Source organism: Phaethon aethereus (genome assembly GCF_964289735.1).
Source record: "Phaethon aethereus genome assembly, chromosome: 2".
Taxonomy (NCBI): Eukaryota; Metazoa; Chordata; class Aves; order Phaethontiformes; family Phaethontidae; genus Phaethon; species Phaethon aethereus.
In genome coordinates, this window is record NC_138582.1 from 96,823,005 (window position 1) to 97,110,045 (window position 287,041).

The 287,041-nt window shown below is 42.9% G+C and overlaps 4 protein-coding genes across 4 annotated transcripts; 2 read left to right on the plus strand and 2 right to left on the minus strand.

The window, feature by feature from the left end:
* Nucleotides 1–2,990: 2,990 nt before the first annotated feature.
* Nucleotides 2,991–41,582, plus strand: DSP (desmoplakin; the record flags this gene model as incomplete). Its single annotated transcript, XM_081996900.1, has 24 exons — nucleotides 2,991–3,242; nucleotides 12,455–12,557; nucleotides 14,301–14,449; nucleotides 14,785–14,959; nucleotides 17,640–17,768; nucleotides 18,955–19,005; nucleotides 19,997–20,158; nucleotides 21,134–21,238; nucleotides 22,468–22,563; nucleotides 22,813–22,938; nucleotides 23,817–23,969; nucleotides 25,541–25,695; nucleotides 26,087–26,213; nucleotides 26,731–26,935; nucleotides 27,447–27,664; nucleotides 28,229–28,395; nucleotides 28,728–28,866; nucleotides 30,195–30,388; nucleotides 31,246–31,408; nucleotides 31,996–32,079; nucleotides 32,861–32,968; nucleotides 33,600–33,698; nucleotides 34,536–36,827; nucleotides 38,388–41,582. The coding sequence occupies exons 1-24, from the start codon at nucleotides 3,049–3,051 to the stop codon at nucleotides 41,580–41,582; spliced, it is 8,589 nt and encodes a 2,862-aa protein (XP_081853026.1). The 5' UTR covers nucleotides 2,991–3,048.
* A 70,071-nt stretch (nucleotides 41,583–111,653) lies between these two features.
* On the plus strand, nucleotides 111,654–206,404 carry BMP6 (bone morphogenetic protein 6; the record flags this gene model as incomplete). The annotated part of the gene is made up of 7 exons (XM_081996615.1): nucleotides 111,654–112,746; nucleotides 181,015–181,207; nucleotides 194,075–194,223; nucleotides 195,682–195,879; nucleotides 203,692–203,768; nucleotides 206,062–206,172; nucleotides 206,255–206,404. The coding sequence occupies exons 1-7, from the start codon at nucleotides 112,314–112,316 to the stop codon at nucleotides 206,402–206,404; spliced, it is 1,311 nt and encodes a 436-aa protein (XP_081852741.1). The 5' UTR covers nucleotides 111,654–112,313.
* A 2,623-nt stretch (nucleotides 206,405–209,027) lies between these two features.
* TXNDC5 (thioredoxin domain containing 5) lies at nucleotides 209,028–232,561 on the minus strand. The gene is made up of 10 exons (XM_082014601.1): nucleotides 232,149–232,561; nucleotides 226,945–227,094; nucleotides 224,055–224,160; nucleotides 222,669–222,765; nucleotides 220,270–220,385; nucleotides 217,948–218,034; nucleotides 216,604–216,744; nucleotides 213,256–213,338; nucleotides 209,964–210,093; nucleotides 209,028–209,305 (listed from the first exon to the last, which is right to left on the minus strand). Exons 1-10 carry the CDS (start codon nucleotides 232,373–232,375, stop codon nucleotides 209,183–209,185), a joined length of 1,260 nt encoding a protein of 419 aa, XP_081870727.1. The 5' UTR covers nucleotides 232,376–232,561; the 3' UTR covers nucleotides 209,028–209,182.
* A 31,918-nt stretch (nucleotides 232,562–264,479) lies between these two features.
* BLOC1S5 (biogenesis of lysosomal organelles complex 1 subunit 5) lies at nucleotides 264,480–282,238 on the minus strand (the record flags this gene model as incomplete). Its single annotated transcript, XM_082014904.1, has 5 exons — nucleotides 264,480–264,659; nucleotides 273,531–273,589; nucleotides 278,836–278,965; nucleotides 281,182–281,264; nucleotides 282,133–282,238. 5 exons carry the CDS (start codon nucleotides 282,236–282,238, stop codon nucleotides 264,480–264,482), a joined length of 558 nt encoding a protein of 185 aa, XP_081871030.1.
* Nucleotides 282,239–287,041: the final 4,803 nt, after the last annotated feature.

Below are 287,041 nucleotides of genomic sequence, written 5' to 3' on the forward strand. Positions count from 1 at the left end.
ATGTGGCCTTAGGTACATCAGGACCAGGCCTTCCCAGAAGTAGCGTAGCAAGGTTTAAGCAATATCTTCCAGCTATGACACTGATATTTTCCTGTCATCGGTAGAATTTTAAGCAATACCCATGCGACTTGATCCTGCTTCAAGATAACCGAGTCCACCTAAAGCAGCACCCAAGTAAAATTCACTGTTTCAGCAAATAAAAATATTTGTATTTACTTACTTCATTTGCCCATGTATGAAAACAGTTCAGATAGGAGCACTGAGCTGTTTTCAGTATCAGTTATCCTCTCCTCTCCATTTCAGTGGGGCTAATTGTGCAAGCAGGCCCAGCAGAATCCACTTGCTATTTAAGTACATTTTTCTACATGTCCAGGTAACAGTGACTCATCCAGGCCTCTGGGTGTATCACACATATGCTGTCTCCATGATGGATAATGGAGTGTCTTACTGAGCTGGCACACCAGTCCAAGCTGAAAGGTGGGGCTGGTTGGAGGTGGTGCTAAAACTCAGCAAGAACCTCGAATCAGTGTAATACTTTTGGATTTCTAAATATGCATACATATGAACAACAGCTCTCAAAGGAACATGCTGAAAAAAATGCTTTGTGTTCGTATGTCTAAATACAAGTCCCAGGCTTGAGGCATCACCACTCAAAAAATCTGACTTTTAGGTATGCTGGTGGCACTAACACAGTGACCTATATTTAGGTTTTGAAAAATTTGGACTAGAGTATTGAGGCATAAAGTTCAAGTTTCCCTCATTCTGCACCTGCCTCCTGTTCTGCATCTGTTTTCTACCTTTTTGCTTCCTTCTTTATAGCATTAAGCCTATGTATTTGTTTTTCTTACTCATCCTGACTGCATTTGTATTCTGCTCCTTAATGACTTTGGAATGTAATGTCAAATCATCAAACTCTGCAGATGTAATCTGTATTCAAAAAAGCACCCCATATATATGTGTGTGTGTATATATATACGCACTGATATATAATGACTCATGTTATATATAATACAGCATATATATTACAATAGAGAAGTCACTGCATGACTTCAGAGATAATAGCCAGCTTGCATTCTGCCTCTCTATAGTGCTCCATACAGCTCCGGGCGGTGCCGTCAGGATGCCTTTCCCGACCAAGCAACCCCACGTTTACTTGGAGGCGCTCTTATGCCTCCGCTACGCTGTGCCCACCGCCACCTCCAGCAGTAGGCCAGGTTCTCATGTAACCTGTACCATGGTGTTCCCACAGAGCCCCAGCAGTTTCAGTGGCATTGAGGAGAACTGCTCATTCGGTTTTCTCTTGAACAGTTCAGAAAGTCTCGTCCTTTGGTATGTTTGTGTAGTTGTCATTTACCATCCTGTGGCCTACTACTTGGATTTAAAATATGAGGAAAATGATCAGTGCAGGGAAGACAGAAACGGGCCCAAGAATTTATGCATAGTGTGGGCTGCTGGTGATCTCCCACAAGTTTAAAAAACTTACAGCACATGTGTTGTTGCAGAGCATCAGATGACTGTCATGGCTGGCTCCCGTACTGCACTTTGGGATGAAAGCCTCGGGATTATGCGAGAAAAGCTTGGCAGGGTTATTCACGAGTGAGTGCTGCTTCTTAAAATCTGGACATATTATCTAACATTTTCTAACACCGCGGACAAGTGTCCCGACCAGCCGAGGCAGTGCCGCTGAGCATAGCTAAGAAATTGTTCCAAATCAAACCTTGGGGCTGACCCAGTGGTCAATGGCTGATAACGAAGGCACCGCTGGGCATCCTACAGCAAACTGCCTTTGCTGACACCCTGCACACACACAGATGTATTAAAAGGATTTTTTCTCTAGGATCTGGCTTATTTTTTATTTTGTAAGAGTAAAGCTTAACTTTCAGAGCACCAGAAGGCAGGAATCCAGAAAAACTAAGGGAAAAAGCCAGTTTAAACACACGTTTCTGGATATCCTCTTTCTCACACACAAATGCGGTCAGTGCATGACACAATTCAAACATTCCACATTTCACGTGCTGGTGTGCAAGTTTCAGGGCTGTTTCAGAAATGAACCGGGCTTGGAGTACCGACAGCCTTCCTAAATACGGGACTTGATGTTACTTCCCACTTTATGAAAGAAACATTGATGCTGCTTTCCTAACAAGCATGCTGGTCCTGTGGTGTGCCACATCCTGGTGCAGGGGGAAAGGGCTGCCACCAGTGGACTGGGCCCATCCTTGATGTAATGGCGCCGATTTAACCAGTGCTGCCTTCTTCGTGTGCCAGTTGCTTTCTGGGGTGGTACCAGGGAGTTTGGTGTTGTGGGCACCCCTGCCCTGGCCGCCCTCACCGCAGCACTCCCAGCCCTCGGGTGGGCCACCCGGTGCCCCGAGGCCTCGGTGACTGCCAGGGGGAAAGCGCCGGCCGGTAGATACGATACAGGTCAAGAGGAAGTTTTTAATGGGCTCCAACCTCCACCGGCAACTCATGAGGGCGGCCCACGCACCAAGGAAGGTGGAAACCCCGATGCGAGGCTGAGAGAAGCCTTGCGATGCCCGGGCGGCGAGCGGGGAGCGCCGCTGCCGCCGCCGCGGGGAGGCCGGGCCGGGCGCGGCTGGGCGGGGGCCGGGGAGAAACCTGAGGCGTCCGCCGAGGAGGCGCGGAGGGCACTGGCGAGGCGGCGGCGGCGGCTCCACGCCCAGGAGCGCCCCTTAAAACCGCCGCCGAAAGGTGTGGCTTCGCCTTTCCTCTGCCGGCGGGGAGGGGACGGGACGGGACTGGACTGGACTAGACTAGACTTCCGCGCTTGCCGCCGCCGCCGCCCGCCCGCCAGCGCACACCGCTTCGCGGCGCCCCTGCCCTCCCCTCACCTGCGGGCCGCGCCGATCCCCGCCGCTTCGGCCCTTCTCCAGCCCATCGGCGGGCTGCGAGGGAGAGGAGGCACCGCGGCAGGCCCTCCCGGGGGTGAATGCCTTTCCTTTTCCCGTCGGGTCTGGGTCAGTCTCCCTGTCGCTTTCCCCACCGTCCACTTTCCCCCTGGGCGGCGTCCCCCCGCGCTCCCCCGCCGCCATGAGCATCAACGGCGGCTCGCACCCGCGGATCAACACCTTGGGGCGGATGGCGCGGGCCGACTCGGGCACCGACCTGCGCTACGAGATGAGCTCCCATGTGGTGGGGGGCGGCGGCGGCGGCGGCACCCACACCCACAAGACCTACTACTACCAGAAGACCTACGGGGGGGACTACGCCTCCGACGGATACGGGTAGGTGCGGGCCCGGCCGGCCGCCGGCCCCGCTCCCTCGGGCCCTCCTTAGGAGGGAGGGCTGCCCTGAGCCTGCTCGCGGTGTCGTTTCCTAGGTGTGCAAGCTTGCAAGTCTTTCTTTTCCTCCCTGAGGAGACTAACTTGTAAAAGGCTTTTAAATGCGAGCAAAGAACTTTCCAATTTTTTAAAATAAAAAACCCCCCAAACAACTGAAAAACTGGTGAGGTTTGGTGGGGACTCTCCCTGAAGAGAGTAACGGGATGAAAAGCAGAACAGTAACATCTGCGTCCCCCCCTCGCACTCTGGGGTGTAAATGCGTTTATGCTGGCTGTACGGACTCCACTGTTCTCTGCTGGTAACACCCCCCTTTGCTCGGTGATGCAAAACAAGTTGTACTGAGGTAAACTGCCTTACACCTCATGCAGCCAGGCTCAGGTCTCCCTGTCCTCCCCAGCAGCGACGTAATGAGAGCTATAAAACGATTCTTAACTAGTGGGAATTGTTCTGTTACTAATTTTTGAGTTTGTTTCTAGCCTGTGCGAGGCCCAGAAACGTAAGGCCGTGATCTTTTATGCAGTGATCCCTGATATTTGGTGGCTGGGGAGCAGAGATACAAGCGATACTACAGGCTGCTTCCCTCCCCTCTCCCTGCTTAACTTTCTGCTTGCCATGTTGCTGTGAGCGCGGTGAAGACCTTGTGGGCAGGGTCCTGGCTGTGGATCATGATTTGGAGAACGCTTGCTTTCGTGGACGCAGCTGTAGCGGCAATCCGCGCAGATCGATTCGGGCAAAATAAGTGCAGTGGTCGTGAAGACTTCTCCATGAATCCCCTCGGCTTGGAGTTCATGGGACTGAAAAGCAGGCAACAGTTATAATCACTGAAGCAAACAGCTCTGGTGTGTAATAAGGCGCCTGTACAAAACACTGCTGGCAGTTACTGTTTTTTACATGTGGAATGGCTCCATTAAACCTGTTGGTCTAATTATTGATGCCACTGGCCTAGGAATTGATTTGGAAGTGCTGTTGTGTAATATGTGTTAGAATTTATCCCCTAATTTTTTGGATAGTACACCATTATTAGAGTGCAGAAGGATGAGAATTAAACATATATAGTAAATAAACAGCAGAAGAGAATAGGCAGGCCTTATTAAATCAAGCAGATTTATAAATGACTGTAGAGAGTTAGAATTACCCTAGAGAGCACAGAGAGCTCTGTTTTGGTTCGTCAGACCTGTTGCTAGAGAACCACTAAATGAAAGACAAAACTTGCATTTTACCTATTTTTATTACTTTGTCCGGTTCTTAGTTTTAGTTCTTAATTTGACTTTTTGTTTGGTGTGTGCACAGGTAAGTTAGTTAACAATGAATTGCAGCTATAACATGTCTACTTACTATTACATTAGTATGAAAATACCTATTTATTGCTATATAATTAGAACAATTCAATATTTAACCATGGGAGAGTGCACATACTAGGACTCCAAAAATGCCATTGTTGTATTGCATTTGTGAGGATCTGTTTTGCTAGGGGTGCTCCACTGCATATACCTTTACTGTTTACGAGAGACAGACATTAAAAATTAAGGGCAGAACATGCTGATTCCAGGCTATTTTCTTTTTTTCCAAGTATACTCTGGTGCAACTGTATTGGATTCACTAGGGTGACTTCCCTGTTATTCCTGACTTTCACTGGAGGAGAAATACCTTTCTTTAATTTAGCATTCTTTGTTTTTTGTTACATATTTTAAACCAGTCTATAGTTTGTTAGACTCTTCTTTCTTCAGTATTCAGTGATTTAGTATTCATTCAGCATAGCAAGAATGGAAAGGACAGACCTGATCAAGAGGTTAACAACTTTATAATAACATCCTTTCATTTACTCTCTATAACATAATATTCATACCTCCTTTTTCAGAAGGCATATCTGGTAAGGAGGTTGCAATGAAACTTCCTGTTCACTTTATTGCAAGGCTTCTGCATCGAACTAAAGACCCCTGTTAATGAGATCAAAATACATACGTATATATATTTTGCATACAATTTTTTTTGTGTATGAAAACATCTGACCATGCAAAATACTTAATAATTGGTTGCAAAACAATACATGTGTTTGCACCTTACTGAGTTGCATAGGTTTATTTTTAATTAGTGCTGATTTGAATTAAAATGTCCCCCACAATACAAAATGAGGATTTTGTTGCCAGTTAATGAAAAAAACCAATCATGCCTGATTTTGCACATGCACTGCATGCAGAAAATCTACTAAATCTGTGCATGTTGTGGTTGTAGGATGAGGACCTGGAATTGGTTTTAAAAATTGCATTCAGCCTGATACCTTCTGTGCCAAAGTTTAGTGGCAGTTGCTGAACTTACAAAACTGAGGCTTCTTTTTCCAATGGGGAAGATTACTGTACCTTAATTTTAAATGCAGTAGGATTCAACTTAGGGTCTAATCTTGTAAGTTTTGGGGCGTATTCTGCCAAACAAGTCTGTGCTGAGTATTACATTACTCACAGAGCAATATAAGACGCTCCCTACCCTTGGGGCTCAGCAAGGTGCTTTTACAACATTCCCGGTTTCTTCTGGCTTGGGAACTCAGGACGAGCTTGGCCCCGAGAGTACAAATACTCAGCTTGATAGTGAGTCACACGCTCCTAAACTGCCAATTCATCAGTCAAATATTTATCAATGTCTTTGCTATGGAGAGATAAAATCTGATACGCTGGGAGAAAAGGAAAAAAAGTGGCAAGTTATGCAGTTTTATTTGTCATTGCTGAGATTAGGGAAGAAAATAATCTAGTATTCATGATCACCCTGTGATATAAAAATAAATTAATTTACACAGTTTTGCTTAAGAGTTAATGTAACTTCTGTCCTTTAACTTAGAAAAGGAGTTCGAAATTCACACCCTGTGCCCTGACATTTCTTTCAGGAACAGATGGACAAAGTAAACTTGGAGAGAATAGATTCAAAGCCACGTTTTTGCCCTTCCCATCAGTCTTGCAGGGATCTGCAGGGTCCTGGCTAAGCTGAGTGGTGGTAGGGCTGGCGTGGTAAGGTCACCCCTGAGCTCCTCTGCCACAGCATTTTGGGAGGGGGGGTCAGAAATTCCCCTGTGACAAACAAAAACATAGGCAGATGGAGAGGGAGGAGGAATGCATCTGAATTGCTGCTGAATACCTGTGCTTTCGCTGGCCAAGAAACGTGTTTCAGCAACAGCTGGTGACGCTGCCACGCCATGACAAGAAAACCAGGTTGTACCTATCTATCCCAGCTCACCTTTTCACAGGTACATGCGTGAGATTTCAGGCTAGGTGTGAAAGCCTCTGTCAGGCGAGGGATTTGCTGCCATTTCAAGCGACGGATCTCCGGCAGAGGTGTATTTCCATGGTCCAGGCTGGACCCTGCATTTAGCACCTCCCTCTCCCAGAGCTGGAGGTGGGAGAGGTGGCATGTCTGCAGCCCGCTGCACCGGGCAGGTACAGCCTTTAGAAATGGTGCTGTTGCTCCTGGTGATTAATACCAATGGGAAAAAGTGTGAGGATTTTCTGTAAATAGGTGTGTCGGGATCCCTGCTTGCTCAAAAGGCGCTTGGCCTCAGGGGTCTTAAGATTTCACCAGTGACTCTTAAAATTTTGCACATTTCTAGTGGTATTTAGAGCCCCGTTGTGCAAGATGCAGACATCTTTTGAGGTTTTTGGTCATTGTGCCTTAGTCTATGTACATACTTGGCACATGGGACTAGTTTGAGGAGGCCATGATGTGCCAAAACTGATCCCAATAAGAGCAGAGATGTATGAAGAGAACACAGTTATGAAACTTTCAGTAATTCCTGACACTGTCATTCACCTTCTTGGGGGGGGCGTGGGAGGGGAAGCTGGTTTATAGTATTTTAATTGCTGGTCATATTCTTATGGATATTGTGATTTGCCATCTTTTGCCAGCGTATGCCTGTGTGTTCTCAGGGGCACACGCACCCAACAGGCAGGCAGCAGCAGATGGGTGGTGGTTTAGTCCCGTGGTGTGTGCAGGCTGTGTGCTGGGAATGGAGATTCCAGGTCAGGTTTTTCTTCTGACTTGTCTACCCTGGGCATACCAGGTAATCCCTTGATGAATCTATTGCTTGTTCAAACAAGTTTGGGGGGTGGGGGAGGAGAAAAAGAAGTGCTATTGTTTTGCTCTCATTGTTGAATTATGGGAGTTGCATGATACTTTGGATCTGCAGAAAGACCTTTTTTGAAGCTTCCTTTACTTTTTAGATGGAAAAAAAATGCTCAGATTTTTAAAAGGCTAAATGACTTGTGGAGCAATCAGAAAATTTAACAAGGATTTTTCTAGCTTGGTTGAGATTGGATTTTTGGGCCAATAGTGTCCTATTTATGGTTCCACAGCTTTGAGGAGCAGTGAAGCTGCTGGAAGGCTCTGCAGAGCTGCTGGATGTGCTTGTGCGTGTCTCCTTCGCCCTGCTTCTCTAGGCATTAATCACCCCCCGGATAACACAGCAGCGTCTTGATGTGTACGAACAAAGGCAGAAACCAGAGCAGCCTCTGCGTTTCAGGCATTTTTGCTGGGGGTGTGCAGGTCTTCGGCAGCAGGAGGCAAACGAGAAGGCAGAAAGTAGCTGGCTTTCTTCCTTGCCCCTTGGGTTCTGCAGTAATGACGACTCAGTTGGGCCTGTAAGGGTGTTGAGTGTTTACAGAGGATATATCATTTATTCAAAAAGTTTCACTTAGGAAATCTTTTGACTGCTTGAATAAGTCAGTGGCAGCAGTAGTCAGCCCTGCTATGTTCCAGGGACGTGGGCACAGCTGGGTTTGCTGGTCTGTCTCAACTCCCATAACTCATTGTATGGCCTTGAGACCGTTTCTCGGTCCCGTTTACGAAAAGCGGGGATAGTTATTTGTTGTTTCTGTAGAGCTGGGGGTCTTGTGAGCATCACTGATACCACTTAACAGTTAAATGCAATCCTAGTTCAGAACTTGAGGATTCACCACTAAGGTAATGGCTGAGTTTAGCTCAGGTGGGGTATATTGCAGTAGGGGAATGTTGTCTGAGCTACCATCCTGCCCAAAGCCCGGTGGCAGCAGGGGTTGGGCTGTCCTCTCATTCCTCTGGGAGAGCAAGAGTGCAGTATAGCAGGAGGGCAATGTATTCTGCCTTGACAAGCAGCAGGCAAGGTGGCTCCTGTACAGAATGACGACAATGTGAAGATGCTGTGCCTCTCCTAGGGCACAGCAGTAGAGAGATACGGGGCTACATTTTAAGATCCCAAATAAAAGTGGTTCTTCTGTGTTTTGAAGTATTCTCATAATTTTAAACAAAGACGCTTACCCCCCTTTGTTTTCCTTTGTTCCTGGAATAGTTAATGACTATTAAAACTAAGTAATTTTAATAAAGAACTCAGTTTAATAGTATATTTTTGAAATTCGTGAGTTGCTTTCAAAATAAGTGTCACAGTCTAAAATTTTGAGTTGTAGGAACAAATAGGTAGTTAAGGTCTGAAGAAGTCCAGGCTGTTCCACTCAGCGCTATTCTGTGGTGTTTACAAAACAAAAGCTGTACAGCAAATACTCAGATTCTTGCAAATGTGTCTATTAGTAGAAGCCCCTGCACTGTTGTGTTACAAATCCTGCTAAAAGACCAAGCTCCAGTTCTTTCCCTTTCTGCCAGAATGGCAGAAAACAGACACTATATGCACAAGGAGTGCAGTAAAACAAATGAAGACCCTGTCCATATTTTCACTATGTGGTGTGCCCACAGTGTTTGGTGCAGCAGGATCCTATTCACATGTTTGAGCTTTAGATGCAGCCAGAATTAAAATCAAATCGTCATCATAGCAGCAGTAGTTGTAACGATGACCAAACATTACTTTAAACTCATTCAGTTTCATTTCAAACAAAATCAGATGAAGCAAGAAAGATGTTGACAAAATACTACCTATAGTAGTCCACTTAATCTGTGTCCTCTGAGGATTGTTGAGGTCCTACATCTTTCTGAGGGACGTAAATGTATTTCTGTACAGGTTCTAGGTTACATGGCTGTACTTTGAAAATCCGCTTTCGTTCTTGTCTCCACATTATGATGCTATGTAGCATGTTCAGGGGTTAGGGTTTGCCTCAGTTTCTTTAATCCAGGTTTGGTTTTTTTTTTCCTTTATGCCATTGTGTTGGATATGGTTTTCCTTTGGCTGGCTGTTTCCTTGTGCCGCAAGGTTGGACGTCTGCTTACTCTGCATTGAGGTTTCTGCTTTGATCTACTCACTCCCATTAAAGGCCTGTTGGCTTCAATAGGAGGAATATTACACTGAAGGCCTTTGAAACTGCTTATGAAATACTCTTCTGTCACATGGGTGAAGGGTATTGAAGATGTGTCCATGTGAGACTGTGCTAGTGCCGTCTGATGCATCAACCAATATGTGTTCAGGTATTGTCTTGCTAAACGTTTTTATTTTTTTCATTCAGAGATTGATTTATGCCCTGCTTGAGTATATTTGTACAGCTAAATCCTCTTCAGATTGAAGTCTTTGTGTCCTGTTGACTTGGTGGAGCTATGCCATCAAACATCAGCCCCTGTACTGGCATCTGCTGTCTCTGAGTATGCCCCGTAACCCAGTGTAGCTCGGTTTGACCCAGATTTGAACGCTTGCCCAGTGTCATGAGCTACCTTTAACAGGCCACTGCCTTTACACCTGTTATCCTGGTATTGATCTCAGTATTTTGACTAGCAAAACAGCTGTTTAACAAACAAAACTGACATCCTAGGTGTTAAAAGCACCATTGATCAAGTACTGCGCTCTTTCCTGGTTTCAGTTTCCATTGCTCCAGCTTCTGCCATTATTTTGGTTATGTCTTCATCTACTAGATTGGAGAGCCTTAAATGCTTGCTGCTTTTTTCTTGTGAAGGTCCCTGTGAACTGTAAACAAGTAACTTGTAGATCTTTATTTGAAGATCTAAATAGACTGCACTTAATCCTCCCGCTTCAAGGCATCTGCTCCTGCATTTGAAACAGTTTGGTGCATCTATATTAAACCATCTTCAGTTTTCCAACTTCTTTTATTATTTGGACGATAATTCTGGATGTGGTATTTTACCTTCATTGGGATGAATGCAAAATATTTGTACTTCTACTTTTTCTATCTTTTAAATTGTTTCAGTAGTTTGATTTATTTGAAAATAGCTTTTCTTCACAATTTCTTAGTGTGTTAACTATGACAGCCATCGTTTTGACCTCCTTTCAGTGTGAAGTAATGCCTTTGAGGTCAGTGAAGTTACACTGAAGCCAGTGGAGATAGACTGATGTATTACAGTAAAAGTCTGGTCCCCATTTATAGTTCTTTTGGCTTTAATGGATATCCGGCATTTATAGCTGTCGGGAGATGATTGAAAAAGAGATTGAAGAAAAAATACTCTTTTGATGTTCTAAAAAGAGAAAATTGCTTGGAAGGTTCCTCTCTCTTGTTCATTATGTTTCATTCATGAGAATAATTGTGGGTATAATTAAATGTAAAATTTAGATGCAGTCAGATACTTCTGGATCCAAACACAATAGCGATGCCTAAGGAGAAGGAATGATTTAGAAAAGGAAGCTGACAGGAAGATTTGGCACAAAATCAGACCCATATGTTATTTTTCACAATTGTTTTCTTTAAGCTGTTTCCAAGATATACAGGGGTGCATAGTAGGGTTTGTGCAGCCAAAGGGTCACAGTGCAAGCCAGGAGTGGTGTGTGCATGTATAGCTTGTTTTAAGTCACCCAGTGATTCTCCTGTCTCTGTGTCTTTGAGGGTCTGCTCCCTGGTATTGAGGGAAACCGGTGAAAAGTTGCTCAAACTTCTTCCACTTGTTCAAGAAGAGCTGATAGGAGAATGGCAGGCTGCTGAAGCACTAATTGCACACACTGCAGAAGAGCTCTTAAAAATATATCTTTGAACATTGCTCACCACTGCAGTGACTTTCCCATGGAAAGCTCTGCCAAGTTTTTTACGTTCTCACAGTTCTTTTGGAGAAGGATGATCAGAGTCTGTTGAAGTCAGTGGAAAGATTTCCATATGACTTGCTGGCTCTGAGTTTAACAGGTTTGCACCGATAGTCTTTTTGATGTTAGTGTTGTACGGAAGATTTGGGCCTTCAGTGATCTGTAATGGAAAAGGTTACCTACTGTGAGTGCAGGAGTTAGAAAACTAGGCAAGGCTTGGAAGCGTCTTAGTTTCTTACCGTCTCTTAGTAGTGGTTTATTTTAGTTTCACTGGCAAGTGCTTCGGTTTGGGAGCCGCCTGGGCTTGCTTGGGAGCTCTGATTCCATCAGCAAGGAATGGTTCCTCGCTTGAAGCACCTCACCCACGTTCAACTAGCAGTGGCTCCTTTGATGGCTGAATCCCAAATGCTGGAAGAGCAACCTCCTGGTGATATGGATGCAGTAGATCATGTGCAAGTCAACAGTAACGACCCTGTTATCTGTCTTGGCATTTCCCTCCACTAGCATTTTTGGTTCTGGAGATTTACTTGGAATCCTCAAACTCCCACTTTATTTTTTTGTTAGAAAGCATGTCCTCTAACTCCAGCCCATACATCTGTGTTTGTAGTAGCTTCTGCATCTGGCGATACCTTTTTAAGATACTGCACCAGCTTCATGCATTTCCGCTGATAAAGGTCTCTTCCTACACTTGTATGGACCTGTGTGCTCATGTGCTTGTGTAGCAGAGGATCCTGCTTTCCTTTTATGCTCTGACATTTGACGGCTGGTGTGATAACTTGTATGATAACATCACACAAAGGCTATGTTCTAATGTATTGACTTTAACAAAGATCGTGAAAAATCTATTCTTGCTGTAATACTGCCAAGGTTTTGTCTATCAAAGCTACAAATACCTGGAATTACATGCCTTTCCTCTTCATGGCATGCTGGTTTCCACCTTCTGCTCGATCCTGTGGTGAAGTTAGCCCATGCCAGCTGTTATTTTAGTGGTTTATAATTTATAAATTTATAAATTTATAACCACTGAATTATAAAATGGTTCTGCCACTGTGGAACTTGCATTAAAACTTCACAGTTCAATTCTGCAGGAGGGACAGACTGTGTGTGTCTCTGTGAAGCTAAATGAGGTGGGCTCTTCCATGTAACTTTCCTTAGCTGTTCCAAATTTGTGTTTCTCATGTCGCTTTGAAATGTGCAATTACTGTGTACTTACTTCATCTTCTTCTCCCCCCAACAGTCAGAATGGGACCTGTACAGTGTCCAGACGCCAGAATACCATCCAGGAGCTTTTGCAAAACTGTTCGGATTGCCTGATGCGAGCTGAGCTCATAGTACAACCCGTGAGTGCTTTTCGTTCTTCTTATCAAAAGTGATTATGAATATTACAGGGAATGAATGCTGTGTTGCTATCTGGACTCACAGGCTCTGCTTAATCTCCTTTCTCCCCTTTCAGCTGTTTGTGTGGGGCAACTGGGAGTGGAGTAGCACACCGCCTTCCTAGGTCTCCCTCTTCCATCTGCAGTCAGTGTTCAGTAAAACTGATTTCTGATTAAGAAAGGGGGGACTTCTTATATTTTAAAAAACCCCACCCTTCAAACAGAATCTACTGCATCTTGTTTTTCAGTTTTATATCAAGGCCACTGTCAGTGTAAACAGCTGTTAATAATGTTATGACCACTTATACCCTCTTAGTGTGTCCTATAGAATGTCGTCATCATTTTCTGGGCCATAATGAACTCGAACCACCATAGGAAAAGACTTTCATTACCTTTATTGTATTTTTCCAGATGATTCCTGAAGAAGTATATGAAACTAGATTAAAATCTTCTTGACTGTTTCATCCCAAATGCATAGAGATGATCTTTGCTGTATGCTACACTGGTATAAACCCATAGTGCCTGGGGGGTGGGTTACTCACTGGCACTAGATTCAGTCCTGGTGAACATGGGATGTCCTGTGTTCCTGCTGAGGTCAGAGGAGGTGCAGGGTGGTGAGTGCATCTGCTGTCAAGGACACTGAGACCCAAAAACCATTTGCAGTTCTGGCAGTATATGTGATTTAATGCACGCTTTTGGACCCTCAGTGGACATAAAATTCATTCAGGAATTAACTCTGTGGTTAGCAGTTCATTTCCATTTCAAAGATACAGCACGTGTGAGCATGTTTATATAAAAATCAATGCCAGAATAAATACCGCCTCTTGTTAAGGATTAATATTATTCCAGTGAAGTTAAAAGAAAGTGATGTTTAGTTCCAGCTTGGTGCCACAACATGCATTGCTTACGTTTTTTTTTCTTTTCTTTCTGAGGGACAATGTAATGAGGTCCATCAACATTTTATTTCAAAATAAAATCACAGCTGGATTATGTTTTGTTCAGCATGGCTGTGTCAGCACTGGATGAGATCAAAAAGTCATGTCTTCCTGCTCAAAGCACCATGACCATACTGTGGTCCACTGCACTGAGAGGGCACATGGAGAATTTGCCTAGACTTTGGGTCATAAGGTGGGATTCAAACATGACTGGGCATGGACCTGGTTCCAGGCAGACGGGGTGCGGTCTGCGTTTTTGCAGGGGAGGAGCAGTGTCTGTAAGTTGCAGAACCTTAGGGAAACTTCTGAAAAATCAGGAGCAATATCCACCAACTCTCACTAGGACAGTGTTTGCTTCCCGCCCTCTAAGCACCAAAGCATAAGGTCTTAAAAACTTAGCACACCGTGTGAAGCCTTGGCTCTGCTGAGTAAACGTCAGTCAGAATGTGCTGTTCTTTATGGAAAGGTTTGGTTGGTATTATGTTTTAATAATTTTCTTTTATATTTTATTGGTAATAAGGACTTTGCAACGATTGTGGATCCTTTGTTGATTGGCCTTCTGCCAGTTAAAACTTGCAATCAGAGACCCAGCAGTTGAAACCTATCATGGTTCTTAAAAATAATTGGTCCTCATAACATCTCTTTTAAAACAACCAAGCTGAAGCTTAGATGATGAATATTTAATTTAGTGTCCTATCTCTTTTTGTCTTTTTTTTGTCTTTTTGTTTGTTTGTTGGGTTTTTTGTTTTGTTTTGTTTTGTTTTTTAAATAGGAATTGAAATATGGGGATGGTGTCCAGATCAGAGGAAACAGAGATCTGGAAGAGTGTTTTGCACAGGCAAATGACCAAATGGATATCCTGGATGGGCTGATCAGAGAGATGAGGCAGATGGGCCAACCCTGTGAAATGTATCAGAAAAGGTATTGCCAGGGAAGGACTGGGGGAGGGAACGTGGCTGATAAAAGTTTGTGGTGTCTCAAGTGCTCACCTTCCCTGGTGTTGCAGCACGTGACAGAAATCAGGTTTGTTTGGAGCATGCTAACATGGAGAAGGGCCTTGCAGTAATATATTTCTTAAAGAATTTCACACCTTGTTTGTCCCCATGAAATTTTAGTCAGTATATTTTTTCCAAGGCCTGTGCTTTCGGCACTTTGTTTTGAATACTTGGTGGTCCGGTGGGAGAGATGCATTGCATTGTTTCCATGTTTTCTGGTTGTTTTCCTCATAGGTTGCTAACTGGTTCCTTCCCTTTCAGGCTGCTTCAACTTCAAGAGCAAATGCGTGCCCTGTACAAAGCCATCAGTGTTCCCCGTGCCAGGAGGGCCAGCTCCAAAGGTGGAGGTTGCTACTCCTCTCAGAGTGGCTCAGGCTGGGACGAGTACACGAAACGTGTCACAAGTGAATGTTTAAACTGGATGAGGCAGCAGAAGGTAAATCTGTGAAAAACCCAGAGACAATGCTAAGACCTGGTGATGTTTATGAATGTCACCTCACATGCAATGGTGTTTTGGATGCCAGTAGTAAATTAAAAGTACACATGAATGCTTTTATATTATTCCAAGTTCCTCTTTATACTTATTTATTTGCAATATTTTACATGTAGTGATTTTCCACTGAAATACGAACGTAGATTTCGTGTTGGCTTTTGCAGAGGAGGAAGTGTGGAATTGAAAGCTAAACGAGACACAGCTGCTAACATAGCAAAAGGCATTGGCATGTTTGCGTTAGAGATTATTATGCTCAATATTTCCTTCCTTCCTTTCACAAATTTCCTTTATGATTCATATTTATTTTAACCCTTTACACAGATAAGAACAACTTCACAGATTTAACCATTATCTAGTATTTTACAGTTGTTCTCCCCCTCTAATCTGTCCTTATCACAGTGGGAGCCAGAGGTAGAACTGATTGCCACAGGACTTGACTTTCAGAAGTCACTACCAAAATATCAATTTCAGCATTTTTGTGTGTATCTGTTGCATGTGCAGAATAAATTTACCTGTGCACAGCTGTTGATGGTGTAACCTGGAGTAAAAAATACACGTTGAGTGCCTGTAGCCTGTTTTAGTGGTGCTGAAGTGAAAGTTGTATTTGTGGTTGGACAGCCCTTTCTGAGATACAGGTAGGGAGGATAGAACAAGCTGGCTGAAGCTAGAATTTGCAGACTCCTTGTAAGTTGAAATTGCATTATTTTTATTTCTCTCTATTAGGTTGTTGCTTAGTGATCCTGTCACTGTTATCTGTGTTTGCCAGGTGTCTGCTATGCAAACCAGATGAGGAGGGGAGAGCTTTGTACAGTTCCCATACTTTTATGTGAGTGCAGGTCATAGTCTAGTCTTTCAGTGCCCTCCCGTAGTGTGGCATGTTTTAGAGGAAGAAGGGGAAGTGGACATGCACTCCGTGAGTGGTGATGTGTATAAGCGTTGTGCCAGGAGAGCAACACGAGATATGATTGCTCTACACACACTGTGGGAGAGTAGGCTAGTCGTCAGACCTGCCATGGTTTGAGGAGTGATGTTGGACAGACACTGGGCATGCTTCCAGTGATGAAAGACTTTCCATGAACATGCTGCACCTCCCAAAGATGCCACGTGACACCCTGCTCAGACACCCCTCGCTAAGCACAGAGAGCAAAAGCAAGGGCTTTATAGCTATGTTCCTGCACAAATGCTCCTGTGAAAGTAAAAGGTGCTCGCTCTCTGTTCTTCAGTCCCTAAGGCAAAGCTGAGGTGGGACCAGTAAACGCTTAGCTCCCTGTTGGGCTTGTGATTTTTTTTTTTAGGGAAAATTTAGTTTGAACTTTCCACCATGCCTCTTCTTTCCATTGTGCCTTGCTGTGTCCCATTACCTGCTCACATTAGGACTAGGATAATGTTTCCCTTAGTAACATGGTGAGATGTGGGAAAAAGGTCTGAGCAGCTGTGGTTTTCTGCCAGTTTTTTTGTGTTTTCTGTCCAGATGGTTTGCTGACAGGAGAATCAGGTGTTAGGAGGGTTGGTTGAATTTCCAGTGCAGAATGAGGGAAAGTGCAGTGAAATCCAGAGCGCCTTTGTTCACGTACTGGCAGCCAGCCAAGACTGCTGCTGTTGCTACAGACTCTTTAGACTGTTTAAATATAACAAGAAGGGTCAAAGTCCTGTAACTTTGAGGGTTGAATGTAAAATGGTTTTGTTTCTTGGATCGTTTTCAACCCTGCCTTTGAACCCCTACGCTTGAGTGTGGTTCGGGCTTTATTGTCATCTGTTGACTTAGATATTTGTCTCCAGGCTGGTAATTACCAAATTCAGTCCCAACCCAAAATTAAGATACCTGTTTCTTTACTGTGTGCGTGTGCAGACAGGCATTCAGACAGACATGGAGTGTGTCTGTACAACGTGAAAGATGATTTGGAGTTTGAGGAGTTGAATTGTGAATTCAGTGGCTTTTAATATTTGAAAATATTTGAAACAAAGAACAGCAGTCAGATATTTTTTTGAGTTAGTAATTATCCAGGTATATTACTGTTTTTTCAAAGGCTGTTCCTAGAGATTTTCACTCAGCATCCTACAATAAATGTTGCCAAAATGCAAGAGACACAACACATTCTGCAATAATTTCAATTTATCTTCTGTTTTTTCATTTAGTTTGACTGCATTTAACTGAAGTTATTGAAGTTTGCATAAGCATAAGTAAAATGGAAATGTAGTGTACTGGGCTACAGAACTTGACTCTGGGTATTTTCACATGAATTACATGAATAGCATCATTTCATAAAGTCATAATTTGTTTTGAGAGTGATAAGAATGTAACTATACTGTAGAATATAAAAGAACAGATTGGTCCAAAGAAACAGATGAAAATGCACTACTGAGTGTGCGTTGTCTAGTCTAATTTTAAGCAACTGAATATTTTCCCTACTTTGTTTCTTTTACTTTGGGAGCCTGTCACACAGTTTAAGTGATGACAATTTTAAGAAATTGTAACCCCCAATTCTGAACTTCCCTAAAACTCTAGGAAAACTAGAGTTTTACTCTCTACTGCATAGTCCTGTTTCCTTCAGTTTAATTCCTTTATGCTCCAATTTAGATAATAATGTTGGAAATGAAACAACAAATACTGTTTTTCTCCTAGGCTGAAATGGAGCTAGTGAAATGGGGGTTTGATGCAGCATCCATCGAGCAACAAATTGGTGACCATAGGAGGACTCACAATGCCATTGGTGACTATCGCTGGCACCTGGACAAAGTCAAAACAGATCTGGTAATTACTGTCTTCCCTTACACATTGTTTAGTCTTGATTGGTATCACTGGCTTGCTGGTGTTCCACTACAAAAAGGAATGCTGCATAACTCAACTTCTCTTCAGAAGGCACTGGTATCATGATAGCAACCACTTTCAACCCTAATATTTATTATTTCATGATTGTTTTGTGTTCCACTTCTTTCCCCAGAACTTTAAAATGAATAATTAGTAGCTATTTAACATTTTGTTGTTGTGTATCAAGGCTGGCAAATAAATATTGCAACTTTTTTTTGTGAGAAGAATGGCTGAGAATGATTATTCTCACTTTCTGTCTAGCTACATTAAAACAAGAAAGCAAAAAGATAAGGAGGGTGCTTAGATACAGCCTTGAGTAATGAGGGAATTTCTGTGAAAAATGCCCAAATTCTGGGCTAAGCTTAGATTTTTTCTTAGGTGTGGGCTTTTTTGTGGATTTTTTCTTTTATGTCCCTCTGAGGCTTCTGCTTCCCTCTGGACTTTGTGATTGGAATAAAGTCATCACTGAAAATGCAGTGTTTAACTTCCTCTGCTATCAGCGCAGAAGCTAGATAGAGGAGAGATGAGGCTTACTTCATGCTTATTCTTCTTTTGTGTTAACTGCTGTCATGGGACAGGAGGAGAAGGAGTTGGATCTAAAGAAGAAGGACTCCGTTCTGGAGCTCTGATCTCTCAGCCAAGTCGAAGAGTGGAAGGGGCATTACTCCCTTTTCTCTTCTGCTTGTCCAAATAGGAAAGGTGATAGTCTGGCCCTGTATGGAGTCCCAGTTCCAAAGTTCTGCAGGTTTCCAGTCATAGAAATGGGAATAAAAATCAAAGCCTCCTGCTCACATAATATCCAAAGCTAACTCTAGGACTAGCTGTGTCTCCTCACAAATGTCTGTTACATTAAGAGATACAGTTTCAGGAGCTGTTACGGTATTACAGGGGTTATGTGCAACCTTGCTTACATACTAAGCATCCCTGGGGGAAGTAAGTTTGTCCAGGCCTTGGTTTTATACTTTTTGTATAAAAAAAAGTGGTGCAGATTACTGCTCACCTATGTCTCTTGCAGGCATTTGCAGGTTACCACCTGTAGTTATAACTATGATACTAGCACTGTAAAGGAAATACCAGCAAATAGGCAACTTGTGAAAGGCTCACTAAATATTTGCTGTCTCTCTTTCAGCGGGAGAAGGCTGCGGTTCATCAGCTGGAGGAAGAATATGAAGGACTGCTGGTGAGCATGAGATGTGTTCATGTCTGATAAGCTCTATGGGGAATGCTCTTTTTGCTTTATTAACACTGGTCTGATAGTCAAGGGACACTTCAGGTTTCAACAGAGTGACAGATGCATATTTAAATAATTCTGTTCAGCAGTAAACTGAACAGTTTCTGTAAGGTTCCGTTTGAGTCACGAATTTGAGATTAATTCATTACCTGGTGTATAATTGACTTACCCTCACAAGGAAGTTTCTAGTTTGCACCTGGTGAAGGGAGTTGGTCATTAAGCAGGTGGAGGGTAGAACTCTACCTCCTTAATGGGAGTAAATGTAGTGATGAAGTTAGTCTATATATGAAGCTTAAAAAGTTACTCAAAGGTGGGATTAGAACCAAATTCTGTGTAGGGCTGTGCATCTTCTCTGCTTTGGATCTTCATGTAAAATACAGTGAGAATCTTGTGTAAATGGTAGATTTAACTGTTGGGATTGGAAACTGATTCCCGTACACATTTCAAGCAATAGGATGTGTATTATGATGTGAAGACTGAGAAGGAATCTTTTAATGAAGTGTCATGTGTGCAAAAGGTGCTGCTACAACATCAAGGATGTACTATGAGCAGCAAATGCAAGTAAAAGTGATGTTAAATGTTCAGGCACTTCTTGTGTTTTCCCCATGCCTTTTTGCTTGCCTGCCTTACATGTCTGCTACACTTGTGCTTGAAATGACTATTGGAAACTGCTGACTTCAAGTTCCCGTTGTTCTGTAAATCCAGATATGTTGTCCACTGTCCGTTGCCAGCAGGTTTCATAGCTCTATAAACCCAGGCATGTTATCTGCTATCTTTTGCCAACAGGTTTTATAGACGTGTGGTTTGTACAGTTATTTTAGTTAAAAAAAAAAACAAAACAAAACAAAACCAAAAACATGCTGTGCTTTTGGCTTCACCTTCTCCACCCAGCACAGGCATTTCTGTGTTTATGGCTTCTCATTTCTGGAATTCCTTGCAGAAATACTCCTTTGAGAGAATGGATCAGCTCCGTCAATTCCAGAACCTCATCCAAGCTACCAGCAGAGAGATCATGTGGATCAATGACTGTGAGGAAGAGGAGCTTCTCTACGACTGGAGTGACAGGAACACTGACATTGCCAGGAAGCAGGAGGCCTTCTCTGTAAGACAGCTCAACCTCCCCATGCTTTCCATGGGCCCTCTTTCAGGATAGTGAGGGAGGAACAACCTGGCTCAGGGGGACTGATCCCAGGGTGGGCGTTTCTTCAAGTTCTTGAGGATTTTTATTAACACTTTTGGATTAAGTACTGTGTGACAACCTTTTGAGTCAAGATTGGGCATCTGTTGGAAGATGGTGCTCCCATTCAACCAGTTGTCATAGTTTCTTTTGACCTTGGAAGCTGGCCTTATCAGCACAGTCCACTGTGGCCTAGCAATCACATGTAGCTTGCGCACGCAGTCGTTACATTGGCTTGCTAATTAAATTATTTTAATTTTAATTAAATTGAATTAATTTTAATTCAACAATGTAATTAAACAGTTTAATTCTCCCTGTTAGGACTATGTAGAGGCTAGGGGGTCCCCTGTATTTGGCCCTGATGTCTGTCACCAGGAAGTAGAGCTATACCTTAGGGAATTACACTCTCTTCCTCTGACAGTTTTGCCAGTAGCGTGTTGAGCACACTGTCAGAGGTAGTTTGCACTGCTCTTTGTCTTCTGTGGGTATGTAGGGAAATGGAGCATGTATGTTTCTTTAACCAATATTGGTGCTGATCACCAAACTAAAAAAAGAATGAAAGTTCATACTATGAAGGAGGTACTTTTTTTTTTTTTTTTTGGTTCAGTTGTTCTGGATGTTGCAAGATACTGTCATTTTTGCTTCCAACATTCCTGGGAAAGGCTAAATTTTGGATGCTTTGCTCTGTGAAGCAACAAGCCTAGAGACTAAAACTGAGATGATTTTACCTTCTTTGATGCTACTGTCTTCATAATTAACTTCAGTACACCGAATAGAATTACTATGTAGTGTTAGCAGGGATAATTTTACATTATCACAACTACCTGGAAAATTTTAAGTAAATTGTCCTGTGCAGTGTACATTTGGGGGCTTGTTTAATGCTGTGTTTTGGTTGTTTAGAAACGCATGAGTGAACTGGAGCTTAAAGAAAAAGAACTCAACAAGCTAAAGCAAGAAAGTGACCAGCTAGTGCTCAACCAGCACCCTGCTTCAGACAAAATTGAGGTGAGTGAGACTTCATGTAATTTCACTTGCTTCTTTAGTTGCTTCATAGGAAAAGTTCTCAGTGAAAGTCTGCAAATGAAATGTTGCATTTGGACCTGAGAAGAGTGCCTGTCAAAAAGCATGTCCTTTTTCATGCATCTGTATGAGCTGCTCTAATAAATGTTGCTACCTTCCTCTACAAACCTAGCCACAACGACCGCAGGCTTCTTAAGAGCTATAGGGAGAGTTCTTATTGCTATCAAATTTGATGATAGATGCATGTAAAAATTAATATGAGGCTTAGGGAGCTGTTTGAGTGTATTGAAATTGCTGTATCTCGTTTGAGTTGACTACAGTACAGCAGATTTTATGGTAGGAAGGCATGTTGTTGTTTTTTTGCTATCTTGGTAGGCATGTTTTGAAGAAAGCCACACCCTTTGAGGGTTTCTATTTAATCCAGGTGCAAATACTTTCTGCAACTGAAATTCACAGTGCATTTCTACAGCTTAGCCAAGACATTTTTGCTTTCACAGCTTGGTGTACATTTACCTTTCAATTACAAAGGCTGCAACAATTTGTAAAATCTCATTTTATTAGGAAATGCTGTAGTTGTTACAGTTTTAAGGGTGCATAAGAACTCTGAAACTGAAAGAAGCTAATAGCAAAAAAAGGTCCTTTCTGCTTTTCAGTGTATTTACTTTGTTAACTGTTATCATGTTGTGTAAAATTACCATTCTTCTGTGGTCAGTTTCTGCCTTAAAGGAAAGATCCTTGTAAAGTCCAGCAGTGAAGTAAAAGTTGTGTGTAATTTTCTAAAGAATATATATAAGGGCTACTTGAGAAGTTTGAATTTAAAAATGGCCATCATAAAAAATCATGTTTGACAGTCTTCCTTGGAAGAAGGAAAACGTGACAAATTGCAGCTGAAGTATTTTATTAGCACTATTGTTTGTGCATTTCACCCCTTTTTGTTCATGCGCTTCAGGCTTTATGCTGATCAAACAAAATTCAACTCATGAACAAATTTCTCTCTGCATTCCACAAACAGGTATTTAACTCTTTTCAGTTAGGTAGATGCTTAGAAGTTGGGGAACTATTCGCATGAATTGCATTATTGTGGTGTGCATGAATTTGTTTTAGCAGATTTTTCATTTGCGTTTATGTGCAGCATCAATAATTTTGCTTGAGTCTAGGTATGGGAGAGAGATCAATGTGGTGGTTTCAGTTCTGTATATTACTACTTTTGCTAGGCCTACATGGATACGTTACAAACTCAGTGGAGCTGGATTCTTCAGATCACCAAATGCATTGATGTTCATCTGAAAGAGAATGCGGCTTACTTTCAGGTGAGTAGTGATGTGGAGAATTCACACTACATTTGTTAGAAGTGTGAATCACATCACGAATTTTTTTTTTGTGTGTACCAAAATCTTTCTAAATCCGTGCACAATTATGCATAATACACCGTTACCATATCATAAATGCTACCATTCTGCCAGATGTAAACTGGCATTTCCTGTGAAAGGAATCTGCTGATTTTTAGCAGGCATTTTAAAGAGCTGTGTGCAACTGAAATCACAACTTTTCTCCTGTAGTTCTTTGAAGAGGCCCAAGCCACAGAGTGCTACCTGAAGAACTTACAAGACTCCATCAGAAAGAAGTTCATCTGTGATAAGAGCATGTCACTGCAATCTTTACTGGAGCAGATCAAAGAGCTGGAGGTATTGTCACACCCACCTCACGGGTGATGTTCTGCTTTCCTTGGAAATCAGTTGCCCTCTTCAGATACCAAATGTAAATCCAGGTGTACTGCAATGTTTATATACAGTACTGTATGAACTTGAAACCATAATGGTGTATTCCCGCCCATTTCTTAGGAAAGCCTACCAATGGATCAGTGTTATTTTAATTTATGTAACAGTGTTTGGGAACTCTGATTTATTTTTAAATCTGGAATAAGCCCAACAAATTCCCAAGTTTCCCTTTTTTAATTCGTTAGTATGTCAGAAAGACTTTCATTCATAGGTGGTAGAACAGATTATGCGTCAAAAGGACGTAAGTGCATTTAATAAATGATTCATCATGTCACTATATCACTGTAGTCTCTTTGAAAGGACCTTACTCAGCTTTTTTAGCTAACTATTTGCTCATTATGAATTAGGTACTACAATTCCAAACTGAATATACTGGAGGAAAAACAGTCAGTGATGTAAAAGAGCAATTGATGAAGTCAGGTCTGAGAGTGTAGTTAATTACTTTTTTGGGGATAGCATTGATGTTATAATAGATTCTTTCCATTTATTCCTGTGTTTCTTACACATCACTTTAACCACATTGCAGATCTGTATGAAAAATCTGCTTTGCAAGTTTTGCAAACTTTGAAGCTTGCCAGAGCTGCAAAGATACTTGGTTTCATGTTTCTCTTTTTTTTTTTTTTAAACTGCAGTTTTTCATTATAGGCCAGAGACTCATCGCATTGGACCTAAGGGAAATTTTGCCTACTGTGAGCTGCAGATGTGTCCCTCTCTTAATAAAATGGTGGGAACTAGATGTGGTTTCTTCTTAGAATTAATTTTTAACACACAGTTAATCTTTGCAGAATGAACGAGAGAGAATTCTTGAATACAAAAGGCAAGTGCAGAGTTTGGTGAATAAATCCAAGAAGATTGTGCAGCTGAAGCCACGTAACCCAGACTACCGGAGTAACAAGCCCATTATCCTCAAGGCTCTGTGTGACTACAAACAGGATCTGGTATTGTATCCCTTTTTGGCTGATAATGAACATAATGTAAACTAGAACATGGCAAATGATTTAGTAAACAGACTGTTGAGATGATAGCTGTAACCCCTTTGTCTGCTTTTGGTGAGCATTTAAATTTCTTTGACAAAAAGCTCTGACTTGAGTGCAATTATGAATAAACAGGCTGGGTTCTGGTTGGTTAATAAGTCTAGTCAAAATTATTGTTATTAGTCCATTAAATAGCATTAATACTCATTGTTCAAATTAGCACAGAAGACCCTAATTGATAATAGGGTTAAAATTGTTACACAGATGCTTCCCAGCATCTATGCCTTTTTTTGGTGATTGCTTACCTTTCGAGTGTGCCTCTGGGTCCTTAGATCAACACCTCATCTAACACAAGGTGAGGAATGTACAATTCACTGGTAGCCCCAGTTTTTTTCTGGATGGAGTATGAAATTGATAGTGGTGTTTTTTCTTCCTCCTCAGTACTGGGGCTGCTTGGGTTTATTTCTATATTTGTTTCTTAACAGTCTGCTTAGATGCATTTTCTGCTTATGTACTCTTTCTTGTCATTGTTTCCCAATTACCCAATTTTTCTGTTCTGTTATCTGTAAAACTTGTTTTACCTGATTCGCTAGGTTGCACTCCTGCAGTGGCCAGTAATTGACCACAGTGATTTGTATTTACGACCTGGGGTTTCTGCTATCCTCTCTGTGTCTGTGCTTTTCCATACCACATTTTATTCCAGAGTCACAGAAATTCAGCCCACACAGAGTAACTACTTCTTGTTACTATAAGCAAAGCTAAACAAATTTAGGCACTGGTTACCTGACTGCTTGGCAATTGCTCTTACTTTAAGCAAGCTAAATTCTGCTTAGGTGAAGAATTCTTCTGCCCAGAGAAGTCTGGAGCCCCTGCATGGTCAGATCAATGCAAAGCCCCCGGCCTTTTACCAGTTATGTCAAAAATCGTATTTGCTGGCTGTAGAGGTGTGATGCGGGTAGAGTCCTGTCAGGATGAGTGATAGGAGGGGCATCTCCCTCTTGGATGTGAGTGGGTTGTAACCTGCACCATGACCACACCCATGGCTGCAGGGTGTCAGGATTTCTGGTAGCTGGGGCTGGTGGATCTAGCTCTGCCGCACTCTCTCCCAGTCCCTTCACAAATGTGAATGCAGCGCTAAGTATCCTTATGCCTCCAGCTCGCTGGCTTACAGCCATACACGGTTGCATAGCTTACTGTTGGCCATGTGTCCATGCTTAGTCTTTGATGATTGTCATGGCCAGCCCCAAGTCTGATGATCAACTGGCAACTGCTCAGAGTGTTCTGTGGCTCCCACTTGGTTTTCTTGTGTTTTCTTCACAAAAGAAATTTTCTTGTGTTTTCTTCTTCTTTCTTGGAAACCAGATTCAGGGAGAAGGGGTTGATTGCCCCAGTATGAAGCCAAGATGCACACCTAGACCTGGCAGCTGGGAAGCACTCCCACTTCTGTGATCTAGAGGCATCTTCCTTGTCTGTCTCTCCTAGAAACCCCATCTTACTTAAGTAACCAAAAAAATGTTGTTCTGCGTTTCTTACAGAAAACAGTGCGCAAAGGAGATGAATGTATCCTGAAGGACAATAACGAGCGCAGCAAGTGGCTGGTGACTGGCCCTGGAGGAGTGGATATGCTGGTGCCATCTGTTAGTCTTATCATCCCACCCCCCAATCCGTTAGCAGTGGATCTTGCTACCAAGTGAGTTGCTGCCTGGGTTTGGACACCTACCACTGGGAGTAGATAGAATAGTTCACTCAGAATAGCAACCAACCACAAAATCTGGTTTGTTCCTTGATCAGAGTGCCCCTGCACTCTTTAAGGGTGGAGGATTAAGGACTAGACCCTTGACTTGAGGAAATTCACTTCAGTGAAGCTTGCTGGGATCTAAAAATATTTAAAACTTAACTTTTACAAGGTTTTTCTCATCTCTAATAATGAAAGGCATAGATAAATTAATTTCCAAGACTTTCTAGTAGAGAAGAAGCCTTAACACATTCCACATCTGGTGGATGTTTCTTGGGATGTTTGTTGGTAGCTATGCTACAAGGACACACATGTTTTGACTACAAAATTTCTTTTCTTATCTCAGAATTGAGCAGTACTATGAAGCTATTTTAGCTTTGTGGAACCAGCTGTATATCAACATGAAGAGCCTGGTATCTTGGCATTATTGCATGATCGACATTGAGAAAATCAGAGCGATGACTATTGCCAAGGTAAGACTTCAGCTGGCCTTACCTGTAGACCAGAGACATCCATGTCCTGCCCTCTGCTGTGCCAAACAGTGCTTGCTGTGTCCTGTGCAGATGTATGTTCTGCAAAACCATGGGCCTTCCTTTTGCTGGGTTGCGTAGTTATGTATGGACGTTGTTATTTCATTAAAGGAGAAGCAAGATGCTTTCACATTCAAACATAGTATGGATAAATGGGAAGATTAGGGAAGGGGATTTATTACATACTTGCTATACTTGTGCCCACTATGCAAGGGCATGGATAGAGAGAGTAAGAGGTAGAATTTCAAACTCTTCTTACGTTATGAAATGGTTATAACAAGAATGCATTAGCTCAAAGGGCACTTCTAGCACCATACTTTTAGAGGCAGCCTTGGTAGGTTTTATTCTAAAATGTGATTCCTTTGTTTTTTTCTATAGGTGTATTAGTTTGTTCCCTAATGATTAACTAACAATTCTGCAATTGCTTCTTTCTTCAAAAGTCTCTTCTTCCTCATTTCAGCTGAAAACAATGCGTAAGGAAGATTACCAAAAAATAATAACTGACCTGGAGATCCATTATCAAGAATTCCTAAGGAACAGCCAAGGCTCAGAGATGTTCGGCGATGAAGACAAACGAAAGATCCAGACTCAGTTCACTGATGCTCAGAAGCACTACCAAACCTTGATTATACAACTGCCCAATCAACCACGGCAGCCACAAACAGGTTTGTTGTCCTCCGAAACAGGAGATTGTACTGCTTGGGTTTCTTTTTTTTTTTTGGGGAGGTGGGGTGTAGTGTGCATTCTTTTTATGTGAAAATGTTCTCACAAAAATATGAATGGAAAGACGTTCAAGAATTGAGCTGCTGTCTCCCAACATAACAAAACTGGCCATGTGCAGGGAAGAGTATGTTTTCTTCATCCTTCCTTTGGCGTGAATCTGTGAATAGTCCTCTGAAGTTCATGGAACTTGCTGGGAAAAGTAATTTAGTGCATCTGATATGTTTTCAGTTATTAGGAAGCAAAATCTCACAGCTGCATTTGAGGAAACAAGTTTCTTTTTTTGTGAAGGGGAGATTTCATTACTTGAAACAGCTACACAGGGGCCCAGGTCTTCTACCTGTTCTCAGTTCTGCAGATCAAATCAGTGCTTAGGTCACTTTGGCACCACATTGGCTTTCTATACGTAAGTGCTCAGTTCTCTGGCAGTTGGCATTTACCCAATTCATTTTACAGTGGTTCCAACTGAGAGCTGTCCTGTGGGTTCCTCAAACACCATTATTGTTAATGAGAGAAACCGAGAACATGAGAAGCAGGAGGCCTGGCTGCTGATGGAGCTTCAGAAACTTCGGCGTCAGATTGAAGCTTCTGAGATTCGGATGGTTCAAAGAACTCCTCTTGGAGTGGATCAAGGGTCTGTGCATGACTTTTCAGTCAGAATAAAGGATTTAGAGGTAACTATGGATGTTTTTCTTTGAGCATCTTAAGCTCAGTATGACTCTACTGCAGAGCATGCTGCAGTTGTGTTTCTGATCAGCTGGGAAAGACACACGTCCTGTGCAGAAAATTCTCAGTTGGAAGCTAACCATGATGATTTGAATTGGAGTTTAGCTCCAAAGTAGAAAAAGTTTACTCTTGCCAGTTGTCAGAAGTCAACTTCTGTCAGGCAAAGAATGCAGAAAGTCTGATGTCAAGTGGACATGAGCTCATGTTAAGCCTCACCCAGGATAAGGCAATATTAATATCCTTTTGCATGGACCCCACTTTACTACCAACCTCTGAAGTGCTGTGTCTGGATGCAGAGTGGATAGATGAGGCTTACAAACTCTCTCCCTCTCCCAGTTATTAAGATTTGAAGGAGAATGGAGAGCGAAGATTAGTAAGAGAACTGCTTCAGTCCTCAGTCAAACTGGTTAGATAACAGCAGACTATTTGCATAAGGAGACCAATTGCATATGTGCTGTAGAATGATCATTCAGCCACCAAAAATGTGTAAATCAGGCATTCTCTTTCCTTAGGGTGTGCAGAATGATTCTCAAATAATGGCTGAAACCCTCAATAAGCATAAGGACTTGCTGCCTAACTTCAGAGGCTGTGAAAAGTATGTGTACTTGCAGTCAGAGATAAATGCCCTATTTCAAAAACTGGAAAATATTAATGGCGTTTCTGCTGGCTACTTAGACAGGTAAGACAATGAGGTTAAAGCAATAAATCATTCACTTTCTTCCATAATTCTTAGTCCAGAAACCTGCCTTTTCTTACCAGTAATGTAAAATTACACCTTCTTTCCTACAAATGCTGTACACATGGGTAGAAACAGACACTTACATGAATTTCTTCTCTTTTTCTGGAAGACTTTAAAAAAAAAAGTGAGAATCATGGGTATCACTGAAATTTCTTCTGTATTGTCTATTCTCTTTAACTAATGATCTGCAATTAATTAACAAGAAATTAATTAGAAATACCACCTTTCCTGCCGCAGTCCATAATGGATTTGTCTTGTATTATTTATTTTAGCTTGAATGCACTGAGGTGTCTGCTCCAGATTATTCTACAAACAGAAGATGTGATCAGAGTTTTTGAAGTCAGACTGTCTGAAGAGGAGACTGTTCCTTTGGATCTTGATAAAGTGGAGGCTTATCGGGCTTGTCTAAAGGTGAGAGGCCAAGACCCAAGGATACAGCAAGGCAAAATTTGTAGCTTCCTGCACTGGTCTATTGAGCTAGGTGAAACCCTTCCAAAACGACAGGAAATGGAAATGCTGATCCTGTTGTATTTTGTGACATAGACATACAAAGCTTTTGGAAATTATTGGAAGGAATGTACGGGTTACCACTTCTTTCATTCCCTGGTTGTTGCTGCAATCACAGCAAAGCCAGTGGCATGGAAGGTCTCCATAATCCACTTCTGTACAAAATTATCTGTGCTTGTTTGTATCACTTACGAAGCTAGATTTGAAGGCAATACCTCCTTTCTTCCAAAAAGGCTTGTTAATTGCCCTTGTCATCTAGTGGTAACAAGTAAATCCAAGTATTGTGTGTCCGGGTTTTGCCATAGAGTCCATTTCAAATTTTGCGGTGAGAACCATCCATCTTGTACAGGGAGAGAAGGCAAAGAATAAATGCTTTGCTGAGCACAAAATTGTCTTGCAGAACCAGTCTTTATCTGGCGTTGAGCTGGTCCTTTTGTGCACTGAATGCCTTTGGGAGAGCAGGGACTCTTTCATTCTTTCCTGTTCTTGGGTGTAGTACGGAAAAAGTGTGTAGGTGGCACAAATGGAGCACAGCCAGATTACCTTTTTATCATGTTAAATGAGAGCTGCAGTTCAGTTGTTGGGAATTGTTCTTAGCTGGTGTAAATTTCAGCTACACACACAAAAAAAAAATGCTTGAGCATATTATCGAAGGATGCAGCCATCCCTGTGACTGGGGGATGCAAGACAGACCACTGCCTGCACTGTATATGCCATTTGTTGATACCCCACAGTATGCAAGTATGTGCCCACAAACAAGTGTGTGTGTAAAGAAATGTCTCTCTGGAAGATGTTTATAAAAATGTAAACAGGAAAAAAAAAATCTGTGCAGATTTTTAGATAACATTTAAAAACTGGATATGCCAATCCCGAGGCTTGATTCTACAGCTGTTGCAAGTGCAGGAATCTTTTATACTTCAGTGAAATTGTAACTGCTCTACATGGTTCTGAGAAACTGAAATGTTAGCTATGGAATATGACAGCAGAGGGCTTTGGTTTAGCAAATTGTTTAAGAGTAAGTCTAACTTTAAACACATGCTTAAGTCAAACTCCGTTTACCAAAGTAGGTGTTTCACTTTAAATATATTAAGTCCAGCTGACATCAGCATACATACCTTACTGAATTAGAAACAAAATCTTTAGATCGCAACACATTGTGCATGCTGTTAATAATTAAATTTGAGTATCCTCTCAAGAATAAAATGTATGACAGCATTTTGGTTTTTCTCCAGAAAATGAAAGCAGACCTTAACATGAAGAAGTCACTACTGAATGCCCTGGAAAATGAGCTGCAGAAAACGCTTCAGATTCACTCACAGTCTTGCCAGTCATATACTCTGTATGATATGGACATTGGAAAGTTCTGCGACAAAGTTACCCAGCTGATAGACCGCTGGCAAAGAGCTGATAAGCAGATAGATAACAGGTTTGATAATATTTCCTAATAGCTTCTTCCTTACTGCTATTGCAACTAAGATCATCTTAACAGTGAGTCTGAAAGAACTGATGTGCACTAATCATCACTTCCAGAGGACAAATGATGACTTCAGGGTAATAAGACTAGAGCAACTGTGAATAGGTTGAACATACTTTAAAAGCGATTGTATAAGGTCAGGCAGGAAAATATTCATGTAAATGTGTAACCTATGTGCTAAGGGGATGTTCTAATTATTTTTTTTTTCCTCTTGCTAATGTTCCTTGATTAAGTATTTCTAGTCAGCATTTTCCCCCTCAAACAAAGCAACCATGCTTATTCCTGAATACCCTATACCTGAGAGTTAAAAAGTTAACAGTTAGACTTAGATAAAAAAATCCCAATAATTTTTTTTTTAATTCTTTATTGAACTGAAGGCATATTCTGATTGTTTGTGGGGTGTTTTTGGGGTGGTGTTTGTTTATTTTTACTGCAGGCCAAAATCTAGTCCTATTAATAAAAATTGACTGGTTGCTGGTTGTTTTAGTGAAAATTGAGAACAAGAGTACTGAAGTCGGTGAACTTGATTTTTGTCACTGCAAGGTTTTATCAATCTGTCACTTAGTTGACAGGAAGTGCCAGCCTCTGTGTATTGCAGAGTTACTCAAAAGTGAGACACTAAAAACCCAAGTTGGATGATAAATAACTGGTACAGTTCTCATTTATTTGAAATTTTTGTTCTGAATCTCCTTTTAGAGCTTCCTGTGATTTTACCTAGTTTATTACTGTGTCTTATTTCTGAAAAACGTTTGAAGAGAGAGAAAGAGTACGCACTTTCCATTTTGACAGTTTTCCCTCTTTTTTTCTAGATCATGGGATTTAGAAAGGCAGATCAAACAGCTAAAAACTTACAGAGATCTCTACCAGGCTCTGTGCAAATGGATCTGTGATGCCAAGCGCAGGCAGGATTCTATTGAGTCCATGAAGCTGTGCGATTGCAACGCTATCATGAGATATCTACATGATCAGAAGGTATGCAGCACCTGAATGAGTTGTTTTCAATTGTCGGGATTTTAAATTGTTTTGCTGTTCAGAAAATAATCGGTATCAATGCAGTCTGTGATACAGTGGCCTATTTTGAATTATAAAGTACGTGAGCTACCAAAAAACACCACATGTGTAGAAGGCAGGAGAGGGGAAATATTATTATCCTCATTACTTTCTGTCAGCACTGCTGCAGATTATGAACAAGACCGTTCTTGGCTTCTACATGACCACTGACACTTTTACACACCAGCTTTGAATTAATTCGAGGGACTGTATGATGGTGCAACGTATGGGACAAATTATAGCACAAAAATAAAACATGAGGAAATACATCTGAGCTGAAGTCAAGGAACTGGCCTTCCCCAACTCTGGGGGTTGTTTAGTTGCTAGGTGTTCTTTCTGAGAACAACCTTGTCATGCACAGAAAGCTTGCCATTGTAAAAACTGCACAGCTACAGGTCATGTCAGGTCTCTCTGAGCTTGCAGTGCCTTCTGATGGAGGCAGTGTGTACAGGAGGAAATACTGGCAAATCTTGAGGGAGTGCTTCACAGCTCACTTTTTTTCTTGACAGAACTTGCACAGTGAAATCTGTGGGAAGCGAGACAAAGTTGAGGAGCTTCTCAAGCATGCAGATCAGTGCTCAGCTGCAATTAAGGTACTTGGATTTCAGCATTTTTATGGGGTGTGGTTTTTCATGGTCAGGTGCATCCCATTGTCTCTGCTCTGCTGGCAGGTGAAATGTCAACTCCCTGCTGTGTGTGCACAGAAACTGCTGGGGTGAAGCACTTGTTAAAAAAAATAAGGGAATAAAGAACAGATTGGTAGTTTAGGAATTAGGTCTGATTAGGATCTGGTCTAGGAGGCAAGAGAAATGCAGATTAGCAGGAGGAATGGTGTGCAATAGCCATGAAAACCAATAAAATACACAGGGAATGGTTTTGTGGTCTTTGCGTTTTTGCCACCTTTATATTCATGCTTTCTCCAGACCAATCTTACTTTCTGTGACAAAGAGCTTACTATATACGTGGCGTGGTGTCTGTGATATGGAAGAGGTACAGAGACAGTTATTTCTGATGAAGTTTTGGTTGATAACAGTACCTGGACCAGTTGCTCCCATGCATCTTTTTCACCTCCGGGTAACCCTCAACTAATGGAAACACGTATCTTCCCTTTTTTGTAAAACGTTTTTTCTCTTTTTCCCTTTGTCATTCTCCTCCATGAGTGTCCACAGTGGTACTTGAACTGATGAGCGTCTGTTTATGATAGAATAAACATGGCCAGGGATATAAACAAAGGAAAACATAGCTTTTTATTAAAAAAACCCACAAAACCAAAACAAACACAAAACTTTATTTGCATTTTAGGAAATCCAGATTCCCAGAGATTTCCTTTGAGAGTTGCTAAATGGGTCTTAACCTTTCCCTGTTGTTTTACAGGATTATGAACTACAGGTTGCTTCCTACAGTTCTGGATTAGAAACATTGCTCAACATACCTATCAAGAAGAGTGTAGTTCAGTCTCCTGCAGTGCTGATTCTGCAAGAGGTAACTTACTTTCCTCTCCATCAATCTTTTAAATACATTTATTTGTCCGTGTGACCCATTGTGAGTCATATCCAGCTGTACTCTAATAATTAGCACTGTCATTGCTAATGTGTACTAAGCACGTAAGCACAAGGAATTGGTGCAGAATAGTTGCTGTGCTGTAAAATCATACTTGGGCTCATTTAGACAGTAGATTAGCCCTCAGGAATTTACCTCATTCCTATTCAGTGTCCATTGCATACATATTGTGAGAAAGTAAGATTCATGCCCCAAGTGGTTTAGTCACTTTCAACCTGGGAATTAACCACTATTACAAGTTTAACTTAGGTTACTTATGACTGTCAGACAGGAAGAGCATGATGAACCAGGAGATGAAGCCTTGGATTTGATATCACAGCAGCCGTGGGGGAAAATAATATTGAAAAAGGTGTGGTTTTATCAGAAGGGAGAATTTCTACATTTGGGGTCCCCAGAAAGTCATGTGAATTTGTGAGGAGGAGAATTTCCTTTTTACTTTGTCAAATGATACGTTTTCTCAGGTGGATTGGAATCCTTTAAATGATCTGAGACATAGGTGTGTTCATATCTAACCCTGTAGAACAAGGTGCTAACAATTCTCTTTCTTTTCAAGGCTAGCGAGGCTCAGTCTCGCTACATAGAGCTTCTTACAAGATCAGGAGATTACTACAGATTCTTAAGTGAAATGTTAAAGAGCATGGAGGACTTGAAGGTAATCTGACTCTTATTTTCTTTAGCTTCTATTTTTATCGGAGGTTAGCAAGCTTTAACTGATCAAAGACTTTCTGCTTAAGTACAGTGCAAAACAGTCCGCAAAACTAAATCCTGAGCTCAGTGGTGTCCCATGAAGGAGGCATATAAGCAGTTCCATACATCTTTTGTCAAAGAGTACAGTACCTTGCAAAGTTACCTCCAAGATCATGTGTCAGCTTGAGAACATAAGCCTTCTTGGTAATTAGGAAGTGTTCATCAAAGCACGCAAGAGGTCCTTCTCAGCCCATCAAGAGCCTTGACCTCAATGAGAGTACAGTTATCTCGGTGCTTAAAACTTGCTCCTCATGGTTAAGGGCCACAACTCATTTCAGGCCATATTTACGGTGTTTCAAATGGAAACACAAACTCCTGATTTGATTCAGCTCAGTGGAAACAGAGGCCCATTTCAGAGGTCACATATATGGAATGTGAATCACCTCTTTGAAAATTGTGGAGGTTCTAAATGAGGCTATTCAGTGCTTTGCTTATGAACTCTTGGTACATCAGATTTTACTATATTGTATCTCCCTCCCTCCATCAACTACCACTTCCCCTCTGAATGTCATTATGCCAATTTCTGAATAAGGTTTGACTCTGAATAAATAAGGATTCCAGAATTTGTCTTGACGACATTACATTAAAAAGAATTTTGAGCTCTCATTGAAGCAGAGAAAAAAAGCTTTTTAAATTGTCAGTGTTACAAATGTATATTGTATTGCATGTGATGATTTTGAAACAGTTGTCACAAATGTTGATGTGGGGTTTTTTTATTTGTTTTTCTGCTATCGTTTTGCAGATGAAAAACACCAAAATTGAACTCCTGGAAGAAGAACTCAGGCTTGCCAGGGATTCAAATTCAGAGACAAGCAACAAACATAAATTCCTGGAGCAAAATCTGCAGAAGTACCAGATGGACATTTCTCAGCTCAAGGCAAAGCTGATGAGTTTGGAGGAAATGAAAAGACAAGCTGAAATGGATGGAAATTCTGCTAAGCAAAACCTGGACAAATGCTATGCCCAAATAAAGGATCTAAATGACAGAATAACCAGGCTGACTTATGAGACTGAAGATGAGAAAAGGAAAAGGAAGTTGCTGGAGGATAGATATGAGCAGCAGAAGAATGACTATGACCAACTGCAGAAAACAAGACAAAACGAGAAAGACAGCCTTGGTTGGCAAAAGTTAGAGTCTGAGAAGGTCATCAAGGAGAAGGAGTACGAGATAGAAAGATTAAGGGTTCTTCTTCAGGACGAAGGCACACGGAAGAGGGAATATGAAAATGAGCTGGCTAAGGTAAGAAACCAGTTTAGCGAGGAGATGAGTAATTTAAAGAACAAGTATGAAACAGAAATTAATATTAAGAAGACCACAATCCAGCAGATAGCTGCACAGAAAGATGATGATGCAAAAGGCCTCAGAGCCCAGGTTGACAGACTGACAAGAGAAAACAGAGACCTTAAGGATGAGATTGTGAGGCTGAACGATGCCATTCTGCAAACAACAGATCAACGGAGGAGGGCAGAAGAAGATGCTCTTCAGCACAAGGCTTGCAGTTCTGAGGTGTCACAACAAAAGCATCAGTTAGAGCTGGAGCTGAAACAAATCATTCAGCTTCGTGGTGAAGACAACTCAAGATACAAGCAGGCTCTTGAGGAAGCTGCCTCAACTATTCAGGATAAAACTAAGGAGCTGGAAAGGCTAAAGGTTCAGCTTCAGGAAGAGGCTAAAAGCCGATGGGAACTTGAAAATGAATTGGCTAAGGTAAGGAACAGTTATGATGAGGAAATTATTAGTTTAAAGAACAAATATGAAACTGAGATTAATATCACAAAGACCACAATTCACCAGGTCACCATGCAAAAGGAAGAGGACACAAGTAATTATAGAACACAACTTGATAATGCCATGAGAGAAAATAGGAATTTATGTGAGGAAATTAGGAGACTGAAGAATACAATAAGTCAGACAACAGATAATCTACGGAAAATAGAAGAGAACGCTCAGCAGCAGAAGGCAGCTGGCTCAGAGCTTTCTCAGAAGAAACAGCAGCTGGAGATTGAGCTAAAACAAGTTATTCAGAGGCACTCTGATGAAAGCATGCGGTACAAACAGTCGCTTGATGATGCTTCTAAGACCATTAAGGAAAGAAACAAAGAGATTGAAAGGCTGAGAAAGTTGTTGGATGTAGAAACAAGTCAGAGAAAAGAACTAGAGGATGAGAACAGTCAGTTAAAAAGAGTCCAGTTTGACCTGCAGAAAGCAAACACAAGTGCAACTGAGACAATCAACAAGCTGAGGATCCAAGAGCAGGAACTGGCCAGACTGAAAATTGACTATGAAAGAGTTTCACAAGAGAAGAAAGGCAGGGATCAAGAAAGTGCAAAGTTCCAGAGCACTGTAAAAGACTTGCAAATCCAGAAACATAAGCTGGAGGAGGAACTTTGCAGGCAGAATAAAAATGTAATGGAGGAGACGTCCAGGAGGAAGAAACTGGAGGAGGAAATAGAAGGCATGAGGAGATCTCTCAGAGAGCAATCGGTTAAAATAACTAATCTCACACAGCAGATAGAGGAAGTGTCTATTGTAAAGAAGAGGAATGAAGATGACCTTAGACACCAAAGAGAAGTATTAGATGGTCATGTGAGAGAGAAGCAGAGATACATGGAGGAAATCCGAAAATACACATCTGATATCGAGACTTTACGCCGTCAGTTGGTCCAAGAACAGGAGCAATTGAAACAGGCTCACCTACGATATGAGCACTTACAGAAAACCTCTGAGGAGAAAAGCAAAAACTTGAATGAGTGCAAAATAGAAATTGAAAGGCTTCAGTCTCTCACTGAGAACCTAACCAAGGAACACTTGTTACTGGAGGAAGAGCTGCGAAATGTTAGATTGGAGTACGATGACCTCAGAATGGTCAGAAGTGAAGTTGATGAGAAAAATACTGCCATTGCTGAACTAAAGAATCAGCTTCAGACGAGCAGCAAGCAAACCCTGGAACTTCAGGGGTTGATTAATGATTTACAGAAAGAAAGGGAAAAATTGAGACAGGAAATTGAAAAATTCCAAAAGCAAGCTCTAGAGGTATTCACACATATTTTGATCCCGGCTTTACTGTCTCTCAGATATATAATTAATTGCAGTGTCCATTTGAATCAGCTTAATTCACACTTTGCTGTTTAAGTTCACTGTGCTTGTGACTAATATCCCCTTTATGGCCCTTCCCCGGTTCATTTTTAAACAAAAATGGCAGGATTTGGCCACTTTCTTAGCCTCTTTACTCCCTGGGAGCTGTGCTAGGGAGCCATAAACTGTCTTACTGTCTAGCTGAGCCTTGTTCTCAGCACTTGCCCCAGGAGAAACCCTGGGTCTGTGCTAGTCTCCACAAAACCATCCTAGGGGAAGATGAGAGTACATGGAGTACCACGGTGCTTTAGCTGTACCCTGCTGGCTGTGTGCTTCCCCAGGCTGTTTCAGCCAGGATGGGTTAATGCAGTCCTTTGAGGCTGACCTGAGTGGTATCACAAGCTAAACCAGCTAAAAACACCAGAACCAACGAGCTATCAAAGTGCTGCCTTAGCTGGGTAAAGTGTTGACTACAAGTGAGGATTAAAGATGATGTCAGCTGTACCTAAGGTACTTGAAGTCTACATTTCATTGACTGTTTTGGAGATTTATGTTCCTAAGTCACTAAGGGCACTTGCAAATTTTACTATTGGCCCTTACTTCTTAAACTTGAGGTGACAGCATAAACAAGTTAAAGAAAACATTTTTTCATATTTCATTCTTCTGCCTGGTTTCCTGTCCAAAGACCTACTGTTTAAATTTTTATACAAGTGAGCACTTGTGAAAATGTTTCTTTGCTTTTTCCGATACTTGCCCTTCATATTTCTTTTCTCATTACCACTCTCAGCTATTCTTTCTTTTATTCAGTTTTTCTTTCCTTTATTTTAAAAATCTTAATACTGACTTTTAAAAAATACTAACATTTGGGATTATTTGACATCTGTGCATATATATATGCATGTATTACAAATATATAAACTTCAGTTTAATATGGGTGGCATACAAATGTGCATGCTTGTAGGTGTTTGTGTATGCATATATATATATGAAGACATTAAGCAAATTAAAATGTAAAGCAACAAAGGTAAAATTGTTTGGAGTAGCATGTGAAACTAATAGGAAGGCAAAAATTGAGTCATATATTTCCTTTTTATCCATGTATAACCAGTCCTTAGCTGATACAAATCCACCCAGGTTAGTAGGACTATGCTAGGGTACATCTGCTGAGCATCAGGCTCTTTATGAGTCTTGAATGCTCTGTGTGTGTGTAGGTGTATTATGAAGAGTATTAAAAAGTTTTAAAGATCCAACTAAATCAGCAGAAAATCAAGGCTATGGGTAACAGAATGGAGTCTCCAGTGGTACTATGTACCCCGCATGAAGGGACAATGTACCTTCACTGGTTTACATGTATCTGTGGTTTTGGGTAAGCACACTGCTGTGACTAGAATGTTTTCCAGTGGCAGCTTGCTGCAGGTTAAATGATAGGCTGAAGAGCATTCTAAGTGGAGAGCATAACTCTAACCAGCATAAACTCTAACCATCCTCTCTTGGTTTATTTCTTCTTTAAAATTGTAGGCATCCAATAGGATTCAAGAATCCAAAAATCAGTATAGTCACATTATGCAAGAAAGAGAAACCTTGCTGATAAAAATGAGTGCTTTGGAGCAAGACAAAGCCAGGCTGCAGAGATTAGAAGAGGAGCTGAACCGTTTGAAAGTTACCCTGGAATCAGAGTCTCGTTTGAAGCAACGCCTGGAAAGTGAGAAACAACAAATCCTGAATGACCTCAATCAGTGGAAAAGCCAGCACTCCCGGACAGAGGAATCCATAAGGAAGATCCAGTGTGAGAGAGAGAAGAGCGAGAGGGAGAAGAACACCCTGAGGAGCGAGATTGAAAGGCTGCAGATGGAGATCAAACGGATCGAGGAGAGATACCGGTGCCGACTGGAAGAGACCGCTGTCAAAAACCAGTCAGAGTTGGAGTCCGAGCGTCTCAGGCTACAAAGAGAGATTGAGAAGCTCAAGCAACGCCCGTATGGGTCCCACAGATCTACGCAGACTGAGGAAGACTTTTGTATTGATGCCTCCAAGTTGCTGTTCAGTGGGCTGCGGAAGAAAATCACAGCAATGCAGTTGTATGAGTGTCAACTGATAGACAAACTCACACTGGATAAACTGCTGAAGGGGCAAAGGTCAGTGGAAGAAGTTGCGGCTGACATTGAACCCTACCTCAAAGGGGCAGGTGCTATTGCAGGGGTGTCTCTTTCGCCCAGACAGAAGTACTCTTTTGTTGAGGCCAAACGGAATCAGCTGCTTACAGCAGAAAATGCAGTCCTGCTCTTAGAAGCCCAGGCAGCAACAGGAGGTGTGATAGACCCACACCGAAATGAGATGTTAACAGTGGACAGCGCTATTGCCAGAGATCTGATCGACTTCGATGACCGAGAACAAATCTATACAGCGGAAAAGGCTATTACAGGATTTAAAGATCCTTTCTCAGGCAAAACTGTGCCAGTGTCTGAAGCCATCAAGAAAAACTTGGTTGACAGAGAAACTGGGATCCGACTGCTTGAAGCCCAGCTGGCTGTAGGAGGGATTGTTGATCCTGTCAACAGTGTTTTCTTACCCAAGGATATAGCTTTATCCCGTGGGTTGATTGACAAAGACCTGTACAGGATCCTAAACAACTGCCAAGGCACTACAAAGAACTTCATTGATCCCACCACCAAAAAGGCAGTCACTTACATGCAGCTGAAGGAAAAATGTAGGATTGAGCCACACACAGGTCTACTCCTCCTCCCAGTGCAGAAGAGGAGTATGTCATTCCAAGGGATCAGGCAGCCTGTCTCAGCAGATGCACTGCTCGAGGCTGGAATTATTAAGGAATCGACAAGGAATGACTTGGAAAGAGGTGCAATTACAGTGGAAGAAGTGAGTGAAAGAATTATTGATTTCCTTCAGGGTTCTAGCTGTATTGCAGGGATCTACAATGAGGCTACTAAAGAGAAACTTGGCATTTACCAGGCTATGAAAATAGGTTTGGTTAGACCGGGGACAGCCCTTGAACTCCTAGAAGCCCAGGCAGCCACAGGGTTCATAGTGGATCCTGTCAGCAATGTGAGGCTGCCCGTTGAGGAGGCTTACAAAAGAGGCCTTGTTGGAATTGAATTTAAAGAGAAACTTCTCTCTGCTGAAAGAGCTGTCACTGGGTACAAAGACCCAGAAACTGGAAACATCATTTCTCTGTTTCAAGCAATGAACAAAGAGCTCATAGAGAGAGGCCATGGAATTCGTTTGCTGGAGGCCCAGATTGCTACCGGAGGAATCATTGACCCCAAAGAGAGCTATCGCTTGCCAGTAGAGACGGCCTATAAGCGTGGCTACTTCAATGAAGAGCTCAACCAGATCCTTAGTGATCCAAGTGATGACACCAAAGGGTTCTTTGATCCCAACACAGAGGAGAACTTGACCTATTTGCAGCTGAAAGAAAGATGCATAAAGGATGAAGCAACCGGGCTCTGCCTTCTGCCTCTGAGAGAGAAGAAGAAGGTGGTTCACACCTCTCAGAAGAACACTCTTAGGAAGCGTCGCGTTGTCATTGTAGATCCAGAAACAAACAGGGAAATGTCTGTGCAGGAGGCATACAGCAAAGGCCTCATAGATTATGACACCTATACAGAACTAGCTGAACAGGAGTGTGAGTGGGAAGAAATAACTATTACAGGATCAGATGGTAGCAGTAGAGTAGTCCTTGTTGACAGAAAAACAGGTAGCCAGTATGACATCCAAGATGCTATTGATAAAGGTCTGGTTGAGAGGAAGTTTTTTGACCAGTACCGTTCTGGCAGTTTAAGCCTGACACAGTTTGCAGACATGATTTCCTGCCGTAATGGCACTGATGAGGTGTTTCGGCATGAGTCGGTGACTCGGTCTCCCACAGTGCTGAGTGTCAGGAGTTCTTCCTCGCTGATCAGGAGCGGTTCTTTCTCAGAGACCCCAGAGGAGTGCAGTCCCATTGCAGCCATATTTGACACAGAAAACTTGGAGAAAATCTCCATTTCAGAAGCTATACAGCGGGGCATTGTGGATAGCATCACTGGACAACGGTTACTTGAAGCCCAGGCCTGCACAGGGGGCATAATATGCCCTACCACAGGCCAGAGGCTTTCGCTTCAGGAAGCCGCTAGTCAAGGCATCATTGATCAGGATATGGCTACACGGCTCAAACCAGCCCAGAAGGCCTTCATAGGGTTCGAAGGCATAAAGGGCGGACGCAAGAGGATGTCAGCAGCTGAAGCAGTGAAGGAAAAATGGTTACCTTATGAGGCGGGGCAGCGGTTCCTTGAATTCCAGTACCTCACTGGAGGTCTTGTGGATCCAGAAGTGCGTGGAAGAATAAGCACTGAAGAAGCCATTAGGAATGGATTGATTGATGGTCGTGCTGCCCAGAAATTGCAAGACACAAACAGCTATCCCAAAATTCTGACCTGCCCCAAGACCAAACTGAAAATATCCTACAAAGATGCAATGAATCGGTCAATGGTGGAAGACATCACTGGGCTTAAACTCTTGGAAGCAGCATCCGTTTCATCGAAAGGCATATCCAGTCCCTACAATGTCTCCTCGGCACCTGGCTCTCGCTCTGGCTCTCGCTCTGGCTCACGTTCAGGCTCACGCAGTGGGTCTAGGAGGGGAAGTTTTGATGCATCAGCAAGCTCTTCATATTCTTACTCGTACTCAACCTTCAGCAGTGGGTCTATTGGGCGCTAATAACAAGTGAGGGAATGTGTCTGCATTTTAGTATCATTTAGATTATTCTATATCCCCTTTCCTAAAAAACCTCCAACAACAACAAAGCAACCCAAAGCAAAACCCTTCTTTTCTGGGTGTGTTCAATTTCTCTTCTGAAAAAGCTGTAAAATGCTTGAATGCAAATTTATGGAATATAGATGAGGGGATGCAACAAGTAGTATTTGTGGACTTTGAGTTTTGGTTCCCATTTCCTTTTAGTGTTTGGATTTTAATTGGTCTCTGTATATTTTAAATACTCTGTCATGTCCTTTCTGTTATCTGTAACTGTCAACCCATAACCTGATAACTGAGGTTTGAAAGTCTTGCAATAGTTAATTTTTTTCCACATAGATCTTTTAAAATTTGCTATTATGAAGAAAAAAATATTAAGAATATGGACAAAAACATGCCTTCAATATTGGTTTAGAATTTATACAATAAAATGAAAAGCTCTGTTTTCCAGATGTTCTACTTCTCTATGTTTGGCTAGACATTTTCTTAAGTATAACTTGGTGGATATAAAGGGCTATTATTAGGCTGGGCTTTTGTTTTACTGTTACCCATATATATTTTCTACTGTTTTGCTTGATTTCTGTGTAACAAGAGAACAAAGAATCTAACCGCACCAAGTGAGCTATTCTGGGCAATAAACTTTTGAAGTTTTAAAGTGTTTGTTGTGTGCTTATTAACTTTTGCGATGGACATTCCTGGAGGTACAGATTAGAGAAAGAAACATTTTAAAAAGTAACAAGTACTAGCTTTGTCATAAAAGTAGTGTATACGTGCATTATTTTTCATTATGCTGATCCACATTTTTATGAATGTGGACTTCTGATTCTGCATTTTCAGTAGGAAAATGAGGGTAGCACCACCAACAGAAGCTACGCCCCTACAAGCAGAAAGCCAGTCTCCACAGTTGGTTATAGACTTGATGATGACCAGAATCATATTTCTTCTGCTCGTGATCCAGCCCATTGTCTTTGCAGCTACGAGGGACTGAGTCAGTTTTCTGCCTTGCACATCAGTTTAACTTGGGATAATGACCAGAACAAAGATACAGTGATGAGGCTTAGCCGACTAGTATGGTGACGCAGGAGGATCTTTCAAAACCTGAACAATCGCCTCCTGTAATGTCCTCCCAGCTCCTCCTGCTGGCTCCTGAAAGCCTAGGTTGAGAAAATAGTCTATCAATGACGCCTTGCTGTTGGCAGCCTGCTGACTCTTTTTGTAGAGCTGAGAAACCAGAGCAGAACTAAGTGACAACAGGATTACAGGACACAATGTGGTTTGAAACCACTTCAGCTGCCATGAATGTTCTTCAGCCAGAGCAGAAAATTATTTGTATATATAAAGATTGTCCTGTCCTCTCCTGTTTGCCACACAGCACAGATGCCTCTGGGAAGGCGTTACATTCTTAGCAGGGTAATCACTCAAAAGAATTTAATACAGCTTTAGACAACTGCTAGTACAGAGCTTTAATGAAAAAAATGTTGGTATAATTTGCCAGTACCTGAAATAAATTCTTCCTCTAAGTAGTTGAAAGTGTTACCTGAAGCACATACGTGCTTTTAGCCGTGTACCATGTAGCAACTCCACCTGTCTATGAATTTTTATCAGTTGCTACAGATACAAGCTTATGGGTACAAATGCCAATCGCTGTTAATGATGCTGCCTAGTTTTTGTAGCATGTTCCTTTTCCTGCAGTAAGGGATAGCATGGGTTTTGATACTGCTGTCTCTGGCTGAAGTGTACCTTCTACCCTGAAAAGCATTTCCAGTGTTTTCTGAAGATGAGAGCTGTGTATAAAATCTCTGCCATATAGAAAGTGTCCTTGGTTACTGGACTAAGACATTAAATGGACTGGAACAAGTCAGTGGCAGAGATCTCTACACAAAACAGGTGAGAAAGTGCATCCCGTGCCTCAGGAAACTCCAGCGCTTCAGAGGTTTCTCTCTACAGCTGAAGCTCGTTAGCTGTACTGTAGAGGAAGGGCTGGTGTCTGAATGGCTTTCTGGTTGCTAGAGAGAAGCAGCTCTGCAAAAACAGTCACTGCCGTATTTAATCCCAAGCTGTTTCTGCAGTTTTAAACAGTCCGGAGGTTCCCGGGCTCTACAGTAAAGGACTGGGCTTAACGTTTTGCACAAGACATCCCTGGCACCTCTGGTAGGTGGTTTAAGGCTCCATCTTCACGTTGCCTTTTTTTTACTGCTGGATCTACCTTCTGTGTGTGGTGGCCTAGATATAAGACCATCTCCCAGAAATTACGATGACATTGTTTTCTCCTTGCGTACGCTCCGGCAGCAGATGCTAGCGTGACGTTAGTCAGCGGTGGCCTTACGTGGCCGGAGGTGTTCGGTGCAGGAGACCCGGGTGCCCAGGGCCAGAGTAGCAGCTGGGCCAGAGTAGGCAGCAGGTGGGGCAGGATACTGGTAACATGGGGTGCTAACGAGGCAAGTGGAGGGTTTCCCTCCACCATAAAAAGGTGCTGAGGGAAGAGCTTAAGGAAGAGCCTCCAGAGCTGAAGTTTGGCAGTTGCTGTGGGGAGGTCAGCCAGCAGAGAGAGGCCATGGCAGGTGAGTGCATCCAGGAGAGGAGAGTGGTTTGTGGCGATGGCTGGTGTTGGTGAGATGGGAGAGCTGTGCCTGGGGTTTGAGGAGCAGCCAGGCTGTGGTTTGTTACGTGGTGGGCATGCAGAGATGGGTGTGGGGCTGCTGCTGTGGAGTTGGGGCAGGACGTTCATGGGCTCTGTACCCCTCTTCCCCCAAAGGCAGAATGAACCATGTTCATGCATGCGAAGACAGACTGGCAACTTTGGATGATTGCTGCTGCTGAGACTGTAATTCTTAGTATTGAAAAACTGGAATAAACTTGTTGGTCCTGCCTGTGGCTGCAAGCACTTCCCCGTGCAGGAGTGCTGGGCTGGCTGTACCCATCAGCAGCCTTGTGGTCTTAGTCAGTCCTTGGAACTAGCTGTCTCCTGCTTCCTCCCTGTGCCTTGGGGTAGGTGATGCTCACCCTGTTCGATGGCAAATGGTTGCCCAGTGTGCTGACTCGGCTGCTATGGCTGGGGAGGGCTCAGTCGCTGTCGGGGTCAGCTCCCTAGAGAATTGGGCTTTGCTCTGAGCAAGACTGGAATTTATTTCTGAGAGTTTCATTGACTGATTTGATGGTCTTGATGTTGTAAGCTTTCTGTCCTTTGGCTTGAGGCTGGGAGATGACTGCTACTTAGGACCCAAGGTATGATAAGGTACCATATGGTTTCCACAACGCAGCAGCGCTCAGGCACGAGTTTTGTCTGTCTTACGCTATTTGGAAATGTGTGCATGCCACAGTTAATTAATAGTCTAGCCTTATGAATACGAAAGAGGGGTGGGGAGAATAGCAACCATGTGACTTAGTGTAAAATTGTCTGAATTATTATTGAATTATAAGTATTTGTGCAGATGGGATTTTTTGGTGTTTTTTTTAAGATTTGTTCCAATTTCTATAAACACTTATAATATAAATCTGGAAGAGTCATTTACTTTGAAGCCTCTCTGAACCTAGGCTGTTCTGAGATGAGCAGAATTTATTTGTCATGTGTAACTCTCAGAATAATGCTATACTTGAAAATATGTGTTTTTTACATGCCCAAACCACTTGAGACCAATTCCTAGGCCCCTCAAGGCAGGTTGTGCATATGTTCTCTGCTTCTTTCTCACCTGGTGTATGCTAGCCTGGTGTCTAATGATTGTGCACCTGTGACTTGAAGTTAACTATATTTTTTGTCCTCACAGTTACATCAAATGCACCATTGGTACATCTATAACTCCATCATATGATAAAGAAAACACAGTATTTGGGGCTCCATTCATTTATCTCTCAGAGCCAGTTTCTGCTTTAGTAGTTTATCAGCCAAATACTTTATGGTAGAGTTAATCCAGTGGGAGGCTCTATTAGGAGAGCTGAACATCCACCTGTTAATACATCAGATATTTAAGTTGCTGATCCCTCTGTAGATTCCCATTCTGTTGGTGGGCTGGGGATGTATGTAATGTAGTTCTTTGCTTCATACAGTGCAGGTGCCCCTGGTGAACCAGGGAGTGCTGGCTGATGCCCAGGGTGGCCACTGTGTCTGGCAGGGAATGTGTCTTTGCCTGGCTGCCTATCGTGGGCATCCACAGGATATCCAGGAGACCTTGAAAAGGAAACATGAGGCTATATAAAGGAAATTGGCTGAAAGAGTTGACTCCTCACCATCCACCACAATGTCACCTGCTCATGCTGCTCCGAGCAGGAGTGACTCCATGAGAAGTGGTGAAAATATACTAGTGTAAAATTTGAGGAGCATTCGAATCCAGTGCATGCTTCAGAGAAAATCGGTATCATGAACAAATGGTGAGGATTAGGAGGTCAATGGGAATTGAGCAGCAAAGCACTGGGGAAGGGACATGCCTTCTCTTAAATGTTGAACCCTCCTCATGCAAATGGACTAGGGGATCCTCATTGCTTACTCAGTATATGGCAAATACTTAAATGAGGGTGGTGGAGTTACCCAGCACTGGAAGGGCTGCTGGAGGACAAAGCAGCTTTCTCTCCCTTTCCTTCAACATGCCAACAGACATGCTCGTGCCGTTTCTCATGCCAAGGCCCTAGGGACACATCCCGTTATCTACCTATGCAGTGGCAACTGTTGGACAAGCTCAGTTTCTCGCAGAGGTTAAATTAGTACCGCAATTCCAACACAGCCGAAACAGCAAATATAGAGGAGCTGCTGCTGCTGAGTGTCTCACTGCAGGTAAACCCTTTACTATATAAAAAGCCTTTCTGCTCCCATGAAGTTGAGTTTAATGGCTGAATCAATGGTAGAGGATAAAACTATTCAGTAAGAAGTGGCTGTCATTCAACATGTACATTACCTCAGAGACCTTGACATCCATCTAAGCCAGAGACACTTCTGCCCAAATTTCCCTTCTACCCTTTCCAGCTTTTGTCTCCTGCATGACACAAAATAAGAGGAGAAGCATGTATGGCCACTGTGCAATTCTGCTTTGTGAACTGACCCTGGGGGCTTTTGGGTTCCTACCTGGTTTCCCAGCTGCTCCCTTCACTCCAGGAATTCCCATAGGTCTTCTGGGGCCAGGCTCACCACTAAGTCCAGGCAGACTGGGTTTTCCCTTATTTAAGATGTTGCAGACTTTTTTTTTTAAATTAGGTCAAGAGTAATGTGTTTGTTTCATTTTTTTCCTCCTATGAAAACTAAGTACTGGAAAGTTTTTACAAGCATCCAAGGATAGAACTGGGATAGTCCTTGGTTTCTTGGCTGAGCTAAGGAGTTTAAAAACATAGTCTAATGTTTCATTTTCATATGGCTTTATTTTTAAAACTTTGTAAAATTGAAATAAATTTAATCAAAGTTGCTATAAACACTTGCATTTAGGAAATATCAGGAAAATATTTAGTTCTCTCTAGATTTTTTTTTTAATTTGTAAAACTGTTCATGGCATTTAGCACAAATTTCTGGTGGTATTTGGTTTTCTGGCAAATAATTGCGGGGGAGGAGTAAGAGGAATGCACTTATTTGTAGCCTGGGAACTTTAGAGCCTGCATTTATTTCAGGTTGCTATTAGGGCTTCTGATCCAACATCTCCAATTTTATTCAACTTCTCTGTGGACCCTCTGCTGTGCAAGTTGGAGGAGGAAGGGTGTGGGTTCCAGCACTGTTTGACAAATGACAACCTTGGCCTTTGCAGATGACTTGGTTCTATTAAGTGAATCCTGGGACAAAATGCAGAAAAATATTGACATTTTAGAGGTTTTTTGTCATCTGACAGGCCTCAAAACACAAGAGGAGAAGTACCATGCCTTTTACATCCAGCCTACAAAGGACTCCTATACGATCAATGACTGTCTGGCATGGACAATAAATGGCACATCCCTCAATATGATTGATCTGGGTAGTTCCAAAACATACCTGGGTATACCTATGTATAGACCCACAGGTTGGAATATCTAAGCCAGAACTACTAGGAAAAACTGAATGAATGGTTAAAACTGATTGGGCAGGCTCCATTGAAGCCATTTCAGAAAGTGGACATCTTGAAGGGATATACTGTCCCATGATTGATGTACTTAGCAGAACAAAGCAGTGTGAAAGCCACATACCTACCAAACCTTGATCTGGCAATTCAAGCAGCTGTCAAGGGTTGGTTATGCCTATCTACCTGCATGTACCTGTGATGCCATCCTGTATGCCAGCACTTGGGATGGAGGGATGGGTATTACCAGACTCTCTGGACCTGCACACTAGGAATTAGTCCATAGGCTGCACTGAATTGCTTAGTCACTGGATGATACCTTAAGATCAGTCATCTGGCCAGAAGGTATAAAGGAAAAAGTTTGAAAAACTATGGCTTGTGGCAGGTGGTGATAAAGAGAAAATTCCATTTATTTGGGACCCCAGAGCAGTCATGGTGCTCTTGGAAGTTGTGGGTGGTGAGGAATCAGTCTTGGGATGGGAGATACTGCTCTGAAGGACATAATTCCAAGGTGCTATGACTGGCAAAAGCAAGAATTTTTGAATTGGACTAAACTGTCATTCCAGGACTGTGGGATTACCACCTTTGAAAAGGATAAAATCACTAGCACCTGGATTGAATATGATAGGGGCATAGATTGAATATGATAGGGGCATGTCACTTGCTCCTCATGGCGTTACAATTCAGAGCTAACATCTAGCCCATGAGAGAATTTTTGGCAAGGGGTAGGCAGGATACTTGGATGAAAAGCTGTTGGCATTGTCAAGTATAGAGAGACTTGCTCACATATTCTTGGGTATTGCCCTGCGGTTCAAGATGCTAGGATAGAGATGCAACCAGTTATGCGAACTATTGGCAAAGGAAGCTAAAAAGAAAGAATGGGTAATATTTCAGGAGCTGCTTTTAAAAGATCATAACAATGAATTTTATAAACCTGACCTGATATTTGTTAAGGGAGGTCAGGCCTTTGTGGTGGACATAACTGTTAGATATGAGAGTAAACCATTGTCACTTGCTGATGCAGCAGCTGAGAAAGTTAGAAATATCAACATCTAAAGGAGCAAGTTCAGGAGGTGACAAATGCCAGGAATATAAAACTCATTGGATTTCCTATAGGTGCACACGGGGAAGTGGTATGAAGGCAATTATGGACTACTAGCTGAATTGGGACTCTCAAGTTCCTGGCAAGAGAAGGTTGCCCGTTGTCTTTCAAACTGGGCTCTATTTACATCTGTGGACATTGTACATATATTTGCAGGTATTGTGGTTTAGCCCCAGCCAGCAATTAAGCACCATGCAGATGCTTGCTTACCTCCCCCACAACCCTCCTGGGTGAGATGGAGAGAATTGGGGGGAAAAAAAAAAACCCTCATGGGTTGAGAGAAAAACAGTTCAATAGGACAGCGAAAGAAGAGGAAACAACAACAATAATAATATTGATAAAGGAATATACCAGAACAAGTGATGAACAATGCAGCAATTGCTGACCACCCGGTGATCGATAGCCCATCCCCAAGCAGCGATTCTTACCCCCCGGCCAACTGCAGTTTATGTGCTGGGCATGACATTATATGGGAAATATAATGGGAATATCTTTTTGGTCAGTCTGTGTCAGCTGTCCTGGCTGTGCCCCATCCCAGCTTCTTGTGCACCTCCCTGCTGGCAGAGCATGGGGAGCTGAAAAGTCTTTGAGTATAGGCACTACAACTACTTAGCCACAACCAAAAACTTTGGTGTGTTATCAACATTATTCTCATATCAAATCTAAGACACCTCACCATACCAGCCATCAGGAAGAAAAACCAACTCTATCCCAGCTGAAACCAGGACAGCAAGTCAAGTAAGAACTATTGTAAAATCTTAACTGACTAAAATTATTTTTCCTTTTTTTTTTTTACTGAGGTGGGAGAGGCCTGATAGTATGTAGGGATGAAAAGGGACTTAGTGTCATGATGTGTCACTTTTCCCACAGACACCAATCACCAGCCTTATTTAGGTGGACGGGCCACTTTTACTTAACCTGGAAAAGTATCATGTATAAATTGTATGTGTTTGATAAATAGCCTGGGAACTTTTAAAGACTCCATTTCTTTCAGGTTGTTATCAGAGCTTCCAGATTCAATAAGAAACATGCTATACCCATTGTGAGCTCCTGGTGGGGAACGTTTGAAGACGGGGCACAAATTCTTCTCTAGTGGTTGCCACCTCCTCTTACTGCTGGCTCTCCAAGGTGGTACGTGTGAGCTCCAGTCTCATCCGATATCCAGTTCCACAAGAGTACGCAGGACACCTACCTGCTGTGTGTGATGTGGAAGTGAGAGTACTTGCTATGTTATGTTGTAATAGGCCACGACAGTTTGTGGGGGGTCAGCACAGACTATCGCTGTTCTGGGTTGAGCTCTGATCCCTGTGACTGAGCTGTCACTGGGGCCAGGACTGCATTTTGGTCTAAGCTGCATTATGCTGGCACAGCTCTTACCTTTTTTTCCCAGGTGGTCCTGCCATCCTGGGAGGCCCCGGGGGACCAGTTAGTGTCACTTTGGTATGGGGACAGGCACTGGCACATGTGTATTGGATACCAGCTGCCTACTTGGCTATCTGAACTTTGACCATGCTCTGACAAAGTTCATACACCTGGACCTTAGGAGGAAAATGTAGGCTTAAACATGACCAAAATATTGTTGTTTCTATCTGAATGTCCCCCAAAGGGGTTCCTAATAGGTGAGTTTGAATGTGTGATACATAGCTCATGGGTTAGTCTGTGTATTACTTTGGCCCGCTGTACGTGGAGAAAAGTCACTGGAGCCCCATGCTATCGCACCTGACTTGGGCAAGGCTGTAGAGAAAGGCTTTTTATTAGACCAATGTCATGTGTGAGGGAAGGGGGAACTGGCTATTGCTGCCTTGTACTTGCTCATGGCTGCTTGAGTGCAAGGAATGACGAATAACCAGTGGCAAATGCTGGCAAGCAGCTGCCCTTCTTTGTGCCAACTCTTGGTAACCGTGCGTGGGCGAGGTGTGTCCCAACTAACCCCCTCTCCTTCAAAAACTGCAAATAATAAATAGTGATGGGTAGATCAACAGTACAGAGGTACTGTCACTGTATTCCGTGTCTTTTACTGAACCAGTACTTTCCAGCTGCAGATCTCATAGCTGCCCCACTTCATACTGCTCTAACTCCTTCTCTACTCACTCACAATCTCAGCATTACTCCCTGTGCAACCAGACCACAGAGTCTTAGGCAGTCTGAGAGCCCCCAGCAAGTAGCTGTGCTGTCCCTGGAGCAGTGTGGAAAGGAGGCTGGACCTACCTGGGCAGTGCAAGCCCAGGCTGGAGGTGGGAGTCCTCTCTCTGCCCCTGGCTTGTGGAGCACCTGAAGAAAAGCTCAGAGAGAGAAGCAGAGCTTTGAAATCATCTTCACTGCTGGCCTCTCTGCAGAGGCTTCCAGCAGAGACTCTGATTAGTGTCAAATCTGGGGCAGAACTGTGTTAGGTCCATCACCCTGCTGGGAAAACTGCACTCTGATAAACCAGCTATTTTGAATGAGCCACCAAGCATCGCAGTTGCCTGGTTGAATGAGACTAATGCGTGGCTGTTATTCATATACTAAGTGTATGTGAATTGTACATGAGCTCCAAAGACCTCCTTACTGGAAGTGCATTTGTCTCTGGATAAGAACTTTCTATAGCAATGGCATACGGAGTAGGGCTGGAAGTTAGGTTTTTTCCACGCCTTCCCCCCCCACTCCCCACTTCTGACCCATTGCAGTAGGCATGAGGATTTAACAAAAAAGACAACATCTGCCCTGAACACATCCCTGTCTCCTTTTTCTACAGAATCGCCTTCTGAAAGAGGAAATCCAGCTCTGTGTCCTTGCACCTTCTCTCCATAAAGAGAGATTTCCTCATTTGTTACAGTTTCTTGCTCCCCTGATGTAGAAAATATGAGCCTTTAAACTCAGCTCTGTGTGTTACCGGTGTTTGTATTAGGCTTGAGATCTGTGGATGGAAAGATTTACTCTTTGCCAGCACCATATAATTTGATTCCCCTGCTAATCGAAGGACTTGGGGCTAGGGTGAGCTTTCCTACAGGCAGGGCACAGCCCAGCTGCCTTCCCGATCCATCATTTGCAGGTCAGGGATACTGGAGTCTTCTCCAAGCTCTCTTTTGTCCCAAAAGCTGCTCTATTACACCACAGAAATGCTGTGCCCCACGGGGCACATGGGGTCTGGGAGGATTACAAGAGCACCTGGGACACTTTCAGGTCTCTGCAGTAAGTACCACCAAAGTCCCAAGAGAAATCAGCAATCATGGGGACCCTCCTGAAAACCCCATCAGCCGTCAGCTGGGGACGCACAGCCCTGCGCACACGCACCATAAATGTAGCGTGGCTCTGCGATAGCTTGTCTATGGCCATGTTTTACAAGGATTTACTTCAAAACACAAATAAACAGCCATACCTTTGGACAGTCAGCTCCAGTCTCACCTGAATCCCCCCAAATGATATTTCTCCTGGGTATGTTGAAGTTGCATGTTTTTTGATCATTCAATGTTAACAGTAGGGCTTTACCTTTTGGCCTGTTACTCCTATGAGGCTTGGCTTACCAGGTGGGCAAGGATCCCCCACCTCACCTGTGGTGCCCTGAATGGAAGAGAGAAATTAGCCATTGAGAGAATTCAGACAGGTTTTCATAAATCAAACTACTCTGACTTTAATTGACCTCTTTTCCTTTTTTGCTCTATAACAATGGCAGAAGAGGCTGTGGGAAGTGTCACTGGGCTTTCAAAACCTGAGTCAGCACAAGAGAAATAAAAATACCAAGTTAAAACCAGGTCAGCTTAGAGATTATTTAGTGTGTAACACTAAATATAAGCAAATAATATAACAATATAAAATATAGCAAACTTAGTGTGTAACAAGTTACCGTACACCTATGGTGCTGTGGAATGGGGGTCATGCCTGCTCTTTGTCTTACACAAATAAAAAGTAAAGGGACTTAAATAATCCCTCTTTCATGACTGGTAACGTAGTTGAATTACCTTGCCTTTTCTGTGGTCTGAATGCATTTGCATATGACTTGGTGTGGCTTGGAAGACTTGTTAGACTCTGCTAACCTGGTTGTATGTCAGAGTCCCAAATAAATCAGAACAGACTTGTTCTAGAAGATAGAAAATGGCAGTCTGTATCTAGACTTCTCCACTAATGTGCACAGAGGCTGTTACATATCTGCTTGATTTCACTTAATACGTTACCTTACTTAAGTTATTTTTACATGTACTTAGTGAGAGGTTTGTAAGTTTTATTTTTCCCATGGAAGATTTGGCTCATCTTTCTTCTAGAGCTCATTTTGGAGCATTTTTTTTCTTTTACAGATTTGCCTGCTTTACAGTTCTCCAATTTCAATATTTGAAATATTTGTATCTTTAAGTCAAATTCAGACTTGGATCTTGAAATCTCCCAACATTTTGGTAAGCAAGTCTCTAGAAATATTCAAGATTACTTTTTTTCTTTTCCTTTTTCCCCTCTGGAGACAAAAGCAGCTCCTACAAACAAGGCTTTTCCCTCCTGCTGGCAACCTTGGAAGGTGACCATTTCTCATCACGCTCTGTTGAGCTGCTGCTGCACAGTGCTGCGCACATCTGCCCCAGGGATCAGTAGGACTCTGCTTGTAGCAGGGAGGTGATGCTTCCCTTAATCGCAGCTGCACCCCAGATATCCACATCATTCACAAGAAGATTGTAGTTTTGTGTTTGCCTGAGGTGATGCAGTTAGACCTCAGCACCATGGCATCCTCCTGCCATCCACCAGCTTCCCTCCAGACTGCTGTCTTTCCTGCTCGGGCTTTGCAGCCACCCAGAAATTGCATTTGAAGTGGTTAAAAAGTAATAGAAGAAATAAATCACTGCTTCCTACTGTGCCGGCACATGGACAGGCTTGCACTGTCACATATATATTTGTACCACGTTGTGTCCTAAAACTGATACCCAAGCTCCACTGCCGAAGAACTGGATTGTGCTGTGTAGCACAATGAAGCCCGCTCTTCCTGTGTCCTTGGCCTTGCTCACCCTTAGCTCCTGCCAAGGCGGTTAAAAACATCTAGGATCATTCACTTCGGGATAAGGGGCAGTTAATGGTAATAGGCTTTGATCCAAGCTCACTGGGCAATTAAGGTGAATCTTAATAGAGTTATTAAGCTGGACTCATCACGGCTTATGGAACTTCTTTAGTTATTGGTTCTGGATGAATGACAAAACCTCTATTTCTAGCTCATTTTTACAACAACCCTGGCTAGCAGGAAAGGAGAAGCTTAGAAGGCAGCAGCAATAGCCAAAGATATTATTGGATTACGTGGCACGCCTCTTGGTGTAATCATCATAAAAATCAGGCTGTAGGAATCATCTGGAGTTCTTTAGCCACTCTTAGATTTTTGGCAAGGCTTTTAGCTGTAAAGTCAGTCATGTACTGTTGGAAGGTAAAGCTCTGGAAGATGCTACTTTCTGCTATCATTTTGTTTCTTTTTGTTTTGTGTCCCGGTTACTGTGAGTGCTAAAACGGATTTCATGCGCTAGCCACACTGTATTGCCTTTTGGTCCCAGGGATCCTGCTTTGCCCCCTAGCCCTGTGACCCTCAAGGGGTCCTGAGGAAACAATGAAATCTTTGTCAGGCTATGCTCTTCGTGCCTGAAAACTGGCTTCCTTAGCATTTTGCAGTGAACCCTAACTCGTGTGCTTTCCTGGACTGCCATCCACTCCTGAGATTCCCACACCACCCTGGAAATAACAAAGCACTCCCAGCAAAGCTCTGCATCTTGCTCATTATTTCTCAGTGTTGCGGAGGATCTTTTTGCTGTTGTTTGTATATCTAAGTGAATTTAATGCTTTCCCATAATCTGCTTTGATACTGCTAGACAATTATTTCCAACATAGAACAGGAACTGTTTTCAAAGCTGGAAGTTCACACATCATGTTCCACTTTACATGCTTTTAGTTAGCCATCTTCAGGCAGAAGAGAATAACTTTGATTTTAGGCCAACTGAACAACGTATGGAACAGTTTGTTGCTTTCCATTCTACAGCTCACTCCCCAACAGAAAAAATCCTGTTATCCTCCAGCAAACCAGGGAAATGGCATTTTCTGTGTAATATTATGCAGTGAAGTCCTTCCAGAAGTAAGAACAAGGTGCTGTTTCACAGCAAGGATGCTGGCAATTTCCAAAAAGATGGAAAAGAAGGGATAAAATGTTTTCATTATGGATTCAAAAAAATCACTTTTTAAAATTACATTTTCTTTTGCAGAAATTTCTGGCACCATTGATATCAATGACATGGGACCAAACTCAAAGTAGACTTTGTTTTATATCATACACTCATCTTCTCCAGTCTCTCCCGTAAATCCTGTATAACCTTAGGTAAAGCAAAATTAAAGGAATGGTGCTGTAATTGAGTTGCCTGAAACTTTGTGTGGTATGCAGTGTATGATATCAAAAAGATTGTGATCCTTTGAATAACAATCATCAGAAAATCACCTTTTATAAGCTTTTATCAGTCTTCATTCTCAGAATGGCTGTTTTGCAAAGACAGTCAGGACTAATCTTCTGTATAGTAATTTCCTTAAATTTTAGAGTAATGAATAAAATCCCCTCAGTGCTACAGTGTGTCTGTCTACTATGTAGCTGTGTATTTGAGTCCTGTCCTTTGGCTGATAAAGTGAGACTGCCCAAGTGCTTTGTGCCCTTCTTAAGTAACTTGTGCAGAAATAGCAACCCGAAAGAGTAGACAGCTCTTGGTAGTCCTGTTCTTTCAGCTAAACCTGCTGAAAGCCACCGAATCCTTCCTTAAGCCTGGTTTTTGCAGTCTTCTAGGTCCTTGAGTGCTCAGTCCTGTTAGTCAGGAGGGCTCATTCTGGGGAAGGTATTTCCATGAGGGAGCAGGAATAGTGACCTGGTCCCTGTAAAGGCATTTTTGTTACAGTGGTGGGGGTTAGGATGTACAGGGCCTGTCTGGGCCTCTTGGGAGCACCAGCACTGGGATGAGCCCTGCCTCATTGCTAATGATCCTACCGGTTTCATTAATGACTACTTGAGTGAGCACACACCAAAGCAAATAGTAGTTCTGTATATAGTAGGGCTGTACTGCCTAAATCTGCTGTGACTTAGTTCTGCAAGGTTTCTGTGAAATTATTTGACCATGAACACATGAAGGACTTGCATGTATAGGACGTCCATTCTGAGCATTGATGGAGGCAGAACTCATGCTTTGTCCTGCTGTAGACTTACCATCTCTCCAGGTAGATAGCTGGGACCATTAGCACCAGCAAAGCCCTGGGATGAATACTGGAGGGCTGTTATTCTGACACAATTGCTTATTTCTCACTAAATTATACTTGTACTCCTTTAGCCTATGCAGACAGCCCTCTGTGAGTGTACTTCAATTTCTGCGCCATGATGAGTTCTCAAAATGGTACCAGATTTTATATGATAAAGGAATAGGGCAAGTTCAGTTTAAATTGGGCGCTCTCCTTGCCCCATTTCACTTTTGGATTAATCTGAAGCCATGCTTTAGACAGTGCTCTCAGGCACTTGATGTCTCTGAGCAAAGCAGTGTTTTTTTTAGCCAATGCATTCTGCATGTTCCCTGAGATAATCTGAGGATGTAGTTTCACATGCAAATGATGCTCTTCTATGTGTGGGCTGTGATTGAAAGGGGAATCCTGCATTTCTCCTGCTTTTGCTGACTTTTCTGCTTAGGCTATCTAAGAAAACAGATGCAGTTGGAAATAAATGCATTTAAGAAAAAAAAAGAGAGAAAGCATAGAAAAGGCATAGCTGCTCAGGAATGATGTGGATTTAGGATTGGTTTCTGCTGACTGTTAAGCGAAAGGGAATATCTGGAAGTTGCAGTGGGGCCCAGTGGCGACCTTGGCTACTTCGTGGGCAGAGACGTGTCTCAGCGCATTAAATCGGTGGGAGTTGGTAAACATGAAGGATATGTCATTTGCATAGCGGAGAAGACACACTGATGTTTGAACTGAAGCTTATCTTAAGGATAATGTTGCCAAAAGGTGTAATGATTAAATGTCTGCTTGCAGTGAAATGTTACTATTGAGAATGCTTTTTTTTTCTTGCCTTTGTTTCTTATGAACACAGCAGCAAGGTCAAATCTCATAAATGCAGATTTGTCATTAGGCTGATACTTCATACCTTCTCTCTAGCATATGAGCAACCATCTCCCTCACTCCTATCAATACCATCCTGGAATGCAAAACCAGCTATTACTTTGGGTTTAGAACCAGCGGAATGCTTACAATGACTCTTACCTAGCTGCTTACAGCAAATGATGTAAAAATGTAAGGTATTCTTTGTGTATCCTGTTGTCTTTTGGTTTAGATTTACCCTATGGACCTGGCAAACTAGGATCTCCCTGTGGTCGAGAATTCAGACAGTTAGAAGTAGACACATTGAATCAATTGTCTTCATTTCTCAGCATCGCAATGCAAACTGTTAGATGTTAGTCCTTGCTGAGTATGAATTCATCAAAACTAACTTTGGAAAAGACCAATGAACGATGAGACCCCTGTGCTGCCTGGCTTCATCAAAACAACTAACAGAAGACTATATTTGACTGGGAATTATTGCAATCTAAATATAGGACATGAATTTGCAAGTACACAAGACAAATAAACAGGGGTGATGGATTTAATTAGTACATAACCATGTGAAGCTTGTTATTAAAAGTCAGATGAGGCAGTATAAAACACTGGCTTCCCCACCTTCACGACCAACTTTGCCTCTTTCTTCAGAAAACCCAACAGTTATTAATTTGATATTTTTTTTTTAATAAAAGTAAGAAGTGATATTGTTTCAAACCCATGCACTGTGTGGTAAAAAGTCTCTCTTTTTGGAACCACACAAAACCAAAGCTATTGAAGTCCTGCTAACTGATCTGCCTCATCCCTGGTACCTGGCATCTGATAATGAAAAAAGATAATAGTTAATGAAGGGAACAAAAGAACACAGCAACTGGTATATGTTTTGAAACTACCTGGATTGTAATTATGTGTGTGTTTTAAGGTTTTTGGTCATTTACCATAGTTCCTGAGTAGCCAGAAGATCTTTCAAGAGCCTACTGCGTCTGAGTCAACCTGTCAAATATAAAGCAAGTACTAATTGGTAACTCTGGAGCAGGGACATCACAGATAAGATGAAATAATTTTAAAGCTGATGTTCTGGTAACATAAGAAGTCCTGAAAGATGGAGAAGCAATGGAAGTGCTTCTATAAAAGGTAGTATATAGCACTTGGTGCCCAGTGGTTATATGCTCCACAGTAACTCATACATACTATATGCCATATGATTTTATGTATATGCATGTATTAGGCTAGTCTAAAAGCAGGTTGTTAGGAAAAGAAAGCATCAATCTTAAACCACAATGATCCTGTAGTGTTTCATTGAGAGGCTGTGTGAGAATCATACCCGACATGTTAGTTGTGGATATTCTTGGTGCTCAGCCAAGTTACCAGACATTCCTTTTTAGTACCACCAGCCAGAAGATAAGGATTATAGTCTGATAAAGAAAGCATTTGCTACCTAAACACAGAAGGAATTTTGTGTGAAAAGCTGTCCAGATGAAAATCAGTGCAGGTGTTAGAGTGACTCGTGAGGGTGCAGGAGGGAGAAGTGAGCAGCAGTGTGAAAAATGTAATTCACACTGCGATCACTGATTTCTTGTAATTTCTGTTTTTTTTATACCAATTCTTGGCATTTCATACATTTCTTAACAGACCCTATCACTTTTTGTTAGCTGCAGTTCAAATGCAAGATACTGGCTTTCATAGTGGAATCAAGTTAGAGCATGAAAAAAATTATTTAATTTCTTAAGCATCTGATGGATAAGTATTATTTGCTGTTTCTAGGTGAGACTACATCATTGTTCTCCCTATGGTCACAGAATGGTTGAGGTGGGAAGGGACCTCTGGAACTCATCTGGTCCAACCCTTTTGCTCAAGCAGTGTCACCTAGAGGCAATTGCTCAGGACCATGTCTGGATGGGGTTTTAAGTATCTCCAAGGACGGAGACTCCACAACCTCTCTGGGCAACCTGTGCCAGTGCTTGGTCACCCTCACAGTGAGAAAGTGTTTCCATCTGTTCAGACTGAACCTCATGTGTGTCAGTTGGTGCCTACTGCCTCTGGTTCTGTCACTGGGCACCACTGAAAAAAGTGTGGCTCTGTCTTCAGATATTTGTACAAATTGATGAGATTTGTCTGAACCTTCTTTTCTCTGAGCTGAAGAGTCCCAGCTATGTCAGCCTTTCTCCATATGTGAGACGCTCTTTGTTTTCATCCCTTGTATAAAGAGCATGGAAACCTTTCTGGAGGGTAAGACATGATTGTGAGAACACTTGATCAGTCTTCACTTCTAATGACTTCTCTTGGACATCATGTGCTTCAGACTATGCTGCATGAGTCCTCTGTGGAGCAACAGTTCCAGAGTCATACTTAAGGACAAAGAATATAAATCGGGAATGGATTGGGATACTCTACAGCAGCACTTCTGATGGGTCATTGCAACATGATAATGCACCCTACATCCCAGAGACAGGAGAACGAGGCTGAGACTTCAGGACTGAAATATTTAAGGGTGTTCACAGAATCACTAAGGTTGGAAAGGACCAATAGGTTGCAGGTTACTAATGTTTTACTGCCTTTGATATTTGTGACTGCTTCCCCCAACCCAGTGTGCATCACTATTGATAAAAGCTAATGTGCCTGTAAAGAGTTAAGAAAGGAAAATCCTCAGAGACTAGAAAAAGCTTCTCTTCCCCAATTTGCAGTAGCCCTAGAGCTCAAATTCATTCTCAGATTCAAATACAGGTCCCAATCAGGGTAACCACACCTGTTTGTAATCTTAGGTAAATTAAGGGGAAATAGAAGGACTTTGATTTGCAGCTATAGGGAGAGAGGCTTTGCCTCCTGGAGATCTAGGATGAAGTTCTTGTTCTACAAAAAGAACAGGGAACTGACTACTGATTCCAGTGGGACCAGTTTTTCACCTTAGTCCTTTAATATTTTCAAACAAACTCAACCTTTTAAGCAAATGAGTGATACACTTCTGCAAAACCCTAGTTCTTCATGTGCTGTTAGAGGCTTGTTCTACATTAATTGGTAAATGCCTGGTTTTACCTCCTTACCAGGAATATTGGCATGGCCTGGCTACCTAAGAACATTGCTGTAATCTGCTGGAGTTTCCACGTATCCCAAACTAACATCCTCGCATGGAAGGGAAGAAACATGCAACAAGAAAAGCAAACTAGTAGAGCATAGCGAGGCTAAACTAGCCACATTTAAGCAGTACTTGACATACATTTTCCTTGTGTGTTCCAAGCAAGAGAAAATATGTATGTCTAATTTCCATATTTACAAATCCATAAAATAAGAAACTCACTTCATCTTCTTGTAAAGAAGAGAAGAGGTGAAGGAAAGAACAACAGTGAAAACTAGGCAAATTAATTTAATTAAAATCTCAGGGAAAAGAAACCACAAGGATGTGTTATTTGCAGTAAGTCAGCTCACCACCCCAGGAACTTCACAGCAGGCTTCCTCTGCTGTCATGTTATGATCTACATGAAGTTCAAGCTGTTGCGCATCGGTCAACAGGAAGACAGGTTTTAAAATTCCTGAACAGTTGCAGTCTGGCTTCAGTCTGTCTGCTTATCCATATAGACACCTTCACTAGTGTACATGAGCATTTCCCAAATATAGGACTAAGTATAATAATTCCCAGTTTGTGGGAGAAGGAGCTTGGCAGGTTTGTGGATTTGTCTGCATGGGATGCAGAAGATTTCCGGTGCTGTGGTGCATGCATCTGAAGAATTGTGGAAACATTAAACATCAAGGAAATACCTTGTGCATCTGCTTTGGGGAGTGTTAAGGTCTGAAGGGGTCACAGGTGGGAGTGAGTTTCTAGAATTTTTTTGTCTATGAAATCCTGTGTTACTTTTCCCAGGTTGAACTGCCCTGTATCGTTCCAGTGGTGGCTTTCTCTAGCAGGTCAAGGACACAGAGGAAAGGCAAATGCTATGACTGCTGTTTTCAGCCTCCAGGGTTATTTTGGCTATTGGACAGAGACTCAGTCTGTATTTTGGAGGAACCAAAATAAAAGGCAGAGCACACTCATCAGACCCTTTTGTTAAAAAGAAGGGCTGAAGAATTTTGAGCCAGTCACTTCTAGTTACTGTGGAGCACATCCTTTGCACCTGAAATAAAATGAACGCTGTTCCCAGACCCTAAATTCAGACCGCTAACCACAGATCTGCTTCTAGTGGACAGTAATCCCGAAGGTAAACATGAATGAAGTAATAAATTCCTGCTATTACAATACACAGCCAAAGCTGTGCATAGGGTAACTCCTGGCAGCTGAGGTGAAGTGGAGCTCTACATACACAATAAAGCCCTGATGATCACCCAGGGAGTAACATTGTCCTGGGCTTACCTGACTGACCGGGGCTGTGCCTGCTGGCTGGCAGTCTATGAACACAGCGGGCTGGCTTCCCCTGGCACGTGGGCCAAGTTTGTGCCAGGCTCCATCAAAAACCTTCCTCGTGTTCTCAAAGGTGGTACTCTCACTGCCAGCCCCTTCTCCAGCTGCATTATAGATACTAATTGCCTTGCTCTCCTCATGGGGACGTAGCCTGAACTGGTCAGCCCCATCTCTGTCCTTTATCTCCTAGAGGTCCCACGTCATCTTAGAAGTGTACTTTTTCATTCTGAAAGGTGGAGAGAATGAAAAATTCCTCAGGAAGAACAAATCTAGAAACAAACCACGGGACAATTTTAGAAGTATTTATTCTTTGTTGTCACTGCAACAATATGAAGCCCCCTTGAAATATTTTTATTCCATTAATGATACCTTGCAACAGGAATTATGCTTGTCAGTAGAAGGGAAATAAATGTACCAAACAGGGGTTTAAATGTATTGTAACACTCTTGAGGAAGAACAAATACCCAGACAAATGAGTAAAAGAAAATATTATAATTCTCATATTAACATCATGTATTTTAAATCTGGATCCAGAAGGAACTGGACTTGCACGTTCCAGTAAACCCAGTGGAGCTATACTGATTTTCAGGAGATATGGATACAGTGTGTTGTTAGTACATAGTTCGGCAGTTATGCTTGGGTTCACTGCTGACAAAGGTCGTAGTAGGAGGAAGGGCTTGTATAATGTCTGTGTAAAAGTCCAAGTGTTTACCAACATCACTTTGTGTACCTGATTTTAATTCTGGTTTGCACGCTTGGCCCAAGCTGATATGCGGTCAGGTCACTCTGTGATCCTGGAACAATGTATATTCCAAAACCATTGGCTACATTGAATTGTTCCAACAGATCAATGACTGAAGTAGATAAGAAGTTATTATTATCCAAAAACATACTTGAAAGATTTTTTGAAAAGAAAGAAAAATGGATATGTTATTCAAAAAGTTTGGATGAAAAGCCACGTCCGAGACAGGAGGTGTTCTCAGATAAATAGCAGAGTAGCACAGTTAGTTTCAACTATTGAAGAGTAAGACCTCAGAACTTTAAAAACAAAAAACACACCCAGCAACAAACTTGGAATACTATCTGAAAAGAAATGGACCTGACAATACAGATTTATGGAGCAGAAGTATAATAATCTTTCAGTGTGAAATGTAATTACATAAGAGAGCTGACAGTTTGTTTTCTTTAGTTTAAGTTTCCAAATGGTCTTGCTTGTATTAGAGGTCTAGTATCACAGAGATAAACAACAAGCCTGCAATACTACCTGAATAAAATGTTCTTTGCCTTAGTCATCCATATATGTTGTCTGTCTGTAAAACTTGCATTTGGATGTTCTGCCACACGGATATCATATTTGACTGCCACAACATACTGTAGGATAGGAATAAGCATGCCACACACCTTGTTCCTTTGCGACTTCTTTCTTTCTGTTGAACAGTGTGGAGGCTGTGATACCTTTGGCATTGCTGTAGGTCTCTGTTGGGGTGGGATAGGTATAAATTGCTTTCTGTGGGTCATATCCAGCAGATGTGGACTCATGATAGGCATGAGTGGTTTCCTCCACATATGTGTCAGAATAGTCTGTGATGTAAGGTGTGTTTGTGTTGGTCATCTTTTGCTTATTCCCTGACTCGTAGCTACTGAAGAGTGTACTTCCAGGTTCAGGGGCAGCTGGGAAGGATTCTGAGGCTGTTTGCCTATAGGTCCCACCATAGCCTGCTACACATGTGAGATACTGGTAACACTGAAGATGAATGTCTCTTGCACATCAGTAGAGCTCTTCTTCTAGCCTGCTAGCCCAATGTTTCATCCTGTAGTATATACCTCTGTATAAATCCCATTAGACTTCAAGGTCTGCAGGCATGTGTAAGTGAATTTATGGCACACCGAAGGCAGGGTTAATCCCATCTAGCTTTAGTCATCTAAATACTAAGCGACTATGTTAGGTCTCTGTATTCAGGAGGAAAAAAGAGAGGCAGTATCTAAAATAAGCTTGCTGAATCACACAGCGCATATCAGCAGTGCCTGTCTCCTTATTATTACCCATTGGAGGTAAGTTAGGTGATTGGCTTAGACTAGGCACCCACCTTTTGGAAAGTTAAAGTCAGATCCCAGCCTTGCAAGCTATCAGTGTCATTTCCATGCTGGCTTCATTTCTGCTATAGCAGAAACATTGTTATTGTACACTTGCATCTTAATCTACTGGTGTTTCAGTAATTGTATTCACTGTCTGACTACTTAGAGTAGGGTCTAAGTTTAACACTGGGAAACCTACTGAAAATGTTGGTAAACTAATTAGAAATCCTAAAAATAGCAGTACTCTCTGCTTAGTTTTGCCTTTAGCCAAGCCTAAGTTAATTGATTTAATATCATGTACCTGAACTGTGTGTGGATAGCTCTTCTCTTTTGACGTGGAATGACTCCACAGCAAGACAGACTAGAGTCCAGGTCCTTACTGTTATCCACATCACAGAGGAAACCTGCTGGTACAGCCAAAGACGCTCTGCACCTGTGTGATTAGAAAGGCAAACTTTTCCAGCTCACGGCAAAACTACAGTGTCTTTGTGGACTCTTCAGAAGTTGTACAGTTCTGAGTTCATTCTGTTGCCTTGCATTTGATCAGGCAGTTGGACTAGATGACCTCCTGAGGGCCCCTCCAACCTGAATGGTCCCATGATCCTATGATGATACACTAAGCCAAGACACCAGCATAATAACCCGCAAGAGTGAAAGAAAGAAGAGCAGTGACTCTTCAGGGAGACTTACCACCTCCATTAATGTGTATTGTTTGGTATTTGTTGCTAGGTAAAATACTGCAATATTTTCGGTATGCAGATGCAATACAATGCTGCATTGCAGGATAAAGAAAAAGGATTTTTATAAACCAAGTAGATTATTTTCTTGGTGAGTGTCAATGTCTTCCTGCAAATATTGGAAGCGTGTTGGTTTTTTTGCATGGTTTTTTGAAACCATGCAAAACTCTTTTATAAAAGCAAATTCTGGGCAACTGGAATTCAGATACCAGACAACAGTTCCCCTAAAAAGAAATTTAACTAGCACTTGCCTGTGTTTTCAGTGACCTATTACATACCAGCAAAAGTTGACATAGGATTTATTTGTAGAGGAGAGAAACTGGAATGCCTGTGACAACTCAAAAATGAATTTCTGGTAGAGGTGTGACATAGCTCTGCCATGGCAGTTATGGCACAGAGGCTTATTTAGCTGAAATCAATATCAATTCTTTGCTAGGAATCACTTAGGAGCCATGTGCTTCTTGTAGACATCTCATTCTCAGAATTGGTGGTGCAGTGCTGACAGCACAGCCTTTTCAGACTTTTCCTTTTTTTCTAGGGAGGACTTAGTCTTTTGCTCTTTTACAAAACCACCTCTAGCAGCTTGAGTCGCAGCCCTCAGGGAGAGCTTAAAATGCTTATCCACAGTATAAGAATATGTTTCCCCCAGAGAGGGAAATCTTTTTACCATCTTATTTATATCTGGAATATGCAGAGCTTGGGTGCATGCCTAATGGTAAGTACTAAGCTTAGGCACTTACCTGAATTGCAATTCTTTTTAAAATCAATGGTAAAACCTGAAGATTGCTTACAAAGTCTAATAGTTCAGTAAACTACTGTGAGTTAAAAAAAAAAAAAAAATCTCAGAGACAGGAGAGTTTCTGTAACTGAATAGGCTTAGGAAAAAAATAAAAACATTACCACTCATATTGCTTTATTTTTTAACACTGTATCTAATAATAAAGTTTTGTGGTTTGGGTTGGTTTTTTTTTTTTTTTTAAAGTAAGCTTGAAAACATTAAGGAAAAACACGTTAGGATAATTTTCTTTGTGATTTATTTTTGTGCTTGCCTATCTAATTTGGTCACTTCCTAAAAATAGCAGCATTGAAGATACTCCTTAAATTGTAAGTAGAAAGAAGGAATTGAGTTACAGTTTTCCCCAGTGTTTAGGAACCATTATTACTGAATCTGGTCAGGAATGTAAGTAACCAAGATCAGCTGGCAGCAAGACTAGATGTCCCTATCCAGAGGAGAAGGTTACATAGAGCCTTCTATGAACACAGAGGAAGAGCTCCTGATTTTGAACATTGCTGAGATATATTGGTTCTTTGAGTTTGCAAGTGCAAAATCTTAGCGTTAGTTTTGCATCTTTACTGAATAGAGTGTTTTTATCTGTGTATAGAGATACAGATAAGGATTGAATTTAACAAAATTTCAACATTTAAAAAATGCAAATCATAACAGAAAATGGTTTCAGTTAAAACGTGATTTAAGGCGTCTTAGTCTGCGACACATTGTAATTTTCACTGCCTGCCTTTTCTGTGTAGTGGTTTGTCATTTGGCTAATGTGCCCAGAAATCTTGATGAAAATTGCTTTGTAGCATCTACAATTGCTTGTAGTATCTACAAATCAGTGCAGATTAAACTCAATCAATAACATTCATTTAATGACATATATTAACAGAAGAGTTGAGGTTAGAAGGGATCTCTGGAAATCATCTGCTCCAGCGCTCCCTGCCCCCCGCCTCAAGCAGGGTCGCCTAGAGCTGGCTGCCCAGGACCATGTTCAGAAGATTTTTGAGTATCTCCAAGGAGGGAGACTCCACAACCTCTCTGGGCAACCTGTGTCCATGCTTGGTCACTCTCACAGTGAAAAAGTGTTTCCTGATGTTCAGAGGGAACCTTCTGTGTTTCAGTTTGTGCCCACTGTCTCTGGTCCTGTCACTGGCCACCACTGAAAAGAGTCTGGCTTTGTCTTCTTTTCACCCTCCCTTCAGGTATTTATATACATTGATGAGATCCCTCCAATCCTTCTCTTCTCTGGGCTCTACAGTCCCAACTTTCCCAGCCTTTCATCATATGTGAGATGCTCCAGTCACTCCATCATCTTAGTGGCTCTTTACTGAACTCTCTCCAGTAGCTCCATGTCGCTCTGGTACTGAGGAGCCCAGGACTGGACACTAGAGCCACTAGACATAACAACTTGCAATGACTTATGAGATAAAACGATGCAAAAATATTTGATAATACTTTTTTAAAAAAATCAATTTTAATGTGACTTCAGTGGAAACTAGACTTATGTGAATGACCAGCTCTTTCTCTAGATGGCTATAGGCACCTAACAATTCCTGCCTGTTGTTTCTCCTGATGTGCCTTATCACACTTTATCAACACTGAATTATAACAGCTCTCGTGCCTCCTGATCTTTAAAAAGGATCCTGAAATTTCTATGGATCTCTCTAAATCTCATTGCTCTAAATAATTTTGTGTCATCTGGACATTTTGCCTCTTAACTGTTAATCCCCATCTTCTGCAAAATCAGTCCTCCTTTATGGTCTTTGGGATTCCTTCTGCTGTTTCATTAAGTTGCAAGTGACTTTCTCTTAACTATAGTGCTATTTTGCCTCTTATTCGATGGTCACTTACTTTAATATCCTTCTGAGCTGTAAGAAGGGTGGCCTTGTTTTCTTCTTAAAAGGCTGGGAGGGAGAAAGGAGTTGTCACTGGAAGCGCTGATTCAGTGCACCACTTCCAGGTTTGATTTTGAATTAAGACACTATGGAGCTTGAAGACATGTTAAAAATTATGTACATGGTTAAGTGCTGTGTTGCCTTTGAGCATGAATGAATATAGATTAACACAGTGATGAAAACAGGCAACTTTAATGATTCAGTGGTTCTGTGAAATAATTTTCTTTAAAAGTGGAACAAAACTTACCATAAGAAATTATTTCAGACACAGTGGCTTAAAATTCTGAAATGGCAGCAACTTATTCAACCTCCTCGTTACCTTGGTGTGTCAAAGTCAGGGCTTTGTTACAAGTTTAAGCAGCAACTTTCTGTCTCCCAGGTTTCGTCTCAGGCTAAAGCTGTTTTTGATCCTGTAGCTATTTGGTAACCTGTTACTCTCTTTAGGCTAGAAGTCCTAAAAACCAACAGTTTACAGCTCTTTGTAGAAGTTACTTGATTTGTACAATCTCTTACTAAGATTGATAAAAGTAAGATATTTTATTTTTTCATTGTATTATATGCCATAATAAGAGATACATACATGTTTATGTATATAATATATAAAGATATATGTACATATATATAGGCTTTTGTAATACATGAGGAGCAACAGCTTTCCCAAGTAGGCCACCCAAGTTACCAGCGCATAGTAATCTGCAGTGTGTCTCAGATGTGTGTGTCACCGCAATAACTTTTAAGGTACAGTTTTGCCTTGCAGATTTTCAACCAGTCTGAGCATTCTCCCTTGGGATATCAAAATATTTCCATTTCATTTCCATTTAATTTTAAATGGGATGTTTGGTAGAAGGTTATTCAAATCAGGCTGTTAAACTCAGCACTTTGCATTGATGTGGGAACTGCTGAAATGAAAGTTAAAGGAGCCGATCTCAGGTGAGCAGAAGGGGTCCAGTACAGTGGCTCTGGTGGAAATTGCAGCTGAATTAAATTTTAGTTTATTTCTTACTTGCCCAGAGAGTGAGGAGTTAAACAGGGAATCAAAATACGGAGCTAGCAGTACTGGAATCACTTAGAGGAGACAAGACTTTGATGCAGCAGTTTTGTTTCATGGCTCACACCGTTGCCCCTTTGCAGTTTCAGAGCAATGCTGCAGCAAATACAGCCCTGATGTGCTGAAGTAATACTGGAAAGGATACGTATGTTTCCAACTGCCCTTCTAAGCAAGGGAAGGAGCCAGAACGATGGTTTGGGAACAGTGACACCAGTTCTTGAACAGTCCCACAAGCTTCAGCTGGACTGATCAAAAAATGGCCTGAATTTTGGTGCAAATTTCAGTGAGCCTGCTCACACGCTGACAGGTCAGCAGCTATTCTGTATGTTTTTGTGCCATTGCCAGAGTGCCTAGAAAGCCAAGACTTATGACTCTATCTAGCTTCTACTGGAGTGGAAAGACAAGAGTCTGTCCCTTATAGGTGACTCTGCAGGCAAGTCCACCTTTAATTATAGGTGATGACAGGACAGAGTGTATTTGCATCTTTTTTTCTCTCCATTTTTCTTTTTCTAGCCTGAAGTTAGAAGAACAAACACATTTGCTCATCTCTTCACATGCAAAATGCACTATACTTTTGTCCTTTTCAGTCACATAGAGTGTCTAATTTACTGTCATGCAGTTCTGAAAATGCCATAAACATTAGCTCAATAAATAGAGAAACAGGACCAGCTTGCCATATGACATGGAAATAGAGGCCCATAAGAATGCAAGATCAGTCCAAAATTATATAGCCTAACTACACTTCAGGAAACTTATTTTGTAAGATTCTATCACCAGGATAAATTATTTTAAAAGCCACACCGTCTTCTACATTTAATTTTGAGAATAATATTCAGAGGCTGAAATATGAACAGGTTTATAATTAGTAAAAAATGTTAAAAAGGGAAAAGAGAGGTTTTACTATACCTTTGTACTTGAGTCAGACATAATTTCCCAATTACCGGCCTCTAAAGGCACTGGCCAGACATATACCAGTAATTCCACGTATAGCAACAATTATTCTTTTAACACTTGCCATTCATGGCTGCATCTCTGTGTATATTTTCTGTCTTCCTTGACTGCCCCTTCCCTGGTGAAATGGTTTTTCAAGGCAGTTTTCCACCAGCAGCTGTTTGGCAACTGTTGCACGCTGATCTTTTTGTGCTTCAGCCATGCCTATGGCAATTCTCAAAATGGTGAGAAATACCTGCTTCCAAAATGTAAATGTGTCTGACTCTCTTAGCTTCTCTGCTCAGTTCTTGTCTTTTTACCCACACCTCACCTCAGCATGACCTGGAATTTAACTCGTACATACGATTCTGGTATTTTTCGTTATTCTTTTCTGTAAGAAGGAAATGTAAAAACCTGTATCAGAAGAATATTGCCTGTGTCCCACTGAATTGCTGAAATGACAAGTAAAGGAGATTTAACATTCCTAGAATAATTTGAATCCAGCCTTATTTCAAATATGAAATATTTTCTTTCCTCTTCTGATATAAATACACATATTTGCAAAATACATATATATATATTTGGACACACATACATAAAAAATTTTCCATGACACACACCACTTCTTTCCTAAAAGAAAAGAAGTCCTGACTCTACCTCTTTCTTTCACCCAGCTGCCCCTTTCACCTCACTGCTTTGACCTCTCTTCTTCCACTTCTGTCTCAGATCCTTTCCCTACATCTTTTTTAATGAACTGAAATTGTCTTCACAAAGATCTCCCACTGTCCATGATGACAAATGCTTATCTCTGCTTTCCAGGACCTCACTGCTACTGTGTCAGGTGGTGATCATATTCTCTCTTGTTTTGTTTTATTTTGTTATGTATCTTGCTTCTTTTCTGCAACTCTTGAAGAGAACTGCATCATTATTTGCAGAATCATGCCTACTCTAATGACAAGAGTGTAGTGTATTTAAATGTGTGATACAGCCAATGTAGCGTTAGAACTTCCCCCCCCCCCCCGCCCCAATATACCCGAACTATTTGGAAAAATGATACTTCGTGGTCTTTTGACAGACAAATGCAATTAAATAGAATACTTCAGCGACTATACTTGAAAGGAAAGAAAACTGGCATTAAATGGACAGAACTGTTGATGAACTTTAGGATTTAAAAGGACGAACAGATCGTGCTGTACATTAGCTATTAGTCATCTTGTCATCTGTGGTTAATCCTTCCGGTAGCAGCAGCACATACGCTGCTTGAGGGTCCTCCTTTGGTATCCGGTTATACCTTGTAGGTTTAACAAGATGGGGGAAGATGCAAGGGGGAAAGCAGTTCGTGTGGGGGCGCTGTCCCTGGTGCTGAACCACGGCGCGGGCCGGGGAGGGGCGCGGCGCGTGGCTGCGCCCACCCCGCGTGGGGTCGGGAACTGAGGCTCTCCCCGGCCACAAAAGGTGCGAGGGCACACGCGAGTCCTGCCACCGGCAAACCGAGCGCTCGCTCTCTCGTTCACGGCATGTGGTGCTGGTGTCCTCATGATTAACGGCAGCCTGGCGTACTGCATGTGCTAGTTCAACTGTGAGAAGTCCTCGCCTTTGCTTGTACACTGTTTACTGGACAACTTGTCCCCTGGAAATGGATGTGGCAATTCCTTTTGTCACGTGTGAAATGAACAAGGAGGGATATGCAAAGAAGGAACAGCAGATATGTTGAAACATGTAAGCCACATACTTCAGAGCTTTGTGTCCTCCAACAACCTGATGATACAAACGAAACTTGAACCAAAATAGCCTGTTCCTTAGCAGATGCAAACCAGTTTTACTGAATTTGCCTTTTGTTTCTCACTCAGACTCTGATTAGTCAGACTGTGAGTCACAGCTATTCACTCTAAGATAATAATCTTTCATCTACAATGAAACAATTTTGCGTACCAAAGCATTTTCTGGAAAATTTACTAGTCGTATACTTTACGTAGTATTTTTTAACAGTGGTTTGTTCAATTTCTGTGCTTGAATAAGCAGAGTGTTTCAGTACGTAGAGTATGGATCACACCACAGTGAGTAGACTTTCAGAGACACTTATTCAGTCTGGAAATTTGGAACTTGGCCCCTTATTCTAGTGTCTAACTGACATTCAAGTTCTTTTAGAAAAACAAACAAACAAACACCTAATTATCACTCTTCCAGAGGCAAAAAAAGATAAATTTATTCTTTATATCCTCTTTATTTAATGCCTTGATTCTCCTTATAGGAACCGCATGACAGGAGGGAGAAAAATTGTATTCAGTATTGTAGCTTGTGTCTTGTATAAAATGGTTCCTTGGTCCTTGCTCCTTTGATTTTTGTCTTTCCTGTGTTATTCAGTGTCACCTTCTATTCTTGTTAATTATCCTAGGTCTTATTAACAAGCCAAACTGCACAATAGCTGGCTTGACAGGAACAAGAATACTAGCAAAAATAATGGTGACAAGGTAATAATGGAGAGTATGAGTAGATGAGATGATTTCATAGATGTTGCCCTGAGTTTGATGACTTCCACAGAGAAAATTCTAAAACAGAGAAAATATACAGTACTATTAGTAGCTTTGCATGAAAATGCTGCAGAAGAACAATATGCATTGAGTGAGAGACACCCCCACGCACATATTAATGTCTCTGAAGCCTCTGTACTTTCTCTTTGCAGTTAGGTGTTCTGCATTTTATTTTTTTGTACCTCATTCTAGTCAGGGTGTAAAAAAGTCAAGAGTTAAGCTAGTGAAAGATGCAAAGTGGTAAGATGACTCAAAGGCACCAGCTCATTCTGTGTTCAAAGATTCCTCTCCTAAGGTTTCCTTTACATATAAGGACAGTCGGGATAGTTGATATAAATTAATGACAAATGTGAATTTCAAGTAATTGCAGAACACTAAATTAAAGCATCCTTATTTTGATAAAAATCATCTACACATGTAGAATATAGTTTAAATAAAAAAGTAATGCTTTAAAAGCTACAATAGACCAACTGTCCCAAGTTACAGGATCCGTCTGGCAAATCCTAAAACAATGTTTCTCTTTTACACATGCATTAGAGGAAGATTTCCCCAGAGAAATCTGGGGAAGGATACAAATAAATGCATTACAAAGGCAGAGTCGCCGAGATTGAACAAGCCTGGAGTTGGAGACACAGACTGGTAGTCATTGGTGGGGTAGTAGGAGACAGCTTGAATGAAGAAGTAGGAACAGAAAACTCGTGTTTGAATAAAGAAACTAGGAAGGGATATAGAAAGGCAATGAGGGAGACCTTGACTCAAGCTCAGTGGCGAAAAAGCATGGAGATTGGAGCCAATATGAAAAGTCAAAAGCAGGCCTAATAGGTAAGGAAACTAGAACTGAGGAGAAGATGGCAAAGATGAATAAGAACAAGGGCATGATACAGACTGGTGAATGAAACTCCTCCTTTTTGGATGGGTAAAGGAATCTGTGGCTGCCAGAGTACTCTCTCTTCCTCACCAAAACGTCATTCCAGAGGTTTACCATTTTTCAGGCAAAGTATGATGCTGCAGTACCCTGTAGGGCTGATTCACAAAGAAAATGCCAGCTTTGCTGCCATGACATTTTTACTATTAGGGCCATGTAATGAATACATTGTTTTGTGTCTGGATTTGTCTCTTATTACAAGTTGGACAATGCACATTGGGAAATCGAGCAGAAGGTTGCAAAAAGAAGAAAGATGTCATATGGTTAAGACATATATGCTTCTCCATCGAACATGTTTGCTTCTTCCAGTCTTGATGCTAATGAGTCACTCAGAATTCATGGAAAAAATAGTTTCTATTTCATTTACTGCATGAGCACTAACAGAGTCCTGCCTGCCTATGTAAACTGACATATAATGGTAAATATGCAAAATGTCGTGTTGTAGGAATTGCCAGCTAAGCAGCCAAAAGGAATGTTTTTAACCTTAATCTCACTGCCTTCTTTCCCGTCTGTAAGATCTCTTGTTGTCTCATTTACCCTCTATTTACATGGGTGTTATGAAAATAAATTATTTATGAAACACTTAGCTATTCAAGAGATCAATGCTTTAGAAAAGTTAATGAGCAAATTCATAAAGTGTTTAAATACTTGTGTAGCAAATAAGGATCATATCGAGTGACAGCAGACAAAATATATATCGATAATAAAATAACATGACAATCAGTTATACATTCTCAATAAAACACGGTTGGTATGGAAAGAAAGAACATCAACCTATTAGAATGAAATTAAAGACAACAGAATTTGTAAACTCAAAGGAACCAAATTAATGGTCTATAAGTAAGCTTAATTCTGGTATTTCCTGACTCTGGTATGTTCAACTTTGCACCTTAATGAGGTTCTTTCAGTATTTTTTGTGTATGTGACATATATATTTTCATAATATGTTTTAACTTTCATAAAACCTGTCTTTCCTCATGTTTGGACAAAGAGATTACCCTGGAAAACACTTACAATTCTTCGTTGTTAACAAAAACTCCAAATCCTCGCAGACTAAGCAGACTGCCACAACTAATGAGATTTCCATATGCCATCTGAGATGCTAGCTTAGTGGAACAAAGCCTCATCTGGTTCATGAATACAGCTATCTTCTGCCCCTTTTCTCAGCCATGAAGTTTGGAATTGTGAGAACTTTCCCCCAGAGCTTTACATTTCTAGTATCTCTTGGACCATCAAATATATAGCGCACTACAGGTACTTCCATGGATTACCTAATTTTACTCCATCTGCAGAAAATCCTTCAGGAGTTGAGGTCATATAGCTTTTATAAGGGCAGTCTTCCTACTGCCATGAAAAAAAAGGCACCCAGAGCCATTAAAGCCCAGCTAATCCCATGTACTATGCAACCAGAGCTCTAAAAAATAAGAAGATTGAAGGACTGAACGTGTCTGCTGACATATTGTTGGTAGGTATTACAGACAGGAGTAGGCAATGAGTGATGAAAGTGAAAATAAAACTAGGAATTTTCAAGCCATGGCAATGAATTCTGAATAGCAGCACACAGGCCTAGCAGTTTCTATATTTCAGATGTTGTAAGGTTATCTTGATCTGAAACCCTCTTATAAAGAGGCTAAACATATTGTGGCACTCTGTTGCACCGGTAACATGTTTCCATCTTTTCTGCCTTGGGATAAGAGAAGTAATCATTATACTTCTAATGGCTCGTTAGCAACCTCTTGTGACCTTAAATGATGGGTTTTTTTTTTAATGTCTACACTGCAGGAGAGTTTTGAGACCTCACTCAGTGTGTACTGTCATGGTGCTGAGCACTAGAGAAACATAGAGACAGCCCTGCCCTGAAGAACTTCTTGCCTAAAATAAGACTTTTAATTTTCTGTTTTTAAAACCAAGCTCCTTTGTCAATATTGTCTCCAGCATGAGTGGCTGAAAAGGAATAAAACAGGAAAGAAGCATAAAAAATATACTCAAAATGCAATAGGTTTTCTAGTCTCATGGCCGGAAAATCTGGTCTCTCGGATAGTTTCCAAAGTAGGAAGGAGACAGCTGCTCCCACTATGTATCTCGTCTGTTGTGAAGTTTCTCTCCCTACAGATGCTATAAGGGTTATTGGATATCATACTAAGCATGCCCATGGCTATATACTGATGCGTTTCAGAGAGGATGATGCTATGGGAGAAAGCAGGAGAAATTCCGTCTTCAGTAAAAAGGAGGTTTTGCTTTGTCAACCTTTTGAAGATGCCTGTTGTTCAGGGCAATCAGTGTACATTTCAGAGAACAGCATTTATTATATAGGTTTACAGTGCACCTTGCAGTTCAGCCCTAGATCCGTAGCTAGCTGTATGGAGTGTGCAAAACCATGTTTTTAAAGTGCCATCTAGTGGATCCATAGGGGGTTTTTTGTGTCGGAAAGTGAAGTTAATCTTCTTGAAATTCGGGGTCAGACCAAAGGCCATGCTGGCTTCAGAGTCAAGGTGGTCAGCAGTGAGACCTCAGTAGCTATTTGCAGCCTGCAATAAGCAGTGCAAATGCTGTAACCTGTCCCGGCTAGAAGACATGATTTGGAACAGGGAAACCTGTGCAAATGCCCCCAGGAATGGAGATGTGAATCTAGCTGCTGCACCTGGATGTGAAAATGGAAGCGTGTGCAGACATATACAAATAAAAGGCACATAGCAATAACTGAGTTTTAGTTTTCTGTTGTCAGGCACTCTATTTTTTCCAGGAAGACAACAGCCCCTAACTCCTCAACTTAAGCTGATCAGTAATAGAGATAGTTTTCTGAATTGCTATTCTTAAATACCTTAACATTTGACTGCAGACCTCTAAGGGTCTTCAGAGACAGGGTGAAAATCACTGATGCGCTTTATTTTCTAAGAAATACAGGCACAAAATAACTGGGTCAAAATGGATGGGGCAGATTTTTAGCAAACCAGTGGCAGTTTTGTTTGGATGCAGCACGTGGCTTTGTGACTAGAAAACCAGAGAAAGGAATCCAAACTTTGTTTTCAACCAGCTTTTGTTGACACAAACCCAAAATCTTTGTAGCTCTGTGTAACAACTTCAAACTGAATTCATTGTTTCCCAAGAGTCGCTGAATTCTATACAGGCTCTTGGTAGTTTTATTATTGTATAGTTTAGAGTTCTTAGTTTGGCACTAGTTCCTCATAGAAATCATCGCTTTGACTACTGATCCTTTTCTGCAACTGGCAAAGGCATAGTAAGACAATATAAATCGATGTACTATTTAATCTTTTTACAGTTTCGGAAGACCACAAATCATTCTCAGAAGTTATAATTACAATTTACATGCCACTAATTTAAGGCTCAGATTTTCTTGTGCATTGTTCTCTTGTGGCTGGAGTAAACGGACCATTGACTCCTGGTTCCATTTATGCATATCATTCAGAATGAGTGAAGCTCTGCAGAAAGACAAAAACTCATCAAGAAGCAGTTAGATAAGCAGAAATTTTATACTCATTTATAAATTAAAGGCAATGTATATTTGTCTTGAAACTGATCTTATATTCAATAGCAAGTGGGTTTTTCTGCAGTTCTGCTTTCTTGTGGTGCTGGTAGTTGAATATAGGATGAAATATATGATTCACAGAAATACCTTGTTTAGCTCCAGTTGTGCACTTAAATCTTGCCACTTCAATGTGGCTCATACAAATGTTTAGTTAAACATATGTTGATTTTTCTTCTAGATATGCATCCTTTTCTGAATTGGGGGCAGAGTACTAATGATTGCAGTATACATAAAAATAGATGTTCATGTTGTTGCTCTATCTGTTTTTAATAATTTAGGAGACACTCAGGCACCATGGTGTTGAGGCCTAGACATATTTCTTAACCTTCTAAGACCCAAATAAATTATATCACATATGATAAAAATCCAAAAAGAAAGGAAAAGAACCCACAAAGAACCATCAGCACAGGAATCTTAAGTCCCACGGAAATAATTCTGTTAATTTAGTTCAAGATTACACATTCCTGATCTTTACAGTTGAAATTAGTTACATCTGGAACATTAAGATGGAACACCAATTTTTTGGTTTTGGTAGATATCTTGGTATTAAATCCAATGATGTCCCTTGAAATGAGGAATATGTGAGTGATAAGGAGCCATAACGCTAGAGAGGAAGGCTGGTTTTTTCCTAATTCTACTGATGCATAAAATTATGCTAAAAAATTGATGTATTCCTGCCTCTCCCACACAAGTATTTTGGATATTCATTCTCTAATCAAAAGCATTATCAAATGAAAGAAACTATTCCCAGAAAACATTTTCAAATAGCACAGTTTTTTTCCAGAAAGTTTGCAAAAAAAGTCTTCACCTCACCACAGAACATTTGCAGAAGCAAACTGCAGATGCTTCCTCAAGTTCTAGTCATATGACCTTTAATTTAAAATGTGTTTCTTTTTAAAACATGGACTATAAACATGCTTGGGGGGAGCTCAACACAGTCATTTAGGCAACAGAAACTTGAGACATGTGGTTGAAATATGGTGGGGAGAAAAATAGAATGCATTACATTAATGACATTGAGATTAATTTCAAAGGCAAATTTCTAATTATTTTCTCTTCAGATGGGATCCTGGAGAGCCAGGGGACAAAGGCAGCAAGGTACATGGCCAACAAGCTAATTGGCTTTGCAGTTTGTCATTTATAGTTTGCACTTAGCTTTAAGTTTGTAAAACAAACCCTTCTGAGGTCAAGCACTCAAGTGAACAACTGTCAAACTGTTTATCTAGTGTTCTGATCTTCAGGATGACGGAGGAAATGGTGCTTTTCCTGTATATATCTACTGCCTATAGGTGAACAATTAGTGAATTGATAGTTTGTTGTATTAGCTGGTGTATTTCAGAAAGGAGAAAAAAAAAAGTGTAACAAACAAGTATAAAATCTTACACTGAGATACTGCAGGCTGAGTCCCTTTTAATTGTTGTGTTAATTGTCAGCCTCTATAGAGGCAGGACTGAAGGGATGATAAGGCAGGACACCAGATGTGAATCTCTTGTTGCTGAACAACTCGTGTTTAGGGATCTGCCACTGCCTCTGCTAGCCTGAAAAGAAAGCTTTGCTGTCAGGAGCCTACTGTTTGCTGCAAGCATATGCCACATTGAGAAATAGAGAGAAGGAAATTGGTGTACTATAAAATAGTTTCATCTTTAGGTTTTGCACATTTCATTGTGGTTTGTCCAGTAGATGAAGAGACGTTCCCCATCAAGCTGATATTTAAAACTTGCTAGCCAAAACAAGGCTGAGGCATTGCTCCTTCCTTTTCTATAGCCAAAGTGTGTTTGTGTAAGAGGTTGGTCTCTTACACTGGTCACGCAGACTTGACAAATACACCATGATGAAACGCAAGCCTTCTGTCTCGTCATACATGCACACACACAGCCCTGACTGGAACTAGCAGGACCTTTTATCACTGAGCCATGATGTGGTATAAGGACATGATGCTTCAGGAGGGAAAAAGACTCCTTGGTGGACTGAGTGGCAGGTCTCACCAGGAGATGTAACATACCCTCGGGGCACCACCTGCCTGCTCTGCTTCCACTGGCTGGAAAAATCTATGCCCTCTCCCAACTTATTGGTTCCCAAAGAGAAGGTGTCTGAGGAACAGACTCCAGTTTCCCCCATGCTGAGGCTCTTATGTCTTCTAGCCATAGCAAGGGGGAACAAGGGAAATATACTCACTCCAGGTCCCCTGTGTAGTCATATTAGCCAGCCACAGCCTTGCCCTGGGGAGCCTTAGCAGATGGGTTTTCCCTCATGATGCCACAGAACGAGAGGCAGCCTATTAACATCACACAACACTCTGCAGTGCACGATGCATTGGGCTGTCATTTGAAAAATAGCATTGGTAATCCTGGACAAAAATCCAAGCTTCTGTCTCTCTTATTTTCTTAGGAGGGGGGGATGTTTTCAGGGCTTCTATGTCAAAAATTGTTCACATCCTTTTAAAATACCACACTACTGTGCACATCTTTCTTGAATCAGTTCCTCAAGGTCCAGGTATTAGTCCAAGTTAGGTATGCAGCTGGGTCCTTGCTTTCAGAGCTCTGCTCTGGGTCATAGCCAAGCCCCTTGCAACTAAATTGTTGGAGGTTTTCTACAGGCAGTAAAGAGAGACTACTGTAACCACCTCTGTAACTCATCAGCTAATTTACTGGAAACCTGGAGACTTCTGCGACTGGCCAAATATTCTTTCTGGAGAGATACAATGTTCCCTAATATAATTAAACAGGCATTACTATTTGCCAAATGATGTATCCAGATTTATAGCAGTGTCTAGAACAGTCTTTTTATCTTTCACCATTGCAGAAGATTACAAATTCTGCCAAAAAGTTATTAAAGGCAGTAGGTGTATATGGGAATGGCAGCAATTATTTTGTCATCCTGAAGATCAGAACTCTGGATGAGATTTTGGTTAATGAAATGAAGACCATCTTCCCTTCCCTCATCCTCTTGTTTTGCTTACAAGAGAATGGAGAATAAATAAAAAGTCAATAAAAAAAATTCAGAAGGTGAAGGTAAATTTAATAAATTGGATATAATGAGTTCTAAGGGATTTTCTCTAAAACTTTCCTCATATATTGACAGAATAGAAGGGCACAGATGGATTGCAAGAAGTATTTGGTGCATTAAGGACTAAAAATGTACTCAGGTTAAGAATAAGAAAGTAGATGTTTTACAGCAGATATTGGGATGGTACCTGGAAGTGATATTTCAAATCTAGTCCAGACTTTCTGCAAAGTGCTTATGGATTGCAGACTTTATAAGGAAGAGCATTCACTGAAAAAGCAAACAGGAAACCACATTTTAAAAAATGATAGCTGAACATATGGAAGTTTTGACATGCATGATGTGAAGTGAGGAGTGTGTGTGTTACTAACATGCAGTGCTATAGCTGATTCTGTATCATAACAGACTCCAAACCACTATTCTAGTCTAAACTGTAGTAAAGAGCCCATGCCTCAAGTCAGATCTGGGTTACAAGAGCTGGGAGAGCCACTTTGTAATGATGTACAGATACGTGTGTTTTGACCTACAGGGTTTATTATTTGTATGTGTTTATCTTGTAAGAGGCTATGGAGAAAAACCAAGCAGGAGTTTTCACAAATGGCCCAAAAAAAGCCATCTACCAGCAAACACTTGAGATTTCATAAAAGAAAATGAAAAAATGCTCAAAATACTAACTTCAAAAACTTTTTCTCCTTTACCAGTTAAGAGAAAAGTTGGCTTTGCTCATACGAGCTGAGACTAGCAGCATTCAAAAGTAAAGTGGGTGTTTTTGGAGTAAAAAGGACTTTCAACAGGGTCTCTCTCATGAAGGAGAGGAATTTGGAAAAATCAAGCTAGGAATATCTGTAGAAGGCATAAAAGTTTCCCTTGCTATTATGTGATGTCTGCAGCTGTGGATACACTCATGCTGGGATGTCTGAGTCGTAGGTTATTTGCCTAAGTTATTAAACAAGGGTGATAAAAGGGCTAGACCCTGAGCAGCAGGATCCTGTGCAGACTCCTCAGCCTCCTGACTACCCAAGTGGCTTCTTCACTCGGGACGCTCCCAGTGTGAAGGCATGTAGAAAACAGCAGTGCGAGTTTAACGTGAGGTGGCCAGAGGCGTTTCTGCAGGGCTGCGCATTTATGCTGAATGAACGTCCTCGATCAGTGGATATAACAGCTACAGCCGCTGAGAGGGAATGCACAGTGCTGTCTGATAGATTTAATAGGAGTTTTAAAAAACACCAAAACAACCATCTTGCCTCCTGTTGGGGATCGTTGCCAGCGTCATGCGCGCGTGAGCCTGAGCCTCAGTGCCATTCAAGCAGTTACCAAGGTGGTGTTACCAAAAGTTGTCCCTCCACACTCCTTCATATTCATAGCTGTGCAAATGGATCAGGTAAATGACCAAACACGCTGTTTATGACAGGAAGTAACACCATTAAATTTTCTGCTCCACCTTGTGCTTGCCGAGGCATGTTCTGAGGGCCTGGGTTTGAGTGTGTGTGTGTAAATATGTATTTTTTTATAATCTTGGCTGCTCTCTTGGACCCAGCTGTCAGTCAGGGGCTCCAGCACAAGCCCTGCCGCCTGTGCGAAGGGCCGGGGCGGGGGCCAGGGCCAGGCAGAGGCGTCGGAGGACGTGCGCTTTGCTGGCCAAGGCCCGGCCGCCAGGGCCCTCCTCGCGCCCGTCCGGCCCTGCCCGGCAGGGCTCCCCCCGGCGGCGCGGCGGAGCGCAGCAGCAGGTGCCCCCGCTCCTGGCTGTGGCAGCCGCCGTGGCGGCGGTGGGCGCCCGGCAGAGGGCGCTGCTGCTGCGGCGGCCGGCACCACCTCCACGCGCGTGTATGTCCACACGCGTGTCTGTCTGGTGTTTTGGTGTTTGTGTTGTTTGTTTTTGGTTTTTTTCCCTCCTGTTCCGCTCGTGGGTTTTATTCTGTTTGACGGGACAACGGGAGAAAATTCCGCCGCCTTTGCCCAGGGCGGGGCGGGAGGGTGAGGCCGACCTGGGGCGTGGTGCAGGGCCGGAGGGTGAGGCGGACCGGGGTGTGGTGCGGGGCCTTCCTGGCCGCCCCCAGCCTCTGGCAGCAGCAGCGTGAAAGGGAAAGGCCTTGTGGTGCCTCCCACCTGTCAGCTGTCTCCAAAGAAATAAAATGGATAGGTTACTTGTATTTATTTGAATTTTATTTGAGAGGACAGTGGCAAGGCAGTTTGCTACCAGGTGTCTCATTAGTCAGTAATCATGGCAATTGTTGCCATCCCCTCACCTCTGGACCCCGTTGTTTGTGACAGCTGCTGTCCTGCGTGGAAGCTTTTGGTGGGACAGGGATGGCAAACAGGTCTTGTGCTGTTCCACACAGCACCCCCTATACAGCCCCTCAGTTTTCCACATTGCTGCTGGTAAGAATAAAGGATGCCCTTTGTGCCGTTTGGGGTTGCTGTAAGCTGTCACAAGTGTGTTTTATAGAGGCTGATTTTAATTTTGCCACCCAGGAGAGTAATAGTCCCAAGGAAATGAAGCGTCTTTCTGCTATTGTTATATATCCGAAGGAAAAATCCTGGCACATAATTGGCTAAAAAATAGTAGTGTGATGAGTCAATAAATTTCTATTGTGTAGCTTTCTCTGGGTGAACAATGCTATGTTCTGGGGTAGTGTTAAACAATTAGTTCACATATCATACAAATAAGCACATCCTAGATGGATACATGTGGGGGTAGCAGAAATTACTCATCTCTGGCCAATCAGACAGCAGTTTTTATTTATTTCAGTGTTTAACAGAATACCTCTCTGGGCTCTGGGAGACCTTGTGAGCAATTGAAAATACAATAACTTCAGAGGGAAAGCCAGCAGTTTTTCCTCACTCTCAATCCAGAATAATAATATATGACAAAATATCCTGTTCCCACAACTGTTAGCCTTTCTATCCCCAAGTGTGTAAATAGCTGTGCAGGATTGACAGACCTCTTCGCAGAGTATGTCCCGCCATAGGGCTCCCTGCCCTCTTTCTCTAGTGGAAGAGTTTTTGGCATTAACATTTCCACCAGTACAAGGCAGAGAGAGAGAGATGAGTCCTTCCCTGGGTCCAGAACCTTAGTTAGTGTAAATGCAGCTGGCTGTATTGAGAAAACATATTGAAAATCAGCCATACTGTTCCTTCTGAATTTCAAGCATCAGCTCCCTCCATAGTGCAAATTAAACTAAAAATATTGTGTTTTCAACTATATGGGCTAAAAACATTTACAAGGAATGTACCTTCATCTTTGAATGGTACTCACCATTTCACTTGAGTTGTTTGGAATAGTTTTGCGTAGATTCCTGCAGTTATTTTTATTGTTTTGTGTTACAATAGTGCCTAGATATCTGAACTGTTTTGCTAGATGCTGTTCAAACATGTCCTAAAGGACAGTCCCTTCCCAGAAGGTTTGCAAACTAGTTCCTTACCCTGAGAATAGAATTTAATTCCTGGGTTTCATTTCTTGGTACATTTGAGTTCTTGTATCTGAAGAAAACTTAGTTTTTCTCTGTTCTCATTTGATCCCAATTACCGCCTAATTAGAAGTTAATGTTTTCTGAAGGGGGACTACCAAGAGAGTTTTCAAGCAACTTGAAGCATGCAGGATTCTGTGAACTAAGTCTCTACAGATGGTGCCTGCCTACAGACCCAGCTAGATCTCTCTAAGGCATTAAGGAAAAGTTTAATATTTTTCATTTTGTGCAGAGAGATTAGTGGTCCCCAGCTGTGCCTGAGACCATCCATTCTTCACAGCTGGTCGTTCTTATTAATCCCCAGGAAATGGCCTATGTTCTAATTTGTTGATTTTTAAATACAAACTGAGCAAAATCCATTCAAACATGGTGGTGTAAAAATTGAAATCATAATTTGTGATGGATCACATTTGTGAAGAGGTAACTTCTGTGGGGATAAACAAATTATACTCTAGGTTCACCTCTGGTGTTTATTTTGAAGTGTCACAGTAAATGTAATAGGAGAACATAAGCATCCCAGACACCCTTCTTAATGAACTCAAATGCGTTTTTAGTCTGACTGTTGTTTTTTGTCTTCATGTGGGAAAAGAGATGTCAGCACAGAAAAACACCGGCCCTTTATGACAATTGGGATTAACAGGCCAGAAGCTAGCAATGCTGCAAACCAGGAAACAGCTGCTTTACTTTTACTGACGTTCAATACATTTGAAGTGGATCACTCTAGCTGTGTTTCCTGAAAAAGGTGAAGTTTCTTAGGACTATCAACCCTGACAGTGAATGGTCAGCAGATTATGACAGTGAGAGCTCGTTATGGGTCTTGTGTGCTTTCTAGCCAGATAAGTCTGGGTGAAAACCTGTTCCAGTCTCTCTGTTCCTCAGGTGCATGTTCTCCAGTTGTAGGGACTGTGCCTGGCCATCTTTGTTGTGATGCAGGTCCCCTTAGTCTGCAGGCCTGAGGCCTTAAAGCAGGCACTAAACTTCTTCTAGTTCCCTCCCAACTGGTGGTTGGCTTTTTCCAGACTTGAGCACTCGAATTTATCAGGCTGCTGGTCAAGAACGAATCACAGCTAAAGTAGAAAGTGCATGCTTTGCAAAAGAACTTCCTTAAAAGCAGAGGCTTTTCTCATAAGCCACATAAGACAGTTACAGACAAAACAGCGTAAGCAGCAGGGGAATATAAACTCCCAGCCCTGACCTTAATGCTCCAGAGGTTTCTGAGGGCTTTGGTCACCACACTTGAGAAAAATATGCAGAGCTGTTCTTGTTCCTGCTTCTTCAACTGCAGTATTTCTTTCAAGCCCCAGACCAGCTCTCTTCCTTAGGTTGCATTTGTGTTTAAAAGTTCATTTGTGAATACTCTCCTTTTTCTGGCTTTTTGCTGGGGAGTTTTTACTGTACCAGCTCTTCCTTAGGGATAGCTAGGCAGAGAGTTGGGTTCTAGCTGTGCTGAATTCCTTTCTTCCATTGTGGTAGAGCCACATTCTGTTGGCACTTGCCAACGATGGCTCCAGTTTACTTTGCCAAATTGAAAGAAGCAGCTATATGACCAGCGTTAGCTGCCAAGGGGATGCTTTAACACACAGTGATTCTTGTAATTGTAAATGATATTTCACCAGAAAAGAAAAACAAAATAATTATTCTCTAAACAGTGTGAGATTATTTTCTTCCTTTTTTTTTTTTCCTACTTGCCAAAGCAAGATTGAAATCTGGACTTCTCAGTATAAAAAAACCCCTCTATCCTGATCTCTCCATCATTAAAGATGCTAAAATGTTTGGGCACTAGGAATTAAAAAGGCCTGACTGAGTTTATTTTACACCTTTACTGTCTCTTTGCCATTCTTAAAACATGATTACATAAATGAATAATGAAATATTATTTGCATCTCTGTACATTACATAAATGAGTAATAAAATATGATTTGCATCTATTTGAGGCAAAAAGTTCTTAATCCTCTATATGTTTCAACAAGTGAATGAAAATGGTCATGTGAAAAGCTTAGGTTATGAAATACTCAACATTTTTCTTAGAAGTCCACTTGTGTATTGAAATTAAAATTGAAGCTAGGTGAAACATTTAAAAACACCAGAGTGATTTTCTTTGGTATTTGCTTGTAAAATGCATCTTTGATTTGTTTTCAGCTAGTAATTCTTATTTTTGTTCTCTTTAAAGATGTAGAGCAGCATGTTAATAAGAAAATTCGGTATCTGAACCTCATCCATTGTAGAACAGTGCGGCTTCCTTTGTTTCCTCCCCCAAAGAGTCTAGCCTAGTAATTATTTTAATTACAGTGATTGGGGTACTCTGCGACTTCTGAGAATGTTTATTGTCCTTGCATGGAGGCATAGCTTATACAGAAAACTCGGGTGACATATTTCATTCCGTGCTAGCACATCTGTGAGGATGAAACATAGGACGCATCTCAACTAGCAGATTAGTTTGGAGCAGGGGTGTATTTCTGAAGCCTAGCTCCTGGACTTCCTCTCATCCTGTGTTTTCTTTCATGCCTCAAGTATACAAGCTGGGTTGCTTCCACATGACACTGAACTGGAAGATGCACTCCAGTGGCTACGCTGCAACCACTCCAGTGTTCTGTCCATGGGACCAAACCAGAACTAAAGGGAAGTAAAACCCCCTTGAAATGTGTATAGCATAGACATTGGGTCCTTAGCACCAATGTTGGGCTGCTCTACTTGTTAGTGTAGTCATAGCCAGAGGCATGCGAATATGAAACCCGAAGTAGGGAAAGAGAGCATGCACGTTATTTAATGTGTCATCTTATTCATACTACATTCATTTATCTTGAAGTTGAGCAGGGGAAGAGTGGACAGGTGATATGTAAAACCCAGCTCTGGAAAGTGCAACCCTGCACCCCACTTCAAAGAATTTATGAAAGAACTTTTGTGAATTGTCAAAGAAAGATAGCAAAACAGGGAGGGACATTATTAATTGCTAATTAGAAGTAAGTGCCCTGTGTTGTCTAGGTGGGGAAAATTTATATCTATTGTTTATCATCCAAGTATTAAGAACGCTTGCTGCAGTTCCTGCAGGATTAGTTCAAAGGCAGTTATTTACATTTGCAGGGTAAAATCCTAGCAATGACACCTTGCATTTGGTTCAGTAGGACCAGCACTTATAACTAATTGACCTTATTACATTAACTTCTTTTTTTGCATGTATGTTCTTGTCCTCTGGTTTACCTTAGAAACTATCCAGCCTCAGCATGGATTTTATCGCTGCTGTAAATGCAATAAGAGTAAATTGAAGGCATATTCTGCCCCTGAATTAACCAAGTTACTATTTTAACCTCTTTTTCTGTAATTTAAAATACTATGAAAGATATGTATATGGACATATGTGTAATGTGTATAGGCACATATGCATAAGCTCTGCACCGTAGAGTATCAAATGTTTATTATTAGCCTTTTAAATATCATTAATAAAAATGGAGTAATTCATTTTTATCTGGTGGATTTTCAACACACTTTAAAAATACAAACTGAGTGGAACTCACTTGGTGTTTCTGAACTGTAAAAGTCCAAATGCAATCTTCCTGTTGTTTTTGAGAGAAAAGAGACATTTCAGGGAAGAAGCAGTTCGAACACTCAACCTAAGATTACAGCTCTAAGTTTGGAGACGACCGGGCTTTTGCAAGCTAGTCTTCTCCAGCGAAGTTCGTTTTGCTAAATTTAGTGAATCAAATTAAAATTTGATCTGTCTTTGATTTATACCGAAAAAGAATGTAGCCAACTGTGTAATAGCTTATTACCCGGTAACTGCAGATACGAGCACCCTGCTGGTTGTAGCCTGCTGGGATCTTAGCTCTTCTATGATCTTTATTTGAACTGAAGTCATATATGTGGCAGTATAGCGACTTAGCAAGGAACACACTTGTGATGTAAGTCATCCTACTTCTCAAAGACACACAAAAATGATGAGTGTTTCAGCCTTTTGATTTATCATCCCATGAGTGTCAGAGGAGACGGCCTGGAGCTTCAGGAAGAACAGCTCCCCTCCCCTCCCAGTGCTGCAAGAGTTTTGTTCCTTCACTCCAAGAAAAGTATGCTGGGCCAAATTTCTGTAGACAATTTCTTCTTTTACCTCGGTAGAGTTACAACCTCTATGAATTTAGCTGTCTTTTTCTGCTCTCATGTCTCATGGTTTCTGTAGTGTGATTCACAATACTGTTTTTTTTCCCCCTGCAAAGCTAATTAACCCCCAAATCTTGAAAAACACAGATATACCTGTTACTCAGAATCACCTCATATTCTCTGCAAAAAAAATTGTGTTCCTGATGTTACCAGCTCCTTCCGAAAAGGTAAGTCACAAGATGGATTGTTTCTGTTTTGTTTTGTGGGAAATTCTTTCTTAGGTTTTGGAGTGCCTAAGCTGATGGCATCCTTACACGGTCTGACATCAACAAATAAAAAATTGCTCTGCTTGTGCTTTAAACTAGCCAGTCAGCATGACCTTTAGGCTGAGGCAGAGCTGGTGTCTGTATGCCTTTGGGACAGTTGTTGGCATCCTTGGAGCTTTAACTGTTTGCAATGTCTGAATGAGCATGGCCTGAGATACCTTACAGAGGTGTAATGCGAAGAATTACTGACTACCTATTCAGAAAAAAATCAAAACCCTTCTAAAGTGCCTTAACTTGAGCATTCTGAAACAAAAACACTGGGAATGGCATGTAGTTTTTGAAAACTTCACTCTGAGCTTAACTATTCACTTTTTCCCTCAGTTTCCAGACTGTTGGTTATTGTATTTTATAATACTTATGATAACAATACTAGTATGTACACAATTACAAAGTCACACTTCTTCTTATCCGAAGGGAAAAGAGATGAAAGGAAGGAAGTGGAAGCAGTGGCATTGTAAATCCTACAAATTTAAGAAAATTAGTGTAACAAACTTTAAAAAAAAGAAAAGATGGAAAAAAGAAAGGGACTTGTGTGTGATTTACAGCTTTATTTTCTTGGGGCATACATATCAGTTATATATAGCACACAACCAAACTAAAGTGAGAAAATGATAACATTTAATTTTGCAGCCTTTCACAGTGAATCTGTCTGTTAAAGCGTACCAGGGAAATTCCTGCTTTCCTTTCATGTTTTGGAGATTATTTTTTTTTTGTGTTGTCATGTAGTCTGGTATTAAAGTAAATGCTGTGTTCTGATTTCCATCAGTGTGATTTAATCATCAGCTGAGTTTTCTTGCAGCGCCTAAAAATAACAATACCTCAGTCGCCCAAAAATTTGTTTAGTTTTCTCTGTCTGGCCTGGTTGCACGGACAGAGGAGGTATACCCCCAAGTGATGAAGAAATATGGCTGTGGGTTAGGAGGGGATATATTTCTGTCACACACTGTTAAAACTCTCTGGAAATATATTAAAATTTTTATTCTGTGTATCCATCCTTAAAATGCAGGGCACATGGCAGTTGCATGCCTGCAGTCTCCCTTTGTATTTTGTGGTATATACACAGCCTTGAGAAGCACATACCATCCTCCCTTGTCCAAAACGCTCAGATTACATCATTTGCGTAGCCTCCCTTTGGGTACCCCTTCATATTGGCACCAGTCATTGCAAGGCTTGCTTTGGCTCTGTGCTTGTGCTCTTTTCAATAACACATCTTTGTGGAATGTAGTATCTCTTCAGGGCATAATCAGTCAGGGTGCAAGAAAAGAGCATGGGACAGATTACCAGAAAAATCACTGCAATGCTGATATCTTGCTGATAGGCAAGAATCTCCACCACCAGCACAGCAAGAATCTTATTTCATTTAATTGTTATATTTGCTTTTTGGGAAGCAATGTCTTAATCACAGTGAGCGCATGCTAGACCTCTCTAGTCTTGTCGCAGTGCCGATGGTTGCAGCAGCAAGACGTCTGGCATCTTCTCTATCTTTCAGGGAGCTGTGGTTTTCGCATGGACGCTTCACTGTGACAATTATTTCTTCCCACTGCTTCTTAGGAGGGGTAGCAGGAATTTCTGGCAGAGAAACTGTGTGTTAGACTGTAATTCAGGTGTGCCATACGGTGGACACGAACCCTTCAGGCCTTAGAGAGCCTGTCCTCCTGCAGGTTTGTTCAAGATGCAGATTGAGAGTTAAAATTACCAGTAGACCCCTGGCTCCACAGATGTCCTGGAGAGGTTGAGTTTTGTAGGTCTTCCAACTCTGTCATTGCTGTTGGTCTGCAGCTAGAAGAAAATTCCTTCTTTCATGCCACTCTTGAATGGAAATTTGTTCTTTAAAATGTCTTTCTGGAGTCCCGCATGTACATGCATCCAATGAACTAAGAATTTGGGCCTGTCTTGGACATTACCCTCTGTTTTTGCATAGGTGTGAGGGAAACAGACCTATCCCGCTAAACTATGAATTCTGCGATATTAAACATAGATCTGAACTCGAGAATGGAGGTGAGGAGTGCAGTACAGAGAACTGCCTTTGCCTTTCATTCACAAAATATGTCATCTTGGATGACCTCTAAGTTTGTTGGCCAAAACACTTTAGACCTCCTTTGGTACATTACATTGTTCTTCCCAGTTCAGACAACTGGGTTTAATTTTCAACACATAATTATTCTACACTTCTTTGTGCATTCCCTCTTCATCTCCCCAAAACTAAATGCTTTTTGACAGTTACCACCAAGAAATAAAAAATGTTATATTCCGTGGTTCATTGGATGCAGTACTAGAAAGTAAATAATTCCTTTCCTGCATAAGTGCTACCATATACTGTATTGGTTCTTGATTTGGAATATATAATTGTGTGTTTTGCCCGATCCTGTATGTCCCTAGGAATGTCAAAAGTTCAAAGGTCCTCACTAGAACATATATTTGAACATTATTAGGTCTGGTCCACAGTGAGTGGCTTAATAGCCCTAGAGCCTACTTCAGATACAGTAATTTTTAAAACTGCTTAACCGCAATAGTTGAACCCTATCATGTGCCTTTCACAGACACAGATTTAATACTCTTGAACAGTAGTTCTTGGACACTTTTTTATCCAGGATATTCATTGTTTCTTTCAACCATTTATAAACTTTTTTCCTCCTTCTTTTCTTCTTTTTTTCCTCTTTTTTAGATTTCTACATGTGATATTTTCTTCATTCATACTGTGAGCTTGAATAAAAAGCTAATTTTGTGTCAGCATATCTTTAGCATTCATGGGTGAAAAAATCTTGGTTATCCTTTAATTCATTTTCAATTTGGGATGCAGGTAGGCATTTAGGTTTATATAGCTGTTGCTGACTCTCAGTGTTCATGAAGTGCTCCTTTTTAATGTCTTCCAAAAAGTGGTTTCATGAGAGATTTGCATATGCATTTACTAATCCGCCACAGCACTGAGATCTCACATGCTGAGATATTTATCTCTTCTTTCAAGGACATCTTTATACTCTATTTTGATCATCTCAAGGATAAAGAACCAGCACGGCTTTTTTGTATGTGTTTTTCGACTTTCAATATGATAAAGAACCAGCACGGCTTTTTTGTATGTGTTTTTCGACTTTCAATATAAGGGCCTTTTCCTATCCGCAGGGGAATACATCCTCATTTTTCACAACGGGCCCAAGAAAAGTTCAGAAGACCGTCCAAAGGCATGAATTCATTCTTAACCTATTGGTAGGCAAAACACCTCATTAGGAGTCAACATACTGTCTTTTCAGGAGACTTCCTGTCCCAGAGCAGGACATCCCTCTCTGTTCATTATGGGATGGCATGATTTTGCATCACTCCTGTTGCAGGAAAACAAAATCGGTTTCATCTTCTCTTCTTGATGTCATACATACAGTGACAAAGCTTCAACTTCAATCTATACCTTTTTTTTTTTTTTTTTTTAACAGATTGAATCATCTGTTTGTATCCTTGTTTGTAACCCAGCTTTAGCTGGCCTCGTAAGCTGGTAGCACTTGCGTCAAGCATTCAGTCTTCGTAGGCTTCTTTCTTTCAGCTTTCCTTTACCCATCTGTCTCTGGAAAGGGTGCTTTCTTCCTCGGGGGAAGATGAAGTACCTCACACTCTTCTCTCATTGTAATACTTTACCATACATGCAACAGTTGAGCAATAGGGATCTCAATAAAGAGGAAAATGCCATTTTTCTGTGAATGAAGTGCTTTGGATGGGTTTACCGCTCCCTGGAGAGATGGGCTTTTTTCCATCCATCATCTATCCTTGTGTTGTTCAGATCATGGATGCCAACCTGCCCGCTTGCAAAGCAGTGGGCCACATTTTCTGTTGGTACGCCTTGGTGCATCTCTGTACTTGAGGGCATGCGCTGACTGCTGCTGGGGCACGTCCTTGCGCAAAACTTTTGATAGCCCCAAGGAGGGAGCTGTTTGCCTGGGGTGAAGGCAGAGGTGTTCATTTAAAAGTTCAGGACTCGCGATGATTCACAACTGCCGTAACAGCTGCTGAGGCACGTGCTTATGCAATGAAAAAGGCCCTCAGGAGGTGGCAAACATCTAGCAAACCCAGATTAGGAAAGAGGCTTGTCCCCTCATTGCTGCCTTGGGTTAGAGAACACTAAAATGACGAGTGGAAAGAGGAACTATTAGGCTATGAGAGAAGAATTAAGGTTGTCTGTACAACTTTTCAGCCTTCTTTTATACCTGTTAGTGCTTTGCCACTCACTAGTTCTCCAACAAGCTATTTAATAAATGTTAAAAAAAAAATCTTAGGTGTGCATTTAGTTATTGCAGTGCTAAGGAAGCGGGTGTTACTGAGCACGTAGTGCTGTTAGTGAGAAACGGAGTGCTGCAGCGAGCTGCTCAGAGTATCCTATGATTTTTCCTTGCAGACTTGAGATATGTTACACCTTTGTAAGGACCTTAGAATTTCCACAGTGGTGTAAACAGGCATTAATGTCAGTAAGAACAGAGTACTTTGTCTTCTCTTGCTTATATTTTACACAGCTGAAAGAGAGCACTGTATTAGAACTGTTACTTCCTGTTTAAATATCTTAATTTATGAGTCACATTTTCAGATCATTTAAATTAGTGTAATCTCAATGAAATGTCAAGCAAACTACCCCAGTCTACTGGCACTATGTCTCTAAGTATCAATTATTTATAGGGCCCAAAGCCCCATTGAATTTTATAATTCAAATAATTTCTAAATGAAACTAAACCACTTGAAAGCAGGGTACATGTTTAGCCTGTACTTAAGAACATATTTGTAGCTGTTAGGTTTTTACACTATATTTGAACTGGTCTATCAAACATTATACTCCATTATGAAATGCCTGGAGTCTGACCTAAAATCAGTTTCACAAGCGAGGAAGCTGCTAGTAACCCTTTCTGCCGAGAAGCAAATGACTGGAGAAAGCTGGACTCAGTTGTAAGTGACACCCAGTGACCGTGCTGAGGCTTTGACAGTGAGGGATCTGAAATACGGCCATATCAACCTGGTGTCACCCAGGGTTCCGGTTGTTCCCACCGAGGCAGAGCCGCAGCCCTTACGTGGCTTGGGTAATATATTTGCAGATTTTTAAAACTGGGGGAGTTTGACTTGCTATGACTTAAACTGTATGCTTTATTATAGACGATAGACATCGCTGTAATTTTCCTATTAATTCCTTTTGAAAATAATGCCTTCCTAGCTCTGTGCTACAGACAGTGAATGGGTTGGAAAAAAGTGATGATTGCCTAGGATTTATATGTAAAGTTTTCTAATCCAAATCTGTTGCCTCAAATGTTCATACTTTTTTCTCCCCCAAATTCTGCATTAGGCAATCAGGGCAACATAAATCTCCAAATAAAAGCAAACAGTGTCCATTCAGCCTCCCCCAAAGCATCTCTTGGACAACCTCTGAGAGAAAAAATATGTTAATGATGCTTAAAGCTGCACTGACCCCAAAACGAAACTTTCCTGGGTTCGCTGCTGCACGGTCTCACTTTTCTGTGAAGTTACGCAGGAGGTAATTTCTGTGCTGGTTATGATTTGAAAGGCCTGGCCCACAACCCGACCTCAATCAAATTGGAACAACATGTCACCAAAGGTCCTGGTCCCATGGTATGTGCTTGGAAATACAACTCCCCAGTGTGGAGAGGTTTCTGGCAATTCAGTGAAACTAAACTCAATTTCCATGGTTAGAAATTGCTGCAGGAGCATTTCATTGTGTTGCAGTAGTTGTGCTCTGTGCGTTGGGTTGGTGCGGGGGGGGCGTGCACACTTGCATGGGTGTGTGTCATTGCTTTACTGCTAACAGTTGGGGCAACTCTGAAAGTTTGATTTGTGGACAGAAATGACAAATTTCTATTAAATTATTGACACAGAAGGGAAAATACTTTTCGCCTTTGAAGTTAACTAAAACCAAATGGGATTGTTTCCCCAAGGGAAAAGTAGGAGTTTAGCGATGATGCATCCCCTCCCAGAAATCTTTCAAATTATACATACTGTACCCTCTGTTTATATAAATATGAATTACATGATTGTGTGTTCAGGGTCATTTGTAGTTCAAATGGAAATGCAATGCTGCTAGGCAAAGGCTATGGAGAGATCGAGGGGATTCTAGGATCTGCCATTTAACCCTTTTCAAACACGGTGCGTTAAATGACTTCGAGTAGATCTGCAAGAAAGCTTTGGCCCGGCATGAAATGGAGACACCTTAGTTTTGATGGTAAATCCGGATTTCCATGCAGCTTTAAACAAGGGGAGAGAGGACAGTCATTTCGCATTTACATGGTGTGCTCTGATTGTACATTGCTGTTGATGGTGACGACCAACAGTTTATGCTCTGCATTAAATTTGCTTATGTGTTCTCATCCAGCTGTGAAGTTCAAATTTTGCAGGGATGTTTTCTCACATGCAGGATAACAAATTTGTCAGATTGACCTAAGGGTTGTTCTTTTCCAATTTGCCAGTGATTTCTTTTTCATTTCAGCTAACTTAATAATAGTTGGTTTAAATGTCATTAAGCCATAAATAAATTGTCTTCAGAAACATTTTTTTCTCTGTCAGACCATCGTGTTTCTGTATGTCAGTGGAAATATGTATTTCTGGCTGGATGTCTTTCTATCTTTTAAGCTGAGAGTTTATCAAATTTCATTTCACCACAGGACATTCAGTTATGTTTTTGTTCTTATTGTATATATCCTTGGACTTCACTTTCTACTGCCTTTTGTCTCCTGCAAAATTCTCTGAGGAAACTTAGACAGAATTGATAGAGTTCCCTAATTTAGCAGCTCTGGGCAGTCCAAATATGATGCATATAAAGTAGGAATGTCGTGACTATTGCCTTGTAGACAAAAAGTTTTGTTCCCAATCTGTTCTGCCCACCAGTTTCATCAGAGTTTTCCCAAAAGCCTTGCAAGCTTTGGGTAGTCTGTGGCCTCTTTAATCTCTGAGAAAGCCTTCTCTCCACAAAATTTCCCACTTAGATGAAATTTTCTACTGCACATGGGAATTAATCATCATTGGGTATGTGCGGTGTCCCCTCCAGATTGTCAGGATCAGACTAATGTATATGTTCTGTCTTCCTGAGGCCGAGAGTTAGGCTGAAGCCCTGGAAAACTGTTTGACATTGGTTTTGAGATAATTTTTAGCATGGGCAAAGAAGATATAGCATCCAGCAAGAGCTCCTGAGCCAGTGACCTCTGCAGGTGACCTCTTTTTTGCAGTGTTGGTGGTAAGCAGGGTGCAGGATTTGTCTGGTGCCTTAAAAGACGTAATTCACTCCTCTGCCCTTGCGGGTGGAGTCCTTTCCACGGTGTCTGCCGAAAGAAGTTAGGAGAGCTGTCCCTGCCTCGCAGGGGGATACAGGCTGACCACAGAGTCAAACGCTCCTAAAAGCAGTGACCTGTACTTTCAGAGCCGGCTGTGGAAGGAATTCTGTCTTACCAAAGAGGCTTGGGACACACTAGCCTGTTACTGGCCGAGAGTCTTGGGCAAGTGGCTTTTTCCACTGCTTCTGACCTACTTGCTGCCACATGTCCCATGGTCGTTCTCCATTCTTTATAAATCATTTTAGACCATATCAAGGGACGTGCTTACATTTCCACTAGCAGTGAATTTGCCAGAGGCACATTGATAATGGCCTGTTAATAAAAAGCAATGCAGGTGGATACAGTTTCAGAAAGCAAAGGCTTGAATTAGATACACAGGTATCAGTATTGGATTCACAGGTATCGGTATCTGTTGACCCAACACTATATCTCTTCTGGTCTCACCTCAGGTAATGTTAGAGCCAGCAAGGTCAGTAGGCTTTTCCAGTTAAAATGGAAACAGGGCAGTTGTATCACCTGAAATTTGTAGCAGCTTCTCATTTGGAGATCACTCTTGGTTTTTGACAGACAAAGCTATGTAACTAATACAGAGGGTTTGCTTCCTGAAAGTTAGTTTTCCAGATGCTTTATCCATGTAATCCTAAGAATCTTACCCTCAACATACTTCCACTGAGCAAAACACCTGGGCTATTTAAAGCTGTGGATGGATCATTGCAAACAGCATCACACTTCTGTTCCTTCTTTTGCTAAAGGCAGTAAGAAATCTGCTGCAGGCTTCTAAACCAGTTTGATGTTGACTAACGAAACGTATAGGCTAAGAGCTGTACACTGGTTTTAAAGTACTAGCCTTTTGAGAATATGGATTGCATTTTGTGACTCTCTACTCTCCGTGTGCAGAATCTGCAGCATCAAATAAGAGCCAGGAGTATAAACTGGCCATGAATAACTTCAGGCTGGAAATAGGACGGTTCCCAGTATGAGAGCTCTGGGCTTCTGGAGCTGCTTTGCAATAGGAATAATGGGGGCAAGAACAAACTGACTAAATACTTGAAAGATGAATCATGATAAATTAATAAACAAGACAGTATGAAATGAGTATGCTAGGAGTGTAAAACTCTGTGGGCTGGTTATGGGACACGATCACAGGAGTTATTTCTCTACTCAGGAATCCGTGATTCTCGGTGCTTAGCACTGTCCATTTACGCCTAGTTATCATAGAGATATTCCAATGTGAAGTTTGAGCACAATGGGAGAAATCAAGCCAAGCTGTTAAGCAAGATGATATTCTATCAGTTATTGTTCTCCATCCTTACTGTAGCAACAGGGTTATAGGGCTGTGATACCTAGCCAAAACCATAATGCAGAAAAGAATTTGATTATGTGAATTCAGTCAGTGGTCATATTGGCATTATCCAGCATTTTCCCATCACCCCTCTACTCTAATCTTTGTATTTTATATAATGGCATTGAGTTCCTTCTGCAGCCTAGTATCCAGCCCCCTCTAACACTCCCAGCTCAAACACATCCTCTCCGCATATTCTTGCACTCTGAGCTCAGCTACAGTAGCCATGGTGGTCTTCAGCTTAAGTCCTCTGAAATCCAGCACTCTCTGTCCCCTTTACCATCTCCCTGCAACCCTTTGTAGCCTGCCTGGTTCTCACCAGCCAGGCAAAAATGACAAGATACTCTTTGTCAGTAAAGAGATGTTAGGAAGAACCAAGGTAGGTAAGAAATACAGAGACAAAGATCCAGCCTTTTGAAAATCCTATCTGGGCATTTTACAAACACTTTCACATTTGTGCAGTAGCATGCTGAACCTTACCTCTGTCATCTCCTCCATTATTTAACTCTACAACTTTAGCGGAACACTTTCTTAATGAGCCACAGTAGAATAAGTAATTACTTTTGGCTGGGTATTTATCAATGGTAATTTAAATGTTGTTTTGTCCTTTGTCAGATTTGCGCATTAATTCAAAGCTCAGTTCAATTCTGAAGAGTAAATCAATGGAAAAGGCAGTGAGAAAAGCTTCATGTCTATGGACTTGCTCAGTTTACAAGTAAAAATGGAGTGTTTTTTCTAGCTGCTAATACCTAAAAATCTTAACCTGCTCTGGGGAAGTCAAAGAGGGTTCTCTCCGCTATCTATGTGATGACCAGTAACAAAGTCCCTATTATCCAAACTGCGGTTTGTGCAGCTGCACTGTCTAAAATAGAGATTTTCAGCTTGTGATGCTCGGATCTTAGAGACTCCACAGATGGCTTCTAAGCCTCTGTGAAAAGTGACTAAGAAAAGTGGAAGTGGGTTTTATAGTAGGCTTAGATTTATTTTCAGAGCTGCACTTTTCCTACTGGGGCAAAAAAAAACCCCACAACTAACTTTAGCAATCTGCAAATTAAAAAAAAAAAAAAAAAAAATTGTCTAAGTTTTATCCTACAGTCACATGGATGTTAACAGCCAAAAGACTAATAGACTTTACACAGCTGTTACTGAGGAGAGATGTGGGGCTGTGTAGCTGCACCTGAGGTTGTATTTGGGTTTGCAGTTGTATTTAGCCCGTGCAGGAAAGCTTCCATGTTGGAGTTTCTAAACACAAATCTGTTAACTCATGCTTACCATCAGTTAAAACCTGGCATTGGGTGGGTGTTTGTTGGGTTACCTTTCCCTCATACAGGTCTGATTAAATGGGACTGGTTCTCATTCCGTTTTATTACATCGATAGGTCTTCGGGATGTATCGTGCTAGAGCAGTCTCCAGCTTCTAGGAGCTGAGCTAGAAGTTAAGGCTGCCTACGCCTTAAGTTGCAGGCAGCTCCAGAGAGGGCAGGAAGCACAGCTTCATCCTTGAGCCAAACCAGGGCCATCACGAGCCACAGCTGCATGCAGTGAGCAAAGAGGTTATAGCAGGAGGAGCAGGCTTGCTCTTCTCGTTTTGCTGCAGGCTGCACACAGTTGGGTCCCCATAGGCACCCCAAGGAACAGGTGGTGTGGTCTGCTCCTTGAGGAGATGAAAAGAAACTTGTAATGGGTACAGGAGCTAATGTCGAACCCTGCAAAGAGCAGTGTTTGTGTAGCAGGGCTGTGACCTTCTTGCTGGGCAGCTCCTGTAGCTGTTTGTACAAGCAAACTGTACTAATAAAAACAAAAACCGGTCAAAACAAATCCAGGATCAGCATGCACAGCTGATGTGCGATGGCTGCGAACAGAATTACTGCAATACACAAGTTTGCAAATACTCTAGGTCAGGCACAAGTCTGACGTCTTGGATGAAATCTGTGTATCCTCCATCCTGTTTAGCCACTGAAGTGTGTTTCTGTGGAATTAAGTTCTTCTATAAAAACAGTATATAAATGTATGTATACATATTTTTTTTTTTTTCATTTCAATGGTATTCTTCCTCACAAAAGTTTTTTTCCTAAGCAGGGGCTGTTGAAAGAAGCAGGTATGCAGTGTTGGTAGGCTTGAAGTATCTCTGGAGATATCCTCTTTGGAGGAAAGAGCTCTTCGGAGTCCTCTGTGTCACTTCAGTGCGCTTTTGAGGAAATGTCTATAGAAGAGGCAAATGCTGAATATCTAAAATGGTGTTAGATTCACAGTCTCTTCTGTGTACATGTGCACACACACTGATTTTACGTAGGCAAAACCTTTATCTTGCCGCAAAATGCATTCTTAATCCTAGAGGCCTCTGGTTTACATGTGCTCTAGGTTTACAAACGTAAGGTTGCAAACCCATCTGAGAGTAAGACCTAATCCCTCATGATTTGCCACCTTTACTTTTTATTCTGTCAGCTTTTTTAATTGCCAGCTTTTTAAGGCAAGCTTGAAAAAGAAGCAGCCTTACAACGACTTCAGTTAATATAGTGATAAGTGCAAAGAGGCTGAATTTGAACGGACCTTGAACATGTGCCGGCAATCTTAGCAAGGGACTTTGTTAATATATAGTAATCCAAGATGACTGTAAATTACAATCACTCAGAGCCGTCAACAGGAAAAGAAAGAGATAATTTGCAAATGTTGTTTTGCTGGGTTTGGGAAGGGATGTGAGAAAAGACCATCATTTTGTCTATTCTGCAGTGGGCAGAATGAAGCCGTGATACTGCTAAAAAGGCCAAATGTACTAAAAGTAAAACAAAGGAGAATCGTTTATTAGGTCAGTTAAATACTCCAATTAGTTTAAACGTAGTGATAAAAGTATATTTTCAATTTTCTATTTTGAACACACAAATTTACAGTGGCAATAGGTAAAAGACATGTTTTAAAAGATACGAAAATGCTTGTTGCACGGAAGTATACTCATACACATGGGATTTTCTGAAGTACTTAAATTGCCTGATTCCTATTTAAATTGATGGGAGCTCCTGATGTGATTTTGGAAATTCTTCTAGTGCCTCACAGCATGCTTGGTCCTTAAATATGTTTAAAAATCAAGCCTAAATGACTGAACTAATATTATTTGATCCACTTGTTTACTACCTGAGGGGAATAACTTAAAATTTTCCGTTGGATTTAAGTTTATGACTAATATTCACAGAGGTCGCAGTCACCATACGGGTGTCAGAGGCTACCAGGGCAGGTATCCCGCAGAAAGAACAGTGGTGTTCTTGGGGTGATTTGGCCACGGGGTCAAAGGGAGGGGAGTTAGGAGGTGCTGGCTTCCTACACGTGAGGGATGGGGACTTCTGCATCCACTCCGGAACAAACAGAGGAGACCAAAACAGGACCAGCAAGGCTTTTGGGTAAGGGGCAATAGCAGGGGAAGTTGTGGAAGCAGTTTTTCAGACCCGTTTTGAGGGCAGGCTGTGATTTCAGTAGCTGGTTCTGTTAAACCAGCTCTAATAGCCCCCAGTGCATTCCTGGCGATAGCCACACTCAGTTTTTCCTCCTGCTCCAGTCCCTCCAGCTCTTGCATTGATTGTATCTTAGTATTCTTTTGCAGGTCTTCCCATTTTCTCTACCCTGGAAAAGATTCAAAAGCTTTTCTATAGTGCTACCATGACATAGGATGTTTCATTTATGCAGTTACTGTTAATTTAAATCAATCAACTGTTAATTTAAATTCCACTAAAAACATACCTACATATTGTAGCTATTGTAACTACAACTAACAAATATTCCTAAATTTAAATTCTGTCACTTTTTCCAGCAAAAATAGTTTGTGTGCAGACAATGAAAATGGAAATTAAAAACGTTAAATGTGTTTAATTAAAGTTATGGCACAAAGGACTATGATAGCTTATCCACAACTAAAACTAAAGATAATTTCCCATTTTAATAAACAAACAAAGCAAACCCTTTGTCCCAGTGTTTTCCATACCGCATCCTTTGAAGTCAGAGATGTCTGGGAAACCCTGTGAAAGCACAGTGCATAAAAGCATATTATTGAAGTATTTTCTTTTGTTGTCCGTGTGGGAAGTATGTTATGGAGGGAGCGAGTTGGAAGATTGTGGAGTCTCGGCTGGGATTTGCAGAAGCGAAGGGAAGTTTGAGGACCAGGCTGTTGGGAAGAGGTAGGGCTCAGGGAAGCGGGGAGAAAGGCTCAGTCCTGCAGACTTATGCAGCTTCCTGTGCTGGCAGAAATACTTAGTCCTGTTCGCTCTGTTATTTCGAGCAGTAAAGCCTGCGTCATTTTTGGAAGGGACCTGGGACGAGAGACAAGTAGCCGTACAAAAACTGCTGGAAATTATTTGGGAGCTGGGAAGTGTTGGATCTCTGTCTCTTCATTTCCTGACTCTCTTCTTTGGAGAGTGGCGTTTTCATGGCTGGTGCATGTTCTTGACTTTCCCACCGGGCCACACGTCTGGAGCTCATATCTTCTCCCATGGAGGCATGCTCACCAACAAGTGGACGGCCTCACTTAATAACTGTCAGGGCAGTTGGCAACTTCTTACCAAACACGTATGTATTTGTATCTCATTGGTCATTTGCCAGGAAATTTTATAAAGTCTACACCGTTTTGAGACACCTCAAGAAAAAATATTTGCTTAAGTGCGAGAAAGGGAGAACTGCAGACTGTCTCATATGGGAAATCCCCCTGATGTTTGGGAAGTCCTTTGGTGGGAGATAAAGGGAGCTTTTGATTAGTCATTGTTACTAATGTTTACTTAGCGTATCTGAGCTGAATTTTCTTTAATTCATGCGTGGCTTGAACTAAAAAAAACCCCAACCTTTGTGAAGAGTTGTCATGTTTCAACTGTACTTCACAGCACAGAGAGTTGTGCACTCTGACTTAAGCAGCCAAGGATTTTATTGATGACACTGTAGTACAGTCAACACACGGGCCTCTATGTAAAGGAAGTAGTTCATCAAGGATATATCTAATTGTTCATTTGTTAGCAGCCTGGTGTGTTCTAATACTTTCTTGGATCTGAGTTATGGTCAGATATTGAAGATGATGACGACCATAGGGTGCCTGGGAATACAAAGCACTTTCACCACACTGGTTTCAATATGTTGTCATGTTATAATTATTATAGTTTATTCATTGTCACTAACCTGGTTAAATATTTGAGAACAAAGTGGTGTGGTTATATAAAAGTTCGTGCAAGAAAACACAGCTCTCAAGAATCTCTTTTAAGCGCTGCTGTTGTCATCTTCAGTCCCCTTTGATCCCAGCCACGTATCTGCATAGTAGCTCTGAGGATCTGTGAACCATTTCTCCCTTTCTCCCTGTTTCAGATTGCGGCTGATGCTCGTTAGAACAGTTCAGAGCATCTCTTTGAAGAAACATGGTGGTGACAGTGGCTGATCAAAACCCAAATGCTCAAAAACATTGGAGGGGAGAGGAAATCCATATGCCAGAATCCTGTCACAGCTTGAATCTGTTATTGGAGGAAAAATAGGCTAACAATTAGGGCCCTGGTTGGGATTCAGGAAGCAGGATTCAGCCCTCAATTTCCCATTTAACCGTGGAAGGACTGTTTCATTCTCCCTATTCCTTAGTTCTCCAGGTGGAAATGGGTCTTTTCTTTCTCACAGAGGCATTATTAAGTGTTGGGACACCTAGGCACTCTGATGATGGTAGGAGCTCAGATGGGTGCGACTGGAGACGTGAGGTGGGGATGTCCTCTGGTGTGTGAGTGATTCAGCCCCAAATGATGCCTATTGGTAGGACAGGGGATGGTTGTGTGCTTGCTGCTTGTAACTCCTGAGAGTTACTTCGGTGTCAGAGCAGAGTGAGGTAACTTACCAAGTCACAGAGCAGCCACATGGAAGACAACACTGACCCTTTGGAGCTATTCCCAGCAACATCAGCTCATCTCAGTGTGTAATTATAATACAGCCCTTATCTGGAGAGTTCTTATGGGAAAGCAGCTCTTACTCCATGGATTGTAGAGATTCCCAGCAGGTCTCTGTTTTTTACTTCTGACAACGTAAAGAGGATGTGAGCTGGAAACTCCTACTCCTCTGGCAGCGTTGGCCCAATGATTTACTAATTTACAGCTTCTGTAAAATGCTGTTGATGGCACTGGGTCTACAAAAATGTATTTCAAGGCATAATATAGACCAATGTGGGTGCATTTTCAGCGCTGGAAGCCCGTGAAGGAATGGGCACTGTCTGAGTCTAGGAATCCAGGCTGTGTTCATACTACTGATGAATAACTTGGAAATGAGTATCAGATATCACTGGTGGGAGGAAAACACAGAAGCTGACACTGTCATTTTCAGAGTGGTTTCTATAAAATTAATCTGCAATTGACACTATATGTAACTTTTTGCCTCTTCAAATGTGAATCTGAAGGGCAAATACTGAAAAACCCTTCTAATGATAGTGCTTAATTGTGCAGACCATTCCTGGCATTAACCTAATTCAAAGAAAGAGTCTATGATAGCCATACACTTTTGTTCTTTAAAAGGGTTCCTCTGGTTGGCAGTGGCACTGTCTGACTGCCCAGATGAAGTGATGCGCCAGGAGCTTTGGATCACAGTCCAGGCAGGCAGCCTGGAGCCCTCACCTCGCCAAGAAGTGCTCCGCACGGCCGAGGTTACTGCTGAGTGACCTGCGCAGGGAAATAAATGGGCTTTTTGGTGGCCTTTTGATGGTGCCACCTTTAGGGCTTGCTCTGTGAAGACTAGCCTATGCAAAAATACTGATATAGGTGATAAAAATAATTTGTCATTTCTATTTTTAGGGAAGGGATTGAACACTTGTTTGCAGAGTCCAGCCTCTCAGGGCCCTGAATCCAGAACTAAGGCCTCTTGGCCCTTTCATGATGCAAACTAATTTAAAATATACATCTGGCACAGTGCAAAGAGAGAACATCCAACATCTGTTGCATTCCATTATCTTGCCTTGCTGCTATTAGGCTATTATTAGTATTTAAACTAAATATATCTTCCTGCAGGCTGCTAACCATAATATCTCATTCAACTACCCACTCCTTTCATTGCCACGAACTGTTCTGAACATTACATAAATGAAACTGGGACGTCACTTGATGGACTGTTATCATATTTTATTGCTTTATTTTACTTTAAATGGGAGGAAACAAAACTTGCCAAATGTTGTCGTATGGTTTGAAGAAAATTAACTGGATTTCCCTATCGTTTCGGGTGAGGGAAGCGAACAGAGGCTTTTCTAATGGAGATCAGCTGCAGGCGTTTGGTTCCACACTAACAAGCGCCCATATGCTGTCACTGGTGTATAGGTTTTGTCTTGGGGCTGTAAGACTCTAGAATGACTAGTTATTTTTTTTTTTAAACTGTCTTTTATAATTAATTATCTTCCTCCTCTATCTCTTCAAAGCCGAGTGAAATAAAGACGTCGTAAGAGACTAGAATTACTCTAAGCAAGAAGTTAGTTTAGAAATGTTTCCCTCCCAAGTCGAACGCTGTGTTTCCACTGGGAGCTCTGCCCAGCAGTTAGAAAAAACTGCCCAAAACCTCGGGTAGCCTTTTGAAATGAGTCATGTTTTTAATTCACATCACCACAGATTGAATCCACGAAGGATGCTCACAAAGCAGCCAGCCTGCACTGTAGTTTGGCAGGCGCTCATGCTATGTCCGTGCCCGTACACCAAGCGATGCCCCCTTACGCTGGGAGATCCTGGGACTGGATCATCCGCATGGTTGAACGCAGCCGTCTTGGGCATTATTTTGGCCTGGGACAGGTAGCGCCGTCTTAAATGGTTCCCAAGGCAGGACGATGCTAGTGCAGACCAGTGGCGGTCCCGGGGAGTAAGGGAGCAGTGGTGTGGACGTGAGCCTTCCCTGCCCGGGGGTCCGTCCCTGAGAGCAGTCCCGATAACGTTCAATTTCGAAGCAGGGGAAGTGAGGGTCCTAGCCGTGTCTGCAGGGGCTGCCCCGCCACCCCAGCTCAATGAGCTAGAGGGTAGCCACAGTGCTCTGACTAGAAAGCCTGGGCACAGCATCACGCTAATACAACTGTGCAGCTTCTGGTGTCTCAGCTGTGGCGTTCAGAGTTACACCGAATATCTCAAAAGTGCCTGGAAATGTCCTTTTAATTGCTTGTTTCTGAGGCTGTTGGTTTTTTGCTGGAAGAGTCCCCTGGCACATAAGCTATTTGAAGTCGGCCGTGTGTCAGTCTGACAGCAAAGGATGAGTAAGGTGCAGAGACCTTGACCTGAACGTGACCATCTGTGGTACAGAAAAGGGAATGTGGCTCTGGAGCTGCCGTAGCAGCTCTCCCGTCTCCCCAAAACTCCTCTGAGCTGAGCTGCCTCCCCAGCACAGGCAAGGTGCTCCTACACACTGGAGGTACTTGGCTTTAAGCTAATCCTATCTTCCAGTTGACATTATTTATTTATCATTTTACATTATTTATTATAGTACTGTACTTGTTAAATATGAAAGCAGTACCGATATGTTAGGGGTTATTCTTCCCACCCCAAGCAAAGACCCATGCGGACCCAGAGCAGATCAGCTGCCCGGGTCTCTCCCGAACGGCTGGCAGGGGCCGTGGCTGGCAAGGGCAGGTCTTACCTGCTTTTCAGTGCCACGATTGCAAGCCTGCACCCACAGTCGTGCTGACCTGTGTGGGTGTGGGTCACCCTCCTAGCTGGAGGGAGCAGTCGCACTGCGTTACGGCCCAACGACACAGAGCTGCCATGTCCCCGCTGGCTTCCCCAGCTTGAGCATCGGCAGCCGCAACCTCTCAGCCTGCATCCCCTCGGGGCTTGGCCAGGTCTGGGCTGCCAGCGTCCCCCATAAAGGATGGAGGCTTTGGAGCTTGTGTGTGAGCTGGCCGAGACAGAAAATTTGAGCTCTGCTTTGGGCCAACAGTGCAACAAAGACAAGCCTTGCGTTACAGGCGTGCTGTTGCTCTGGAAACTTGAAGCCTCCCATAAGCAATGCAATTACTAGCTGGTTATCACTTTTGCTTCACCAAGGAGGAGATTTTGCTAATTTAGTGAAGGCTAAGAACACAGAAATAGATTTTTTCTTTTTTTTTTTACAGGGCTTCCTCCTAATAGCCTTTAAAGAACCGTATTTCTTTCTCTGTGATTACTGTAGGACCTACCTCCAGAAGGCAAATGCATAAAATATTTTCTATCAGACTGTAAACATTTCCTGTAGAAAGAAAAAAGATGGCTCTCTTTTCTGAGTTACCTCATCTTGAGCTGGCATGGAAACTTGTTTAGTGCACAGTAGCAGCTGCATCTCTTCAACTTAAATTGATACACGACTGCCACTTACCTCAGCTCTTCTCCTGACTTGCTAACAAAATGACTGTTGCAATGTGCACCTCAAGTCTAAACGTTAAATGGTGTTTGGGAACAACACAAGAGTTCCCCTTTCCTCCTGGCTGAATTAGTTCCCTTAAGGAACTAATCCCTAAGGCTCTTAGCCATGACAGGTGTTGAAAAATATCCTCTTTGGGGGATGAGGGAGTGTTTTGTTCCTGAAGTATGAAAGAAAAGGCTCAGCTATAAGACAATAGGGTTTGAAAAGTTTTTTAAGCCGCTACAGTTCTTGATGTCTAAAAATCCCTTTGTAGACTTGCTGTCTTGTGCAGTGTCCCTTCTGAGACCCTGCTTTACCCTAAAATACCTGTGTTTGGATTGGAGCTGTATGAGGCGTCTTTTAAAGCGAATGTGAATGAAGCCGAGTGGCACCTACTTGATGCCCATGTGCAGGAAATGTGTTTTACCCCCAGAGCCTGGGGAGGCCACAAGGCAGAAAACCCCTTGGTGGCAGCTCTGCCACAAGAAGGGGGTACGGCAAGATGGAGACGGCCGAGGATGGGAGAAGGCACTGATCCGCCCGCTGCGCTCCCCGCAGCTGCCCCACCCCGGTGGCGGACGTCCGTCGGGGTCGCGGTGGGATGGGTGTGAGACCGCTTGGCTTTCTGGTACCTACACAACTTCTGAGCCTAAGTGCAGCAGGGAACGATCTCCGACATTTATTTTTAGAGGGTGCTCAGGGACTTTGAAGACTGACCCCTGTGTGCAAATAGGTTAGGGAAAAGCAGTCCGAGTACAGCCGCCTCTACAACAGGATACTGCTGGGAACGGCGTTTGTATTTTCAAACTTAAATAATCTGGCAGTCCCTGCTGTGGCCTCATGCTATTTGGGTCTATCCCAATTTTATTGAAAAGTCTTGTTGAAAAGACATATTTTGCACACTGGTTAGAGCAGACCTCGTCAGAGTTACTTTAAATAAGATTTCAGAACTTTTTTTTCCTAGTTTTGTTCTCTGTCGGATATTTTCCAGTCCCATTCTGCAATATTTTTTAGCAATTTTAACAGCTGTTCTTTCCATAATTATCATCACTGGTCTTGCTGCTTTGTTTTTTTTTTTTTTTCCTGTTCCAAAACAAAAGGTGACGACCAGGCCCTGTTTTGTATCTCAAAAATACACTTTTTCCTTTGTCTGTACAAAAACGTGTAGTATCTGTGGGAAAAATCTGAACCCCATCCTTATCCCTAATTCTAATAACTGGCTAATGCAGAGCCCTGCACCATCTTGGGAGTCTTTCCTCTTTCAAGAAAACATGAAGACTTAAAACAGAAACCCAAGTGCATTGGGCATACAGCTCATGATGGATAGATTGGTTAGATTAAAATCTTCCTAAACTCATGAAAAGTTAACTGCCATTTGATAACACATGGCACATTCTGAAACTATAAATAGTATGTGAAACCATTCATATTTTTCCAGCTTACCAGTTTCTTTACTCAATTGCAATGGCTTTTACGAGCTCATGGAGCTCACCGTTTGAAATACCCACTGGCACAAGGGCAGAAATGGCAGCTCCTACAAGCTTTGAAGGGGCTCCGGTGGTTGAAAGAGGGCTCTTCTGTTAATTCAGCCCCTTCTGTTAATTTTCCAAGGTTTAAAACTGAACTGGCCTAATAGAAAAAATCTTTCTGCTTCTGTGCGGCCCTATGCAAAACAAACAAACATAAATTAATTGCTAAATAAAAATGTAAGCCAGAGTTAGGGTTACTAATATATGTTTATTAATTTAAAGCATTAGAACACAAATCCAGATCAAGCAGTTAAAATGCAGGGTCTGGTAAAGATCTACATACGGACTCCCCTTTATCTCTTCATCCTTTCCCACCCTTGGCCGATCATATAGACATTTTGGCATCCATTCATTATACCTCACGTGAGCCTAAAGGTTGGGATCTACCTGCTAAAACCACAGTCTTCCAGTTCATCCTCACAGTATGAGCTACCCCAATCAGCGTTTAATGTCTTCTGCTCCTTTCTCCAGACGACGTACACGGAGGGACATGGGCTGGTGGCTCACCAGCCGAGGCTGGCACGAGGACCTTTCCTCCCCTCGCCGTCTCTTTTTGCAGCATTCACCTGCTCGCAGCCAGGTGCCTCCCTAGTTATCATTGTTCAGAAGAAATTCAGCCCCTTCTCTGAGAGCCCGCTGCAGGACACCAGCTCCAGCTGAAGCCGTCTACGCAGACGGGACGCAGCATTGCCTCGTTTGTACCGGTGTCATCGTCACACAACAGTCGTGGGCTTCTCTGCCCAGCCGCAGAAGGTCTGACGGCAGCACAGGTATGCCTGCAGCCCAGCTTGTATGGGTTGCAAGATGCATCTTTGCTGCTGTTGTTACCTGTGGCAGCTGTATGCAGGCTACAGGTAGACTCTTACCTCGTGTTGGCCGATATATTTCTACATTTCCCGGCCTTTCACTTACTTTTTGTATGTTTACTGGGTCCAATTCACAGCCTGTACAGAGCAGATTTTGCTGTTTCGCTTTTATAGTCGACGGTTTACTTTCCCCCATTTTAAACAGAAAAAGCATTACTAGTAAAAATAAAATGAAAAGCAAATACCATGAAAAGACTCAGAGAAAATATATTAATGATATGAAATATTAATATTTATTTAATTGCTGCCATTTCAGGTCACTTTCCCTTAATACTTGATACTGCTGACTTCAAATAAACTTTAAGCTATAATTGTTCGCACATAAGTATATCCTTGATCAGGTGGAGGTGGTGGCCAGGGTTGGAACAGAGTTGGAATTGTTTGTGAAATGCATACTGGGACTTACTTCACTTTGTTTGCTTTTACAAGGAGAGAGTCCAGTCATGTTGTTGAATTAATATTTATAACCATTTTTTCAAGTGTTCTGATCTGGGAAATCATCATTGTGTATTTTTAGATGAGATTTCTGAGTAAAGAAACTAGTGGTTTGGTATGTGCAAATAAGATGTTGTTACTATTTTTCAACTGTCCCTACTTGCAGTGGGGAAAGTAAGTTCAGCGAAAGGAAAAATTTGAGCTTTCATAGCAAATACTGTTTTTAGCCTGCTTCAATCTTTGAACTAAGATTATGCTTAACCACTCTTTCCCATTTCACAAGCAGACCTTGGAAACCACTAAAATTAGGAGTACACTAAAATTAGGAGGCATGTTTGGATTTTCAACCTCTCCAAGTGCAGCACTGGAAATAGTCCATTCCAGCTATGTCATTATTGTACAACATAGGGGTTTGGGGTTTTTTTAGAAAGCAAACGTCATTCTTCATTACTTACAGCTCTTCCACGTTGCTTTAAAAAACTTTTAAAAACTTTTTTTTGCCTTTGCTTGGCAAAACGAGTGCAAAGACAGAAGCTGCTCTTACTGCAGCGTCCTTGCTGACCCCGTAAGCGCAGGAGCCTGGGTTTGTCGCAGGCGACGGTTCAGCTGGGGGGAAGGTGGGAATGCGAAATTATAAAAGTCAAATGTTTCTTCTGTTTTCAGGAGGCGGAGAAGGGATCCGTAGAGTAGTACGTTCTACGCTATATTCAAAAGTATATTATTAGTCCTGAAAAAAAATTCAGTTCAAGGTGTATCATTTTGCGAGAGTCGTGTAATCCTGGTGCCTGGGAAGTTGTACACCAAAGAGCGTTGACAAAGGTTTTGCAGGTACTCCCTCATGAATACAGATGAGGTGGTGTATTTTAAGGTGTAGTAATGGAACCTCTATTTTTGTTGGTGGGTTTTGGTTTTTTTTGTTTTTATTCTGAAAGCTTCCATTAAATTACCATTTTACAATTTCAGTGCTTCTTCATATGCCTGTAATTGCCCCTTGCAACTCGGGCATAAAACAACCAAGAAAACCTAATTTGCTTAAATAAGAGCGAGGAACCATTTGCTAAACGAAGACAACCGGAAACCCAGCGAATCCTTTTCGACTAGACACAAGTAGCTCAGCTTGTGATTGCGCACAACCTAAACACTGGCACTGCCAGAAGAAATCAACTGCTGTCGTTAATCCTTGCTGGCACCACGCCACTTCTTGGAGCGGGAGTCCCATGGGGTACGGGCTCTGTTCGCAGTGATACGTTCCCCACAAAAGCACTGAGCAGGTGCAGGGTTTTTGAATAGGGACCGGAGTTTAGCGTAGGGGCAGAAAAATAAATAAGGATTTTTCTGGGGGAGGTAGGAGACCTCTTTGAATTATTAGGGTGGGGTTTTTTTTGTTGTTATTGTTGTGTTTTGGGGTTTTTTTTAGAGAAAAAAGGAAAAAAAAGTTTTACGGCTAACATACCAATCAGGGAAACTTCCAGGAACAGACCCGCGTTTCTCCACGTTGCCACCAGATGTCTGTCATGAGCAGGGAGAGCTGCTGACCTGACCGATACCCAGAAGCCTGTATCCACAGCATTTTTGAACACAGTGAAAGGAAAGTTTTGAGTGAATGTTACCGCACAGTTTTGGATGGTGGATGTGCTACGAAGGCTCGTTGGCAAGCGAAAAATTCTGCCGGTAGCACTACAATATATGTTTAATTTACTCTTAAAACACGTGTGTCGGCCTGCAGCAGTTGCTGAACACGGTGGCTTTGCACTCCTCCAGAGAATTAGGTATTCAGCTCTCATGGGAAGTCTTAAAACCCTTTGCAGAAACTTGCTCTTTCAGATGGCAGGAATACCCAAAATCTGTCGCTGTAGGTGACCTCTGTAAGAAGACTTAACTCTTTCCCCCCTCAGCGTGTTGCTGAGTGACGCGGTGGCTTTCCTAGGTCTGACAACGTCAGCTGAAACCCCTGGTAATGCATTCACCTCTGCAGGTGAGAGGCATTTCCAGGGAGGATTAGTGCACATCTCTGGGAAGGACTGCTGAAAAAAAGCCAAAGACTTAAACTTAACAAAAGGTGCAATGACTTCCTAAGGAAGGTGTTAGCTTCCTAGCTACACACGGGAAGTTACCTTAAGAAGAAGGGAACTTCACAGGGAAGGTTTGCTTGTGTCCCTGTCCCCAGACTGCATCAAACTCAGATCCCCAGATTCTGCCAACTGTTATTACAGCTGCTATTTGTTGCAGTAACCCCTATGCAAATGGAAATATTTCAAATATGTTTCTTTCAGAATAAAAACATATAGGTGATACACATTTGAGCATCAGAGAAGCAGAAACACCCAGCAGCTGCCCTGGATTTTAATGCTGTCTGTTGCTAAATGTGCACCATCTCTGTCCGACTTCAAGAAGAGTTGGGGGCACTTCGGATGGAAGGGTTCATTCTTCAGAGATAACCCTGTAATGGGACACTTCCCTCTGTTGCTGTCAAAACAGGAAGCGGAGGCTACAAAGCTCTGTTGGAGAGAGCAACAGGAACTACAGCCGAACAGGCTCAGGAACTGGGATGTGAACGGCAGCTCTCTTCCCTCACCACCTGAGGGATAAATACCTGCCTGGGAAATCTCCCGTACTGACACCAGGGCTTCTGTGCTTACTCCCAGCCTCCAAATGTCATAGAATAGTTTGGGTTGGAAGGGGCCTTTAAAGGTCATCTAGTCCAACCCCCCTGCAATAAGCAGGGACATTTTCAACTAGAACAGGGTGCTCAGAGCTCCGTCTAACCTGACCTGGAATGTTGCCAGGGATGGGGCATCTACCTCCTCTCTGGGCAACCTGTGCCAGTGCTTTACCAGCCTCATTGTGAAAAATGTCTTCCTGATGTCTAGTCTAAGTTTACCCTCTTTTAGTTTAAAACCATTACTCTTTATTCTATCGCTACCAGCCCTGCTAAAAAGTCTGTCCCCACCTTTCCTACGAGCCCTCTCTAAGTACTGGAAGGCTGCAGTAAGGTGTCCCCGGAGCCTTCTCTTCTCCAGGCTGAACAACCCCAGCTCTCTCAGCCTTTATTCATAGTGTTCCATCACTCTGATCATTTTTCTGGCCCTCCTCTGGACCCCTCCAACAGGTCCATGTCTTTCCTGAGGTGGCTATAAAATGCCTCTTTGGTGGGCTGGGAGCCTGGTTTTTCCTCGGGGGCTCCCATACAACCTCGCAGGACAGGGGTGTTCCTCACCTCCTCTCTGGCAGTGACCCCTCCTTGTCCCATTTAATCAAACCAGCCCCATTGCTCTAAGCTGAGAAAAGTGAATAAATGAATAAGCAATACAAAAGTTTCCCTGGACATCACCTTCCCCGCTCCTTAGGGGATGACACAGACCTCTTTAATGAAGGTAGTGGGGTCCAGCATAGCAAAAGGAGTGTGTTAGGTCCATGCTGTCACATGCACCCTCGCTTCCAAATTCTGAGTATATTCAGGTATCTGTAAAAAGGGGGGACAGCTGCAAGAGCAACTTCCTTCCCAACCCTGGATATCTATGCTCAAAACTCCTTAAAGATGCCCCTTTTTCCTGCTTTTAAATAGTCAGTATTATGGTGTTCCTTGACTGATGCAGTTAAAACACCCATCTGTAACCTTACTTTGACATAAGTGAATGCTTGGTGTAACCTCCACCTCTGAAAATAACATATTCTGTCTTGAATATTCTCAGCTGTGTCTCTGGGAAACTGAATATGAGCTTATTGCCAAATTCTGATTCTAATAAAGTTAATGGAAATTTTGCCAGTGACTTCAAATGGTCCAGATACTATTGTCAGGGCCAACTCCTGTGAAATTATCCCAGTTCAAACCCAGAGCAATTGCACTGATTTCAGTGGGGCTAGCCTGGATTTACTCATCCAACCCGAGCAAGACCCATGAAGTCAGAGACCAGCACATGGAAGAGCTGCTTCTTGCTCAACCTAACAGCCGTTATGAGAGTGTTGGATGGTGTTTTTTATTGTTTTTTTTTTTTCACCCCTCTTCTATGAAAGGGCTGAAATCAGAGCCACAACCTTAGACCTCTGCTGTAGGAAGGGGTATGTTCTTTGACAGCTGTACAACCTGTTTCACGGTGCGGACTGGTACTTCATGGACCGGGGCGGCTGGCGGGGTGTACCTGCACTTTGCCACTTCCCGATGCTCCGCGCTCAGCTGTGCGACGCATTCTCGAAAAAAAAAGCTACGGGATGCTGTAAGCTGTTAAAGTGAACTGTGAGGCTTCCTTCAGATTTAGAATAGGTAGCACTCCACCTATTTGCAGGACATATAACCTACCTCCTCTTAAGGGCTGGGAGCGGGAGGGGTGGCCGAAATCCTGCTTCCAGCAAGAAGCCAGCCGGCAGAGACGCAGGGCTGGAGCCGCCGCCGTTTTTGCAGGTCGCCGCTCCGGCGCAGCAAACCGGTGACAACCGACGGGGCCGGCGCTTCTTGACCTGCCCCCCGCTGCCGCCCGCCCCCGCGGGGCCGCGCTACCTGCGCCCTCGCCCGCTCCCCGCCCCGGAGGAGCGGCCGCCCGCCCCGCCGAGAGGCGGGCGCGCTGGTGATTTGCCTTCGCCGCCAGCAGCCCCGCTCCGGCCAGCCCGCGGGGAACCGGGGCTGCAGCCGCAGCAGCCGCTCCGCTCGCTCGCTCCCTGGCAGGGGGAGAAGTTTGCTGCTCTTCCTCCTCCTCCTCCTCCTGCCCCACATACGCAGACCCCGCGGCCCCCGGGGCAGGGGCATGGCGAACTGAGCGGCCGGGGGCGGCCCCGCCGCACCTGAGCGGCGGCGGCCGCGGCGGCGGGGGGGCTTGCTCCGCGGTGCCCCGCGGGCGGCCATGCGCGGCGGCGGGGGCGAGCGCTGAGCCCCGCTGGCCTGGCTGCCCCCCGCCGGCCTGGGCCATAGCCGCCGCGGGGGGGGAGGGCTGGAGGGCGGCGGGGAGCCCCCGGGGAGAGGGGGAAGCGGGGACCTCGCCCGCCTGCGCCCGGCCGAGCGCCATGCCGCGGCGGCTGGCCTGGCTGTGCTGCTGCTGGGCGCTGCTGAGCGGCGCCTGCCGCCCCGCGGAGCCCGCGCTGCCCGCGGAGGGCGGGGAGCCGCCGCCCGCCGCCGCCGCCTCGGGCTTCCTCTACCGGCGGCTGAAGGCGCACGAGAAGCGGGAGATGCAGCGGGAGATCCTCTCGGTGCTGGGGCTGCCCCACCGCCCCCGGCCGCTGCCGCGGGAGCCTCCGGCCCCGCCGCCGGGGCGCCTGACGGCGGCGCCGCGCTTCATGCTGGACCTCTACCGCGCCCTGGCCGAGGGCACGGAGGGCAGCGCGGGCGCGGAGCCGAGCGGCCGCCCGCCGCCCCCCGCCCCGCCGCCGCCGCTGCCCAGCTCGCAGGACAGCGCCTTCCTCAACGACGCCGACATGGTCATGAGCTTCGTCAACCTGGGTGAGTGCCGGGGTGCGCGGAGCCCACCCAGCCGGCCCGCGGACACCCGTGTCCTGGAGAGGGGAGGCGGCCTCTCCCCGGGGAGCGCGGTGGGGGCGGGGGGTCTGCCGGACGGGACCCACCTTGGGCCGCACGGGTTTCGTCCATGAGGGCAGCTCGCCTTGGCGAAGGGCAAAACCTCCCATCCTTCGGTTAAAAAAAAAAAAAGCCTCAGCACGCAAAACCCGAGAGAGGACAAAAAAAGAAAAAGCTGTAGTCTTCTCTTTTTTTTTTTTTTTCCTTTTAAATAGTGTTTTTGTCCTCGTTATGATGATGGCGGTCGGACCCCGTCGCTCCGGATTAAACCCACCCTGCCCTGGTTCCTGGGCAGCCGAGCCGGGGCCGCGCCGGAGCGCAAGCGGCATTCGCTCTGTGCAAGGTGCAGCAGGGCGCGATGCCTGTGGAGCAAAAGTACCATGCTGCTCCCTGGTGTCCCCGGCCCCTCTTTTTTTTTGTTTTTTTGAGGGGGTCTGAGCTAGTGCGGTGATGAATGTGTGACTCCGTGTTGGATATTCTGATGATTAAGCCCGGGAACGTGATAAAAATCTGTTATCATGTGGAAATCTTGAAATAAGTTCTGTTACACGACAGCCTGCTCTTCAAACAAATCATGCTGTCAGTGTGTTACTGATGTGAAGGGCTCCGAGGTGGGCATTTCAGTGGGAAAGCTATTAAGCTTTTTACTTGAAGGAGCCTTGAATACTAGACTGCAATTGTAAGGAAACAGTGTAATTAGATTCAGCCTAATGTGGAGAATGAAAATATTTCAGTTGGCAAATTGCAGTTCCTTTTTTTTAGGGAATTCCTGTGAAGCTCAAGTGTCTTAGCTGGTCGGCTGAAAACTGTGTCTTTTCACTAGTGCTGCCAGAGCTGCACGCCAGGACAATGACACCTGTGAACAGCTTGTCTCCTTTAAAAAAAACCAAAAAACCCCAAAACCAAACAAATGGATGTGCATTTCCTCATCTAGAGCAGTGATATGTCACTGCAGCGGCAACTTTCTTTGAGCTCCCAGCACTGGTAGATGTGTTCAGTAGCTTTGTACCGTGGTGTATGTGTTTAGAACAAGAGCTGATGTACCTGCTGAAAATCCCATAGTAGGTCAGAAGTGCCCCCCTTTGCGCTACAAATGGTTGTTGAAGGATTTGCCTACGTTGAAGTTGAGGTGACTGCAGCTCCTGCAGGCACAGCGGAGCTGTCTGGGCTGCGCAGCCCTTACAGCAGCGCAGAGCCCCGTGGGCTCCACTGTCAGGGTCTCAGCCCTCTCATTTAAAATTGTCTCGGGGATGTCTCGGTGGTGCTGCCATCTCAGAGCTCCAATGCTTTTGATCGAGACATCCTGAAGTTGTCCGTCAACGAAGCCAGCGTGGTCCGTGTCCAGCCCGGACCCTGAGACGTGGGAATACTGTGCAGGTTTCGAGTCCAAAGGGCAGCTGCTTCTGTCCTCCCTTTTGCTGCGCTTCTCCCCTCCCAGCCTCTCCAAACCTCCCTATCCTTTGAATACACAGAGCTGCTGCCGCTGTCTCTGCGCTTTGCCTTGGGGAACTTTCAGGACCTATACTTGGAGATGGGAATTTAAGAAGCGCGGTGCTGGCTGTAGCTTTCTCGTAAGCAATCCCCATAGCACTTTTTATTTAAAGGGTGGAGAGCCAAGGTGCTTGCAAGGGGCTGGGTGGTTCCCCGAGCAGCTGATTTCAGGGAGAAACATGACCATGTGGTGTTGTAGCAGTTATTTAGCACCCTGCTTTATAAAGCACCAGGGGAGCAGTATTGGACAGTAGACCTGAAAGTATTTTGTTTCTTTTGAAAATAGACCCCCCCCTTCTTATGATTCAAATAAGTTCTGATAATTTGGATCTAGACACTTATGTAACAACAAGGAAAATTATTCATGTAATGTAGTAAAATAGCGTGATCGAAATGCTAGTTATGAGCCTCAGGAAGTATGAATCAACTGCAGAAATTTCTCATCAACTTCCAAGTTCCGAGTCATAAACCATAATGTCATTTAACGTGATTGTTTGTTATCAGAGGGTTGGCAAATCGATGGGCTGAGACTGAACAGCTGTTTGGCTGTTTTCGGTAGCTCCTCTGACATGGCAGGGATTGTGGTGGTGGTGGTGGGGTGTCTGTCACGTGTGTATTGACATTTACTTCTCCACTGAACAACAATTTGTGCCAGAAAACTAGAGGAAGCCTAAGGTTATATTGCAATATAGAAACCGAAGGTGTGATGGGAGAAAGACAGCCTGTGACCTGTCGAAGGGCTATTCGGATGTAGTCTAGAAAATGCAGCAAGAGATGGTGGGATTACAGCAGAAAGGAGAGACTTCCTGACCTCAAGGCCACTGACTATTCCAATGAAGTGTATTGCCGAGCAACACTGAAAACACACAGCTGGGGTCTCCTTAAAAGCAGACACTACCAGAATTATTTTATTTGGGGTTTTCTTCGTGTCATCAGACCTACACTAACTTCTGCCTGGTTAAAATCGGCTTCTGAAGAGCTTTGTGTTCAACCTTAAAGACTTCTCTTTCCATTACTTGAAGGGGCAGCTCCCAAGAAGATGCGAGGGGCTCTCGCTGTTCTCTCAGGATCGAGAGTGTACAGTATTACATGGTGCAGGTTGCCCTGAAGATGTGTGCGGCTTGCGTGGGTGTGAAGTCAGCACAGGTGGTCGTGGTGACCTGCCTTCAGGTGCTGATATTGCTTCTGCTGCAGCCCAGAGCCAGGCAGACATTTGGTGATGCCATCTCGTTGTGCTGGAAAGCCATCATCTAGGTCAGCTGTGCAGTGAAGTCCTTTGTCGTGGAAGTTTGCAGGTGTTGATGCTCTTTTAAAAGAGCATTTAATTTTTCCAGCCCTGTAGCCCGAAAAGAGTCAGTAGCTTGTAGTCACTGCTGGTTTTAAACGTGCAGTGCTTCAGCCCTTTCTGACCAACATACATATTCCTTTAGTCTGGGGATACAGCAGATGTGTCTTCTGTCTGGGGAAGTCTCTGTTTCCATATGTGCTCAGGGTACAAGTCCTTGTTGTAGAGGTCTTTGCAAAGCTGAGGGACTTTGAGGTCTCTGAATATTCAGGCAGGGCAAACTTGTCCCAGGCTCATAAGTGGTATCTTGGGAGAAAGCTTCTTTCTTAAAAAAAAAAAAAAAAAAAAGGTGAAAAAAGGGGGACACCAGAGTCATGGAGGTTCTTGAGATGCAGAGAGTTGCTGTCCTACAGGGAAGACAAGAAACATCAGTCTTCAAAGTGTAGAGTCTGGGATTTGTCTTGTCTACCTAGTGATGTCTGCACTGTAGTAAAGACTTGCAAGGTGTGGGTGATAATTCCCAGAGGAGCTGACTAGTGGGGAACTTCGAGTGTCCAGGTTTCTAGGAGGTGCTTAGCACTTCCACAGGTGTTTTACAAAGCACCTGGAGAGCAGTATCAGGGAGCAGAAATAAGTATTTGTTCCCATTACAAGTAAAAACATACATAAGATATAAACCAGTTCAGCTAATTTAGGTAATAAATTTCATTTGTCAGGTTACATACCAAAAAAGAATTTGACAGAAAATACCTGCTACCCTTGGTAAACCTTGGTCACTATTTTGGGAAGATGATCCTAAAAGTATCTATTTCAGGCGTTTTCACTAGCACGAGGCACCCGAAAAATGCCTCTTTGTTTCCATTTTCCATATAGGCAGTCTGGGTATCTACTGCAGATGGAAACATCGGGGGTTTAGATCTCTCTATTTGGCACTTATCAGACCAAGAAGGGTACCAAACTTTTGTGCCAAGGGAGTAGCTTTACAGCAGGGTTGTGGTGTTGGGGGGGGGGCGGGCATTGTGGGCCAATGCATGGTGAAACTGTTTAGCTCCTCTTCAGGAGCATCCTTGGTATAGACATAGCACTGGCATGTCTTGACACAGTGCTATTGGGAAAATAACATCTATTAATGTTTGCTGTTTGACTAATGTACCTTCCTTGTAGCACCAGCTAGGGTTATCTCCTCTTTCTCCTCTCAAAACAAGCCAGGGTTGGTATGGAGATCCCTCTTTGAGGCAGTGATGCTGGATTGACAGCTGGACTCAAGCAAGCATCCCTATATTCCTGCCAAGGCTGTTTTAGCAAGAGAGCTCCTCACAGCAAACCCCTTCTCCCTCAGTCCAGGGAGATGAGGAGAGAGGGGTTGCCACTCAAATTAAACTGCAGACTAGGGCCGGGGGCTGCGGCCGACCGAAAGTCTCCCTGGTCTTCTCTGGCTCATCAGTGCTGATGTGGAGGGGAGCTGCTCTCCAGTCCCTGTTTCAATGACTGATGTCTTCAGAGAGGGGAGCATGCCGTGTCTAGTGGCTGAAATGAGACTCTTGAAGATTTTGCTACTTAACTGTGGCCAGAATTATTCCCTGTATAATGAAAGGTGCCGTGGATCAATCCTGTGTCAAAACAGGGAAGAAGCTTATCTGGTCCTCGCGCATGCCTTCCTGTCCTGGCATCCACACCAGGGGGAAAAACCACTTGCTTCCCTCAAGAATAAACAAGGAATCCAATGACAGTCTTTGTGGGTTTCTACTATGACCCAGATCCGGGGCTGTTGACAGCTAGGTAGCTGTGCAGAAGTCCGAACCCATCAAACCGTCCAGGGGTGAGGACCGTAAAAAGTGTGGTTTTAGGGTGTGGTGCCTGGTTATCCACAGCATTGTGCCTTTTTGTAGCGGGCTAACAGCATGGATTCACTGCACCTCTCTAGTTTTGGAGAGAGGGTTTTCTCCTTTGTCACGAGACCCTGTGAGCCTTTGGAAGACTTCAGGCAAAAGGATGAGGGGAAACCCAGCTGTTTGCCAGGCAGCCCTGCAGGCAGCCCTGAAGCTCTTCCACATGATTCAAGCTGGGACCATGGTGAAAAGCCTCTTTTATCTTTGAATCACAAAATCCCAGGCCATCCCTGTCTTCCCTGTAAGGCTTCAAGTATTGGCCGGGGCAAGAGTGCTGCCTTTCAGTGCAAGGGAGCCGCTCGGAGGGCACGGCAGGGCTCACTGTACAAATGCCGTCTCTCCCCTTGCCTGTAAAGCAGCAGCTTATGGATGTGATGTCTTCCAAACAGGCTTTTCATCTTTTTGGCAGCCGTCACCTACCAGATTTCCTTCTAGGAATGAACTTGCACAAATCCATGGCAAGCACTTAGGCGCAAGCAACGTGCCTTCGCTCCGCATGGCTTTTCATGGGATGCTCCAGCATCCCCACGTGCATTTCTAAAGCAGGTGAGTTTTTTTATCTGAGAAGAGTTTGATCAGCCCACCTGTCTTTTTTCTGGTATCATGCTTGGTGTCAGGGGATATGAAATTAGGCAACCAAGATGTATCAGGGATGTTGCGTGATTATATTGACGGGACCGTACCATTCATACTGTCATCCCATCTGTTTATACTCTTGGCCACATGTTGTAAAGGTCAAGACATCTACTCGCAGGGAATAACTGGAGTGTGTGATGCTGCAGATCTGGCTGTGCTGCCAGCTGGCTGTGTAAAGCCTCGCGCTCTCAGCATGCGAGCAGCGTCCTCCACGTGTGTCCAGAGCAGGCCAGTATTGGAAATCGTGAAGCTGATGATGGGAATGAGCTTACTGACTTCTGCCAAAACTTGTATAGCGGGCTTCGGTGCCAAGACAGATCCCAAGTGTCGGAGAGCAGCCTTACATTTGCTGTTCAACTGATGCAGCTCAAGGTCTCGTTTACGTCATCTCCTTGAAGTGGTCGTTGCTTGCGAGCTGCCTGCTAGCGCGCAGCTGACTGACAACACGATCAAAGGAAAGGGAAACGGTCCGCGTGGTCGTTCAATTGCTCACCGCCTGGCGTTGCCTTTGGAAGTCCTCAGCTCCTCCGGACTCTGAATTTGAGGGACTACAGCCATCCTTCTGCCCTTGGCCAGGAGCCCTGGAAGGTGTGGGGCTCCCGGAGAAGCCGCTGTTCGAAACCTGTGCTGCTGAAATGAGTGGAGGGTCACGTTTCTGTAAGCAGTTTATCCAGGTCTGAGTGTCATCTGGACTAAGCTGCTGGAATCAGACCGTGTGGCATTAGCAGGACTATTCTCTGTCTTCTGAAAGCTTTTCAGAACTTGAAAATTTACACCATCTTAAATTTGGGTAAAATGTGGATGTCTTTCTTACAACAACAAAAAGTGATTGTAATGGGAAAAAGTTAGTATTGCCAAAGCAGTCTTGATTGATGCGAGTTAAATTTTACATGTATAGAAAAAAGTTGCATTTGAAATACAAACCCAGGTGTGGGGTTTTTTTGTTTGTTTGTGGGTTTTTTTTTGTAAATATAAAAGCAACACTTCCCAGTTCTCCTCCTCAAGCAAAGTTTCTTGTAACCGCTTCTTATAAAAAGGTTTTCTTCTGGCATTTTTCTTCCAGCTGAACATGGCTTCATCAGAAAATCCCTTGGGCCGCTCTGTCGTGTGTCTTGTGGTGAGCTCTGGCAGGGGCTTCTTGCCGCAGCCTTGCGCTTCTGCCGAGGAGCTGCGGGTCCTTGCCGGCTCTAGCCCGGCACGTCGCAGCGGTGATTCTCTCTCTCGTAGTTTTAAAGATAAACTTCTAAGTGGTGTTTGCGATTCAGGAGGAAGGAAGGTGGTGTTTAGACTTTGTGCTGCGGAGGCATGATTCTTTTTAAGTCAACTTGCATCATTGCTAATTTGGGGGGGTTAGAGGCAGATGCGAGTTGCTTGGGACGTAAACAGTCCCATCGTGTGCTTCTGCTGTATCCCAGCAGATGCATGGTAATGCTCTTAAGTACAGTCCACCTACTAATCACGTAGGGGTTCCGTTTGACCGGTTCTATGGTGATGTGAAGCAGAGAGCAAACTCTATCGCCTGAATGGAAAAAGGGCTTGTAGTTGGGAGATCCCCCTTTGTTTTAGCAGGCGTCAGACTCCAGAGCCTGGGATACTGAGGCTAAGGACCAGAAGGTCTTCCTCGGGGTGCCTGATTCATAGAGGGTGGTGTTGGGTCACACCTAGGTTTCGTGTTTGATGGGGCAATGGTTTTAAACTGAAAGAGGGTAGATTTAGATTGGCTATAAGGAACAAATTTTTTACACTGGGAGTGGTAAGACACTGGATCAGGTTGCCCAGAGAAGCTGTGGGTGCCTCATCGTTGTAAGTGCTCAAAGTCAGGTTGGATGGAGCTTTGAGCAACCTGATCTAGTGAAAAATGTCCCAGCCCAGGACAGGGACGTTGGACTAGGTGATCTTTGAAGGTCCCTTCCAGGCCAAACCGTCTGTGATTATAGGTGTGGAGAGGGCGTTTGGGACTGGATTCTCCAGCTGTGATACGCCAAGGGTGAGGGGACGTGCATGAGAACCAGTCAGCGGGTTGTTTCTTTCCACCTCTTTTCCAGTGGTGGCTGGCAGAGGTGGGGGAGCGGTGCCTCCCGCTGCCTCCTGCGTGGCTGCAGCACCTGCAGCAGGGGTGGCCGGCGCCAGACCCCGGAGAGGCGCCCGCTCCCTGCGGAGCCCTGTGGCCACATGCATTGCACCTGGGACAGGTTCCCAAGGTGGCGGCTTTGGGGAGGGAATGGGGCTGCAGCTGCTGCAGGCAAAATAAAGATTAATTAAAGGAACCGAGCTCCTGTGGGACTGCAGGGGTGTTTAATGCATCGTACTGGACTTTGATTCCTAAAACCTCCTATGCATCACGGCTGGTATTTCCTGAACTTTCAATTACTTGGGCTCCCAGGCTAAGAAACACTCCGTAGAATTGGGTAGATTTTTTTGTTTGGTGGTCTGGTCTTTTGAGGGCTTTTTTGGTGATGGCAGGTGATATTTTTTTGTTTTATTGTTAAGAGCATAAAGATTTTGACAGCACTGCCTGCAGCTCTTTTTATTTTACGCTTCAGTGTTCATCATAGCACAATGACAGAATTGAATCAGTGGTAGCAACAGTGGGAATTTTTGGCAAAAAAGTATAATGTAGACAGAGCTGAAGTGTTCTGCTAACTAAAACAGTAGCTGTATTTTCAGAGAGCTAGACATGACTGTTTTGATCCAATGTGGTGTTAATCACAAGAATACATAACTGCTTTCCTATGAACTTTCCCCTTAAAAATATCCAATGATATCACCTGATGTTTTGCATGAATGCTCAGTATAACCAGAATTTAGAACAGCTGGCTCCATATAAACTTGGAATATTCATAGGTCAAATATTAGTGTATAAATAAAAACATTTTGAAAATTAAAACAGAAGCACAGTATTTGAAATATACTCAGTGTGCAGATGTACTTCATGGCTTGAATAGCTTTACAAATTAATCAAGACAGTGTTAACACTTGTTCCGAAGAAGTCAAATTTCCCGATAATAAATGAGAAAGTGTTTTTCAAATGCTATTCCAAAGATGTGTTATTATGTGTATTTTAATGCTTGTTTGCAGTATAAAAAGACGTATGGATCAGCTCTTTGAAGCCTCCTTGTAAATAAGATGTGTTTGATTAACCCAAAATCTTACTGGTGGCAAACGGAGAGCCACAATTTCTTTTACCAAGCGCAGGCTGTGGAATGTGCTGTGTTTAAAAGGTGCACGCAGATGTTCATGGTGAGGCGTGCTGCTTTATGCAGGCACAGATGCAGTGTTCTTATCTTGTCACTTACGGCATCGCGTTCGCGTGGCGCATACGGTCAAGGTATTAGACACTCTGTTTGTACAAGGGCTAAGGGGTGACATAATGTCTATTGAAGCACAGGCAATTAGCTCCACACTAGGCAACAAGAAGCACTTAAAAAATGAGAACAGATTAGAGCTTGTGGGCAGGTTGTGATAGTCACACCCATCAGCCAGGAGGTGTTGGAGGGAGGAAAGGGTCTGCAGTTTCGGAGTGAATCAGAGGTGCCTTCTTGCCTCCTTTTGTCCCCTGGGCTTTCCAGACCATTTGAGAGAGAAATCTGGGAGAGTGAAGCTGTAAGCAGTCAATCCCAGTCTCCTTACAAGGAACAGAATTGTCCAAATGAGTTGGAAAAAATGTTGAACCGTAACAAGCATGTACAAAACACAAAAGATTTGTCTGCCTCTGGCTTTGTAGACTCCGTAATAAAAGTTGTTTGGACATGAACACTTTACAGCAGCCTAACTTCCGTATTTTTCAAACCTTGTTAAAAGTATCTAGAATAAAGATCTGTACTGGGGAATTTTTAATTCCTCTTAAGCTCGGCATGTCGCAGAGGGGCAAAGTCCCTCTGTCTGAATCCAGATGAGGAGAGCTCGAAGTGGCAGTCTTCAATGGCCAGATGCTCTGCAGGAAAAAAGGAGGAAGCATTTTCTGTGTTCCTTACTGTGGGCATCCCGTTCATGTTTCGTCTCTTCTTGTGCCCTCGCTGGTGGCATGGTCCAGTTCAGCTGTGACAAATGCCCTCCTTTGTACAGAAAGAGGCATTAGAAGCTTTTAATATACTTCAATATACTCGGCATCATGATGCCAAGCCCAGTTCCTCAACACGTTCTCATGGAAGCGGTGAGAGGCTTCTCTGCGAGCCTTGTCCTGACCTTTCTTGCCTTGTCAGGGTCAGACGTGGGGTCCTCTTCTGCAGAGGGGTCCCGTGCAGGCACCTTCATGCACCCAGTCCTTGCTGGCCCGTGGAGCATTAGGTATCAAAACCGTCTCAGGCATCTCTCCAGTGGTCAGCAGGAGATTCTGAGCAGAGCAGGGCTTTTAAAATATCAAAACTAGTAGAAAATCCTGAATCCCAGTTACACACGCGAGTGAGAGAAAACGTGCACTTATTTTTAGGTATCAGCTTTATGATGAACCGATGAGATCAATTTGGTAGTGGTTCTGGTTGCTAAATCTGCTTTTCTCATTGCGGTGTGCATCTAGGCTGTGCATGGTTTTGGTGCAAAATAGTAGGAGCAAAATAGTTCTAAAATTTAAGCCTGGTATGTAGTTGGTATTTTAATATCTACACAAAGATTTGGTCTGCAAGTACAGAATCTAGGTTCTTGACTTAAACGACAAAGTTTGGAGAAGAAACCCTTGGTTTTAGAAAAGCAGCAGTCTCTCTTGCCCGCAAACCGTCATCCTGAGACTGCATTTCAAGCATGCAGACCCTTTTGCTTAATTATTGTAACATCAAACGTCTTCGACATGAAAGGGACCAAGCAGTGGCTATGCAAGATAATGACTTGTTTATAAAAATAATTTAAACAGCATACGAAAAGGATAAACATGCATGTCCTGCCAAAATTCACTGTATGTTCTGCAGGCTTTGGTGATTGTGAATCTCTTGGCTTGCCCTTTCTTTTTTTTTTCTTTTTAACCCACAAAGAAAAAAAGGCAGAGGGGGAAGGGAGCAAAGAAAAAAGGGAGATGTAAAAAAAAAAAGTTCTAATTTTTAAGGAAGTTCCAATTTATTATGCTATGGAAGATAGCTGGAGAGAAAATATGTTTGTTTAACACACTACAAGAGAGATTTTCACTTTGAGATGTCTGCGTCTTGTCTCTTGCATGTGGTAGTTTTTACACTTTAATGATTGTAGCAGCCCTCCTGTCCAGAAGTGTTGCATTCTGCAAGATGTGTAATGCTCGTTACTTACTAGACAACATAAGGATACTGCTCTGTCTCTTATCCAGGACTTCAAAACACTTCATAAGCACTGAAGTCTCACAGCATGCTCTGACGAACATAAATTGCTACTATACTCATTTTCCAACTGGCTAAGCTGAGGATCGGAGGGCACAACTGGATGGGAGCTGCGATGAGGTCCCTGGAATTCTTGCTTCCAGTCCCGCGATCTAGTGACGAAACTGCGCACCATGTTACCATCCTGGCGGGTGCCCAAGTGGCTCGTGGAGTTGGTGGAACAGGAGGGTCTTGTTCCATGAAACACATCCTTCTTGAGGTTACGGCATCAGTCAGCTGGAGACCAGAAGCTCTCACTTGGCTTAGGCTTTAGCCCTTCCCGCTTGTGAACCTTGCTCATCCGTGTTGCACAATCTGTGCTTGTGAACAGTTTGACATCGGTAACACCTCCCATCTCTGTGGGTGTTACCTGAACGTGAATAGTCACCAGACATCCATTTGCTTATGATACCTATTATTTGCCCTACGTGATGACTTTTACAAGAGAGCAGCTCTTCCTCTTGGGTCCCTGACCGAACAGCGCAGGAAACACCTGGGTGCAGTGGGTCGGCAGCATGAGCGTGTGGGCAGGCTCTGGTTTTATGCTCTTGTATGTGGGTGTAAGCGGGTGTCCACGAGGAGTTGAATAGGAAAGAGGTCACGGGCTAGCGCATTTTTCCCTTGAAACTATTGGGGAGCCTAGTAAAGGTTTGTTTGACTTTTGGTAACATCCATGATAATGGTAATGTCCATGCTGCAGGGTGGTAATGTCCATACAGTTGTAATGTCATCTGGGAATGTCCATGCTGCAGGGAAGCTAATAGTAGGTGTTATTCTGAGTTAACTGATAGTTTTGTTGAGAAACTCTGAATGAAAATGCAGTGTAACAGCTGAAGTCTGTATAATGACTCCTTTATGTTTCAGGAGTTATTGGGATTGGGTCCGCCTGATACTTTTGCTATCGCTAGTCTCAGTAAAAACAATTTTATGGGGTCCCAAAACAGTCTGTTGCTTCTGGCAGCCAGAGAGCTGGCAGCTCCGACTCACTGAGGCTTGAAGAGATAGTTCATTAATTCATGGCACTTTCCAGAATAAACATGGCAAACCTCCTCTGAAATAACAGACGGTAAATCCTCCTTGTCACTCAAGACTGCACATTTGCCTTCAGAAAGGGGCCGTGAAAGAAGCTGTCCATCTCTTAATGAATGAGAAAATAAATAGAAGATGAATTGTGCATTGTGTCATACTTGACACGGCGAAGCTTCGGGGTGGAATAACAACAAACCTTTCCTCCCATCTTATCCCTGTTAAATGTGGACCCAAACCAAGCAATTCCCACCAGACAGGCTATCGGATGGCATAAACTATCATAGCACTCCGGCAGGGATCCTGGGTGGAACGACAGCCTTTTTGACTCCTGCTTTGTCTCTTTTTGGGAAGGTAGATTTCAGCTCGTCTTGGCTTCAGGTCATGAGGGATGGGACCCTCTGGTTTCTCTGTGCTGTGAGACTTGTGAAGGTTGCTACAAGCTGGGGTTGCTCAGAGCGTGCAGATGTTTTGTGCAGCTTGTTATTTTCTGTGTTGGAGGTTATGAGTCAGATTACTGTTACCAAAATGTTTATGTGAAATCATTTCTGAGTCATATATTTGCATCATATACAACCTGTCTGACAATCAAAACATTCAGCACTCGGCTAATGATTATACTGAGTTTTCCAACACTCTGCTCCAACATAACATAATTACATGACAAAGTGCAATACGTTACTTTGACAGGGTTCTTCATGCGTCTTGTGTGATGTCAGAACATCATCGTTGCTATTATTTGAAATTATTGGAGAAATATGGACTTTGTTGCATGAAACAAAAGTTAAAAATAGCGAGAAGCAGTCCCTCAGAAATGCAGTGCCCTGCAAAAGTTCCTGGAAATGGGCTGTTTTGGTCCCCAAGAAAACATACATTTCAAGAAATTTCATAGTGCTTTTAACCTTGTTCTGTCCAGAGAGGTGCCTGATATTAGGGTTCATTGGTGAATTGATGGGATAGTTGTGGATATTTGCATGGAAAAATTACTGGAATGCAGGGATTCAGCAGCTTCCCGGGAGGCTGTTTGGTAGTTTCTGTATAATACAGTTTGTAAGATGGAACCGGACTATTTTTAGCAGCGTGGAAGACATAAACAGTCTGTAAACTACATCTTAATGCATGCTGTGTTTATCTCTTGTGTAAGTTCTAGCCTAAATGGGGGTCGCTTACAAAAGTATTCTGGATAATTCGGGCAAACATTTAAAATCTATTTACCTTCAGGTGTGTGAGAACTAGGGCAGGAGTGTTCGCTGCTGTGTCCTGGTGAAATCAGCAACTCCTCTTTAATTGTTTATTCTAAAATGGGATGGGGGAAAAACAAAGCACCCCCAACTGCGTGCTAAGGAGACTGTCAAGGAGGTGAAAAGTACGTAGGGGCATAGGGCTGATCTTTGTTTTTAAATAACTGTCTGTGAAAAAGCATATGGGTATTGAAATAGAAAATGATTTTAGGGCTGACTTGTCTGAATTTGGTTTACAGTTTTTTGGAATTGGCTTTGGGAGCTTTGTTACAAGTGTGAAGGGCACTGGCGGGTCCCTTTAAGTATAAAATACCACTGCCATTTCATCGCTTTTGCTGAACTGGCAGAGTGCAAAGCACGGGGCGGATTACGATGACGTTCTTTATGTTCCTATTGAAAGAAGTATGGACAATGCAGTAGTGGACTTTCCTGGCTACAAGTGTCTGTGCTTAATAATTAGGGAGCCCACGTTTGGAGCAATAAAAAGCATCCCCATGCAGTGTTAGTGAGCACCATCTTTGCTTATGTACTCTCCTTGGCCAGCATCAGTGGCATAATTGGACTATGAGGACCAATATATTGTGAAGTGTAGGGGAAAATGCCAAAAAAAATTTCAGTTGGATGAAGTCCACTTGTCCTGTGCTAATTTCTAGCCCTGTAAACAAACACAGCTGCTAAGTGTAGAATCGGTGCTCAGAGTGGTTAAAAACAGTGATGCATTGCTAGTGAGATCACGGCAGAAAAAATATGTAACATGTGAGGGTGCAGTAAGGATCAAGACTATCCTCAGCTCTGATTAATTGTTTCTGTTTATATATTTTCATCTATTTATGATGCTGTAGGGTAACTAGAATGTAAAGATGGCTTTTTAATTGCCAGACCATTCAACTGGGACAGTCAAGAGTATTAAGTATTGAAGAGCCAGTTGTCATGAACTTTTGCAAAAGGGTCTGAATTGATGACCAAAGGCTTGATGAATGTATATGTATGTATTTTATAGTTCTCTTTTTCATACCGATATGTCGTTGGTTTGGTCATCATGGCTTGGTTATTTGTTTATACATATGAAGGATCCATGCAGGTAGGTTTGCCTGTCATTTCATCTTCATTAAAATGTCTTTAGAAGTACTGCAGTACTGAACAAGCGACATGAGGCTTCAAACATAAGAAACCTCTGGGCCAAGCCTGCTAGGTCATTGGCAAAGCAGCAGCACTTACACTGTAATTTGTCTCGTGGCCCAGTTATATGTTTTGACGTCCCTGAGCTGACTAATTGCTCTGGGGAAAAAAAGAAGTAAAGAACGGTCTTGGTTACTGCCGTAGAAAAGACAGCTTCCAACCTCTTCTGTCCATCGCATCAATTATTCAGTGACTGCTGCATGGTCATCCCCAGATCTAGCGGAGCAGGGCTCCTATGGCTTGGCACAATGCAATTAAGTAATGCGCCTGACATCATATTGTGCATCACCTCTCCTAACTGAGCGTTAAAGAGCTTTCTTTTTTCTTCCTCGGCTTTGAGAAGAAGGGAAGGCTAAAGGAGCTAGATAGTTCAGGTGGAAAGTAGCGGAGAGTAGATGAGACAGAGTATTACTCACCATGTGTGATTGATCAGCGGAGTTGTTGGGAATCCTCCAGGGCAACATGCTTGTACGTATGTCGTGCATTGAGGATAGCTGAGGTAGCAAGGCCGGCGAGCCCCGTGTGAGGGTTCGCTTCTGACAGAGCTGTGGGGGTACCTGCGAAGGCTTTTTGCCACGATTTGCCTGGTCCTTAGCCAGCTTGGTTGCACCATGTGTTGTTGGGAGGTTGTGAAGCCGAGACAGACATCCTGGTTCCTCCATGGTTTGCCTTGGGCTCTGCAGTTGCAAGGGAGGTCTCCATGAGCTCCTGGCTCTCCGCCGCTTGTCCTGGCCCAGGGGCCTTGACAAGCTGCCTAGAAGCCCTGAGACTCGCAGGTTATCTCCTGCTGCAAATCTGCATCTGCTTTGTAATATTAAAACCTTCTCTGAGATAGACTTGGTCTTTTGAACAGCTCTGATTTTAAAGTTTTGGATATTTCTGGGGCTTTGAATTGTGCTAGGTGCTTCGCTCCCAGCTCTCCTGCGGCACGTGGTGGTGGCACCCTCTTCAGAAGCCTCTTGGGTCTTGAGAAATAACGGGGTGTGCTACCATGAGTTTTGTTATGTCTGCAGAACGTGACCAGAGTCCATCAGTGGCTCAGGATCTGGAAACTCCCCTTGCTGCTACCCCAGCTCAACTACATGCTGGCACGGAGAGTTTAAATCTCGGACTGTCAGTCTGGCACTTTCCATAAACACTAAATTGACTCAGAGTGGCTAGGTCTAGTGCTATAAAACATACCGTTCAGGTCTTATTGCCAAGGAAAAAAAATTACCTGTAAATAGCAGACTTACAGCATAGGGGCTTATTTCTGTGCTTACGCTTTTTACATTTCCATTTTTGCACCAGCTTGGCAAGAAGTTAAGTTAAATGTCAAAACTATTTTTATGTAAATATATGCATTATTGAATCTCTTACTCATAAAGCAAATACTACTTTAAACCCCCTCAAAACAGCTGAAGCTATATATATTTTCTCACTACTGAATTTGGCTTTTAATAACTTGGAGTGGACTGTCCAAAATAAAGTTAGGAATCAAGGGCACTTTATTTTCCAGCTCGCAACATATGTATTCTTGGCTTTGGGCTGTACCGGTTTGAGATGGAAGAAAACTTGGATTTGTACTACAGATCCTCTCAGCAATTAAAAAAAGAGAGAGTTATCATGGTTAAACAAATACATTATTTTTAAATTAGTAAACTTTCCTAAAATTCTACAAAGCTACAGAAAAATATGAAGGACTATTAAGAAACCTCGAAGGCTTTGTTATGAAACAGTGGTTTTCTAATGTGATTCTCCTTCTAATGTGATTCTACAGCCTCGTGCCAGATTCGGTTACCCAGAGAAAAGGCTGTAGTCTATGAAGAGTCCCATAGATTTCACTGATGCTATTTGAGGAGCAAGGACAGCAAAAGCTGCCCTTGGCAAAAGTACAAGCACAACCAAAGCTGGGGTTAGGGATTGTGTGCTAAGCCCAGGTTGTAGTGGCCTGGAAGGAGATGCTCGCTTCCTGGGATTCACGGCTTGTCTCCACATCATGCGTTTTCTTGCCCCACTGCCCTCCTGCCTGCGGGAAGTTACCTGAGGTTGGTATCAATTCCCAAAGATGGGGTGGGAAAAGCCACTTAGAAATTCATGCAGACAAGAGCTTGTTCCCGAATCGGAAGAGTACCTTGCCAGTGCTCTGCCACAGTCTCCTGGTAGGATGCACCTTGTGGCCGTCTTACCGCTACCTGCCACGTGCTTGGTGTCACAGTTCTGCTCATGGCAGAATTGTCCATCGGTTTTGCCTTGTCCTCTGCTGCACGCAGGGCTCCCCTGGGCACGTGGGTATGTTCAGGCTATCTGGGATGCAAAGAAGCAAGGTAGAGGAAGAGGAGCTATCTGCCAACCCCTATTTCAGTTCAAGGTTTTAAGTCAATTATCCAACAACTCAAACCATCTTTAGCTGGGTTGCAGGGTCTTTGCCTGCCGCTATATGTGGCATGAAGGGTATATGTCGCTACTTCTGCTCTTTCTGGTTGAATAAGCTTGAGCTGTACTCGAGGAGATAAAAAGTCGAAGTGCTTTCTGAGGAAGATGGGCTCTGAAAGCTGCCTTGGTTATCTGAGGCTGAAGTTAATGTGAAGCACAACTGGGGAAAACCTCTGAAAAAAACCCCAAAACCCCCTTAAAATGTTGGATACAAGACAAGCAAAATTTGGAAGATCCCACTAATGTCACAGCAAATGCTGCAGTTGGTCATGGGTGGGTCACGTCCAGCTGATCACTTGGGCTGGCTACGCATGCCTGACTTCATGGGCACGGAGGAGAGGAGAAACACGGCGGGCAGGAGGAATGAACTGCACCGGAGAGAGGGGTACATGCAGGGGCCCCGGCTCTCGCCCTTGCAGGCAAGTGAATTTGAAGGGTGGTGCCTAAGAGATTCTAGTTTTCTAAAAATAATGTTTTCAGCTGGTTGAAACCACAGCTCTTGCTGATACAACTTTTGATTATTTTACCTCTATTCCATCTTTCCTAAGTTTGCATGACTCAGACCTGTGTAAACACTAGTAACGGTGCCTTGTCGCTGTGAGAGCGGAGCTGCGTGGAAGAGGCAAGGCTCACAGGGCCAGGAGGTTTGCCATCTTTATTAGACCAACCAACAGAGCTGAGAAAGCAGGCACACTCTCTGTCCTAAAGGCCTTTTTGTCCATGAGATCCCCTCAGCACTCCCGGGTGGTGTCCCGTCGAGCTCCCCGGGTGGCTGCTGGAGCCAGGGGTGAGCCAGCTTTGCCTGGCGGTGCCCCTGAGGAAATGATGCTGTTCTGCTTTTCTTGCGATGTCTTCTCCTAGGAAACTTGATCATAATGTTCTTTATTTTTTTTCTTGTTCAATGCAGCGTGTGTTAAAAGGCTGCTGCGAGTAGGCTGCTCTGGGTTGTCTTTAAACGCAAGCCTTAAGGAAAAATTGAAGCAACAGATGAATAAAATGGTTGTGGTTTAGCTTGCGCCATAAATACTGTTTTCCTTTTTAAATACATTTTTGGAAGGTGAGGGGAAACCAATTACAATCGAGTTTAAAGCAAGCAGAGTTTCCTTTATTTGACTGAGACGCGTGATTCATTTTGACCGTCTTTTTCTTGATTTTTAAGTCATTCTGCTTATGCCGCATTCGTTCCCAGTGCTTATTTTGTTAACCTTGCCACCTGATGAACGTATTAAGCGCATGTCATCGTGTGCTGTTCCCTTAATTGTATATCTGCTGGTCACTGTTGGGACACCTAAATTTTCACTGGCTTCTCTATGTAGCCAGAAGACAATTCATCTTGCAGATTTTTTTCCAGCCTTTGAAAACTTTCTTTGGGTGTTATGCAGACTATGCGAATATACTTAAATGTCCTGGTTTTCCATTGCTTTGGCATTTCTGTGTGTGCTTGGAGTGCGGAGGTAATAAGCTAAGGTACAACAGTTGTACTTTCATTAGCAGTGATGGTGCACACAAAAAGCCCAAATCTGAGCAAGAAAGGTAAGTTGATGCTGGGACTAGGCCCTCGGGGCCATTGCAGGCAGCGAAGTTGTAGGCATTTGGTCCAGCAAGCTCCACGGAAATCCTTCCCAGTTTTCCCCCACATCTCACAGGACTCTTGCCAGCTGCCCTGGAAAAAAATTAAGAGCAAAGAAGTAAAGACCAATGCCTACAGCTGTAAGCTGCTGGGGGAGAGGCATCCAGGAGCAGAAGAGGTCAGCGGTGTCACTGATGTCCTGGGTCCTCAAAGCAGTGCAGAGGGTGTTAGGTGATGTTCCCAGGTGGGACATGGACTGTCCTCAGTGTTAGAGAGGGAAGAGAAAATACCCAACACGCGAACTCTCCCTGGTACTTTGATTTGAGGAAAATTTCCTTAGTGGTCTTAGCCTTTGCAGGTGTTATCTTTGCATGTGAGAGATTGTCAGTAATTGGGTTGCAGCAGGCTCTTGCCCCATGAGAGGCGCTGAGGCTCTTTCTGTAGCTGGGGTCCATATCTGATTCGTATCTGAATGCAGGACCACAGGGAAAAAGGCTCAGACCGTCGATGTAAGTCGTGAAATGTGGGACTAATAAGGTATAACCGTGGACCGAACGAACACAGAAAGAACGATGATCACCTCCCACTTCATTGCGCTCTGGCAGTACTGACAAATTTGACACCTCTGGCCTCATTTCCCAAGTTTCAGGCTCCCATTTCAGGAGCTGCAGAAGCAGTGGTTAAGTAGGGCAAAGCACACCCCAGCTCTTCTCCCAGTTTTCCACACGGGTGTGTGTGTGCTGTGCTCACGCTCTCTTCCCCTCCTGCTCAACACCGTCGGCCTTCTCTTAGGAAAATCTAAAATTTGCAGCGAGAAGGTGTTGGAGGTAGCTTGGTAGAGATGTAAAACACAGGTACTGTGTATTGGCTTGGGGGGGAAGGATCTGCTTTTGTTGAAACTTGGCTTTTTGGTCTGACTTGTGACATCTATACTGGTATAATAACATGTGCATTAATATTTGTAGAAGCAGTGACTGAACATCATTGTTCAATGAATGCCCCAGACACAAGTGTTGGTTTACATAAAGTTTGACATTATATCCTTATTATGTGTATGGTAGAGAATGAACTCAAAAGTTTTCCAACTCCATGCAAAATTATTTCAAGTGATATGTGGCCATATGTAGGTACCCTGTATCAGGGTAACTGGTTTAATTGGGATATGTTTCAACAAAATGAGACAGTTTCATGATAATGGAGGAAAAAAAAATAGAGTTTAGCTAAAACAACATTAACAGATTGTTTGTCTCTTGAAATGCAATCAGCGAGCAGTAAGAGTTGTTAAATAGATACAAAATTTAAGTGACTCTACTCTTAATAAAGAAGCAGCTAAATAAATATTTCAAGAAAACAGTGAAGTCAAATTGCAACAATTTTTATTTTTAGTGCACTTTTAAGGCCCCAGGACAGGAATATATCTGCGTTCAGGAAAGCACTTAAGCACGTGCTTTCCTGAATACGGATAGTCTAAGGCTTGTACTTAAGTGCTTTCCTGAACGTGGGCCAAAGCCTTCTAAGAGTTTATTTCAAAGACACTCTTCCCTTAATTAAAACACTTGGTTGAATTTAACAATTAGGTGTCAGCTTGCTTACTGTCACAGCAAGTTTCTGTAACAGCAGGCGGTAGCACTATACAATGACTGAGGTCAGGAAGCAAGGAGTACTTCATCAGTTGACACTAGGAGAGGAAACTCGATTTTTATGGGCCTCCCAATAGTTCCCTCCAGCAAGTGCCGGCGGTCTAAAATAAATTGAAGAGCTCTGCCAAGAAGCGGCCCAAAACTGTTTACAGGGTCTGCGCTGGAACCAGCCTGAGCTTGAGGCTTCTCCCCACTGCAGCGGCGCTGAGCAGCGCTGGGGCTCTTGCTGGTGCATCCGTACGGGTGGTTGGACCGCAGTTGTCCCGCCAGGTGTTTTGTTCTGTTTATGCAGATGTTAAATTTTTATTCGATCCTTCCTCAGGAGCATCCAGTTGCTCTTTTTCTCACTCTGGTGCCTGGGAGCCAGTTGTGCTAATGGCACCATCAGATGAGCTAGGGAAAGTGGAGTCATTGCAATGCTGCCTCGCCCCGCGCCGGGGTCCTGGCCGGCCTCTGTGGCTCTGAAGCGTAGGATGGAGCACTGCTCGCTCCTCCTGCCCTTCACTGTGTTTGGTGTTCTCTGCTTCCTACCTGGGGGAGCATGAGTTGCCGAAGCAGGTAGGAAGTTGCTTTGATGGGAGAGAGAGGTGAGACCTGGTCACACTAGTAATGGTGAAAATGAAGCTGTAATGGAACATGGCTGCCAAGAAGTCCCTGTGCCCTGAGGAGGTGGCCCTCAAACAGCCCCTGCAGTGCCAGGAAATGTAGAAAAGTAAGTTTGTGGGGGGGTTTTTTGTTTTGTTTTGTTGTTTTCCTAGCAGCTTGGAGGCAGACAAGTAATTCTGATGAGAGGATTTCTGTGCAGAGCCCATCTGAGGTCCTGTACTTTGGAGATCCCTGTCCAGAAGCTATGTTGGTGAAGTGTGGGAGTGGTGTTGGACTCCTGTCTTGCAGCAGCTGCTGCATGGAGGAGGAAATTCACTCTTTGGTTTTCCTGAGGAGTTGGACTTTAAACAAGGTGTATATGGTTTGAAAGTGTGTTGCGTTTTCTTTCTCTCCTCTTAGATGTACTGGGCCTGCCCTTCGCCTTGTAACCAAAGCAGTTCACTGTCTTCCCTTCTCTCACCGCCCGGACTTGGCTCCATGGTTACCACGGTTGTCCTGCCTCGCTTATTTTATTTTCTTTGCTCCATAACTTGAGATCTGTAATTGTGGGATAGCTCGCAGCAATCTAAGCCATTGCCTTTGTGTTGGTGTCTTCCTCGGAGTGACACCTGCGTAGGGTTTTCCTCGGGTTGCAATAACCTTGATTTTTAAATCAGCATGTAATTTCTGAAGTTGATAGGTGTTAGCTGTGGCTAGACTTTTAAGGGTGAGGTGAGAGCAAGCCCATGCCATTTAAAAACTGCTCCTGAAAGATTTTCCCATACAAAGCCTCGTGTGCTGTTGTCCCCTCCTTGTCCTTTTGGACGTGGTTTCTACCTGAGCCTGGGAGGTCGTAAGGCTTGCTCTTGGCTCCTTCAGGCAAGGAGGCAAGGAACGAAGAATAAAATAATTTCCGTGAAAAAAGGCAAGGAAGTATTTAGGGTTTGGTAAGCAAAGACTGCAAATTGGATCCCTGATAGGTTGAATTTTCCGTTTTATGGAGAACGTGCCAAAATACTACAATAAAATACATAATGTGTTTCCTCCGCCTTCTCATTGTAAAACTTGAGAGTCATGGCAAATTAACCAAAACCAGATACATCCATCGAGTTTCCATACTCTGAAGCAGTATAGGGTGGGGTGAAGCTGGTATTAATAGGTCTATTCATCACAATAAATTTTCCTGGTAGATGTGGGTGGTTCAGACTCAGTGAAGAAATGGCTCAGAAGTGATCAGTCTCCACCCAGAGAAGCAAGGATTTGTAGCAGGGAGTGTCCCACATACCGGTAATAAAAAATGATGGCTAACTGAAGAGTTTTTTCTTCAAGGGTTTTATTTTAAATTCAGGTGAGCTGAGTTTTAGTTAGCACCAGGACCCATTTTGGTTCCCCAGCAACTTTCTAATGTCACTTGCTAATCATCGGTCTGTGCTCTATAGGTAAATCTGCATTTGATTAAGAGCTGGCTTTAGGCTGTCATCTTCTCACTTCTGTCCCAGTGCACCATAAAAAGCCCTATAAAATATGGAGGTGCTCAAGGGAGTTGGCGCTTGCAGTGCTGACTGACACGAAACTAGCATTTTTGTGAATTTGTGTCATTATGTAAATTGTACATTCCCTTCAGAAATTTATTTATTTATTCACGGGTTTAATTTCTATTTCTTTTACAGTGGGGCTCGGGGTTTGTAATGAGAAGTCTGTGCTGGGCGTTGTACCAATACATAACAGAGAAAGCAGCTCTGCCCTTGACAGCTAAGAGGACGTGACGGGATGATAGGAGTAACAAAAGGGGTGGAGGACAGAGTAACAAAACGTACAGAGATTAACAGATAAATGTGTAGCTACCCACATTAAACAGATTATTTGAAATACAGTGTGTTATGTAGCAATTACGTGGGAACATGCATTTGACAGTATTTCATATGACATTAGGAGAGCCACGTGGGGTTTTTTCCCTTTAAGGAAAAGTAAGGGTCGGACAAATTTTATTTGTGTATGCACGGAGTAGTCTTCTATACCTAATCTTGTTTCCGTGTCCCTGGGAGGCATGTGTACATGGAAATCATTTTTAGGTTGGTGAAACTGAGGCAGAAAATGAGGCGTTGGTGATGTCTGGGTTTAGAACTTGGATATCTGATCACGAAGGGATGTTTTGGATTCTCTGCTTGGTGGAGAGCAGAGGGATCAATTCTGTTGTGAAATGATGGACCTGTATTGACGGCTGGTCTCAGCAGAACATACAGAATCACCCTGGTTCTTGGAGAGCGTGGGTGTGGTGGCTCGGGTCGGTCAACTGAACAGGAGAGTGGACAAATCTCTGTTTCAGCGCAAAGCCAAAACATGGATGGAAGGGAACCTTTTCCCTTAAACTTATTTTTTTGGGAGGATGGCAAGAGTTCGTGTGAGGTTCATGACACAAAGGAGTCACTGAGGTAAAGGTAGCCCACCATTTCCTGCCCACGCTGTTTGCTGTGGGCATCTTCAGAGGTTGTAGGGATGGCGCTGCATTTGGTGGTATATACTGCAGGGGAGCTTATGGTCTCCCCGCAGGCGAGGAGCATATTCTTCCCATGTCTGCTAGATGGACTTTCTGGCCTTCCTCCTATGAATAGTCATTTTGATGTCCGCACTCTGAAATCACTGAGACCAGATGGGGTGAACGATGGACAAAAGTTCCCCAAGGAGACTGGAAATGGAAATGTGTTCCCATTTCTTACAGTAAAGTTGATGTTTGTCGCAGCTCTGAGTTTCTTTGCTGTGGGCTATCTGCAGCAGTTGAAGACAGTCCATGCCCCAGTGGAGGAACATTGTCTGTTCAGCTATGCGATGGCTCGTAATTTGATCAAGTAATTCTGAGATGGTCACATTTTTGTAGACGAGTGTGGTAGGCTGTGTGCCGCATCGCACCCTCACTGTCTGGGGTTTTGCCATTTAAGCCTCCTGTTTGCTGATTGTGTAAACGCTGAGGTTTCATTCTTAGGGCTTCGTTTCTGGAGCTTCCTGTTCTTCACTCCAAAGAAAGCAGCCACCTCCACCACAGTCCAGCCAGTGTTCACGATGTGCCTTCTAAGTGGGCTTCGTACACCCTGTGGTTTGCACTGGTGAACTGCTGGCCCTCGTGGTTGAGAGGCAGTGGGTGCTGGTGCAAGTGTGGACGCTTGTGGGCTCCTCTGAAATAGATGGCAGTGAGGAATTCAGGTGGTCAGTCTGGCCCCTGGTTGGTGGTGGTGAGAAGAGACAAGCGGTAAGCCAGCCTGGGTTGGAAAAAGCGGCAAGAGGCTGGAGACAAGCGCCTGTGTTGGTCAAGGGTGGAGGGGAGAGACATGTGGGGCTGGTACAATGGGTGAGTGGGAGGCGAGAACATTTCTGCAGGGATCCCTGGGCAGACGAGTAAGTGAGCACGGGGGCGAGCGAGGTGGCTTCCCGGCGCGCTGCGTCAGCAGGTTGGGGTTCAAGGCTGGTGCAAGGGTGCTGCTGTGCTTCGGGTGGTAGCTGGGACAACGCTGCAGAAGTGCAGCGCTTTTTGTGGAAGGGATGGTAAATGGTGACATTAAAGAAATTGAAAGAGCGTTCTTAAGTGTTGCGAGATGCTGAATTACCCCAAGACTAAGGTTTTGCAGGAGCAGACAAGCTTGCAAAGCAAGTTGCTGCAGTTTTGCTGTCGTTGACTTTCAGTGGTGCTCCACCCGAAGTCTCAACCACACCTGGGAGAAGGGGGAAGAGGCTCTTGGGCTCTGGGTGCCAGGGCTCCTGCTGCAGGTCGTCTTTTGCCCTGTCCTTGGCTGGTCCTCCTTGGGGGATGAGTTGGGTGCCAGCCTGGTCCCCTCCACTTCCCAGCACCAGCCTGAGTATCCCTGCCATGGTTATACAATTATTTCAAACCCTTCTGCAGCACGCCTGATGGAGGGGGGGTGCTGGGCATGGCCTTTCCTTGCCCCTTCTTCTCCTGCAAGTGCTGGGAGCCACCAACTTGTAGTGGTTTTGGGGTCTGAGTTGGCAGTTGCTACCGGCAGTGAGAAAATGCGATTTGGCTTGAAAGCAACCCTCTTACTTCGCGCCTTCAGAGGTGAGAGGTGTCTTTTTGATGAGTTCTGGTAAATACTGATTTTTGGTGTTGCAGAAGTGACTTGTCATGAGTTACATTGCTGGATTTCAGCATTATTGTTGGTAATTTTTTTTCTTTTAATTAACATTTTAGTTTTTTTAACAAAAGAGCTGAAGTGATATGGTTTGGGTTTTTGAAGGCCATTATTCATTTTTCTATTGAAATGGAAATAAAAAAAGGGAGGGGAAGAAAATTAAAAAATTAGAGTGTCTTTTCCATTAAGAAAGATTCTTTTTTTCCCATCCTTTTATTGGCATATGTGGTGGATATTTGTAAAAATTTCTTTCATTTTTTAAGAGCCCCCAGCCATTTTTTCTTGGATAAAGTATTTTAAATATGGAAAATCTCATTTTTCATATACTTCAATGTGGAGGGTTTTTCTTGCTATGAGCTCAGTTTACCAATTGGAGCTTCTTAGTTGGTCTCTTGCATTCATTTTTGTCAGTGGATCTCTGCATAACAGTTGTCCTCTTGTTTTTTGCAAGAGTAGGATTATAATGAGAGAACCAGCCAAAAGGTACAGAGTGGGCATAGATTAAACTGTTTAGTCCAGACAAATTGTGCAGAAGACATGCATCTCATGCACTGTGAAAAACACCAGGGAGAAAAAGTACCATCTTTTTGAAGGTTAGCTTGTAGAGTGCAAAGAAAGTAACTAGGTCATTATACTTTAGGGCAAATTTTTTGCTTCCCATTAAAAATAATTGAAAACTCAGTTCTTTTCATACAGTCATGCATATGTATTTCTTTCACAGTGCCGCTCTTGCCTTTTCATAAGTTTTTTTTGCACAGTACTTCAGAAATTCCTTTGCTGTCTTTCTCAGATTTTATCTCAGAACATGTGTTTCTGTCATTAATTTTGTTCTTATGCACTCATTGTTTTACCAACTTTTGGTTGGCTTCCAGTCTATCTGTGGGCTGCGTGTATCTTATTATCATTCCCTGTTCAGTTTGTCCTATAAGTGTGGTTTCTTCCCCCACCCCGCTGAAAGACTCCCTTTGTAGTGCATCGGTGTTGTATTACGGAAGCCATTGCCAGAGGATGTTGTTGGAGGCCAGGGGTACGAACGGTTCGAAAAAGGATGGAGATAATTGATCTGTTGGTAACCGATAAATGGGATGATCTTCGTTTCCCAGGAAGCTGCTAAGCTGCTGGTAGCTGGAAGACTGTGTGCCAGGGCGGAGATCCTCCTGTGCCGTCTCTCGTCTTGTGTTCGTCCCTAAACATTTCTTACTGGCCACCCTTGGAGACAAGATGCTGGGCTGCCTGAGTCTTTGGTCTGGTCTTTAGGGCTGTTTCTATGATCTTGTGGATCTGACTTTGTCTGGTTAGAGCTCTCCCATTTGTGGTGCAAGCAGCATGTAGCTCATCAGCAAAATACAATGGTGGACACCTGTGGGGAAATGCCACCTATCCCTTGGCTTCGTGACTGCAGAGTTCATGCTTTTAAAAGCTGAAGAAGAGAGGTAACCACCAGATGAAAAGAATGACGGTTTTCAGCCTAGCGTAGGCTCTGAGATTACACCTAAAAGGAATTTTACTTGTGTCCTGGATGAGATCCTGAGTGAATTCATCGTGCACATGAGGGAAGGATTTAGCTCTTGTGTCTTACCTGCTTGTATGACGAATCATTTCAGTGCTCAACAGAGGTGATTAATTGTGGCTGTACCTTCTCTCCAAAGCACCTTACGGATCACCGGAGACCAGGAAGGCGCAGGAGGTGGCTGTTTGTTCTGCACAGGGCTAAGCTGAGGCGTGTGAGTAAATAAGCGTGATTTGCTCCATGTCACGTTACAGCCTGAAGGCTCAGCCTCAGCCCTACAGCAGCCTTTGGTGACTGTGTATTTTGATTAAGCAGTTGGAACAGAGGCAGATCCTCCAGCTTTTGAGCTTGTCGTAGAGCAGCATTGGGAGACCTTATTGGAAGTTGTCCCTTCGCTTGCCTGTTGCTGGTTGTCTTTCCTGGGAGGCTTGGGCTTTGCCTTAGAGCAGCTGCTGTCAGGGCAGGAGCTTGTGAGCAGGCTGCCATGGGCACACAACCACAGCTTTTTGTGATTTTGTCCCCATCAGCCTTTTCCCACATGAAAACTGCAGGGAGTGGACTTGCCAGCCTTTCTTTTGTGTGTATGTCTAGGGCTGAAACGAGCAACAAAGATCAAACTCCTCAGGTTGTTGTCTTGCCTGAAAAGAACAAGGTGTTTAATTGTTTTGTTCTTTGCTTTTACATTCTGTTTTTCTTCCGAGTTTTCCTGTAGAAGCCTAGGATGATACCATTATATATATAATTTAGTACTAAAAGGAGTTAACTTTAGTTTAGTGGCTGACTCAAGGATTTTCAATATGTGAAAACAAATAAGAAGTGTATTGTAAGACTCATGATAAAACGCCTTGATTTGGGAATGAGATGAAGTGTGATATTGACGATGCAAGGGCATCAGCTTCACTGTGGCTGCAGGAAACCCTTTCCTGTTGGTCACTGGACAGATTTTGCACCAGGCGAGGTGTGTTATGCTGATGAGAAATACATAGGTACCAGTAACGGCTATTTCAGTTCTAGACCTGTTCATTAAAGGTCTTTGAGCATATACCCAAGTGGTAGACTATAGACCTATAAAAGTAAACCCAGTATTAATATGGCCTTTATGTTATGAGAACACACACAAGTGGTAACCTTTTGAGGCAAGATTGTTTGGTTTGGACATACCTACAATTACAAAAAAAAAAAGTGCAAACAGCTGTTTCAAGGTTTTGTTTTATTTTGAATAAAAGTATCCAGTCCTAGTTCGGGGTTTTTTGTGCCAAGTTCTGGTTCAAGGCCAGAGGGAGATCTTACATCTGACTTAGAAAGTCCTGAAATGACTCAGAAAGTGAGTGCCAGCACAAACTGTAATGGTACCCACAGACATCGCTGACCCATGGATATGGAGCGGATGGGGGGCTGAGCCCCCAGCCACACCACATGGTCCTGCTACCTTTGCTGAGCAGTGGTCCTGCGATGGGGCTGTTTTGACTGGGCCTGGTCTACACACTCTGCATTATGTTTTGGGGGCAGTGCTGTGGTTTTGTGTGTTTTTTGGATCCTGCAAGAATTTACTTGTTTTGTGGGTTGTTTTTTTATTGGGTCAAGAGAGTAGGCAATTGGAAATCTACCTACATGAGAGACAGATACTGACTTGCGTTACTGGGACCTGGATTCCAAATATTTGTCTTGGAAAATGTGAACCATGTTGATGCTAGCTATTACTAATAGGAGTGCCTTTTAATTATGTTGATAACAATTAAATAGAAGAACATTGACTTGGGTAAAAGAAAAAAAAATATTTCACAGACACTTGTTCTTGCAAAATAAATTTGTTCAACTGTAGTTGTGCCTCCTTCTACATTTTTCTCTGTAAACAAGTGAATACTTTGGCAGGGATGTTGGTGAAGGGGTTAAAACTTGGCTGAGTATGGGATAATGAACAGGAGAAAGAAACAACCCTATCCAGAAGTCTGCAAAAATGTCCATGTTGCTGATGTTAAACATAAGAGCACAAGATTTTTAGTAGGGTTGTATATGTGAATGAAAAGAAGCTGCAGATTTAGTGTCCGCTGAACAAGCCAGACAGTGAATGGCTGCTGTGAACTGCCTGTTTGCAGCTGACAGTCCCTGGAAATTAATTGTAGAAAACAGTGGAGTGGATTATTCCAAATAACAGATCTGGGATGTTCACAAACTGCTCATTGACAACTGGCAAGTGGAGACTGGCAAGAGGAATAATCTCTTTTGGCTGGTTGAATGCTTGTCGGGTTAGTAACTCTGAGAACAGCAGCGCTTGGTGGGGAGGAGCACTTCAAACTAAATAAAAAGCACTAGTTCAAGAGTTTGTGGGTTTTTTTTTTCTTTCATAAGTTAAAATTTGGAAAGACACCTTTCATAGCAACTTTCAGGAAAAGCGAGTGTGATATGAATCACCCTCAGCCTCCCTGGTTCACCTGGGAGGTATCCGCAGCCGAGCGTACATCGTTCATCTCTACTCTCTGGGACAATGGGTTTCCAAGAGGCAGGACTGGCTTCGTCCATATGCTACTCTTAAGTGCTTCTGACAATTTATTTCAAGCCTTGAGTTTTGTGGTGACCATTTATTACTTCTGTGTATTCAGATCACAGGTGATACAAGTTTGGCTTGCAGTTTGGGGGATGTGAAAGGCACTTTGGAGAACTCAGCAGAGCCATTCGTTGTATTCAGGGGAGGAGGGCTTTGCATATGGATAAATCCTGTGTAAATCAGGTGTATTAGCTAGAGGAAATACTTGTCAAGAGCAAGGAGGAAATGCCAGTATCTGAGTGTAGATTGTTTCATTTGAAATAACTTGGGCTGCTGAGCTGCTGCAGAATGTAGAGTCCAGGAGAAGCATGTTGCATGTGGCTGCCCTCCCCTGTGGCAGGATGCCATAGAATCATAGAACAGTTTGGGTCGGAAGGGACCTTTAAAGGGCATCTAGTCCAACCCCCCTGCAATGAGCAGGGACATCTTCAACCAGATCAGGTTGCTCAGAGCCCCGTCCAACCTGACCTTGAATGTTTCCAGGAATGGGGCATCTACCACCTCTCTGGGCAACCTGTGCCAGTGTTTCACCACCCTCATTATGAAAAATTTCTTACTTATGTCTAGTCTAAGTTTACCCTCTTTTAGTTTAAAACTAAAAACTAAACTAAAACTAAAACATTACCCCTTGTCCTAACACTACAGGCCCTGCTAAAAGTCTGTCCGCATCTTTCTTATAAGCCCCCTTTAAGTACTGGAAGGCCGCAATAAGGTCTCCCCGGAGCCTTCTCTTCTCCAGGCTGAACAACCCCAGCTCTCTCAGCCTTTATTCATAGTGTTCCATCACTCTGATCGTTTTTGTGGCCCTCCTCTGGACCCTCTCCAACAGGTCCATGTCTTTCCTGTGCTGAGGACTCCAGGGGGGGTCTCCTCAGAGTGGAGTAGAGGGGCAGAATCCCCTCCCTTGACCTGCTGGCAACGTTGCTTTGGATGCAGCCCAGGATAGTTGGCCTTCTGGGCTGCAAGCGCACGTTGCTGGCCCATGTCCAGCTTTTCACCCACCAGTACCCCCAAGCCCTTCTCAGCAGGGCTGCTCTCCATCCCTTCATCCCCCAACCTGTACTGATACTGGGGGTTGCCCTGACCCAGGTGCAGGACCCTGCCCTTAGCCTTGTTGAACCTCGTGAGGTTCACATGGGCCCAATCCTTGAGCTCGTTTAGGTCCCTCTGGATTGCATCCTGTCCCTCAGGCGTATCAACTGCACCACTCAGCCTGGTGTTATCTGCAAACTTGCTGAGGGTGCACCTGATCCCACTATGTCATTGATGAAGATATTAAAGAGTACTGGTCCCAATATGGACACCTGAGGGACACCACTTGTCACTGATCTCCATCTGGACCTGGAGCACTACCCTCTGGATGCGACAGTCTAACCAATTCCTCATCCACCCAACAGTCCACCTATCAAATCCGTATCCCTCCAATTTAGAGGGAAGGATGTTATGGGGGACCATGTCAAAGGCCTTACAGAAGTCCAGATAGATGACATCTGTAGCTTTTCCCTTGTCCACTGATGTAGTCAGTCCATCACAGAAGGCCACTAGGTTGATCAAGCAGGACTGGCCCAAGGTGAGGCTGTGTTGGCTGTCTCGAATCACCTCTGTGTCCTCCATGTGCCTTAGCATAGCTTCTCTGAGGATCTGTTCCATGATCTTCCCAGGCACAGAGGTGAGGCTGATAGGTCAGTAGTTCCCAGGTCCTCCTTGCTACTCTTCTTAAAAAAGGGTGCAATGTTTCCCTTTTTCCAGTCACCAGGGACTTTACCTGACTGCCAGGACTTTTCAAGTATCAGGGAGAGTGGCTTGGCAACTCCATCAGCCATTTCCCTTGGGACTCTGGGATGCTTCTTGTCAGGTCCCTGGGAGTGCTGAGAGTTTTGGAGTCCCCAATCCTGGAGCAGGTATAACTGGAGGATGTTAACCATGGTCCCCAGCTTCAGAAAAGGTATGTCCAATTTAGTCCAAAACCATACTCAAGAGAAATGAAAATTTCCTGACAACTGGAAATCCTGTTTTTCTGCCAGCTCTATACCTGGCTCCGATTTCATCTCCTAATGGAAACAACCTGCAAGATCCTAATTACTGGCTGACAGCTTGGGACAGAAGAGGTAATGGCACTGTTAAATGCAGGAAGCAGATTTCATCAGTGCTTTGTCAACTGTACTGCCTACTCATTCATGTGAGGCAATGACTCAGCCATGGATCTGTGGTCCGGCCCGAGGACTGCCTTGGATTGGATCACTTTGCAGCATGGATGTGATCTGGATCAGCTGTGAACAGATGACACGGGATTTAATGCTACCTCGGTGATTTTGTGTTGGCTTTACGTTGCCTGTGGGAGGCATAGACTGACAGCGAAGAGTGGAGCAAGCTTAAACCACCAGAGGAAATTTTTACCTTATCTTGGTTCTTTATCACTTTTTTTTTTTAATTTGGTAGTAGGAGTTTTAAAGCTGGATTCACCGTACCAGCAAACCACAGCATCAGCATTAATACTGATTTTTCAACCCCTTTCCTTCTGTTTTATTAGCCAGATCATTTTGCAGATCTGACCTGGAGCTTGGCTCTACACACACTTCACTCAGCACAATGAGGGGCCAACAACAGCTATTGGGGATGAGGAGATGTCTAGAATGGCATCCTGGAAGCAGAAAGGCAGACAGCAACCTCTAAACTGTCTCTGCCACCAAAGGATGTAGGATGTGGGACTCCCTTCTCGGAGGTAGGATCTGCTGTCCTGGTTCTCCAGGTGGCCTCAGAGGTGCTTCTCCTGGTGCTGGCTGGCTGTTACTCCCTTCAAAGTATGGCTAGTCTTTCCTTCTGGGTTTTTGTTTGTTTGGTTGGTTTTGGTTTTTTGGGGGTTTTTTGTTTGTTTTTTTCCTTTTGGTGCTTCAAAACAGTTTTGCGTGTTTTATTTCTTGCGGGAATGCTTGACAGTTTATCATTAGAGGCACGGTTTATGTATTTGTTTTGAAGCCAGCCTACAGGTCCTCTCTTGTTCTAATGAACCTGAAAAAGTTAACATAAACGATTTAGTAGTACTATGTAGAACCTTTAAGTGTTTTTTTGTAGGACCTTGGTTCTGAGATGGGTTCATAAACAGTAACCCCAAGTGTTATCTGTTAAATCTGTGCCCCAGAAAATGGTAGGAAGTGATGGCTTCCCCCTCCTCCAGAATTCCCTATCCCTGCCTGTATGTGTGCACGTATACACACCTACAGATATGTCTAGTTTGTGCGGTAGCCAAACAGTTACATGATTTCATTGCAGCTCCTGTAAGATGACTGTCTCTCTTGCTTTCTGCGTTGCCAAGAAATCCTCGTTGTTTGTTATAATTTTAAGATTAAATGTAAGTAAACCTAATATAGATACTGCACATATTAATGTGTATGCATGCATGCATAAAAAAAGAGGACTTAAGCACAGCTGTGCAGAGGGCAGAGCATTGTTTTTTTCTGCTGAAAGGGCCACTACAGCATTGATACATTAAGAAAAAGAAAAAAACCCAAACACAAAAATAACCCCTCTGGGCTTCGCTCACCTTTCATCTCCAGGTCTGGGTGAGAAGAGGCTCAGAGATTTGTTGTCTCTTAACTTCTTTTAAAAGGGTTTCCTTTAAAAATCTGTTTATGGTTGGGGAGGACATGCCTGAAAAAACATTTGCACATAAAACAGCTGTTAAGTGAATCTCCACACACTGAGATCAAGAGAACGTGAAGAAATATGTACTTCCAAGGACCTCACTGCCAACTTGGAGCCTCCTTCAGAAAATAAATACAATCTCCCTACAAGTCTCTGGTAACTTAGTTACTGAAAAATAAATTGAGCTACTCTAGACCCTTGAACCTTCTCCCCCCTGCCCCGCTAAGCCTGAAGCAAATGCATAAAATTGTGTTGGAATGATAGGCAACGAAGCCAAATAGATTGATTTTAACGTTTCTTCGGTATGTTGTCAGCTAGTCAAGCGCAGGCAGAGACGGAGTTCGTCTGTGTGTGAACTAACCGCTTCCAGTAGTGCAGCCGCCAGCCTCCCGGCAGTAAATTAGAGCATCGCGAAGCCGTCCTCACACCTCCCCTCAATGCCACTCGCCAAAAGGAGCATCGCCTGCGAGGGGCTGTCAGAGGTGTAGCGCAGCGCTGTTAAGGACTTTCCCTTCTTTATAGCTGAATTCCTCTTCCCTTCTTTTGCATGGCCGCAGAAGCAGAGGGCTCGCTGTGGCGGCACAACTCGCTTTCCATCTCTTTTTGTATGTCTGCTGTGCTTTGGGGTGCCCTTCGGTGCCAGCGTGCGTCCAGTCGGAGCGGCTGCATGGTCCTCTGCGGCAGCGTTGTGGCCCTTTAAAACCCTCCGCGGCTGCAGCCAGCGGCGCTTGGTGGTGCGCTACAGATGTTTTTGCAGTTCATTTCCAAACAGCTGCTTTTCCCTTCTTTCGTCTGTTTTTCCTTTATTTATCAAGTCCTGGGGAAAGGCTGGCGGCTCGCGACCCTGGCAGGGGCTCCCTCGGTGAGAGCCCTGGCCGGGGGCCCCGGGGCAGACCCCCGGCCGACACCTGCCGCTGCAGCGGGGGGCTGGCTTCAGCAGGTTGCGGCCAGCTGGGGCAGAGGGGCTCGCAGGCTTGGCCCCGGCCAGACCAGCCAACGTACCTACAGCTTTTTCCTAAAATGACCCGGGAAAAAGATGGAAAAGTGCTTGAGGCGAGGGTCGGTTGCGCCGGGGCCCCTCCGTGGCGGTCTGAGCCGTGCTCTGCCTCAGGGGACGCACCGTTCGAATAGCTTTCACCCCCGTTCTGGGGCTTAAACGAGCTCTGCGGATTAAAATATCATGGCACATCCCCGACCTGTCACCCCGGAGGAGAGCGCGCGCTCGCTGCTGCTGCCAGCCCTTGCTGTTCCCCGATGGGCCGAGGTTTGTCCCGCACCGATAGGAAACGTTTCGATCGCAGGTAATGGGAAGCAGGCAGAGTGCAAACAAGCCGGAGCGCCCTGTTTGGCCCGCTGACAAAAATCCCCAGGCATTTGCGACTCAATCCTTGGCTCATGAGCCGGATTTTTTCCCATTCATATTCCCTTTCAGCAGACAGATTTCTGTGGATTGTTTAAAAGGGGGAAAGTCCAAAGACGAATCCTTTCTCCGCCTGTCCTCTAACAAAGTTGTTTGTTTCTTAACTTGTTCACAAAATCAAGAATATGCTCCATCTGCTGCTTTTCCTTTTAAATTTTCTTATGGCAGTTCCTTGCTTTTGAAGGAGCGCGGGGCAAGTGAAGGCTGCCGGGGGGCTCTGGGGTTGTTGCAGCCCTCTCTGCCGCTGTCGTGCGAGGCTGGTAAACCCGGCGCTGCCTTTTTTCTAAGCGAGGTTTCAAGTTTTGTAATGGCAGGTTTCAAATGCTGCCCGGACCGGAGGGTGCTCGGGGAGTTGGTTGAGGGTTAGGTCCAGCTTTGTTAACTTGGAGGGCCTGTCAGCTCTTTCATCATTGTGTTGTCAAGTCTGGGCCGGGCAGATAATTACTTCTGACAACACTGCAACTCTGAGAAATAAGGTTAATTTTTTCAGTGCGGATTCTCGGAGCGGCAGCTGGAAGGTTGGATGCCAAACCGAAGAGTTTTCTGGACAAAGAAACAAGCAATAAAATGACTTTGCATTTTATGCAATTCTTCTGGAGAAGGGCTCATCTGGTCACCCCTCATGCCGAGTTAAATTAACCATGTGGTCTTGCAAAACTGAGTGCAGGATGCTGCAATTCTCTTTTAATAAATGGCCGCTGCGCTCTGGTGGCCTCTCGCAGAGCGCGCGGAGTGGGGGCAGCACTGGCGTGGAAGGAAAAAAGCACTGAGAAGTCAAATTTGAATAGAATAAATGTTATGCAAGCTGGCAGGGAGCTCCGCGACCTGGAGAGGAGTGACAGGGAGCCTGAGGGCTAGTCTTCATCTTTGACTTATTTCTGGAGACCCTCAGCAGAGGCCGTGGCGGAGGTTGCTTGTGGCAGAGGAGCAGCAGGGCCGGAGGGCAGCACCCCTGCTGGGGGTCCTGCCTGTCCAGGGGCAGGGGAGAAATGCATGGGGTGGGCTGGGGGAGGTGGGTTGCTATCAAATGCGTGTGTGCTTTGTGCAGCAGGGAAGTCAGAAGGTCACAGGGATCCCTGCTAGGAGGGTCGAGGCAGGAACGTGGCAGCACCCCCCCTCTGGTTTGGGGTCAGAGAGCCCATGAAAGAGAAGGAGGCATTGGTCATTACTGCAGAGACATACCCACACCATTCCTCCACGGAGGAGCGTCTGTGGCCCAGTTTCCTCACATGGTTGGATCAGAGATGGACCGTTCCCTCTCCCACTTGGTGAGCAGCCTGCCGCTTTGCGAGTGGTTGGGGGTCCCCAAGTTTTACAGTGGATGGTGGTGAATTCCCTTTTGAAATGTCTTTCAGATTAGCTTATGAAAATGAAGTGTATGAACAAGACTGTAATAACCATAGATGGGTCTGCTTGGAACTGGGAGGGTCAAAAGTCAACTTCTTAACTTTCCGGCATGAAGAAATAAAACCAATGCCAGCAATTTCAGATGTCCTGAAAATGGAGGGTGTCAGGCAGTGCCTGCTCTCTCTGGCCACAGACGTTGGTTATCTGCGTTTGCTGTGGGTCGCACAGTTGAGTCGCTTAGCAAATATTTAGGGGATACAGTGTTGTAGGGCAAAGGCTTTTAGGACTTCTCTGTATGCTGGGAAGACCTGAGCAGTTTCCAAAGCCTTGTGCAAAGCACATTATGGAGCTGAGCAAGATATTTAGAAATCATTAGCTTGCTTTGACATGATAGAAGCATTGCAGAAGATATAGGTAGTCTTGACCAGTTCTTGGGTTTAATTTTTCTTTGCTTCTGCATCTTGCTTTTTGTTGGTATTTGAGATGCATCACTTCTGTTAGGATTCTCCCTTCTGCATCACTGTCAGTGATCTGTGTCTCCTATGCCGTATGAGGTGGGTTCACGCTAAACATGCCAGAACTGCATGGTGTCATGCAAAATAAAATGCAATTTCTTTGCCTGCTGAGTCAGGAGGGCCAAAACCAGGGATGGTACTTGCTAGTTAACTCACTTCCATACTTTGGGTATTTGGCAGTAGCTTTGAACTCTTTTTGTTTCTCTTCTATTGTCAGGCAAAAGCTACAGCAGTTGGTTTGTTTCAGAGCTTATCTGCTGTTGAAGTAAACTCTTCAGAATTAGTGTGGCAAGAGGCAGTTTGGAACAGCAAAGAAATTATGCAGCAAGTTTTTTCTGTAATTTCTTTACTGTTACGGCATTTGCGGTGTTTGGAAATGTGCTATGAAAACCATTATAAGGTTAGAAAGGTATATTTGGCTTTCATATTTGTAAAGATGTTCTTCAGGACAAAACCACTTACCACTTGTTAAGGTTTATTTAAGCAGTAAGAGTCAGTATTTTTTTTATATCCTAAAGCCAGGCACCTTTATTCCTAAATAAGAGGTCTGATTTCATTTCTTTTTTCAGTTCATGTAGACCTACCAGTCCTGCCCAGATGCTAGCTTAGATAAAGAGCTCCTCTTTCTCTTTAAAACCTGCTTGCTTCTGATTTAGGTTTGAATTCCACAAAAGCTTCAGCTGATGCTTAAGCCTATGTACTCAGAGGAGACTCCTTAAAGTTTGGGTGGAATTTATACAACTTGCAAAATCATGCACATGAATACCATTTTGGAGGACTGAGGCATTCAGGGACTGATGAAGCAAAAATTTGCAGTTAGGCTCAACTGAATGAGAGCACTGCTTTGTTCTGTTTAGTTTGGGAAGAATAGGCATGCATCTTCCTTAGAGCCTCTTTCTGCAACCCCTCCGCTTACAGAGTTGTTACTGACTGACTTCAGTGGAAGATCTGCCCTAAGAAAGTTTTTCATCCATGATTGTTGGGTTTCAATGACTATTAAAAAAACACTGTATGTAAATTCACCCTTAGAGAAGAGGATGGGAAAGCAATTAATTTCACTTCTGTTTAAGATTATTTTTGGCCAACTTTTTTTACCAAAAAGGGCTTAGTTTCAGAATACTAAATGTGAAAATCTGTACTGCATGACTTCAGTTATTAACAACAGAAAAACTGTCCCATATGTTTTACTGGCAGAGAAAGCATATTTTTACATAATAGAATTACAGCAGAAAATATTATTCCCTCTGGAAACTTTACAGTATATTAAATATGAACTTGGAAGCTATGTTTCCAAGCAGTTTGATTCCAAAAGCTTATCAAAATGTGATGTATGCTCTAGTATCTTTGATTTATGTTTGTTGTATGCATCCTAATTAGCTAGGAAAATGTCAATTGATAGCTGAATGTGTATCTTGCCACTCCTGAGTCTTCAAGCAATTCTCAGGGAATACCTTCGCTTTTATGGGGCTTACAAGTGGAAATGCAATTTTCCTGGCTACATATGTGACGAAAGTGGATATACAAATAAGCTTTTACCCCTACTACTCCGTAGTAGTAGAGCTACTCCATACCAGGGCAAGCATTAACATTTATGAACATGCTGTTTTGTTTGTGTTATGGTGACATCTGGAAGCCTTGATCCAAATTGGTCCTCTCCTATTGTGCAAGGCACTCTACATAAGGATCAACCCTTCTCTAGGAGAGTTAGTTAGAACTAGATGCAATAAGTAGCTTTACCTAAAAGCCAAAAGAGAATGGGAAGAGGGAAACGGTTAAGCACGGTGGTTTTTGTCGCTTCCAGATTCACATTTAAAAAACCAAAATTCACAGCAAAAGTGTAAAGGCAGTATTTTAAGCGATGAGACTCCTTGTTTTGCTGGTACACTTTGTATTGTTTCACAGTTGGATTTACACAGCTATGTTCAGATGAGGGTTGCAAAGGTAGAAAGATCTCCTGGTGAGAGCCTGGAAAAGTGCAAAGCTAATGAAGACACCTCTGCTGGAGTCCTGGACCTAAATACTGCAGCCTCAACTGTCATCAGCTCAGTCTGCGAAGAAACACAGGCAGAGCACTAATAAAAGTCTCTGCATTAATAACAGTCCCACTGGGCATCCTTGACCGACCAGGCATTTAATGTATGCCTTGACCTGTTGATGATTCTAGGTTGCCACTGGCCCTCTCTCTGCCATTGATTAAAAGCAAGTTGCAACTCATGGCACTGGCAGGAGTGAGCCCTGCTGGAAAAAGGAACACGTTGCCTTGTAAAGCAGGAGGGTTGAACCACTGCCTGGTCCTCCTTAGCAGTCCTGTGAGGCACATTTGGGATGGGCAGCAGCAATGCAAGCTTCGCCATGCTGTTCCACTGGGGGAGATGGTGGCTGCATCCCTCTGTCTATTCAGGAGCCTTTCTGCAGGGGTTGGCAGGAAGGATTCCATCTGAGATGGCTTCCAGATGTTGACATTTCTTCTAGAACCTGGCCTGGGAACAACCATTAGCTTTCCCGTCACTGTCCCCCTCGTGAATGGTTGCAAACATTTCATCAGGAGTTTATTTGTTCGGGGCATGCTTTGGTGCAGCACTACCAGTAAGGAGAAGTCTTTGTGGAAACCGCTGGAAAAGTCACCATTTGAGCAGCGCACCTGCGTCATAACTTTCTTACTGTCGTTAAGAAAAGGAAGAAATTTCTTGCGACTCTGAATGTATGGATTAAATTTTGTATTCAGTCTTGGCTTCTTAAAAAAAAAACAAACACTTTTTAACATAGGATATTACTGGAGACGGGGAGGAAAGAACACTCTTCTTCAGAGAGATGCCTCCAGGCAGTAACTGGAGATCAGAAAAATATTTAAAGACCAGCATAAGCACATTTTAACAATACTAAAAGAAACCAAAGGCAAAAATCGTGGCCTTTCTTTTGTGACTGCTTTTTTTTTGTTGGCATGTTAAGTGATCTTTTTTTATCATCCTGACTGTCTGGTCAGAGAGCTTTTTATACACACATTCATTAGGCAGGGCAAGTTGGAGTATAATTTTTTTTAGCCTCTGTGTTTGTGTTGCGTTGTGCGTGACATGTTCAGATGTGCTTTCATGAACACTGAAGTCAGTATCTTGACTTTGACCATGAGTAAGTTAGGATTTGATTTAAAATATTTGAGGTGGAACATGAACAGATGAAGACTAATGAATTCCCCTGTCAGCTGGGATTGTAGGGACCTCCTTGAAAAGGCTTCAGGCACTCTTAAAAATCCCACCCATAAATAATCCTGCAAAATGCCTCTTCTCTCTGTGTATAACTGAAATCTAGAAAGCGGTGTGATTTGTCACGAAGCTGTTTCAGTCCCAGGCTCTCTGACTGCAGCAAGCTTGCAGGCAGATGGGTGCTCCTTCGCTTTGCTCCACTTATCCTAACTCCAAATGAGTCTCTATGTGGAGTGAGATTTAGGAGTACTGGAAACTCAGCCCACATGGCTTGACTTGAGGAGGTACAGGGCTCCTGTGACCATCCTCGGTGGTGGTGGGGCTTGCGAGTGGCACCACTGGTGGGGAGATGGCCCCGGTGTTTGTAACGAAGCCCTTGCTAAGGCTGCCGTCGGCATCGTTGTCCGGAAAACCTTCCGTTCATTTTGTTGGCCTTTGGGTTAGGTCCTGTGTTTTGCAGCTGGTACTTAATCATGCTGGCACTGAAGAATGGTGCATTTGTTCTTACCGATCTTCCCATTACTACCCATTTTTATGGACTGGTTGCAAGTGCTATAGCCTGCTAGCCACCTCTCTGCACCCACGCTGTCTTCATAACCAGATATTTCCGCAACAGAAAAGGGGATTAGTCACAGGAGGAAGCAGGTGTGTCAGATGTATAGGAAAGAGAGTGATTAAACAGTGGTATTTTCTGCTTGGGCTTCTCCAGTGAACTGAAGGAGTCATCCCCGGCACAGCATCCCCCGTGGTTCAGCTGCAAGGCTCAGGGAAAGGAATACGCCTGAGGCTAACACCTGGTGGGCTACCAGCTGCATTTTGTACAGAAGCATGCTGCCTTTGACCAACCCACAGGAGGTTTTCTCCTTTCTGCTTATGAGCCTTCGGAGAAGGAGGGGAGGGAAAAAAAAGACTACCTCCAATTCATAGCAAATACAGTTAAGTGGTAATTCTGTTGTCACCTTTTAGCTGAAGACTCTTTATGTCTTTCCCCATGAAACTGTTGGTTTTATTTTTTTTTTGCTGAGTTTTGTCACCCCCAACCCCATGATGGGTGGGGATCTGGCCACCCCTGACCGAGGAAGGTGGTGTGAGGGGAAGAGGAGAAGTTTGGGCTTGCTGCTGTTGGTACCACTCAGAGCAGGTGGGAAGGTCTGCTCCTCCCACTGCTCTCCTGTACCTGTGCCTGCCATGCCATGTTTGTTCCCAGCTGTCTTGGTGGGACAGCAGCCAAACCTGGGTTTCCAGAGTGATAGTGTAGTTACCGGGGTCATTTTGACTTTGCCTTGACCATAGCAGGGTCTTGTTTTAGAAGTAGTTTTTCTTGTAGGTCAGAGTGTCACCACTTTCAGTGGAGGGAAAGTGGGTACCTTGACAAAGGCTGCACCTTGGTATCCTTCTTACTTTTCCCTATATCAAAATGGCCAGACACCTGTGCTTTTCAAGCCTCGGTTGCAATTGCTATGGAACGCTTTGCTTTTGTTTTCTTAAGTCCTTAAAAGTTTTATTTTTTATCGTTATGTTGCTAGGCCTAAGTTGCGCCCTTTGTCAACTCACACTGTTGAAGTTGGTTTTTGCCTGGTTGGGTCTGAGTACTTCTGAAGGGGAAGCAAATCCAGGTGAAGGGAAAATTGTTTCCCCTTCATCAACATTTTAGGAGTAAATTTCACCTTCAGATGCACCTGTACAACTACTGCTGTGGCAAAGCGGGGCAGAATTTGGGCTTTGATGCTGTGATTTTCTACGATTAAATACTGAGACAGGATGCAAATGGATTTTGCCAAGTCATGTGTTGCCTGCGTATTTATTTTTCTAACATACTCTCCAGTAGTTTTAAGAAATGGCTGAAAAGGACCAGCAGAAAGCCAGAACGTGTTAAGTTTATTGTTACGCTACTGTTGTTCAGGCAGAGTAAAACACTACATGTATTTTGGAAGAGCCAAAATAAATATTAGGACTTCATGCCTTGCTTCCCTTCTGCAGTTGCTCTGCATGTCACCAGCAGTAACGAAGGAATATAACTTACAGATAGTCGCCTCCCTGGAGTGGTTTCCAATGTGCAAACAGAATTTATGGAGGTGTCTTGTTCAGGAAACTCTGTTCTCTGTGGCAGATACCACAGCCAAGTTCCAGAATGGTAATACGTCGCTGAAAATAATCCCTATGTATTTTGACAGCAGCTTCAGAAAACCTCTATCTAGTCAGAGGATTATCTTAATCTGGGTCAAGAGATACTGCTGAGCTTTTGCAGCAGGCAAAAGCATTTGGGGTGGCTTTGTTTACTTCAGGCAGCTAAAGAGAGGTCACGGACAAATTCCGCCGATAGTCTAATTACAGAGCATATCCACACCGGGTAAGTGCAGATGCTGTGCTTGGACTGTGCACAGAGTCCTCTGATACGGACGGACGTTGCTAACAGGGTCGCTCTTCTGTCTGGTGGGCATCCTGGGAGCGCTCTGTCACGCACCGGAGGAAAGAAGATGGTGATAGAAACACCAGGGAAGCAGCACCTGGCGATGGAGCTACGTTAGGAGGTGCTGGTCTTGTTCAGAGGAGGCACGGGAAGGTGGTGGGCTCAGTGACCTGCACGTTACTGCTGTCTCTAACCCCCATGGTTTGGAGATTGTGTCGTGAGGATGTGGCCAAAATATTAGGCGGATGAAAGATGATTATAAGGAGCGTGACAAGACACAGGTCATGTGGGGAGATCCGAATGCAAGTAGCCTTTCCGATGCTAGTGCGAACTGAAGGTTTTTGTTCATAAGCAGAGCGGGAAGGCATAGCCAGTCAGAAAGTGGGAATGGACGGCATTCGAAGGTGGCCCCAAAGCAGTTTTATGTTCTTTCTGTCAGGGGCAGGAAGCAGATCTTCTCTGTCAGTAAACTTTCATTCGAGAAAGAGCCTTGTTCCAGCTGGTGAAAAGGCCAGCATCGTCCTTCAAGTAATTGTATCCACTACAAAAGGTTTTTGTGTGTCAAAGGAGCCCGACCCGATTCATCAGGTGGGTGAGGGGCTTCTTTAATTGGTCTGAGATGATGATTTCAGTGATAGACACGGAGAGGCAATGATGTTAGGTTTGGCTAATTGCAGGCTTTCTGAGTAGCAATTAACATGTCAGAAACGTAGTTATGCTTGAGGGAAATGCTGAAACTTTCCTTGCCTCCTATTAAAACAAAACAAAACAAAAAAACCCCACAAATGGAAGTCTCCCGTAAACTAATGCAAACAATCTGGTAATGCTTTGGGAAGCATTTTGAGAGAACCTGTTCGTCAGTGGCGTGACCCGATCGTTACCTGTCAGGCGATGGCTGCAAGGAGGGCTGCCAGCAGCTGTAGGTTTGCTCTTACTGAAAAGGGAGAAGATCACGCTGTGTGTATGAGGCTCGTTAATACCCCTGGCAGCTGTAAGAATTTCCAAGACTATAAAAGCAGCTTATCTCCTGAGGAGGAGAGCCCCCTCACCACCACCCCCTAAAATTAGACAGATTAACTTCCTGAGAAATGGAGAGTTATTCCACCTCAAACCTACACTGCTCATTCAAGCTAATCTCTGGAGGGCTGAAAGGCCTCTTGTCTGTGATTGGAATCATATGATAAAGCCTTGCTTGCTTTCTCTTTTATTGTGCCAAAAAGTTTGTCTTGCTTTTGATCTAGCTGAGAGCTGAAGCAGCTTTTAGTGTGTTTATGTGTGTTGTACGGAGCATTTTGAGACAGGAATATTGGGTCTTGTCTTTGGGCTTCTGGCATGGTATCTCCTTGTACCCCGCAAGGTGCTCTCCTCAGGCATCTTCTGTACCTTCCCCTTCCTAGTGATGGTTAACAGCACCTCCCAGGGAACTTCTCCGCTGATGCGGTGGGATTTTTCAGACCTGGGGCAGAATGGAGACTAAACAGGGATGGTAAAGTTGTTATCTTAATTTGCAGATTATGTTCTGCAGGCTGAGGAGATGAGAATGCTGCAGGCCACCATTCTCCTCCTGCGTCCTGGCCCTGCGCTGGGGATGGCACTCGTGTCTACTGCTGTACTCAGGCATGACCTGTAAAAATACACTGAATTGTACTAGCTGCATAGTAATTAATAGGTGTGATGAATAATCTCTGCCCTTCTCCTCCCTATGATCTACTAATCCTTGCCTGATGGACACTGAGTTTACTTCTGAAGAGATCTAGCTTTGGCATGGACACTGTGAAGGCTACAAATGTTATTTCTTTTTCCCCCAAAAAAGACTTTCCATTTTATTAAATGCTTGAGAATCTTTTACATCAAAAATATCTTACAGATTTTTTCCTAAGAGCAAGCACTCTTTCCTCCTCCAACCTAAAAAAGTCCCAAGGAAAAAAAGAAGTCTTTCCAATGTTCAATACAGCAGGGTTGTAAAAATACAACTAACACTCAGCACGTGGGTAAAGTTTACACTCCCCTTGACTCTGCAGAGCTATAGCAAATAGACTTTGCTTGGACAGGCAAAGACAGCATTTCAGAAGGAGGAGGACTTCTTGCACATCGTGTTTTCAGTGCTGATGCCAGATGCTGATGTTGAGGTGTCCCCTGTGCTGCTGCAACTGTGGGTGGCTGTTGTAGGAATCTGTCTTCCCATTTTGGCATGAAGATCCTAGTCAGTGGGCTTATGGCAGAGCCTGAGAGTGCTAATACTAGGCTGGTGGCGGGGAAAACTTAGGGACATGATATGGGCTACAGACTCCCTCTGCAGCTGGTTACCCTGTGCTTTCCCAGGATGCAGTAGATTGATACCACTCCTGCTTTGTTTATGGCTGGCTGGGATTGAGGGTCCTGGGAAAAATTTGTCGCCGAAAGCCCTGAAAAGAGGAGGAAAAGAGGAACTGCAGGGCATGTGGTTAGCTGAGCACTCTTTAATTTGGGAACATCAAGGCAGACTCCCAGGCTCTCTTGTGATAAGATGAAACGCTCTCAACTGTGTCAAAAAATGAGGCTTTCAAAAACATCTGAATTCAGATTGCAGCTTGAACCTCGGCTCCCTTCTGACCTTATGTAAATCATGTAATCTCCCCTAAGAAACTTAAGGGGCCTTACCCTTTAAACCTGCGGTTCTTGGCTCATCCCTCTTCTGGCTTTCCTGTTCAACTCCTGGAAGCCATTCTTGTTTGCCTTCGGGTTGGGAAACTGGCTGCTCCGTCTTAGGAGCGTTCTGCAGAACAACAGGGGAAGATTCATTCATTCATCTGAAAGATTTATCTTGTTTCTGTCACAACGAAGTTTTTGCCTTCCTCATTTTTTTTTGTGTCTGTCTTGCTGGTCTAAAGCCTGAGTGAGTGACGGTTCAAAGCCTGGTTAGCTAATGTCACGTGAGGAATAGAACATTTTGGAGTAACGGAGGGAGGGTTGGTATTGTTTTCCTGCACCCTGGGAAAATATGTGATGTTTAGCGCAAGGGAGCCTGTGTCACCCACTGAGCATCCTCTGAAACTCCTCTCTGTACCAGGAGGAGAGCAGAGTGTCTGCCTCGCTCGCTCCATTTGAAAGAAACAAAAATACAATGGAAAGCTTTTCGCAGATAGTCTGTACTATGCCACACGCACCTATTTGTATCATTCAAAAGCATTGTTTTCTAAAAATGTTTGCGGTTTTCCATGAATTGATCAGAAATACGGTAACGAGCTTTGCTTTCACTGGGTTTTGCCTCCTCCATCACTTCTGTGAAGGTCAACATGGATGTTAGGGTGGTTGCTGTAGTGGAAGCTGTCACTGAGGGCTCCTCTTTATTTTTTTCTTTCTGTGATGACTGTAAAGACTTCATGTTTCTTAAAACATCAGTGGCATTTAATGCCCTATTGTTTTCCGCTTTGGAAGCAAGAAGGGAGAAATGTATATTTTCCTTTACAACAAACCAGCTTTTGTCAGATGCTGACTCACTTGGCCTTGGTGTGCCAGACTGCTACAAGTGAGTTCATTGTAAATGTCTCTAACAATGCATAGTTCATGCCTCGTGTTTTTTGGATTATGAAAGCATAGACTGATATACAGGTATGAGAGAGGCTCTGCGTCCATTCAGCGCAGGTGAGATTGTTATCTGGGCAGTAATTAGCTTGAATAGGGGACTGGATCTAACTGTTTTCCTGTGATAACTTGGTACAGTTCAGACATTGAGATGCTAATATTTTTCGCATTCCACAGGTTCCTTTTCTTCTCATAGCTTATCTCTGTTTTAAATGGTTCAAAATAGATGGCATTTTAATTGTGCAGATGCATCAGATACTCTGGAATGAAACCAGATCTTTCCCAGTAAGGGTCATGCCGAAGTTTTCATGTAATGAGAATGACTATGAATCAATTACTTGATACTTCATTATGACGGAAGAAAACAAACATGGCATCAACAGTGGGTTCAGCAGTCTTTGTTTCAAAAAGGAACTTGCAGAACCATTTAAGGCAAAATAAAATCCCAGAGAGGATCATCAAAGGGCTCAAATGAGAGCATAAAATACTGTACAATGAAAAATGTCACAAAAGCTTCAATGCCTTAGATATGTATGTGAAAAATTTCAGGCTGAGCCTTCCCACACTATGGGAGGTCATCAAGGAAAGCAGAGTTAGCTCTGTTTATCTCCAGTCAAAGCGACACATGACTTCATTTGGGTTTTAGTCTCATTACTGCTGAAGTGTGAAGTGTCAGGTTAAAAAGACTACACGCTTTTCACCCATAGGGATTGCTCTGTTTTAATGGGTCAGGTCAGCGCTATGGCTCAAAGCATTGCAAATGATTAATGTTTAATACTTTTTAAACTTAAGACCTTGAGAATACAAAATTAACCCTGTGGACGTCTGTGATTGAGACTTTTAGATATTCATCCATTTCAAGGAATACAGCGTGCCATTACTGCTGGCAATGGAGAGCTGAAACAAAACCAGAAGGACATATTTTTCTCAAATCCTATTGTTCTTCACAGAGTGGTCCTGGCAATCTGTGCTCTTGCATCCTCAGATATTGCCAGGATGAATTATGTTACACAAACATGTCAGTCTTGGACTATGAGAGGAGAGCAAGTGTCCAGTCTAGGTCAAGCAAGACAGTACTGCCTTTTTTTCCTCAGTGTTTCCCATTTCTGACTTTACCTTCCCCATTCCTCATATTGTATACCAAAATTAAAAAAAAACCCAAGCCCCCCAAAAACCCCCAACCAAACAACAGCAACAAAAGAACCCCAAACCAAACAAAACCAAAGCCCCAAAAAATCCTTATCCAGAAGGGAGGGGATTTCTATACCATATTCTTGCCATCTTTATGGCAAACATTGGCAGACAGAATGCCCTCCTAATGTCCACTGGTTAAAAACATTTGATGAGGTTTTCCGTCATACCACACGGTATCTCTGGTGTCTTTTGATGTTGTAACTGTAGTGGTGGGTGTCCAAAATGGGTAACTAAGAAGAAATTGGTGTGTTCTTGGATCTTGTCAGCAGCGTTACTTTAATGGTAGTTTATCATGCCGTGTTGAGTATTAATAATTCAGAAAAGACTAGCTAAGAAACTGCTTAATATACTGCCTTTTTTGGAGTGGCATGAGGACAATTTGCCTTAGTCATAATTTTAAAGGAATGCAATAGTCTCTGCAATATAAAATCTAAGAGGAGCAAATTTTTATGGTGGTAACGTTGTTCATTCAGATCTTTTTCTTTTTTTTTTAACCTAGAGTACTGGCACATTTATTTCAGAAAGGCATAGATAATATCAGCGTTGAGTTCTGTGGCTGTATAAAACAGTGGGATGATGAGTTAAATTAGTGTATATTGATTTGTGGCTTACTTTTTATATGACTTAGTAAAAGGAAGCACGATTAATTAAATGTCTTAAATTTCAAGATTAACATTCTTCTAGATGTATCATCTGTCGAAGTCCTCTCATGGCTCTTGTTGTTCTTATGTTGTGTGCCAGAGAAAGTACTCTGATCAGCAAGGCCTAACAGAGGGATATTTCTAAAATGGGATTATGAAACTCGTAAATCTTTATTTCGGAGACCTTTTCAGTGTCTTGAAGCTGAAGCCAGTGTGTCAAAATTTGTTACTCTGAGCTAATAGCTCAGTTGAGATTCTGGCTTTGAAATTTTTTATTTTATTTTTAATTGAACATTTGTTCTTCAGAAACAGAAAGGCTAAGAAAGATGTTGATATTTCCTCCTCACTGCCAGCACTAGAGTTGTCTATTTTTATTTACTTTGAGAGACAGGGAGAATTGGACAATTGGCTGAACCACAGTAACCAGCATCATCCGCTTCTCATTATTTCTGATGCTTCCTTAAACTTCTGAAATCTTGAGACTGTAAAGAAAGCGTACAGTCATTTCTTTTGAAAACCACATAGAATCTGGCAAAAATTCCAGTGCTTTCAAACAATGACAGGACATACACTGTCGTCTTTGATCCATACATTGGGAAGGGCTTTGCTCCCCTACCCATCTCAACCCTCCTCCTCTTTGCAGTTTAACTTGGTCTGTCAGAAGTGGTTTCAGTGTATAACCCTTTGCAGACAGGAATAGATGGGCGTCCCCACAAGGACTAATTTGGCTGTCAGTCCCCCCAAAAAAAGGCTGGCGGTCCTGACGTTTGCATCCCAGCTTATCTTGCTAGGGTGTGAGATGAAGCACGTTGTAGGAGATGAGCTGTCCTGTGGAGAAATGGAAGAGCAGCTCTCGAGTTGGGAAAAGAATGCACAGCAAGGATGTTGTTTTTCTTTGTGGTCGGGTACAGGCAGAAAAGGATGAAAATGTGGTTCAGAAATCAAATGCAGACAACCACTGTTCTTCTTGGAGGACTGCACAGAAAGCTCGTATGTGCAGGAGACACTGCCGACCACTGACCACATCCCACTCACCACCCATTAGGGATTTTCAGAATCCATAAGAAAGCAAATGGCAAGAGATTTTTATTTTTAATTTTTTTTTCCTGAGGGGCAATTTATTGTGAGTATCTCTTTTAAGCTTTTGCAGCTGGTGAGTTGGGTTTATATCTGGGCTAGGAGGGGGTGGGAATAGTAGGAAGAGGTTCAATAGACAAAGAATGGGGAATTTATGCTGGGAATTTGCAAGCTCTTCCTGGGGATTTAAACTATTTGTAGACCTAAACCTCAGATTCAGCTGCCCTTATGGAAAGGGGTTTTGTCTTCTCTGTTTCCACTCCACCCCCAGCTCTTTGAGAACAGTAGCATAAAGTTTTGAAAATATTGTACTGAATATTCTTGGTCTTAAAAGACTTTGTTTCAAAGCATAGTTGGCTGTGTCTAGGCAGGTGACTTAACCTTGTTCAGCTCCATCACACGCCATTTGTAGAAGTGTGTGTCTAACTCGCTTAAAACTCGTGTTCAGAGGTTGCGCTCTGCCCTCCCTGGGAACTGGGCCAGTGCTCCCAGCCTGCATCCTGGCACTCACAGCATGCCAACGGGGGTTCCACAAAGTTGGCAGAGCGCAAGGACCTGACAATCACCCTGAGCTTGCCTGAGCAGTGGTGCGGCTGGTCAGCCTTCTGGAAATGGACTCTTCCATCAGCCCTCTCATTAGCCTTGCCCATGTGTAAAAGAGGCCAAAATTCCCATTTTCACTCCCAGAAGCTTTTCACAGCTCCACTGATTCTTTTTGGTGTGCTTCACAACTGGCTTTATATGTAATGTGAAAAACCTTTTCCCCTTGGCCAACTATTCAAAGCTAAATCTAACATGCAGAAGTTCATGTTTCCAAAACTCTCTTCCCCTTGATGAACCTCTGTGCTTGGTAAGAAGAAGCCAGGACCTTGCCACTGCTCTCTGGAATGTGCTGGGGGTGACTAAGGAACAAGTAACCAGTTTCCCTCTCTGACTTTTCAGGGTGCTAGAAAAAGAGGCAGACATAATCTCTCAGTATTTCACCAGTGGTCTCTGACAATGCGGTATACAAATGATGTGATGCACGTAACAAGAGGGAAGATTTACCTTTATGTAAATTCAGTTTTTGAACAAGTGTCTTAATCTCTTATTTGGAGAGGTAAGAGGGTTGGAGGTAAGTGGATTTGGTATATCTGCCACAGAGATGCTTCTTGCTACCTGATGGAGGCAAGCATCTATTGCCTGGAGTTAGCCTAGCACTATTTGTGTCAGCTGGATACAAAGCCATGTCCCTCCCTAGATAATAGCTGGTGGTATGAAGGATCTAAGAGCTTTATGATACGGATGCAAACTCAACATGCAAGAAAATAGTGAATTTGAACATCTGTGTAGACATACCTATTAGCAGTCTCTCATCACCAGAATGAACAGAAGCATTTATACCCCCATCCCACTACTGTTGTACATGTGAGAGTGGGGCATAGTACACTTGGAAAGAAACAAGTCAGTTGGCGGGGTGCAAGAACCTCATGCACAAAAGTTCACTGAGATAAGAATTTACAGACAGGAGCATGAACGTGGACGAACGTGGTCATGAGTCCTGTCCCAAAAGAAGGCAAGGCAAGGATTTTCGGTCAAGTGTTGAAGGTGCCTTAGTTGTGCTTTGGCAGTTCATCTTGGTGGGGATGGTACTGGTGGTGCTTGCAAGGGACTTACAAGTACTCATGGCATTTTCCACAATGGAATTAAACCAAGTGCTGGTTCATTTGTGCCCGGGGGCAGTGGGGAGAGCTCCAACTCCAGGCAGGTTATGTGGGGGAAGACAGTCGCTCGTGGACATGGCGTTTGCTGTTTTGAACCGTGGCAAAGATGCGGCCAGGTGGGCAGGCGAAAGAAAACAGAAGAGCGCAAGTTCATCTGTGGTTGTACTGTTGCATGTAGTGATTGAATGAGAAGGGAGGGTTTTGTTCCTTTATTAGTGCACTTACCACACCGATACTTGACAATGCCTCATCTGCTTCTGAGCTCTTTCCTGGTTATAGCACACCGTTACCTCTACAGTAAAAATTGGGACGCGGTCTGCAGCCACATTTTTTACACTCTACTTTTGTAATGTAGATAAAAGTGTAGCATGCGTATACCTTGAATGAGCAGGGTGGAGAGTAGATTTTTTTTAAAGAGGTTAAATAGATTTCGAGCTAAATAGATGATGCGGTATTCGATCATGAGATGTGGTTTTTACTTTCTACTCTTTCTGAATGTCTACTCCTATACCTTGTGATGTGAATGCTATTTCCTGCAAGTGCTAAATTTTTTTAGTTTTCTGCTATCTATAGGAACACAAAATGAGCTCTAAATAAATGGAAACTTTCTATTACCCACATAGACCAAAAAGCAGATGTCAATCTTTAGTTGGTGGAGGTGAACAGCCAAATAAAGTTCAGCCAATTTTATTGGGAAATGAGGAAAATCAAGTAGAATATTTTCCAGCATTAAATTGCTTTACTTGTCCAGTATGCTACTGGTTTAAAAATATAGATTTGTTACAGATGCCAGCAAAATCCTTCATCTTGTAGAGGGAAAAGCATTGTGAGGGAAGCTGCAAAATAATTTACATTCTACTTTCCCAAGGTCTTTCCAAGGTTTTTTTTTTTTAAAAGACCAAAAGCAAATAGTCTTATGTTTGTTTTTATGTCAGAAGCAAATACCTGCAGTTGGTCAAATAACTTGGAGAGAGGTTGCTTTGTGGAAAGGGGTTTTCATGACACTCTTAACAGTGAGCTAAGAGTGGAAAGAGGTTTTCACAAGACTCTTAACAATGAGTTAAAGAATGGAAAGGTGTTTTCATGAGACTCTTAACCTACGTATTGCTGGTTTCTGAAAGTTGTGGCTGTTACATCAGTTAATAAAATAACTTGTCCTACTGACCACCTAGTTGACGGACCCTGTTTTGATTGCAGTACTTCAAATAACTCATGAGTGTCAGCTTTGAGCATTGGTTTTGGTTGAGCCTTCTTGCTCAAGCAGAGGTGGGTGCAAGACCTTCTGATAAGTGTTTCAGCACAGCTTAACTCTTTGTGAATTCGCTGAAAAGGCGTAAATGTACTTCTGGATTCTACCTGATAAAGCAGCAGCCTCAGACGAAACCAGACCATCTTCCCTGAGCAATTTTTCTTTGCATGTTCTGACCTCTGTAATTGGCAGTTTCACACAACATGATGGCAGTGCTGCCTTCTACCCCAGTGACACCCAGAGTTTGCGTAAAGCTGGGCTTAGATCTCTGGAGAAACCCTATCTGTGTCTCTGGAAAGGACTTCTTTTGAGTGTATCCATAAGAGGAAATACATGTTGTGCTCTGTGCACCTCACTGTAGAGGACTAACCCATCTTGGTGGTGATGATAGTATTTCTATCTGTTGTCATATCAGTGCCTTGAAAGTCCAGTGGTACCACCATACAGCCCAATGCTGTTAAACTTTTTGGACAAGGGATCAGTCTTGTTTTGAGGAACTGTCTCCTATGGCACTCTCTACTCTTCTGCTGATCTGCTTTCCCTGTGGGGATGGGGCTCTCCTCAGTGGAGATAGCAGCCCAAGGGAGCACCCAGCACTGCAGCTGGGGTCGCAGATGGGATTGGATAGGCCTTCTAGGACTAAATTTTGTTTTACATTGAAAAATAGTTTTGTTTGAAACAGAAGTATTTCTCAGGAGCAAGACGATTTCATTTAAAAAAAAATCAGTTAACTTCAGAATAAATTGTGGTGAAATTAGGTGAATCTAGTGATTCCTGTTTTCTTCAAAGTTTAAATTTTTATGTACTGTTAGTGTGAAACTTTTTGCTTCAGCGAAACATAATTTCAGCATTTTCGTTTCACTTGTGGTATTTCGATTCCAGTCTGGCGTTAAACACATCCGCTCAGAAGCGTTGGTGTTTTGGAAAGGGAAGCTCCATTTCTTGCCCTGTCATAATCCTGGGCTTTTTAAGGTCACTAGGTGTGTTCCTGTGAGCTTCAGCTTTTAATGCAAAGGCACAGCTGCTGAAAAGGATTGAGATGCTGTGAAAACCGGGGTGAGCCAGATGCCTCAATGAATTACGAATTCTAGGCCTTCTTGCTTATAATTCTCCAGAAAAGAAGGTGGATGGGAATTGCAGCAGATGAGCAGTTATGCAAATTTTGAGCGCTTAAGTATCAAATTAAATGTATCAACGTTTGAAAATCTTACGCTATTAAAGAGGTGTTTAGCTTCTTAAGCAGGACATTGCTGAGTCTAGTTTACAGTTACCTGTAAGACATCTAAGCCATGATGGTATCCATAAAGTTTGTAAAGAATTTCTAATAGGAAGAAAAAGAAATTTTTACTGCTTATTCAGAAATATTCCTTAATGAAGCTCTGTTTTCTAGTAATGTGGAAATCAAGTAAGACCATAACTTTCCTAGCCAAGGTGTCTGTGTTGGAAGGGAATCTGAGAGGCACTTTCTTGCCATTGCTTCATGCTGGTAAGTTTGAGCTTGTAGCTTATGTCTCCTTGGACAAGGAATACAGGGGAAAGGAGGAGTATTTGTTGTATACAGATTATGACATATCTGTCCAAGAGACCTTTGATTCAGCCCATATTGGTTATTTAAGAGTGCAGCCTTTTGAGAACATTCAGTTTTAAGAAGAATCCGTTAAAGCTGTGTGTCCAAGAAATACAAGTCTTTGAGGAAGGCTGTAGCAAAAATACACCCCACAGCCTTACCTGAGCCGTACAGAAATGCAACTGTAGCCTCTTCTCTTGTTCTGCTTGTAGGATACCACCAATATGGAGCACAGAATGTTAACCTGAGAGTTGGCTATTTGTATGTATTAGCAGATAGTAAATTTTAAGGCATTTCACTGTATTAATTTTTCTTAGTTTTGATTTTTCATGCATTTACGTGTTTTCCTTCTATTTTTGTAGAACTTGTGAGGTCCTGCCATAATGTGAGTACAGTTGCTCAGACAGAGGCAATCTATAGACATATTTTATATTACAATAGCAAAAGTGTTTTTTATTTGAATTGGATCAACTTGTACTCAATTCCACCCTTATATACGTATTAATTTGGAAAGTGTATCAGTGCACATTTTGCCGTTAGCAACGTAACCAAAATAAAAAAGCCTTAACAAGTCCTTCTAAACTTTTATTTATTTATGGATAGACTTGCTCATGAACTTTGTCTTTTCTCTATCCCATCCATTCTGAAAGCAATATGACTTTTAAAATGGATTTTAACAGGGAGGAGGGGGCAAAATCTATTTTCTTTTGGGGATCCCTTGCAAACTTAACTGTAAAGCTGCCACCAAAAAAATACTAGAAGAGGCGGGTAAGAAGAGTGTTTTCCTTCATTCTGTTCCTTTTTACTTTATCCAGAAAAGTTTCGGAGTGGGCTTTCCAAGGTGCCCTGAGACCAGCGACCCGTGGGCTTTGGCAGGCACTGAGGTTGGAATAGCATTTGCACGGTCTGGCCCCGCTAAGGAGTGAAAGTGGTGGTGACACCCCAAAGGGCAGCACTGGGAGCTAGAACTTGCCTTAGGGGCTTGGTAGCTTTGTGTTGAACAAGGGGAAAAAAGAAAAAAGAAGGTTGTTTAATTTGCAGAGCATTCAAGTCATACAATTGCCCGTGGGAAGGTCATTTTCTTGGAAAGTGCTGAGATGGTTCCTCTTTTGAAGGCAATTAGAGAAAGAGGAGGGGAGCTCCCATGCCATAATTCAGATTTGGGTACCTTGTCAGAGGTTTCCCATCACAATTTCTTCTGTGTGCAGAGGACAGTTGGCTTTTTTTTGTGTGTGTGTGTGTTTGGTTGGGTTTTTTTAAACTAAATAGTTACACTGTTTCAGATACCTGTCTAAAGACCTTGATGTTTACACTTGGTAATCCCATGGTAGCCAAAGAGAATTTATTTGTGACACACAGAGCCAAATCAAATACATGACTGTGGTAAATCACAGGTGGTAATAACCTTATCTCAGATCAGTTAGGCTGTCAGTTATCAGATCACTGCCCATGCCCAGTGCCTTTTTGGGTGAGAATCAACTCGGGTAGGTCCTGTGCCAAACGATGCATTGGATGGATGGTAACTATCCCAGCTGCTGTTGCTGTACCAGTGCTGCTCTTGCCACCATTAATAGCTATGAAGAAGCAGCAGAAAGGTGATGGCAGAGGAGAAAAACTTTTCCTAAAATTGAGCCAGAAATATGAGGTTAAAATACATACTCAAGAAGGTTTGTATCAGCTTTGCAGTTGTTGAGTATCAGCTTTTTTTTGTATTTATAGTAAAAGCTAGTCTTTGAACAAAAATATTTCTTCCCACTAAAAATATCTCATTGTGGGTTTTTTGCTTTCCCTAATTGGAAAAAAACCACACCCAAAATATTAAGAGCATAATTACGAGAAATGCATTTCTAGTAGAAATACTTATTAGAAAATATATTGTATTTATCAATATTTTTTACATCCCCTTATCTTAGGGACCTTATCTCAGTGCTTACAGTAGGAGCTGAGAGTTGTGTTTCACCCAGACTCTTTCTGGCTCAGCCTAAAGCAGAGTTGCTCAAGCTTTTGATTTTTTCCACATGGTAAAGGCCGAAACTTTGTCCCATAGAAAAGGTTTTCTAACACTGCATGGAAAGATCTTCTAACACTTTGAATGGATGCTATCCCCAATAAGATAAACCTTCTATCTAAAATATTTTCCAGCTCAGATTTTCCTCTGATGGAAAGATATCGAGTGATTCTTTCCATGCATTTGGGTAACAGGGTGAGAAATAACATTGTTAGAAACTCTTTGGGATCTTGAAATACAAAGACGCTATTATTCAGGTTGGGTTTTTTTTTTTAATGTCTTTGGATGAAAAGCGTGGGTCAGAAAGAGCCTGCAAGGTTATATACATCAACACCTCGCTGAGACATCAAGCTTGTGGAATTCTATATTGCCATGATTATGCTTTAAAGAATGCCCGAAAGAATTCTCTTCAGCTACTCAAACAAGTGCATGTACATCAGGTAGTCACAGGTCTTTGGGAAACAAACAGAAAAGTCCATCAAAAAAACCCTCCTTGGAGTTGGCCTATTTCCTGCAATTTTCTAACTAGTGTAAAGTAGCCAAAATCTGTGGTCTAGACTGGTTTGTTCTGCAGATTTTTTTTTTCTTGGGGATTTACAAACCACAGAGAGTTGGAATGGGTCAGAATAAATATTTGCTCATGCACCTACTGATTAGAGCTTTCAAAGTCCCCAATCTTGTTACAACACACATGTGAGCGTTAGCATTCACGTAGGTTAGGTAAATACAAGGGGTTTCCTCTCTACCCGCTTCCCCCCACCCCCAATTTCAGTTTAATGGAGACAACACTTTAAATGTGGTGTGTTTTTCTTTTGGTATCCCGCAGCATTTTCTGCCTGGCAATTCTCTAAGAGATTGTTATTGTACCAGAGAACGCATTTTTTAGAATCCTTTTTATCCCCCCCCCCCCGCCTTAATATCAACCATATTATCACTCATCTTGGAGCGCTTCATCACTGCTGTTTCGGAGTTGGAGATTTCTCCAAGTGTGATAGCAGCTGCAGCTAATAACATCAATTATACAACATTTAGGTTCCTGTTCTACTTTGACTGGAGGAAGTTCTTTACTGGGACATGCCATATAATTAATTGCCTTTTTTCTGCATGCAGACATTATATAAAGCTTTAGTCTTGCTGTCTCTGTGTAAGAACAGCAGTAAAAACATTCACTCACGCGAGCCACAACCCCACTTGTTAGGGTGGTTTAGGGTCCTGGGGTAAAAATGATTAAGTAAATGTGCATTAAAAAGGGTTTTGCTTGTCGGATCGTCCTACTGTCTATATGTTTGTAAAGAGAGTGGGTTGAGGTGCTAGCCTGATCCAAACTTTCTAATGGTTGATGGTTTTCTTATTAAAACACAAACAAAAAACGACTAGGTATGTCAGCTCTCTCCCTGGAGTTTTGCTAATACTGTCAGATCTATAGGCATTACCATCCTGCAGTAACTTTAAAAAAGAAAAAAAGATTTTAAAAGACTTTAAAAAAAAAATCCCACAAACAAAAAGGGCAGATTTTTTTGTAACCCATGTGCTCGCCACTGAGTCATAAACTAAACTCTGTGTCTGAGCAATTGAGCTGTTGACAACATTAAAAACACTTCAGGCATGACAAAAGATAAAAGACATATTTTAAGACCAAAATTTGAAATTGGTGGTGGGTATTTATTTAAATCCCTCTCTCTATATATATTTATCTTTACTAGAAGAGTCTTGATGTTTTTCTCCAAGGATGGCATGTGACCAGTCAAGGCAAGACAGGAGGGCATTACTAAGAGAGAAGGAGCGGAAAAATAAAATCAGTGATGACAAGGCTGGATTGGGTGGGGCAGAGAAATGCTGGGATAGCCAAACAGCCGGGACATGAATCGCAAAGAGTGAAGATATAGAAGCCAAATGTCTAAAAATTAATTTGTGGGCAAGCGACTCTGTGGAGAATTTTAACACCTTCTCTTGTGTTCATTTTAAATTCTGTCTCCAGGAACCTGATAATTTAAGGTCAAGATAAACTGAAAGCCAGAAATGCCTACACACTAGGCTGGTTTTTAAACCAACAAGGGTTATTAATTTCCTATTTGTTAACCTGAGGACTTTTGGAGTCAATTTATGTGCTGTTACTTTAAGACCATTTGTTTGTAGCTTTGATTTTTAAATGTCTAGAGCCCAAGGATTGCTTTGTGTATTTGGTGAAAGTGAGAAGGGGGGAAAAAAGAAGGGGGGGGGGGAAGTAGAACTTGGCAGAGGCTGTCTCTTTTCCTGCTGGATGTTTTTCAGGTGAACTACCCAGCTATGCTACTGTATTAAAGTCAGGCCAACTATGTGGAACTAAGGATTATTCCACAAATCCTGTTTTAATAGTTCTTTTAATGGTGTTTTTCCTCAAGTCTTACTTTTTCCCTAGGATTTCCCACCCTGACTGGGACTCTCCCATCTTTCCTAAAGCATTGCATCTCCTTGGCTTTTGACCGGGCTGAGCACTGTGCTCCGCGGGCGGGAAGAGGAGCTGCGTCCCCCGTGGGCCCGGCGCGGGGCTGCAGCCGCCGATGGCTTTATCAGATGGACAGAGACATTCCAAGTATGCTTCTGGTCACTGGGGAGTATGGGAATATAAAAAATAATGAAAAAGGAAGGCTTAGAGAAAAGCTGTTAGGCAAACTGGGGCTTTTTGTCAAGTTTTTTTTCTTATTTTAATTTATTTTTTTTTAAAGGGTGAAATTCTTTACCCCTGTGCAGATCGTTAAAGTTGTGTGATGTCATTTTCTTTTCTTTTTAAAGCCGTGTTTTGAGAAGCTGAAAGGCCGCAGGTTAGGTAAAACTCTTAATGACCATTTTGTGACCTCTGCTCCAGCTGCCCGCAGCGGCTGCAAATTTTTAAATGTCTGACGGCTGCTTGGTGCTCCTCAGCGTCGTTATATTGGTTGACAGCAGACAAGGTTTCAGAGGTAAAAAAGTCACCTCTCATATCGCACCCTGCTGGCAGGGCCAGTGGGCAGATTAAAAAATGGGATTCCGGGGGTTTGGTAGGGCAGGAGACCTCTGTTTTTAGGACTGAGGCACACCAGGAGCTCCCCCCCTGTCGGCTCCGGCTGCATCCCTCCTGTGGGTTGCACGGAGGGCGAATGTGCCCAGAGCTTGTCTTGTGTAAAGCAAGATCCCTGTGGTGCCAGGCGACACCCCGGCGCTTGCCAGGAGAGGGTTCTGGGGACATGTTGGGTAGGCTTGCCCCCTTCTGCTTTTCCAGAGCTTTGCTTCTGGCGGGTGCAAGACAGGCGGCAGGGAGCTTTGGCTGGAGCAGGCATGGCCAGTCCCATGTAACATGGCTCTCATGGAGGGGTGTGAACTTGGGGCTGTGCAGGGCATGGAGCAAGGCCACGACCTGCCTCAGAGGGGGAAGCGTGCACGGTGGGGACAAAAAGTGACACAGGGCAAGTGTGGAGAGAGCCCTTTGCAAGATGTTACTGCCTCAGAAGGAGGGGCAGCTACCTCACATTGCTGTAATTGCTGTAAAATATTCTGGGATTTCTTCTCTTGTTAAGTTTTCTTCAGTTTTCACGGTCACAGCTCTTGAGCGCTTCTCAGATGTGTTAGGGTTGCACAGTGAGAGCCCTAAGGGGCTTCACGGGCCATCTGCCTTGGCTGGAGAAGGCTGTGGAAACGGTGAGACTTTCCTTTTCCTTCTTCCATCGCTCTTTCCTTGTCCTTCACTCTCCTTCCCAGCCCTTTAATTTGTCCCTACGAGAAAAGTGTGCTGGGGAGTGGGGTTATGGACACCCTGCGGGCAGTCAGGCCCCTCGTTATCTGTGGGGGACGGGGACCATGTCTGCCTTTGCAGGTGATTGGGCAGAGTGGGAGAAGATCAGGGCAGACACTGCTGGGGCTCCTCATGTCTCCATTAAAGAGGGTTTGCTTTGCTTTGGGTCTCCTCTGACTGGAGGAGCTACAGGACCAAACATGACACCACACAAGTGTTGGTCAGAGCTTTCTGAAAGAAGAGTTTCCAACAGTCCCATGCTGCTGGGACCACAGGCTCCCCACAGGGCTCCTCCAGCGGGTGCCATGCCGCATGCTGCCCATTGGGCCTCCTCGTGTGGTGGTGGCATGCGCCTTCTGGGGGCTCTGCTGCCATGGCCCCTGTGAGGCCTCATCATCTGCAAATGAGCAGGAACTGAAATGAGTCGTGGCTGTGGCATGAGCCCTCGGTGCGCTCCCCCTCATCCCCGGCCTGAGGGAGCATCTCCTGAGCCTTCAGGGAGCCCAGCACAGTACGGCCAGGGCAGAAGGCACAGGGGGTTGTCCTGGTGCCATGGTGGTGCCCAGCCCTAGCGGTGGTTGGGAGCCTCCCATCCTGGTGACATGCTGGGGCCACTTCCTCCAGATCGGTGTGCTGAGCCGGCACGCAGTAAATGGAGGCAGCAAGGTGGGGTTCAATTCCAAACCATGCTGCTCCTTGGACAAATATATATGGCCAGGAATAATAATCTTTAGATAATTCACGTGTCTTGAACCACTTCGCGCATTCGCTCTCCTCAGTCTTCAGAGCTGTGTTGTCCTCTTGCCTTGAGTCTCCCGGGGAGTGTTTGCTCTGTAGTTGTGTGGAACGTTGGGAACTTGTGGCATCTCCCCAGACCATGATTTTACTTGTTTTATCCCTGCTGTCACTTTCTGCCCTCCTTAGTTGCAGGACTTCCTCCTTTCTCATGTCTTCTCTTTTCCCTGGCCGATACCAAGTGTGACGTCCTTCGTGCTCTCTCACAGAGCACCCTGCCAGTTCCTCAAAGCCCGTGCTCTTCGGAGGTCCTTTGACTGGATGCTGCTTAATGCAGTCATTTGAAATTGGAACCCTGTGTTAAATACTAAACTAAATAATAAGTGACGCAACAGCATTTCATGGTGTCCGCTGGAGTCACAAGTCACGTCAGCGATGCTACCCTTGCAGTGTGGTGGTGTGGGCTTCAGGACAGCATGACAAGCTCTGAAGCACGGCTGTTTTTTTTTCTGTGTATTGGTGTCTCGAGTGGTGGATTAAGCTTTTTCAACAATTTATAAAACCTCAAGCGCTCTGGGCAGTATTTTTTACAGGTGTGTAAAAGTGTTTGCGTTGTGGTCAGGAGAGATCTTTCTCAGCTGGGCTATTAAATGAAAAGCTGAAACCTGCCTGTGATGCTGAGATGAGTGCTCAACAAAATGAAAGCATGCAACTTAACTTGCAAACATTTTTATGTTGCCTGCTTTCCTGCTTGCTGCTGGTTGATTCACAGTCTTACTGATAAACATAAAACTCGCCCTGTGAAAAAAGCGAAGAGGGAAATGCCCACAAATTAAAAAAAACTTTCCCACTTTGCACAACCTTGATTTTGAAATTTAACTCAAATGTGCAAGTGAATTGGTTTGGACTGCCTTAAACTCCTGCGGAAGGGCGGATAATTTTGAGAGATGATGCCAGATAAGCCAGGCAACTGCTACACCATTTAAAAAATCCTGAAAACGTTTCCAGACCCAGTCGGTGAGCCTGGGGCAGCTGCGCACTTACAGGGAGCTGTGTGCCTGCGGCAATGCCAGCAGGAAATGCGATGTGACCCGTGGCGAGCCTGGAGGGTGGGAAACGCTGCGAGCAGAAGATTTTCACAGGTAGTTCTAAGTGTCCCGGGCAGTTACTGCGTGGGCTTGGACACAGGAGCAGACATAAAGCCAAGGGAGCAAACAGGAGCCTTAGGAGCATCCTCTTCCCTCCACGTGCATAGCTGCTCAGGACTTCCTATCGTGTGTCCCTGCCGCCAGGCTGACAGCACCGCCTTCTCCCATGAACGCTGGGTCTGCCAGCATGAAAACTGGCTGTGAAGTAGAAATGTTTTTTGGAAAGCATAATATTATTTTAATCATAAATTATTTGGAAACTCAATACAGAAATAGCTTCAGATCACTTCTTCCAGAGGAGTGTTTTTGCAGTCAGGGTCTTTATCAACTTCTCAGTGGGAACTGTATTAATATTGCCACAAAAATGCACACAGTAGTGCCTTTGATAAAGCAATTTGGCATCTCTTAAGCAGAAAGATGTTTTGTTTTCCTAAGATACAGCACTGTTTCCAGTGCAGGGACCTGCCATATGTGCCAGCATATGGAAAGAAAACACCAGTTTTGTTAACATTTGTGTTCGGAAGCCATGGGGAGGGGACATAGGAGGTGGCTGCCTTTGCAGCTGCAAAGCAATCTCTGTTATTGCATGGGGGACAGCACAGGAAGCCCAAAAGTGAGTGCTGGTGGTGGAGATGGCAGTGGCCTGCAGTCAGCCTCCCAGCCCTCGCTCCCCCCCTGAGCACTCTGCCAAGGGCTCTCCTCCTCCTCACCGTCGCTTTAGCTCTTCCCATCATGTGCTGGGGTGAGGCTGGTCCCCACTGCTGCCTGCCTCCCAGTGTAGAGTGGGAAAGCTTTATGGGCCATACAGTAGGCATCTTTGTGGATACTGTGAAAATGCCTTTTAGTACTTGCTGTTGTCCCGTGGGTATTAAATATTTGGTTAGTGCATTATTTTGATTTTTAGACTGCCTTTGGTTCGAGAATCCTGAAAGGAAGCTGTTGTGCAACTGTTTTAATCTGATTTTACAAGCCGATTCCAGCTTGATTCCCAGCACAAAGAAACAAAGAGCTCAGCTGTATTATTCGTCCAAAAGTAAAAGGCCTTCCTCCTTTGAAGATCTTCTGTAGAGTGTTATGTTTAGAGAGTGATTTGCTATTGTTTAAATTTAATCTCCGTAATTACATTGGGATTGGATTAATGACGGGTTGGTTTTCTGAGTCATTCTTTGCTGGCAATCACAGCTATTAAGCATAAAGCCAGGTCTTCATTGGATGTAAACTGGCATTGCTCCACTGAAGTTAGTGGAATAATTCCACTTTATATTGTGGCGGCTCAGATGTGATATTATAGCTGTTTCGAAGAAAGCACCCTTTTGGTGTTTGATGGCCTTGAATCATCTTATTTTTAAGCTGTCTAGGCATTAACTTCCAATTGCATTATATTTACGGTAGCACAGCTAGCCCTTGTCTGTAGATCACCTCAGCTGGACTCAGAGGGATCAACAAAAGGTGCAATGCCAGATTCAGTCATAAGTATCTTGACTTTTTTTCTGTTTAAAAACTGCTTTTAATCACCAAAAGTGTGAGCAGTTGTAAGCGGGAAAAGTTAATTACTTACGTCCAGTGAGCTTTTGCATGCTCTTACCTATCAGAATAAACCTTGGTCTGTTTGTTGGGGATGCTGTACTGCAAATCCGGGGGAAATGCCTGGGAGGCAGAGGGACTGCTCCTTTTTTTTTTGTTATTTTTGCTCATTCTTCTTTTCAGAAGGGGATGAGGAGGGAGGGAGGGACTTGGGGAGACCTGGCATTTAGGAGAGCGGCAGCAGGAGCAGTAGGGAGCACACTCGATGTAGGGGATGGATCTGTCACCATGATCGGGGTGACAGAAACATCCTTTTCTTAGAGACCCTGAGGGGCTGTGTAGAGTTGCTGTGACCGTGGAAGGTATTTGAAGTTGCTAGGCTGAGAGCAAGGTGTCACCAAGGATGTCTCCCACCCTTGCACATGTTGGGCAGGGGAGGATTTGCTTTCAGACCTTTTATTTTAATGTCTGACCTGAGTTTCTTCTGTTTTAAAGAATTTTCTTGCTCACTATTTACGAAATGGGGTGCTAATAAATCTTAGTTTGGAGAATGGGAGGGCTTTGCTTTCTTTTAGGTCCTTACTGTAAAGAGAAAGTGGCCAGTCCTACCTCTAAGCAGTATCGGATGTAGGGTGCCACTGCAGTGGGTTAGGCCACGGGTCTCTTTAGCCTGGTATCCAACTGACAGTGGCATATACTGTAAGTGTGAAAACCAGACAGCAGTGATCCTTTCTTTCCCTGATGCATCTTCACTACTTCCAGGAGCCATCTGTTTTTGCTACTGGCCTGCTGTTGCACCTGCAGGTCCACTCAGTACAATTTAATTTCTGTTTCCTTGTTAACCAGCAGAAAGTAGATGTGAAGACTTTTAGTCTTACGTTCTTCCCATTTTAAGATGTTAAACTGGTACCTCATACTCTTTGGGTTGTACTCTGCTCTTTTTTACACAGTATTTAGAAAATACTGCTTATTTTAGTAATAAAGGTCAGCTTTAATCTTTGGTAGTAAGACTGCTTCTACAGTTGTGATTGTCTGCCAGTGAGGCAGGACAGTTTGGGAGACTTGGTGTCTTTTTTTTAGATTGACCTGATAGATGTGGAAAATACAGACAAGCCTTCAGGCGTATCCTGGGCATCTCTTCAGAGTAAAAAGGATGTGCTGCGGGTCTCATATGTGTAGATCCCTGTGTCTGATGGTCTAGATAAACACTTCTTTTGAAATAGGAGGCAAATCGCAAGACCCAAATGAAGACTGAATTTTACGCTGAAGTCGGACATCCCTCAGTTTGGATGCGCAAAAGGCTTGCATGCCCGAAAGCTCGTCTTCTGTCCTCCCCCACTGTGTCAGATAGTCTTACAGAACTACTACTAACTTCTATATTAATCCTGCCCTGTATTTTGATTCTTACTGCCTTTTGCTTCTTTCTACAACAACTGTGACCAAGGTTGAGGACTTTTTTTAAGCTTACATATATTTTGTCCTGTGTAAACTATTGACAGCTGTTATTGAAGAAATTCTGGTGACGCAGCTGTAAGGTTGCAGCAGTAGATCAGTCATATATGTACATGGTCCTTTTATTAGAGGGGACTGCTGAAGCTGTGGTAATGCTTAAAGTATTTGGGGCCTAATCCACTGCTTCATTGCTCCAGATGTGATAAATGCTGTTGACTTAATGCAGAAATTGGTGATGTAAAATGGAGAAACTGCCTCTCTGCTTCTTATGTAGCTATGGTGGAGAATCTCCTGTTTCCAACTCCAGTTTTCAAGACCTTTCTCATTTTGTTAGGGAGGGGGTCATGCATGAAGGCCGAGAAGAAATTAGTAGGAATGGCTATATTTGTACTCAAACTGAACTCATGAACACTTGTGCAAAACTGACTCAGCATAAGCAGGCAATGAATACTGGTTGCTTTTGCTGGAGTGTGGTTCCAGTGATCCTGCAAAACCAAGTCATCCGAGTTATCATTGAAGCTCTCGGGGTGCAAACGAAGTTTCAGCCTTGCTGGGAACAGGACGGATGCAGACTGTCCCATCTCAACTAGTCGTATCTCATTCATTTGTGACCCCACTCCTTCTCTGCCCCCTCAAGAAGCCAGGTTGCTGTAGAAGTTGTAATTATTTATATAGACAAGACATTAAAAAGGTTGCTTTTGGAGCTCTAGGTTTTGACTATACATGTTAGTACTTTTGGCTTTAGCTCGTAGAGCTAAAGATTTTCTTAAGCCACCATTGAGATTCTCACCTGAGCACCTCATCTAATGCTTTTCTCAACAGCTGGGAACTGGAGAAAACCACTGAATATTGTGACACTTGGCGCTGCTGTTCTGAGTGTGCTGCTCGGGAAAGACTGTTGTCTTGTTGTTTCTGCATATCAGTTACTTTAGATCCAAAAAGAAATGCTGAAAATTCCTACGCACAAGGAGAGTTTATTTCCATGACTGTCATTAGAGTTACATTTCCTTTGGTCCAAGGTGTATGTGGCACAGTCAAATGGAAGTAAAATGGTAGACTTACCAAAATAGATGCATTGTGTTAATTTCTTAATGAATTTTTTTTTTGTGTGTAGTGTTTTTAAAATAACAAGTATTGTAAGCAGTATGTTATTTTTAAACCAAGGACATTTTGTGCTGAAATTGGCTATTGCAACACTGGGTTAGAATTAGAATACACAAAATTCAAAACCACAGTAACCCTAATTCTGCCATTTTTGCCTTTTTAACCGCTCAACAATAGCGTTGTATTTGTACAGTATTTAAAAATATTTGTTAAAGGGAATGCGAAGAGCTACTGTCAGGCTTCTCTGTTAACTGTTTGTGCATGCTGTAGTGAAAATTGAGGGGTGAGTACTCTGTGTGTCAACAGCTCAGACTTTCCTTTGTGTTGCAAGTGAAGGAGCAGCTGAAGCTCCAGCCAGGATGGGGGCAGAGACCTGCATGGTGGAACAGACAGTGCCTTTGGCTCAGAAGACAAGCACTCACGATGGGCTAAAGCCTCTCTGCCATCTCCTTTCCCCTGGTATGTGCGTACCTGGATCTGTAGTCTCCAAGGAGCTACTCCGGCAAACGAGTAATAATGTTCAGGATAAAATAGTCTGACCACGAGGATGAATTCTATGCAACTGTAGTTTGTGTCATGACCCTACAGTCCCTGGTTTGCCTGGCTTGGTCCTGGCATGTGGGCCTCACTGGGGAGAGGTTATGGGAGGCCAGCACAGCCCAAGCTGCTGCTTTCAACCTGTCCTGGCCATGAGCTGCCTGACTTTCGCTGCAAGGGCTTTGTGCAGCTGGGACATGCATGTGTCCATCTTTGGACAGAAGTTAGCTCTGGATTTCACATGTCACTGATCACACCAACCTGAACGGATACATGTGGGGAAAAAATAACAAAACAAAAAACCAGAAAGCATCTTGAGAAATTATTTCTCCTTTTTGCTGTTGCCTTGCGTTTTGGCATGCGCTATCTGCATTTTGACTAAGAGATCATCTGGCGCGTTGTAATGTGGTAGCAATACAGACTGGGTAATCCTGGGAACCGGCAGCTTGGATCTTGCCTTTCCAAATTTTACTGCTCTAAAACTTGATGACTTTGTTAAAAATGAACAGTTTCCAGGGGGTAAAAAGCCCCCAGAGAAGAACTGTTGGCATTTTATATTTTTAAGCTGTCTTACTGAATGAAAACAGTTGATTATTAACTTGATGGAGTGACAATGAGTATATAGAACTTAAATATCTCACCACTCCCACAAAGAAAAAAACCGACTCTCCATTGTATCATGGGAAGATACATAGCCAGAAAAACTTTCCAACTCGTTAAACTTTTATACTTGCTTCATACTAGCTTAATGTAGGCTTTTTTCCATCCTGTGATGTTGTAGGGACATTTCTGAATGCAGCTGAGGAGGACACCATCAATTTAGCAGTATTTCTTTCTGAACGTGCCTTTCTTATAACAGAAGAAGCTGAATTACTTAATCCGAAGAATTAAAAAAAGGTTTCCTTGTTTGTGTGTTTCAAGTTGTTTATTCTGCCAAGCCTGATAACGAAATCAGTCTGAAAGTTTCCCCTGCAACCAGTTTAGTCAGCTTCTGTGATTGTGTGGGTGTTGTGGGTATTCAGACAAGGACAGGGATAAAGGAAGAAAGTTCTAAAAAAACAGGAAAAAGCTATTGTAAATGTATCGGGCAAGTTACAAACTGGGGAAGGGTACTTGGAGTCTAGCGTTGTACCTGCAGCTACTTTTGATGCTCTCTGGTAGATGTTTTGGTGGGTTTTTCTTGTGGCTTGTGTTTGACTCTTTAGAAGAGGGGTAGGGGAAAATACTGATTTAAGGGACTAGAGTCTGGTTATATTACTTTTAAACTTTGTAGTGGAGATGGGTGGAGGTCAAGCTGCTGTAGCTGACTTGAGGTTGGAAAGGAACAGCAAAACATGATGTTTGGGCTCATTTTGAGCCCCGTGCCGGGTGGGACATCTCTGCGCTCTCCCTCGTGTGCTTGGTGAGGCCATATCGCATCTTGACATGGGGCCATAGCTGGCAGGAAGCATCGAATATTCCCTTTGCTGTTTCTCTCCAGTGTAATTTTAGTTTTCTGGCACCCTGATGGGTGTTCATCCTGGTTGTGTCCTTCCCCTTGCTCTTCCTGATCCTCCTTTATCACCCTCAGCTGTGAGCCCAGGCAAAAGCGGCCTCGCTGCCTCTTGCCTGCAGGTCAGCTCGTCCCCATGATGGCGTGGGAGGGGATGTGGGTTTCAGCTGCTCATTACAGCTGCGAGCAAGGACTTTGCAAGTTCTAAATTGAGGATTGTTGCTTCATACGTGTGTCTCTCCAAACCCATGGATTTAGACATTCCCTCACCATTAATTACATCCTCTTGTCTTGTAGCAGTAAAAAGGACAAGGTGAGCACGTCGTCCTGTTGCAAGGAGCCGAACGCGGCTTCTTTTTGCTTGGATGCTTGTGAGTTTCTGAAAGTACATGGCCGTTCTGTTTTGGGAAGTGTGTCCTGCAGCTCTCACCTTGAGGTGTGGAGTAACCAGGGAGCTCGGGCCCCTTCTTGGAGGGCTTACGTGTGAGTGACGCCAATGAGTTCAGCACTTGCCAGAGTCATTCCCAGTTAAAAGCAGAGCTGGATGCTTCAAAGGAAAGCCCAGATCACCAATAACTGATGGCCAGCAAGGTAATTCCAAGGTGGCACTGGAAGTGAGCAGTTTGCCTTGGTGCAATCTCTGGTGGAGATGCTGGGCGTCACCACCTCATTTCTGGAAGCCATAGGGTCTGGTCACCCGTGTTTGTCAGTCATTTGACATCTAAGCTGCTCAGACAGATGCAATGCGAGACTGCCACAATTGGCAGCGGCATCTGGCTCTGACAGAGCTTTGCAAAGTTGCCTGTTTGCTCCGTGGCAGCTCTTAACACAGCATCTCCAAGTGCGGTGTCCCACAAAATGCTCGGCAGCAGTCATGCGGAGGTGAAAAGATTTCCAGGCGAGCTTCAAAGAGAAGGATGTGACTAACTGTCTCGCAGGGAGCCAGGACATGGACCCAGCCAGATGAGGCAGCTTACATGAAAGGGCTGCCAAAGGAAAGGGAGAGGACACAGACGGAACTGGGACTGGGGGATGAGGAGGGATAGGCAGTTGGGAAAGGTAGAGGGGAAAATCTCTGTGGGCTGTTTCCAGTGGCCGGGAGATGTATCTGCTCTCCGGGGAGGTAACCTGTGGGAAAAGCGACGAACCTCAAGCACGTTGGCTGTCATTCCTGGCTCTGCTGCAAGCCTCCGCTGCCTGTCCTTGGACCAGTCGCTCTCCCGGTGACTCAGTATCCCAGCTGTAAAACGAGTATTGCTGCTTACCTCATGGGATGTTGTGAGGGTAGTCTCGTGGATGCCTTTGCCATTTGATGTATTAAGGGGGGGAGCAACAAAAAAGTGAGCACAAAGACAGATGTGAAAAGGGATATGCACTTTCCTCGCCCCCTTCTCTGAATGTAATCACATCCCTGATGATAATATAACGGTGATTTATTCATCATTGACATATACTCCTTCAGTTGCACTGGTGGGAACAGTTTTTTGGTTTTACTTTTTTTCCCCTCAAAGATGTAATTTTGTATGTTTATATGGGATGTTAATGTTTTAAGCAATTTCCAATAGAAAATTAGAAGAAATAATGAACAATAAATCAAAGTCAGACTAAACCAAGATGTTATAAAGTAATACAAGAGTGGGACTAGAAGTAGAGTTTGCAAAGGGGGCCTCCAACAGAGAAAATGCAAATCCTGAGGCCTGAAGAAGGAGAGGTTCTGGTTTGCATCTGTCTTAATGTTCATACCTGATAGCATACCTGAGGAGAGCTAGAAAGCAGGGGGACAGAAAGGGCCAGAAAGCAAAAGGGCTCACTCCTCAGCTCTGTCATTCTCAAATAAACTTCTGCAAAAAGAAGGGGAGTTCCAGTTAACTTTAACCTTGGAATGAATGTCACACTAATCTTACTCTGCTCACAAGGCAGTCTGACAGCTAACACACAAATGTGGGAGCCAGAAAACAGCAGATTTTAGGACAGTTAGAGAATTGGTTGACGTGGTACTAACACTTAGTTCTGTCTGTGCCTTTGTGTGCTAAAGCAAAATGGAGGCAATTGTCTCCTCTGTTGGAAAAGGGGCGCAAGGTTTAAGGAAACGCCATAAAGAACATGGAGATCCACAGGTGGAAAATGCTGGGGGAGGTCACAGCTTCAGAGTTTAACACAGGAGCAAAATGCATGGTCATATTTCACCTGTCAAAGCTGTTTTTTCTTTAAAAAATAAGAAATCTCAGAGGCATTGGCTAGAGAAGAGGAACATTCATCTTTTCTTAGTACTGTATTTGAAAGACTTTAGTTGCATAAGCTTTCCTGGGACTTGCCAAAGTTATCTTTGGAGAAAAATTAGGATTCTTGGTTTTTTTAAGGAACAGGTGTCAGCATGTGGAAACCCTTTGTTGTTAAATTTTAGTCATGGTTCCTTTTTTCCTTTTCTTTCTTTTTCCCATCTGCAGTTGAGTATGACAAGGAGTTCACGCCTCACCAGCGGCACCACAAGGAGTTCAAATTTAATTTGTCCCAGATTCCTGAGGGCGAGGCTGTCACAGCTGCTGAGTTTCGGATCTACAAGGACTGTGTTGTGGGGAGCTTTAAAAACCAAACCTTCCTTATCAGCATCTACCAAGTGCTGCAGGAACATCAGAACAGGTACGCAAGAGGGACCTCACTCTGTGCCACCAGCTGCTGTCCTGGGGAAGGCTGAGCTTGTGCATTCATGTTGAGTGGACTGCTAAATGAGTATCAGTTTTGTTCACATTAACAGAGTGATGTTATTGCCTGGTCCTTTCCTCATGGGAAATGGGCATAGTAGAGTGGAAAATGGAAAACTTCTGGAAAACTTCTCAGCCAGAGAAAGTCCACGGTATTGTAGCCTAGGGTGTCACTTAGGTGCAACCTTTGTGTTGTCTTTAAATAAAGAATCTGTTGTGAGGCAGTAGATTTTTTTAAACCAAAGCTGTTACGCCGGCATTGCTCTTGTGCACTGAAATACCCATATCCCCTTTCAACTTAATACTACCAGCATAAAAAGCATAGTCTGTTGGAATGATACTGGTAATTAGTGCAGACTTGACCTGCTCTCAGCTGGACTTAATACTGAAGTAAATAAAGCGGAAGAAAATTCAGCATTTTGACCACAGGTACAAAATCACTCCTGGGCTTTCAGTGGCAAGGTAAGAGGCAAAAGAGAGAGAGGCAGGGTAGAAACTGACACACAAAAATCCAAACAAGTGTAAATGGAGTGATTGGTTTTAAAAGGGTAATGTTTCAGATGGGGGAATCATGTAAGCCTAAAAGATGGAAATACATGGTCAATTAAATGTTAGAGTCATGCTGTGCTACAAAAGTGTTTCATTACTTCTCCTGAAACGTGTCAGGACTGTAACTGTTCCTCTGCTGCAGGCAGAGAAACAGAAATCAGAAACAGCAGTCCTTGAAAAAGCTCCACCACTTCTCTCTATGAAGCTTTCCTGGGTGTTTTCCTTTCTGGTCCTTCTTTCTCCAGCCTTTCCATTGATACCATTTGGGGGGATCTGCCTTTGATGATTTGCTGTTGTGAGGGCAACATCAAATAGCTAGTGGTTATTCTGTGGGGACTGTGGCCTCTGGGGAAATGGAGATAAATACTTGGGTATACAGGTGATGGGGAAGAAGGTGTTAGTTTTAGAAGATCAGTGTTCCCTTTGTGCCTTGAGCTGTGGGTTGCTGCAGTGCTTCCTGGAGTAACATGCTTGCTGGTTAGGATGTACCTCAGTGCCCATTTGAAGAGCTGATGGAAGTCCAGATGGTCATGCAGATTTCATAGATGTTAGCTATATTGTTCATTCAGAGCCACGTTAAATAAAAAATGGTGAGTATTGGTCTGGAGCTGGAGGAAAACCTCTGACAAGTGTCTGTGGAAGCAATCGATACGCTACTCTCTGATGGTCACCAAAGCAGGGCACGGAGTAGGAGAACTGTCAACTTTTATGTGTATATAACATTTTTTCAGAGTAAACTGAGCGAGCCAGTAAAGCACTGCGGGACAGAGAATAAAGTACAGGATACGGCCCCTACCATACCGGGTTCCTAACAAATTTGCAAACTCTTGGTTCCAAAAGTGGCTGTGTGCAGCAATGATGCTGGCACCTCATATCTTTGTTTCAAATACCATGCTAGAAACATGCCAAAATCAGGTTGCACTGTGAAGCTATGATGCATGTCTTTTGGCACTGGGTGCTGTGGCATCTGCACATGCTGGGCATCACTGGGTGCTAGAGACTTCCCTACGAACAGAGCAGAGGTAGCAGCTTGGATGGGGATCACCAGGGTGGTCTCTTTCTCCAGAGCTAGTGAGTATTTTGGGTCTGTCAGTTCCCTTCCGTCACGTTCCTCCTGCCGCTGCTGGCGGCCGTGCCGAGGGGATCCCGCTGTTGGAACTGGGAATCGTAAAGCGGCTTCCTCCAGGTCCAGACTGCCAGCAATTCGCCGTCCCTCCTGACACGGGCTAGGCGTGAACCGCTGACCCAGGGATGAGTGTCTGTAGTTCATTACTAACCTCTGAGTCATCCAGTCCCTCAAGGCTCCCTTTTTGTTTCTTTTTCTTCTTTATTTATTTATTTTCACTGGTGGGAAGGAGGGAGAAGTTTGGCTAAAGAAACTTGTGCTTCAGATGAGTCTGCGGGACGTGTCGCATCATCTGCGCAGAGGTGGGCAAAACGTGGCTCACGGATTCTTGCAGTTGTAAAAAGGACATGCCTTTTTTCACCCTTGTCCTTTCAGCTTAAAGGCCTTTCTCATGTACATATAAAATGTAAAAGCACATATGAAAACATGTGTGCTTGTGTATAAATGTGTGGATATATACGTATTATCTGTATGTATCCATGTTTAAAAGTATATATATTTTAATTTTCCTCTATATTAATTGTCCTCTATATATTAAAAATATGCAGCTGTTAGAAGACAGTTAAGGTCTTATTAGGAGCTGCTTCCCACTCCTCAGCGTTACTTTCAGTTGAGATTCTGACTCCATAGGCTGCTACAGATTTAAACGTGCTGGTGACCTGGATGGACTTTGGCCTGTAAACATTCTTGAAAACAAATAGTAAAAAGTTGTATTTAGCTGTTCACTAATATCTCTGCATGGAGGGGAAAAATGCCTCAGATTCTTCTGGTATGCCTTAAGGAGCTGTATTCTTTGAGTGGATTTGGTTTTTGATCATCAATTCAGTTACTTTTACTGGGGGCGGGGCAGAAATCAAAAGGGTTTTTTTCTTCCCCCTTTTTCTCAGTGGATTAATTTGGAATACAATGTTTTATTTTACTGTTGAGAACGCTAGAAGGTTAAATTAGAAAAACAAAGGCACTTTTTTTGAAAAAACTTGAAAAATATGTGTAAGGCTTCTGTTGCATTTTAGCAGACATCTTATGAGCCAGAAAATAACAGCTGCCTTTGACTTAAAAAAAAAAAAATACTGACAAAATTTGTGTCACACTTCCTTTGGACTGATGGTTTGTGTAACAGCTTGATATTTCCTGACATTTGATGACATTTTATTGCATAAGAAGAGTCTGTACAGATCTTGAAGTCTAGCTGGGTGAACTAGCAGGTGACACAGAAGGAGTTGATGTAGCACCTTTTTTCATCTTGTTCTGCTGACAAATATTCCTTCTGGTCAGGAAAATTCATCTCTGAAGGCCACAGAAGGTGCCTGTTCAGTCAGCATTAGCAGTCTCCAGAGAAAGTTCAAAGACACCATGTTAATCTTGGCTTATATGAGGTTAACAGTTGTCTGAGGCGATTATTGGTAGCTAATAAAATACTTTTAGGCGCAAGTAATTCTTAACAGGGCATGTATGGATTTAAAACAACAGACTGCAAGAGAAAGGCAGTGTGCACCTCTGAGGGAAAAATTATAAATAAAAAGAAACCTGCCCACTCTTCTCAAAGAAATGAGTTTGGGAAGGCGGGAGAGAAGAGGAAGCTTCAGTAAATACAAATCTTCACCAAAGCTCGGAGCCTGGAAGTATCCCTTGGCTCCAGTTAAGAGTAATGAAGTGGCTTAATTCAGTATTACTTGAGCAAAGAAAAAAAAAGCGCTCATCTGGACCATAAGAGCATAAACATGTTACTCCAGCCCAGATGTGCGTGCTGCTGCATGGAATTGCACGGCACTGCTGGCCGTTCCCTGATGGCTAAAGACAAAACCAAGCCTGAGGCTAAGGTTTCTACCAGTCACGGAATTATCAAACTGATTTTTGCCACTGTAGGCAAGGATAAAAGCAAGGATTATATGGGCCCATTCGAGACTGTGTCCTAGATAGGGGTGTATGCAGAGGGACCACAAACGATTGGAGATCAGTGCTGATTGAAACAGCATAAGACCTTCGGGGAAAAATTTGACCCTCTCCTTGTTCAAAGCCATCAGAAATATGAAAATGATACTGGTGGAGACTCCAGGCAGTGAAACGCACATTGAGGACAGTGTGGTCTAAGTAAATTCCCTCTTTAAACAGAAAACATTTTTAATACTGACTCACTTGTGTCAGTAATATTTTCATCTTCCCATTCCTTCCACCCTTTCATAAGGTAAAAAAAATAGTGCCTAGAAACTAGGCTTTTGTTTTCTAACTAAACCACAGTTAACGGCCAGATTTTGTCGTAACACTGACCGCTGGAGTTGTCAGTGGGATGCTGCGAAGAGATCAATGAAATCGGGATAAGGTCAAGCTTGTAGCGAGCCATCAGCGGTATGCGTTTCGGCTTGTGTGGAGAACAGGCTTCACCAAACAGGGCTGAGGTGACGTCTGGTTTGCTCTGAGGGGGATGACTCCGCATTTTGAAACGGGCTGTGGGCTGTAGGGGCTGATGGTGGGAGGAGGAACAGGCCGTACTTATGCTGGATGCTGCTGCCCGTCAGCTTCTGACCCCCCAGAGTCTAAGAGACTGTGCTGTTTGAAGGCTAGGGTGGGATTATTTTTCTTCTTCTTTTTTTTTTTTTTTTTCCTTTGGTACGTGCAGAAAGTGGGGAGATTTGCCAAAGCACCGGTTTAGGAAGACAAGTGGCATCAGCTTCCAGGTGCTTGTTCCACCTTGGCTGTATCTGAGGGAGTGTTTAGTTTCAGCAGGCAGGAGCTGCACAGCCTCGACTCTCCTCCCTTCGGTGGTACCGATGCATGGCTAAACCCTGCGCGTGGGCTTGTTTCTAAGGTGTAGCACTGATTTTGCGGAAGGACCAGCAAAGCCCTCTGTGCCTACTGATACCTCTTGGGAGCAGATTGCCATGTAAGCGAGGGAAGGGAAGGGAAGAAATGAGTTTGCCCCTGGAAACAGCCCATTAATTTCTTTTTCTTTCTTGAAACTTCCTTGCTCTCACCCAGAGGGTTGTCAGGTCAGGACTAGAGAAGGCAGTTTACAGTTGATCAAAGATGTTAGTGCTTGGTTTGGATCATCAGTATGTTTTCAAGTGTAAATATCCTGTTAGTGCAGACCTCAAAACACTCCCACACTGTCCAAACAACTGATCTATGAAAAACACAGTGGCCTGTGTTAGTGATCAAAGGAAGATACGGTACCTTAATGGTCAAAGTTTATTAAACAGTTTCATTTGCACCCAGAATGAAATATGAGGACTTGATGTGCAGAAAGATTCCTCCTCTATGATAAGACACGTGTGGACATAGGTGTGCCCTGCAGAGCGACTGCCCGGGGAGTAAGTTCTTCTACTGAACACAATTCCTTAAGGGTTAAGGTGCTTGTTGGTTTTAGGTGCCAGTTACAGTGGTAATAAAGTCTTCCTCTTTGCAACAGGATATTTATACAAATGCGATCTGAGCTTCTAATCTAAAGGGCAAATTGATTTGCCGGCAGTGTTTATAGCTTAGAAAATAAATAACAGTCCTCAACTGGGTTTTGGAATGGATTGTGTAATACAAATGACAAAGCTAGCATCAATCTGTTTCGAGTTGGGGTCAGATTTGTATATAGTGTGCATATATTTATATATGATAGAGCTGTTTCCATGATGCTATAGAGGAGCATCTGTCAGCATGTTCAGTTCAGCTCCCACTGTGCGCATGCAATTTGTTGTGTTTTAAGGTGGTTGGTTTTCAGTAGTTTGAAAGTCAAAGTTACTCTGGATGAAACTTACTGGTTCTGTAACCAGCGGGCTTTTTCTACCAAAACCAAAGGATACCATATCGGTGCCTGATTTCTTTTCTTAAAGGACCGAGATAAATAATATCCCCTTGCCCTCTGCCCCATCTTCGTGCCTCAAACTGCATTTAAACTCTGAGGTATAGTACTGTAACCATCACTATAGCTACAATACCCATTAGTCTCATTAAATCGTAGTCAAGGAAATAAGAAATACATGTCCTATCCCTGTGACATGGGACAATTTTTTTTCCCTGTTCCTGTTGATGAAATGTTCATTTCTCAGAGCTGTGAAGCTTAAGACCTTTAGCTGGATGTGGGGGGACACCTTTGCACTCAAATATCAATGTTGGCTTTGCTGGGGATTACCTCTAGGCTGAACTTCCTGCAGTCTTGATGTGGGGAGACCACATCCTCTAGCTCTAGGCTCTTATCTTCCACTCTTTGCCAGATGCAGCCTTGAAACCAGTGTTTCACCTTGCTGCTTTTCCAGTGAGTCTACAAGACTTAACTCCTCCCCCCCCGCCCCGCAGACTTTACCTGCAGGGGTGACGCCTGCAGTGGTACAGGACAGCTTTTTCAGCACAGCGGAGCTTTTATCAGACAGAGCAGTGGTGGTGTGGGGCTGGTAAGTGAGCAGTGAAAAGCTGAGCTTACCTGCCTGTCCCTTCTTGTGTATCACAATGTCTAGATGCATCTAGGAGGGCTCTCTTATCCCTGTGCCAAATCACAGCCCTCCCCTCCAGAGTGCCCTGGCATCTCCATTCTGTGCTTTTTCTTCCGCTGGCTGTCAGTCCCTGCAAATTAGTGCCCAGTTGCTGGTCTTCTGTTTCACCTTGGAAGTAACTTCATTTGTAGGCTGATAGCTCTTGATATTTCCTTCCTTGTTTATAAGGAGCTCTTATAGGATGTGCATATCTCTCGTTGTCCCCTGGCCCACAGATGGTAGAGCTTCTTCAAGACAGTTAAACTGAGCCTTACTTCTCATAAAATGATGGGGACTGCCTTTGGTTTCTGTGGTGGCTCGTTCCAGGTGCTTGCATTCCCCTACCTGAGGCGCTCTGTACGAGCCAGCGCTGATTGATTAGATTTTGTACAGTGCTTTTAAATCTTTGGACTAATGGTCATTTAGAAATAGTAAGTTGTTAAGGTTTTGTATTGCATCTGTTGGCAGTGCCTTGTGGTGCGTGAACTCCACATACAGTCTGTTCTATAAGTAATAAACATTTCTTTAAATTCAAAGTAGCAGTTACATCTACTGAAAGACGGTGGGTGTACAGTTTTGAAAAGGCTGTGATTTCAAAGTTTATTGATGGGGAGCTCCGTTCAACTCTATGCCTGAGTGAGTTGTGAGTGCAGTTATTAGGCCGTTGTTAGTGGATAAGAGCAAATAATCTTGCTAGTTTGCTTATATGCAGGATAATTTTTACAGAAGGTGGATCTCGGTGCAAACTAAAGACTCAGACCCTGAGGTACGCAGAAGAGCATTTAGAAAGTGCATTAATTAAAATGTAAATCCCACACACTTCTGTGCAAAATTCCTTTTTGAGAAACTGCTGCTAGGCAGTCTAGACTATTATGTCAACTTGTCTTTGAAGAAAAGTAAACAAAAAGGTTCAGCTGAGGAAAGTTTTAGAGACTTAGAGTAATTAATGCTTTGGTAAATGGCTGTTGATGCGTAACAAGCCTTTAAACACCTGGGTAATTGCAAGCTTTGAAGCTGGGCCAAAAATGTTGTTCTGAGATCTGTAATTAAAATAAGAGACCTTTAACTTGGTCATTTTGAAGGTGAGATTTCTGTTTGTTCTCACTGTCTCCTTGGTAAAACTTCTGCGTGGTCAGGAAAAGAAGGCCAGGGAGGGTGGGAAAGTAAAAATCCTAGTTCAACAGATGCTTCTTTAAATTTAGCTTTTTATAGCTTTGGTGTTTTTCCTGTAGCAAAGTTCCATGTTGTAATGTGTACCCAGAACTGAGAAATTATTTTAATGTGAATGTTTCACTAAGTATGGTACCGAAGATTAACCACTTGACCTGGTTACTAATTTGACTAAATTCTAATCTAATTAGTGTTCAATTAAAGTGAATTAACAGCCAGAGACATTTCATTGAAAGGTTTACACAGAGGTTTCAGTTAACAAAATATTTATCTTACAGAGGGAAAAGCACTGAAATTAAATGCAAACTATTTCTCCTATAAATGCCCCGAGTACATGGTTGGGATGCCGGCGTTAAGAATAGTAGCTATATTTGATATTTATATCCGACAAATCGTCTCGCTTTCTGAGGACACTGGAGCTAAATCCTGCCTTCTGAATTACACAGGCCATATTTCTCTGGTAAACTGTGTACTTCTTTCTGTTTTTTGCAGCCACTTGTGATTGCTTTGTTGACCTTTGCTTCTCTGTCCTCCTCCAGAGTCTTCTGAAGGCCATGGAAACACTCCCATTTATTTCTTGGGACTTGAGACCGTACTTTAGGGCCCTGATCTAGAACAAAGAGCTCCTGTTTCGAGCTGTGAGTCTCTAACTTGTATCTTCCCATTTAATGTTCTCGTCTCCGGAAAGTGGTTTCAGCTCATTGTCTCAGTTTCTCCCATTCACTTGCTTCCTTTTAATAATCTAAGGTTAATACATATTATGCATGTAGCACCCTTATTACAGAAATCATTAACTGAACTCATCCAGATGGTTAAACATGCTGAAAATAAAGATGAGACTGTTGCGTACCATAGTGACAATGAGATGACAGTAGCTGTATAAAAACCCAGAGGCAGATGTAGGCAGAGAGGATGTTAAGAAACTGCCTGGTTTGGTGATTAAATTTATCTTCTGTACACTGAATTTGAAAGCCCTGCTGTGCAGGTGCCAGAGGTCCTGTGATGTCCTTGACATGTGGGTTGCTTGGGCATTAAACTTCTGGACTGAGTCTGCTTTCTTCAGCCTGTGCCGAGAGCAGATATTCCTTCCTCTCTGCTCAATGATGCTGCCTCATGCATTTCTTCCAGCCTTTCTTTTTCTAGTTTTTCATGTTCTTCATGTTCCCTTCCTGTTTCCCTCTGGTCCCATCTTGCCTCCGTTATTCTCAAATGCTGAAGTTTTTGGATATTCTTCCATTAATGTGACCGTATACAGGATTGTGTACTTCCTTTTGGAGGGCCACTGCTCGCCTCATTGCACAGGATCAATATCATCACTTAATGACTAGAAATTCAACACGTTTTCATGTGACTTGCTCTGTATATGATCACTTTCTCACCTTCTTGTCCACTCTGCAGATTTTGCTTTGACTATGGGCTTGCATCTACTTGTGTGTAGCACTCTTAAGCATGTTATCTGACTGCTTGCTAAACCATTTCTTTTTTTGACAATGGCTATAAGGTGAAACTACTGGCGTTGTTCTCATTGTGTGGATGAGAAGCTGATGCATATACTGGTGAGGGTCAGCTGTCTCCGCTAGGTTTAGTTGCCACTTTCAGATGTTTTTTTCCTTTCTCCAGCACTGCCCTTTGGCTTGCAGGAATCCCCAGCTCATCTGCTGAGTGCACTCCACTTTTGCAACAGGTAAGGTCATCGCGTGTGGACCTGCTAAGCAAACACCGATGGCAAAAACGGTCCCTGCCAAAATCAGCCAACAGTCCAGCATCAGGAGTGGTAATAAGGCTGTGCAGCAGCTTTAGCTCTCGTGCTTCCTGTCTGTCTTTTGCAGCCCTAGTGGGAGAGGAGTGGAATCAATGAGTCTTCCATGGTCTTCAGAAAGCAGCAGAACTGGCGGGGGAGTGTGAGGGGGAAATCCAGTCGTGTGACTGCATTTGCCTGTGGACATTGTGGCAAGTCTGGAAGTGTGGGTTCACATCACTGATGTCTGTTGCCGTGTTTGCTGGCGGCAGTGTTGCTGCAAACGGCAGCAGTAGCATGTTATAGCTCTCTGTGAGCCATCAGCGCAGGAAGATGCCAGTAGTTTCCAAAATACTTCTAAAAGCAGAGAGATGCTGGAATAATGGGCCTGATTCACAGAGGTGTGGTGGCCATGGGTACTTTCTACTCCCTTTTCTCTGCAGACTTTTTTCTTTTATCCAGGGTCTCTCCATCTAGTCCTTGCATGACACATGGACACATGTTCGTGTGTCCCCCATGACTGCAGCAAATACTACCCTTCCCCATCTAATTACATTTTCTTTCCCTTCTACCTGGGGCCAGCCTGGGAGATCTCCTGGTCTCTGTTCCAAGATGAGACCTTTTTTTCAGGAGTAGGAAGAATGTTTCCTCTTGGCCATGTGGCTGTAGGGAAGAGCGGATTCCCCTCAGGTGTTACATGGTGTTTGGTTTACCAAGGGGGAAAGGAGGGGAAAGTATTTTCCCTGCAGACAAAAAGTCCAGAGGATTTAGTTGGTAAGCTCTGAATCGGTTGAACCTGTGTGGGCAGCAATTTTCAAGTAGTTACTGCTTGGCCAATTTTGACATGATTTTCTTAAAGGGGGAAGGGCATACACCATTTCTGTTCTGAAAAAAGAAAGACGGGTTGAAAGACTCTCTGTTAAATAGTTGGGATTCTTTTTTAGGTGAGTAAATTCTTCCCTCCCCCCCCCAATTTTGTCTTTGGAAATAGGTGACTGCATATTTTTTTAAAAACCTTCACATCAAAACCAAAACTAGTAAGAAATTATATGCAATTTTGTGCAGCCTGGTGTGGTTTGGGTGACAAACATTAACTGAAAGCAGGCTTAAGCAGATGTGTTACCTGCTAGTGTTACTACTATGACCTACAATACCTGTGGGGTGAACCTTCCAGGTTGGCTTCATCCAGCTGAACAATGCAAGAGTCCGTTGAATAGCAGAGCTGGTTGAAAACCAGTCCTGTATGAACCTTTTTGCGAAGAGTTAACTGGGTTGGAAAGACCAGTTGTCCATTTTTCTGCATTTTACAAAGGAATTCAAATCTTTCTGAAGTGAGTGTGACATACAGGGATAAAGTGGAGCATTCTTGTTTGGTAAAACCGTACCTTGGTCAGGCAGTTTGCTTATTATATTTGTGGAGGACACTAAGATGGGGGAGACCCACTGGAAGGCAAGTCCGTATTTTAAGTAATCTAATAATGATGGAGGCTCAATTTGGGGGGAAAAAAGTGTGATTCGGTAGAAAGAAGTATTGCATTTGGACATGAAAAATCAGTGATGTAAACACACCCTCGGAAGTGACTAGGTCCTTTGTGGTTCAGCAGCATGAATCTCAGGATTATAGTAAATCACAAGGTAAACATGAGTTAACAGTGTGAGTTTTGTGAAGAAGCCAGAATAGTATTCTGACATGTATGACTGAGGCATAGTCTGTGAGATGCATCAAGATTACCCTTCCACTCTACTCAGCATCAGTGAGATCTTGATCTGAGTTGGGTCTATAAAGAGCAATGAGAATAGTCAAAGTCTATATAAACATGCCTTGCAAGGAAAGACTGAAGATGCTGAAGATGTTGTTTTAAGAAGAAGGGGAGATTGTGTCATTTAAGTTAGATATTATGAGGGGGAGAAAAAAAAAAAAGTGCTTCAAGTGAAACCCATTCAATTTCCTGGAAAGGTGGTGGAGTTCTGGAAATCTGTAAGATCACGTCAGGCAAGCATCTCTCAGGAGTGATGTGGATGTAGTTGAACCTGCCTGGAGTTCAGGGGAATGGGCTAGATGATGCCATGTGGTCTCTTCAGGCTTTACAGCTCTCTGATTTCCAAGTATCTTCCCAAAGTGCAAGGCAATGGGAATAACAGCTCTGAGCCTCCTGTTGATGTTTTTGTAGACCTGACTAATCCCATGTGGTGGAGTGTTCGTGAGGGTTTGCTCTTAGAGAGCTCCCCAGTGGCTCTGCAGCCAGACATGTTTGGTTTGGGTGGATGTAATGCCAAAGTTACTCTGGTCTGGAGGCTCCAGGGGGACATTGTCTGGAGTGGGCGAGTGCCAGGGAAAGTATGGCACTTAGAGGAAGAGATGTAGGACAGGAGATTAAAAAGCAATTGGTGTGAGGTCAGAGGTCAGGTCAGAGCAGGTGCTAGGAAAACTCCTTTTCAGATATAGTCCATTTCAAGCATTGGAGAGGACCAACGTTGAAGTCATATTATGAGGTGGGAATGATTTAGGAGTTCATTCCTTTCTTAAACCTGGAGAGGGGAAGAGTGGTCTCAGCTGCAGCTGCTGTTTGCAGTCTCTTTTAAACAGCACTTCAGTTTATATACCCTGCCTGGGAAAGCCCAAATCTTTCAACCTTAAGGTTTCCAAAACATGTAGCAGCTGGCCAGCCCCAGCCACTCGCTGCTGTTAGAGGTGAAGGTCAGACTTGTTCCTGAACCCTCTTCCCGTTGGAGGAGCAGTGGCAAAGACTCCTGTGGGAAAGGCTGCTGAGTCAACCACAGAGCGTGCGGCTACCAGCAAGGCGGAGGAAAGCCTCCACACTGTAAAAATAGCTGCACTAGGAGCCCTAATATACTTAAGTGCTTATTTTTCCATATGTGATCTCATGCAAACCAAGCTGCTGGGCAATATGACATAGCAGTTGGCCAAAAATAAAACGTAACTCAATCAAAATGTTTTTTTCTGAAGTTAAACTTTGATGGGTGGAAGGGACAGGTACACTGTTTTCTCATTTCTGTTAAGTTATTGTTAGGAAAAAAAATCCAGGGGGGAAAGAAAGCTGAAGATGGGATTGACACTGGGTACCCATTTTGTGATGATGGCTACAGGTTAAGAGTAGGAGTTGTAGCTTGCTTGCACAGGAAACTTATGCCTATAAACAGTAAGAAAATGTACGTAGGTTTTCTTTGGGTGCTTCTTCAGCTGATTTCATTGAACTGAGTTTTGGTAGGCATTTGATGCTACAAAAAAGGTATAGACTTGATAGCATTTGAAGCTGAAGCCCATGAAGGAGACCCAGTACCAAAAGCCTTGGAACACGGTGCTCTAATCCCTGTTGATAAGTCACAGAAAAATGTCTTTAGCGTCCTTTAGAGGTTCATTTTCCTTCACTGTTTGATGCTTGGCTTGTTAGGTGATTTCTATTTTTTATTTTGGTTAATTGAGGTAGGTCTGTATTGTGAAGGTGGGCTGAAACCCCTTTGACAAAAGCCATTGAGTGCCTGGAGATGCTGGTAGTTTGACCACTGTCCTGCCAGGGCTGGCGTTACGCTATTCTGGGAGAAGAGTGCTCTACTAATCCCTTGCCAGTGGAGAAGCAGACAGATCTGAGGCGTAGGATTGCTTTCCTCCAGCCTAGAAAATGGTGAAAAACCTTTGTAATCCTGGATTTCACATGCAGAAGCAGGTTTTGTTTCTGTAACAGCGAAAGCCAAGGGAGAAAATCCCAGACATCACAATCTTCTTGTTATGCTTCTCCTCTGCAGGGCCTCTGACCTGTTTCTGCTGGATACACGGGTGGTGTGGGCCTCGGAGGAGGGCTGGCTGGAGTTTGATGTCACTGCCACCAGTAACATGTGGGTGATGAACCCTCAGCACAACATGGGACTGCAGCTGAGCGTGGTGACCCGGGATGGTAGGTTATGGGCCAGTTAATGCGAGTCGCCTCGTGAGCATCTTGGGTGCTGTCTAGACATGGTGCTAACAGAGTCCAGTTGTGATGTGGGGGTAAGCATCCTGCATTTGTAGGCAGCTGTAGCCGACACAATGAGCAAAGCATCTGAGGGCACAGATTGAAGGCTGTCAGTTCTTGGCTGTCCCATGATGGGCATGTCTTTTCCCGTGAGTGAGATCAGGTGTCTCTGAACAGTACCAGGATGAGCTGGCAGAGGTGGGCTGTGGTAGGGTCTCAGTTACTGGGTTGGAGGTAGAAGGGGGCATGGAGCTGGGATCCCAGGTGTGGTAAGGTTTAGGGGTGAGAAGAGAAGAGGGCAGGTATAGGATATGTGCCTCCCCACGTGGGCTTATGGCAGCCCTCCTGGCTGCTGTGGCTGCTTGGATCTCATCAAACCTGAGGTGGGACCCCTGCACTGGAGAAGAGATGCAGTCGCTGTGTGGGACTAGTCCCTCTGAGGGCAGCTGCAGTGATAACATTTCACAGCCCACAGAAATTTCAAAAGATAGAAAAGGAGAGATTGCAAAAAAGCATGAAATTGAGTGTTGGAAGATAAGTGGTGGGGAAGGAGAGGATCTAGATGAGCAGGTGAACAAAAAGATGACAGTGACAACTTTCCTTTATAGGCACCAGTTTCCAACCTTATGTTTTCTTCCTATCACTTCATGCGATAGGGTTTTGGTGCACTTCTGGGATCAAGTGAGACCGGAGGGGCTGTCCACTGTTCTCCCTGAGGAAACGATAGTGCCAGCCTCCACCTCCTCAAATGGACTGAGAGCCCGTCCCTGTGCTCCTGACAAAAGCACCCCATCTCTTTTCCCTCTGCTTTCCCTAGAGGTCTCCTAGACCCATCTCTGCTCTTTGTGTTTCCTGGGCAGTAGAACTAATTTCATGACACACCTGGGCTTTGTGTTTTATATATCTGTCTGTATACCTCTCAAATGCCTAAACCGGAGTAGAGATGCCATAAGGGGTACCAAAGAGCCATGTGCTGCGGTGGAGCCTCTTGTCCAGGATGGATGGGGTGCTGTCATAAAAATATCATAGAATATTTGGGTTGGAAGGGACCGTTAAAGGTCATCAAGTCCAATCCCCCTGCCATGAGCATGGACATCTTCAACTAGACCAAGTTGCTCAGAGCCTTGTCCAACCTGAACCTTGAACGTTTCCAGGGATGGGTTGTCTACCACTTCTCTGGGAAACAACAGTGTTTCGCCAACCTCATTGTGAAAAATTTCTTCCTTATATCTAGTCTAAATTTACGTAATAAGGTATGGTGGCAGGCAGGGAGCATTTAGTGTTAAAAGAAGAAGAATGTGAGCAAGGAGAAAGGAAATGATGCTTTATGGGGATGCTGGGATGCTGGAAGGAACAATCCAACTGCACCGTTTCTCTAATGCTTTTCTGTTTGATTTGAAGGTTTCGGCGTAAATCCTAGAGAAGCAGGTCTTATAGGCCGAGATGGCCCTTACGACAAACAGCCTTTCATGGTGGCCTTCTTCAAAGTGAGTGAAGTTCATGTACGGACCACTAGGTCAGCGACGAGCAGGCGCAGGCAACAGAGTCGAAACCGCTCCACTCAGGCTCAGGATGTTTCCAGGGTGTCTAGTGTCACAGGTAATCATGCAACACCTGTTTTGTCTGGAAGCTGGGTTGACTTCTTGTAATGTTTCTATTTGCTTTGGAGTGCAAAAGCAAGAAGAGGGATGTGAGGTGGGATGCTTTTCCTTGGGGGAACAGGTTACACCTGCAAGAGGATGGGAGAAGGAGTCTCACATAATGAGACTTACAGGAGTCCTCTTGAATCCAGAGTGGAGCCCAGACCCTGGTGTGAAGTCGTGGACGTTGAATTCAGGGCGGCGAGGCATTTAAGTCTGAATTTTATGCTTGTAGGTTGCTTGCTACACAGTATTTGCCTAGGATTATGCCACATGAAATGCAATATTTAAAAGATTCCATCTCTGTATACACTAAGATTTACAGTACTGCACATATGCGTTTCCAGCAGAGTCCTCTCTTGGTTTTCTTTGGAAAAACCTTAGTAGAACAGCACAAAATTCTTTTATTTTTTTTCTTGTGAGAACAGCATTTTCTTCTGAGAACAGCAGTGTATTCACAGTGAAGTGCATTTCCAGACCGGCAAAGAGGCTTGCCTGTTTGCTGTGGAAAGGTTGCGTGTTGCAGGTGTTGTACGGCAGCCTTGTGAGTGCTGGGATTATAGGGTAACTCTGAAATTTTGACAAAAATTTGTCTTCTAAGTCTTGTCTGCTTTCCAGCCACTCTGCCCTGCATCTCAGTGCTAGAAGTCCTTTGTTCATTGAGCACTTTCTTTCCTCTCAAACATTTCAGCCCATTCCAAGTTACTTGATTAATTTGCTTATGCTGCCCCCTTCATTTCCAATAGGATCGCTGCTTTTCACGTGTGTAGAAATGACTATACCCCAAGGAAAAGAGGTGGCTGTATTTTTTAGTTTACGTCATGTGTGGGGAGATGAGCCAGCATTGCTGAAACTTAGCTGGTGTGAATCCATAGGCTGCTGCCTGCATCTCATGTGCTCGGGTTGTGGGTAAGCCACACTGCACCCAAGGTGGCCCCATGCTGGCCATGGCGCTGGGAGACTGCAGGGAGCCAGAGCTGGGTTGGAAGCCCCTCCAGGGTTGGCAGCCACGCTTCAGGCACGGCTGTGTGCTCATGCAGCCCTATTGCTCCAGCCCAGCATGGTGGTGGACTTGCCCTTTGGGCTAGCGTGTGCCAGCTGCAGTTGGCCACTTGCGGCCATTGCGTGTTCTTGTAGTCACGTTGCAGTGTGGCTGTGGGTTCCCACGCCATGCCGTGTGAGTGCCAGACTTGGGTGGGTGTAAAATGTTGCCTTACGGATTTTAAGGGCAGGAGGAACAACTCGGTCCTGCATCCTGAGCTCCCTGAGGGAGGCTGGCCAGTGCAAGCATGGCACTGCCAGAGGAGCTGTCATCTAATTCGGCCTGAGAGCCCTCTGCCAGCCCCACAGGTGGAACCATCTGTTGGTCCCTGTTGCTGGGACCTGCTTCGGTCCTGGTTTTCCTTGGGCGCCTCCAAGCTCTAGTTTTAAAGGTGGGCATCACAGCTGCTTGGTGGGTTACTTTCCCATGTGATGGGCTTGCCAAGGGCATACGTATAAGCAGTAAGCCCAGCCGTTACGCAGGCAGCGTGCAATTCTCTCGCTTAAGTGGGCTCGGCTGCTGTGCTCCCTTCATCACAAGAGACAATTTTTTAATCTATTCACAGCACATTGGGAAAGTTACTTGCTCTGCTGCTGTTTTGTGGCACTGGTGGTGGAGTCAGGATAGGCTCCAACTTTCTTTCCCTAGCTCTGCAAGCTTTGCAGTGCTGAAAGCAAGTTTTCACTACTATTAAATCAGGCAATGTGACTCAGAGCTCCAGAGGGAGCAGATATATTGGGTAAAAAGGGCCATTTTTACATCGCTCCTTTCTTGACTACACCACGCATCAGGTCATAAAATTATAAAATGACAAAAAGGGAAAAAATAGCTGGTCATTCTGTGGTCTCAAGGGCTTTTTTGAGCTCTTCTAGCTCAAAGCCAGCTTTAATTTAAAACCTGGAATTTGGCAGTTCAGTAGTCAACAAGGTATAGTTGAGCCTCTGTGGATTTAAGGCGGGGGAAAGGAGGGGAATTTAAAGTTAAGATGTATGTTTGGTTGGTTTCTGTGTTTAGAAAAGAGAGACTGCATCAGCTTATTTTCCTTTCTAAGTGTGACACTCAGACTCAGTTCTTCTTAAGAAGTGGTTGATGTAATAGCCTGAGAGGCACCGATGACCAGTATGTGTTTTTAGCATTAAAGACATCACAGGGATTTTTTCTTTTTTAGTTGTGTGGGTTCCTGCATCCATGCCCTGATGATGCATGATGGGGCTGGGGAAGCATTCACCCCAGGATGAAGCAGGAGGTGAGCCCAGGGTTTACCCTGAAGGCTGCCCTGCTTTTCTGAGCGTGCTCCGATACATCTGGACCCAAAGCGGGTGCAGAACTGGGATGCTGCCATCTGTGCACCTCCCTGCCTGCTTATCTTCCTCTCTCGCTGTATCTTACATCTTGTCAGATTTTTGGTCTGTGATCTTCCCTGAGCCAGGATTGTCACTGCCTATGTCAGGGCTTGAGGGCAGTTTCTCTCCTGGAGAGCAAGGCAGCTGGCTGGTGATGATGGTTTTTTTGTAGATTGGACCTTCCTTTCTCTATGTTAGTGAATACATAGGGTTTTCTTTCTTCAATCCAAAAATGAACCCCTTTCCCAAAAGATGCTGTGAGTTGGGTTGGGGCAGTATGTTTAAAAAAGCCCCATTTACTATCTAAATATGGAAAGCATTTCAAGTCCTGCAGTTCAGAGCATGTGAAGTGTGCTGCTGGGCTGGTACTGGATCTGGTGAGCTGGAGGGTTATGTGAAGGCATGCTGGTACGTGCGGCATCGGGACCCCACTGTGCTCCCTTTGATGTGCAGTTGTTGTCCTGCAGTCAGTACCAAGTGCTCAGATGCTAAGGTTATGGCTGTGGCATAAGAATCTCCATGGTCTGTATTTTTTCGCCAAGAATGCTCATTTCCCCGTATTATAAACACATAATTATGACTGGCTTATATAAAGCAGAACTGAGTAACCCCCATGGTTATAAACTGCTTTGACATAGAGTCCTGCGTCAATGCATTCTTGGAGCCAAGCTCTGTTCTTCTGCAGAAAGAGGATGAACAGGAAGAAAAGGAAGTATTTTTGTCTGTTGAGGCAGAAAATCATACGCCAGCTCTGGCCCAGAACATGGAGGAACGAGGTGGGTGGGAGGAGCGTGCAGGTGATCCTCTGCTGTTGTCTGCAAAATCTGGAGGCCCTCACTCAGCCATGTCTTGCGGTGCATTTAGCTCGCGCTCTCAGACTCCAGGCTGACCCTCTAGTTAACCTGGGGACTCTCTTCAGCGTAGCAGACTGTGACCCTCGAGCCTAAGGGCTTTGCTGCCGTATGGCCAGCTTCTCCGTGAGTTACGTTTTCCGTATGGGACTGTCTCCTTGTCCAGTGGCGACAAGCCTCCTCTTCCGCGAGTCAGCCTTCAGGCATGTCCCCTCCCATCAGCCCCTCCTTACAGAGGGAGTTGGTTTCAGTGTCTGACTTCAGGCTCCACTGGCAGCTCCGAGTGAAACTCATGCAATGCCCCTTTTTGGGTCCTTCTCTTTAGCCACTCCGGGGCCTCCGGGGCTGATGTGAGGTGCTCCCCGAGCAACGGAGGGGCCCTCCAAGTGGCCTTTCCTTCCAGCAGACATGCATGGCACCAGGCAGATTTCCCTGCGTATGCGGGAACTAAATACCGCAAAGGGCAGCACGCACAAACACTGAAGGCAAATAAGGCCAAATGCTTTCGTGGTGGCAAGGGTCTTGTTAATAAACATCGTCATCTCGCAGCCAATCTTCCCTTTAGTAGAGAGCTCGCATGCAGACCGGAGCAGCATGGACGGTGTCTCTGTCTGTGCCTTCACACGCGGGTCCACGTTAGCCCGACATCTCTCTCTCTTCCTACCCGAGCAGATGGCTTTCATGTGAAGTGGGCTGTTACTAAGTGTGTGATCAGTTTACACCAGCTTTATCCGGACAAATCACCAAAGTCAAACACCAAGAAGAAGGGGCTGGCCTTGGAGACCTCTGTCAAAGCTATTTTGGACCACAGAAGCAATTAATTACCATGTGGAATTTGGTAAGCTGGCACCTTGGGAGCAGCAAGGGTGTTCTCAGATGGATTGACCTCGGTAAATATTTATATATTCTTTGCCAGCACTTAACGTGGGAGAGGTTATAGGAAATGTAAGGTGGGTGCATAAGTATCTGGAGGAGGAGGACCATTAGGGTCAGGCTCTTCTCTCTCCCCTTTCAGCAACTCACATGCCAGTGTCCAACCTTAAGAGAAACATCTGTGCTTGCAGAAAGTCAGACCTGTGTTCTGGTGAAGGCAGACAATGTTCAGTGCAAACAAGCCACAGAAACAAGCTGTCTTAACTGCGCTGTTTTAACTGCGCTGTCCTGGAAGTTATTTTTAAGTGCAGAACTAGGGGTTTGGGTTTTTTTTAAAATCTCTGTTTTAGACAAAATAGTTTGGAGTGTGATTGTATGCAGTGTCTTGTAAATGCCAAGCTAGTGTTTCTGAATTGGTACATTCAAGGAAATGAAAAAAAAAGACAATTCTGCTAAACCCACAACGAGCCTATAGGAGCTCCCAAAGCAGCTCCCTAAACTCAGAGATTTTAAAGGTCTCTAGCAAACAATCCTTACAAATCGTGTCGTGGCAGCGTAAGCCGGCCCCACGGCGGTTGCTTGCAGCGTGCCCCCGCTGCTGGCTGCCTCCTCTCAGCCCTCCTGGCTCCCTGCGGCAGGGCTGGCAGGAAGGGACAGGTACCCTGTTGCCTCTGGGCAGCTGGGTCTCGCGCTGCCAACCACCTCAAACAGCAATTTGGGCTAAAATGGTTGAGCACGCAAGACCGGGGTAGCTGATAACTGCTTTCCAAGCTTTGGAGAAAATGTGTGTGGACGCCAACTTCGCTAGCTCGGCGAGCTTTAGCTCGTTGCCAAAAGCCCTTTACTGCGTGGATTCCCCTCTCTTCAGGCCCATAACTGGATGCGCGTGGCTCTAGGGCGTAGGCCGAGCCCCAAACCGTAGGGAATGGATCGCTACGATGTGCATCTGTATTGCTGCATTTTCCCCCCCCAGTTCAGAAAGCCACTGCTAAGGATGTTACAAACCTTCAATCAACCCTTAAAGTCGGGCTGAAGTAGACTGCATGGAGTAGACACGGTAGGCAACCATACAGGCAGAGGAGAGGGCGGGAGAGCTTGGGGTGAGGGTTAAACAGGGGAGAGTCAAACCCCGGGAGAGGGGATGTTTAATATGTTGACGTTTAAGAAAGCAAAGGCTGAGTTTGGGCAAGGGAGGAGGCAGAGCTCTCTGCACCTACCTTGGGTGGAGAGTGGCCGGTGCTCGACGTGAGTGTGAATCGGGTGACTCGACTGCCAACCAGTGAACCGGGGCGCATTTTGGGGGCCCAGTTCCAAGCAGTGTGAGAGAGGACACGTTCATAACATGTTCTGCTTCATGTAGCTTGTTAAGCAGCTCTTTTTTTCCTTTGTTTTCTTAAACTTGTGATTGCTCACAGCCTTCCTTCCCACTCCTGTTTTCTCTGCCTCCCTTGCCTTCTCCCCTTTCCCATATGTGATTTGGGTAAGTCGTAGTCTAGTTCTGCCCACTCGGTTGTGCATAGATCAGTTCCACTGTAACTCCTTATCACACACGGATGGTTTTCCCCTAAGCAAACAACATATTTCCCTTTGAAGAACAATGAAGTTGTGTTTTCAGGTACTTAAATGAAAAGCTTTGACCGCTAGAAGTATCTCTGCACATTTTTTTTTTTTCCTTGTTATGACCAGATCATCTAGAAACATCTCATGCTAGAAACTTTCTTCTGGGCTGAGCCAGGGACTGAAAAGCTTCATCTGAAAAAAAACCCCAGACATACCCTGGTTTCTTCTAGGTATTTCTGGTTTGAAAATGGGAAGCTTGAATAGAGAAACTCATCTCCGTCCTTGCTACCGCGTGCTCCTGAAAGAGCGTATGTTTATGCTGCAGCAGGCTGTTAACCAGCTCTGCTCACCTGATTAAATCCGTGATTGAAGCGAACCTATTGAAAGTCTGAAATGCAATCCTTGAAGTTTAAAACCCAAACTGCTTCTAAAAACAACTCTCTAATCTTTGGTGGTTTGAAGGCTAGGTTTGAGGTGTAGGGTTTTTTCAGACCTCAGTGTTAACTGTACCCAGCTGTAATGCTGCGCTGCCCTTAATGTCAGTTGGATGTGCTTTTAGTATTATAGTTTTTCTTTTGCATAAATATTTGCATTTGTAGTTCCCAAACTTTGGGGGGGGGGGGGAGGGAAGAAAAAGAAAGGCTTATTCAGAGCCAAGGAAAAAGTCACTAAAAATATTTTTCTATCCCAGCTGCCGCCTTTGGGGAAAGCTGCGCTGGGAGGGTGTCCTTTCAAGCCGCCTTAGGGGCGCCGGGGGGCCGGTTAGCCGAAAGGCCCGGGGCAGCGGGAGGCAGGCGCATCAGCGTGTGGCATCTGCCTGCTGACGGAAGTGCCTTTGCTCGCAAACGAGGCATGCGAGACGAGCGGAGGCCCCTGTGGGTAAGGCACTGGAGGAGAACAGGGGCGAGTCTGGGTCCGGCTCTGGGATGGGCACACGCACCTCGCTGCGTGGACACGGGCTCCCACGCCGCTCGGCCAGATTTGCTGCCATCTCCTCCTCTGGGCGCTTCCCGCCGGGCACCGAGCACGGGTTCGAGCCGCCCCACCGCGAAGGTGGTTTCTGTGGCTGCTGCGCCGAGGGTCCGGCAGCCACCTGAGGCGTGACGAAATCAGCCGCCGCCCGTCAAGGCTGGATTTGTGCAGCCACCCGGGGGTGAAAGGCCCCTCTGTCACGGCTCGGCTCCTCCGCTCGCTGCGGTTCCAGGTGTTCGCGTGCGGAGCCGCCTCTTTCCAAATATAAATGGGAAATTCCACTCGCTGTCAAAAGCTGCATTTTGTCGGGCTGTCGGGAGCAGCTCCTGCGTGGCTGAAGCATCCTCGTACGGCATGCCACAGCGAGGGGGAAGGCCTGCGGTCAGGGCTTCGCAGCCTGCGCCCCCGCTCTTCGTGCAGCGTTGGCACCAAGGAGTGAGTTAATGTTGAGAGCGTGTCAAATCCTGTGTCACCTGCAGATAAGCACGTTATGGGAAGGAGAAACTTGTTTTTCAGAGCATGGCTTGTAAAGGTCCAAGAGCGGAGGTGATGCGTGGAGCCGCATGTGATGTCCGGGGCAGGCTGGGAGGGACAGGGACACAGCGTTGCTGGCTATGGGACACCTTAGCTGTTACGGACTTCGGCTAACCGGTACGGGGCACGAGGCGATGATGAACCTTCCCGGGCTTGTCATTCCCTCAGCACGTGTGTGCATTTTGAGCTTACCAGCTAGGGCGGCGCACGTGGGGAAGCGTGGTCGAGGAAGCGGGGTGAGTTTGAGCACCCAGCAGGGATGTAGTCTGTGCTGGGCTGAAGGGGTAGATTTATGTTTAAGACGTCCTTTTACTGGAGGTGTTTTACAAGCATTGCTTGTCAAGTTCTTGAAGGCAGCTGAAGGAATTATAACCAAGTCACTATTCCTTGGGTCCCTCCATTCCCATAGGCATCTTAAAAGCCTCAGCCCTGCTTTGGATGTCCCTCAACACCCTTCTCCGTCTGGCTGCTGAGGGAGCTTACTGTTTCTTGCTGCTGATCCTGCAGCGTGCACACATCTGGCCAGCTGTGCCCTCCAGCGATGCTCTGCCTGTTTTAGTTTCTAAATTCATGTTTTCATCTTTTTCTTTTAACAGATTACAACAGCAGTGACTTAAAAACAGCGTGCAGGAAGCATGAGCTTTACGTTAGCTTCCAAGACTTGGGATGGCAGGTGTGTGATGTTTCTCTCTGGGTAAACTAGACATTTTGTTATGAAATGTTATCTAAACAGTGTCACGGTAATTCCACTCGAGGCTGCCATTATGCTTTAAAATGTCCCTTGTGCCTCCCCACTAAAACCAGTCACAGGGAAGGGCAAATAAATATTGATAGTTGTGACATTTGATAAGATCCAGAGGAAGCTTGATACTTTATGAGATTCAAGTATACAGTCATTCTCTGTCACTCATGGGAGTCATGGTATGGGCAAGGGCTCGTATCTGTGTACCTCTAACGATAAGGAAAAAAACCTGATGTTAAGCAGCAATTTTAACAAAATCAGGTTTTTTCTAGTGATCAGCGTAATTTTAACCTTGCCTATTGTGTTGAAATCCTCCACTCCTGACCCACAGTTAGCACTGGCTGCAGTAGGTGGACAGAAGAGTAGGTTTAGTTGCAACGCCATAAGGCCAAAGAGTTGTTTAGAGCAAGTTATTTGGGGCCAGGCCATAGTGTCATCAAACGTCACGTTTCAAAAAATGCCCTCATCTTCTCTTTTTTAATTTATTTTTTCAATATTTTTATTCTTTCATTCAGCACTTTTGTGAGGGAGGTCCCATTCCTGTCAGCTCATTTTTTTACCAGAGTATAATGCCAGGGCTGCCCCTGTTGTTTCTGTAATACCTTACACATGAAAGTCCTCTCCCAGCTCATCAGACAGCAGCATTTTTTTGTGGCTTATGTCAACTCCATCCCACTGGCCACAACTATGGCTGAGTGCTGACTCCATTCCCCGTTACTGGTTCATGACTTTTCTTTTTTCCTTATGCACAGACTTTCCACCTCCTCCTTCGCTCGCTTGCCCTGCTTCCAGGCAGGAAGCGTATTCCATTTGTGAAGTTCACGGTCTCGAAGGTGCTGCCTTCACCTTTCCAGCTGCAGACTTGTGCAGAAAGGCAAGGTGCTGCCAAAGGAAGGCCACAAACCAGTAGGGCTCATTGCAGAAATTGGAATCCAGACCCTACTTGTTGTAGGGAGATGATGGAGGCAGGGCAGCAGCCCCCTGCAGTTGTTGGGCACTGCTGTCTCCTTCAGAACACCCATCAATTTTTTTAGCAGTGAGCTTCCCTTACTCTTACGCTGCATTAAACCACAAATTTAATTACACGATGTGGACTGACTTCATTAGCAGAAGAGTGACTGTCGTATGAAAAGCAGCTCGGTTTATTAGGAACAAATTATGGGTGAGGTACTACAGTAAAATGAAGGGGTGGTTTTGCGGTGCCCGGGTATCCTCACATTAGCAATCAAACAGCAGACTTGGTTAGCAAAGCTGCAGCCAGAGTCTCTGGCCGCGCAGAGACTTTTGCCATAGCAAAAATTTGCTGTAGCAAAATTCCAGCTAACCCAGGTAGTTGTTGTCAGGGGAAGGGGAAATCGTCTAAGAATTATGTGCATGTGAAGCATGCCAGTATGTCCTCCTGCAGAGCCTGACACCGAGGGAGGGGAAATGTCTCCTGGTAATTGGTGATGCTTTTAATTTACCTTTGGCTCTTTTGTGTCAGCAGCAGGGGAAGCTGTAATTTTTTATTAGCCCTATGGTGAAGAGTCACCTTCTTCCATGGCATGGCACTCAGGTTGCCACCGGAGCCAGCTGCTTGCACGCGCAGCTCAGGCTGGCTGCCCTGCCCCTCCTAACGGAGTCTGGCAGAGGTGGAGAAGCTGTTACGCAGCTAGAACTTCCCATGGTGGCCTTCGCAGACTAGCGTCCTCGTATCAGAGTGTGCAAGGTAGAAGCATCTGTGAGGCACCACACCAGTGTTTTCCATTCCATTTCCATTCCATTCTGGAGCTCCCTGGTTGAGCTGTGTGCGTGAACTCATGAAAATCATCCATGATTTTCTCCAGGAGGGGACACCAGCTGAGGCTGCGATTCAGCCTAGGAAAGGTAGTTCAACCAGAGGGCCTAACCTGCAGGAAACGTTGGAACATGAAGGCATCCAAACCACAATCCCCACAAGGCAACCCAGAGAGTTTTAGGAATAAAACTTTTTTTAGTTTGTGGCAGTTAAGCCGTGCATAGACGTGCAGCCGTTCTTTGGACATTAAAATCAGTGTGTCCATGGAAAAGTCATGGCTCACAGAAAAACCCCACCAAAAAATCCCTAACGGTTTCAGTGAAAACACATTTTCACCCTCCAGAAAAAGTTAGTGGAAAATTTTCAGCTGCTCTTAATTGCATGCAGTTGTCTGTACAAGCTGGCAACTTTTTAATTTGAATCATGTTCTGTTTGTTTCCTAAAAAGGACTGGATAATCGCTCCAAAGGGCTACGCAGCCAACTACTGTGATGGGGAGTGCTCATTTCCACTCAACGCCCATATGAACGCAACCAATCATGCCATTGTACAGACTCTGGTAAGTCTCCAGAAAGCTCAACGCCAAAGCAATAGTTGAATTTATAAACAAGTTACCATTTGTGTTTTCTTTTTGGCAACAGGTCCATCTGATGAATCCTGATTACGTTCCCAAACCATGCTGCGCACCTACCAAACTAAATGCCATATCGGTTCTTTATTTTGATGATAATTCTAATGTTATCTTGAAGAAATACAGGAATATGGTAGTAAGAGCTTGTGGATGTCACTGACAAACAGTCTTCACATGGACTGTATGTGATTCTACCATGAACTTCCCATACTACCTTACATACTTCCATGAACTACCTGACCTTGGGGGGAAAAATAATCGATGACCCACCTTTCAGAACACCACATATGTGCCTTTTGTGCAGAAGGGGTGCGGGGACTGCGTGCTGGGGCGTGAGCAAACTGCTGGACTTACTTCTTACAGACTGCCCCTGGGCCACGGTGGCTGCTCAGCTCCGCAGAGCCAGGGCGTGCAAAGCAGCAATATGCCCACGCACGCTTTACTTTGGCTGGGACGGTCTTAATCTCATGTAACAGCATGACTTAGCAGTTGCTTGGATGCGTGCTGCTGTTTTACCAGATGGGCACCCAACACCCAAAACAAGTGAGTTTTTTTGGCGGGGGGAAGGCAAGAGGAGGGACAGGGAAGCTAGAGTCAAGTGGTGTTAGTACTTCAGACTTAGAACATATGTCTTGTACAATCCTGGGAATTTTATAAAATTCCTTATAGAACTGCTGTTTTCTCTAGAAGGACCAGTTACTACACCTAGGCTGTTAGCCTCCTCCTGAAATCTGTCATGACAGTAAGCATCTTAAATTGTGCCAAAGCAAATGTTTCACTTCTTTTATTCTCCAAGCACCCGTTAAGTAAGTCTGATGCTGCAAAGCATAAGACAGCGTAGCTGCACCCTGTGTTATAGAAACACTAGTGTGAACTCAGACCCTGGCTGGTCTTTCCAGTTCAGTATTTGACTTAGCAATGTAACTTTATATACTTGCTCTTATGCCGCTTGCTACCACTTCCCATGTGGAGCTGCCTCATCTACTACCACTTGCCCAGGAAGGAACTACAGCTGTAATTCAGACATAAAAGTTTAGGGGCCATTCATTCTCTAGCTGGACAATTTATTTACAGGAAGACAGGATGTCAACAACATATGCAAGTATTTGGCCAACCTTTCCCCTTCAACTCACGCAACTAACAAACTGGTATAAAGGATATGTTCACGGTGTAGCAGAAGCTAATAGAAAATTGTTTTGATCAATATTAAATTTGTATTAAATGCACTTACCTCTAATTCTTGCATTTAAAAGGCTTCTTGTAAATACAAGCTATAATTTATTGCACTTGTCACTGTATATTCCTTGTGCTGTATCATTTATAGAAAGACTGCTTTTTAAAAAAGTTTTTATTTAGAAAAATCTCAGTGTAAACAATTGTACCACTTCGATTTTATACACGAAACTCATGAGATTGTGCTTCACTAGAAAGTTGTTAAAAATGTGATAATAAAGGCTTCCTTTAAGGCAGAAGTATATACATTGATCTAATACATCTGCCAGTACAACACAGCTTTCACTGTGGCTTTTTCACCCTTACACATTTTTAGGTTGAACAGAATCAAAAGTTCTGGACAGACAGTGAAGTACCAGGAGAAATTCACTGATTTAAAAGTTCATTGCTGGTTTGCCTTCTTTTTTTTCTTTTTTAAAAAAACAACCCAGCCTATTCCATATGATGGACAAAAATCAACATCTTGACAGATTAGTCAAATTAGCCTGTAGCCATCCTCATTCCATGAGTTTCTGTGCACGCGAGACAGCAGAATTCAGTCCTTGGTTTGCTGTTGTCATTGTGTCATGACAGTCACTGCAGTATAAATTCTTTGGCTTTCAATTATGTCTAACATGGAACATCTTATGCACCAAAGAATAGATCCATATTATAATCCAAGGCACCACAGAGTGTGTGGTCCTAGCATTCAAACTTACCAATGCTTAAACCTTGGAAAAAGGTTAAGGCTCAAGAAGAGTGGGGAACTCTTTTACACTACTATAGAACAGCTGAGTGGAAAAAAATCAAAACATCATACTACTTGTACGCTCTCTAAGTACACTGAATAAGGAGCAGGTCAGCACAAAGTCTGGATTCAGGCGAGGGCAGGAAACATATGTCATCAGCTCTGAAGTCCAACTGATTATTTAATATTAACAGAGCAGTTAGTTATAACAACACCTATTCACTTTGGCTCTATAGAAGTAGAGCATAGTTACTCCTCTGGAGCTGGACGGAAGCAGCCTACAAAAATCCACCTGACACACGTATACTGTGGCATCAGTAATGTTCAGGCACATATTACAGTACCATCACTTTCATTATGGCTAGACCTCCCATGCTGAGAGGATTAACAGGGAACAACCAGCTCATGGTGGCCTGGTATCTTCCAAAGGTGTGTGTGTGTTTTCAGCCTCCTGTGACTTTCCATTTATTAACCGGCAGCTATATTAAGACAAACAGGTTTTAAGTACAGTTGTAGAGTCAAAAGTGACTCAACACAGCTGTAGCTTTTACCTTTCTAGTAATGGGGGGCAGTTTGTAAGGATTACTTTTTAACCAAATCTAACATGAAGACAAAAATATTCTACCAGTGCCCTTAAGCTGGTTTTCTTAATGTATTTTAGTCTCAAAGGAAACCATTTACACTTCATTGCGGGGACGCAAAAATGCAGTAATACTACCAATGCTGAAAATATTCTCAATTTGCACAGTAACTACTTGTCAGTTTTCCTTCACACACAGGGTGGCATGTCTTTCTTTAACAAACACACTCACAGAGGGAAGATACCAATGTTTAGTACATTCACTTTCCTACAAAAACCCAAAAATATGACCCTATCCCCAACTCCCCCCCCCCAATACACTATTTGAAAATTAGCAATGACTGAAATCCCTCAGCTACTGTACAAAGCCAGCCAGGGACAGAGCATCCAGACTTTTATTACAATTCATCCCTTGCCTGACGCAAGACAAAGCTATGCAGTGATTCAAGGTCTCTCGTTCCGTTGTGTTCACTGACTTTCTTTCCACCTCGGAAAAGCAGAAGTGTAGGATAACCACGTACCTTCAAAAGACACACACACCCCCCAAAAAGAATGTTACTAATGTCCAAACTCACTGGTATCCTTCACTTGTATTTAACTGACTCTGAATAGCCTGCAAACCCCTCTGTAACAATATGCCATTTTAATTAAAAAAAAAAAAAAAAAATCACCACCCACCCCACCTCCCTCCCCCCAAAAAACCCCAAAACACCACAGCAGATCTACTGCCGACCTGCAATTTCTGAACATTTCTAAGTGAATGGGACAATACATGTTCCTCTAGCTCTTCCATCAGTAGCTGGGAATGGCAGCTCCAGCTCTGTCTTTGGTTGTCTGCCTACCAGCACCAAAAGAAACCTCTTTTTTTTTTTCCTAGGAACAGAACTTTGCATTGGCTACCACAAGACCGCTTTGGTGCTTTCACAGAGGAAGGCTTCTTAAATTAGGGGCTTCTTCAGCTTTATCCAATAGTGACAATGACCGAGTCTGAACCAACAGTCCAGGAAAGAAATGGTGTCACCAGGTGCTGTGCTGAACGACCTCTCTTTTGGCTAATGGAGAACACAGCTGCACTGTCACCAGGCACCCGTAAGGCAGCAGCCAGCTCAGCTGCATGCTGGAGCCTCTAACATTTGGTACACAGTACTATCCCGCTCATTTCGGATCTTTCACACTTACAGAAAATCTATTGCAGACGTTACGTTCCACAGTGCAGTCTACTTCTGCTATTTTGACATCAGTCAAACCTGGAAATTGCTCTTTGGCAAGGTTCTCCCAAGTCGGAGCCAAGTTCTTACAGTGACCACACCTAGAAACAAAAGAGAGAGATTTGTTTAGCAGATACACCTTCCAGTTTATCTATCTCTCTCTACTGTCTTGCTGCAATAGCTGTAAGTTTAACTAGCTGCCTTTCCTATCCCCTAATGATTCGGCCTTCCAACTGCCTTGCACTATTACGTCAGTACATGAGCTACGAAAACGAGTGATTTTATGCAAGTTAAGCACACTGAAGTAGTTTCTGGCCTTTGTTAGTCTTGTCTGGAATGGTATGCTGGTTGTCGGTGCATTAACATTTTGCCCTACAGAGGAATATGAAGTCAAAGACAGACAAGCACAGAGAATATTTAAATGAAAAAAAAAAAAAATCACTTAGAAACAAACATGTTTTAAGTAAGGCATAGAATGTGGGTAGGACAAATTTAAGTCTTCAGGTAGCATATGCCAATTATGCTAAGCTACACAGCCAGAGTTTAATTATTTAAATAAGATTTCAATTTCCCTACTAAATTTCCTAACAGCCTCCTTGACGAATGTAGCATCGCCCGAGGCATTTGTCAATACAGATTCTGTTTTTAAGGAACACTCCAGTAGTTTAATGTACTTTTTCACTGAAGGTGCTTTGAAGTTTAACCACTACCACTGTACTTCCGGGTAGATCGTCACTAAGCTTCACTTAGCAGATGGGGAAAAAAAAATTTAAAAAATCAGGCCCTGTTATGATTTGCATTAAATAGAGAATCATTCCAATTATATCATCACTAACACCAAAAAGCCTGTTTCTATTTTATTCCCTTATGTCTCTACAGCAACATGAGAATGCAGCCCACAATACACACACTGAAACGCTAGTGTCAAGAGAGAAAATGATACCATAAAATGGCAGGAGCTATAGTAAAGTATTAATTTTGTTTATATTTTGAACTTGGCTTAGCCAAGTTCATAACTTGAACTTCTTACTGCCTTCAAGAAGAATTCCCAAAGCACTTTAGACTTTAAAGCTGCATTGCTCATTCTATTCTAACCCAGCTGCACCTTAATTGGGTTATTAAAACAGCCCCGCGATTGCCTCGAGGCTGGATCAGGACATTTACAAAAATAATGAAATGTGTCTCTGCAAAAGTGTTCTTCATACAAGCCAGTGTATATTTAAACCACCTTGTTAACACGCAGTGACAGTATAACAGCATTTCTGACCATGCACAAAACCTACTAGAACAGGATGATTTTATGCTTGCTATGTAACTTAATATTTATTCAAAACTAACTGAAAGACAGAACTAGCAAGCAACATAACAGTGTTTGCTGAGCCCTACATGAGTTAATCCACTTGGAAGAGAAAAAGGTCATTTATACGCAGAACACTACAACTGCATACATAAGCCTGACTTTCACAGCTAAAACTAGGATACCAGCTACATAAATATAGGAAGTATTTTCCTGAACGGTGGCTTTCTGATCATTGCAGCCAGGGACCACACACTGGTTTAAGAACTTGACTCTCTGCATCCGGAACCACCATTCCTCAGCCTGCCATGCAGCACTGATCGTATCTGTGAGATCCAGCAGCATCCCATTAGAATCTCACGAGATGAGGAGACAGTTAAAGTGCAGTATTATTAAGAAAAGTTAATTAAAAAGGGAGCATTTCTTTATCTGAAACTTTTCCAGAAAAAGCTTCTTAGACAACAAACTCCTACATATGCCAACAAGCCCTGGGTTCAGCCATCAAACCAGAACCTGCTTTGTGCACAGGTATAAACTGAATTTACTGAATTTACAGTTCTGCTGGTGGCGTAGTAGCAGCACAGGCACGGATTGAGTCTCAGTCCCGCACGGTGCACAGAAAGGATAAAGGGAGTGAAGAAAGAGCAGTAAACGTGAAGGAGGTGTGTGTGCATGGGCAGGGTATTTCTTAACACAGTGGTGGCAGATACTTGCCCACATCCAAAAGCAGATCTTTCAGACGTAAGAGAGCATAGAAGTGGCTCTCGAGCAGGAAACCACACTGCGGTAAAAAGGGTGACAACACTGGAAAAGACTGCATCATTGAGATGATTACGTAAAACAAAACTTTCCCTGGTACTTCTTGCCTACAGTAAGAAACACATTCATGCCTACTGTCAAAGTTAAGCTGGAATATTTTGATACTCCTGAGCCCATTTAAATATGGGTTGCGTTCGCTTGTGCTGCTTTGTAACAGTGACCTTTTATGCCCACGAGCAAAAGATCTTTTTATATTTTATACTGCATTAATGGGATGGCTGGTGATGAAATCAGAGATGTGTTATCTTTCACACTGTAAAATACAGCTTAATTTTAATCTCTTTCCCCTACACTAGGCTTCCTTCTGTTGGCTAAGAGACTGGGAAATGGAGAAAGATGGCATGCAAATTTCCTAAGAAATTTGCAGAGAGAGAAACTTAAAACTTCTTTTTTATTTTGTCTCAGAAGGGAAACAGTAAGAAAAGGGGGGGAAATATTTGTTCTGTGATTTTGTAATACTGAGGTCTTACCCCAGCTTGGGTCTCAGGCCGTGCTGGATGTGCCAGTAACGGCAGATGCCAGGTAGGACATTACTTTCTTCTCCCCCCGCTCAGTGCCTCCCACGGCGCATCTACACTTACACTGTCTGCATTGGACATTTCTATCCTGGGTCACTGTGAGAACATATTACATGGAATATATTCTTAAGAACATCTCAAAATTGCCACTTTTGCAAATTCAATTTTTGTCAGTAGCAGCCATAGCTCTACAGCCTGCACCAATTCCCAGGTGCTCAGATGAGGCTTCTAAGAGAGGCTGGTTGTGGCAGGAGAGGGCGCAAAGGCCAGCAGGCTCTCCTTTCTCAACGCTGGTGGTACGCTCCCCTCACGATACCCTCATCAAGGGATAGGAACACACCAAGCCTGCAAAGAAAGCTTCACTCTCCTTGCTCCCCAGCATTATCTGGAGGCTGACACAATAAAGCTTCTCTGTCAGCCTTTCCACAGAGTGGGATCCCAAGAAAGCTAAAACAGATCGAACTTTTTCACTGTAACTCTTGCCAACACATACATTCTTCAGTTAATTCACATTTTAGAACCAGACAACAAATACAGTATGACACACAACTCAAAGACCTACAGCAACTAATGCACTGAGAGCTTAGACCAGCAATAATCCTGAACAATAACAGGTATGAACTTCTTACCATGGAGCGTAGAATTTAATAAAGGTGATCCCCCTAGCAATGGTTGCATCAAAGTCTTTTTCAGATAGAGCGAGCACTGCAGCCTGTTCGGGGGGGTGGGGAGGGAGAGAGAGAGTCAAAACTTTTTGTATACGTAACATCGGCCAAACAAGCTTTTAGCTACCTGAAAGGGAAACTCAAACTGAAAAAGATAATATCGATAATATAAACAAGAGTAACAGCAGCACACCTCACTTTACCCATCAGCTGCTTTCCTCCCCTAGAGAGATGTAGAGAAGTGTGTATTCCATGATGAATCTCATCCATAATTGGAGACGCAAAACATCGCTATTTTCAGGGGATTTGCCTGTACCCAAATTTTCAGTTGTTGGAAAAAATATCACCTTCATTTTAATACAGTCATGCAAATGTTTCAAGGAACAACCCTAAGAGGAGTTGGCTTAGAGCATGTAATGGCCATCTGAGAGTTTGATAAGGGATTTAAGTGATGTCTTGGCAGCCGTTCTCCCTCTGCTACATCCCTGCGTTGCACACGTAGAAAAACTCTTACCAGAAACATGTATTTGCCTGTCAAGAGGACATCACCACACCACACTCACGGACGCCAGAATTTTTACTCCTGATAACATCAGGAGTGATGGGAGGATAGCACATGGCTTACAGACAGTCTCATATGAGAGCACAGAAGTGTAACATGCTTCATTTTTTGTGTGAGATCCTTAAGGGTGGGAGGGATTAAAAATATATAAATAAATCTCATGCCGATAAAATCTTCAAATTCAAACGAAAGCAAAACAAAAACAAGAGTGCAACTGACAGTATTACCAATTCTACTTTAAACCCAGAAAGTTTTATGAAGAGAAGCCAAAAAGAAACTTGAAATGACAAATTAAAGGTACTCGATAAGCATTTCTGTAAATAACTTAGTTCATGAAATTAAGTTATTCCATTAAGTTGAAGTGTTATTACCTCAAAATAATTATTTAAAAATTAGAAATTGTACTTTCAAGTTATTAAATAATTACAAATTATTAAATTAAGGAAAAATTAACAGTAAATACATATTCTTCTATTCTGAATTTCCTACATGGGTACCTAAAACAGAAGTTCCAAACATCATTTACAGTCCTGGAATCATAGAAGAGTTTGGGTTGGAAGGGACCTTTAAAGGTCATCTAGTCCAGCCCCATTACAATGAGCAGGGACATCTTCAGCTAGATCAGGTTGCTCAGAGCCCCATCCAACCTGACCTGGAATGTTTCCAGGAATGGGGCATCTACCACCTCTCTGGGCAACCTGTGCCAGTGTTTCACCACCCTCATCGTGAAAAATGTCTGCCTTATTTGTGGTCAAAATTTACCGTCTTTCAGTTTAAAACCATTACCCCTTGTCCTATCACTACAGGCCCTGCTAAAAAGTCTGTCCCCATCTTTCTTATAAGTCCCCTTTACGAACTGGAAGGCTGCAGTAAGGTCTCCCCAGAGCCTTCTCTTCTTCAGGCTGAACAACCCCAGCTCTCTCAGCCTTTCTCCATAGGAGAGGGGTTCCACCCCTCTGATCATTTTTGTCTAAGATACCAAATATGAAAACCCCATAAACAAATGTCCTCCCCATGATCCACATAGTAAAACACACTTTAAAGATCTGCAGATTACTATCAGAATACAAATGTGAACTATATAACCACAAAAATAATTTCAGTATCAGATAGCTCATTTAGCTTGGTTTCTTAAGAAAATACAGCTTATGCAATCACATATCTGAACATCTGCCGGTCACTCTACCTTAATCCGTCTGGATCATTTTTGAGTAATATTAGCGATGTCTGGCAGGAAAGAAGTCTCATGGACATAAAAGTACAGCTTCCATGAAAGGGCTGGCATGTACTTGGCCCATGTAAGACCTGGGGGAATCCACATAGGGGCTCAACACTGGGACACAAATTTGGAGTTGGAACTGATTGCTTTTGCTGCCTGTGGTACCAGCTGTGGGCTGCAGTGTTTGCTGGCTACAAAACCTAGCCCCTTGTTTCAAAATTCATGAAAACAAAACCAGAACCCAGGGGCCTGAAGATGAACCACCAAGAAATTGTGGCATCCAAAGCTGTGATGTAAAATTGCAAAGACAAAGTTGAGCCCTACACTGTGTCTACCATTATTCGGCAAAAAAATCCCCCCGCAGTCTTTTCCTGTTTGTATGTGTGCTGGTGCATGCAAGGAATAAGTTGGAATTTGCATCACATGTGGTTTGTGTTATTTCTATAAAAATAGAAAGACAACTAATTACTTTCTGCATTGTACTAACAACAGCTTGTTAGTATCGTCCAAATATGAGGTCAATTTAAAAAAATAATAATTTGAGGTGTATGAAAATTGCAAATCTATGTTGTCTACAGCGTTTGGTAAGCAACTTTATGCAAGATGAGTAATGCTGCTGGAAAAGTCAAGTGGGAAAAGCAATATTCTCCTGTAAGCAGCTGCATATAAACTGCATTTATATTAATAATACCTAATTTAAAAGCATCAATAACTTCATTCTACATCACAAGGGAGTGTAAATCACCATCCCTTATCTTCTAGGCATAAGTAGGTTTTCCACACTTGATGAAAAAGTGTGCTTGAAAACCATCCCTCATTTCTCAACCTCACCAATTTTATATTCAGCTGCAAAAAAAAAAAAAAAAAAGGGCAGATGAAATGCAAAAGTGATGTAAGACAGAAAACTGAATGACATGATGTACAACCATGCAAAGGTGATAAAGTTATTCTACGAGTTCCTTGGCAACATTCATAACCTCTGTAGCTCCTACAACCTGGAACAGAAAAAGCCTCCAAACACAAGTTTTCTTGTCACGGCACACATTACCTTGCCACATTTACATCAGTCTTCAAAACCTTTGCTTGTTTGTTGTTTCTGCAGATAGTCTATAAGTATAGGACCCTGGCTTTTTTTTAGTGGTTTAGCAGTATGCACCATCCTCCTGGGTTCAAGTGAGAATCTTGCAAGAACCATTCATCTCCATAGCAATGAAATCTGTTGTCATACAGGCCGAGATGCCAGCAGTTCCACAGACCAAAAAAGACCACATTTATGCTACTCTACTTAAACAACTTACTGCAACCATAAAAAAGGAGCCAGATTTTTTTTTTTAACCTACTTCAGTTCACCAGGTTAGTAAAAGTATCACTAAGATTTATGATCTAATTCCACTCATTATTGCTTTAAAAAAAACCAAAACAACCCAACACAGGAAAATATTTGGTACAATTTACATCTAAAAATTGTTGGACAGGCTACTTGGACAGGCTGAATGCTTTTAACACTGCTGCAGAGTGCAGGAGCACCTACCTCAACATGGGTGGGTTCTGCGGGTGGCTGCGGCGCTTCAGTGGGTTTATCTGCTGGTGGCTCTTTCCCAGAGCTCTGTAGTTGGGAATCCACGTATTCCTTTAAGGAATCAAAGTCCCTCTTCCCTTTGTACTGGTCACCCTACAATTATCAAATAGTTTGTGCAAGTGTGTACATGAGTTATTCTAGCAAATAAATAATTAGCAAATAAATAATTATCAGCAAAACCTAAGATTGCCAAGTGTAAGCATATTCATAATAAATAAGATTATCTAGTTGTTAAACCTCTCCATGGCATTCCGTTCACGTCTTCAGGATTTGCCATAGATGCTGGCAACAGCTGCTTGAGCGGTAACAAGGCCGTGTATTTCCTGTAGGAATCAGGCTGGGATTTGAAAATCCAGGTGCTGTTTCATTTAAATCCCCTGGAGTGTTTGGTCTTATAGGGGTGCTTATACCAAACCTCACAGGCACTGGTATGTACTTACAGCCGCTTTCTCTTCAGAGTGGCGGAAAACTGCCAGAAGCAACAAACACTGAAATGGACTGAGTAGCAAAATTTATTTCTCTGGTACTGTAGATGTTCCAAAAGGAATGCAAGATGAATGGGGCACAAGAACAAAAAACTTCTGCAAGTTAGTGGGTAAGAGCTGAAAGAGGAATGCTGGGTTCTCTGCTTGCAGAACTATTTTAAATATCCATTTAATCCATAGACTTTATCTTGAAAGTGTGAAACAAATGGTAAGTAACACTACTATTTATGTTTATTGGCTGCTGTTCATGTACATGGTATTTATAAATATTGTACTTCCCCTTCACTTCAGATTATTATAATTCTTTCACTTGCTACAAGGAAAAGTGTCAGCTGAGCCCACAGGACCCTCACTCACAGTGTCATACAAAGTGTTCAGATTTATAAGATGGAAAATTTGCAGACAAGCACCACTTGCAGATGAGAAACTTTCTGATACGCATTGTGAAAATTACATAGTTGTTTATTATTCCTATTTCACCTATGTTTTTGCATCCCATAGGAGGTAAGGCATTAAGAGAAGGTAAATCCAGAATTCTCTCACACAGTAGCATAACTGGAGTTACTACTTACAGACTTATGAACATCATACCAGTTATTTGCAGAGCACAAAGAGCAAAAAGCTCTAACTTTCATCTGTGGATGAAGGATAACTCTTCCAGTACCAGACAAAATCTCCATCATCTTTTGTCACGCAAGCAGACTTTGCTACATGCCCATTTGATCTTTTTTTTTCCCCAGTATGCAAGCATAGTCCAAGTATTATTCGGAAAAAGAAATGGCCTGATCTTTTGCTGAGCTTGCAGACTCACCTTTTCACCATTTCTAAACCAGAGGAGTGTGGGATAGCCACGAACTTGAGTTTCAGAGCAGACTTCGTAATGCTGGGTACAGTCAACCTACATTTTGAAAAGAAATACAAAGCATTCAGTGCATACGATAAATACACAACAAGCATCATAGCCTCCCTTACGTTTAAAATCTCAGAAAAATACAGGGACAAGCAATACATGGCTTGGCAAAACTCACTACCAAGTACTGTATTGAGAATGATTGTGTCTGCTTTCCAAACAGTGGTTTGGTTGTATAATTGGGAGGCTGTGTGTGTGTGACTTCTGTTTTAAGAAGGGATTGGGGAGGGAGGTACAGATAGAATGAAGTAGTAACAGCTACAAAGAACAATGAAGACATAATTAAATATTCCAATAAAAACAAGTACTTGGTATTCTCAGTGAATAAAATCACTGCATGGACAATAAGACACAAATCGCTAATGGGTGAGAGCTTTAAAGTGAAGATATATTGGCTCATCCATTTTTGAAAAGACTACTCTTTTAGTAGTAGTCAACATGTAACAATAAACAACAATAAACAGCTAGCAAGTTAACTTTGCGCCAAGGGAAGTTCCAAGTGCATAGCAACATTTAATTCTAATATGTCATAAACCATTCTGTAAAGTTACCAGTTCATAATCTTTTCTGAAGCAGAGGGAAAAAAAAAAGATAAATTGAGCACTGGAGCCTTTGCTCAACACAGCACTTGGATTTTGAGTTTTACATTAGAAACACTTTGCTCCAGATCACTGAAGATCAATTCTAAAGATTAAACAGCATCCTGCCAGTAGGTATCACTGCTGTCAAGACACTATTCCCCCAGATTACACTAAGGCCACAATTCAATCTTCTTAGAAACAGTTGTGTTTCCTATTTACTTACAGACTTGCAATCTTAGCCAAGACATGTTTCAAATAGTTTCGTAATGTATACACTTACATAAAATTGTCTAGGCATCGAGACAAATCTTAGTGGCTGCATTAAATAGCAAATATCAATAACAGTAACGGTGAACACAACAGACAATGGAATAAAACAGGAATTTTGGATTTTTTTTTTTTATTTTTCTCTGGATAACAGAGAACTGTAACTCCAAGAAGATACTTAAATTAAGCAATGATTTTATCAGACAGCAAGCATTCCAGGTGCTCAAAAAGTATATCAGCAGATGCAACATTTGGTATAGATGCTAGCAAAGGAACAATAGCCTCTGATACTTTATTTCACAGAGGGAATCTGATTTTATATCCACCACGTCTCAAAATTATATGTATGTCTTCTCTGAAGTTTAACTATGCTGACCTGCTCAGTACATCTACAGTGTATCTGAATTAGCGGATTTTCAAAAGCATTAAAAATAAAAATAATTAAAAAGGAAAAAAAAGAAGTCAAGCTCATCACCCCTAGTAACAGCTGAAAGCTCTACGAGGGCAGAGGCAGGGGAGAGAGCCAGGTTTTTGTCCCTCTGCAGGACTGACTGCTAACGTTACGCAGTCTTTCAGATCAGTGGAACCACTCTGAAAGCTTAAGGACATGGAAGTTGAGCCCAGTCAGTTTTCCACCACTGGCAAATACAGAGGAATTCATATCATGAGCCACCTGGACTCAGGTATGGGTCAGCAAATAAAGCCAGTAACTGCAATTGCCAGACCACCTCCATACCTCTGCACAGAAGTCACTCCACGTACAAGTAACAAGCTTGCATGGTAAATACACCACAGAACCTGGTTATCAACCCTAAGAGAAATAGTAAAGCAGGACAAAATATCAGTTTTTAACGTGGAAGACCCCCTGAAACCTTTAGAAAGTTCTATGGGGGTAAAGAGGGGGAAAAAAAAAAAGAAGAAAAGAAATAATTAATCATAAGGAGCCCTCTGGGTCTAAAGCTTGCTAAGGAATGCAATGCTGTAAAGAGCAAATTAGAAGTCACTTTCCCACTCAAAATAAATATGGAAGTCTTATCAAGTTCTGACAAAGGAGAAGCATAAGAAAAAACAAATCTCAAAATATTTTCCTGCATCTGAAGTAGTAGACTTACTCCCATCTCTCTCTGAAACACAGGGAGCTAGCTGTGTTTCTAAGAAGTCCTTGCTTAAAATAAGGGAGTCCTGTCAACTGTGGATGTGCAAGAAAAAAAAAAAAACATCTCAAAATTAAAATAGAAACTATGACTATAAAAGGATTTCAGAGGTGACAAACAAAACAACCGTTATTTGCAAATCACAGCATGAAATGCATGATACTTGGCTGAAACATTCATTTGCACAAAACACATTTTCAGACTAAGAGCGCTTCACCTACCTTGCCAATCTTGACAGTTTCCAAATGCTCAAAGGCTTGAGCCAGCTGTTCCCAGGTTGGGGCCAAAGCCTTGCAGTGACCACACCAAGGGGCAAAGAATTTGATAAAGTGATTACCTTTTAAGGCAAAGGAGAAAAAAAAAAAGATTTAACTCATCTGGAATGGATTTGGCTGCAATTAAAGACTAGGTACTAATCTCAGACTGCAAATTTATCATGGTATTTCCTGAGGTAAAGATAGGAAACACTGTGAATCAAAGGCCAGGCCAGAATACTTCAGCAGTTAGGTTTTCAATACTGTATGCAGTCCCACAGTGCTGGCAATTTCCCTGAAAATCCAAACAGCTTCACAACCTGAAGCCAACAAATGATATTAAAACATAACCATTTGCTACAATGTCTAATTCTACCACGTCAATCACTCGCCCTATTACAGAGTAGAAAGAACCACCAAGGAAGATGTATTTAGAACAGCATAAATGAAAGCAAGTATTAGACTTAAACGTTCCTTAGGAAACACCACTGCTTTAAGTTCATGAACTACCTAAATAATATTGTTCAGCTTTCCATTCTCCTTTTTCTGACCTTTGTATTTTCATGTCAACTATTCAGAAATCGCTGCCTCTAGTGGATTTTTGCGGTGTTTTATAGAGAGGAGAGTCTCTGTACTATCTCCTACTAATGTTTAGCTTAAGTATAATCTTAATTGCAGAGTACCAGAATACGTAATTTCCTTCAATTAAGATTACTATTAATTCAAGATGCTGCATGCTTTTGCACACATCAAGGCAAGGCTCTGATAATGCAAAATAAAAATGAACTTAACTAAAACAACAAAAAAAATCAAATTAATTTGAAGGAAACACCAGCAACTGGAGAAAAGCTCTTTTTAACAGAATTATTCATAATCCTTTGAAGACTGCTTTGGGGCTGATATTACTAGAATTTATTTCTAGTTTGAGGGCTTGTTGGCAAAAGGAGGTAAGAGGAAAGATGTCACAAAATAACTAGGAAATGTAAACTGCAATAGTAGTGTACTCTAACTTGCCTGTTCTGCACCAAGAATACTTTCAAACTAATTGACTTGCTTTGCTTTGGTCAAGTAAACTGCAAACTGAAATTTCTTGTGAATGACTAAGAACATCTAGTCAAAATCAGCTATTCTACAGCACATACTCTGTGATATACTCTCCTCCCCAGCAGAACACCAAAAAGGTAAAGGGACACTTTTCAAGACCAAAAGCCAACCTTCCAGCTGGAACTACTAAGCCTCCTGCTAAATTTAAGCACTGAACTTCTTGTAACTGAAGTCAAGAGAGGACAACAGCTTTACAGATCATAAACCTGCTCAACCGTCACATATGACCATGAGAATGTCTCCTCTATGAATGCCAGTGGACGGAAAATAAGAATACTGAAACATTTACACATACACTAAACCTAACCAAACCTAACTATCTTCTCAGACTGTAAATTTGTTTAATACTTAGCATCTCCCTGATGGCTTATAGAAGAATCCATGAAGAATTTTGATGTAATTCTGTGTTAAGCCACACAGGTTGGGAAATTTTAAGTTAGCTGCAAAAAATGCTCTTTTACCCTTGAAAATATTTCTAATTAGTTAATGGTTACTTTAAGAAGCTCTAGTATCTCCCTCACTGGTGGTATCACACAGGCACAGAGCTAATTTAATCTGGCCTTTGTTTTTAGGAAAACAGAGAGAGATGGTAGGATCGTCTGTTGTTACGGCAGCCCAAAGTTTGTGTTGTAAGATCTTGCTCATTCTCTAAAAACCCCACCATGCGGGGGGTGAAATTTCCCATGTTAGGTATCACTTCTGACATTAAAAGCTTCCAGACAAAGTATTTTTTAAAATGACCAAACTGAGGCGAAGTGTTTTGCCCACATTAAATTCTGGAGGAAGGAAGCTAAACAATAATAATAAGGGGCCAGACTGGAGTGGGACGGGGGCAGTAAGGAGGAAGAAGGTGGATTATATTCATCTAGAAGAGCAGCCTGGGAGTAAGAACAAGCCAGCACCTAGGGAAAGAGGAAATGGGGCTGGCAAAAACAGAGCGCGTGGCAAGACTGTGACTGAGCAAGGAACCTGGAGAAAGAAACAGTTTAGTCGAGCAAGCTCCACTAGCTTCTTCCACGTGATTAGGGGCCTTAACTTCACTGCTTTGAGTGGACTGCCATGCTTAAACTTTCTCATGGTGTGCAGTATGTAATTAAACTACCGCACTTTTACACAGTGTGTAGTTTCATCCTCTTTCACTAGGTATTACTGGAAAATAAAAGTGGAAAGGAGGTGCCTTGAAAACTAACATTTCTGATGCAGACTTCTCACTACTGATGTCTCCGTAAACAAATACCTGTTGTTTATGAAAAAATAGTTACCTTCTGCTATGTGCATCTTGAAATTGTCTGCTGAGAGTTCATACATTCCCTGCTTAGGTTCAGGGGCTTTTGGTGGTTCCACATCAGCTTCTGGATCCTATTAACAAGAAAAATTAACTTTTATTTGTCTTGTACAGTAAATATACAATATTTGATTCCTGTATCACACCATTCTGTGGTAGCGTTGTAAGCCCTGTACTCTGAAATTTCAAATTCCTAAATCAACGTCCTTATTTAGCTTGATTTAGGTATTTGATGTTCCCTAACAAACAACTACGTCACAGCAAAATGTGAAAAAGACTACCACATAGGAAAGAGCTATCACAGTCATTGGAAAAACAGAGTTTTTCACTGTGCTGTAGTATAGTCACAGAGCACAGTAATTGCTATGGCATTCATCACATCACCATATATTAATACGCTTAGATTACGTAACAGTTCCTCCGTAGCATCATACATCACCCACATCTGCCATAGCACCAGTTTCAGCAGTCTTTGGGCTATTTAAAAATAGCTAGTGAAAAAGCTATTTTCTGCTCCCCTAATGCAGAGAAGAGGTACCTAATGGCTCCATGAAGGCAACAACAAGAAGAAAAGAGCAAACGCTTTATAGGCAACTTGCTTTTGCTGAAGTGCCAATGGATTTGCTGCAGGTGAACTATTTTCTAGATATTAGGGTCAGAGCTGGAAAGATTTTTTTTTTTAAGAACTTCAAAGTACATTTCTTAAAATAGTTTAGCATTTAATTATTAAAAACACCAGATTTGTTTAAATATAATCATGTTCTCATTGTGGTTCAGCAATCACTAAAGCTTTACCTTGATTAAAACCAGGAATAATAAATTTAATTTTAGGCAAGGCTTGGCTACTATATGTAAGTGCTATCTCTAAACTCAAGGGTTTTCCTAGTGATATTAGCTTAACTTACCTAACTGATTATTTTAAACCCTTTCTTTAGGCTACAACATTATCAGATAAGAACTGAGCTAAGGATGGCATCCATGTTTTAAGAGGTCAATTAAGGCCAACACAAATGCAGTTTATCATGTATTACAGTTAAATTGCTTTTCTTATTCTAGAGACATTATGGCCTACAGCTGTCAACTGAATTGACACTAAATTGTATCTTAAAATGTCAACATGCTAAACATGAAAAACTGCATGATGTACTGTAGTTTTAGGTACAGGAAGCAAAGGGCAGTCACAGGATGACAGTTTCAACTGCTATTCTGACTTAGTGGAAGCTGTTCCATTTTGTTGTTGCCACCTCACTTTTATTCTTGGGAGCAGATTTCCTCTGGGAAAATGAAACCTAACCAATAGAAATGATAGATAAGCAAGTCTGCAGAAGGGAATATTTCCTTTTACTATTTCCTTTTCACTTACAGATGGTTCCTCATTTAGTTTCTCCAACATCCAGTTTTCCAGTGCCTGGAAGTCCCTAGGGCCTTGGTATTTCAGAGGTTCTTGTCCTGGTTTAAGCAGCTTTAGCCTAAAGGATCAAAATGTAGAAAAGAGTAAGGCAAAAAGTTTCACACAGGGACGTTCTCTGAAAGCTAACATGCTTTGCTAATCCACAGCAATGCAGCTCAGGCTGCAGTAACAGCTCTCTTAACTATTAACAACAGCATCAGGCACCTCCCTCAACTTAAAAGGGTCATGGCTAGAACTTAGGAGACTTTTTCATTTCCATGTAAGCTTTTAAAAGAGATTTTAAAAATAGCAAAAAAGAAATACCATGTTAAAAATCAACATAGTCTAATATTACTTTGATCAATAAGCAAGAGCAAATAAACCACTGCAGCATTCAGTTCTTATTCATTCATTATGCCTATGAATCCTATTTCAGTTTGTCAAAAGCATCCATTTTGTTTTGTTCACCCCTCACCACTGCCAAAGGAGAAATATCCAATGCTTAGGTTCCCAGGAATTTCTTTCTCATGTTTTGTTCCCTGACTGCTCGTCAGATGTAGGACTTTTCATGTGGTATCAAACTGATTAAAAACACGCTGAAACAAGTCAATAGGACAAGGAGATAAGTGGCTGCTTGTAGGTATTAAAGACTTCATGATTCTAACATTTAATAATTCCTATCAAAACTTTTCCATAAACTACATAAAGCTTCTACTACTAAATATTTAAGTTTTAACTTAAATACTTAATAGTAGAAGCTTTACGTAGTTTATATTTGGTAAAGGGGCAATACCGACTTCTGGCCTAGTCTTATTTTTTAAATCAAATCATAGTTTCAATTACTACTGTCACCTAGCCCTCAGTTCCCCTTGCCAAGCTGCCATTTTGTACTGCCTTTTTTTTTTTTTCTTGAAATGTTTTTCTCTCTCTTCTTGTTCCACAGTTGGAAAAAATGAACATATGAAAGTGTTGAAAAACCCCGAAATGCAAATACATTCAAAAGAGACAGGAACTCCCACTGCCTTTTCTATTTAAGGTATTCATGAATATTCCTTGTGATAGTAAAAGGTCAAAATGGTTTTTTTTGGGGGGGAGGGGGGAAAGAGCAACTTCATAATAAGAAGGAAACAACAAAAATTAAACAGAACACCTAAAATACACCTCATGGTAATATTTTTGAAGAGTAACAAGAAAAAAAAGCTATCAGCTTAAAGAGCCAGCAGCACTTTCATTTTCCTCAAATGAGGGTAAATTTTCTGTAGTTCAGTTGAGAAGAGTATTTTGCAGCACCAAATACTCCTGAGACAACTGTACTAATGAGTGCTGGGACCTGCTCAGCCAGTTTCACTCTCAGGGGATGGAAAGGGCATGCAACCTTTCCTTTGACGGATGTTTGGAAAAGCAGTGCAGGGACCCGCACATCCTGGACTTGCGACAATCCCTCTGTGCCTGAGGAAGCTGTGGAGTTTCCCTCGCTGGAGGTTTTTAAAAACAGGCTAGTTAAAACTGACTCAGGAAGAGAATCGGTATCATGAATTCCCCTTCATCTCTGTATTTCTGTAACTAGCAGATGACTGCCTTATCATTTGTACTTTTCAAGTAGATGAAAGCAAGGGCTAACTATTCCTAGATATTAAATAACCTTAGAGGAGAGGGAAACAATGATACATTTGTTCATTTTTTTTCTTATCCAAAATCTCTGCCACTTTTTCTATTTTACAAGGAACAGCACCACAATAATCTATTCAAATATGCAAAAATGACCAATGCTCACTTTTGGGGACATCAAAGTAGAGTTGTAATATTCATTGTTTCTTGGTATTTCTAGTGGAACTAAGTCACAAACTGCTCTTAAGTACAATTCCTATTTCAACAAGGACTTCGCTATTTATAACTCTCAACACACACTCATCTGTGTCCAAGTGGGTGCAGCCAGGAGTGTATGTCAAGTTCAGGTTGTTGCTGGAGTCAGCAGCAGCACCAGACAAAGTGAGCAAAGGGAAGGAAACTGAAAAATACAGGCTGTGGAAGGGCTACAGAAGACGACATTCTCCACCCACCTCCAACTACGATGAGTAATTAGTAAAGCAGTTTAAATGATCCCATCCATTTTTGCAAGTGGCTTTAAAGAAGACACAAGTGAAAAATTTTGGCAGCTAAAATGGGAACACACGTATCTAACCCAAAAGCACTGTCCAGGCTGACCTCTCATAGATACTCTAGATCATGTTCTGCCTACCAAAGCTGAGGCAGTAAGGCATATATCCTTTAAAACAGGATAAATTTAACAACCTTAAACTCCATATGAATTTCTCCTAGATCAATATAAGCAAAATTACCTAAAAAAAAGTCTGTACAATATCACCACTGCTCTGCTAAGTGATACTATTAATTTGAGCATCAAGTTCACTCAAAAATGTAAGAGACCATCTATACATTAATTATGAATGTATATTCACAATATGAATTCATCAGTGTGCTGATGAGCTTGTGACAGGTTATTTTGAAAAGTACCGTTACCAAAGACCAGCTCTATCATGCATATCATGGCTGTATAATGTACTGTTGCTTGAGAAAGAGGCACTTTCAGAAAAAAGGACAATTCTGGACTTCATTTAAACACAGCCATCTTCCAAGACATAAAACAGTTTCTTTAAAAAAAAAAAAAAGAGAGTAGGAGTAGTATGTATCATATGATACTTGGCAACATGGTAAAAAGGCTTAAAATGAACACATGAGTTCCAAAGGGCTACAAAGAAACCCATGAAAAAATATAGCTTAGAAGTTAGCTTCAACAAATTGGCAGAGCATCATGGAAAACCAAAAAAGAAAGAAATAGAAGCAGACATCCTTTTATACTTACGTAGGGTATCCTCGGACGCCAAATTCAGAGCACAGTGGAGTATCTGTAGTACAATCCACTTTAACAACATAGACCTGTGGATTTTCCATGTTGTTGTATTTATCTCCCAAATCATTCCAAGTTGGCTGGAGACGCTGACAATGTCCACACCTGTGACAGATGGAACAAAGTATTTGCTTAATAGTTGCTCACTTTTAGAGGGGAATGAATCTATGGAAAAGTCATATGCAGAATGGTCAGAGATTTTGAGAAATTTAAAAATAGTGCAGTCAGAAATTTTCCATACTTGAGCACTGTTACGCTAAGCAACAATGACTACTATTAAGTATTGTAGGATGCTGCAAATGCATCTCATGTAAAAATCATCAAGCAATGAGAACTTCTTGCTATTATCCTTTTACATTACAAAGCCTACTGAACGCCCCCTGAATTTAGTGAGGCTATTATGAAAAGCACTCTCGCTCTTCCAGCTTTCTAGAAAAGTCCTGCAAGGCTGTGTAGCTTGCTTTCCACTCTAACATTTAAAAATACCGTATATTTTAGCAACAGGGAAGGAGATAATGGTTTCTAGCCTCTTGCATGCATCACAGGAATTGTAACTCGCGAGATACGAAAATGCATTAGGACTGATTTCTGAACAGGGTTCCTCAAAACCCTCCTGTACTGTGCTTTGCCCCAGCAGCACACCATCAACTAATTACATCTACATATACTCAGAAAACTGACCTCATACAGTTGCTACAATAGCAGCTCCCCAGAAGCAGAAAATGGCTATTATTCTTCTCATTGTTTTCCTAGTCTTTCAAGTCATTACAGCAATTCCCTATTCCTATAGCTACAATGAAAAATTTTAAGAAATGGATTTTCCTCTCTCTTCAGCGGCTGCTTTTGCCAAGCCTCCAAGACATCTAAAAATACATAATTGGATTAACAGAAAACATTCTCAACCTGACAGTATGAAAGCTGTTACTGCCCTTGGCATGACCTAGACAGTCTGCTTTGTAAGTAACAATTAAAACACCATTAGGACTTTGGAGGAAGTCGCTCCCGTTTAAAACAGTTTCACTTATACAACTGGTTTTGAGTCCACTTGTAGAAAAGCTGCATGGATTCATACCTTTCCAGGTATCCTGATATCATAAAGAAAAAAAAAAACCCTCAGGATTTACTTCAACATAAAGAACGTCTTCCAACCTTAATAAGGTCCTATTACAGTCAGCTGCAGTGGGTCACACATACTCCCACTACGTGGGGGAATACAACCTCCCTTATGATCTTACTCTGAATTGTCATGGCAAAGGGATACAATGTGTTATTACTAAAATTAAATATTCCTTAAATATAACTTCAGACTTAAGTCCATCCATAGTCAACTCTTTCATGGAGCTTGAATTAAAGGAGGATTTTGGATTCCCTGGTCCCTTTCCCTAGCAGTTGCAGGGATTTTAAACACCAAATGAATACTGACTGGTTTTAAGAACAGAGCATGGAAAACTAGGCAAGGCAATCTCAAGAAATTAATCAGCTGTTTTTGAAGCGCAGAACAGCGCTGCCTTGTCCATATATAACACTGTGATCTCTGCTATACACAAAGTTCCCCTTTCCCTTCCTTCTTCAGATTGAGCTGAAATTGAAAATAAAGCAGGAAAAAGGCTCATATCTGAATCAGTAATCAACTAGTTAGTCATTCCTGGTTTTCAAAAAAATTCAGTATTACATAGAAGGAAACACAAGACAAGACAGTCCCCAAAATACTTTTTCCGGAATTCGTAATGTATAGCTGCAGAATATATAAAACCAGAGAAGTCAAAAATAAAAAGAGCAAGACCATGCAACATCACACGCCTCCCTTGGCCCCATGTACCTACACAGTCTTTCATTGCTACCACTCTACAGGACATGGGGGGGCTGGAGGAGCAGCCAGTTCTACCACTGGGGACAGTGAAGACCTTGGCATGAATGAGGAGTCCTGCTCTTCCTTCCCTACATGGGCTAGGCAACTGCAAGCATTCATAACCCCTGTTCACAAACATAAATGAAGATCCAGCAGAGACTAACAAGGCTGTAGGAAAGATCCACATTTCTAAAAAACTAAAAAAGAAAACAAACCCCTGCTTCTTGTACACCACTAGCATCAGGAGGTAAGGGTGAAAGGACGTTATTCGTAAGAGTTTGCAGACAGGCTGCCCATTTTAAATCTGAGGAACTGTGTGCCACGAGGGCGTGTGCCTGAAGATTATTTTGCTGTGGCAGTATCTATAGAGTGCCAGGCTGCTCTACCTCATGCTGCCAAGTCAGAGCTTCTCCTACAGTATCAGCACTTCTCATCTAGAAAACTGCATGGTGGACTTCCTGGGCCATTACAAGGAGGGAGGTAAAGGTACGTAAGGACCATATATGTCAAAACTGCCGTTACTCATAAGCCCTCTGCAGTCAGCGGTGAACACAGACATTTATGGAGGCCACCAGTAGAGTTCAAGCTCTGCAGCTAGCAAGGGCAGTTCCACAGCAAGATATAGCACAAATCATTATCCAATTAAAAATGTTGGTAGACCCTGGGATAGACAAGTATAACGGTACAAGCAGCACAGGACCAGTCTCACTCTGGGCAAAAGAATCCAACCAAGGTAAAATCCAGTCAATAGAGTTCAATTCAACAGCAACAAACTCTGGTGATCAAGTCTGCTTCAGCTCAGTGGACTTCCAGAGATTTACCAAGAGACCATGTATGTTGAAAAGATCAGTAATGGTCAAAATAATGCAATGAAACTACTCATTTGATATTATAAGAAACCAGGGGAACCTCATTCCTCTGTAGACATACAACTGGCATGGCCAACATCTTAAGAATATCTAGTGCCACCGAGAGAGTAACCTGCTCATGGTTCTGTCTCTTGTCAAGTATAGCTACCAAGGGGGACAGCCTGATGATTGAAAACCTTAGACATCCGATGGCAATTACTTGGAATGCTCTCTTTCTGGAGTAGCCCACAATATTTGAAACAAATGAAGAACCTCATGGGAGTGAGGCCCTCAGCAACATTTGTTTTAAGAATCCAGAAGAGAAGAGCTATGTCGGCTCTGTCTAGCCCAACTCTTACTGGTAGCATTGATGATGCAACATTAGCAGTGTCCACAGCAATCTGAAAGACGATCCTAGCTGAATGTTGGGTTTTTTGCTAGGCTTCTCCCTTGTAACTACAGGGAGCAGTGCCAAAACGCATTCCTCTGTGAGAAGCATTAGGAGATTAGCACATTAACATCACCTAGGAATAGGGCAAGAGGCTCTGATATAGACTCCAGGGCTGTCAGGTTGCCGCCTGATCCCACTGACTACAAAACCACTGGTAAGTCTAAGCACTCCTCTCAAGCATTTGGATGTTCCCTCTTTCCTTCTCTTCCCCTTGGACCCAAAACCTGGCCCTGTTGCTCCCTGTCAGGAGCCAGGAGTTCAGAGCAAGGACCCTCAAGCTGAGACCAGAGGTCTGGAGGAGGCTTACTAAGGGTGAGAAGAACGTCCAGGGAAGCCACAACAAGTCTGGGAATCGACACAGCTCCCTCACACTCGAGTTGGGCAGAGATCCCCAGCGCTCTCAAGGGCACAGCACAGTCCAAGTTTGCAAGGCCAGCGCTCTCTTTGATGCACGCTGAGGATGTGCAGCACGCGCTGGACTCTGCAACAGCCCATTTGGCACGGGGTCTCCTATGAAGACTGTGCCAAGATAAAAGCTCATCTGGTTTCAGGGATGCCTGTGAAACAGTCAAAGCTTGGATAGACACAGGTATTATCATCTCAAAATAGAAGAGAGCAGAAGCACTCCTGCTCTGCACAGGCATTTCTTAGGCCTTACAGCACGCTCAGGCAAAGGTCCCTCACCAGCAAGTCAGGTGCCCTCCACTTTTGTGATCTTCAGAGAACATAGGAAGGCATCTGCTCTTTCAAGCTTTTGCTTAGCATTTTCGTATGGCATAAACAAGTCGATGTTAATAACAAAAAAAGTAGTAGTTCTCAGTTTTGAAAGGAAATCCTTTTCTGCTGTTGATTTCAAAGAGTGTCACAACTCACGTATCCTAAACGACACCATGTACCAACAGATAACTTTGGATCAACATGTAACTTTTGCACATTATTCCCTTAACTCTATTTTATCTAAATTTAAGAAAATTTGGCAACAACAAAAAAAAACCCAACAACCAACCAAGCCTAACAACAACACTCCCAATAACCTCTACTGGATATCAGCAAATTAGATAAAAAAGGGTAGGGGAAGAGACGAAGAAAAAAGAATAGGAACAACCACTGGGAAGGCCTGGAAAGTACTGTGCTCTTGACAGCCGTAACATCCAGCAAAGCCCTGTTCTCCCACTCTTACCAACTATTCTTCTGTCAAATGTACCAGTCCAGGACAAAAGCCCAGTAGGTCCCTTGCAAATCTGAGAACTCTCCAGCTGTGCTACAGCTACCTGCATCCTCAGGGGACAGAGCACTATCGTTAACACTAATTTAGCTGCAAACATATCCTTAAATTTCCTGATTGCAGAGAGAACACTATCTTCTGCGACTAAAGTATTTGTGAGACCGGGGGGGGCCACAGGGTAAGCGACCGTCACCAAATTGCGACTACTCCCACAGAGAGAGGCCACACGCTCTTGGTCTCTGTGGGGAACGACGTGAAACAGTCTCGGGGGGACAGGGAGAGCTGCCAGGGACGGCTCCAGCCCAGCGCAGCCCCGGCAGAGCCGGCGCTGCCTCAGCTTGCCTCCTCACAGCCCACGGCAGGCCCCATGCGGGGGACACCGCCGGGCGCTCAAGCCCGCGGGCCCGCTCCGGGTGCCGATGCGCCCCGCTCGTGAAGGGGAAGGGGGCGGCCACGGCCGGCCCAGCCGAAGCCGCCGATAGGGAGGGCCAGCACGGCGGCGCAAGCCCGGGCCAGGCACACGCGAGAGTTCAGCCCCGCCTTCCCCGCCCCGGCGCCCGCAGCCCCCAGTTGCCCTTCAACGCGTGTCCCCCTCCGCCGCCCTCGGGGAAGGCGCCCGGCCCGCGCCCGGCGGCTGGGACTCGCGGCGGCGCGACCCCGAGGCCTCCCCCAGCCGCCGGCCCGGCCGCCTCCCGCCGCCACGTCAACGGAGGAAAGAGGCGGGCAGGAGGGCGCCGGGCCGGGCCAGGCCGGGCCGGGCCGTGCTCCGCCGCTCCGGATACCCACCACGGGGCGAAGAACATGACGAAGTGGGGGGCAGCAGCGGCGCCGTGCCGCAGCATCTCCGCGCTGTAGAGGTGCCGCCCGTGCGGGTCCGCCTCCGCCGCCGACCCCACGTCCGGGTCCGGGCCCGGCTCCGGCTCGGCCCGCCCCGGCCGGCCGCAGAAGACGGGGCCGAGCACGGCCAAGGAGAGGAGGCGCCACCAGGCCGGGCCGGAGCGGAGCGGAGCCATCGCAGCGCCGAGAGAGCCAGCGGCCAAAGCTCCCGGCCGCTGCTGCCGCCTCCCGCCCCGCCCGCCGCGCCCGGGCCGGCCCCGGCCCCCGCCCCCTGCTGCCGCCCGCCTCCCCCCCGCACCTGCCTTCTGGAAATAAAAAATCTAAAAATAATGTTTTATATATCGTATACATTATCTTATTCATATGTGATATATAGTGTTTAATTTTATGTTTATATATTAAATTACATTAATGTGTAGGCTTGTATTTAAATTTTTAAAATAATAACTATGATATTTTAAACAATAATATTATTTTAATAATTATTTTATTTAAAAATAATAACAATATATTTTTACACGCACACACATGCTGTGGTGAAGCGTTTCTTAAAGTCAACCAGTGACCAAAAGGCCGGCGGGGTGGTACCAGCCTGGTTAATAAGGGTGCTGTGCCTCTGGGAGAAAGCCCTGGCACCCAGGTCCTCCTGCCCAGCACCGTGCCCAGCTCAGAGGAGGTCTCTGTCCCTTGGCTCTCCCATCCCCACCCTTCCCACCCGCTTCTGAGGGAGGCGGATGGGTGCTAGCACTATGGGGGACGCTCGAGCTGCAGCAGTGTAACAACAGACAGTAAATCATAATAGTAGTAGTAGCAAATAATAATAAAAGATAATCAGTATGAGATAGCTGCAAGCTGACACAATGCGGGAGAGGGGTTTGTATTTCTACAATTGCTCCGATCTTAATTGATTTCAGTTTAGATTTTAACTGCAAGTGCTTGATTTTGGGAGAGCGAAGCGGGTAAAAAAAAAAAATCAGTGGCTCACCTCGCTTAACGAGAAAGCACATTTTGATGGAAACGTCAGGTGAGTAAATAAACGGGCACGCACACGCAGGCAGAGGCGGCCGGCCTTTGCGCCTCGCATGTCCATCTCGGCAGAGATCCGTGCTCGTGTGACGCCAGGGCTGACGCCCAGCAAGACAGGCTCAGCCTGGCACCGTCCCTCCCTCTGCCAAGCTGCTGCCTGCAGTTGGGCGCGCTGACATGTCCAGACAGGTAGGCTGCACTTCGTACCATGTCTTCCCGACTCCTCGCTCCCCGCATCATCCCGTCTCCGAAGGCTTCCCGCTGAGATCACCTCCTCCACAGGACCAACGCCGGGAAGGAGCGTGCTGCACTGCCCGTGTACACTGCGCACGACACCCATCTTTGCTGCCGGGGCGGGTTTCCACTTGTATGCTACAGCTCACTTTTGCACTGCAGCATCTTTGCAAGGATCATCACTAGAGCCAACAAGAATTGCTCATAAAAAAAAATAAATAAAAGAAAATCTGAGATCTCTTTTCTTTCAAAAAATTAAATTACTTTTGAAAGCTATTACCTGCCTCAAAACCAGGCTTCCAAAAATCCTTACCATGTTTAGGTGAAACAATTACAAAATTCTCCAACTACATTTATCACCAAGCTAGAAAAAAGGCAAACCTAGATCATCCAGAAGCAGAATTTAGGTATAAATCTATCCTTTGACAGCAGTAACCTTTTCTTTAAAGAAGGCTTATTTCTGTGCTCTTCAAATTAAGTGATTGACTAATCATGAATTCCAAAAGAAAAAAGAATAAAATAGACAAGTGTGGATTATCTCTCCCCTTCAGCATATCTAAAAATACCAACAGACCCCCTTTTTTTTGGCAGGATCAGAGAGGGTGAGAATGACTAATTCTCAGATCTTGAAGAACAGTGTCCCGATACAACCAGGTGAGATGTCTGACCATAGAAAGTACCTCCTCTTGTTAAGCAAGCTGGTTTCTTTTCCATACATGTGTATTTTTGGTCTGCTTTTTCTCTGTACATCTAGCACATTTAAAAATAAACTTTTTAATTAAATTAGAATCTTAAAGGATCCTCTTACCTTAATTAAAAATAGATTAATAAAAGCTATTTTGAAATAATATTTAATAAATGTGTCAATTTCATGTTTCCGTCTAAGATACAGTTCACACAAAACTGATAGAAATACGTCATCATTTTCAGTAGAAACACGAATATAATGGTTCCCAAGATGAACAGGTACAGATTGCAGTTAAGCTCTCATCAACTAGCAAAAAGAACTGCTAAGTCACAACTGCCGGTAAGAATAAATCTTTCTCTGAGAACACCTCTTTCCTCTCCATAAAATGCTAATAAGATTAATATCGCTTATGTAAATGAGTGTTTCCTGCTTGCTGATGTGGACCTGGATTAAAATTCAATTACCCTGTCCATCACCTGACTTCCAGCTCCCTGCTCCCCCTGCCTTTGGAGCCGATGAACTTTCTTTTTAGCTCTCGTCCTCCTATTTCTATTAACTGCCTTGGGAACACAGCAAGGGTGGGGAGAAGAACAGGCGAAGGAGCTTTGCAGGTAGCCTGGCGGCAGCTGCTGTCTTCCTCTGTCGAACACCCACGCAGGTTTCACACGCCCCAAGCCGCGCTCGTGTCTCACCACACAAGGTGAAGGCACATCAGGTAAGGGGGTGATACGCAGAAGATTTCAGCCGGTCACCGACGTCCCTGTTCCCTCGCTCTCGCTATCGTTTTCCACCTTGCAAGCCTCTCACCCTTCTTCTGCACCCGTACTGTCCCCCAGTGCAGCACACCAACATCACCCGGCCTCCATCACCCGGCCTCCTGCTTCTCCAGCTGCCCAGCCGCTACCTGCTGTGCCCCAGATGTTTTCCCAAGGATAATCAGCCCCTGCTCATCAGCAGGAATTTCCTCAGAGCCGCAAGTGACTGGCACCCAGGAGCTGAACTTCCCGGATGCCTGTCGCAGGGTAAGCACCTGGGCACCAGCACGGAGCAGCTGAGCAGGCAGGACCAGGGGCAAAGGGCTCCAAGGAGAAAGGGTGACTGGCAGCCGCAGCTACTGCCCAGGGACGGAGCAGCAGCCACGGCTCACGCCTGCTGCGCTCGCTCCTCAGCAGTTCGCAGCAGCTCGTGCGAGGCGACAACATACACCTGTGAGAAAAAAAAGCATCAAAGCCTCTCAAGCTACAGGTGGTAGCTGATGTTTGCAGCAGCTGATCTAAATTAACCACCCAATCAAGAGAAAAATGCCAATGCACAGCAATTAACCTGCATTGTTCATCGGCAACATCCTTGGGTGTCGACAGTCACTGCTGGTTATGACCCCCAGTGACTCCTACAGCCCCGGTACATGTACACCGTCTCCCAGGCTCCTCCATACTCTTGACCTCACTTCTGGAAGCACAACTAATCTCAAAATCTTTGCGGAGGAGTAATCCCGACACCCCAAACCCAGCCCACCGCCTCTTGACTCCCCAGGCAACCAGCTCCCGCTGGCTAAGAGGCACCGGCTCATTCCTGGTGGACGCTTCGGCCTGAGGAGGCGAGATGGTACAAACACGGTATTTATCCACATGTTGGGCTAGGCCCGAGAAGGCCCTTGGTGGGCAGCGTGTGGTCAGGGAGGCTGTGCGTCGCACAGGACCGAGGCAGCCTGGGACTGGAAGACCTCAGAGGTCAGAAAGTTTAGTCCTTGTTCTGCCAGACAGCAGCTTCGTACAGTCCCGTCTGCAAACTGCCTTAGCTCTAGTTTAAAACAAGTGAGATTTTTTTTGCCTACGCTACTTTGAAAGTTAGTTCCTTGCCTAGGATTATGAACTTTTTTCATAGTCAGCCTATATTTATTTATAGCTCATTCATACCAGGGCCTTCCTGTGCCAGCATTGTCCTTTAGATGAAATACTCTCTTCCTCTCTGACAGTATTTAGAGGTAGCGGTGGCATCCTTTCTCGGCTCTTGTTCTGCTAGACTAAACAATCCGACAGCTCCCTTTCGTTCTGAGAGTACTGTCCCACAAATCTTCTGCACAAACCAGGCTGGCAAATAAAAAAAACCAATCATCCTCTCATCCATTCACACACAGCTGAGCAGCAAATGGGTTTTAATGCCTGTACGTGGTAGTCACCTTATCCCTGACATTAAATGCATCCCTAAAATAGGCTTAGCACCTTACCTCAGAGTTTGACTATTTTGCAGATGTTTCCCTTTCCATTCATGTTGCAGACAACTACTTCCCTTTTGTGGCCCTGACATGAAAAGATGATATTATGTTTGCACTTAGTTTGTCTGAGGTCTTTAAATGGGATTTGCTTACTGGCAACCAAAGCAATCTACAGCAAGTGACTGCCCTGCTTGATAGAGTCTAGAAAGAGGTACTCTGCAAACCGAAGTTTGACCACACGCCGCTGTGACACACTTTTTTCTCTTCTATACTACTCAAGTAATCCAGGACTATCTGCAGGTGAGGAAAACGACCCTCAGAAGCAGCTTTGTTGCTCTATTTTTCTCAGCTTCCCGTTCCATGCTTATATTTTCACCCATTTCAGGGACTTCACTAGAGCCAGGCTTGTTTTCTGAAGAGCTTCCTGTTTCTGATACGTATTTTAGAACAGCAGCTGAAGTCGTGGCAGCAGAGGATGCTAATATCTGGAAGCAGTGAGGGAAAACAAGAAGCTGCCCGAGACTCTCAGGGAAGAAATCCCAGTCTAGATAAACGCAGTCATTTGAGCAGGAAAAGCTGAGCCTCCAGGTCTACTGTTTTAGGACCTGCATTGGCCATGTTGAGCTTCTCTGCCTTCTGTCATTTCGACATGCTTTAATTAAATCTTTTTCATCTTGTGAAAACAGCATGTACAGCCTTCTTTGCAACGCTTGGTTTTAGACAGAATAAAAACAATGTTTCTGGAGTCGCTGTGGCCCTCATAAAATTATCGCCTTCCGTTCCATTCCTTCAAACAGAAACATGGCTACATAATTGACTTACTGTACTGCTTTTGGCTGAGATGGAGTTAATTTTCTTCATAGTAGCTCCTATGGTGCCATGTTTTGGATTTGTGACCGAAACGGTGTTGATAGCACAGGGATGTTTTAGCTATTGCTGAGCAGCGCTTGCACAGCGTCAAGGCCTTTCCTGTTTCCCACACTGCCCTGCCAGCGAGCAGCCACGACAGCAGACCCCAACTGACCCAAGGGGAAAGAAGGAGAAGAGGGGACATTCGGAGTGATGGTGTGTCTTCCCAAGTAACCGTTACGTGCGATGGAGCCCTGCTCCATGATGGTTGAACATCTTCCTGCCCATGGGAAGTGGTGAATGAATTCCTTGTTTTGCTTTGCTTACGCACACATCTTTTGCTTTACCTATTAAACTGTCTTTATCTCAACGCACAAGTTTTCTCACTTTTACTTTTCTGATTTTCTCCCCCATCCCACTGCCGGGGGAGAGGGTAAGCGGCCGTGTGGGGCTCAGCTGCCTACCAGGGCTAAACCATGACACTTATCCAAACCAAGATAATTTTTCCAACCTTTATCCTCTTTTTCCAACCTTTATCCTCTTTTTTTGCTTGGAGAAATCTAGAACTACATGAATTTTTCCCTTACAATCACGTTCAAAGACTGCACTGAGACTCATTGATTTAATGCTTGTTCATAATAATTGGCAGGTGCTCGGAGCCAGTGTACAGCAGTGGAAGGTACTATAGCACAGCTGATGCCGAGACATCAGACAAAACCTGGAAAATCAGAGCAGCTTTTACTGCCCATTGTGTGGTGTGATAGTATACAAAACAAAGGAAAAAAAAAGAGTTTTACTGTAGGTTACCACACTCCACTGAGTCAGTGTAGTGCTGCCATTTGTGTTAGCCCTCATTTTGGCTGCCGTGATTTACCACAAACACTAGTCATTTTAGCATCATTTATCTCTCAGGTGTGCCACTTAACTTGCCATGTAAATGTAGTTTTCTCATTTACATTCCAATGTTAACTCTATCTATAATCCACACACACAGAAAAAGACAAACTCATATGTACAAGCCCCTAAGAGACTTCCAAAGCTCAGAACAGAGCAAGTTGTATTTTGACAGCTGTCCTTTGAATCCCGAACTACAACACCTCAGGGGACATAGCATTATGTAATTTTAGTGACAGCACAATTGTCATTCAGCTAGAAAGAAGGATATTGTGATCTCAACGGGAAAGAAAAGCGATATTGCCATCTGTAAGCTTATAGCCCTTTTTCTTTGGTAATTTGTACCTCTCATGAAGGGTTGGGAGTGGAAATTACTACAAGCTGTTGAATAAAATGACATCATTTTGCCACCCACAAAATGTTACGAGTTTGACAGCCTAGAAAATGGCACAGCAGTAAGGAAAGAGCAATCTCATGGCAAGTGAGAGCTCTTCTTTCTGGAGGAAACGTACGCTCATTGTGTCGGCTGACCACTGTCTCTGTGGGACTCTGACCACTGTGGCCACAAACCCCGGTTTCAATAGTTGCTCTCTCCACTGGCTGCAGGAAAGGAGTGTATAATTGCTGGAAATGCTGCTCGCTCCATGGTCCTCCGATTCTTAGGGTTCAGTCAAATGAAACAGAATTTTGCTTTCAGGCAATTTACTCTCAATTGTAAGTCACTATGCTGCAAAATTAATAAACAGGGAAATTCAGTTTTGCAATTAGAAGTTGTTAGGAAGAATAGGATAATATAGATTGAAGATTTCATGGATCATAAAGAAAGAATTTCCTGTGTATTAATTCTGCAGCTGCTTTAATGTGTTCCTCTTAATGATGGAATACTGGAGGCTATTTTTTTCCATGGTTGAATTCTCTTCCATTACACTGCACACACCCTCTTAAGTAACCTGCAGCTGCTTTTATCTGCCAGTACTAATGCTGGTCCATTGTGATATCTGACACATTACAGAGCCCCTGTGATTTCTCCGCATACCCTAAAAAACCCCAACCTGAAACGCAAGAAACAGGGGCTGCAGACATGAGCAGAATTTTAAAATGTCCTGAGACATCCAGAAGGTGAATGAAGATCGGGAAAAAAGAAACCAAAAAACACTTGTGTAGACAGAGTTACTCACTCACAGTTTCTGGCCAACTACACATGCTGTATAGCTAGAAAACTGTTTTTAATTATTTTTTAATCAGCACTTTCTCCCTGATTTGCCCTGTACCCTTCTGGTGGCTCATAACCAGCGTACTCCAACATCCACCCAAAGAAAAGTTGGACTCTGATGTTGCTCTTTCGAAGCCAGCTGCAGTTTAGGGGACAAACAGGAGCAATTTTTTTTCCCTTCGTTTTTCTGTTCTGAACTGTGACACCACCTCTCCTTAGAAAAGAAGACCCAAAACTATGGAGGACTGTAATTCTAACTGACAGTGCTGCCATTACTTAATGTTTGTTTTACACTTTCGGTATGTCACATAATCTAATTTGGATGGTTTGGAGCAGTAATGAACTTCTTTTCCCTGAAACAGCTGATGTCAAAGGCAGTATTTATGGTTTCACAGAAGCAAAGAGGAATGGCCAGAGATTCAAGAATAAAACAAATAGCCACCCTTTTAAATGGGAGTTAACTGATTAGGATTTAAACACAAATGCCTTCCTTATGCACTTCATTCCCTTCAAACTTGGCTCTTCTGTCCCTGCAATCTACAGTTTTGCACTTCTGCTACAAGGACTTTTTTCTTTCTAGCTCCCACCAAGACAACAGCTTCTTTCTTTATTTTTAGTTCTTCATCTTACTGCTTTGTCTTACTTCTCTATGCCCATACTTCTCAGTATTTCCCTTCTTCTACTACAGAAGTTAATTGACAAATTGCTGTATTACACTATTTATTCTATGGATTTTAAAATTAATCCTCTAAATATCATGTGATAAATGAAAGAAATAAAAAAAACAAAACATGTTAAATACTCATTGTGTTTCTTTCTAAATCGGCTAACATTCAACGCCCTTTCTATTTCACGTACGTGACAAACCCATCCGAGACACCCAGAAAAATAACCTACTGGTCACGGTTCCCTCGCGTTCACAAAAGGAATCAGTCTATAGAAAGGTCTTGACTACACACCACCAGAGGAACAGCACAGCACTGGTAGGAAGGAAGGTTGGAGACAGTTAAGGAAAATAATTTGTAAGATAGAGAAAGTGGGAGCAGCAGGGTAAGACAAGAAGAAAGGTAACCAGGCATGGTCTGCAGTAGAGCACAAGAATTTGTGAGAGGAAGAGAAGAAACATCCAAGGTAGAAAGGCATGAAGACATGCACATGGTGCGGGGGAGCCAGGGTGTCTCTCCGTACAAAGGGAGAGGCAATCTGAAAGAAGGCACGTTGAGTCCAGCGACCTGCGTGTGCCTGCTGCAGAACCGAGGGTATATTGCAGGAGAGAAGGTGCCTGGCCATGTCTCTTGTTCTTAATCTGCCAACAGACTGAAGGCCAAGAGGTCACGGTAACTTAAGAGCATGAGAGTAGTTGTAAATCACCCTGGCTGGGAGACCCCACCTGGGGCTGCTGCATGAATTGGGGACCGTGGGGCACCCCATGCTCCGCACCACAAGATATTACTCGCCAGGGAACAAATGGTCTGCAGTGAGAGAGCTCTCAGAAGGGGCTGTCAGTACTTACACCTTTTTGTTGACAATAATACTCGTGAATAAGGCAAAGGTCGTCAGAGCGGCAAGTATTTTCGAGGCTGCTAACTCCCTGGTAAGCTGCACGTTTTAGCAAAGTCAAATATAAAGTCACGCACTTTAAAACAAGGGATCACAACATAACCTAGAAAGTAAAGGGTGGTGTTCAGGAGGCAAGAGCTTCACAAAGTGCTCAGGAAGGATTTGGCTATATGGTGAGATGGCCAAAGACAGGACATTTCCCTAGAAACCAAGGAGAGGGAAAGGAGAGCACTCATGGAGAAAGAGGGCAGGAAAAGAAAGAGGAAACAGGAAAGAATGTCACAAAGCCCAGGAAAAGACAAATCTTCAAAGACGATGAAGTCACCAAGGAGGCCAAAGCTAGCAGAGAAGCATGCCATCATTCCCCTGAACACAGAGAGTTGTCTAGGAACTCTTTGGAGATGGCTATAACTGTATTTCTGAAGAGAGACAAAAAATGAGAGGACTGCAGATAACAGTGATTAAATGTAACAAATTTGTCTAGACAATGATTTAGCAAAATTAGCTTTTTCTAGCTCACTCCGAGTGATCTGTTTAAGTCCTGTTTGGTGGAGAAAGATGTCAAAACATCATGCATGTTAAGCACTGTGTTGAACAAATTTACTACCACTACCCTTTCACGAGATAGGAAGAGGGGCTGTGGTAGGATCTTTGGAGTTTGTTTTGGATGCCTGTTGCCAGCAGTTTCATCAGCTTTTCTGTTGTTCTCCTTATGTGTCCATACGGTTCTCAAACAGAGGCTTCTGTTTTAGGAGCAGTAACTGTGTCCTTGCCATTTCAGTTTGCTCTAAATTGCATTAGCTATTAGACATTTTGGAATCATCATTCTCAATGAGAAAAGTTGCTCTTTTTGTAGACAGAATTTAATCTCATCTAGTGAAACGTGTTTCTAGCACATTTGGTGTGCTAGAAAAGTATTAGGTACTTATTTTTCTGACCTAACCCTTGGGTAAATACAACCAAATCAGTGACTGTAGTTTTAGGCATTCAGCCAGGGAGAAATTAATTTTCCATGCTGATGTTCTCAATGAAAAACTCAGGTACCTCAGTTTAACAAAACCAAACATGCTAGTTTTTCTGTGAAGGCTTCGTCTATGTGATAAAAAACAAACCGCCTTTTCTTGATTGCCATCTTGCCAAGATATATAGACTGCATGTGTGCCTACTACTAAAAAGTATTAAATAAAATATTTTGATTATGAGTGTTGTGGTTTAACCCGGCAGGCAGCTAAACACCACACAGCCATTCACGCACTCCCCCCACAGTGGGATGGGGGAGAGAATTGGAAAAGAGGTAAAACTCCTGGGTTGAGATGAAGACAGTTCAATAGGACAGAAAAGGAAGGGGAAGAAAATAAAAAGCAATGCACAATGCAATTGCTCACCACCCGCTGACCGATGCAGAGGCAGTCCCTGGGCAGTGACGGCCACCCCTCTGCCAACTCCCCCCAGTTTTTACGTTCAGCATGATGTCATATGGTATGGAATACCCCTTTGACCAGTTTGGGTCAGCTGTCCTGGCTTCATCCCCTCCCAGCTTCTTGTGCCCCCCCAGCCTCCTCGCTGGCAGGGCAGTACGAGAAGCTGAAAAGTCCTTGACTCGGTGTAAGCACTGCTCAGCAACAACTAAAACATCAGTGTGTTATCAATGTCATTCTCATCCCAAATCCAAATCACAGTGCTATACCAGCTACTAGAAAGAAAATTAACTCTATCCCAGTTGAAAACAGGACAATGAACTTGAACACAATTTGATAAAGCTCTGCATGTAGAAAACAATTAAAAATCTTATAATTCAGTAGTTATAGTTCAATACATTTTGAACAACTTAGGTTTTATAGAAACCCTAAGTAGCCAACCACACATGGGCAGCTCCTCTAGAGTTGTGTATTTGTCTTCTTGTCCTCTTCCCAGATGGATCTATGGCAATGAATTCTTCCTCAAGAGAGATGAGAAATGTTCTGAAAACAAAGGAGAGACAATCAGTTATCTGGGCATAATACTGGAGCTGTCATTGAAGTATACAGACTCCAGCGTGGCACCCTGCAGGAAAACAGCAGTAGCCTGCGAAGAGGCTGGAGAAGAAGTGGTCACTGATGGCTCAGAACAGTGTACCACCAACATTCGAACAGTTCAATCTATTTTCTTCCTCCATCTCATGCAGAAGAACATGCTATTGGGCCCATCACTATGGAACAGGGAGGTACCAAGGGTAGGAAGGGAGCGTGCAGCTAGTAGCATAACCCACCACAAGTCCTGTTTCTGTCAAGCCCCGTCCTAATTGAAAATCCTTCGCAAGGGGCTACTGTCAGTTCCTAACACTTTGTTCGGGGCCATAAGATTCCTCTTAAAGACAGTCAGTCACCAGCAAGCACCTCTCTGAGGCTTCATTCTCTACAAAACTTGAGGTAAATAAGGTGCCTTTTCTTCCACGTATTCTGCCACTCATCTTCCTGCTTGAGAAGGGGAGGCCGGAGAACCTTAATTTGTTTTTACAATATTAAAATTTTATTTATCCTCACATATTGCTTACTGAACTTGTATTACTTATATTGATCGATGATTTCATGTACTCAAAACTGGCAATGGGCTCAGGGTCTGACTTTCTTTTACACTAAAGTGCTCTCAAACTCCGCAAACAACAGAAGCTGAGCCGTAACTACTCGCGTTTCATGTGTACAAAGCAGTATGTGGAGTCTGCACTGGCAAGCAGGTCATATCGCTAAATCAATAATACAACGTAGGCATTTAACAGTCATTCCCACTGGCACAGGGCACACGAGGCAGAGTAAACCAGGCACATGTCTCACCCTCTAGAAAAAGAGGAAAGCACCTTTTCTCTCACACCAGCAAAACGACCTGCAAAGTGGATGTATTTTTTATCCAAATTACAATGTTATCTTCAAGAAACATGGAATTCTTTGGGAAGACTGACTCAACTTTGAAACGGTATCTTGGTGTTTTACACTGCCCTCCACAAACATTAGGACGATAATGGCCAAAGGCTAAGCATGTTTTGGATGATGGGAGCAGGAGAGGAAATCCAGGGTTAAAATGCAGCACTTGTTCATGTGACATTTAGTCAGTGTGACAATTAACTCAGCTATAACTAATCCACTCTGCATATATTTTATTCCAAGTCTAGTGTAAATTTGAAACAACACAAGGAAAGAACAGAACGGGGACTCCTGCCTACAGAGTATCCATGCTTTAAAGTATTGCAGGGAAAACAGCTGCCAAGAAGTGATAAACATTCACCATTCAGGTTTATGTGTCAAGGAATATTTCTACTTAAAGACTCATGTGACAGCCTTTTTTTGCTTGGAAATATACACCTGGTTCTAGGACCTGCAGAAGCTTTCAGCAAAAAAGTAATCTCAGACTTTGAACTAAACACATTAAAATGAACGGACATAAAACAAGCAATGAAACCACCTTATTCCTCTACGTGAGAGTCAAAACGCCTGTTTTGACCATAATATCATCAGGCTGGTGTAAGTACCAGAAGAATGGAAAGACATTTCGGCTGTACCCCAGGGAACACAAAGGCCACCCATTCTGCATTTTTACAGGCTTTAGATCCTGTTTCATGCACGACAGGTCCTCCTTGAGTGGGCAGCACCTGTGACCAGGTGCTGCTTTCATCTGCTGAGATGTGGTCCTGGCCACGGTTCGTTTCTCTGTTATCTCTAAGCAGAAGCAATAGGGGGTTCTCTAGATAAGGCTATGTACACAGATCTTGTTCAGAAATGGAAGTTATTTTTTAATGGAAGATCCTGCTTTTCAAGTAGATCTTTTATTGTCAGCATATGACTGACAGGCAGCTGACTTGAGCCTCCTGTACTCTCGGTGGACAGGAACTGCCTGCGCGAGCCTACCTCAGTGGTCATCGGCCGAAATATCCAAACTGACGGCTCTAGTGCTACCAGGTTTCCAGGTTTGGAGAGACACAATAAACACAAAACCTTTCTGATGAATCAATAGAGATCAGTCTGTACTTTTCCTTCACTGAAGAAAAATTTATACTTCATCCACATGAGTGATGTGAAGATTAATTTTTGAATACTTGCAAATTACTTTGGAAAAAGATAATCATAAATAGTAAATGTGTTCTACTCAGCACTCCAGCTAGCAAATATAGGAAAAAATTCTAGCATATGATTAACTCTTGCTTTGTTCTTTCTTTAAGTTTTTTGTTTCCTGTTCATTATAACATATTCACTCAAACTACGGTGAGGTTAGAGCTGTCACACAACTCTGCTTGGGCATCCCTACTGTGCAGGGAAAAATTAAAACATGGATGAAAAAAAATATAACTACGAGGAATCATGCTGAAAAATAAGCTTTTTAATACCTCTTATTGCTATTTGTAATATAATTGTAATAATTATAAAGGTAATATATTAGTAATAATAGCAATTTATTACTGTTGTGACAACACCTTTTGTCACAATGACATCTGGCTTGGGACCTCTGTTTGCTGGTATAGTTCAGATACCAGAAGACGGAAGTGTAGTTCCTTGACGCAATTCCGTAAGTCAACACACATCATTGGCTTTATTACAGTGAGTCACTCCTCCAAGCCTTTGCATGCTCAATATCTGATGGTGAAAGGAGACTTAGCATTTCGGTTACTCTAACGTAACAATTACTACTGTTGGACTACAATTACTACAATTACTACTGATTGGAACCCAAGTCATAAATTCGAGATGCGTATTCAAACTTCTACAAAGTTGGAGGACACACCAAAATCAAGGGCTTTGTGTCATTTCCATCTTTAGAGGTACCGCCCCGCCCCTAGATGCTTACATCTTCAGCAGTTGTCCTAAAAGGAGGAGGTGGGGATTTATATACTGCATTTCTCATACTGACATGCCTGGAGTCCCACTGGAGCAAATGGACCCAGTCTTAAGGTGTAAACTTACTATTTTATATGGCAATACTGTGCACTATTGCATGTTTATAAACATTCTTACAAGGCACCTCTCTGATACAGGAGGTACCTGAAGACACTGCTTTTCCAGTCGCTGACTCTCACTAAAATAGTAGTTAGAAAAGTCAGATGGTGGAACAATTTTCTAACTTTGTCAAAGAAAACAAGGAGGAAAAGGAGAAAGGAATTAGTTCATAAAATGTACTTGGATTCTGAAAAAGGCTTTGACAGAAAGCACTCTCGGTGATCAATGGAAGACACCAGCCCCTGACGGAGGTGGAATAAAAATGTTGTTGTCTTGAATCAGACACCAACAGAGAGATGGAAAAGAACTCAAAGCCACAACAGTCTGCAGAAGGGAGTGGTCAATGGACAGAGGCGTCCTCCTGCCCTTCTACCTATGTTCCACTCGTGGCACAGACACGACATGCTCAATGGCCGGAGCCCTACACGCTATTACAAACCGCAGTGTAAAGCAACAAATAATACAAACTACGTGTAAAACGTGGATAGCTGGCATGAGTTAAGATTGCAAAGCCTCCAGACCAGACTTTTAAATTAATGGCCTAGACTTCTAAGGTGGCAAAATCTGCAAATGACACAAAAGCCCTTAAACTAGTGAAGAGTAGAGAAGGTCACATGGAACTTCAATCTGCTGAAGTTATAACTTACTTAATTTTATTCAGATAAGTGTATGTATTTATCTTATTTAATGACTTCAGCAGAATACTTCTTCAGGTATATTGATATATACATATATCTCAATATTTTTCTACCTATATAGATAGTTATATGGAGATAGATGTCAATATACCACAATTGTGTTACATATATATATTATTATACCACAGAAGTGTTAGTACTCAAGAGAACAAAGCACAGACCACAACAGTTTATTTCCATAAAGGATAAAACTAAATATTAACCAAAAAGCTTTCCTGAAATTATTTTTAATCTTCAATACACTTTTGAAGGTTAACTAATGCAAGCTGCTTCAACAGGTAGAAAAATCATTCTCTACCTTTATGCCCTGGGACAGGGAGGTGAGGAATAAGGCTGGTGTGTTGAGTCTCAGGCTGACCTAGGAAAAGCTCTATCAGATGCTAACTCTGCGTCCAGAAGAACAGCTGCAGTCAAAGCAAAGTAGGGTCTTCTCCCTCACCCTTTGCAGCCTTCTTCCCTTCCACACCGCAAGGCAGCCGGGACGGAGCACACAGCCCTGACCTACCCACAGCAGGCGTTTTCAAGAGTACCCTGTAAACACAGTCCTGACACTGGGGACCTCATCTCCTCAGAGGCGAGGGAAACATTTCAGGTTTGTATCCCTCCTCCCTGCGTGCTCACGTACTATGGAACCACAGCAGCTGCTTATGGCCAGTATCAGAAATGCGACCGTGACACTGGCCTCCCCACCAGTTTATCAGGGCACTAGATTACGCTGTTTCTTGGAACATTACAACAACGTAGACAGGTTATACTTGTGCTGAGCCCTGCACAGTCAACAGCAACAACTAAACATCTTTTAGCACTCTAAAACAGCATCCTTCCAAAGCTGGACCACTCACAGTTTATGAACAGGAGTGCTCTCTGAACTAAAGGCAAAGCTCTGTGAGAAGCAGCCACATTCAAGATGATGTTTCAGCAGCTTTCAGCCACCACCTTCCGAACTTGGTCCCTTAAAACCAGGCTGCCATCCCACGGATGGCTTGCTTTTGCTGGGGGCTCTCCTGGTGCTGTGCATGCACCATGTCTGAAACTCTGGGAAACCTCCAGTGTCCTCTGCATCAAGAAAGAAAACTGCTTTTTCACAAGTGTATTTAATTATTAATACACTTTGGGAGGAAGGCGTTGTCCACGGACAGCTCAGAATAGCAGTATTTGTTGAAAAGTTAAAAGATCTCGTAGATCTCTAGGTCTCCAATCTGTTTACATACGTTAGGGGACGGATTCCACTAAAACCTACAAAGTTGGCTTAAATTACAGGTAGATCTCCACTTGACTTGTAGTTGGGGGAAGGGTTATTTGCCTTTGGTGCTTTCAAATGCTATTTTGAAGTAAGACCAGGTGCCACTCTTCAAGCGGCAAGCGTGTTCAGTGCTGTTTGCTCCTCAGTCTCAGAAACACCTACCAGGTGCATTTGCCAAGTGTTAGCAGAGTGACTCACCATGGGAAGAAAAACCACAAACAGCTGCATCTGCCCGCATAGAAAGGAAGTGAGAAGACAGCTGTAAGTGCTACCCAACTTATAGAGTCCTTGGCATAGCTACCAGATACACATTTTGGGTGTGGTCTTAACCCATTTGCAGTGAGGAAGGGCTTGGAGAAAGACAAGCTGACTGCCTAGAGTCCTCTTTGAGCCAATGCTACTGCTGTATGTGAAGAAGCTCTAAAAGAAGCAGCTGAGGGTCCAAGTGGATGATTCACTGATGGTATCCACCAAAATTGAAATACCAGGGTGCTGCCAATGCCAGTCGTGGTAAGTGGAGTCCCTTGAGCTCTTTGAGATAGCTCTGGTGTGAATATAGCACAGCAATCTGTGAGAGGATAAAAAGTGCTGTCAGCTGCCAAAGGTATCCTCCCCAGTAGGATATTACACTCCAGTATGTCTGGTCATCATGACCGCAGTGGAAAAAACTGACAGTCTTGGCACTGCACTTCCGAATCTCCTCCATGCCGAAACATAACTTCTCTTGTGGGCTCCATCTTACTGTAACTTGGGACTTAGCAGCGTTTCTTGGCCGTTCCAGGTCAGAAGGTTATCAAAAGCATTCTGGAGCTCCAAGCACGCTCCTACACAGAGTCAAGCTGCACCTGAAGTGGCCGTACATCTTGATCTCTTTTTAGAAAGATGTTTATGACAATGTTCCCTTCTGATCTCTTAGAAGGTGTTTAACTTCCTCACCCCTTACATTTCTCTTGGGAATCCAATGCAGCTCATGTTCCTTATCTATATTTAGTTGCTGATAAGACAAGAAATCTACAACACTTTAAAGAATTCGATAACATCCATCCAGGATGGAGAACCGTGTCCCAGCTTCCTCAAATTCTTGTAAAAAAAAAAAAAATCAAAATCTGAATGAAAAAGAAAATTAATCTTGGGCAAGGTTAAAACGACACCGCAAAAAGGAGGCTTAAGGAGGTATTAGGCTGGAAGGAAAAAGGCAGAGTGAACACTCAACAGGCAAATCAATCCGATAGCACATCATTAGTATGAAAATAGTTCATTTACATCAAATGCCAAACAAGTTGCAGCACTGCTAATGCTTACGTGGCTTGAACGCTTAGAGACACGTGAGGTGAGACGGGGTGCTGAAGACCCCAATACCTTAAGAGAAATGAATACTAATGGGTTTTTAAAGCCATACTCCTGACATGCTGACTCTAGGCTAACACTGGGGACAAACACACAGTCACCACTTACCACGTTGACGTAAGTCGAAAGTCGCGGCGATGCGAGCAGCTCCCGGCCCCACCGCCCCTTCTCACCCCTGCGCTGCCCTTGCGCCTCCTCTTGCCAGCGCAGCCGTGCGCTCCCGTGCCTGGCAGAGCCCGCCGGGGCTCTAATGCTGCTGGCGGACACCCAGCGCAAGGGAAGGGCACTGCAGCAGCAAGCAGCTGGAGGTGGGGGTCGCTGCCAGTCCCCACCTGGGGTTTTGGCAGCCCGCGGAGCGTCTCTAGCCTTGGCCCTGCAGCCACTGCCTGCCGGCGGCTCGCGAGGCGATGGGGAGCCAACAGCCCGTAGCGCTGCTCTCCCTCATCGTTTGGTGCCACAAATGTCTTTGCACGTCATGGCAGTCGCTTTAGTCAGGAACAGGGGTGCTACAGCAAAGAGATGAATTTCATTCACAGAACAGCAAACGTGTTGATTTCTCCCAAGAGTGGTTGCATTTTGTAAGAAAAATATTTATTTTTAAGTTTGTCGCTTTCTTATTTTGCCTAGTGATCTGATGTAGCTTTTTCCTTTCCTTCCCTGGCACCACACTGGCTATTAGTTATTTATAGAGCAAGCAAAAATGGGCTAAGTTCTTAAAAAAAAAAAAAAGAGCAGATGATATGGGAAAGGTGTGGTCTCTTCCTCCAGTGCTAACAGCCTAACTTTAGATGTGATGGGATAAAGTGGGAGTGAGAAGACAGGAGGTTGAGATGGGCTCATGGACAAAGATTACAGTGTAAGTACATTTTGGATGTTCAAATTTTATAATAATATTGTTGATTCACAGGAAATCAGTACTTTGCCACCCTGAACTCAGATGTACCTCGTAAATCAGTAACTTTCTCATCTTTTGGTCTAGTGGGTCTAAAAAATTTTATTGCAAGTCATCTCTGTGTTGTTTTTTACCCCTCTCCTTTCTGTTGCAAAACAAAAATAATGTTAATGGCTCAGTAAAGCCTAACTTTAGAATTCAAAATACCAGGAAATTTAAAGTTTAAAAAGCAACAGTAATTTCGTGTCCTTGCGTCGAGGGAACCAGAGTCTTAAATTGGATATGATGCTACCTGGAAGCCAGCTCTGAGATCTGAAGTGAGAAGTAGCATGATCAAACAAATAAAAGCAGAATTTGAATTTATCACCTGTTTTGGGGGGAAAAGCACGTGCCTCTCCGACACTTGCAAAGAGCCTGTTGTAAGAGCTGAATAGCAACACATGGTACAATAAAAGCTCAAACGAGAGATTTGGCTGAAGTTATGGAAAAGACCAATCCACAGAAAAATAAGTGGAAGGATCTCAATATGATCTAGCTGTATAGATGGGGGACAGGAAAGAATAACAAAAAATTATCTCTACCAAGCCAGACTGGAAAGATGGTTCCTGACATTGAGTCAGGTCATGAAGAAAATTTGGGTAAAGCATATAAAGAAATGCAGACCAAATTAACAGGCTCCTGCTCCAATTTCTCCTCAATCTGAAGGGGGTTAACAGTACGAAGGCCAGCTGCAGCAGACAATCCACAACGTAAAATTTCATGCTGCTCTAAAACCCCCAAATTACCATACTCGTTTGATAAACGAAACATATTGAGTCACGTTTCATTAATCACAACAAGTTTTGTGTCACACAGAATTCTATTTTCATGGCTGTTTTAATTATATTCAAAATGCTAGTTAATAAGATGTCTGCTTTGTCCAGAAAGGCATGCAGATAACAGCTCTACAGCTGTAACTGTCTGAAAGTCCATCACATTTGTGAAGTACGAATTTGCCCAGCTTCCAGGGGGATCTTCTCTCAGAGAGAACCACAGTGCAGTGTAACATCAAACTTTGATACCATTTTTGTAACAGAATTTGCCTCACGTGTTCTTATTTTTTTTTTCTTGAGCAAAAGGGCCATCAAAAATCAAACGCAGCTAACTTGGTATGAACAAGTTATTCTGCACTACTTTGCAGAATAAGACTCAAGAGAAGCAGGTCGCAAGTAGCGAATACAAATTGCCGTGAGCAGATTTCACGTCAGCCGTAACGCAGGGTGATGACGACTCAACCGTGTTGGAAAAATGCAGCGCCGCGTCCGAGAAGAATAGCTTGACCAGTTCAAGGATGCGTTTGCAGTCGTGAACAAAACATACCTCAGGACCAAACTATCTCCACGGTTTTTGTCAGCGTGGATTTGGCGCTTGAGAAGAGCCCGCTGCATGGCAGGCTACTTAAAATAACTGGCTGGTTATCACAGAGCGTTAGGTTGGCTGATGGGTGCCCGTCTCCTCCTCCGCCAGGTAAAGCCTGCAGCGGGAGCTTGGCGCTCGGTCGCATCCTGCCGTTTATCTGCCGCAGGCACGCAGCAGCCCCTGTGCTTCCAGAGCTCCAGCCTCTCCCGTCGCTGGCGATAAGTTACTCCCCGGGTCCTTTCTGCCAATTGTTCTTGGCAGACGGAGCGGGGAAGACTATTGTTGTTGCTGGCTGTTATCTCTGCCTCTGACTCCCCTTGGCAGGGGTGCAAATCCACCTCTCTGGTGTGGAAACAAGCTGCTGGACTCTGGATGAGTCAACTCATTAATAAACAAAGAGCTACAGAGGAAATGGGAATCAGTCTTAGCAAAATAAATGCATAAAAAGTTTATTGGATGCTAGGGTGTTTGTCCTCCCCAGCATGACACTGCTTTATCTCGGGTCCCAGCCTTCCTATCAGAGAACGGGGAAGTCAGTAGTTTATCAAATTTTAATCAGCTTAAATGTTGATGTATTACTTACATAGCATGGAAAGTATTTTCTGTGTTGTTTCTGGTGAAGGTGGGTTATTTTTAATTATTCATTCATGTCTGTTTCTCCATTTCTATACCTTCTCTGCTTTGTGGAGCGTGCCAGTGCTAACTGGAAAACCTTCCATCACCTACTGCTTACCCTGTCTCCGTGAAGGAGCCCAAGCCAGCCGCTCTGCGGGAAGCTCAAGACTGAAGTATTAAATTCTCATGAAATATTCTTCTGTGTTGAAGCAGAAGTATGTGATCAGATTCAAGAACACTGGGCTTGAGACTTGGGGTGGGGGGGAGCGTGGCAGCTTTTTGGTGAGGGAGGTTGGTGTGGGGCTTTTTTGTTTGGTTTGTTTTGTTTCAAAAAAGGAGAGGATTTTTGTATTTTCTCCTTACCACAGCAGCCTTGTGCTGAGCTCACTGTAGGCCTGGGCAGATTTCATTTTGGCTTGGGCCTTAGTGTCTGGCCAGCAATACCATCACAGTGGTAAAAAGAAAGCCTGGCTCTTCTCAGGTTGCTTGACGTTCCTTATACCCGTAAGGACAGTCCTACCACTTTTCCTACTGCAGCAGCACTGGGAAAGCCTCACAGTTTCCTCAGCTACAAGACGCCCACAGCCATATCCCCTTCTCTCATGATCAGAAGCCAATTTTCATCCCCAAAAGACACTTCAACCATCAGTCCCCACACAATCACACAACTATTCCAGTGATGTTAAAATAAAGCAAGGTAGATACATTACACTTTAGAAGAAAAGCTAGAAACAAAACCAGCTGTAGGCAAAGATGCACATTCCACATAAAGCAAAGCTAGCTAGCTAGCAAGCTTATGTACAGTGAACTGTTATTAAGCAAGAGCAGAAAGTATTACAAGTTTGGCACAGACAGCAGCCACCGTGCCTTTCACTACCTTTGCAAGGTAAATCTACTCCAAGGCCCCAGAAAGTCTGTCTAATGGCATGGATCTATTGCTTTACAGGAAAAAAAAATGCACATATATCATATATCATGGTATTACATTATTTTATTTTTAGTATTGTTCTCTACTTTTCTTTTAATCCTACCTAATTTCTCATATATCTATTTGCTTTTCAGCCAACGTGGCACAATGAAGAGCTGTTTTCACTCAGTTCTCTGCAGCAACATGTATATATCTTTTTACCAGCTGGTTTCAGTACATTAAATCTAGTATATATCAATAGTCAAAATTGTTCTCTAAATCACATTACACTGCAATCACAGCTCCACCATCATGTGAGACTGCCTGCTCTTTCTTAGATCCCACTACATTTCCTTCTCATCCTTTCTGAATGTGAGTAATTTCTTTGGTCATGTGTTGATTTTACCACCTCACTGCTTGTGCCTTACTCCAAATCAAATATTAGATAGTGCCAGCACCAGTGCAAACCTTGGGGGAACTCTGCTTAACCTTGCTTAAACTCTATGAAAACAACTTGCATCCACCTTTTCCATCAAAGTCTTAGACCTTTTACCATAAAGTAAACCAAACTGACCTTTTCACGATGAAGAAAGAAAAAAAAAATCCGAACACAGCCGAGCAACCCCTGACTTAGTGTTGTTGAGGAAAGGCACAGTCAGGGACAGGGTGGGTAAAAGAGGAATGTTAGAGCTCAGAGGGCATCATTGTTCACTAGGAAGACAAGCACAGAACAGAAATGAGAAGAGGGAAATGACCAAAGTGAACGTGCCCCTTGGGAAACAGGTCTTGAGGGCAAGTCCCACACCACGCAAGGAGGTCCTACACGCAACGTCCACTTTCTCGGTCGCGCCTCTGACGACACGCTGCAAGGTGAACTTGGTGGACTGGTCATTGCTGGAAGCATACGTGTCCTAGAGGATCTCGTCTCCTGTGAAGGCACAGGCAGCTGTTGCACCCATTGCCAAGAGTTTATGAAATGCAAAAAACAAGTCATAAAAAAGAAAAAAAAAAGTGAGGAAAAAAAAGGCACTCCAATCCTCCCAGGTATAATTACAGAAAATAACAACAAAAATAAGGTGGCTTCTGGCACTTTTGGTGTTCCGAGGTGTTTACTGTTCTGAGTCTGGACTGCGGTAATGTGTAGGACGCATAAACAGTGAGGCTGGCCAACCAGATGGGGCACGCAGCCCGCTAATTGGGGAAAGTCTGTCCTAGCATCCGGCCACGGTTGACAATACAACTGCCCCCAGAAAGTAATTTTTTAATTGTTTTTATTATTTTAAATGCTGGCTCCACCACTGATCTAAAAATTAAATGAATATGCATTTGGTGGGCAAAAGTATTTTTTTCTGAATATGTATTAGCTTTCATCACTGTTTATAGCATGTAATAGCAAGAAGCAGAGGAAGAGAATCTAACTGCAAATTGCCTTATCTATGTATGTTGTACCACTATCCCTGCAGCTTTGGTTTTATCCTCGTCCTTACTTACACAGAAGTTATACTGATCCCAGGAGCAAGATATTATACTTATCACAAAACGCAGCTACTCCAGTAAGATATTCAGGGGAAAAAAAAAACCACCCAACCAAAAACCCCCAAAATCCCCCAAAACCCTATTACACTTGGATGCACAGTACAGTTACCTGTTGGAAAGAAGTATGGTTTGAGACCTTTTCTTGCCCTTTCGATTTTATAGAAAATAAATTTTGAGCCTTCATGAGTCAATTATTTGCACTGTAAGAAAAGGTGATGATTCCATTTTCTACGGACATTAAAATAACAGATAATAAATTCCACTCGTCTCTAATAAATTCCATATTTGTTTTTTTTAAATAGATTGCGTAAAGGGTCCAGACCATATGTCCTACAATATACTTTGCTTTCAAGCAAGCTGACACTTGAGTCTTCTAATCTAGTCTTTAGTTGTTTACCACTCAGTTCAATTTCTTCTGATCAAAGGGCTTAGCAAAATACCAATATAGATGTTATAGAATACCAAGACATAATAATGGCTCTTAGTTTCCTTTAGTTGACTTTCTGGGTCTGTTTTTTTTCTCTTTCTTCTTTATGGTCCTAACATGGAATGAGGGTCTGATTCTCATCCCAGGTTTTAGCTAGTAATCCTTCATGCACGCCTAATTGCACTGGGGCCACGAACACTTGGACTATTATGTAGGTAAACCACATACTTGTAATTGTGAAAGGTGGCAACTGAAATAATGTTCCACATTGTAAATTATCTGACCTTTCAGTTAAACATCTGTTACCGGCTTCACGGCCACTAAAAGTGTTCTAGTAATAGAAACAGTTTACTACCTTTTACCCCTTTAAGATTACATTGCCAACTCGGCAACGAGCCAAAATGAAGCCGCAGGGTCAGTACCGGAGAAGAGCAGAGCAGCAAGTCCTGCGGCAGGCTTGAATCCTATCGTCAGTCGCAAGTGTAACGCCATTTGAAAAGGATGAGGGTGAAGCCTGATGGGCTCCACCAGAACAACTGTAGAAGCTATTCAGTGTGTCACCTCTTTACCATGAACAAGAGCACAGAAAGCAAAACAAAAGTAAGAAATTCATCTTCATGTATCCCTGCTTGTGCATCCAGGGCTGGCAAGTAGGAAAAGAAAGACCTATTTAACGATAAAGTAAATTTAGACTTTATTATTTTTTGATTCATATAAGTCACTGTGACATTTTGGTAGTCTTACTATCTAACACGTTACAGGTAGTACCAACCAGTCTGCTGTTCACAAAGCATGTCATGAGCCATGAAACATGCTAAAGGTGTTTGACCTTATTATTGACAAGATGCCTAGCAACTTTAGATGCTTAGAAAAAGTTAGTGTTGAGTTGTAATGAACTAATCAAAGCTTGATACAACCAACAGGATTACACTTTTCATTATTTCATAGAACAGAAATACGTAGATAAATTGCAAACCTGCAATAATAGATTCAATTTGAAAAAGATCTAAATAGCATGGGGATCAAAGTTAGGTGGTATGAGAATAGTGATTACATTGATCACATTTCTTTACCATAGTTCAGTGCTGTTATTTAAAAAAGGGACTACTTGCTTTCATCCTTGAAGAGTCATGTCTGATTCCAAAAACGCTAGCTAAATTCTAGCTGCAGTGAAGTTAGTGTGAATTTTGCTAAAGATTTCAACAGGAGCAGGATTTTGCCCTTCTGTTTTCCCTGGCACAAATAGAACACACTGTGGATACATGCAAACCTGTCTGCTGAGTCTAGGTCTTCCTGGCCAAGTGATCCCTTGTAAATGCTGAATCTGCTTCAAGATATGAAGTACAGAGCTCGACTCTGCAACCTCTGCTGACAGGTGGCAAGCACATACACATATCATACAGCTTTTCAAAGAGATGTTTTTTCTTTTGTTACTTCTCTGAGCAAATTTGACTGAATAGTCCTACCAGCTTCAAGGGGCGACTGTGTATCTTCTCATGAAATCAGAACTATCCCTTTTCTAAATCAGTTACATAGAATTTATATATTTCCCCTTTACGACTATTTTCTTCAAACTTCATCCAGAATGAAAGCAAGTTCAATTAAGAGCTTCTGGTTTAGTAGTATTTGATTTTTGATGTGCATTGATCAGCTGTTTTCTTGCTATGACTTTGCAAAATAGTGCAAGGTTCCCTGTGCTACCTTGCTAAAATGCTTCACCTTGGATCAAAAGATGCATTTCTTCAGAACTATTTTCCATCTGCTTGATTATTAAATCCAAGGAGTGAGCTCTACAAAGATCAAGAGCATCAACTCTTTTCCCAGGAGCAGGATTTCACTTTTCTGTATGCCTGTATAATGCCTATCATACAATCCGAATTTACAATCCCATCTAGGAACTATTCAAACAGGAATGGAATAATCTGAAAATCACATTTGACAGAGAACCTGCAAAAGAAGTATCTGAATTCTCTCCAGCATATTTACTCTTCTTTCCTTTGCACTAACAAAAAAAAAGAAAAAAGAAAAAAAGGGCTTAAAATTAATACAGGGTGAAGATGTAGCGAGTCATTTCAGAGTGACAGGAATGGGACCAGGGTAACACTGTTACAAAACTGCTTTCCTTGAGATGCAAGAGAAAGAGGTAAAGATGCTTTTTCACTACTCATTTTTCCCCCCATTCATTTTCCTGTTACAGTGCAGTTCTCAGACCACATTACTGGCTTTATTTCATAGAGGTAAAATGGACAAAAAAAAAGTAGTCTTTATTATATTTCCCTATCTCTAACCAAATTTGGTTCAAGGTACTTTGCTGTGAGGTTCCTGTTTCTTCTACGTGTAATTCATGCGATTGCTGCTGAAAGCCCATCACGAAAGAAGCCATGCCTGTCACCGGACAAAGGAGGACATAAAAGCACTTCATTGTTCCTGCTGCGAAGAAAAACAATTTGCCACAGCCAGACCCCCCCTCCCAGCAGTGCCAAGTGCCCCGTAATTTATTACCTCTGGATGTCTGATTCCAAGTGAAGGAAACTGGAATGTCATACCTTCATTCATAACACCGTCTCATGGAATTATTTTTTCCGGATTCCTGGGAAGTTGAAATATTTGAGAAGAATATCAGGAACTGTTGTTTTAGCCTGTTTGGTGAGTAGATAATTGCCTTCCAACTCTATTCTTTCAGGAAATGATGTGAGTGTTGCATTGTTCCTAGACGGGGGCAGCAATGTTTTTTAACAAGACACATACATATGTATTTTTAAAAGAAACAAAACACAACAAAAACATGCAGTCTAAACCACTGTACTGAACCAGACTTTTTGAATCTGGTGTAGATAAGAGGTTGGCGCAGACAACGTGTCCACATTTCACATAACTAAAAGCATTCTTTAGAAGGGATGTAAGCAACGCTTTTTGTTGAAGGAAAAAAAAAAAAGACATCTAAAACAAAACCCTTTATGATGTAGGACTAAAAAGCTCATTATGTTAAGTGATATCAAACATGACCAGAAAAGACCCTAGGGAGAAATTACACTTTTTTTTATTGGATTCTGTGGGAGAAACTAGCCTGGGAACTTGAAAGCACAGGGAAGGTGCACGTGGAAATCACATCATATATGAAGAATAATTTCTTACCGTGTGAAAATTATTTGGAAATAGTTTTCAGCTAAAGTTTCTCTTTATGGCAGCCGTTTCAAAGGGAGCGTACTGAGGCAATGACCTACAGTAGCACTAATACAATAGCTGCTGGATAACCTCCTTGCAGAGGTATGTGGTTGTAGTCCAGTTCTGTGTTGACAGGCAAAATATAATCAGCACTGAAACTCGTAACAGCAGAGGCTCAGTTTGAGCCTCTTACTTTATTTTGGCTGCAGATAATGGCAAAAAATTCAACTCAGTTTTTGAATTTCAATTTAATTTTTGATAAAAGTAAAATTGAGCCTGGAAAGAGTGTAAAGAGGGAACTACTCCGCTGTGACTTTTCATGCTCCAGTTTGACCACCACACTTCTCTAGGACTTGCATCCTCTAAAACCAAACTGAATAAAGATTTTGCATTTTGTGATCCTGTGGTGATGGTGACTGCCACCTCAGTGACAAATTCCAACTACCATCATACAGCAACCCGATGTAGTGGGCTGCATCATCCATTTCCTCCCTACTTCAACATCTGGTTAAGAAACAAAAAGTCAGTAATTAAACAGATTTATTGCATAAAATTCTCTCTCTTCATGGATGTTTTAAAGGAAATCACATTTGCTGTACCACCTGCAAGTCACAGCTGCAAGAACATTTCAAAACACAATACATCATGGTCACCCCACTTTTTACCTCTCCCCCTCTATTTTGGCAGCCTGTTTGGGCCCATCTCTCCTGGATACATGCAAAAAACCTTACACAAAATGAAAGGTACTGTCCAACACTAGGTATCTGTGAAGCAATTGTATTCTGCACTCCAGGCGTCCCAAACAATGAATTCAGCACGTTTGCCTAATACAACGAGCGCCTCTAAACTTGCTCAGGACACAAATATCAAAGTCCTGCTACCTCCGATTGCTTCTTGATTCCAGAATTTTTTTCCACTGTTCCCATGTATTGCAGGCTGCTCATTCTGAACAAAATTGTGAACCACTTAGATTTTGACAGTTTAAAGGATAATTCCTCCTTAGGATTCCAAAGGCTAATTAGTTGTTTGAAACCAAACTGCTAACTAGGTGCACTACCGTAATTCTCCTTTACAATTTCTATCATGGTTTAGTAAATATTTTTAAAGTTATGCCCAGTTTTCTTTCAAATCAGTACATTGGAGGGATGCACAGCATTTCCTATTTATGTAATTCAGCTTAGAAGCTTTCTAGGTGACATAGTAAACATTGGAACAGATTTAGAGCCATCTGGAGAGGGGATTTTCAGGAACCGGAATTTATTTAATGAGGGCTAAAAACATCTGGAAAGGACAAACTTGGGTCCACTCATAAAGGACTTCCTATGACCTCAAGCAATCTGGAATTGAAGCTAAAGCTACTGGAAAGTGCTGTGCCTATTCTAGAACATGTTACAGCAAGAGGCATTTTTGCACATCCTAGTTTGGCAAAGCACTAGCCAGGTACCACCCCACAAGCTCCGCAAAGGAAGCTTGCAAATTTATTTTACAATTAACTCAAAGACAACTAAAAATGCTTATCCAGGTCCCGTGGTGTTTACTGCGGCAAGAACAAAGGTTATTTTCCCCTGGGTTACAGAATATAAGAACCGTATGTCATGAAATACTGGATACTTTTATAGATTATGTCCATCTCAAAACATTGGTAATGAGTAACAAGCGAAGGCCATAAATAGTGCTTTGGTTCTCACCAGATTCCATTACACAGAGTTAAATACATCATCTGTTAAAAAAAAAAAAAAGACACTCAGTTGCAGGTCTCATTGTATCCACCCAGTGAGTCATTAGTAGAGAAGACTGAGGAAATATAAGGTTTTATTTTAAATTACAGTTTTAAAATACAGTATTATCCACCCTGCAGTGCAATTGTCTTGAAAGCTCATATTGAAAGGGTCATCTATAAAATGAGGTTTAATAAAAACCTGAATCATCCAGGTTCCTATCTGGCCCAGATAAAGCACTTAAGGCAGCAATCTGAAGCCTAGGTGGATAGCTCTACTAGACTCCTAGTTAGGAAACACAAATCTGAGCCCCGGATTTTCAAAGCTACAGCGAGCTTAAGCCCTAGCATGAGTTCTGCAAGCCTTTCTTCTTTCTAATGCTCACCACTGTCTTGAGTAAATTTGTTCCTACTTTGCTCATTATCATATATAAAAACCGCAAAGGTAACGCACACAGCACTATATGCTCTTCAGAACTGGAAGGTACACATATGTGGAGTAATGTATTTCTAAAAGATTTCTTTCAACTTGTATAAAACTCCCTTAATTGCCCCAAAATAGATTTAAGCATTTTTGACTTCTCCCTTCTCTTTTAAATGTCTATGTTATTTGGAATTTCTGAATAATCTTATGACTAAACCACTTATGAAAGTTGTGTTATTCATTAAAATCCTACTACAGCAGCTGCAACCCCATCTTTCTGCAGATCCTGCTGTATCTTGACACACAGACCATAAGCGAGACCAACAGCACTGAGCATACTGCATCTGTAGTACTTTGAGAAGTTCATTTAATTATAAACAACAATACAGTATTAATTATTATATATTAAATGATATATTTATAAGTATACAATTATTATACTTATATAATTATAATCAATAATATTTAGAAGTGCGTGGTATGATAATTTTATTCACTTTTTTTTGGCGTTAAGTCCCCATTTCTTTATTATGGCACAAACTCTATCAGTAAGCACAAACTTCTGCTTCAAACCTCCAGAAAACCTGATTCACTAAACTGAACAGCAGTGAAAGAATGCAGCTGTTGAAGGTTTTAATCTCTAACATTGAGTCTAACTTCAGATTATAATAAATCTTAATTAGAACACATAAGGATTGCGGACAACATTATCGAGACACATTACATAAGGAAGAGTGACCTGTTGCAAGCTTTTTTGAGGACTAATGGGGCAAAATGCGGCTGGTAAGTTGTGTCATTTCTCATTTTAAAGCATGTGATTTCATCCACAAAATGTCTTGTACTTATACAAAATACTGCATTACGACTGAACATAAGCATTTACATTCTATACCTCATATAAAAACAGGCTTTCTAACTTTCCTTCTCAGGCTTGCACTGACACCTACTGGGGAATATTTGTAAATCTGAAATCCATAGCCTTGAGACATAGGAAGCTTGACAACTCAGGAGTGAACTATATATGATTCAATTAATTGGCTGATTATGCCATGTATTTGCTATTTAATTTGACTACTGCAAAAACTCCCATTTTTGAAGAAAGATTTAACAAGCCATAAATTAAAATATCAAAGATGCAATGTTCCAGCTGTAATTACGGAGTTTTTCTATAAAAAGTATTACCTACTGTTAGCATAGAAAGCAGCAAATAAATCAGCTTTCTCCATCCTTCTTAAGATTAAAAAATGTGATAGGCCTTAGATATAAAACATTCCAAGGAGAACAGCACATAGATTCACCTTTAAAACAAGGCAGTTAAAAACGAAACAAACCTGTATTTCTTCAGTTCCTCAGTTTGTTATTACTCCTAAACACAGCAGCAGATTTCATATAGCAGTTCCAAGGAAGATACCAGTTTCCTGCTATGTATTCATCAGAATAGAAAGACTAAGAAAATATTCCAGTGACTACACAACATCCACGCCCCCTTCCAGTTCCTAAGAAGTTGTTAAACCTACAGTTCAGATAAAATAAACAGCACTAATAAGTAAGCAAAAAGCTATATGCATAGCTGGGTACAAAGACAGATCGTGCAACTCCCTTGCCAAACTAGAAGTTAACTTAAGTGCTGAGGACCATTTCCAGCTCCTATTGGAATCCGATGCAAGTTTCCATAGAGCTTAACAGGGATTAAATAAATTCCTAAGATTTTTAAAACTATGAAATTCAGTCATGTAAATATTACAAGTAGAAGGCAAAACACTTCCTTTATGCACCAATGACATAAAACAATTTTTAAACTATTTGTTTTTTTATTTCTCCCAAATGGTAGAGACTATTACATAAGAATTTAAATCTTACAAAGAAAGTCCCACTGCAGAGTACTAGTGTGTCCAGACAGACCATAGTCCCACCTTGCTAAAAAACTGCTGAAGATAGGAATCTTTTTTTATCTGTCAGATGTATTCTGTTTTGAGATAATGTTAAGACACATCAGGTTTGGGGTTTTTTTTTTTTAAGCATTTGGACAAAAAGAATAGGTTTTCCTGTAAATGTCGGCAAGTTGCTCCAAAGACAATTAAGCATTTCCAAGTACCTCAAAACCTACAGCATATCATATAAAAAAAGTGGAAATTACTGAATAAAATAATTCAGTAATGGATAGTTTTCAGGTAGTCCCCACAATGAATAAGAGTGGGCCAAAAGGCAGATATAGATGATGAAGAAAAGTGTTTTCAAATAACCTTCTGCATAAAAATACCTGTATAATTCTGAAAGAGGAACACATTTTGAGTCTTAGTATTTAGAAGCCTTCCAAAGAATCAGGAGCAAACATCCCAGAAGATTTTGGAAATACCGCTTTATTTTCCAGTGAATATCCAACTTGCAACAATTCTATCATTGCTTAAGAGCCCTCAAATTGACGAAATACTAAAATCTACAGCTCCAGTGCACAGTTAATTAGGTATCTAAATCTTAATAAAAATTATCAGTGCAAAAATAAAAATTAATTCATTATGCAGTTAAATGAATTTTGCTATAAAGACATTTGGTGTTTGAGCACATATACATCAAAAAATCTGGTAAGAGTGAAGCCATTTTCAGTCTGTGCTCAAAACAATCAGAACTGTTCCACACCCAATTCTAAAGACAGGCAAGAACTAATTTTTTCTCTCTAAATGAAAGTCTGAGCTTACTTACAACATTCATCATGGGTACATAAGCTGAAAAATATTAGAGGTCACTTGCTATTCAAATAGGGGTTGTTCTAAAAGAGGCTTTCCTATCTTTCATGTGTGGGATACTTTTGAGACATCTACGTTTTTTCCATCCACAACAGAGAATTAACAACATTCCAGCGTGCCCCAGTGTCGGCAAGTCCTCTTTTCAGTCCAGATACACGATGATGATTGATGGAGCTGTTGGGCCTACAGTAGCAGGCAGAGCAGCTTGGCAGGAATTCAGTGTTATTGAAAGAAATCTCAAATACTTATTCCATCTCCTCTACTAACTTTAATCACACTATCAACATGCTGCCAGGAATGGAGCCTTGACACCAAGCCATAAACTTACACAAGCAACCATTGTTGGGATATTACTGTTGCAGTACAGGTAAAGGGTAAATTCTGTTTATTTTTACCTGTTTCCATTCTATATTGGACACCAGCTAAATTATGGAAAGATATTTCCTGTACTAACGGTTAGCTTGCAGCAAATTGCATTAAGGTACTATGTCTCATTTCGCTTGGTTAATGAACTGATTAAGTTAACTTCTTTGGTTACACTGCTGTTAACTGCAAGTTTTAAATAAAAACAAGCAATGCAGGAGCTTCACATACCCCGTAAGAGTAACAGTCAGTAAGAAAGCAGATCAGTACTACAGGCATTTTACCACTAATCTGCTCATTTGTTATGCTGATAAAGAAACAAAAATCTTTCCTCAATTGCTTTATAAAATTCTGACAAGCTTATCCTAAGTAAACCAACAGCATGTCAAATACTTCAGGTAAATACTGTACTAGCCACAGAGCTCATACAAAGATTGATATGCTTCTCATGATTACTTCTGAGCTGGTTTTGGCTTTGCTTGGAACAGTAAAGCTTAAAAAGAGAGGCCTGAGACATTTACAGGGAGAGGAAAAAACCCAATTGTTGTCCAAGCTCACTTAGCCATTTTTATGTTAGCAAAACCCATCTAAATCTCAGATATACTTCTTAATACTGATCATACAACCCAAAAGTTGGAATTACAACTGGATTTAAAATTCTGTTGAGATCTTTCATTGCTAAGACTTCAAAGTAAAGTATTCCATAAAACAGGTTTTCCTGAAATCTATGAACGGGATTTATGGTTTTCCCAGTGAATTCTCAGCTAACTATGGCTAATGTAACCTATCACACCTACTTTTTGGGAAAGGGCTGTGGCTGCACACTGGGACAGTTAGTATTACATTAGTCTCCGTTTTCCCAAATGATATGATAGTCTCTGCAAATGGCAAAGAATTCCAGTTTGCAACTCCTGCTGATGTTGTCACACAATGTAATTTCCGGTTCGACCTTCCAACAAACGAAGAAATACTGGCATTCTAGCTGCCCTGAACAAAACAAGCAGAGATAGGCACTTAAGTTGAAAGTATGCAAACCTTTTCTTCCCATACCAAATCTGTAGAGGAAATTCTCCTTTCTCCTTACGCGTTTCAGCTCTCCAAAAGAATCTCAATTTAAGCCACTGAACATTGGCACAAACCCAGCACTATCAAAAAAGAAAGCTCTTAAAAAGAAACGTATTTGGCCAGTTCCTTCTCCGTCTCAGAATACTGCTCTTTGAGGCGCTCCATAGCTTTTCTGTGCTCTTCATCCACCTCTGCTCGTTTATTTTGTTGTTCTTTAATGAACTCCTCCCAGTGGGCTATGCGCTTCTCTTCATGAGCCGTCAATTTGTCTGCCTGAAGCTGAGAGGGGGAAAGTGAGAAGTTTCAACAATCATTTCCAGATTAAAACAGAGGGTTTAATGAGATCTACATTATGTAAGAGTATCAGAGACACTGGGCTTTTACTTCAGTAAAGTGAAACTAGCAAGAAAACATATGAAAAGGTGAAACTAGAAAGAAAACGTATTTTTATAAAGTATAGACAATCCAAAACAAATGGTAAAGTGTCTATGATACTATGAAAGTGATAGCATTACCAACAATAGCTTGTCTATGCTACAGTCTGGTGAAAGTTAAATAAATAAATGGAAAGATACTTTAGAGTTACCAGTTTGCCTAGAGCACTTCTGTTAGTTTCTAAAGATCATACTTGTTGCATTATTTGCTCCTCTGATTACTGACAATGTTAGAAGTACTGTAAGCAGCTGATATAAATCTGTATCATCTCACAATGATTTTCTTTTAAAATGAACTTGTGATTTTGGGAACATGGTATTCAGTGCTTTTAGCCCCTTAGTTACTTAAAAAAAATAGGCAGGAAATGGACACTGCTGCCTTCTTTTTGTTTCTCCTCTTCTTGTGTGTTCACACAGAAAGAAGTAGCCTACTGACACAGACAGACTCAGGGAGTCCGCTGTTCTGAAAATGACCAAAAGAAAAATAATTTAAATAAAATGCATCTGGTTTTTGATTAAGTGATCTTAAAGAACCAAGAATCTGTATCTAGTACAGCAAGCAGAAGCAGGTCTGTGTTATATAGGATACAGATTTAAATGCACTGGAAGCATTACCACAGCTGATTTATGAGGCAAATACCAGGCCCATTATATTTCATATTTACGAGTGCTAGACAAAATAAAATTTTTAGGGAGTTATCTATGTCCATTATTTAGGCGTACACGCATTACTAGAGCTTAAAGGATCCACTTCAACAGTCAAGACAACATTTGAGGTTTTATGTCAAATACATGTAAGTAGAATGCTTCTATGTTTCACAACAAATTCTGATGGTTAATAAAACATGTATAAATTGTGTCAGCCAACCCTTCAGCATGTTGCTCCTCTTTTTTTGACATTTGCTATTTTTGTCTCATTTGTTGAAACAGAAGTATTTTTTACATTCGTGAATACATTTTTTAAAACTAGAAACAAAGCACATTTCTATTTTACTACAGGGCTTATGTTCAGCATAGTGATCAGATATTAGTCTTGATGAAAAGCTTCTAACACAAAAAGGAAGGAGTGAAATAGAATATAACAACATCGATATTCAATGTTTTTAAACTGACAGCTTGTGTTTCTGCTTTAGCCAGCTAGCTCTCACTGTGATTAATGTCTTCCTTTCCAAATAAGTTATTTTTCCCCTTATACTTTCATACAGCCTGGCTCCTGTTAAGTCTGATTCCTTTCACTCTCTTATCTTGAAAAAAACAAATACAACCACCCCAAACCCCATAAATCTAGCTATCTAGAAAGAGAGATCAAATATGCATGTCAAGATGAGACGTACTTCTGTTGATTCCTTGCATGCAGTATTAACAGCCTGGCCTTATATTATAAATGCTGAAGTCACAATAAATCTAGGCAGTTGTTCTTATATTTGCTCCATCTCTCAGCAAAAGAGAGTATTCACCCTTCTTTTATTTTCTTTTTCTCCTTTTTTATATATTAGCAACGATTATTTTTTACGTACAGTACTTCTGTGTAGGAATAAATACTATGGTACATGCCATGCAGCATTTTACACACTTTGTAACAACATTACGCCCAGACCCATTTTGTTTGCAACGGATACAACATCAGCTACTAACAAAATACACTAGTATACGCTACTAGTTTGATCCGCACACTACTTCATATTCAACCAGTTTTGAAACTGTCAGTGCATCACACGCTTAATGGCAGGATTACACAGCACCTACCCAAACCACACTTCAGCTAGAGTAACCCATGCTCCTCACAACATGAATAGTTTGCAAGGTACACAAAACTCATGTTGCTACTTGTTATTTTCATTTTCACTGCACCATTTCTACCCAAGGATATAAAATTATTTACCTGGTAAAATGACTGAAGACATTTATACAACATGAGATAGCTAAGTTTAGTTTATAAAAAAATCTGTGGTCTAACTCCTTTCTTCTCCCAAGAAACCTCTTGCCTTCCCCTGCTCAATCAATCTTTAGCTTGTTCCGGCACAAGAGAAGTGACATTGTGAAATAAAGGGATATTAGCAGCCAGAATTATACATTGCCTAATCTATGCCTAAATAAAAAATTTAAACAGTTGAGTACTGAGAAGCAATTGCTTTAAGTACTTATTCTTTAAATATATACAGGCAAGCAGCATTCTACTGACATAGTAACTAATTTTATAGAGTAAGATTTATGTTGGAAATAAAGTAACTCCGTATAATTGCAATGTACAACTTAAAGTAAAAAGTTGCAGATATGAATAAACACTTCAGAAAACAGAAAGATAAAATCAAGATATGCTAGGTCAAGCAAGTAAGAATGACAAGAAATACCAACTAAAAGACACCAAGAACTTGAATACTCTCTTCACTCTCCACCCTGGTAACGATTTGGAAAACCCCACTGCAGAAGCCCAGTGCACACCTTGGGCACTGCAGCTCTCCTTCTTAGAAAACAAACTCAAACCCAGCTGTGCTTAGCAGCACTTCCAGATCACTAACACTAGTGGCTGCTGAGTGGATATGTTTGTGTGTGCGAGACAGTCATAAGCATGAAACCAACATTCCCCTTACTACCAGATGAACAGCTGTGCGAACAACAAAAGTAACAAAGTGTGATTCTTAATGGATGCGTGCCTGAGGATACTCTTTCAGCCAACGCATATGCTGCAGTGTAACCTTGCTTCTTATTAGAAGTTAAAGAATCCATGCAGGAGAGACCTATGAATGCTACAGCTGTGGGATAAGCTTCAGTGGGCACTTCAGTCTTGTAAAGCATCACAGAACAATATGGGAGAGAAATCCTGACCAAAGACAGGTTCCTCCTGTGCTCACATCCAACTGTGAGACGCAAGCTGCAACAGACACCATCCCTGGAGCGAAGGTACTAAAAGGCTTCCCTCATCCAAGCCTTCTCCGCTGTCTCCTAACAGCTGCTACCATGGTACAGCCTTTTGCTTAGCGGAACATCACTAACAGTCTCTTGAGGATCCAGGCTCCTGCACACAGGAGACACTGACACCCAGGAGACATTGACACCTAGTGCTCCGGTCACCAAAAGATTGAATTTCTCAGCACAGAAAGATGACTTTGCAAGTCAGGTTTGCCCTAGATTGTGCTTTTTTACCACAATGCTCTCCACTCCCACCACATCCTCTTCCTCAAGTTGCGCCAGGGGAGGTTTAGATTGGATATTAGGAAAAATTTCTTCACTGAGAGGGTGGTCAGGCATTGGAACAGGCTGCCCAGGGAGGTGGTGGAGTCGCCATCTCTGGAAGTGTTCAAAAAACGTGTGGATGTGGCGCTTCAGGACATGGTTTAGGGGACATGGTGGCGCTGGATTAATGGTTGGACTTGATGATCTTAAAGGTCCTTTCCAACCTAGTGATTCTGTGATTCTGTGATCTCCAGTGCTATTAACTTCACTGCTTTATTCAACTGACCGTAACACATGGGAGGAAAAAATAATGAAATCAAGACACTATGCAAAAAAAATGTTGTGCCCTAACTGTAGTTTTAGCTGTAGCACAGCTAGAAAGCATAGAGGTCCATATAAGTAGATGAAATAATCTCTGTTGTTAAATATGCCATTGGCAGTCATGAAAAATCTTTAAAATACTAAGTTTTTCAATATGTATAGACATCTTGGCAGAGATTAGTATTGGTTAAGTCAAAAGTCACTCTCAAAAAGCAGTTTCCAGAAATCAACATAATTACATTACATTAGTGATCTGTAGAGACAATACTGAGTATATTTTATACTATAATTTCCAAATTTATACATTTGCAAGAAGAATTTGTTTTCCAGAAAACAATACACATAGAATTTGATACTGTGCCTGGCAAATTAATTTCCAGGGTGATTTCGTAAAGGTGAGGAAAACATCATCTTCATTTTAAGTTAACAGAACTTCAGGTTATTTTCCATCAGTTTGTTACTTAGGAAGCTTTCCAATGTTGTAGTACATTTCTCACTCCTCAAAGTCTGACTACATGAAACTGAAGAAATAACCTCAATCAATTTAGATATTAATACAAATTGGGGTTGCGATCTTAAGCGTCAGGATCCTTAGTTATGAAGCATTAATTCACTGCACATTTAAACTCATGCTGAGTAGAAAAGAGCACATGAACATCATTTAAGAGGAGCAATCTCTGAAATACATACCTGTAGCTGTACCTCCTACAGCTTGCTGACACAAGTATGACAACAGTAAGAAGAATGATCAATCTCTAGAGATCTGTATCACCTCAGTGATGCTGAGATACACAAAACTCCAGTAACTCTTTTATAACTTAAAAACAAGTTGTCATGAATATAATAATTGTTAGCAATTCACATTCCAGCTTTTGCATGTTCTCAGAAATTTTGCATTCAGGAAAGATTTAACAGCATTCTGAGCAACCTCAAACATGTTACCATGTCTCTGTAGTTTAAAAAAAACAGTTCCTCAAAAAGTATATTAGAGGGAATTATTGGTCCTCCAAAAAAGCCGTCCATACATGGAGTATTCCATGTTTTCGGATGTTAGAAATATATGTAATTTTTTTTACTTAAAAAAAATCTAATTCACATATCCCAGCTCACATGACAGTCTTGGTATTACAGAGCTACAGAATATTCCAGAATTAATCTCTAGAGTTTCCCTAACCTGATGTATTCCCTGGGCAAGTGAAAAGAAAGAACTGAAAACCTTTTGCTTATGGCATTTACCCTGACAATGGAGACTTATTTCCAATTACTTATACATTGAATAATTAAGTTCGAGATAAATGATGCCAATAACTATCCTGAATATTAAAACATTATTCTTACATGCTTTTTTAGTCAGTTGTTTCAAAGGAATAGACACCCTTTATCTGCTTGGTTATTGTGTAGACTGAAAAGAATAACACCTTCATTTTTATATATACATACATATATTTATAAATTTGAATTCATCAAGTCAATGACTCATGTCAAATATCTTAACTTCCAAGTCAAACAATAATCCAGAGACTTTCAGTAACTGGGCCCCCATAGGTGACATATGACATATTAAGACTAAGAAATTGAAACTGCCTGTACATACTGATGCTCAGTTAGGAAGCACTTCCATCTTACCACAGAACAGAAAAATATAATATGCATTCTCAATAAATACATATTCATATTTCAGGAAGGTAGAAGAATGGGTTTTTCTGAAGTCCAGAAAGCACTTGCAGTAGTAATAAGTAACTTCTGATCTGTTAAAATTATTATTTTTTACTGTCATAAAGAAGGAAGTAACGTCTACATTTTGAACATGCAGGTACAGTTGCATGAGAAAGTAATCCCTTTCTCTCCTTAAAAAAAAAAAAAAAAAAAAAATCTATATTTGGAAGAATTCAGTGTTAATTTTCATTACTTTTAAACTTGTAACTTTGCAAGACCTACCCAACCATGTAAAAGATAAATTGAAATAAATTCTGGCCTGTGCATGGTCAGCAAAACACTTCAAATTAAATAAAGATTTACAGAACTCCCAGACTGCTGAAAACTTCTAATTACAAATTTTGGATTGCTGGTAGTGATTCAAAACTCAGAAACAGATACCTTCATTTTTAGATTTCATTCTTTTGTTTCCAGGACTGCCAATTGGAGAAACTGTAACATGTAAACTAAAAAAAAAAAATCACAAAGAACAGCATATACAAACTGAAAATCAGCATAAATTCATAGAACAGCTTTTCAGAGTATAGCCTAATTTTAATTCCTACCTCTTGTCATTTAAAAATGACTGCTAAAACAAACAAACAAAAATCTTTACAATAACTGTAGTCTAAACTTACAAGTAAAAAACCAACCACATCTTATTCTTAGGTAAAACCTCACGACCTTTGTAACATGGGAAAACTGCCATATGAAGGAAAGCATACAGATGTACCTGAGCCAAGATGAAGCCATAGGTAATTCATGATATTGTATGGTATCGGTACAATATTTAGCCAGCAACCAAAAAAGACAGTCTCAATAATTAGCTATGAATTGTAATGTTTTAAGCATTAGGCAATCCAACATTTCCTGCCATGATGTAGATTTATATTTGAACCAAAAGACTGTTGTACTGTTAGCAACAGTACGCTATGCTTTCAGTTTTTACTGTCGGTGTAACTGACTGGTGCTTACTATCATCTGCTGCACAGAAAAAAACATTTTTACCCCTACAAGGTAAAAGATCTACAAGGTACTATAAATGGTATTTCTCCATGGCTGTTTGGCAAAATTTGGATAGACTTTGTTTGTTTGATAATCAGAGAATCATATTCTCACTGCCAAATACTCTTAGAACTCCAGCTCTGTCCTCCTCTAAGTTTCCAGCTCCAGACCACACTGATACAGCTTTGTCCTGTTTTTGATTGCTGGTTATCCATTCTTTCAGCAATTCATCTTCTCCAAACAGTATTTCAACTCTTCTGCTAAAAGTTCTTTCAGTCACCCAACAGAACATAAACCATAGCAAGCTGTTAAACTTAACTTCTCACATGTAATGTGAATACTTGTCCTCAATTTCTGCATTTATAAAGTTATACTGAAAGACAAGGGCTTGGGAAGCTCAAATTAAGCTTCAAATTTGTTCTATGTAACAATGCCTACTACTTTTATGAGTAACTTTTTTTTTTTATAATATATTTAGACATCACTAAATTCAGAAGATTTTCAGCTTTCACATTCATATAAGAAGTTGAAAATAGTTTTGTGTTATGAAACTTGGTTTCATAATTTGGTTTAGATATAAACCAAAGCTTGTCTAAATTAGAAACATAGTTGTTGCCTTATTGATGCCTGTTCTGGGAACTCCCTTTCATATGTTAACAAATTTACATATTTTGGCAGTGACAACTTTCATATTTCTTTTACATCAACACCTAAGTTCAGACATTAGTTATTTGGAAAAAATCTAATCTGATTATGAAACCATTTTTTTCCACTCACTAGTGCATTGTGCTTGAACTTGAAAAATACTAAAGCCTTTGTGTATACAGTACCGACTCACATCAGTTGGTTGCATTTATTTCTATCCTTGTTTTACTGTCATTGGTTATGCAAAAAATTAACATTTATAAAAACGTAATTTTTTCCAGTAAACTTTGTTTTTAGTATTATTTACTTGGGTTAGTTTTGCTGGAATTAAAACACACAAACTATACGCAAAAACATATCAAAGAAACCCAAACCAAAAACCCCACCATTTCAGGGACAGACAGGCTTTGCGAAATGTTACCATACTAGTTCATGATACAAGCAATTAAAGGTAAGACCATAATGGGAAGTGACTGGTAGCTTCCAGTATAAGCCTGTACCCTTCTACATAAAAATATTTAAAATAAAAAGAAAAGCAAATAATCTTAAAATTCATTCTATTCAGCAGAAATTAATTTCAGAGGGCTGCTAACACTAACCACTTGACACTAGATCTTACCAAAACCCCATCATTTTTTCAGAACACATGATTTCAGAAAGAAAAGTAAGGAAAAAGAATTTCTCCTCAAATAGCTGACACCTTTTATAATAATTTTAAAAAGTTACCTACTTGCTACTACTCACATTTGGAAAGTTTCAAGCCAAAAAGTGTTACTGTACAAGCTTAAAGAAACGCTACAAATCCTGAATAGCTCTTAGTATGGCTCCAATGCACATTAAAAAAATTGAGTGGAAATACACAGCTAATATTTTAAAAAGAATAGTTACCATTCTTATTAAGTGACTGCTCATTTTATAAGTTACAAATTTTTTATTTAAGTTTTACTTCAAACAAACAGTAGCAGAACTATAAGCATTTCCTACTCAAGCTCTCCACCAATATCTACAGTAGTGTTAGACACAGGCAAACTCTGTCAGGGTTCAGCTGTGTGCTATTTGCACAGTACCAGTATTCAACTGCAACTGGACTGCCCATCTTCACTGCTTACAAAGAGGAAAGAAAAACACAACTATCGGCTTACATAAATCAATGCACAGCCTGTTTTGCATGATGGCCACAAAAAAGTCTTCAGTTTTTCTGAACTAAATTACAAATAACATTTTGCAAGTAAAAAGATAACACAGGAACACAATCATGAAGGAGTAATGGGAAAACATGAAACTAATTTCTTGTATAATTTTCCAAATTTTAGGTTTACAGCACATGTATTTCAAATGAGCAGTGTAGCCAACTGAAAAGATTCCAATAATTCGCATGTTCCTATAATATAGCCCTTCATTAAATAACCTATCCACAAGTGAAAAACACACTTCCTTTTCAACAAGCAATATATATAATATGGTCAATGTTCTCAGCTAACTAGGAAAGATTTACATTTCCATTCTGGTAGGTTAGTAGGTGTTTTTTGTTCCACAGAAAATAATTTTTTTTTAATATTTAAGCTTTCCCTGTACGTGACAAATATTATAGTCTGAACTAGGAGGGAAAATAAAGCAAAGGAAATAAAAAAAGACGGTTTCCATACATCAGGAGATGGTAGGAAGAGCTAGTGATCCATTAACTCTGCAGTCCTAGAACAAACATGCTGCTGCAGTTTGCATTTTATAAGTGCAGAAATCACCCGAAAAGAAGTTTTACTGCAAGTATATAAAGTATAGAAAAATATGTGTTATACTGAAGGCATGTAGACTTGCTGTAGAAGCACAAGACTCTTACTTAGGTCACATTATAAAAATCTATTCAACCATCCTTTACCTTCCTCTCTTCATGCTCCCTCTCTTGGAGTCTATGGATCATATCGTTGGCAGCTTGCACTGAAACAACAAATTGCAGTAGATCAGTCTGCTGCTCTAAATCAAAGAGAAACTCGCCTGAAAAGGATTTAAGAGACATGGGGCTGTTGCAAGTCAAAGATTATGTTCCACTGTGTCCCTTAACTCTGCAGGAAAAAGATTTGTCAGTACTTGCAGAGAACACTTTACACTGATAACTGTATGTAGTCATACCACTGAGTTCAACCCTGGTGTGTTCTAGAAGCCAAAAAGAGAAAGGCAGCTAGGTTCGCTTATGCCCATATTCCTTAGTCTTGCTGACAAGAAGACATGAAAAACCTCTCAAGTCAGTAAGTAGAAACAGGTGACAAAGCTCTATGTTTTAGTTGTGGTTTTTTTTTTGTTTTTTTTTTTTGTTTTTTTTCCTTATTTTTCCCCATCAAATGTAAAAAGTGATTTATTATAAACAATCTACCTAGAGAACATATTTATGCTGGAGCCAGCATCTTCTCTCACAAGACTAAGCTTAGAAAAACTTGTCAATGGAAACAGGATCTGTATTCCTACACAGGTTTCTTTCCTAACTTATTTAACACTTAATTAATGCAGAATTAAATAAACTAATTTCCCCAAAGCAGTCATTTCTCCTACTAACACATCCTAGTATTGAGAAATACCTTACTTGTTTATCATCATCTTAAAGTCAGTGACTTCCCACACTGGGAGGCAGGCTCCTGCCCCCCTGAGAATTTCCAGTTACAGAACAGGTTCACAGCCCTTGTAGCTGATAAGGAGCTGGGAGCACCATGAACTGGAGCATCTAGTGGCTGAGCCTGAGCCATTCAGGACCTGAATGAAGAAGACAGTGGCAACTGACAGTTGTAGCAGACCCCCTACGGCAGGACACGGAGGCTCCCCACCTGTCAATACAATTTGTCATGTAGGGAGGTTTACCACTTGCCAGGAGCTCACATTCGGGATGTTGTAGAGAGGCTACCGAGGCTCAGACCCTGCTGCGCTTCAATGTAGACACCAGCAGTACTGCAAGGGTGACCTAAGAATTATCAGGAATGACTACAGGGATCTGGGGACAGTGATTAAAAGCATGGGGGTCCAGTTAATGTTCTCCTCAACCTTCCTGGTGAGGGGGACTCCTTGGATCTCTGGGGTTAACAGATGGTTGCACAGTTGGTGTTGGCAGCAAGGTTTGGGTTTCTACAACCATGAGACCCATTCTGAGCATCAACAGCTGCTTGGAAGAGATGGGATCCACTTGACCAAAAGGGGCAAAAGTACCTTTGCCAACAGGCTGACCAACCTGGTAGGGAGAGCTTTAAACTAGAAATGACAAGTGAGGGAGTGATTCCTCAAAAAAGTTGGGGATAGGTTAGGCAAACCAAGGGTCTGGGATTAACAAATAGGACATAGCACCCTTTTCAAGGATCACCTCCAAGCTCAAGAAAGGTCCATCCCAAAAAGTAGGAAATGAAGCAAAGGTGGCAGGAGGCCTGCATGGATGAGCAAGGAGCTCCTAACTGAACTCAGACTTAAAAAGGAAGTGTGTGAAGAGGTGGAAGCAGGGGCAGGTGACCTGGGAGGAATATAGAATTGCCATCTGATCGTGCAGGGACAGGGTTAGGAGAGCCAAGGTGGATCTGGAATTGAATTTCGTGAGGGATGTGAAGGGCAATGAGTGAGAATTCTATGAGTACATAAACAGCAAAAGAACAAATAGGAAAAACGCAGGTCCTCTGCTGAATGGGGCAGGGAGCTGGTGACAAAGAGCCTGGAAAAGGCCAAGGTACTCAGTGCCGCCTTTGCCTTAGTCTTTACTATAAAGACCAGACTTCAAGAATCTCAGGCCCCTGAGGAAAGTCTGGAGCAAAGATGACTTATCCTTGGTGGCAGAGGACCAGCTTATGGAGCACTTGAACAAACTGGAAATGTATGAGTCCACAAGGCCTGACAGGTTGCATCCATAAGTGCTGAGAGAGCTGGCTGATGTCACTGCTAGGCCACTCTCTTTTTGAAAAATCACTGCAACTGGGAAAGGCTCCTGAAGACTGGACTCCTATCTTCAAAAAGGGCAAGAAGGAAGATCTGGAAAACTACTGGCGAATCAGCTCACCTCAATCATGGGAATGGTGAAGGAAAAAGTCCTCCTGGAAGTATTTTCAAACACATGAAGAAAATGTGCCGTCAGCATGAATTTACAAACAGGAAATCATCCCTGACTGACCTGACAGTCTTCTACAATGCAGCGACTAGTTTGGCAGATAAGAGGAAAGCAGGCAATGTTGTTTATCTCAGCTTCGGTAAGGCTTTTGATGCTGTCTCCCACAACATCCTCATAAACAAGCTAAGAAAGTATGGGTTATGGAAGTGAACAGAGAGGTGGGTTGAAACTGGCTGAACAGCCAAGTCTAGAGTCTAGCACAAAGTCAAGTTGGAGGCAAGTCATTAGTGGTTTACACCAGGGGTCAGCACTGCAGCCAATACTGTTTAACATCTTCATCAGTGACCCAGCTGCTAGAGCAGAGCACGCCCTTGGCAAGTTTGCAGATGATACAAAACCAGGAGAAGTGGCTGACATTATATGATTGTGCTGTCATTCAGAGGGATCTTGAGCAACTGGAGAATTGGGCTGAGAGGAATCTCATGAAGTATCTCATGAAGTTGAATGCAGAGAAATGACAAGTCCTGCATCTGGGGAGGAATAACCCCAGCCAGCAATACACAATGAGGACCAACAACGCAGCCTTGCAGCACAACATCCAGAGGGTAGTAGTCAATGGCTCAATGTCCAGATGGAGATCAGTGACAAGTGGTATCCCTCAGGGATCTGTACTGGGACCAGTACTCTTTAATATCTTCATCAATGACACAGACAGGGGGATCGAGTGCACCCTCAGCAAGTTTGCAGACACCAAGCTGAGTGCTGTGGTTGACAAGCCCGAGGGACGAAATGCCATCCAGAGGGACGTGGACAAGCTCAAGGACCTCATGAGATTCAACAAGGCCAAGGGCAGGGTCCTGCACCTGGGTCAGGGCAACCCCCAGTATCAATACAGGCTGGGGGAATGAAGGGATTGAGAGCAGCCCTGCCGAGAAGGGCTTGGAGGTACTGGTGGATGAAAAGCTGGACATGAGCCAGCAATGTGTGCTCACAGCCCAGAAGGCCAACTGTATCCTGGGCTGCATCCAAAGCAGCGTGGCCAGTAGGTTGAGGGAGGGGATTCTGCACCTCTGCCCTGCTCTGGGGAGACAACACCTGGAGTCCTGCATCCAGAGCTGGAGCCCTCAGCACAGGAAAGACATGGACCTGTTGGATCAGGTCCAGAGGAGGGCCACAAAAATGATCAGAGGAGTGGAACACCTCTGCTATGAGGACAGGCTGAGAGAGCTGGGGTTGTTCAGCCTGGAGACGAGGCGGGTCCGGCGAGATATTATTGCAGCCTTCCAGAGGGGGCCTATAAGAAAGATGAGGACAGACTTTTTAGCAGGACCTGTTGCGACAGGACAAGGGATAATGGTTTTAAACTAAAAGAGGGCAGACTTAGACTAGACATAAGGAAGAAATTTTTCACAATGAGGGTGGTAAGACACTGGCACAGGTTGCCCAGAGAGGTGGTAGATGCCCCATCCCTGGAAACATTCCAGGTCAGGTTGGATGGGGCTCCGAGCAACCTGGTCTAGTTCAAGACGCTCATGGCAGGGGGGGTTGGACTAGATGAGCTTTAAAGGTCCCTTCCAACCCAAACTATCCTATGATTCTATGACTGTATGAAAAAACTAAGGCTGCATTAGGAAGAGCACTGCCAACAGGTCAAGGGAGATGATCCTTCCCCACTGCTCAGCACTCGTGAGGCCACACACCTGTGGTAGTGTGTCCACTTCTGGGCTCCCCAGTAAACAAAAGAGATGGACTGAAGTCTAGCACACAGCCACAAAGACGATTAAAGGATTGCAGCATCTTTCATATGAGGAAAGGCTGAGACAGCTGGGACTGTTCAACCTGGAGATTAGAAGGCCTGGGGGATCTCATCAATGTGAATAAATATCTGATTGAAGGGAATGAAGATGAGGGAGCCAGACTCTTCACTATAGCGCTCACTGTCAGGAGAAGAGGCAGTAGCCACAAACTGAAACACATGAATTTCCATCTGACCACAAGAAACCTCTTTTTTCTTGTGAGGGTGGTCAAACATTGACACAGGTTTCCCAGAGCGGTTGTAAAGTCTCCATCTGTAGAGGTACTCAAAACCAAACTGGACACAGCCCTGGGCAATTGGCTCTAGCTGCCCCTGCTTCAGTAGGGAGGTTGCACAAAATGACCTCCAGAGGTCCCTTCCTACAACCATTCTGTGATTCTATTACTAATGATGTAGTGCACAGCTGACCATTAGAAAGTCAGGGAATAGTATCAAAGGTTCACTTGATTTAGGTGGTGTTAGAACATAAGCCTGATTTCCGCAACTAATTTAAGTTTCAAGTATTATCCTGCCATCATTTTGTGTGTATAACATCATCTACTATTTGTTATTATTTATATGGTATCTAACATATAAAAACATTATATAAAATTAAATGTTTATACAATATACTATACAGAAAATATAACAAAACTCATGCTGGCATGTTTCAACTGCATAAATTTGGCAGCTAAAGCTATATAGCCACTCTCCCCCGAAATATCTCTTTGAGAAGCAATTAGTGCAACAAATTTTAAATTTTTTAAAATCTGAGCAATAAAAAATGTGAAACTAGGATTAGAATACAAGAATTACTACTAATACTACCCTATTTGTGATTAAAGACAGTAATAATAGCAGCACATTTCATAGCTATACACCAACAAGTTTTGTTTTAAATCATAGGGGACAGTATTATACTCTCCTGTGGGAAAATTAAGAAACTTGAAGGTCACACCACAGCATGCTTGCAACAAACCAGAAAAGCAAAATTTTGTCCATGGCTTTAGCCAACATGGAGCACTACTCTGTTTCTAAGTGAGTTGTAAAAGCTTGAGCTGAAATAACTTCTACTTAAGTCAACAAAAAGCTTTAATGTAACCCTTAGCAAGAGCTGTGTTGGCTGGACCAATAAATAACAAAAAATGTCCCTGTTGTCTCCCTTTCAAAATTTCACAGAAATGAGAACAAGGCAACTAAATGGTCAAAAATTTACCCAAGGATGGTAATTTTTCCACAAATGATATTCTGAACCCAAACTATATATATTATTTCTCAAAATGATACAACAAGGAAAGTAAGAAGCAACTCGCTTACATCTCTTGAATGCTTCATTGAGATTGTCATGCATTGCCTGCTCACACTTAGGAAGAACGTGTTCATTTGTTTCAAAGATTGTGTTCTTTAGATTTTCAAGTACTCGTAGTTCTCGGAGGCCACGTTTTTCCTGACAGAAGAATTGAAAGAAAATGAGTGGCTAACAAGGAACTCCACTTTCCAAAATAAGACAGTCTCCCAGTAGATATACTAATAGCTTTATCTCAAAGACTATACCACAGTCCATTAAAGTGTTACTCTACTTATTCAGCACAACTGATAAAATAAGTTTTGTGAAAAGGGAAAGTTAATGCTCCATTCTTCACACTAAAATACAGGAATACTTTGAATGACGCTTCTGGACCTTGTGAGAAAAGTTTGTATTTACTAATAAAAACATTGTACGGAAAAAGGTGTTGTTCTGTATAGGTAATTTAGAACAAATGAAAAACAACAGAGAGAAACAGAGCTTGAAAGCACTGCATTTTTATAACTCAGTTGTTACAGAGAAATAACATAGCATTGATTTTGCTTGCTTGATGTCTGACCTTTCAGATTTAATATGGTATAGGGTTAAAACAATGCAAGTAAAATTGTTTTTACTGAAGCAAAGCAATGAAGTCACAACTAAAAGATAACAAAAAACAGCTGACTAAAGAGGCAGTCCTTCTTCTGACTCACTGCTGATCATTATTAATTACAAGAAGAACAAGCTCTTGCTTTATTGTTTACATTAAAAAAAAATAATTTCTCAAGCCACAGCACCATTTCCACTCTGAATTTCACCTGTACTTTCTTTTAGACAATGAAAAATATTCTAGAATCTGCTCCAGCCTGCCACCTGCCTCCTTATCCCTTCTTCCCCTCTTCAGAGTTATTGAGTTGAATGGCACACAAGCATTCCTGCACTGAAAGCTGTTAATCATAAAGCAATTCTAAGTAATAAAAAAATACTGCATCACATGGAGTGGGCAGCTCCATCACATTCATTTTAAACTTTCAGAAACTGAGGCACAGACAAGACAAGCCACTTAATTAAACAGACTCCTGAATGCAAATCTACATTCTTTACATGCTTGATGCTGATCATTGAAAGAAAAGGCATATGTCCTATTACTAAAAAAAAAAAAAATCTGACATCTCAAAGTTAGAATTTCTTCCAAAAATTACACTTGTTTCTCAGTTGCAAAAATGTAAATAATCCTCTGCTTTGCTATTTCCACCCTAAAAGTATAAACTGGAAATTAAATTTCAAGCAAAGATCTAAGAATATCTGAAATTTGTTCTAAGAAATAGAACAAGACTTTGAGTACAATGAGAGAAACATATTAAATTCATTATAATCTTGTAATTGAGTTTAAAATTTTCCTTCCTATGAAAAGCCACGTAAAATTATTTACTGTATCCTATAACTTATTTAGGGAAGGCAAAGAAAAGAAATTATTCCTTATGACTCTCAAGCCCATATGATACAGATCCGATGAAAGTGTAGTTCATGTACGTATTTTGCTAGACCAGCATGGAAACAAATTAGACCTGGTTGAAATATTAGGTACAACTGGGGTGGGGGAAGACATTTTAATGTAATTTTTTTTATTTTTAAACCAGCTCTGCACATTATAATTTTGAGGTATAATTATATTTTCAGGACTAATTTTAGGACTTTAAATCCCACATTCTTTAAGAATGAAAAACTACTCTTAGAAATAGCCTTTTGTTGATGCATAATTCTACTTTTCTAAATTTTTGCTGCCATCTTGTGGAAACCGTATTACACTTTCCAAGCAAAGCTGTATACTTATACATCTTCAATACTTTAGCCTTAGTTGCAGCCAATCAGATAACAATCATTCAATTTTTAATGATTTTCTTACTTTGCATAATGCGTTGCTCTTCTCTTCCAGTAATACTATTTTCTTTCACAGAACAAAAATTAAAGCAAAATTAAATTACAATTGTGCCAGCTGAATCCACCTGAAGCACAAACTGGTCTCTTACTCGGATGTAATCCTGTACTGGCCGACAATATTTCCCTTGAACTAACTGAACTTCTCTAAGATGTTAGGACTACATCATTCTCCTACATCAATATTCCTGCCAGTCTTCTGCAGGAAAAATATTTATGCCCTTTTCCAAACCTCTTAAATAAAAATACCTAAATTACTGCCTTTTTTAATAAAGATGCAGACATATGCTATAGGTATGTTAGTAATTTTGGGCAAGAAATACATGTCAAATCTTTCTGATGCAAATGACATACATGTTATCATCTCTAAAAAGATGCTAAGATTGTTTAAAGTCTCAGATTGTGAAGGTTACAGTGCCCAGTAAGATACAGATACTTACTTCAAATTCTTTAACAAAGTAACGTATTTCTCCCTGAATTACTGGCCTGTGATCCAGTAGTCTTGAATAGATTTCTCCAACATCTAGAAGATTAATGAGTCAGATTTTTAGTTTTTTTCTCACACTCCATACTACAACACAAGGTAGCACACCATACTTCAAGAGGCATGACTGCTCACCAAATGCACATAAAATCAAAAAAGCACCAGAATAATATTTATTTGCTATCCTATCTATTCAGCAAACCACCAGCTTAGATAAAAATGCAATGAATCAATAGTCCAGGGGCCACAGACACCTTTCTGTAAAGGTGAACGTTCTCCTCTGCCTCTCAGCACCCTCTGTGTCAATCCTCCTCCTCAGTACAGCTTCCATATCTGGCTGTTAACGGTGGTAAAAATTTACTGCAGGACAGAACTAAAGGCTGCAGCTCAACAGAGATTCACAGCTTAAGATGGGGGTATTTTCTGTAAACCAAGCACAGGCTAGACCGCTTCCAAGTTCAAACGCTTTTGCGCACCGATTAACCTGGACAACGTGCGAGCGCTTGGGGGAAGAGGACAAAAAGTAAAAGCTTCCCACGACGCTCAGTGCCGACAGTGGCACGGGCTCCGTGGCAGATTCGGCTTCCCAAAAGACAGCCAGACAGCCACCCGGGAGAGGAAAGCCAGTTAAGCCCTCCAGGCACCCGACTCCAAACCTGGAACCTCTCCGTGGAAGCGCAGAGGGCTGAGAAGCGCCTGAGGAGGCCGCTAACGCCCGTCTTCACAGTGACTCTCCGCCCCGCTCAAGGGACGCCCTTCCGGGCAGGGCGGCGCGCGCCCCCCTAACGGCCCGCAGACCCCCAACGGCCGAGGCGCGTGTGTGTTGTTTCCGCCGTCCCCAGCTGTACACAGCCGGCTCAGCCACGCCAACGACCCCGTACCGAGCTGGGCCGGTCCCGCTCCTTACCCTTTATGATGGGCTGAATCGGGGACCCGGCCGCCAGCGCCTCCCGCTTCCTGTCGCTGGGCAGCGGGGCCGCCCCGCTCCGGCTGGGGGCCGCGGGGCCGCTCATGACGCTCGGCGCCCCGCTTCGGCGGCGGCGGCCGGCGGGCAGCCCGGCCCTTCCCGGCCCGCCCGCCGCTGAACTTCCGCCTCGCCCGGGTGCCTCGCTTTGAGGTCATCGCCGCGCGCCGGCCGCCTCGGCGCCCCAACGGCGTGGGCTACCGTTGCTGCGGCAACCACGGCGGGCGGGGCGGGGCGGGCCTCCTGCCGCCCCCAGGCCAGCCCGGCGGCTCCCGCCGATCCCCCCGCGGCTGCGCGGCGAAGGGAAGGTTTTCACATGGAACGATACTGCTGCCGCCGCCGCCGCCGCTTCGGGGGCCCGGTGCGGCCCAGGCTCCGGGCACGGGTAGCAGGGCCGTCTGCAGCGCGGAACCCAGCGCAGGGCTTTCCCGGGGCCCAGCCCCCTGCGCTTCTGAAAAAACAACCACCCCAAACCCGAATCAAATCAACCAACCAAAAAAGCCCACCAAAAAACCCCCAAACCCAGGGCTTGTTTGTTTGTTGGTTTTTGTTTAAAGAGAAGAGAGACGCGCATGCAGATAAATCGGTTTGCTTCTCGGTGTAGCAAATGGCTGGACTTGTGGCCTACAAAAGTTAAGAGCAATAATCTATTTTGTAACTATTAAGAGGCAAAAAAGACTCAAAAATCCCTATCCATTTCTTTTAAAACCATTTGAGAGTCTTAGAATGTTGTCAGTATACTTCCCCCCCCTCCCCCCTTATAAATTGCAGTATATTCTGAGGGTTTTTTTTTCATGCTACATACACTCAATAACTTTTAGAACAGCTTGATCCTTGTTTAGGTCACTGCATCTACAGTTTGGATTTTTACACATCCTTTCTACTTGCAATACATACCACACTGCTCGGCATCTTCGTATAGTCAATGAAGGAAGAACTGCACCACAAACTGGTCTGCTGCCAACCTACAGTGTCCTCACCTGGAATACCTGAAAGGAGTCAGTTTAGCTGCAACAATTACTATTTTATTAGTAGATAACAGCAGTAGTATATATTTCTTTGTTAGAAATTAGTTCTGCCCCATATTCTACTCTGCATAGATTTTATAAGCAGGAGCAGTTGCCTGGCTGAGGGGGGGGAAAAAAAAAAAGAATTTTTTTCTTTTTTTCTTTTTTATCTTTTTTTTTCTTTTTTTCTTTTTTATCTTTTTTTTTCTTTTTTCTTTTTTTTTCTTTTCTTTTCTTTTTTCTTTTTTTTCTTTTCTTTTCTTTTTTCTTTTTTTTCTTTCTGTCTGAACCTATTACAACAGACACAAAAAATGATCCTATTATTAAATTCTGTCTCATCAAAGCTCAGAAATTGCTCACTGAAACCACTAATTTTTTTGACAAAAGTCTTCTAAACACAGCCTTGAAAATGAGTGAACTGGTTTGGTTGAAACAATCTCCCCCAAAATCAGTCAAAATACTGTTGAAATCTGTTTAAATAATAAAATGAATCTTACGCTGGCAAGTGTTTAATACTTCAACAAAAGTTATTACTAAATTCAGCATAAATATCTAATCTCATTCACTGTTATGTAGTCTGTAGGTATTACATTAAATAGGCAACAATTAGCACAGATAAGAATCATAATTAAAAAAACTACTGTTCCCTTTCACGTTTCTCCCCCCCCCCCCAAAGTAACCATCTCTGGCAACCTATAGATTAGTATTTCTATTTTTCCATTTGGATCCAAAGCATGCAAGCACTTGACAATCACCAGTAAATTACATTAGTGCTCACATACTAATAATACCTTGAGGATATTCCAGCTGGCTTGATGAACACTAATAATTAGGGGTAGAACTGTTGAAACGTTAATTTTATCCCCTTCCAGTCTAGCTGCCATCCTTTCCTAGTCTCTCTCTTAGACAAGTTATTTCCCCCTCTAAGCCCTGTGCTCCAGATATCTTTTTATTTGCTAAGGAGGAAATCCTGTAGGGAAGGGGGCTTATAACTAGTGCATTTCTAGGAAAGAGCTTTTACATCATAATGTCAGGTTCAGAATTATGGGACTGCAACAAGGGTGAATCCTGTGCAGATAAGCGCATCGGTTTCTAGGACTACTGTCCTGAAACCGTTTCTCCTCTTTGTTTGAATACTCTTGTTCTTGTGAAGAATATGCTTTATTTACTGCATTTATGCCTGGTTTTTTTTTCCCCTGCTTACTCTCGCTGCCCCGTCAAGCTTATTCTCAAAACATATTTAAAAAAATTAAGGAGGACTTAAAGAGGTGATGGCTACAAAAAGACAGCACTTGTGGAACACCTAACCTGTCAGTTTGTAGGAAGTAGTCATCAAGTCACAAAAATATGGAAATAGCTATGGCTTGGAGCATGAAAATCAACATATGTAGTCATCATGTATTTTTTTTAGAAGATAGGCTAAACAACCTCTGTCACTATTGCCGTGCCACAGAACCCGCTTTCTCTTTTAGGGATCACCCTGCCACTTCCCATTAGCGTTAGCAGGACTCCGAATTGCAGCATCTTCAGATGAACATGCCGAGTGCTGTCATTTCCCCCACAGGCTGTCTAGCGATGATAATCCACTAAAGGATGGTTTCATCCAAGTGGCGGTGTACGAGTCAAATGCTGGCAACAGGCAGGGAAGCCCAAACCTGTTGAGGCAGACATCTGCCGAGACGGGAGGAATCGGAGCGACGGCCCTTAAGAGGGCGAGGCGGGGCGACATACTTTGCGCCAGCAGAATAAGTCCATGGGCTGCACCCATGATGGGAGACTGAGACCACGATCGTGATGGCTGGAAGTTTGCGGGCCGCGATGCCGATGCTGGCCAAAGCAGGCCCGGGGCTGCGCTGTTTGGAGGGGTGCCTTGTCAGATTAGCCGTGTGGCTACTGTATTTGATGCTCAACCTGGATGGACAGGCCTGCCAGGCAGAAACTGCTCAGGCAGATGATGCTAGGGAGGACAAAAATTATCCACCGCAAGACTAAGAAGACAGATGACACCCAGCAGGAACAGCAAGCCAAATCTGCAGAATCCACAATGCAGCTGGCTAGCCCGAGGCTACCTGCCTCTTTGAAGTGGAACAGACATCACCAACGAGCTGTCAAATTAGATCACCAGCTTGGAAACGCTGAAAGAGATTTAGTTCTTCCAATGGAGAAAGGGAAGTTTAATAGATGAAAATCTTCCTAAAGAGGCCCAGGTAGCGTGGGAGGGGAAAGGGGAATCCTTCAGATGCAGCAACAACAAAAAATTACTCACCTCCCGCCTGCCTGCAGAGAGAGATGGGGTGTGCGGCGTCCTGCAGCTGCCGCAGCAGCTGCAGTCACTACCAGCACGGAAAATAAAGGCCACGCCTGCAGGAACAGGCACAGAGCAGCAACAAGTAACCCTTGCTACAAAATCAATTCCCCCCCTCTGCTCCAAGCCTGTGATATTGTTATATGTCGCCCTGGAGCTAGGCGCTGAAGTACTATAAATCTAATACTCGAGACATGCAGCGGTGGGCTACAAAGACCCGGCCCGAATCCGAAAGCTCGGTGCAGCAGAGGCGCATGACGGCATCTCCCCTCACACGCCTCTTGCGGTAAAATCCAAGCACAAAAAATGTGCGAAATACAATTCAGTTTTGATAAATCTGGAACAAAAATTAAGATTACCAAGTGAGTAAGCACGTGCTCAGGTGTATGGTGAAGACGAAACCTGGCGTTTCCATTAGGGACAGCAGCAGCACGATCCAATTATAGATGCAAAGAAGAAATACTGCTCTTGGGGGGAAAATATTAAATGTGTTAATCCATAAAGGAGTTGCATCGCTGCAATTACACTTTGAAGTTAGAGACCACGAAACACACGAAAGATTAAAAGAAGTGATAAAACTGAAAACCAAAAGAAAAAAACCAAATCAAATAGGCCTACAGATCCCTCTTCCTAGCAAAAATTAAAAACAAAGGTAAAAAAATTACATATGAGGCTCTGTATACACATAGAATTTTAAAACCAATTTATGGCCATACTAAGGCACATTTACTTGGAGAAAAACCATGATAATGTCTCTATTCACAACTGCAAGTCATGTAGCAGACAAACCGTAAACCACCTACAAAAATGCAAACAGGAGATGCTAGCAGATCAGAAAGAATATGAACCAGACCTCTGAATAGCTTACACTGTATTTCTTGATAATGATTTTACAGGTCTGTCTATGCCTTTATTTTAATCTCTCTCAGCTAATCTCTTTTTAAGTAATTTGTTCTCATGTCTTCCAAATCCACAGCACTGACGAACAGAGTTTGAATCACCTATTGCTTTTTAACCCAGAGGAGAATAAAGATGCCCAAGTTCTAGAGCTCTCATCTGTAATGTTACTTGGGTGTATTTTATTTCACAGACAAAACCATGTTAACACTTCTAAGTCACATTTTCATCTATAATAGTTAATACACGAGTGCCTTTCTTGAACTGCAAAGTAGTCATGTCCATCTTAAACCTTAGTTAGTCTCAGCTCCCTGCTAACAGCCCAGGATCCACAACCATGCTGAAGAGTCTAGATACTCTTCCATCAGCTATAGTTGAAATAAATGCGTGTGTGTGCGTGAAAGACAGAGAAATGGAAGAATTACTTTATCAGGATACTTCAGTGAGCTATAACAGCTAGTGAGAAGTTTAAGATTTGCCTTATAAAAACTAAGTTCCCCATTTCTAGGCCTATGTTCTTCCAGAGATTCAGATGGTAGTAAGAAATTCCTGGGAGAAGGGCTACTTCAGTTTAAAAATATTTTGAAGAGGGTAGGGTAGGCTATAGAGAAGGTTTGTAAGAAAAAAAAAAATTAAAAGGATG

What these genes read in the sequence shown, in the direction of transcription:
- TXNDC5 (XM_082014601.1), bottom strand. Translation starts at nt 232,375, where the DNA reads ATGGCTCCGCTCCGCTCCGGCCCGGCCTGGTGGCGCCTCCTCTCCTTG. An exon ending in AACTAAATGAGGAACCATCT is followed by an intron (nt 222,766 to 224,054) that starts GTAAGTGAAAAG and finishes TCTTGTTAATAG; the next exon opens with GATCCAGAAGCTGATGTGGA. An exon ending in CAGAACCCACCCATGTTGAG is followed by an intron (nt 213,339 to 216,603) that starts GTAGGTGCTCCT and finishes CCCCCCGAACAG; the next exon opens with GCTGCAGTGCTCGCTCTATC.